General features: G+C 35.2%; 2 protein-coding genes across 11 annotated transcripts; both read left to right on the top strand.

The window, feature by feature from the left end:
• The first annotated feature begins 248 nt into the window (after window positions 1-248).
• nek7 (NIMA-related kinase 7) lies at window positions 249-65294 on the top strand. 4 transcript variants are annotated; one of them, XM_069194140.1, is made up of 11 exons: window positions 249-486; window positions 18299-18380; window positions 24516-24656; window positions 29284-29346; window positions 31732-31842; window positions 34848-34956; window positions 37173-37280; window positions 42779-42873; window positions 58359-58472; window positions 61024-61113; window positions 61809-61894. In XM_069194140.1, the coding sequence occupies exons 2-10, from the start codon at window positions 18327-18329 to the stop codon at window positions 61087-61089; spliced, it is 861 nt and encodes a 286-aa protein (XP_069050241.1). In that variant the 5' UTR covers window positions 249-486; window positions 18299-18326; the 3' UTR covers window positions 61090-61113; window positions 61809-61894. The 4 variants fall into 4 exon arrangements, with proteins under 4 accessions (XP_069050241.1, XP_006634935.1, XP_015211096.1 ...); XM_006634872.3 differs by lacking the exon at window positions 61024-61113 and having other exon boundaries at window positions 61809-65294; XM_015355609.2 differs by lacking the exons at window positions 249-486; window positions 61024-61113 and adding an exon at window positions 6720-6912 and having other exon boundaries at window positions 61809-65294.
• Window positions 65295-101222: 35928 nt separating this feature from the next.
• Window positions 101223-147196, top strand: ptprc (protein tyrosine phosphatase receptor type C). 7 transcript variants are annotated; one of them, XM_069194139.1, is made up of 34 exons: window positions 101223-101331; window positions 101423-101532; window positions 115927-115971; window positions 117550-117624; window positions 119437-119595; window positions 120261-120422; window positions 121240-121359; window positions 121840-121896; window positions 123617-123829; window positions 124071-124196; window positions 124649-124774; window positions 125435-125551; window positions 127009-127047; window positions 128499-128636; window positions 130764-130966; window positions 131298-131358; window positions 134581-134689; window positions 135871-135902; window positions 136007-136119; window positions 137089-137179; window positions 137287-137363; window positions 137665-137701; window positions 138053-138150; window positions 139649-139774; window positions 140309-140466; window positions 140717-140852; window positions 141334-141483; window positions 141701-141791; window positions 142212-142345; window positions 143512-143646; window positions 143778-143900; window positions 144348-144514; window positions 145477-145612; window positions 145831-147196. In XM_069194139.1, exons 2-34 carry the CDS (start codon window positions 101463-101465, stop codon window positions 146167-146169), a joined length of 3963 nt encoding a protein of 1320 aa, XP_069050240.1. In that variant the 5' UTR covers window positions 101223-101331; window positions 101423-101462; the 3' UTR covers window positions 146170-147196. The 7 variants fall into 7 exon arrangements, with proteins under 7 accessions (XP_069050240.1, XP_015211090.2, XP_015211089.2 ...); XM_015355604.2 differs by having other exon boundaries at window positions 127006-127047; window positions 136010-136119; XM_015355603.2 differs by having other exon boundaries at window positions 127006-127047.
• Window positions 147197-243793: the final 96597 nt, after the last annotated feature.

Below are 243793 nucleotides of genomic sequence, written 5' to 3'. Positions count from 1 at the left end.
ACACTCATTGCTCAGACATCAAAATGGAAGAAGTCTTTTGCCCATAACACTGCGGGTCAACAGATACCGGTAAAGTATGGAAAAAAATGGTATCGTTCTTAACAAACGCACCACACACAGATATGAATGGAAACACCAACCACTTGGTGCTGTCATACAAACTTTTTGAAAACTCGTCACTTTCCCAGCGTTGCGGAGTTTTTGTACAGGCTCAGTGGTGACTTGCGCCCCGCCCCTTTCCTCCGGGAATGCTGGGATGTTTACATTACTGGCACTGAGCAGGAATGGGGAGCAGCTGAGGCACAATCCCTCAACACAAATCACACTTTTCAACTAACTTTAGAAGTTCAGACGGTAAAATTTTAAATCCGAATGGTAGGCTGCCACGCAGAAGCGGCCCACGAACTCCACTGCAGACCTTGAAAAAAGTAATCGAAAAGGCAACCGCCATCAGAAGTCCCAGCAGTGAAAACACACCACTTCCTGGTAAGAAACCCCAAGAAACTGTGAATACGCTTCGCATGCTTGGCTTCAAAAATATTTTCTAAGTGGCCTTTCAGTTTTCTGTGGCGGAAGAAAGTTCATTTCGTGCTAAAACGTCGATGAAGTGAAATACTATCCTTCTTTTTTACTCTGGATCACGTTTTCTTAATATCTAAAAGTTCATTTTTAGTTCACTGTCATGGATTCCCCACTGTAACTAAGAGAAACGGACCTACAGCTACCGTGGTTGACTTACAGACTAAACTAACTTTATAAATGAAGTCCCACCATTCGGTCTGTTGGGCTTTCGCAACGTTTTAGAAGTGCGAATCTTTATCTAGCCACATGTACACTATTTTGCTCACACTGTGCTATTAACAACGATGGTATTTATAGGCCGTATAAATATAAGAGGTGGTGGATATTGTGGACAGCACAGTACGTTTGTCTGTGACTGTGAAAGCCAGTATTGACGCTCTATTAACAATATAGACACACATAGAAAAAAAAACAATATTTCAAGCCTTTAAGAGAGCAGTCTTGAACAGGTTTGACAATAGGGCCATCCCACCCTGATTTCAGGATGACTCATGCATATATCAGCCTAATTCCTTTTTTCTCCTATATTGATATAACTATAGCCTTATTACTTTTTTTTTCTCTCAACTGAACCAAGCAATAGGATAACAGCTGCGGACATCAGGTGGGTAGGGATTAGACGTACTACAATGTTTGAATTTATAAACTGTAGCTCTTGTACATGTATGAGAAAGCCACATGGAAGCAAGGGTTTTCCATCATTGCAAGAAAATAAATCTTGATTCTCCTGTGCTACATGAATAACATAAAATAAATAAAATAAAAAAGGAAATAGAATGTGCATAGTTAAAGCTGTGTGGGGCAGACATATGTCAGTCTTTCACCAATGGGAATGAAAACCATTTTGAGACAGTTCCTGCTATAAACATCTCTTGCACCAATGGGAGCAAAAATCATTTTGTGACTGTTCCTGCCATAAAGGTCTTTTCCACTGATGGGAACAAAAATCATTTTGTGACTGTTTCTGCTATGAAGATCTCTGGGGAAATGTGTAACATTGCACATCAGTGTAGCTTATAAAATTGACATAAACTAGTGATAGTGGCCTTATTGACAGAAGCTTGAGACAGACAGCGTGGAGTGCGAGCAGTTGTACATTCTCAGTGAATCAGGTCATGTGTGACCCAGTTAAACAGCAGATTGTAGGAGAACATTCCCCCTCCCCTTTCTTTCTGCCTTCTTCATACTTGGCCTTTGAACCTATGATTTAAAGCTTCACTGCCCGAGGTCATACACTGAAACGTGTGTTAGCACAAGACAGTTTTATGTTTTTAGGCATTTTCACTTGATCACGTCAGGTAATATCCATAAAACCTTGTGGGAATTCATGATGTCTTCAGGAGAGTTGCAGTTGCAGTGTGAAGCGATTGGAGAGCAAAACTTGCTACCGACAAGAAGAAGAGGCCTCTCAGCCCAAACAGCCCATTTGCTAGTTAGCAACTAATTGGATCATCCCCCAGCCCTTTCTTGATAGAAGCCAGGCTGTCGGCTTCAACAAATCTGATTCTCAGATTCCCAGCTGATTGGGTAGCTTGTTCCATACCCCCACAGTGCTTTGCGTAAAGAAGTGCCTCCTGTTCTCTTGTTTCAAATGCATTTCCATGTATGTTCCACTTGGAACCTTTAACACAAAGCAGAGGACACAAGTGGAAAACTACTAAAATGGTATTCAGAAATTTCAGCAATGGAACACTTAGGTTGTAAGTCAGCTGTTGTAACAATAATGTTTACAGTACTTTAAGAAATTATTCTTTACAGTATAGACCTTAGTAAAGGACCAATTTTATTAGCATTAGCCTGGGAGAGACCAAGACACACACTAATGGTCTGTCTAATGCTGACCACCTCTTTCACTTGCATGTTATTTTGTGTCAGTCTTAAAATCGACATACCGTACTTAGTGTTAAACCCCAGCTCTGAGGGTGTCTGGCCATCGCTGATCACCCTGCTCATCCTGTGCAGTGCTGTTACTAATGGTCCTCTCATGTTAGTTCCTAGCCATGATGAGCTATTTGCACCCAGTAGCCTGCATTTCAACCAGCAACCTGTTTAGGGTCTGTGCTGTCCCATGGGAAGCAGGGTGACCCACATTGTAGATCTCTCTGCAGCATTTTCTGAGACTAGGGTAGTCGAAAAGAGTAACGCAAAACAAGATGAAAATAGCTCAGCCTGTTGATACCCTTTATCGTGGATCTGTGCCTTTAAGAACAACATAAAGCAGATATAAATAGATAATACTTTATTTAACAAGATACTGTAAGTCAGTTGACTAAATTGTTTTTTTCTGTACATTGATGATCTGGTGAAGAGGCTTGCACTAAGGTTCTCCAGAGAATATTTAGAATTGAATATGTTTGCTTAAAAACCTATTTAAAATAAAGTTCCGGGCAAGAGAGATGTTTGCTTTTCATTGGTAGCAAAGGTTGTTAGGCGCAGACCACTTCAGCCATGGCTTGCAAAGTGGTCTGGTTGGAGGCCCCTGGACTGGGCTGGAAAAAGAATTTGTAACATTCTTTATTTTACAGAAATAAGTGGTTGACCAGTCAGATTTTATTCTCTGCTTTCTGACATTCTAGAGTTATTGCTCAATCTTGAGCAATGTTTTTTTGTGATTGTTACCTGGCATCTTCAGCCATTATTGTTTAAGCAGTTATGTATTTTTTTAAAACGTTCTGTGTGTTCAAGCAATTGTTCTTCTAAAATACTTTCAATAACTACGCTATTCTGTTAACTTCTTCAAAGCATTATTGCTCCATGGTAGTGTAAAGATCTCATACAAAGACAAGTCTAAACTTGTAAATGCAGAACAGTAGCACTGTATGTTGCCCAAAAGCCTATTCACTGTCTCTTTTCTTTGGAATTATGGTAACGTGACAGAAATGTGATATTCAGTGAATATCAGCCAAAAGTTAATTCCTAGCATATTTGAGTGGCCCGTGTTGCAAGTCTCAAAAATCAACTGTCATCTAAAATGATTTTGTAGATAGCTGATGTGGGAATCAGAGGATATATGTCAGCAATTGTTTTGTAGACAGCCCTTGGCAACATGTCAGATTTTTTAGTTTTAAATGTGCTGTACTATAGGCTCTCTGCTTTTGCACAGATCTTTTGCTGTGTGATGTGTGTTGACCTCAAAATGTTTTGTACTTTATAAACCATACACAAGTAAGCATTTTAGACAGATGACGATTTGTACCTGTTTGGAGGCTTGGAAGTGTCATTTATCTCTGACAATGTTACAATTCATTATAGTTGCATTTTCATTGTGCTTATATTAATATTCTGATAATGCATTACTGGGAGATTTACTGACATGCTAAACTATATTTCTTCGTTTACGAGATCAGCATAACACATTTTACAACAGCAGTGGTATGCAAATATGACCCTTAATTATTTTGATTTCTTATTATTCATTATCTTTGGAAGGTTTTTTAATTAACACTCAGTTTTTTGTAAGAAAGCGCAATGTGATTAGAATAAGAGAATGCAGGAAGAGCAGTAAAACAGATGTGAAGATGGAAAGGTTTGCTACAGTACATATCAGTATACAGGTATGTAATGTTTTTCAGCTGTAAAGGTGGGTAGAAACAGGACTCTTAGAAATCTGGATAATTTCTATGAACATGTCTAAAATACATTAGTAAACTGCTACTTTACTGTCCCAGTGTGAAATTTAATTCCTTCAGTTTTGTCTTTTGTCGTCCTTTCTATCATCTCACTGTTGAAGCTGTGACGAATTTCACACTGGGCTGAAATTGTCCGCTTCTAAAGAGAATTTAAAGGTTTTAACAAAAAACGTCCTATACAGGAAATACTTTACCTCAGAGACAGAGTTAGATTAAGAACTACATTCAAATTAGTAATTTCCTGGTATCGTAATTATTGAAATAAACACCTTGATTTTCACCCTTCACAAAACATAAAAGGCATTGTTTCTTTTTTCACGCATACTTACCTCTGCTCAGATACACTCTTATTAGGGCAGCATTGGGAGCACTGTCAGGGGGCCAAAACCATACCTAAAGCTCCAGGTAAAGTTAAGTGGATGCTTGAATGTTAGTATGCACATTTCTAAGTTAAACCTGAATAGCATTTAAGGACTTCCAAAAGTGCCAAGCAAAATTAAATCACAAATCTTGATACAGAGGTGAAATTTTATAAATGTTTTGGGGGGTGGGATGGAAATCTATTGAGTGTACTGATGACTGCATCCCAAAAAAGTGCAGTAATACAAATTATATACATCAGCCCAGTGGTCGTTGGTGCACTGTTATACTTGTTTATCATAGTTTTGTATATTGACAGCACTCAGTCATACTTTGCTATATGTTTTGGTCAAATTCAGGTCCTAGCCCAGTCTTCAACTGCTAGAATATCACAATGCATTTCTGGTCTAACCTACATTTTCTGCATCCTCTGTAGAATCCAGGTTAATCTCCGCAGAAGGTTGGCTCGTTTACTTTGTGCCGTTTTATTTTTTTCCTCTCGAATTAATATGATTTCATTGTTAGCTTATGGCTTGATTAATCATACAGTATATTTGGACAGTTTCCATATAAATCAGACTATGTAAATAACTTGCAATGATTGATGGTAATTCTTGGTGAATGTTAACCTCAAACCATCATGGAAACACTTGGGAACAAACATGCCTCTGCTCCTTTTGCAGAGAAATTAAGGCATTTCCATGGAATTTCTCATCTACTGTTACAGTTTAGCTTGGGACCAAAAATATTACCTCACACTTGTTCTGAAGGGTCAGTGCCAGTGGTCAAAATATGGTATTGTGGGTGCATGTAAATGCTTTTGGTTGTATTTTGCCCCCATTATATTTTGTTGTCTGTTTCAAGAACGTTAGTCTGTTCATACAGAGAAACGAAGCCTCTTTGGTAATGGCATTTGAAAGTTTTTTGTGAAGCAGAAAGGGGTGTTGGTGTTTTTTTCCCCACTTAAGACTATGCTGATATGAATTTTGCTCTTCTCTACTGAGATTGTTTTTTTTGCATTCTTAATTATGAACTGTTTAGGTTTGTGTTCTTGCAAATGTGCCTTTGTAAGAGCATTTTTAAAACTACCCTGTGTCGGCACTAGAGAAGTGAATTGGGAAATTGTGCAAGGCTCCCATCTTCAGTCTGAACAGAAGTGGTCATAATTGATCCAAGCAATGCTTTGTACTTGGCTTAGAGATTGTATTTAGCCCTTTTCTGCATTAACTTTGTCTCCATATAATTAGGTGAAGGTCAAGCATAGTGAGAAGATGAGCTTGGCTATAATTAGGATGAGAAGAATTAAACACAATGACACTAAAAGACAGAATATAAGTGAAGAACAGTGGGAAAGACAGTTTTTCCATTACACCTCCAGCTTTTAATGGCTCTTTAACAGCACTATACTGATACAAATCATCACTTGAGGTGTACCCTTTTTGTATTGATCTAATGTTACCTAGGATCTAAGTAGGTTGGTATCTTTTGAAATAATTATAAATGTTTGAAATCCAGCATGGATTATTATCTTGTATTTCTTCTTTTTGTAGGAAGAAATATTTCTCATCCTTTAAGTTTGGAAAGAAAAGAACGCCTCTCCATGAATAAAATTTTGTTTTCTCTAGACATGTACGGGAGTCCCCTGAGATTAGAAACACAACAACATGAAGTTGCCATAAAACGAAACCAAAGCGAAATAAATTTCCACCCTGTAAAACTGTAAGACTTTCTAAAGTATAAGCTGTTGGTGTTTATTTGTTCCCACAATGCATTGGATGAGTTTGAAAGTTTTACAGGACTTGCATGACGAAATCAGAGAGCGATTGCTTTTTTGAAAAACAAAAGTTAGAATGCAGTTGTTTGTAACATTTTCAAACCTTTTGCAGTCACGTTAATGGCAGTTTCAGTCTGTTTGGCCTGTGGCCTGGCTGTGCTTGATGTGAACCACAAGAATCTTCTGGCATGGATGTCCCAGTTGGAGGCCCTTGGTATTCTTAATCACTGGGAAACAAACAGGCTGTTGGAAGCTGCAGGAAGCACCATGTTTTTTCAGAAGTCATGCCAAGTTGGACTCTGAGACCTTTGCCAGTGTGGTTGTGGGCAGTGTATAAAAATACTTTACAGATGTCGAAAGCTGGGCTGGGAAGCCAGCAGGATATTTTGTTGTTCTTTAAGGTTTTGACAAGGTTTGGTTTAGGTTTTCAGCGAGCAAGAGCAGGAAGACGCACCGGTGCCGAGCATCCTGGCATGCATGCCGGGTTAGGAGCCAGCTTCGTTGACAGTTTAACAGTGAATATTTTACAACATGTGCTGTCCTGGAATGCTGCACATTGTAAACAGGGTGAGTACCGTAAACCCTATTTACTGCGTTTGTAAGCCTTGTAAAACTTGCATCTTAAAGCCATGGACTAGGAAATGGCGGAATACGTGATGTCTATATCTCTATAAAAACACAGATGAAAGGGGGCCGTCTCCTTGGATAAGGATTGTAAGTCACGTTAATCCCTTCTGGGACAATCTCTGTCTCCATGTCTTCTTGACATCCTGTAGATTGAAATGCCACTATTTAAACATTGAAGGATCAAGAAAAACAGACATTCTGACTGTACTAATAGTGACAACAGTGTTGTTATATTTTTAGTTCTTCTGTCCAAGGTGGTATGACATTTTAATTTTGAAAAGGTGTAGAAACTGATGGATGACTATAATGATTACTCATTTGCAAATATTTTCTTTTAGAATTTAAATTGTCAAGCGTGACCTAATGAATAGAGGTGAATCGAACAAACTGAACTTGGAAATATGTAATCCTTCACATAACTGACCTTTCTGAACTCCAATTGCATATCAAATGGTATGATGAGGAGGAAAAACAGCTCAAGTGGTGAAATTGGTTTCCAGTATTAGGAAAAAATATTGATTTGTCTCCTCGAACATTAGCTTCCTTTATGTTTTGCTGATTTTTGCAGGAATGGGAGGAATCCTTTTGAAGTTTTCAGCCTGTGCCTATTTTTTCAGCCGTGTGTTTCATCTCTGTTGTATTTTGTAAGTAAAGACCTAAACAATTTGTCATGGAGACAAACACTAATACCATTAACATGTGTCCTACTTGTAGAGTGACACCTTTCAGTTTATGACGGTCGAGATTGTTTGAAAGCTTTGTGTTCTGTTAAAACGAGTTGTAGCATGGGATTATAGGAGATATGACTCATGGCTGTGCTACTGAGTGCTGTGTGACCTTGAAGACACACCTACTGCTGCAGTGTCCAACATTGGTATATCAGCTCTTTTGTTTTTGTGGGAAGTTTGCAATCTCAATAGAAAAAAAAAAAGTTTGACTTGTTTGTTATAAACCAAACTTCTTGGGGTCATTTATTGTTTCTGTTTGGAATTTGCACCATGCAAATTAAATATCATGTAACAATGTTGGGTTTTAGTTTTTGATTCCCACCTTCACCTTGTTCAGTTATTCTACATAATGCCAAATTTGCATTTCTCCAGAGCCTATTGTTTTGGTATTCTTAGTTTCAAATGATGATCTCTTTTGAGGTTTTGAAAGTGCATCACTAATGATTTCTTGGTTCAATAAATAATGATAACATTACTTTATTAACCCTTTACAATTTCTTGCATTAGGAATTTTATTTACGCATACCCCAGCTTGCTCTCCAAGAGACACAAAGACAGGGAGAGAGCCTGTGGTCAGAGTGCAGGGTCTGGCATTGTACGGCGCCCCTGGAGCAGTTGGGGTTAAGGGTCTTGCTCAGGGGCCCAACAGAGTAGGATTCCTCTGCCGGCTGTGGGATTTGAACCGGCAACCTTCTAGCCACAGGCCCAGATCCTTAGCCACAGAGCAACCGCTCCGCCCCCAAGGTTTTAATTTTCTTTTCAGTTAAGAGGATCATAGAAGTTCCATAGCTTATATGGCATCCTTTAAATTTAACATGCATTTGTGTTAAATTTATTAACCCTGTAAATACTGTATATAGTGATTAAAGGTGGTCTCTGGGAGCAGCAGTGTGGTGCACTGGCTTGGATTTTGCACTCATACCTGGAAGGTTGTTGGTTGAAATCTCTGGTGACACACTGCTGTTGTTCACTTGAGCAAAGTACTTTACTCCAGTTGTTCCAGTAAGATAGCCAGCTGAATAAAGCATGAGCCAAATAAATTAGAAAGTGGGGCCCAAAAGTAAAGGGATACCATAATATTTTTTGCTTTTAGAAAGCTGCTTATTCCTGGTAAGGAAAGTCTAGGCACTATTGCAGGGCACATGGCCACATTGGGACCATTTAGATTAAACTGTTTAGTAGGAGGTGAGAAGATACCGGAGCACCTGGAAAATGTGGCCCTAGACATGAGGAGAGCATGAAACCTCCACACAGAACGTGCCCTAGGCCTGAACTCCATCCAAGATCCAAGACCTGTAAAGTTAAAAAATAATATTATTGTTGACCCAAAGACGAGTGACATCTCAATACACAATATATAAGTGTCTTTGGAAATTATTTTGTATTATTATTTATGCATTAATGATTTCTAAACAATTGCAGTGCGAAAAATAAAAGCTGTACCTTAAGCATTGTAAACCTTTCTCTGCCCTGTTCCATATAAGTAGCTCTCTGTGAGACTGAATGCTTATTTTTGTGATGGGATGTGGAATATTTTTTTAAACAGTTCTGAAGCTAATTTCCTTAAGTCATGAAGGGGATAGATGGTCAATGCTATCTGATGATTATCGGCTATTTAGTCAAGTTAAGAGGAAGATAGTAAAGCATTATCTTTGAAATATCAAATTTCCAAATAAGATTTCTTTGGAATGTTTGTCACAAACGGGGAAAGTGGAAACTGATACATCTTTACTAGTGTCCTCCCTGATCACAGCAGTTTAAACTGAACTAATTCCCACCAGTTTAAATGACAATACTTTGTATTCCAGTTCAGAAAATGTGCAGATATAAGCATTAATGTGTCTTAGAAAAATGTAAATGGACATTTTTGCCTTCAGTGAGATTTTTAATGGGAGCTCGGTATGGTGTGCACTTGTGATTAATTTATTGTACTATTATAAATCAGTGAGATGTTGAAGTAGGATCCTCAGACAGATTTTAAATGGGCTTCAGATTTAAAAAAATGTGCTGTTTTGCAGACAGAAAAACACACACTGTTAATTTGACTTCTGCAATCATGTTTGGTTCTTGAATTGCTGTTCCTCCGAGTTGATGAATTGTGTATCAACTGCCATAGAAAGTAGTTTTTAGACAGAAAGGCTGCCTACTGAGGTAATCAAAATCAGATGATTTGGAGAACTCAATGGAATGAGGTGGATTGGATAGACTTCATGGTCTTTTTTATGACATGACCTTTGTTATTGCTTTCATTTCTTTGTTGAAGGGGATCTGAAAATATTTTTGCCAGAAAAGTGTATGTAAGCAAAACATTCTTGAGATTTAGTAAAACCAAATCTGAACCAGCAGTTTGAAGTCATTGGCAAATGTTCTGGGGCTCTTTGTTGCAGTTCACTCCAAAATTGTTTTTCCAGTATTGTTCTGAGTGTGAGAAAAGTACCGTTGCGTTGGCCTTCAAGCATATAGAAATAAGTAACCTTACCCAGATGTGTTGTCTTTTTCAGTTGTGATCAAAGCTGATTGAACAAACTGCATTACCAACAAACTGTATCTTCATTAGGTGAGAGGTAAATAATGTGTGACTGTAAGGAAGCAGGCCAGTGTGGCCGTGCTTCCGTCTAGACCTGTGGTTCTCAAACTGTGGTACGCAGAGTTCCCCCAGGTGGTATGGTGATGATGACCTTGGAAATTTGTGTGCACTGAAAAATTGGGACGGGTTTTCATATTTTCTATTTGAATAAAACTAGTCAAATACGCAGCCTACATACTACGATACAGCGCGCGCTAATACTTGAGAGGACACAAGAGCTACTATGTAATTCTATTCCATTGTATAGGAATATGTGCTTTGAACGTAAGTGGCCAATTGTATTTAAAAAAGTTCTCCAGCAAATAGGGAGGTTGGAGAATGTGCATGGTTTTGGAACACTGGCAATCTTGAGCACAGGGAAGTGTGATAGATTACCGAAAAATATTTAAGGACTGTTCTAGGTTTATTTCAGAAAAATACACAGAGCGTCTGTGTTTTGCTCCCATGCGCGTGAAATAAAAACTTCTTTTAACTTCTGAGATGGACTCCTGAAACGGAGACGGGGAAAAATGCTAGCTTGTGGATTGCTTAAGCAGGTAAGCCCCACACTATTGGTGAAGAACTTTGTTTACCGTTGGCAAAAGAGATGATGTGTATTATGTGTAGAGAAAAAGCTGCTAAACAGCTCGACCTGCTGCCCCCTCTGAAAGACACAGTCACTCATAGAATTATTGATATGGCAGATGATGTCAAAAGTACGCTGATATAGCGTGTTAAGATGAGCAGTTGCTTTTTACTGCAATTAAATGAGCCTGTAGATGCCGTTGATTTGGCCAATTTGCTCGTTTACGTTAGTTAGGAGTTTGAGGGCATGTCCCTTGAGGACTTCCTGTTCTGTAGCTGCTACCAACAAGAACTACAGGAGAGCACATATTTCAGCTTCTGACTGAATTTATCGAAGGGAATGGCATCGTCTGGGTAAAATGCATTTGTAAAGACGGTGCTAGAGCAACGACAAGCCGACACAGCGGTGTAGTTGCGCGAATTAGAGAGGTTGCTCCAGATATGAACTGCAGCATCCAGTGTGAGGCCTTGGCAGTCAAGAAAATGCCTGTCGATTTAACATATATTAGACTCCGTTGTGAATTGTATCAAGGTTCGACCAATAAATTCACATCTGCTTTGCTCGACTAAACAGGCTCACCCCTCTCACTGAAATGGTAAGTGCTTTTTTATTGTTTATTTTTAATTGTTGTTGTTCCTGTTGTCATTCTGTAAAGTGCTTTAAGAAGCCACCTTTAAAGGTGCTATATCAAATAAAGTTTATTATTATATTTATTTTATGTGTGAGTGTGTATGCGTGTGCGCTCATGTTGGTCATTGAGATTAACTGTGGTTCCTATGAGAAGATGACTTGTAGGTGGTACTTGGATCCTTTGGTTTGATCAGGGGTGGTATTAGGTCCAAAAAGTTTGAGAACCACCGGTCTAGAACGTTGGTTATAACGGCATCTTGTTTGAACTGTAGGACACTGATGGGTGGGACTTTGAGATGGATCCTTTGGTTTAAAAAGGAATGTAACTGAAATAGTGTAGTAGAAAGCAAATCTGAAAATGAACAGCTATACTAAAATGGCTAATTCTGGTTTATAGCATGGTATGAAATTGTATTAGGTGACAGTTATTGTGGAAACTTCATTTTCCTTGCATGAAAGAAAACCACGTAGGTTGCGTACTGTATATACAGTGAATCTTCCGATTTGAAATCTGGTGTAACTACATTCTTGTAAAACATGGAAACTTCAATGCCTTTCTTTGACTTCTAGGGTAGCTGCCAGTATGTTGAAAGCTTATTTTTTCACCTTGATTGCTCCATTCAGCTTAGACAATGGCAACTCTTGCTTCATTTACTCTGTTTAAGATAATGGGATCATGGGTGTAATGTAGACTGGCTAATTTTAAGCATGTCCAGTCCTATACAGGGTAGGTGTGATTTGTTGTAGCAACTAAAAGTTGTCACTGCTTTGGAAAAAAGATAATTCTGTCCTTTCTTATAGAATGCTTCCTCTGTCTTGAGATGGTTTCTTTTATGCTTTATCGTTTAACCAATCAACCATTTTACACAAAAGATTCAAATTCAAAACATTTACCTTATTGTATGTTGCTAGGGTGTTTGCGCCTCCTTAAAAAGAGCTGCATTCATTTTAATACATGCTGAAATGATACAGCGATGTGTGGTTGTGAAGTGTTCCATTTTTATCGAATCTTGAAATGACAAAGTTTCCTTTTCTTGAGTTTCCTGCTTCATCTGAACTGTAGCGGTCTGATTCTTTCCAAGAAACCGAGCAGCTCTGCATGCTTGGAAGATATCATGACAGCACTGTGCAGCAGCTTCACAGTGCACTCCAGTGTACTCAATTTATTCTGCCACTTGATGTCTGCAATGGATAACAAATGCTATAATCCGTCAGCACAGTTAAAGCCCTTTCCTACAGCAGACCACTCAAACTATCACCCAACCAAAACAGCAAAAATGATTTATAGATACAGCTTCTCTTACCACGTGCTTAATTCCTTGAAAACAGCAATACCAACAAGAAATTGTTTACCACGAAATTATGTGAGGGGGAGAATGTATTCTATTGCAGTATATATTTTATGATATAAATATGACCATATATAGTAATGGATGTGTTGCTGTGTTTAACTGTAGCTCTACCTTAAATAAATTCATATGATATTTAAAAAAAGCACTGAATAAATCTTCTAATGTTTTTTTAACACAATGTGTGCCTAAATACATTTTTTTTATTCTTCTTACATTGGTTTAAATAGAACGTCTGTTGACACGTTTGAAATTGGCCTTATTCCTCATTCAAAGAAGAATTTTCAGTTGAAAGACAGTGCTGTATATAATAATAATAATAATAATAATAATAATAATAATAATAATAATAATAATAATAATTGCTTACACTTATATAGCGCTTTTCTGGACACTCCACTCAAAGCTCTTTACAGGTAATGGGGACTCCCCTCCACCACCACCAATGTGCAGCATCTACCTGGATGATGTGACGGCAGCCATAGTGCGCCAGAACGCTCACTACACATCAGCTATCAGTGGGGAGAAGAGCAGAGAGTAATTAAGCCAATTCATAGATGGGGATTATTAGGAGGCAACGATTGGTAAGGGCCAATATAATGGCCGTTACAAAATTACAGGTGATCGTGGAGGTCTTTTAATGGGTTTGTGATTCTGGTGATTTTCATTGCACAGGTATGTTTCCATGAATTCTGTTCTGTTAATCAAAATTGGACATTGCGTTATAAAAATTGACAGCGCTTATTATGATGAGAATTCAAAGGACGTTTGTGTCTTACTTGGATACCTATTTGGGGAAAAAAAGCCTTATGTATGTTAAATACTATTATGCAAGATGGTCTAATTCAAGATTAATCAACTGGTTTTGTTTGTGTTTTCACTGTAAAGCACCTGTAGAATTAACAGCAGCAAAACAAAAGCTTCTAACCTACATACTGTGGAGAAAAAAAGTGCAGAAGCTCTTTAAATGTTGCGCACTACAGATAATTTGATGGTCTTTTAACAGTGTGCCAAGTCTTCTAAGCAGACTCTTCTCAAAAGGGGAGATATGAAAAATAAAGTGACAGCTGCATGCACTTGAGTATTTGCTAAATAGTAGACATTTGTGTGGGATGCTTCAGTGAGAACGAAATAAGAACTGCAGCATAAGAGCAGGACACGTAAAAGAAGGGTACATTTACACCGTCCTTCTCAGATTCTAGCCAGCCTTTCAGATTAAGATAAGGGGAATTTATGAGGGATACTCAAGAGGAGTTTAATATGTTCAGCTGAATGGTGTTGATTTGAAAAAAAAAAGTCTATTTGAAACACTAAGAGCAGATGCACGAAAGTAGCTCTTAAGATCAGGTACAGTACATTTTGTGAAGCTGAAAGTAATCATGTTGGCTTTGCAAGTTGCTAAGGTTTTCAAAGTATAAAAAACATTAAGACACACGGAGGAAAAATGAGGCTCTAAAGAGGCACTTTCTATTTGGGTGTTTGATCTGGAATATGGATCAAGGTCTGAGGCTCCTTGTAGTCTAGAACTATTTTTTTATTCCCATAAAATGCTACAAATCTCTGCAAAATGCACTGGTTGAAACATTATGTATCTTTCCTATGTATAGATGTTTCTCTGCAATCAAATCTGTTGAAAATGGATACATGACTTAATTCAACTATGTTTAAGCAAAAGCAGACCTGTTTCGTTTTGCTCTGTGATTGGGACATAATTTTAAGGAGTTCAGTTCCTGCTGAAGATTTTTACATCCCAGGAGCCAAATTCTGTTTTAGAGTTTTATGGCAGCATTTCCCATTTTATGTGGGTCCAAACTATTTTCTTCTCTGGTTTTTAATCAATTGGTTTGAGGTTAGTTTTAAAATGACTTTAAGGGTAGATGTCCTGAACAAACAGATGTTTTGTGTTCACTTCGTGACTGTAGCCTTTGTGTAAAAGAGTAAATCAAATTATTGGTAATTTCCAGAGTCATGAAAGAGGGGTAAAATGGTGTATTGGAGTTCTGGAAAGCTGAATTGAAGACTAAAGTGAATTGTGTTATATTTTGCTGCAAATGTTTTGCTATACCTGTATTATTTTAAAGAAAGCAAGGAACATTATTTTGTCAGAAGTAAAATGTAGAGTTGTGGGGGTACACAATGGAATTTCCCAAAGTTAGCAATATTTTATGAAACCGCACAAAGATCTTTAATTCCTTTTTAGTTTATCTCAAACTTCTATTCAAGTTTAATTGAAAATCCTTTGTGGTTTCAGGGGCACATCAAAATACAGCAAAAGACTAATGATTTTCATCATAAACTGGAAACTGGAAATTTCAAAATGTGTGCTCCCTGTCCTCATTAGTATTTTGCAATTCAAAGATGAAGACGTTGAAATGATCAGATAGTTTTCTGTCTTTCATTAAAACTCAAAGATTTCTCAGTTTCTTGTAATCATGGACATGCAGCTATATTGTATATGGAAGCTCAAAGATGCTTTTGATTTGTGGAGTCTCATACCAAAGCCTGAATAGAGTTTTATTTTTACAACAAAATTAAAAGTTGTTGCATCTGTAGCCATGTTCAAGTATGCTTTACAGCTTATTTTCCAGAAATGATGATAACGTTTTCCAAATTGTCTTAAGAAAAACCGGGTATTAGATTAGTTCATTGTGAATAACCTTCTTAGATTCCAACTTTTTCCCCTTATTTATAAAATGAATAATGTAACACAGAAGGAACTGGAATTGAAGTAAAGTTAAAGCAGTCTCCTCATTTGGCCTCCTTGGAGACTCAGGCAGGGAGTTACATGGATTTGGACCATCAGTTAGTTAGTGGCATGTTCTGTTAATGAATATTGCTCTAGGTGAGCGATTTGTGGGTTGAATGACTGTTGGCTACTGTGAAAGTGGGATTTAACTACAGCTTTGCATTGATGCAGTTACAGAATGCACTCATAGAGGACCAAAGGCCAGTAAGGATATAATATCCATCTAAAATTTAAGATGAACTGACAACTTTACGTAATTTTCAGAAAACCACTAATTAGTAGAGTATTTCTCTCTTTACATTGAGTAGTTGCTGGTCTAGTCTGATGTAATTTCTGACTGTTAAGGCACAAAGACATTGGATCACCAAGAAAAAAACCTCAGGGTATCACAGTGCGTAAGAAATGTTTTCTGATTTAGATGACGTGAATCGGTTATCTTTCCCCTCCAACTGACTGTACTTGTCAAGCTCAGCACTTGGCTCTGTATCGCAGCCTCACCTGTAAAGCTGATTTCTATTTTAGTCTATTGATATTTCCTGCAGAATGAACAGAACAGAAGCTCATTGCTGCACAAAATAAAACCGCAGTGTGGCCTACTTGGGGGATACTGCGTGTACCAACTCGGAGTAAGTGTAAATAGCATTAATATATTACATCTTCACTTTCACAGTACAGTACATAAGCTGGGTGCAGTAATTATTAATATAAACCATTGGTGACACCTCAGCAAAGAATTACTGCCAGCCTTCATCATTTTATTTGTGAGTAATTTCTGCCTATGAATAGGGCTGGATTCAGTAGGTGCTCCTTCCTAAGAGCAGGCTACTTTACGGCCAAGGCAGCTTCATGGGAAAGTACTAACTACATCTGTTTGAGGCCCAGCATCTATTTGCTTTCTGGGAACAATCTTATTGTAAAATGCAGTCAAGCCTTTTATTTTAAACAAAATTGTACTTCGTGAGTTTTAAGATCGTATGGTTTTTGATGTGCTATACATGGAAGCATACACTAAGATTGTCACCTAAGATTGTTCTTTCTCTGTTATTTTGCACACTGTCAGTGATGAGTTCTAGCATTCTTAATGCATTCTTAATTGATTCTATTAATGAGGGTGTAAAGAAACTTGAGTTTGAGTAGATGCAAATCAAACGCCCTGGAGTTATTCTGACACTGAGCTAGGTCAAGAAGCTGATGTTGCCAGCATTAATATTAAATGGTTGAAAATGAAGTGTAAATAAGTGTTAGTGAGGGTTTTCACTCCATGATACTGTGATCAGATACTATGTTGAGACTCTGAGATGTCTGTTTGAACAGATCTTTCAGACGTATGAATAGATTAGTGCTGATGCTCTTGTAGGAAACGCTTCTCAGAAACAAGATACAGCTCTTTGGTACATTTAGTTTAATATTTTTTAAATCCCATTATCCTTAGACTTGACTGATGTAGCTAAATGTGGCTTTAGTCTCTTTTTGAAGTGGATTTTCTGATTCAAGGTAATAAATTTGTCTTGACCCTTGTCGTCTCTCTAACTCATGAAAATCACGAAGAAGCCAAAATTTCCCTAGGAGTGTAAAAGGAAGTCTGTTCTATACCTCATTTGTTATCTCTAATTTGTTCATGGTGTCTTTTGCAAGGTGTTCGTATTTGAAATGTGTGTTTAAGGAACATTTTAAATTTTAGGAAAACTCCGAATGTCTAATATACCCAGAGAGTGATTACACTTTTTCAGGGAAGCATGTTGGTCTTGTTGTCAGAGCATGTTCACAGGAGGAAGTAATTAGGGGAAAAAAATAATTTAATGTCACTCCAGATCTCATAGTTTCAATAGAAAATTTAGTTTAATTAGTGATATTAACCTTTAGTAAAATAATAAGTAGGATTATTTTGCCATGGTGACAGCTCATAAGTGTCAACCACATTTCTGCTCTGTGGATTTTAATTAGCTTGGGAAATAGGCTACATTCTGTATGGGCAGTACAGCTGAGACAGACAGCTGAGATTCATTTATAGAAGAACTATAAGTATGTAGTACTTTCTTGGATTGAGCTGGAATTTCTTATTCTTCAGAATGACATGGAGTACTGTATGGTTTAGTAGTCTATGCAGTATCTTTGTGACAGCACGGATATAGCAACTGACAAGAGTCATTAAAATTCAGATGCCTGCATATGATATGTTGCTAGATGCAGAAAATGCATCATGCATTATGGTTTTTGTCATGATTTATTTAAATTTCACAATTTAGTTTCATTACCACTAGTAAAATATTATACACGCAGATCTGGAGATTCTGCTTTGATTTTTAAAATGAAAAGTCTGTGTTTTCATTCTGTATCACAAGTTCTGTCAAACACATTTTTTCTTTAATTTTCCTTTAATCAAAATGCTCATCATTGTACAACAGAAGCTTCGGCACCAGTGATACAGTCCACCAGATCCGTTTAGTCAGACAGTGCCCCATTAACACAATGGAAATCATTCAGGATCACGGTGAAAGTAATATAACACTGCTTTTCTGCTACCTACGGTCTTACTTTAGGTAGTGACACTGAACCCATATGTAAGTAGTCGATCTAACACATCGGTGAAATCCACATGTGTCTGTAGAACTGCAGTAAGTAAAAGATTTTCAGTGTTTAATTTTATTTGTGACTATTCAGACATGTAGCCATGAACATTCGCAGTTCATATAAATCTTTTGTTTAATTTTATTTTAACAGAGGTGAAAAGGACTCAACTCCTGTCACCATGGATGCACAACCACAAGGCCAGCAGGCTGCGGTTCCTCTATTTCAGCCACAGGTACAATGACAAGCTGGAAAAAAAAGTCCTTGGTACTAATAAAATGCCAAGCTTTACATTTTTCAGTCATGGGGACTATATGAGTTGGGACTAAAATTAGGATTGTGTTTTGATTCACTGCATTTTGGCTGATTTGATATTTCCCCATTCTCCTATTACCCCCACCTACACATTCTCTGTTTCTCACCTTTCTGTGCAGTTGTGCAGTTTTTCACCTGGCTTATCCACTCATGCTTTGACATTTACTTTGTCTCTCTACCACTGGGACTATGTCTGCAGGCACAACTTAACTCTTCAACACTCTTCATCTTGGGAGATGTATACACTATACTGTGCACTGCCATCTCATTATATACCAATGGCAGGTGGATTCACAGTGGAAAGCTATATATATATATTTATATATATATATTCCCTGACTTTTTTTTTTCAGGTGTGGAGCAAAAGGTGATAATTGGATTCACCTGACAGTATTGCTGTTCTTGTTGTTGTGGTGATCTAATATTCTCTGTTTAGATTCTGTTCACCTACAGTGCTTGGGAGGGGAAAGAAAACCTGCAGTGATGCCACTGTCAAATGTCAGACGAATTTGGGATTCACAGATATATTTTTGCTTTTGTCAAGTAATTTATTCAGAATTTATTCTTTGGGCGCCTTTCTTCACAGAGTAGCAGATTATCCTGAAGTATGCTTCTGTTATAATGGATTTAACAGCAATGGATGTGAGCATGCCACACTGAGCCTTGTCTGTCTGAAAATACACATCTATTTCTGTTTGGTTTTCTTGGTTATATTTAACTTGGTTAAGATGCCAGTTAAGCATCTATTTAAGAGCGTTATGGTGATGCTAAATGGGGAGGTTGTAATATCTTAAAAGTGTATATACTAAGAAGAATATAGAGTAATAAATAATTCAGTCTAAGGTTACATCAGTTTTGTGATTTTTATGACTGGAGTTCTGTGTATCACACTGGTCTCGCCACATTGCAGTAAGGAGAATGCAATTACATTGCTATGCATTAGTTCCCTTTTTTAAAACTCTTTGTTGTTTACTGAGGGAAGAAAAAAGTAAATATTTCACGAAGGGGCTGGGTTAAAATACAGTATCATCACAGACTTCGCTACGTGAGGAGATCTTGGGTCGATATGGAATTGTTTCTATGGATCGAGACTTTTGCAGCCTGGCCCCCTGCTGTAGATCTGCGGTTCAATAAAATCCGCTCTGTTATGTGTGAATCTTGTCACTGCTGCATGTTCATAGCAGACGGCAACATCCAGTTAAAGATTTTTTGCAGAGCAAGTTGACGAAACTTACTTAAAAAAAATAATCCATATCTTTTGAAGACCAGTACGTTGATTTGAATAATTTCATAGAAGACACCTGCTTGGTCTACATCATATCAAGCACAGCAATTTTAAATTATACATACCAGAAATAATTTTATTTTTTTAAATAATCTAAAAGTTTTAAGTGTCTTATTTGGATTATGTTTTCATATTTATGTTTCATTTTACAATTGAATTTGATTGTTTATTAGGAAGAGTACACAGTACAATTCTTAATCTTTAGGTTCTTTGTAAGACTCTTAAAAGCAATGTAATGATTAAGTGAGATTTTCATAATATTTGTTGTTTTATTCTTTTAGATTCTACTTTATTATTATTAAAATTATTTCAATTGATAATTAGATGCAGGGAAACGTCCAATATAGAATATTCAAATACTGTAGAAAAAAATACAGAACCAGACGGCACTAATTCAGCAGTTTAATTCATGAATTATACTACATATTACACATTTTGAATTGCCTCCTTTTCACTGTATTAAAACGTACTAATTTTATTGCTTGCAAATAAGTGCATCTGTGCAAAACATGCAGACTGTAGAAAAATAATTCAGATGTCAAAGACCACTAAAACAATGATTATACGGTAATTCATATTGTAGTATAAGTTATCAAGACAGCTGGCTTTTAAACAGCTGAGTGTACAAAAGAAATTTAATCTGACTGAATCATTGAGGAAATTTACAGTCCAATGGAATGGCTCTAATTTCTGTTTCAGCAGTTATGGTTTGGTAAACATGTTAGAGAACTGAAAATTGAACTGTTAAATTATTGTATGCTGTTTTATCTTAAGCATTGAAAGGCAAGAGTGGAACTGAAGGGCATTCTATACAAATACAGCTTGTATAGTACATATGTTATGTAATTTTAAGCATTACAATTTTTGGTAATAAAGATACCACAGATTTCTTTGAGGTGAGGATTCCTTTAGTATGCATGAGGTGAAGCATTTTAAAGGACGAGAAAAAATATCCCTGGAAGTAACACTTCTTTATTTTATGGGAATTGTTGTATATATTTTTCTGCCATCGTTTGCTTTCTACAGTCCTGCATTCTGTAATCTTGAAATTTTCACCTCATATTTTTGCCATTTTTAAATACAACCAGTTGCAACACTGGTACAAGAAAAGACTTGTTTTATGCATGCTGATGAGGAAGGTAGAGTCATGCTGTTATGACCCTTGGCTTTGTTCTTCAAACGCAATTGAAGTTTTCAACAGAAAATAAAATGCAAATCTGTATTTACTGTATGTGGAACTACGCATATCTTGTTTGTTTAGTGGGTTAAAGATTAAAGAACATGTGATGAGCAGAAGTTAGACATATGCTGTTTGAAATCTGTAATACTCGTTTTACGGTGTTTAAAAATGTCAGTCGAGGGCTACCAATTGAAGCAGAACAGGTGAAGAGTGTCCCCTTAATACTTAAGAAATTTAAAGGCTTGCAGTGTGACAAGTGTAACACGCAGCTGTCCGTACAGTTATATTAAAAGGACCAAAGAACAATATGGAATATTTCTTTTTAAGCAAGACTGAAAATGTTATTGTGAATTGTTGATTTGCATGCTAGTCATGCTGGGAAAAAATATCTGCCAGTTATTATTAGAACTCACAGAGCTTGATTCCTTTTTAGTTTTTAAGTTTCACTTAAAAAAACATTATAGGTCTGTGTCAAATGCCTTTTAACAGTTTCCTCTGTGGGATATGGAAAATTATGCATCCTATATAGGCCTTAATATTTCTGATTTTATAATGAGACGAACCTTGAATAAAGGAAAAGTAAAACATTTTAATGTGAATCTATTTCTATTATTACCTTAAAGTATAATGATTTTAAAATAGTTTGTGATACTTACAGCCCTTTCATTGTTAAATGTAATAAAGGATTACTGTGGAAGATTAATGATAAGTTGCAGGTTTAGTATTTATTAAAAGAGAATTATTTCTGTTTTAGTTAGCAAAAAGTTAAAGTAGGTCTACAGTCTACCAGGTATTATAGGTACCATTTATATAAACCTATGAAGACTTGGAACAGATGCAAGTTTTGATCAATTTGCCAAGTTTTGAAGGTCCTCAGGGCTCTTGAGCCTTCAGGTTTTTGGTGAAGATGATCTCATAATTCACTTCAACCAATTTGCCTTCTGCACTGTTCAGAATGAATCTGAGATGTCGCGTGCATTCAGACCAATTTTGGGCTGACCTATAAAACCAGCTGTGTTTAGACTGTCCGGCACCAGTCCTGGCCATCGCTATGCCACTGAAGCTGAATTCCACATACAACCACTGTTTCCATTCGACATCATTTATTTTTTTTTCAGTGTGCAATATTTGAGCACCAGCACATACTGCTCTTTGTCGGCTTTTCCTTCCGTGCCACTGGCAGTGTTGTGCTATCATATCGCACCTAATCCTCCGTGCTGTAGTCAGTGTCTTTCCCTCTTGCCTCTTGTCTCTGTCATCATGCCCATGGTACTTGTATTTCCATTTATGGTCCTGTCACCGGTGGCTCGCCAGTCCTTCTTCGCATCTCTTTGCCTGACATGCTGTCCCTTCAAGTCATTCCCAGAATGCTTTGCATAAAATGAATTGCAACTAAAAACAACAAACCGAAGCCGTTACATTTTAGAAGTGGGGATAAGACCTGGTCCAAAAGACGTGAACTATAACTTTTTGGCATTTATTTCCATCACTGCATTGCTCACTTATTCCCCTTGCTTTGTAATATTTTCGCAGATGGTTTTTTTACACTTAGAAACTGAAAAGAAAAGCTTGCTCAGAGGGAAACTATTTTAAACCTACGATTTTGTTATTTCCTTTCTGCACCACACCTGTTTTCTCTTGGTAGTTGGTTTTGTTTTTAGGTCCTGCGGAGCAAAACGTGGGTAGTGTTTTCCACAAGCTGCAGTCTGTACAAATTGTGATGCTGGAGAGTGACCCAGCGGTAGTTTGGGATGTGCAGCAATGCTGCTCCTCACGTCAGCTCCCCGCTCGAAATTGTATGACAAGACAAAGCAGCGGATGAGACAAGCTGTCACTCAGCCATGCTGCCCTTTGAAGGGAGGCCATGGGGCGAAAAGGTGCCGCAAATGGGCTGTGAAGTTTACATACACTGCCCACTGTTAAACAGATTACCTCTAATGAAGTGTCTAATGCTCAGGCCACATCAGCCTAATCCTTGCTGGCAGCTCGTCCCTCGGCTGCCAAAAAAACCACCACCCTCTGGCCTTCTCTCGCCACTGAGGCCGCCAAGCGCAGGGAGGTGCCCGGCGTTAATAAAGCAAGACAGTGTGCGATCTGACATGCAAATGTAGGTCATTGCATATGTAAATGTGTGATTACAAACCTGCATGCCAGAACACATTAGTGAGACTTTGCTCTCAGCATGCGGTTGTCACACTGCTTTAGAGGCTCATGCTAACATTTGTCAACTTACCATGCAGTGAGTGAAAGTAATTCCCGGTCTTAATCCCAGAAACTGTATTTCAGTCCATTGGTGATCCACATACATCTTCCTGCTCCTGGTTCTCTATGAAATCCACTCTACTAATTGGATAACACAATTCTTGGGTTCATCATTTTTATCAGCTGTCAAGTTAAAAACAGAGAAATGCTTAAATTGGCTCCCCCCACCCCCCCACCCCACATCCCCTGCCATCGCCGTTGAAAACTTAAATTATATTTATTGGCTACTGCCAATGATAACACTGTAGTCGTATGGTACACTGCAGGATTTAATTTGCATACGGCTCACTGTCAATGTCTCTTGCTGACGTGGTGTGCCTCACTGTGCAATTTTCCTGATTTCTGGGGCTCTGTCATCTGAGGAAAAAAAAGTCGAAAAAGCCAATTCATATCCCACATTTAAGCCAACTGATATCTTGAAATGGATCCTGAATTCTGTGCTGCAGTTTAGGACGTTTTTTTTTATTATTATTATGGTAGTAAAAAAGACATGGATTTATGTATTGGAGAAGCAAGTGTAATGGTAGATGCTACTACTGTTCCCCCAGGACTTGTTTTCATGCTGCCTTAGTTTAGCCCTGAATATAATGGAACTGAATGGATCTAATGCTGTACTTGTGCTTTACAAGGACTTTTCTTAAAAGTTGTTTTTTTTTCTGCCTTCAAGGTTATCCTATGGCGTTCTTGGCACTGTCACTTATGACATGTGGCTTTCTGATATCTGTCACCTTTTGTTTTCACGGTTTTATACAATTAAAGTTTACAAAAAAATCCTCTAAAGGTCAAAGTTTTGTTGTTTTTCAGATTATATCCAAAGGGCTAATTCTGAATATTGCTTAGCTTTTAATTTTAGATCTCGAGTGCCAGAGTGCCACACGATTCCTTTTGAAAGCACTCTGGGGGGTTTGTTACTAACTGGTCTAACATAAGTCACTTCAAAGATAGAGATGTCATGCTGTTTTGATATGCTGCAGCAGACAATAGAAATGAAAATGATACTAATATTATTGTATTTATGCACTGCTCATCATTTTTAATGCTCTCCCCTTTATATTTTGCTTGCCTTTTCACTTAATAGTATACTTTATTCAGATTCTCTTAATTCATATTCAAGAATTTGGTTCTAGTCTTGACTGAAAATGAGGCGAAAGGTTTATTTTCTAAAACATGATGTAAATGTGGTGGTGAAAATGTTGAACGCGGTGCTAATGATTTTAGAAGTACTCCCGATCAATATGTGGCGGATACACAAAATGTCTGATGGACGCTGTGCGATTTGTTTCTTACAGAACTCTTGCTTTGTTTTTGTGTTTTTTTTTCCCATACAGAAGCCTTTGCAGCCAGATATGGGGCACAATTCACTAGCAAATTTTCAGATTGAGAAGAAGATTGGACGAGGACAGTTTAGCGAGGTTTATCGAGCAAGATATTTGCTAGACAATACATCAGTAGCTCTGAAAAAAGTGCAGGTAAGAGAAACAAAAAATGACTACTGTGTTGTTTTTCTGTAACTCCAGTTGTATTAAATACAGTGGTTCTCCGTAATACTAGGCAAAATGTAAGCGATACACTTCTAACAAGTCCCAAGTGCTCAGAGTGCAAATTAGTCATCAATTATGAATGTTTTTTCCTTTTCATTCTCCTGCTGTTCTGACATTGGTCTTTAAAATTGATGGTAACACAGTGTTTAGAAAAAATAAAATTGATGAAGACAACTTAAATTGGTTTAATTACTTTTCATTTTGCTTCATATTATCCACAATGTTTTGTTTTAAATATTCCCCCCCTCTTTACATTCTGCAATCTTGTTTCATTCATACTGTATATAGTATGGTGCATTGCACTGCCTCTTTTGATGCTGAACAGCAACCATAAAAATAAAATTCAGTTTGGTTGCATTTGCAGTGTTGTCCTGGCAAGAAGGAAGACTATCATATAACCTACAGCTTTTTCTACAAATCAAGCTAGAAGCCAACAAGCAAGAAATTAAAACTACTGAGTGTAATCCTTACAGTATAAATACAGTATTTTTTAAAATGGCGAGTAGAGATTCTAACCTAAGGGAATGTAGGAGTTATGACAATCTGCAGTATATGTACATAAACGCGTGCAGTATAACTGGAAAAGATTCTAAAAATATAATTTCATGTCGTTAAGCTTTTGTGGCTGGCATTCGTACATGTGAAAAAGCTGAGAATACGCAAGGAAAAGAAATTGCTTTCAAATGACCATGCAATAAATGTCTTTAGATTTAATGAGAAATGTGTTAAAGTAATGTACCACATGTGTGCTGGAAAGGATTAATGGAACAAATAAGTTAGATAAAAGACAGCCTTTCCATACATTATAAATGCATATGATGATGTGTAAAAAATTGCTGTAACTGCTGAGCTGGTCTTTGCTCACGATTACCTTAACTCAAGTCACACTATATGGAAAGTGTAAGAGTGCTTGTTCTCTGTAGTTTCAGTATGATTCAATGTTAGTGAGTGTATGTATTCTACGTGTGCATTGCACGATAACCTTACAAGGATGCTGTTTTCTTCCATTATGAAAGGAAAAGACAAAAATATTCGTGTGAAACGTACATCATCTGTCAATACCTACATCCAGTTTAATTCAGAATTATTTTATCACAAGGTAAAAAAACAACAGAATTCGTAACAGGAACCTAGTTAAGGTCAGCTGATACTATTTAATGATTTCGTGAATGTAAGGCCTTAGATAGTAAACTTACATTTGGCTGATTTCCACTGGTTAAATATTTTCTTCTTTTTCTAATTAAACTATATACACAAAAATCTAGTTAAAATTGTTTATAGAGATGTTAAACAGGTTCACTTAGTTCCATTTAAATTTTGGATCACTAAAGGCTTGTAATTAATAATAGGTCGTTTTCCAGATTTTACAAATCCTTTATGATGTTAACTGTGACTTGATAATTGAGTCTCCCTCCAGAAGAAAATGCAAAATGTAATAGAAGGCCAATTACTATTTTTATTTTGCAGTGAGGAAGCTGTAATAGGCAGCTTGTTTGCAGCGCAGAATAAAACATTGAAAACGCTGCAGTCCCCGTACTGAATGTGAAGCATTGAATTTCTCGCATCTTAGATACCTTCTTTTCCCTTGTAATGCATTCCTTTCTTTTTGAAAGATATTGGGATTCGTGGTAGGAATAAATAATAATCTAGTTTCCCATGGATTTGTAAACCACCGATGTATAAAAAAAAAAAATAATTGGCAACCAAAAGATTAAAATGCATAGTTACTGCTGCTTCCTTCAGCCATGCGGTGTGTACTGTTTGCAACATAATCCCTTATTCAGTGCTCTAAGGGCCTGATGCTGTCATCGCTGGGGGTTCATTACTGTTAATGATGGCCCTGACATGAAGAAACTGTTTCCAGGTATTCTCCACTAATGACATGCAGATAACAAGCATTTAACAATGCTAGAAGGTTTCCAACAATTTGAAGGCATTCCGTCTTTGACTGCAAGTTATAGTATGGATTTCATTATGCCATCTTAAAAAAAAAAACTACACCCTGACATACAAAAGGCATTGACACTGCAAACATGGAATTGTTTAAATAAGCCGCATCTAATACACACACCTCAGTCAACACAAGTGCAGTTCATCTGTGTCTATATGTGCAAAGTCAGATGTCCATAGTTTTTCATGCAAATCTGCATGTGAGAAAAAAATGACATTTTTAGTAGACCTAAGGCATATTAATATCTAGAAATTGGCAATCACACAAAATCTTTTATTGTGTGATTTATTTGCCAGTTAATTTTGCTTTTCCCTTAACTGCAGCTGTAAGTGGGTAACGCCACAATCCCAGTAATATTCTTACTTACTACTTAGTCTAGTGACCAAAATGCTTATTTTCTTCTTACTGTGAATTATCTTTCACGTGACCTTGTGTGCCAGGTTTATAAAAGATACCATGCTTGCCTCCAGGTATTAGTGTTTAAAGAAGGAAAGTATCCAGTATCTGGAGTAAGTATACTTCTCATTATGACATATAAGACTAGTATTAGTATATGCCAGTATAATGATTACTGAAAGTAACCATACTTTTGTGATCTGTAATACAAATGACCAACTCATATGATCTCCAAGCGAAATTACACATGTACATTTTAAAATGAGAATAATCCAGAGATGTTAAATATTGAATTGTATCCTTATTAATCATAATTTATAATAAAAGGGCTGTGATTATTATATAATACATGTCTGTCTGATCTGTGGGATAGATTGGTCTTTATTCAACAACTGAGTAAAATAAATGCGCGACCATATTTACAGTCATTTTTGTGAACTGTAGCATGGAAATGCTAGTTAAAATGAGCGCTATTATTGATCAGTGTCATCTGTAAACTGTGCTTGAGGGATCAAAGAGGCAAAACATTCAAGGGCCAAGGTGGTAAGTGAAAAGAGGCGTACCTTGTTTTGTAATTACGCATTAGTTTTAGTACTTTTAACGGAGAAACAGAAATAGCCAAAGGCAAGTTTAAAGAAATGCCACATGACAAAAAAAATAAACACCAAAAACATAAAACGCCAAGAATTCCTTGATCAAATACTTCCTCATGCAAGCAGGTGTGGAATCTTGGCTTGGCCTTCATATACAACTGGTTCCACTACCAGTACTACCAGATACACTTTGTCACAGAGCGTTTGCTCATTTCCACCAACACATGCAGTTAAAACACTATATTCAGGTTATTAGTATTAGTAGTGTCTATTCAGACATGTCCATTCTTGAAACAAATAAAGCTCAGTTTTCAAAATGTGTCATCTGTCTATGACTAAAGTTCTGTTTAATGTTCTCAAACTATGCTGTTGTGAAATTCTACCTCATTCAGTTGACAGCAATGTTCTTTATTAACACTGTTGTAATGAAAATAAATAAAAGCATATGAATTATGATTTCCTGTATGGTATTTATCTTTTACTGTTTTAGTTTTTTATTTTTTTAATACTAACACTAACCTTGCAGGTGTGGAAACTGTCAGTTGTCCTTCCCTTCCAAGATGACTGCTAACATTGCAAACATTTATGATGTTTTTTAGGTTAAGGACAAGATGAAGTAATATTAAATGTGCCATTAAAAAGGAAAAAGCAGTTAAATTAGAGAAATAATGATTTTTCCTCTGAGGTCTTTTCTCTGAACCCCTTGGGAAACTGAACCTGTTAAAATAAAAAATAAAAAACAATGTAATTAACATCCATTTTGGTTTTTTTTCTTAAGTCAGGCCTGATAGGATTAGTAAAAACACTGAATTATGATTATTTTTCTATAAAGAGGCAATTTCTTTTACATTCTAGTTCCTAATTATACCAATTCTGTGATATGAATGTATACCTACACAGTCTAAAAATACAGTAGATACTATTAGACTATAGGAGAACAAACTGCACACATAGGTATATCTATTCTGTTTGAATACACACATACTGCACATGTGTGTGTTCACATATCCAGTATGTGAACACAATGTCTAATGTGTATAGCAACAAAATTAAATACCACGGGCAACATTAAGTAATGTGGTTTTTTAAAGTGTTCAGAATACATAGTTATATTTATGTTAATCTTGCTATTAATGAGTATGTGTTTTTCTCATGCGTAAAATAATGTTGGCAGAACTGTAGTTCACTATAGATCGGAATGTTACTGACATATAAAAGAAAACAGTATTGTAAACAGTAAAGCTTTAAAGAATTACCTTGAACTGCTTATTAATGTTCACTTCATTTAGTTTTTGCTCTTTTCTTAATGTGAAAGTGCTCTCAAAAAACAGCTATACACGCTGTGAATGACGTCTTCATTAAAAGGCAGGGTGAGAAACGGCGCAATGAAAAAGATATTTTTAAAAAAAGGATTTTTCAGCTCTAGGTTGAGTAAGATTAATTTGGAATATTCTAAAGTAAAGGAGATGAAAACGAGCAGATGTGCTACCCTGTATAAATGCAGACCTTATCCAGGTGTGCATTGTCGTGCCTGTGTCTTTGTATGGCAATGCTTCTTATACGCCCGAGTATCCTGAAATGCCATAACACCACTTTCCTTTTGATCTTTTGATAGATATTCGACTTGATGGATGCCAAAGCTCGGCAAGATTGCATCAAAGAAATAGATCTCCTTAAGGTAAAAAACTAGAGGAGCGAAAAAGCGGCATCGTGTGTTGTATTATGTTTTCTAAAGGTGCCTCAGCAGAGACCTAATACTAGAGAAAAACAATTGATCTGTACCAGACATACAGTTTCTTGTGAGGCGAGTGCAGATCACTGGCTTCTATGTGTCATTCCTTGAGGCTGAGATTGACTCTTTTTTTAATGCCAAAAACTATAGTTTTTATCTGTCTCAGTAATATTTAGAAGGGGAGCACTGAGCATTGTAATGGAAATTTAGCAGACTCCCTTATGTATCTCTTCATGTTCTTTTTTCTTTTCTTTTTTTTTTAAATCCAGCATTTTCATTTATCAAACCCCTGTAAGCAGGCTCACACAGGCATGCATACTAACTAATAAATTAATGACAAGCCCAATAAAGCAAAGCTTTCCGTGATCAGAGGCTTCTTTTGAACCGTCCTGGTTAGGTGTTCTTAAATACAAAAATACCCATTTTATTGGCATGTTAATTACTCTGACCCAGATCACTGTCCATTTGTTCCTCAACACTTGATTGCTTTTGTGTGCAGCAGATAAAATTTACATTGAACTGTCACTGAGAGTTCTTGTCTGAGGGTGCTAATTAATTTGTCAGAGTTGCTTTTCATGCTACGTGGTGTACAGGTTTTTTGGTTGCGTGGGCCAGTGTCAAGGTGAGGAGTCAAACGCACTTGATAAATCTATGTGAATGCCTCGTCACATACCTTAGCAACACTTGACCGTTTGGCATTGTTCTTCACCGCAAAGCTTCTCAGGGATTAATAGGGTAATGCACAAATCGTGTCCCGTGTTATTTCGGCAACTTTGTTTTTTGCTAGCAAAGGCTTTTAGCTGACTGGTAATTGGTCACCGCACCAGTCTTCTTCACACAATTGACAAGTTGTTGTGTGAAACGATAGGAAGTGTGTGCTACATCATCAGGCAAGACAAAAACCCAAATCAAAGTAATAAGATCAACTAGCAAGATAACTTCAAATTGTGGTCCATGAGCCATTTCGTATTTTCATCTGGCTAGCAGTGTATAGTGTTGTGCTTTCTGTTAGCTCACATTGGTTTGCTGTGTGGTATGCCCTACCCACAAGATCTTCAAATGTTCTGGGAGCAAATGCTAAGCATTTTTATGATATTTCAATATTTAATGCGCTGGAAAATGTTACTCAAATTAAGATGTTTGGAGCTGAAAACATTCTGTTTTCAGTTCTCGCAATGCTTTTTCATTGAAGGAAAATATCTTATCTCACCTTGAGGCCCACCTTAGAAATTGGTGTCATTAAATATATTTCACTGAAAGAAAGGTTCATTATAGGTAAAAGCAGTGTCCATACTTTTACTTGAATCTACCGCTGTTAGTTCTGTTTTCAGTATTAAAAGATAGTGTTATATAAGGGTTTGTTTTCACAGACATTTGTCACAGTGGCTTTCTTGCTGTGTAACCCTCAATAGTAGTGAAATATGTGGCTCACAACTTCCATTACCACTGGATCCCAAAATGGGGTCAGCATATAGAGGGCCTTTAATTAAAGTAAATTGTTTATTTTGGGAAGCTTCTGCCTTCATTTCTAAGTGCCTCAGTGAAGGATAAAAAGAAATGGTGATGAAATACTTTTGACACGTTGCAATCATAATCCCAAAGTATATTTAATAAATTCATTGGAGTATAATATATGCATTCCATTCCTTTTCATATCAGTTTTGAGCATGAACATTTTTTTAATAATGCTTCCTACATGTCATGGCTGATGTGAAGTCTTGGTTTTTGCTTCCTGGCTTATGACATCTGACACTGAGTTTTTTTTCCTCTGGTTTGTTTTCTATCGATGTCTGTTTTTTCTGTGTACTATGCTGGAAGTTGCAAATCACTGACCAGCCAACAGGAAAAAAAACAAACAAACTAAGCCATAATGTACAACTGCCCTATTTACTTTCGGCAATTGTTTTTTCTTGAAATGTCACTCATATCTGTTGTATAAAGTGTTAAAGCTCTCTTATTGGAGGTTTTATTTTTGAACAGCATTTGACATTTCCATCATATTCATCAATGTGGAAATTGCATTAAAGGTCTCTGTGCGTTGCAGCTAACCAACAGACATGCCAACTTTTTTGCGCATTACATTATTAAGAAAGAATTTCTAATTTTGGTCTTTAAGGAACTTATCTTGCTGGAAGGTTGTTGTTTTTTTTGGCCAAAAGCATATGCCATTCAAGCTCTTTTTTGGGGAAAAAATAAACTGTCATACTTTATATATATGCTTTGGCAGTTATTTTTCCCACTCTTCACTTTTCGAAGGTTCTTCAGACCAACCAAGTCTGACATATTAAATATTTAAACAGTCAGTGATACTTCCTCTATTGTTATTTGCAGCAATTGAACCATCCAAATGTAATTAAATATTATGCATCATTCATTGAAGACAATGAGCTAAATATAGTCCTGGAACTCGCAGATGCCGGAGACCTTTCACGAATGATAAAGGTAGGCAGCCCAGTTTTCTATATTTGTAGTACAGTTTCTCACAGTGGGGGGAAGGTTTCATTTTATGTTTATTGGAAGTGAAATGAGTACTTTTCCAGGTATGCTTGGTAATTTTTTAATTCCAAACAGAGATGTTATTGTGTACCATAAGGCAAGTTGCAGACGAAGAGTGGAGGACGTTATTTTAATTGCCTTCATTCAGGTTTTGCTACTTTTGAAAATGTAACTTGTGAATGAGTGACTTCACATTTAAAAAATAAAAAAGAATTTGTGTAATTCATGTTACTTTAAACCAAACAAGTTTAATATACAATCTCTTCACCAGAGAAACTTGAGTGCAATAGACATGATTTGTGATAACTACAGTAATACAGTACTGTGAACATTACTCCTTGTCCATTCCTGACTGGGGGATGGGATTATTCACTGTGCCACCTGTGGGACTACAGTGATGTCAAACAAATTGAGCTCAATGGGCCAAATGTTCTCATCAATGGCCTTTCTGGGAAAAAAAAAACAACCCAAAAACAATGTTAAAATTCTTTGGATAGGAAATGCGCAGTTTCAGTTAGTTGTACTCTTATTCTTAAAATAAGAATCTTTAATCCTTAAAGATCGATTTTCACATTGAAAAAGTAATGTGCTACAAAAATGTTGTACATATAAAGTAAAATATTGTCAGTACAATTCTTCAGAAGTGATTACTTAGTCATTTATACCTGAGTATTGATTAAGAAAAGAATAATCTGAAAGGGATTCTACCAACATAGACTTTTGAGAAGTCATGTTTTTAAGACCAATAGGAGTGTATCAAAGCACAGCAGACAAAAGAGAATTCCTGACCTCTGACAAATATTAATCTGCCCTCCTGGGTGGACAAGTTACACTAAAGAGCTTAGGTGAACTTCACTTTTTTTTCCTTCTTAAATCTCAGAATCGTAAAGGTACAAATTAGGCTTTAGCTTTGCACTATAAAATTTATATGAGGCATATACCGTACCATATGTGAAGCGGCAGTGTTAATGCATGAATTTAAAATTTTTATTCTTTTTGATTTATGACCATTCCAGAATTCAAATTAAATCAAATGGTCCTTCATTTGCATGCACTTACAGAATATTGCATGTGCTGTGTTTGTTTTTAAATGCATAGAGGGCCAATATGCACCCCATTGACATCAAACAACCCTCTGATATGCAAATAGGGTGTTGGGAAGAATAGATCCACAGGCTTTGTTTGGATGCGGGCCAAGGTTCTTGTGCTGAATATTACATTCAGGATCGGTTGAATTATTTGCATGAAAACAGGTTAAAATAAGAAAAGTGAAAAGAGACAATGGAGTAATCAAGCACAGTGAAATACTTAGAGGTTGATTCCATTATCTACCAGTGCCTATATATCATTTTGTATAAAATAATAACCGTCAATAGAAAATGTAAATTAATTTTAGGTACCTAAATCTTCTATGTATGATATATAATAATTTTATAAAAAGGCAGGTAGTGCAACATAAGAAATCTAAGAAAATATTCTATCAAGATATTATGTATTGCATGATTTGAAATGATAGCTTATAATTAATTATAATTAAGACCCATTACCTGATGTTGTATATCCTTATCAAATAAACTGCTGTCTCTCAGTTTCTACAATGTGTCAAATTAATATCGGGCATTTTCTGGTTTGTAGGAATTGTTTAAGATACTGTCATAAGACTGTTTCAGTTTACTAACAAAAAACATTTAAAAAAATCAATTCAGTGTTTATGCTGCTTATTTTTAAAATGTTCCTTTAAAACATGCCGTTCATTTAATTTTTCCTGTTTTCCTCCAGTAGTAGCAGTAGTAGAGCAATAAAGTTGTTATAGGGTGTACAGTATATTGTAATGTTACCCTTGACCATCAAAACCTGCTTGGACAAGGGTGTCTAGAGCAATATTGGCGCATGCACCATTCAGGGTTCAGTTTTGACCTAAGTCTTTTAAAAACAGACATGCTGTCTTTCTGGAAGATGAAAACAACAAAAGCGTCCTCTAAAAATGTAATAATTTTTACAATGAGGAAATATCTTTCTACACAATTAATTAATCCGCCATTTTATGCCAAAATGACTGTAGTTTATGCATAATTTGGACACTTTTCTGGGGCTGGGGGTCCTGTGGAAGGTTGTAACGAGACACAGAGATAGACCCATCTGTGGTATGGATAATTGACATAATACAGTGAGATCATTTTTCTATAAACTACATTATTTTGCATTCTTTTCACATTAGATTATATTATAGCATCCTGCTGAGTAAGTTCTGTTTTAGTGAAGCTTAAGTGGCCTCCTTTTTTTTTTCTTTGAAGAGGCAAGAAAATATGCCAGACCCGAAAAGAATATTTTGCTACAACTAGACACAGTGGAAAAGTTTGAGAGTGTGGGTTATTTTATGCACCAAGGAGTTACACACCAGATGTGAGCATTTGAAGATAACCACAAAAATGGATTTTCAGAGAATTCATGTGCTTTCCATTGCAGCATGTTCAAAATGAGAAGGTTTTTAATAAAGGTCATGGAGTGAAAGTTCTGCCTTAAATTAAAGAAAAGAGACATTTTGGTGTTGGGGAGACAATTAAAAGATGTTTGCTTAGTACACAAGCAATAGCAGATTTTGGCTAAGTAATACACCACTTATCATTAAACTTTACTGACGAGTGTACTGCAGATGAAAGTCTTGACAAGTTATTGGAATATAAAGTGGGAGTAAATAAGCTACTAAGTATTTTTTATAAGAAAATTCCATTAAAAGTTATATTTTTGGTCCTCTTGTTTTTGTTTTGAGCACTTGACATGCTGTCTTACATCTTAAAGCCTTCTGCTTCCTGTCAAAAAATGTAATACATTTTTATTATGCTATTAGCACAGGTGCAGTGTAGCTAATTAATAAAAATGTTGTCATAATGCTGTTTTTTTTTACTTTGTTCTGTTGACACCTTAAGCTTTCACTGTTTTCCTTCTTACAGCATTTCAAGAAACAGAAGAGGTTAATTCCAGAGAGGACAGTCTGGAAGTATTTTGTTCAACTTTGCAGTGCCTTGGAACACATGCATTCTCGGCGTGTCATGCACAGAGGTATTTCACTCAAAGAAATACGCTGAAAAAACATTAAGACCTTAGGATACACTGTTTACATGTCGTGAAGTACACATCTCTTTCCTAGACCTCTAGTATATATATAATACTAATAGCATTGTGAAGTTTTCTGGTGCTGTTCTCTAAGTAATAGTTTGCCAATAGTATATTTGCCTGTGGTGGTTTTGCAGTTGTCATAGGGGGCATAATTGTATCAGTTTTAAAAAACACAGTGGGGCCAGTAAACAGATCATTTTGTTTTAGTTCAATAATTTCCCCTAAACTGCTTGCACCAAGAATTGATTGAAATGTTTATGTTTTTTTGCTGAGGTGGCAACCTTTAAATCCTTAGTTCTTGGGCAAGTCCATTTACAGCTGAGTCCACTGAGTTGAGCTCAAATTAAAAATTAATATTCTCTTGAGCTGCTGAGAAAAAAAAGACTTGTTGCAGACTTGCAATTAAGAAGCTGCAAACAAGTGGTAGGCTATAGTGAATATGAAATTAAGTAATTGCTTGTTTTTTGCATTTTTTACATAACATTTTTAGTTCACTTCACTTATCAAAAAAACTGAAACTAAGAACAGTATAGTCAAATGAATGTGCAACAGATAATTCTGAACAAAATGATATGCGCTTGTAAAACTCTTCGTCTTATATTTAGGTGTTATATATTTATTCTAATTAAATGATGACTCTGAAAGTACTTCAGAATCCAGGTAACAAATTAGATTGGATTTTTCATTAATATTCATAGCATTTAAAAAAATGAAATTTTCATCTCTTGTGTACATTCATTTATAGGAGCTTTCAAACATTATTTTAATAGCTGGAGCTTCTAAATCCACTGAAACTGTAAGCTCCCTTCTGCTTATTTCATCATCTGTCATGAGCTTTACCATTCCACCAGGTATAGACTGGGGCGCTTGGTGATCTTGTCACAGACGTCTTGTGTGACATTTGTGAGCTTCCAGAAAACCAGTCTGTGCCTTTCGGAGGGCTTGTCCTTTCCATGGGAATCCAGCTGTGCCAGCTGTGGCTTCTGACTCTTGCAAAGAGATCATTTTAATTTACAATCAGGAATGTGGGACCCTACGTATTATTAATTGTGAAAGTCGGCATAGATCATTTTTATCAGAATCACTTTATGTCGTCTTGTGTTCAACAGCTGTAGAAAAATAAAACACTTTAACAAGGCGTGAAATATCAGCCCAGAAGCTACGTTTCTTAACGTCATGTTGCATTCCCAGCCAAGGTTACATGAAAATGTCCACTAACTGTATGGGATAATTTTTTTTTCCATATAACTTCACCTTGACTCATCCAAGTACTAATCAAATTGTATTAAAGAAACTGTGCTTCTGGGTATATTTACCTCCTGAGAAGTTAAACAGAAATAACAAAGGATGGGTGTCTCATTCAATGTGGCAATGTTATTTATTCCCCCAGTGTTCAATTCATGAGCCTCTGATGGTGAATGACTTCACTGGTCACTATTACTGGTCATTCAAATATGTCACAGGCTAGTAGAGTGAAATTCAGTATTTGAAATGGTGTAGAAGTAGCAAAACTGCCACCTTGAATTTGAAGTGCTTTTTGGAAGAACAGCATGTGATGACAAAGTTGTAGTAAAGTAAGATTTTTCTCTAGTTTTTGGAATTAATCTTCCACCATGCCGTTAAAAAATGAAGCTCACGTTTGTTTAATTTTAGTTTTAACAAAAGTAAAACTATACTAGTTTATGCATACAGGTAATGCTTTCATTATCCGTCGTGTCACAGAGGGCTGATGGCTTCTTTTAAAATTGTATGCGGAATCTTTATAATTTGTTGCTTTCACGTGGCAAATGCAATGATTTAACAACTTATTTACACACAAAACAATGTGGTGCGCTTAATGCAGAAACACATGCTTCCAATCACAGAACCTCCAGTTTATTGCTAGAAGCGGGTGTCTATCACTTCCCCTCATAAGTTTGGTTCTTACATCCGACAGATGTTCACACATCTTATCGTGAAACAAATGGTCTCGAAAGTCCATTTTTTTGCTCTGTCAATATTAAGCAGCAGTACTTAACAGTGTATTATTTAAAGTGCATAATTTAGCCTTTGCTGTTGGCTTGGTCTTCTTTGTTTCTGGCTAGTTGTGTACTGTAACAGGGAAATATGGTGTTCAGTTTGCATACTCAATCATGCTTTTCTTTCTTTATTCTTTATAGATATAAAACCAGCTAATGTGTTCATTACTGCCACTGGGGTAGTAAAATTAGGAGACCTGGGACTTGGTAGGTTCTTCAGCTCCAAGACTACAGCAGCACATTCTTTAGGTAAGGAAGCATTTTAAAATGTTGCACAGAGTAGACGGACGATTTAATTACAAAAGCTGGATGTGTTTCATTATATCACTCAGACTAAAAACATGTGTCTGTTATAAAAACCTCCTGCAGCCCTAGGCAAACCTTACAAACCAGTGCTGGGTATATCCATTTCATTGAGCAGTTAAGGCTTTCCTGTTGCCTTGACCTCTGACCTATTCACAGATGATGTCTGGATGTAACAAGCCTGGCCTTGCTACTGCTGTACAATTTTGATTGCACAAGAGTGCAATAAAGCACCATGCAGAGGATGATGAATGGCTACAAGCAGATCTCTTGCTGGGCTGACCTGTTGATCCTTCAAGGAATAAGAAACTGTTATGACATATGTTGATTTAGTTTTATACATTTAAAATATCTGATGGGTAATAAATATGGGATGGCATTGATATAATTATTCAATAAGTTTGATGAAACAATAAATGGGACATTGTGTCAAATTCTATTATTGTTTATATTTCAGATAACCCGTTGTTTAAAAAGAATTTAAGATTTTTACAGTTTGTTAACAACCTATTTTAGTTGCTTTATGACTGTGTGCATTAGAAAAAATTCACTATGTGGGTTCCATTTATCTTATGGCCATCTCATCACGAAGTTTCTATCATTTCAAATGTGTTGTTTTTGTATTACATGTGTAGAATTCACAAAAGTTCAAGATCTAGAAAGTACTTACTGATTTATGAATAGTTTATAGCATCTCCACACAATCTTTTCTTTTAAAAGCAAACTTTTGCCAACCTTGACATAAAATTTGGGTCCATTTTAATAGAACTTGTATACATTTTTTTTCTTTATTTACTGTACAATATCAAGAAACCAGTCTGACCTTTGTCAGCTCGCATGTGTGGAGAACATTTTATATATCAAATTATGTAGATGTCTCTGTTTTTCACATATCATTTCCCTGTTTTCTGTATGGGGAGAATTAAACATTTGCAGATAGTCTAATTTGTGTCACTTTGTATGATCTTTTTCCAGGTGGTACCCCTTTGCCATTAGATAAAGGCTGTTTGTTTTTAATTGTGGTCAGGTCTCTGGGACAGTGTTTTTTTATTGTGTTAAAAAGATTAACTCCTGTTAATCTTACAGAACATTATCTGATAAAAAAGAAACTAATTTGCTGGTGCAATAAAACTAGAGAACATAGCTCCCTCTTCTGGTAACCTCGGTAGATTTTTGTGCTCTGTTCCAAAAATGCATTTGTGTGATGCATGATGATTCAAAGCTCGGTAGTAGCTCATGAAGTCATTTTAATAAACTTGCTCGATTAATTTGCCTTTTAAAATGATTTGCCCCACAGTAACTGATCTGAGGTGGATGAACTTTTCATTTTCTTAAAGGACAACCTCTTTTTTAATTTATTACAAAAATGTATTTTAGTGCCAGGTTCAAAAGATTGTGTGCATTTTAAAAATCATTTAGGCTACCGTAAAGTCCAAAAAAACTCTGCGTTTGAATTGTAGTGGTTTGAGTTTTGGCTTATAAATAAAATGTTACTGCTTTTGTTAATATATAATATAATTAATATTTTAATGTATTGAAGATTTTTTTTATTGGTTTCTTAATTTGCCTATATGAGCTTTGGCTTTAACTTGCATCTCATCCCAAAAATATATGACGTTATTAGCTGTGCAGATCCGTACCTAACAAAATATTTTCTATTCTTTATGTATAGAAACCCTTTTAGTAGCTCTTTAATGTTCTTCTTCGCACCTCCACTCATATACACTTTTTTATTAATACAAAACACAGGCTGAATGGCCTTAAAAATGACTTCTAATCATTTACGTGCATCTTCCCTTTGTTGCTTTTGCCCTTCTTGGAACAGTAATTTGATAAAAGGTAGATGTTTTAACGTACACAAACACATTTGGCTGAAATGGAACATCTAATTTTTGTGTGTGTTTTTTTTTAAGAACCGATGGCTTATTGTAAGATGCAGTCTGTGCTAAGCTGTGCTGTGCAGGGGTATGAAATTCATGAGTTTCTACATGGCAGGTTAAATTCACCCAGGGGCATAGAGACCCTGTATCTGCCTTTCCCTTTGGGCGAGTAGACTAAAGCCTCTCTCTGCAGGGGGGCTGACAGTTTTAGCTGTAATGAGACAAACCTCCACTGTAGAACACTAGGGTGTGTAGTGTATGGGGGTCCAGGAAGCTGTGCTATGTGCCTGTCAATTCTCTGCTTTAGAAGCTGAGTCTTACCCTTTTAACTCTCTCTTTCAGCATCTCAGCCGCCTGCAGATACAAACTAAAAAATCTTACTTATCTTAGCATTTTGAGCCAGGGGCTTCTTCCCCTTTAAATTAAGGGAGGAGAAAAAAGGAACAAAAGAGAACCGTTAGAAAAAAATATATTCATGAAAAAGAAATGATTAAAAACAGAGTTAAAAATCATTGGTAATCCAGGATCTATACATTTACATTTAACAACAGAAATTAGGAAAAAACCTACTAATTACCTTAAAGTATTATCACCGCATACATATTCCAGAGTTAGAATGTAATTGTGTTTGATTATCTTTTATTACTTTAATTGATGGTAGCTCCTTTCTTGGTCATAATAAGCGCTTAAAAGATGCTTTTTATTGATTACAGTAATTTTGGTTTAGAAACAAGTCCCATATCGTCTACCAAGCTGAATTCATTGTATCACTTTTTTTCATTAAATTAAAACTCTCCACAGAGTCATCGGTGTGACGCGTTGTTCTCATTTCCAGAAAATACATCATTGTCGTTATAAGTAATAAGAATCAATCCCAACATGTATTTCAATTATTGGCATGAATAAATAATGTTTTAATTAGGTATGCATATAGAATGTGACTAGCTTCAGCTTTTTATACAATTATTTGCATAAAGAAAGAGTATTCTTTTTAATCGTGTAATAATGAATGTTAAGGGACTTTGTTCAAGCAGTACCAGGAGACACTTAAATTTGCAAAAACTTTGCATAATGACCAATTTGAATAATGCTCTTCAACTTAATATGGTGTCGATGAGCATTTTTTTCTGTTAGATTATAGATCATATTTTAGCATAAATATAGATCATATAAAAAAATCTTGTTTTCATTGGAAACAAGTGTTAGAGAAGAATTAAAAATATTGTACACATTTTTGGTGCTTCATTGCAGTCATTAAAGAAGCAGTTTGGTGATACTTGATAATTCCTTCAGACTCAGTTCAGGAGCTGTAAATTGATTCTCTGTGTATTCTTTATCATAAGAGGTTTGAAGGGTTAATGTTGAATAATTCTGTTTCTCTGAACAGTGGTCTTTATTTTTCTGTGCTGTGCTTTATATCCTAGTGCTGTTTGTCTTTGTATTTCTTTCATTTGATGGCCACATGAGATTTTATTCAGTATTGAATTTAAGGTGTTGTACAAGGGCTAAACTTTGTAAACTGCAAGCATTTATCTGTATTTTTCCTATCATCAATCTTTCACAGTCTTGCCCACCCCCCTAATGTATCTGAAGGCTTCTTTTAGCTGCTGATAGGAATTTCTTTGCTTTCGGTAAACTAGGAACCTTCAAACTTCAGTGTTTTACCTGCCCCCTGTGGATTTCCTACAGCTGCCTGCCTGTACCTTCCTCACTGCCAGTTATGTGTGTTTCAGTCTTTTTGTAATGAAATGGGTGTATCTTTAACTCAGGTCTCATCCTAAACTTTTTCCTATTTTAAAACCCAACACAGACTTAAGGGGTATTCTTAAGTGCCTTCCTTTTTCTCCTTTACTGATCCAGATGTTTTTTCATTTGTAGAATTCTGTTTGTATGAAGCATTATATATTCTAAAAAAACTGTGGTTTGTGTGTGTTTGTTGATTTGAAAAATGCCAAAGTGGTTGGTTATACTGTACCTTTCACAAAGAATTAAATAAGTTAATTATTGATGCATTCTCTTCAAATGAAGGGAAGTATCTGTATTTCGGGCATTTCCCTTCCCAGTTCTTTTGTACATAGCATCAGAACTATGTTTTTATTCTATTAATTGCAACTACCAGCCATTAAATTGAGTTCAACTCTAAAAGTAACATTTTAGCCAAATGCTGTTCAGTTTGTGTTACAGGACTATGAGTGTTCAATCACAGTATTAAGAGTGCAATGCTCAATTGATTTAAAGAAGACAACACAACAACAACTTACAGAGGAACAAGTATTAGGTTTATTCCATGCTGAAAAAAAGAAGAGAGAGAACACAACGTTTCGGCCGTGGAGCCTTCTTCAGGTGTCACACCTGAAGAAGGCTCCACGGCCGAAACGTGTTCTCTTTCTTCTTTTTTTCCAGCATGGAATAAACCTATTACTTGTTCCTTTGCAGCCTATGCATGCTGACGCAGCTACCCACCTGAACAACTTACAGATCTCATAACATTTGTTCAACATATTAGGACTGAAAAAGTCAAGGCAAATGGTAAACATGCTTTAAACCTGTGGTTGGTTGTTTTGTGCATATCTGAATTTCTGTTCTCTAAATATTTTAATTCTGGTTGAAGCATGAAAATATCCAAATGAAAATAAGGTCCAATCTTGGAAGCCCATTGCACCTTCTGGTGGTAGAAAGCTGCTACTGCAAGTGCATAGAGGGTGTATGTACTGTATAGGTTTAGTAATCTTGTATTTTCATCTTTAAAGGTGATTATTATAAAATTGCAAATCATTGACGAATGCATTTTAATTTAAAAAAGCCAAAGCCCTTCTTAAGAACACTAGAGGTTACCACGATTTGGAAGCCATTTGGTCTGTCTAGCTCATTGGGTTGAAAGTAACCTTCTGATCTGAGCATTTCATCCAGCCAGTTGAAAGAAGCCAAATTTTATAAAATGACTGCATAGCATGTTCCTTCCTGGATTAACCTTGAAGAGTGGAAGTGATTTTCCCTCATACAAATTAGGATATTACAGAAATCAATAAAAATAAAAATCTGCCTCTTAAGGCATTATCACAAAAGTGCAAAGAAGTGCCAGAATGTGCCCTGATCTTGAATAACTAATAACTGATCATTTCTGTTTGTTGTGGAAATGTATCATGACCACATGATCTCAGAAAGCATTCACATAGCAAAGGGTTTGATTATTTTTTTAAAGCTAGATTGCTGATCTTAACTTTCCATTTCTTTCCATGGGATAGCTGTGCATTTTCAGTGACTTATTTCACAGCATCTTAAAGTTTATTTTGGTTAACTACTTCCACAATTTCTCAACATACTGCAGATGGACATTTCTGAAGAAATTAAAGCTGTGTTCTATCCCAATTTTCTTGGTTTAGCATGCTTGAGTATGGAATAGTAAGTACTGCACATCTTAAGATTCTTGAAGGTGCCTGTTTTTAAATTCAGAGTTTTAAATTCATTTTTGGTTTCAATTTCAGGCATATAATAAGTATATAAAATGGCTTTCTGAACTATGAGTTCAATAACCTGACTTCTGTTTTTCCTTTTTTGTTTCAGTGGGTACCCCTTATTACATGTCTCCAGAGAGGATACATGAAAATGGATATAACTTCAAATCTGACATTTGGTCACTAGGCTGCTTGCTCTATGAGGTAAACTAAAATACCACCAACTCAGATGTATGGAGGCTTGTTCGTTTTATAAGATGCAGCGCTTCCCATAGAATGTTTTGGTATTTATCATTTAATTAAAGTATCACTTTTTCATGAGGTAAGCAATGTAAAGAGGAAACCTGTAGTATATTTGACTTTTGCAAGAAAATTAAATTGACATTTACATATGTTTCAGATAACAAATACAGTTTTGCTAAGAAATTATATACTGCGACTCCAGTTCTTTCTTTAGAAAATACGTAGACAGTGTTTTAAAATTGTACAGAAAAGTAAAACCAGAAGCTGGAGAAAGGAAGAACTATGTTTTTCTTTTCCCCTCAAATATATCTAGAAATACATTTGAAACTACTTGGCAAAGGTCATTTGGCTCTTACGATTGTCTGTTTATCTCCATTTTGGCAAAGTATCTGCTTACTCCAATAGAGGATTGATGAAGCTGGTGTGTTTCGCTGGTAAACTTTGCATTTATTTAGTAAGCTAATGTTGCTAGTCTTTTAGTGTATGGTATCCTACAGATTTATTCATATTTCCAATGGAAAAGGTACAAAAATCATTCTATAACTTAAACATGCATTGATTGGTTAATGTGTCCTGCTGAAACAATTCAAAGTGTGTTATATTGCTGTCTTGATTATTGCATGGAGCAAAGTCTTATCTGTTCAAAGTAAATTTAGTTAAGAAAGCATGAGTGAGTTTGATTGAGGTTTGGAGATTTAGATGACCAGTCAGGAACATTTGGTGTGCAATTGACCATTTCTGTGTTGATTTGGATGTATACTTTGGATCATAGGTATACTGGGGTGTCCATTTTCTAGAATCTTGACCCTCCCTCCCCCGACCTGGAGATAATTCACAACCAGCATAAGTTTTTTTTAAAATCAACTTTGCCTTTGTCATTAATGACATTACATTGAGGAGCAAGCCCCAGAACTTCTATTTTAGTTTTATCTGACCATATAACATTATTCCAATTGTCATTGAAATTGGACAAATTGCAGTTCAGATTTTATGGTTCTTCCACATAAGAGGCTTTTTATATGCAGTGCAGTGCTGAATGTTGTTAAATTTCAGTTTGGACACTTTGTATCCTGAAGGTACCAGGCTGACTTAGAGGTCCCCAACTGCTGCCCCTTGTATCCTCTTCTTGATGGAGTTGACTATACTATGAGTCTTAAGTTTCTTATTCCTGAACAATACAGTGTAAAGTAGTAGATTCTGCTTTTTGCGGATTCTATTGTAACAATTCCCCAACTTCTGGTGGTCAACAACCATTTGTGTTTGGTGCAATGCTTGATGGTGCATGTTACTACTAAAAGATTTCCTTGTGTTACCACCTTTTATACCCCAGTAAAACCTATATATGAGGCCTCGATCTAGTTCTGAAAGAGTTTATTTCTCCTTCCAAAGAGCAGAAGGCTATTATAGAGTTGTTTAAACTGCATTTTATTTCAAATCATATGTAGAAGTGTAAATGTCACTCTTATGTTTTCCGTAATTAAGTTACAAGACAAATGTCTTTGTACTTTGCACTGGTATTACAATTACAGTAAAACATTTTTACATGTGCTTCAAGCAAGACACACAATCCACTCCCAATCTATTATGTTTTTTTTCTTCTTGTTTCATCAGGGTTAAGGAAAAAAACCTGAAGGGTATTGTATATAGTTTCAATCTGGACTGCCAATCCAAGATAGATTACCCTTTAATTTAAGGCTATTCTTTTTCAGAAATACACACATGGAATGTAGAAATTGTTTATTTTTTATTTCTTGTAGTTCATGTCTTGCAGTCAGGTGATTGAGAGTCACTGCAGTATGTAGAATGAGGTATCGTTAAAATCAAAGTAAGCACTAGCAGTGAAAAGCTAAGAAGGTAAAATGAGTAAAAATCAAATAGGCCTATAACACAAAACAAAAAAAATAATGACAAGTTAATACTTGATGTTGCACTTGAATTCTTCATCAATTTTTGTAATTACAACTCCTAGAGTACCTCAGACTGAGAACAGTAATTCAGATTCAGTGTTATACAGGGACTTCTCATTACTTATTGGTTTCCTATAATGTAATAATCTTGCGTTGTGCTTTCTAAAAGTTAACACAGGTTAGACAAGTAAATGAACACAAACTGAGCTCTGGAACTTACCACAAACTGCACTGTTGTGGCAGTAGACCTGTTTTAACCTGAGAGAATACATGACTTGAAAATAAATAACTACAAACTCATGAGATAGGGTTACAAACACATACAGCTCTTTTGTAGTTACAGTTGTATGCAAACGTTTGGGCACCCCTGGCCAAATTACATGTTTTGTTGATTTTGTAAGTGAAAAGAAGTTAACACAACCTCTGCAGTGACTTAAACTTGACATATTCTGTAAATTGAAATGCACGGTTACTATTTATGTGCTGAATTTAAAAGATTAAAAAATAAATAAAACCATAAATGTGGCATGTGTTAAAGTTTGGGCATCTTATCAGTCAGTATGTAGTACCACCCCCTTTGGCAGAAATCACAGCCTCCAAATGTTTCTTGTAGCCAGCTAACAGTGTTTCTATTCTTGCTTTAGGAATTTTTTTCCCATTCTTCCTTAGCAGAACGCTTCTAGTTCTGAAATATTCTTGCATGCACTTCATGTTTGAGATCTACCCACTGATTTTCAATAATATTCAAGTCTGGGGACTGTAAAGTCCATTCCAAAACCTTAATCTTTCATTTCTTGAAGTAGTTCATGGTTGATTTTGAGGTATGTTTTGGATCATTGTCTTGTTGTAATATCTAACCTCTTTCCAGCTTCAGTTTCTTCACTGACTGTGGGACATTAGCTTCCAGGATTTGTTGATAGTCAGTCGAATCCATTCTTCCCTCTACCCACACAATATTTCCTGTGCCACTGGCTGCCACACAACCCCAAAGCATAATAGATCCACCCCCATGCTTAACAGTTGGGAAGGTGTTATTTTCTTCAAATGGTAGCCAAATAGTTGAATTTTTACTTCATCAGACCACAGCACGTGGTTCCAAAACGCCTCTAGCTTATCTAAGTGTTGTGATGCATGTTTCAGACATTGACTTTTGTGATGAGATCGCAGGTAAGGTTTCCTTCTGATGACTCTTCCATGCAGATCATGTTTATGCACGTTTGACCGGCACCACTACTCCTGTGCCAGCAAAACCTTCCTGCAAGTCCTTTGCAGTGATTCCTGACCAGTCTTCTAGCAGATCTATTGGAGATTTTTCTTGGTTTTCCAGATCTTGTCTTGACTTCAAGAGTTCCCCTTCACTTCCATTTCTTAATGATATTTCGGACAGTGGGAATTGTAAGCAAGAAGCGTTTAGATATCTTTTTATAGCCTTCCCCTGCTTTGTAAGAGTCAATTATCTTTATTTTCCAATCCTCAGTCTGCTGCTTAAAGGAGCCCATGTTTGTTGAGTGTAAGCTCAACACCCTGAGAGGTTCAAAGAGTCAGAGTTTTTTGCAATTGTCATCACCCGACAATTAGATTCAGGTCTAACGAGTCAATTAAGTTCTGAGACCTTACAAAAAAATAACACTAGTGGATCAACTGGAAGAGTGCCCAAACTCTTGCACATGCCACATCTACTGTTTTATTTTTTTCCAATCTGTTAAATTTAGCAAGTACATAGTAACTGTGCATTCATATTTGCGGAAACATGTCAAGTTTAAGTTTGTTCGCTGCAGAGGTTGCGATAACTTCTTTTCACTTGGAAAATCAACAAAACATGTAATTTGGCAAGGAGTGCCCAAACGTTTGCATGAAACTTTCTTAGTTCACATGCATTTTTGAACTGAAACACAGTCCACTTATACAATTAAGACTATTAATATGTATAGAGAATTATCTCAACTTAATTGCTGATCAGTTTGTTTCCATGGGCGTATTTTATATTTTTCTAATTTACATATGGAATGTTTTCATTTGCTTTGCCATGTCTTAATTCATATGAATTGTGTGGAGGTCAGTTTTGCCAACAGTAACAAATGACGTTTTTTCAGAATGACCCAAATAAAGGCTTAACTGTTTCATATTTCTAGCTAAGAAATATTGAAATGTATTTACTATTTCCTGCAATTGTAAATATAATTCTTGTTTAATTGTATAGTTATAATTATATCAATGTAATTATTGTCTTTAGTCATCATAAAGTGGTGTAATGCAGTTGTAATTGATTGTTTAAAAAATATACTTATTGCATTAAATGCTTAGTTTTAAAGGAAGAATTTCATTTAGCTTATAATTTATACGTTCTTATGACAAGATTGATGCCTCTCCATTAAACTAAATTGCCTTGTGCAAACACAGCATCTTTTAGCTCACAACAGAAGTCTAAACATTTCAAAATATCCCCTCCAGCCTCCAGCCGGTATAATGTTCTGATAGTACACAGTACCTGGTTAGTTGGTTTTCTGTTAAATTGTGTTGTTGCTGTAAAATGTCTCTCTTTTGTTCCGCACAGGAATCCTGTTTAATATTCTTTTATGTTTGTGTTGTTAACACTATCTAACAACATGGAAGAAGATGGAACCATGTTTTCATACAGCGTCATAATCAGCAGGAATTGATGTTCATGGGTAAATGCTATATTACTTAGAAGCTGGCCTACTACAGTAAAGGGAAACCCAAGTGCTTGAAGTTTAAACTAGGGTAATCCGTTGGCTTTAAACAACTTTTGAACCCTTAATAATCAAAATAATAAAATAAAGTACAGCAGGCTCTAAGGCAATAGGTTGCTTATTCCGAGTCACTGATTTCTCAGGCGCTAATGGTTTCACTTTCCTTTCTCCCAGATATATGCTACTAATAGGGTGCCTGATTAGTGATGTGGGGATTAGTGGGGGTGGGGGGGAAAGTAAGCCACAAGTTAGAGTAGGACCAGATAATGTGGTTCCGTAAGGTTTAGCCATTATGTAGATAGCACTGTGTCAAATCATGTTTTTGATTTCACTCTTACAGTTTAAATGCTCCAGTCGGTTTACTATAGCTATATTTGCTGTCGACATACCAGCCTGCTCTCTGCCTTGGCTTAGTGTATCATTAGGCTACCTATCATTTTAATGTCCTTTTTGTCAAGTAAGTTGAAATAACATTTAATTTCAATGAGCACGGTTTCTGAATGCTTGTGTAAAACGAAACAAACCTTTTGAAGCCAAACAAATTTTGAATCCTCTAGTTTTGAATACATCTTCTATTAAATGTGACATGATTTTCCAAGGAGAGCCTCCCAATTTGCATTTTCACAAGAGAACACTGGAATGTATTACTGTAGGTAAGCAGATAGGCCTTTCTGAACTCATGCACAAAGGAATTTTCATCCCAGAAGTTTCGGTGTTGGTTTTATAATCCCAAGAAAAAGGTCATAGTAAGCTAAACAGATGGTACTCAGCGTGATGTACGATTCACAAGAACTGTTTTCATGGCTTACTGTCTATAATATATATTAAAGACAGACAGTAGGCAAATTGATACATTTGCATTTATTTGGATTACATGTCCTTTGAAGTCACTTTAAACTGTCTTAATAGTACTTGTTGAAATAGCTTGAGAGGAGTATCCTGGTACAACAGCTGTCTGTCAGACTGCTTCAGATTTATATGTACATAAACCATAAAATCCTGCTTAGATTTTTTTTACCCTAACATGAATCTATCTTCTCGTTAATTTTTTTTTTACAATTAAAACTAAAATTGTTTAGCTCTCTGTTTACAGCCACACGTTTTGAATGCTGGTTTCCGTTGGAGATTTAATTGAAATCTGCGTGTTTGTTTAATTAGGAACCTAATTTAAAAGGGTGGGGGCTAGGAGTGCCTTTAAGATTGTTTAAGATTGACCTGTTCAGATTGTGTGTTCTTTGTTTTACCATGTGTTTTATGCATTCCACTGACATTTGCATCTAAAACACAGAAGTGATCAGAGAGATAGCTGCACCCCTCACAAATAATTTCAGTGTGCAGAATTGCATACTTAATCTGCATGCTCTGAGATTTTTATCTTTTAATCTGAATTCCTTAGTAGTTGTTAACCAATCAGTTGTTTAAATGAGGATGTGCAAGTAAAGGGATAACCTTGTTTTGTATATTCAAATGCTCGATGTATATTTGTAATTTAATTGCAGTATCTTCCAACATAGTGATTCAGCAACAGCACTTTTCCAACCTGCATTTGCACGTTTGCTTTGCCAAATCCGATTCTCGTGTTCAAAATTTTGGGCTCTTGATTTCAAAAAGTCTTCATTATTTTACAAAACAGATGCTAAACCAGAAGTACAATGGAATTGAAAGTTAGTAATGCTCCAGTATCTGAAAATGTGTCTGTTGTTTTTTTTTTAAGACAAATGCTTCAGAGTTAGGAAAACAATTGGAAATGTTGAAAAACAGATCTCTGTTAATGCCTCATGACAATTTCTAATGTGAAAATAGTTGAGATGGAAGTGGTTATAGGTTCTTAGGAACTTCTTGTATTACGTAACATGGACCTCATACAATCCCATCCCAAACAGTATGTATTTGCATTTCAGAACCATGACATGTATTAAAGAATATTAAAATATATTAATTTCAAGATGCTGTATAGGCAGGTGACAAGACATCTTGAGCCTACTCTGCTTACCTGCTCTCCTCTTTCAGAGCAGATGCATTAAGTATTATGTTCTTAATTACCATTGTTAGCTATGCTACTCTAGTCTGAGGTTTTATTATATTTTTGAAGAATGAGTTACTCACATTTTCAAGGATAAATCTGATGCAGTTATCAATTAAAAACTGCTGCATTCATTTAAGCTATACTGGTATTTACAATACTGATACTGATATTGACTATCCATTGAAATGAAAACAAAAGCTTTATAAATGTAGTTTTCATTAAAAAATGCCTTAGATTTTATAGTTCTGAAAGGTTTTGTGAAAGTATATTATGAGAGAGAAAATATCTGCTTCTGGAATAAGGTGCTGTTCTGCGATTAGAGGTGTCGTTATTGTGGAAATGTCTTTGGAATGTGGCTGATTAAAGAAACTGTATGTAATGGTAAAAAATTGGGCATGTAACGTTTGTAAAATTCGATCCCATCAGAATTCATCTCTTGGTGGTTGATATCCTTTTGTTTGATTGTCTTGCCTTGCAGTTACAGCACTTTGTAGCATATAAGTAATTCAATTGTTCTTTTACACAAGTTGGTCTCTTTTTGTCAGTGGATATCCTCAAACGAAATCTTAAGTCTCGGAAATCATATGTATTTTTAATTACATCTTGCTGCACTTTGGGGGGGACGTTTCCTTGATAAATACATCATGAAAGCATAACATGAAGGCGTACAGGATAAAATAATGATGTTTTTTTTGCATTGTAAGTATTTGATTTTCCTTGCACTCTTTTGTGACCTTCACTCACTTGAGGGGCAAAAAAAAAGCTTTAATTGGCATGTGAGGAAAGAACTAAAAAGGATCAATATTAATTAAGCTAATGGCAGAATAATTTCTCCTACACAGGACCTTTACATAGGGAAAGGAGATTTTACACATTTGCTTTGTTGTTCAGAGCAGCAGTTGCCTCCTCACGAGGTTGTAGGTTGGTAGGGTACAGTAAAGAAGAGAGTGTGCCACCACCAGCCCTGCAGACAGACAGCAGGCTCTTGTACCTCAAACAGCCCAGGAATACTAATCAGGAGGAGTCAGGCCCCGGAGGTCAGGGAGCAAGTCAATCATTTCAGCGATCGTCTCAGTGTGGAGGATCAAATTAGCCTGAAAAATTCAGCGGCTGGGAGTAGAGGGCGAGCAGCTGTCAGGGGCAGGAGCGAGATGCACTAATGAACCAGATGAATAGTGCAAAAACTCGAAAATAAAAACAGGACAGTTGACATTTTTCATCTGTCAAAGCAGAAGATGCATGAAAATACAATAGTCCTTGTTTAACCCTTTGTTGGATATGTTCAGCATTTTATCTGAAATCATTTGCCAACCCCCACCCAGCATCTCTGCACACACTCGCAGAGACACACACCTTATGTAAACAGAGCTTTCCATTTCAGTACAGTTTACTTAGGAGTATATCTATTTTTTTTCCTCCAAAATAAGAGTATGCAAGTCATCTTCCAGATGTTAAAAACAAAGCCGCAAAGTGCAAAGCAGTGGGTATACTTTATGGAAATCAGTGCATTTTAAGTTTAACAAGGGTGATGAAATCTCTAGAAATGACCAGTTCCATCTCGATTTCTGCCAAACTTTCCCCGTGAGCCTGCTGAGGATCTGTAATAAAAAAAATACTGTATGCTGTCAAGTAAAAATGCCTTTAATTAGTTGTTGCACTTATTACTGTCATCCAAAGGCACATTGAAAGAGTTTTTTAGGACTATAAAAATAGTTGAAATTTGCTAATGTGACAATCCAGATACATAATCACATTAAGTGGCCACAATTTTTTTCAATTTTTTTGGTTCCTTTGGTGTGTCAATGAAGTTATGTAAAAAAAAATCTGGTCATACCGGACCCACGCAAGACTTGGTAGAAACAAGAAAAAAACATTTCAGATTTGTTTTTCACCATGTTTCTCCATGTTTGCTATCCCTATATTTCCAAAACACTAAACAGTATTTCACTTCAGTGTTTGAGAAACTTTGAATGGCAGTAATATAGCTGTCTAGATATGCTTTGCCGTTCCTTACAATTTACCAGTTGGTACAAACATGCATAATTTGGGCATTTTATAAATGAAAAGATTGCATATTTGTAAAATGGAAACATTTCTAGTGGCAACAAACACCCCAATTAACCTTACACCCGAAGAAGGCTCCACAGCCGAAACGTTGTTTCCTTTCTTCTCTTTTCAGCATGGAATAAACCATTACTTGTTTCATTGCACCTTAATTAACTGTATTTGAAATAGCATTTTTGAATTTAATGGTGGGTTGGTAACCTTGGTCTTAATATGGAGACTGAATTTTTAATTTAATTCAGAAATTGTTTTATACCATGTGTACCCATTGGAATATACAGAAATGAAGGAACAGTTTTGTGGATTTTGGTTTTGCAAAATCAGGGCTGTCTGTACAAAATGTAAATTCCATCAATGTCTTTCCTTTCAGCTCCGCCAGGCTTAAGGCTTGTGTTGGTGGAGTAAGAGTTAACAGTGCATTTTCACCAGACAGATGAGAGCCATTTTCAGCCTGTCCTGTCCCTGTTGAAGCTCAGCGAGTAGCGCAGGATGGGCTAGCGTGTTTCACATACGCTCTGCCTGTCTAGGGATTGTACACATTGTCCTTTCAAAATCAGAATTATTAGCACATGTAGAAAAGGGTGAGTGACTCTGGGGCAGTGGTGCTCTCCATGCAGTGTTCACATTGATGCGCTTGAGGGATTCAGTAGCTCTTAGACATAATTTCAGCGATGCGGCTGTTGCTGAGCCTAACATCAATACATCTCTAAAGTTAAGAGCCCACAGCTCTTTAAAAATGTTTTGAAGGCATTTCCAACGTTGTTTTACTTGGTATTGTGCCACGTTTAATAATTAATGTGCCAAACGTGGTATGCCACATAAGATTTTTTTTTAAACAGGTGCTCTGATAACTGCATTGGGTCTGCATTGCTTTTTGTTTATACCTCAAGTATATGTTTTGAATCTCCTGGATGGGTAACATCTATAATGTTTCCTGTCCTTTTTTGTTTCATCAGCAGAAGACTGTACAGTTCTAATAAGCATCTCTGGCAGATGCATACAGCTAATTGGGTTCCATGCAATATATTGTCCCCAAGAAGCGCACTGTAAAGCTGCAATTAAAAGAATGCATTTTTAGAATAAAGTTTGAGCTGAGCGGTGCCTACACATTTAAATGATGTTACTGAGCACCTTTTCCAGCTCTCCTTGTGTCGTGTGCAATGCATAGGTTCATCTGCTGGGTGCTGCATCGCACAGTAGATTTGTTGAGATAGTGGAATATTCCTTATCGGCGATTTGTGAAACTTTCAGCAAGAAATACATTATTAAGAAATGGAACAAGTAATAGGTTTATTACTCACAACCCGGTTATTAAGAAATGGTTCATTTTAAAATGAAATGCCGCAGATGAAAAGCAAGCATAACATATGGACTGGACTCACAGGTGAGAAGAAAAAGGAGAGACCATGAAAGTTTTTTTCCTGAACATCCTTCTGTATATGATGTAACCAGTAAAAATGACCTATCTAATCAAATATGCTTTAGTTTTATTCAGCACCTTGATTAATTTTAATTCTCATGGAAATTAGGGCACATCTTAATACCAAAATACAGTAATCTTGTGGGCTGCAACTGAGCAAGAATAATGGGAACAAGAGGGGTTGTTTTAACAGTAGGGCGTAAGCATAAGGACTTATTTTACAACCAGAAAGCCTGCCAAAGTATTCAGAGTTCACTTTTGAGTATTTAAATTTGAAATAAGGGTGTCTGAGTTGGAAATATTACGTAGAAACAAACAAATATCAGAATATAATTAAATATGATTGGAAAACTTGCAAAACCAGGCGATTAACACTTCTAAAAAATACAAGCTGCTACTTTTAACACCTGCACAGTTATACTATAACTACTATAGCTTGTATATAACTCATCAGGTTTATCTGAACCTACAACTTGTTTAGGAGCTAGCTGAGGCGCTTTCGGGGGGATTAAGAGACTTTGAATTTGGCTGAGTTTGTGCTAGCTTCAGAATGGTTGTGATGTGAATAAAAGTCATAAATTATTATTGTCCTCCTTAGTTTCTAAAGAAGTTAGTTTGGTTTTAGGCTTAGTATGTGCATCCTTTTAGGGTGTTTAGCATGTTGGTAATAAAGCTGCATTTGGTAGACCAACAATTCAAAACAACTGGACCTTCTATCCAAATTTATGACCAGACAAGATTTAAACTTGCTTATCTCATTCAACTACTCTCTCATCCTAGCTAGAGTATCTAGACTGGACTAGAGGATATCTTACATTGTCTGCTGATGATAGAGTAGTAATTCTCTCCTCCACCAGTAGAAGGTGGGACTATGGATGGTCCCCAGAGTGGCACAGACAGCTTTAACATCAGAAAAAAGATTAGTCTTCATAGAGTCCCTGAGGCTGCCCACAATAAAACCCCCCTGCGAGTGTAGTTGTGCATCAGAGTGCCATTTTAGTTCCCCTGATGATTGTTTGCAGGAAAGAGTGATATCTGCAGTAATGGTCTGTGAGGTAAGAAGCTGTTACCTGGCTTTGTTAACCTTAGTGTTTAGGGTGCTCAGCTTTATTGTTGATGAACTACATTTCCTGAGGCTTGCATAACACAGTGTAGCTGTAAAAAACTGCCTTACACTCGATTATAACTTAATTTTAAAAAGCCAGTGGAAAGGTTTTGCACCAACAAATAACTGTGTATCTTGGCCCCTTTATAACACTGTCACAGGGGTAGTGACAGTTTCAATGTTTGTCACTGACTGGCTGAAAAATCAAAATTAAAATTCTTATGGAATATTCCTTGTGACTATTTTGAGATATATATATATTCCTCACCTCTAAGAAGAGCATTTAAAAGGCATCACGTAATGAGTTCTTATGCAACCTAGTTACATTAATGTTACATGTACTAATATATACATCAGTATATGTATCATATAATCAGTAATTAAAATATTGTGATATGTACAGTATTTTTTGCTGTATAGTTTTCAGGCTTAGTTTTCAACTTTTAATATTCCATATATACTCGCTTTGTGCCTCTGGAATGACTTTGGAGAGTTTCAGTCTAATAGGCAGTTTTCCAAGAGGTATTATACGGTTTAAATTTGTGTATCTTCCTTCTTTTAGCATCTTAGAATTGCAAAAATGTCCTGTTTTGTTCCCATTTTGTCTTTTACATTTTTAGGGCACATTTTGCTGAAGCTGTCATTTATTTTATTTTTCAGTCTGCAATGAGGATAAACTTTTCTTGAAAAGTTTCAGTTCAGTTTTACAATGTTTGATTGGTTTACTTAATATAGCAGAATGTGGCTTATAGGACTTTTTTCTTTTTTGACTTTCTGATGTTTGTTTTTTTAATGAAGTTTAAAGATTTTTTGTTTTACCTTTGAAGTTTTGGAAAACATTTCTCGGCTGCAGTTGAAAGCAGTCTGATGGTGTGTATTATGCTAGTTTAAGCTGACTGAAGAACCTAATTTTATTGTGCATTTCATATTCATTAATGGAATTCTTGCTACAGTATTTTATATTCCATCTGAAAATGACTTACTCATTTTTTTAATTCAGCATTGCAAAACATGTCTAGTAAGTGAACTGTGTTTCTCAATCTAGAAAGAAAATGTTTGTCAACTCTATGGGATTACAGGTGAAGATTCAAATGCGTCTGCCTAGAGGTGAAGTCAGAGCATGTATGGGTGAAACCTGGGGTGTTTTCAAATGTTTTCAATGCTTTCATCTTGATGCAAAGAACAGTTTCATGCTGTAGAGTTTAATTTTGGTTCTAAGCTGTAAACTGCTAAGCGATAAAAACGCCTTGTTTATCAGCAGTCAAACTATACTGGTTAGACCTTGTGGTGTTTGCATCTTTAACAAAGTAGTGGCTGATTTTATTTACTGTGCAACTGTACACATACTGTATCATATGCATATTGCTGGATATCCGTTTAACCTTACGTGTGGTAAGGTTTCAGCAGAGCTTTGCACTTTAATATGTTAAACTTATACATGTAATTGTAAAAACAAATTGAAAAGTTAAATTCACCATTGAAAGAGTCTTCTGATTTCACTGTTCTGATTGTTTTTCTAAAGTTTTTATTTTAAACGTGCATCTTGACCATAAAACACAAACTGCTTTTCTACAGCTGACATTCTGCAGAATGTGTTGAGAATTATTATGGTGCCAGTGATACTGTATACTAACAATGACACCACAGCCTTTCTGCATTGGTTATAATGAAGATCAGATATCGCACAAGTAATTACAGGAGTGCATGGTAGTAGCTGTGGGTGAAACTGCAGTCGCAAAGTGACTTGCTCATTAAAATCTCATGGATTTCTTTTCTGTTAAGATAGGCAGTGACTGCTTATGTAGGAGAACAGATATTTAGTACAAAGGTGAACTGAGTAGATAAAGTGTACTGTCAGCACCCTGATTTCAAAGGCTGTGAATTCTTGAAACCATTTATACAGTATATCCTGAGAAAATGAGTTTCATGAGTTGGGGGTAGGGTTCAAGAATGGAACAAACCACAAACATGAAAAACACAAAATATCTTAAATGTGTCTCAGAGACATATTGCAATAATAGAAATGTATAAGGAAAGCTTTGTCATAGTAGAATTAAACATAGTGAATGTCCCTGTTTGTTTTATTTTGAAGATAGCTTAATCAGATACAGGTGACTTGTTCTTCCAAAACTGTTCTCTCGTGAGTTTACATACTTGATTTGACAAACGTTTTTTAGAGTCACATTATCTGCCCATTTTTGATGTGCATAAAATATAAACTCATCTTCATATCCAATCATAATATTGCTCTTTCAATCACTCCTAAAATCTGTACTTGGCCATTGATATCTCTAACAACCTGGCTTTGTAAATTCACAATTTGTGATTGATCAGACCATCAAATAACTTCAGCTGGTTGATTAAAAACTAGCAAATTGCAAAGATGTTGTGTGAAAGGAGAACATCTGGAATGAAATTGACAGCGAGGTTAATTCTTTCCTCTGTAAATACATGTTTCAGTATCTTTATCTTAATTGGTTCATAAGACTGGTTGAGCTTTCCTTTGCATCCCAATGCTTTGACGCATTTGGTGTGAAAGCAACTTGATGCATGAACAAACATCAGCGTCCACACTTCTATGTGATGAATTTGATGTGAAAAGACCTTAACACTTGTACCAGGGAGTGTGATTTTTATTCCAGTCTTAGTCCACACATTATAAACTTTTCTCCAAACAGATTTTTCCCAGTGTGCCTTTTGGTATCTTTCATTATATATTTCTTCTATTTCTAGCCTTTCCTGATTTAATATAAAATTTAATTGATGGGGCCAATTTAGGAATAAATCACTTGTGCTGCTTTTTGGCAGTTCTTTTTGAAATATAAAGCACCAAACGGTGTGAGAGGAACTGTTTGAGTTGTTGCCTACTCAGAATCACTTGTTAAATGTTTGGTTTGTGAGAGAACACCTTTCTCTGCTTTAACAATCCTTAGAGAAAAGTCTAAAAAAATGCATTGTAATAACCAGGTAAATTTTGCCAACAGAAAATTATTCACAATTTAATTTGATTGCTTGAAACTACCTATTATGTGCCTTGTTATTCTGCAAAGCCTGCAAGTAAGACAAGTCATGGATCAGGGAGAGAGCTGCTAGCTGGAGGAATAACAAATTAATTGACAAACAGTAGACTGTTGCACTGCAACATGGAGAAGATCACATTCCCTTTTCTGAGACATAACATTTGACAGAACAGTTACCTATGGCAAATCTTAGAAAGATTCTGATTTAGCATTTCTGTGTAGCATACTTTGCGTATGAACAGATCTGGTATTGTCTTGATGTTGTTGTATCCTGTTATTGCTTTCAATTATTAATTATTTTACAGTAGAGTCTCGATTATCCAACCTAAACAGGATGCAAAAATAGTATGTTGGATAATCGTGAATGTCGGATAATGCAGAAACTGAGTAGAAAAATCATAGATTAATGGAAGTACAGTATAAGTATGAAATCTGGTTTATTAATCTACTGTAATACTAAAATAATAGAGTATAGAACTATTGTTATTATTTTTAAAAAATGAGTGATTGGAATACATTGTGCGTCTCTTCCTTGCGGCACGGTCTCGCCAGCATCTTAGTAACCTGACATCAGTAGCAGTTGCCTCCTCTTGTTGTTCAACGTAAACTAGTGCCGCTTCGAGAGCCTTGACCCCTTCACTGTGACTGATTCTGATTGAAAGAACTACTTTCTTTCACTCACGCATACAGTATATAGCATGTTGAGTGGCTATGTCGGATAACACGGAATGTCGGATAATTGGAGTAGTCGTGGCCCAAGTGGTTAAAGTGATGGACTAGAAATCCATTGGGGTCTCCTCACGCAGGTTAGTATCCTGCCAACTGTGGCATATGTTTCTGGCGGTGCAGTGGCTCTGTGGCTACGGATCTGCGCCTGTGGCTGGAAGGTTGCCGGTTTGTATCCCGCGGCCGGCAGAGGAATCCTACTCCGTTGGGCCCCTGAGCAAGGCCCTTAACCCCAACTCCAGTTGCGCCGTATAAATGGCTGACCCTGCGCTCTGACCCCAAGCTTCTCTCCCTGTCTGTGTATCTCATGGAGAGCAAGTTGGGGTATGTGAAAAGACAAATTCCTAATACAAGAAATTGTATATCGCCAATAAAGTGATGTTATCTTGAAGGTTGGATAATCGAGACTCTACTGTATTTTGGTTTAAGTCTTTCCTGTTGTGCTTCATATCTGTTTTGTTTTTCAGATGGCTGCCCTGCAGAGCCCTTTTTACGGAGACAAGATGAATCTCTACTCTCTCTGCAAAAAGATTGAACAGTGCGATTATCCACCCCTCCCTTCCGATCACTACTCAGAAGAGGTACCATCTTTTCTTACTTGAAGGCCACAAGTTGAGAAGTCTCCAGACTTCTATAAGTTGAAGTCAAACAAAACGAGCCTGTACCATCTTCTGAAGCACTTGTAAACATTATGAATTTATCATTCTTTAAAATTGAAATTGTAAACCAGGTATTGTTTGAAACAAATTGTATTTTCAGGTATTAATGGCCAATTAGGATAAACTAGCCCGTATCTCAAGTGCTATGAATTTTTGAGTTTGTACAGTGTGCTAAGTACCTCCAAGAGATAGTTTTATATATCAAGCTAATTTAGAAGACTTACAAAGTATTGTCAGCAGAATGGGTGGATTTTGCCGGGGTCCTTGACCCTCAGTGTTTCAAAATAGCATTTGGTAAGAAAGGATACAAACGAGAGGATACCGTTTGATCTACATTGTTTTTTTGGCTGTTGATAGCTTAGAGATTTGAGGATGTTATCAAGCTTTTTCTTGAAAGAAGCCAATGAATCTGCTTCTACAACTAGCCTGGTAGCTTTTTGTCTCTCTCAATCCTTTGTGTACAGACTGCAGTTACTTTTTCAAGTGCATTTCCCTGTAGTTTTCACTTTTTTCCTAGTTCTTGATTTTGAAGAAGTCCATTGGGTTGACCTTTTCAGGTACATCTGAAGATCTTGAATAATTGAATCCTAATCTCATAGAGTTCTATGTTCAGTTCTCAAGATCTGTTCTTTTATTATTTTAGTATATGAACTGTATATATGTAACTGGTTGTTTTTCAGTGACTGATTCCAGAGCAGCAATCAATTTCCATAATGTGGTAACCAAAACTGTGCATGGTATTCTAAATAAGGAGTTATTTATGCATTGTACAAATTTTAACATAATCCCTTGATTACAATTCTATACTTTTAACTATTTTAGCTAGTATTTTTTACTTTTTAATTGCTTTCCCACATTGTGTGTAGAATATTTTAAATAAACACCTGAATCCTTTTCATAAGTTACTTATTCAAGCTCAGTTTCCCATCTTGCATATTTAGTTTTTTTACTACCTGCATTCTGAGTCTCCATTAAATGTCATCTGCCAGATGTTTTCCTAGTTATCCACATGAATAAAAAGATTGAATTTCTTTTGCAGCTTCTGCAGTGTTTGTAATGATGATATCATCTGTGATTTTGACTAGTTTCATAACTATAGCAGAATCAAAATCTCTGATAGAAATTAGAAAGTATTGCAGATCCCTGTGGTACTCGCTTCACCCAAATTTGCATTCACCACCCATTTGTAATCTGATTTCTATCCATTAAAGAGTTCTCAGTACACATTCGTGCATTACCCTGAATGTCTACTGCCTGCAAATTAAGTTAGTCTTTGATGGGGAACTTAATCAGAAGCCTTCTAAATATCTAAATACTGTATTATATGCTGTGTTTGTATCTTTGGTTGTTTAAAGAACTCCAGGCGTGACCTACCTTTTCTAAATTAATGTGGATTATTCCCTTAAATCTTTTATTAATGTTATTTTTTCCACATTAGAACACCTGGGTAGCTTGAACTTGAAAATTAAATAGAAAAAATTGAATCAGCCACTTAATTTTATCATTTAGTTTCTCATGGCCTCTGAGAGACCATACTACTTTTGCTGTTGTAGTATTGGGGAAAAAAACATATATTCCAGGCACCATTGCAATGTGCTCTATCTCTGTCCTGGCAAGTGATTATTTCTCAATTTGACGTTTTTAAGTTCTTCACAGAACCACACTGTTTAGTGTAATTATTATTCAAATAAAACACTTTTTTTTTTTAGTATTCAATCCGATGTTTCCATACATTGCATGTTATCATACATCCTTTTCATAGTGTGCATTTGAGATGCTCGAAGTCACATTTGGGTCAGTTTGTCTCTTAATGTCTGAATTTTTCTTATTCTCTACAGCTGTGTGCCCCTCTGCCTTCAAAACAGATGTAGACAAACAGAGTTTAAAGATAATTTTAATGTATTAGCTTGTCAGAAAACATTCTTTAACAACTCCCACTAAAGTATTTACTAGATCTGTATGCATTCTGAATTGACTTTGCCTACCACAAATACATTCACACACATATGGCAAAGGTTAAGATCTGTAACTTTCTGGGCAATTCTTTCTATTTTAATCCATTGAGGGCAGATAATGAATCTGATTCAATAGCCATAGCAATGTCAACGAACATGTACTGACAATAAAATGATTCTTAAAGACATTTAAGACATTCTTAAAGTATGCTTTGTGTGGCTTTTATGTTTACCACACACAATGTTTTTGTGGATTAGTTACTCCACCTGTAGGAATAAAAATAAAACAGGCCTGTAGTTTAATCTTGAAACGGGTTTTAAAATTTGAGAGTTAAATGTTTGTGTGCAATAGTTCAGAAATATTGTAAATATATAGTTCCTGTAAAAAATGACCTGGGTAACAAAAAAAAAATGGTACACTGAAATAGTTTTCTGTAGAGCCAAAGGGAAACGATTCAATTTATTTGCTGTGCCATGTACTGGCCATTGTTAACTTCAGCTTTCTTCTTCTGTGCCAGACGAGGTTTTCTGTGGATCGCTTCCATTGCAGGGGCCTGCAAGTACTGTCGGGGTGTAAACAATGATTCAGAAAGATGGCAAAAAAAAATGTCAGTTGCCGTTCTTTGTTGTGTCATTTACACATCTCCCCCTCCCTCACACTTTTTTCTCTGCCATGAAGCACATGAATATTTCACATATCTGCATCTTCATCCCCTATTCTTCTTGACTAATTTTCAGACTGTCTGAATTTGCATTTCACATGCTAGCTGATTAGGAGATGCCGAGTGCAGCAGAGAAGCCTCAGCAGGCGGTTGCCATGGTGACCTTGCGCAGGATTTTAATGATGATGCCACTAGTAGTTCGTTGAAGTCAGCCTGCCTGCAGGCTTGCACCACTCAGATTCCTGCTGCATTTAAGTGTGAATTTTGGGGGCTGTGGGGAAACGGGAAGATGGGGTGGATGCAGAGAGAGAGAGAGCCAGGTGCAGATCTGCTTGTCTATGGGGCAGATCAGGAGTTACAAGTCAGATTTACGGCCCACAATTTTGTAAAGTTAGTGAATCTCACTCCTAACTTGACTTTTTTACGCACCAGCTCAAAAATGAAACAGTAAATGTGGATGTTTTGTATTGTCAATGCGACAATGTGCTGTTTAAATTCTGAAACAGGCGAAAATAAATGTTTTTGTAACCTGGTTAAAAAAAACGTTATAACCTTTTTATGCATGTGTGTGTCTGGTGAACTTGTGGATCTCTAGTAAAAAAATATTCACTTGCCTCATTTTGTCTTTTTTTTTCTTTCAGCTGAGAAAGTTAGTAGATATGTGTATCAACCCCGATCCGGAGAAGCGACCTGATATAACCTACGTGTACGACATAGCAAAACGGATGCAGGCAATTACACTTGGCAGCTAAGTCATTCATCAAGAATGAAGAAAAAAGCAGAAAAGTTGATATTTTTCCGCATCCGATCTACTCCCCAAAGCGAGAACTGATGGAGACGTACCAAGTCCTTCAAATATATTTTATCTCATTTCCATTGAGTACAACATTACTTTAATGAAGGCTGTAGAGGATAAGCAACCGGTGTTGTTCTTAGGCAGTTTTTCCTTTCAACCATTCAGACATTACTTAAATCGATCATAAGATCATTGAGAATAAACATTCATTAGAGTTTGAATACCACACTTTTAATTTTCATAACCAGATTACTATACAGCCTGCATGTATTGACTTACTCATGTAAAGGATCTTAAATTCCTGTGCAGGTATGGAAAAGCTTTTTTATGTCTATTTATTGCTGAGTTTTTTTTTTTGTTCGTTTGACATGTCGAAATCATCAGTTTTATTTAAATACCCTAATGAGAAATGCAAAGTCTAACTACCTTAGAGAAATCTGCAATAGCTGTGATTTAGTATTACACTGTCTACTTTATAAAAAATAAATCTGGATCCTGATGTGGTGTGAAGCTACTTTTATCTGGTACTGCATTAATTCAGTGGCGATGTTCTGCCAGTTAATATTTTTTAAAACATGTTTTTCATTGGATCTTTGATCTGACCTGCTATCGATGAAGTCATCTGTACATGATAGATGTAAAATATTAAGAAAAGCAACAGATTCCTAATTTGGCTTTGTTTATGGACTTGTTTTAGGCATGAATTACAAACCTGAAATGCATCCAGCCTGGAATTAAAACATTTGCCAAGAGTGAAGTAATTAATTTAATTAAGTAGATCACCTATTCTGATGTTGCTGTTGTCTTGATCATTTTACATTGTTTTCCCATAGGCCTTTCTGTATTTTGAGCATATATAATTAATGATGAGTAAATAAAGAAATGCAAAATAAAAAAACCTTAAAAGCATAGATTTTTTTTACTCCAATAATTGATACAGTCTTGTTTTAAAGGCATATGGGCCTTTAGTTCCTTTGGTGCCTTACAGTTATACCCTAAAAAGGGTAATTGTATAACATCATGATTTTACCTCCATGATTGTGTTTCTTAGTCTAAACTATTCATTGTTGCTAATTTTGTAATTTTGCCTATAGTGAAACTTGTTTTGTGTTACAAACTCCTGTAACTTAGTGTATGATTAGACAAACCTTAACATTTTCACCCTAAATTATTAAATAAAAGAGATTTACTTTTGCTACAGGTTTCTGATCCCTGAGGTTATAGCCCTGTTAAAAAAGATGCTAGCTATCTATAAGCCTCTCACCTACTCAGTATTCGATTCCTTACAAAAGTCTGTACAACACATTAGCCCTAGGTACATCTGTTTAACATTACAATTCTGGAGGGCTCTCCTGTATGATTGTTTATAGTCATATGATAATTTTTGCTAACAGTTACTTTCTCTTTGTTTTTGAATCCATAGCAAGGCTATACTTGCTACAGACACAACGCTGGTGTTTTAAAATAAGAAAAACTGGTCTAGATGTACAGTAGGTGCTGCAATAAGTCTTCCATCAGAAAACCTTAAATTAATGTACGATTGGGGATTTTAGAAACATCTGAAAGAACATTATCACAGCTCATTAAATTACCAGCAGCTGTAAAATGACTGATTACAAATTTAAATTAATAATGTCCCCTTCGATACTAATTAACTACGTAGAGATTGCTTTTCAAAAACATCCTATAATATTGTATTGGTTCTGCATCTTACACTGAATAATCTTATAGAATATCCAAATTTTTTAGGGTTATTAAGCCTTAAAGATGTAGGCAGATACTACTACTTCCATTAGACTACAGCAGACTTCATTATATATTCAGTTCTTTAGTGTTTAGCACCTCCCATTTGTTAATGACTTTTAAATTCACTGCAGAAGAATGAAAAAATCCAGTCTTACATCTTCTAACAAAAAACAAGAAAGTAATGTAACATTTGATAGTCTTTTCTGAAGTTCATATCATATTGTGATTGCTTTTTACGTTTATCACAGATCATTTATCTAAATTGGGTATAACAAAAAAGTAGTTTATCTGTCATTCAGATTCCTTTTAAAATTACAATATTAACTACATTGGATTACATTTTTTAGGAAATTAAACTTGAAAGTAATATTAGATTTAAAAAAGGCTCCAAGAAACACTAATATTTCAATGTACTTCAATGTATTTTTTAACCTTCTTCGTGGTTCTCCATCTGCATAATGGCAATTTTGCAATTATGCAATTTTTTATCCTCACTCCAAATTCCCAGGTTTTGTAACTGAAATTGAACACATGCATGCTTATGTGAGTTTGTTCCATGAGATGTAATTCACAGGTTTAGTGTCATGTAAAAAGATGCATAATAATAATGCAGATCTCTTTTGTAGGAACTAAAGGTAGTTCTGCATTACAGATGTTCCAACACTCAGTACAGTAACAAGCCTTTGCACAGTTGGTTGGTAATAGGTATGAATAAAATAAAAATGAGCATTAGAAAACTAACTATTTAGATCAGCGTAACATTAGCATCTTCACATGTAACTTATTTAGTACTGTTTCTCTGCTAATATTTCCACGTGTAGTCTCAAAGAGCATAGCTCGTTATATTAATTTACATTCTAGGGCAAAGAATAGAAGGAAAGTAGGAATTATTAACATTGGAGTTAAATATCGGACTACCTTTTATGTGGTTGATATTGCTCTCAACAGCAATCCATTAGCAAATTTACATTAGTCTTCATTTATTACTGGACAATACCGGTAGGTACTTTTCCTTTTTTTAATTGTTGCCTCTTAAAATGACACATTTTCTATTTATTATAGCTTTTGTGGTTCTTAAAAAAAAATGAGATGCCTGATTCATGTTATTGTATCTGGTACATCCCCATCCGAAGACATTCTGGCGTGTTGCCTTACTTTTGTAGCTGATACTGTATTGTCAGAACATGTATTAGACAGTTGTGGGTTCTAATACTAGACTTATAGGCATCCCTGGGGTTAAAATGCTTATAAGTAGCCCTTTTATAAAACATTAAGTACTTGCATTCTAGCTAATATTTTGCTGATCAGCTACTGCAAAGCACCATTGTCTGCAAATTGTAGGTGTTGCTGTGATTATACCACATGTATCTTGGTATTTATTTTAACAACAACAATAGGTAAAAATGTTATAAATGTATTAAAATGTTTATTATTCTAATTGAATGTATTATGTTGTAACCAATGCATTTTTTTCTGTTTTATTCTTGTTTTGGTAGTACTGTAACAGTGTTGATTCCTGTTAACCTGTTGCCTTGAAAAGTAATGTATTTTTGTTATGCTTAAATATAGACACTGAAACAAGTTATGTTAGTTTCATGTGCTGTTGTTATAAGTATATACATTTTCCAAAAGCAACACCTTAAAAAAACCTCAAAATTCCATGAAGTTGACAGTGGAACCAAGGTACACATTTTCACATACAGTACGTGAATTTTCCTGTGCATTTTACTGCACACATGTATGTGTTTTGTTTAGTTACGAAAACAGAAAACAGTGACACCAAAGAACGTTATTTGGAAACTTAAACCTAGTTTTTAGTTTAAGTTTCAGTGCTTTTTGTCTCAAAACCATTGTAGTTCCATTTTATTTTAGTTTCCTTTGTATTGCAAAATTGGTTTCATAATTAAACATGTCAAGATTAGTTGACATATACTGTATAATGACAGTATAGAAATAAAATCTTTCAATTGCTCTTGCTTTCAGAGTTCTTTTATTAGGAAACTGCCTTTGTTTCTGAGGTTAAAAGTGTGCGTCTTTACATTTAAAGAATTGTGATCTGTAAATGCAGAAATTTATATATATGATCACGTTGACAAGCATATATATATGTAATCCTTGTAATATGGTTCTAATCTTATAGTAAGGAAGTAATGTAAAGCACCGTTTCCAATGTGTTTTTAAACAATACATCGCATTTTTTTACTTATGTTATTGCATAATCATTTTGTTTTTGCCTTATTTGATCAAATGAAAAATTGATGATTATCATATTGTGGGCAAGTTGTTTTACAGTAAGTCCATAGGAATTTTTAAGATTAAGTTTAGAATAGCTCCAGTAAGACCTTCTTCAAATGCTAGTCATTGTTGTACTTCAGAAGTGGAATTTTAACATTATGAATGTAAACCTTGTCATGTTTTTTTTTTTTAATCGAAGCAGGTCTGAATTGTTGTTAAAGCCCCTCCAACTTTTTTCATGTAGACATAGAGAAACAGTATTTTGTTTTTTTTTAAATAATTTCTGAATCTATCTGAAACTATCGTTTCTTTTCGTACTATAATATTCCACCTTGTGTGTCAATAGGTATGTTTAGACAGTTCATATTTTTCATTTGTTTATACTCTTCTAGTATTACAATAAAGAACAAACCCTGAACCGAATGAAACTACTTAAAATTAAATTTGACAAGTAAATTGTTCATTTCTGATTCTGAAACATATTTTGCAGATACACAAGTCCATCTAGTGGCAGTGTCATTGTACTACATTCACTTTGCCTAAAAACAGCAGGAAAGAGGCACATCTTCCAAACCATAAAAGACTGCATGTGTAATAGAATTTTAAAAAATCAAGTCTTTTCAATTGGACCAGTTCAGCTGTATGTTCTCTATTATTAACAGGAATTTCTTGTAGCATTTTCATGTAATTAAAATAGTCATTTTCTTAAAGTAAATAGTATACGTGTATAGCAGAAAAGGTGCTATTTATAGTTCTGCATTGTGGCGAGCTTTTTATACAATCAAAGAAAATGGAAAATGTTTTCCAGTATGGGGAACAAGGTAACAAAATAATCCCGTTACATTTCTTTGGAGTAAAATCTGAAAGGTTTGCTGCAGGGATTTGTAGCAAAAATCTAGTTGCCAAAAACTGTCTAAAAACATTTGATTCAAGACTTAATTTATTTAATAAAGGAAAGAAATAAAAGTAAAAAAATAGCAAGGGAATCTTTTCCTAAGAAAAATTCTCAAATATTCTTGTCATGAGCCTCAAGTCCAGAGAAGAGGCAAAGCTTGTTGAAATGTGTTTGCTGCTCCAGGGATCCTCTGTTAAAAATGTAATGGGCACAGTCTTTTAGGGGAAAGCAATATCCTTACTGAAATGTAGTCCTTTCAATAAACAAAAAACTTAATTGTATAATATAAAAGGCTATGAAGTTTGAAGAATGTATGGCAGTCATTTTCAAAGATATTCAAAACATCAGAAGAGATTGCAGTGCAGATTTGCTAGTTACTGTAGAATTTGTTTTGTCTTTTTGTTGTGGATGTTCAGAAGCATATTGCTGGAGCTACAGTGTTTCATGGAGTATGTGAGCTGAGCTTATGAAAAGATAAAGATCTTTGTATTCTTCTTCACACACCTTTTTTTCCCCCCAGTAGTAAAAACAATACATTTCTTTGTCTATTTAGGATGCTGGTCTGTTGAAACATTACATATCAATAACACGCTCATGTTACAATACATTGTGGAACATGTTTGGTAATCAAAGAGCGATTTGAAAAACAAATGTCTATGATTAAATAGCCAGCGTTTATCTCCCCTTATTTATAACTTCACAGATCCTTTACAGCATTTGAATTGAACTCTTCCATTATATTTTCATGATGTATAAACAAAGCCAGTTTATTACTTGAGATTGACCTTCTGTTCTCTTTGGAAAGAGACACGCGCCGGGCAGGGCAGAGATTTTAATGGGTTCTTGTACTTGCATACCTGGATCTGAGTAGGTTTCCGTTATTTTCAAACAAGGGAAGGCTATATCCTGTGTGGGTGAAAGAGCAAGAGTAGAAAGAGGAAGGGGTGCTGTGCTTTGTACTCTTTATTTCTAGTTATAGTTATTAACTATGTATTGTTCCAGTTGCAATAAAGCTCTGTTATGGAACCCAGCATCGTACGAGATTTGCTCACCTCAGTCGGTATATGCCTTGCAGTGCTGTTCAGCCAAACATCAAAGTCCTTTTGCTTCTGGCATTTACAAGCATCACTGACCCAGATCTTTGATATCTGTTTGCCAACACTATTTATTTTGATGACAATTAGATGATCTGTGGCTCATCGAGATCTTAAAAGTTTTTACTAATGCATCATAAGTGATGGTTACTCAGGCCTTTGTGTCTCAAAAGTGATAAACTAATATTGTCTGCTGTCTCTCTACACAGCACCAGCTCTAGAGTCAATGTGGGATTTCTGGTGAACTGGAAAAAAAAAGAACGACAATATTAGTTCTAGCACGAGCTGTACACTGTGCAGTATGATGTCTAGTTTGGTTCTTGTGTTAAAACACATGCTTGAACTTTGTCTACACGCTTTTCACTAAATCTGCTATTAAAAGCAAATGCCATGTTAAATTTCAAAAGAAACTCGATCTACAGTGTGGCTTTACTAGTAGCATTCACATTGACATGGTATTTGCCTCTACAGCTGTTTTCACTTCATGGTTGAGTTTATGAATGCCACATCTCATCCTGTTGACCAGACTAAAGTCCCAATAAAAAAAAAATCAAGTATTTTGTCCATTCTTTTAAAAGTTTTGTTTTTAATGTGGTTATGTAGATATGTTTTCCTTTGTGGGGTTAAAAGTACCTGGACTGTTGCCCCTGGGTGTCGGAGAAGTTTAGGAAGTGGAACATCAGGCACCGAACACCCACAGCTTAACGACTGGATTCAATATGATGTGATCAGTTTTCTTCAGGTATTTTTTCCATCATCTAGCATCATTTCTCCTCAAGTGCATCGAACATTGCCAAGAAAAACATTGTTATTCCGGACAGTTGTCACTGCTCGTCATATCCTAGGGAAAGTGACAGGTTAGGTAAGGAAAGGAACTCACTTGATACTCATTGGCAAGATCCTTCATTCTAACATCTGTGCTCATACAGTCTTGACCACTGTTGAAAGACTCGCCAATGATTATTGGCATATACTGTAGATGGGCTTCTTCAGAGCAAAAAAGTTTCCATGTGTCACTGGGAATGAAAGTGATTTGCAATACCCCTTATTTGTTTCTTTCATTCTTAGTGTTAAATAAAGGTACTCAGTTTTGTGAGCATCATGGACTGAAAAAAAAAAGTCCAGAGACTCTTGGGAAGGTGATGAGTCAGCACCAATTTTGCAGTTACAATTACTATGAGTCTGAGGTATGCAAAAATCTACTATACACTAAAGGGCAATGCACTTTTTGAATATTGCTTGGAGAAGCACATTCGGGTGTTCCAAGCGATATTTTCTCATATTTATAAAAAAATTCAGTCACCTCATAAACTTCTAGTTTCATTGGAAATCATGGCAGAAATAATTTGACTAGAACTATAGAGGAGATGCTTTTGCTCATTGTGATCTTAGATGCCATTAAAACAAGTGCTGTGGACACGGTCAGTTTCTCAGTGCAAGCCTCACTGAATGCATCTCTTCTGCCATTTAAAATTAAAGTCCACTGAATACATTGTAAGTATCCTGGCATGCAGTTTCCAGCCCGTTAAGAAACAGGTAATTTAGTTTTAAATAGCAGTTACAAAATGAAAATGTGTTCTTTTCACTTTGCTATTTAAAGTACCTGTTTTTGAGAAGAAATGAGTGATGCACACTTCTTGATTATAAGCCATCACAAGTGAAAATGAAGTGCAAATTATGTTAGTACTACTTGTGAATATAAACAAATTTATTTGAGGGAGATAAACAATGCACCTGTTCTTTTAGTAAAGTACTTTGTTTTGTTTTTTTTCACTAGTCTTGTTGCTATAGCCTGTAGTGTTCTGAGCCAAATATATACTTAAAAGTGTGGCTAAGTCACATTTAAATGGAAGTGAAAAATCTCACAGTTTTAATATTGAAAATACATTTTTCACCTTTCAAAAGATTAGGTTGTTTCTTTTCAAGACACATTTAAGTAACTGTTTTTTTTTTCAGGATAGGCGTCAATAGAATTGATTTTAAGTCTCTCAAAAAGCCTTTTCTGTTGCTGGGATAGTTTTAACATTAGCAATACTGCCTGCGTTTACTGGAAAACTTTTAGGCATGTGCTAGCTGTATATCTTGTATTTAGCTGTTAAAAAATGAAAATGAATATAAAATAAAATTTACTGTATTTAGTCCTTTATCAAATTAGTCAACTGAGAACCAATTGTAGTTTACAGTAATGAACTGAAAGACCCATTTTTATAGCAAGACAAATTAAATAAGCTACTGTATAAGTAATTTTATGCTTAATCATTTATTAATTTAAGTATACCTGGACTTTAACATTTATTCCAGTCCTGAATATTGCTGTAACAGTAGTTGGTCTTAGTATGCCTGAAAAATAACGAAATTAATCTAAGATTAATGGAAATTGTTCATTTTAAAAAAGTTCTACATTTATAGTTTGTGACAAATCACAAATAGTCATACATACAGTATCATTCTACTCTTTACTTTATGTACTAGGTACTGTATACAAACTTATATACATGCTAGCCACAGCCAGACATGACAGAAAACAAAGATCAAATCCAGCTGTATTTTCATTATTGAACTTCTGGATTAGATGGGCCAGTCTCCAGAGTACTATGACTTGCAACAGTACAACAGTATTCATATACTAAATGTATTCATAATACAACAGAAAATATTTGGTATGAAGTTGCATGTAATCAAAGCAAATTTTATTTAAATGCAAAAATACCTTAAAGTCTGTACTCCAGTTATCATTATTTCATTACTGTTCACTTTTCCCTGTAATTACAGTTACAAAATCTGACTGGTTTCCCTTTTATGTGGCTAAAGAAACTGAAGATTATGCATATACTGTATAATAAAAAAAATACATTTGAGAATCTAGAAAATATTCTGATACTGCACACTTTCAAGGGAGAATACTGGGGTATTGTTTTATTTAATAGGTTAAATGTTTCTCAGAGAAATGAATAAATAAAGGGATTCCGTAGTATTTTCTGTAATAATACAGTGAAATTAATCTTTGTTCCCTGGGCTTGCTATTGAAACTTCCTCAGTTGTGCCATGAAAAGTACGGTTGAAATTAAGATGCAATATTTCACTCCTGACATTTAATCCATAGAAATAAATGCCCTTGGAGACCTATTATTTCTTAAAAATATAATTTATGTACTGTCCATCGCTAGTGCTCCATTGGACCTATGGTGAGTAAGATTTGTGAGTTTTATTTTTTAATCTTTGCTATATTTCACACAAATACCACTCTTCTCAAAACATTTCCTATATTGTCATTTTCAACGCATGATTTATTCTGATAAAATAGCTAAGAAGTGGGCTGAGCATAAATGTGCAAATCAGCTACTCCAAAATAACTACTAAAATAACATCTATCACATTCATTATATAAGTGGAAAGCACCTTTGTTTACTGAGGGTCTACTGATGCCCATTTAATGTAGATTTTTCACAGCACAGCCACTGACCAACCAGTCAAATTAATTCTGGTTTCCATATTAGTTTATTCTTGGGGTTGCTGTGGCACATATGTAAGCTTAAATACTCTAGGATGGAATTAAGGTCATTATTGGAAGATGTATAGTATAGTGAAATACAGTAGACTTAATTTACACAAAATGCACCCTAGTGTGCAATGTTGTTATAGTAAGTTTGCTTAAGAGAATTGGTGCTTTTGTCTATTTGTCCAACATAACTTTACAATTATGTAAGGGGCATGATATTTTACGTGAATAGTGTGTAGTAGAGTAAACCTTGGTACTTTTATTTAAAAAAAATAATTTAATGCAGGGCTGGTGATGGGGAAAAAAAATAAGGTGCACAGTAAAGCTCATAATGTAACTCAGACCCTTCACAGTACACTCAAATTCCAATTACGATGTTAGTCTTGATTAAATTAAACACTTTTTGATATCGCAGAATGAAACAAAACAATGAACAGCCTTGTTGACTGGTGTCAGATTTATATATAGAAGGAAAAAGAAGAAAGAAACCATCTGTTGCTGGCAAATCCCCAGCCGCTACCAAATGAATCAACACTAGCCTCAGGAATTTAAATTAATTCATGACAAAGGCAAATCAAGAAAAAAAAATACACACAGAAAACTGTGAAGTACTAAAGGTTGTACTGTAAGAATGATTAATGCTCTACTTAAATGTTTTACCTTCAGTAAAAAGTACAAAGTGTCATGTGGTCCACATACCTGTACAATGTATTGTGAGACCACTTGAGACAACCAAAATATACTTTTTTTTTTCTCCTGCAGTATTCATTTTGTAATATCTATGTATTTAAACATGTATTTCTCCCAAATAATTAAGAAGAATTTCAGTGAATTTCAATTAACAATGACATTGGTCTTTGCAACATCATAATTAAAACAAAAAAAATGATATTAACAATTAATAATATTAACCAGTGCTAATATCAGAAGCGATTTAGCAGTATACTTAAATCCATCCTCAGATACAAGATTACTTAGTAATTACTTAGTAAGAGCACTGCCGTAAGATTAGAAGGTTGTCTTGTCTGCAAAGAAGGCCAGTGGAAGTGTAAAGATCACTGATGACTTTAGTAAGAAGCACAAACGATTAATAATAATTGAATAATTGAATACTGTAGCACTTTTCATCCCAGATTGTTTTCCACTTAGGAGGACCCTGGTTCATCCACATCTGATTCCCCCATTACCTTCCAGAGTCAAGACTGGCAGCTGTTATGTCCCAACAGTCACTACACAGCAGATCAGGTGGAGAAGTGAGCAATTGCTTCATTAATTAAATTATGTAGGAAATGTAGGAGTGCCATTGTGTCTTTAATGACTGTGTTATTAGGACCTATGTTTAATGTTTTGTAAGAGCCACACCTCCCAGTCAAAATACTGGGGAAGTGTTTTGGAAATACTGGTTGAGTGGAAAGAATGGCACTTACTGGTCCACCAGCACCAGTTCAAACAGCAAGCTGTGTTTCCTGAAAGGTCTCCCACTCGAGTACTGACAAGGCTCAGCCTTAGATTAGCTTCTGCATTTTGACCAGATCAGGCTACAAGGTGGTAAATCTTTCCGCAGAATTATTCACAACCTCAAGCTTTCCAAGGATAGCTCTAGAGGCCACTTTGTAAGAATCTTCCTAATTCAAAATGGAGACTTCAGACAACTAAACTAAAACATAATTACAGGAACGTACAACACACAATTTTTTGCAGTGAAGGAGACCATTTCTAGACTAAACTTTATCATTATTTTAGTCTTAAAACTTAACGCACCACCCAGTTACTGTACGTAACATGTACAGTAACAATACTTGTTCTAAATTAATTTGGTAAAAAATAGATATTTAATTCTCATTACAAAGAGAGCAAACTGTTATTATTTAGCATAAATATAGTTTTTATGTTTAACAGAAAGCTCAAGTTTTAGATTGCCACTTTAATTATATGAAATTATGCAGATCAGACATTACTAGTAAAGTGGAACCATATAAAATAGTACCTTCTGCAAAAAATGTAAATATCAGTGTTGCCTGTTACAGTACCTGTACAATATTTGTAACGTGAAAAAGAATATGGATAAAGGTAGACATCTGTGAGACTCCTTTAGTAAGTAGACAAGTATTTGAAATTCAGATTTAGTTTGATTTCATTCACGGTGTGTGGTTTTATCAATAATTTTGAATGCCATAAAGAGAAAATCATTTAAGATTTCTATGTTCCCTGTAATACAACCAAGCTCAAACATACTCTATCACACCCCATAAAAAGAGGCCAAACAAGGCTTTTCTTCCAGTGCAGATTTTAAGTAATCTATTTTTTTTCCCAAAAAACATTCGTGAAACAATTGTGTCTAGTGGATGTGATAGTATCAAGATTGCATACCCCATGTAGTACTTCTAATTCAGTTACAGGCTGCAAAAAACAGTGTTTGTACAGAAAATATATTAAACATCAGTCTGCTGTTAATTAAATTATCATTAACATAATGCACCATTTGATTATTTTCTGTCACAACCATGTTTATCATAAGCGCCTAAAACATGTGAATGGGAGGAAAATGATTTGCTTTCCAAAGTTTTAATTGATTTCTAAAGATTTTAAATATTATCAAATTGATAGTTGTAAAAACTGTTTTATTGTTTCTATTTTCTCTGAAGAAAAGCCAATTATTGAATATTTATTTCTTAGTTTTAGAAAGCCAATCATCAGGGTCCTTAGGAGCTGTAGCCTTCTACCGCACTAGATCCTTTTGCTCTGTTAAGAGCTGATAAATCAGTACTAAATCAAAGGCTATTACTTTTCACTAAACATCCTAATGGTGTACAGTAGGTGTATGCTGGAAAACCGGTATTTAAAAAAAAACATCCAACAAATGAGTATTGTTCCAGTTCTCATTTTCTGCATTTTAATGCCTGTCTGTGTATATTCTTATGAGGTAATAGTAAAATGTTCACCAAATCAAGAAGGTTCAAGCCTACAGTCCAGACTACGTGTTGCAAAGAGTTTAAGCTTTCATTTATTATTCTAACCGAAGTTATATACTCCTCAACAAAACTATAAGCCTTCATTTAAACCATCCAGGTTTGCCTTAATATGCTCTAATGTGGTATTAAATTAACTCCTCCTGTATAAATGCTCTAAAGCTCCATGTATTACATGGTATCTACAAATCAAACCCGTAACATATGTCAAAATCCATGAATTTACCTTCTTAACCACTATGTAAAATGCATTTTATATTAGAGCTATTTTATGAAGAGCAGTAAACCACAGAAATTCTATTTAAAATTGCTTCCCTTATAAAACATGGTAAATGAGAATACACTTTGCAGAATGTTCCCACAGTATCCACTGTATGACATGCCAGCTGGACCTGCAATATGACCACTGCACGACTTGGAATAGAGAGCCAAATGAAACAGAGACGGCTTAGCTAGTTCCTTGGTCAGACTTCACAAGAAAATCTCCTGCAGTAGCTGCAAACTGATTCTCTTTCAAATCAGTACACAATGCAAGAATAAACAGCTGCATGCAAGTGGTTTCTCCTTATCCAGGCTGACTGTGAGAGTCTTCCGATCAGCAGAATAAAAAACCAGCTCGGGGGGTGTTTTTTTCCTACTGCTAGAAAATTCCAAATTGTATACTTACACGGTCTTGGAAAAAAAACAGCACAGCCTAGATGCATTTTTTTCTGGGTTAATAAAAAACAAACGATGTAGCCAAGGTTCGAAAACAAAATGTGATTTCAAATTTCAGGTGGAATAGTGTTTCTTGCTGTTCAGTCTTCTAGAGACAGCCACCTAAATTTCTTTGGATCACAGGCAGAGTTAATATTTAAGTTATTTTATCCTAATTAAAATAATTATCCTTGTAGTGTGTTCTCAATAGGAACGGCTTTTAATGTAATTTCTAGGTAATCCAAGTGATCCTGTGAAAATGAGGTACCAGATCTCAAGTTATTTGAGATGCTGAGTCTCTCAAGTTTTCTTCTGTTAAAGGCTATCCATGACCCACTTATAGCTATCAAGTATTTTATTTTAAAATGAAGTCATATTTATGCTGTCCTAACCTGGTTTGACAAGAAGACTATAACAAAGCAAAATGACCCCTGAATCTGTTAAAATTAGAGTATTCTGAGTCAGCATAGTGCAAAGGCATTCGGTCTGGTCTTATTTTAGTAAACTACCCCTAGTCTGGTAAAGTGATCCAACAAAAGGAGATTCGGGAAAGGGGCTGACAAAGAGTTTCAGTCTGTCAGCTTTGTCCCCATTACTACCACTCACTTTTTTGTTTAATAGAATTCAGAAAGGACATCCTTACTTTAAAATGTTCCAGCGGAAGGTCTGTAGGTCTAAAATTAAAGTCTTCTCTGTCAAGCACAGTATTTGCACATTTTCACTCTTTCTTCCTATCGCACACCTGTTCTTCTTTACCCGGCATTCCAATTTACACCTTTAGCACAACACTCTCCATGTGGCAGTCACCTTGTGTTTGCATTTAGCTGTACAAAATTGTTCTTGGCCTTCCAATCTACCCATTCCTCTTTGGTATTTCATTATTTTTGCATTTCATGATGTCACATTTCAAATCGTACCTGAAAAACAGGAAAATCTTTTAAACAAACTGTATTAATAATGAATAGTTCTTGCTGTGCGTATTCCAAACACAACTTCCTTTAAATGTAACATGAAACATGCAGAAATCATTTTAATGAAGTGTGATCTGTCCATTGTGTTTTACAGTTTTAAGTATTATTGTTTTTTTTAAATTACATATTTTGTTTGTAGATTCAGTTGTGGGGCACCTGCTTTCTTTAGGGATGTGCTTCATGTTCATCGTAATGTCACTGGGTTACAGATTTATTTTTCTAATGAATGTAATAGTACCTTACATTCTACTGGGGGTTACAGCATATCTATAAATATGGGGACAAGGGCTACTTTTTTGTACTCCTTGTGGTTTTGACCTCCCTTTCTGCTCATAAAACTGGAACTAGAATCATCTTGCATTTTTAAGAGTCTCAGAAGACAAATACTCCACATCATACAATTTTCAGCACTAGAGCTGTAGAATTTTATTAAGTGAATAAAATATTTCTGGGAAACATTATTGAATGTCCCTTGTATATGGGATGATAGAATAACAAAAAAGACCATACTTTATATTGAAACATTCTAGTATAGAGAATGAATGTTTGTGTCATCTAGTTTATTAACAGCATTACACATACTGTCCAGATTAATGGAAACACATTTACTATCAGTCCTTAAATAGTATAATCTACTAATTTTACAAATATTCAAAATATCAACATATATGTATTGATAAGTTATCTTTTACCATACACATTCATGGTAACTTTTTTCTAAAGTGATGTGGTGTCTTCAGATCATTGAATGAGTATCTTATTTGCTGTCTTTTGTTAATCTAGCTTCATGTTCCTCCTTAACTGTTTTTTATGGAGCAACAGAGGCTTCTCTTTGTTGGGTTTCCAGAGTTAACAACTAATCTCCAAAGGCAGGTAGCTATACTGGAACTTATTGATGCAGTCACATGCCCATTTTTTCCTTTTTTTTCCAGCCTCTGCATTTTAAGGCTTTGTAACAAGGACACTTCTATATCCATTTTAGAACAACACAGGTTTTGCAACTGAGAAAATACAGCTTTATTTACCCCATTGAAAATTACTAGATAGTTTTAATTTAAAAAGTAACTTGTATGTATTTTATCGCGACCAAAAAAGTTATTTTCTAATACAAAAATCTCTTAAACTCAGCAAAATGAGAAAACTGATAAAGACATTGAGATCTAAAAGTCTCTCCTTGTTTATCAGCCTGAGTTTAGACACCATATTAGCTCTGTGACCCTGAGGCGTCAGTCACTTGATCTCTTCGCATCTCAACCCACACCTGTAAAACTAGGTACAAACTGGATCCCACTGGAAATTAGCTGTGCTAGCTCCTTTAGGCTATCCTGAGGTGCATTTACCAATTTAATGTAAACATGCACAGAGCCCTGCATTATAATGAAGAGCTAGAAGCCCCACAAAGATGACAAGCACAATGAGAACTTGTGAGAAACCAATGACCTGTAGTTAAGAAAATGTGCCAAACACACTGGGAATAGTCTGTTAGTCCACTGATCACAAAGACAGCCAAAGGATGTTATTTTGAAGGCAGAGTAAACTAACTATTATTAGAGGCTATTGTGGCTCATTTGAAAATATAATTATTGCACATCTCTGTGTTTTTTTTGCTTTGTTTTTGCATATCCATGGAGACGGAGTATTTGAATTCTATGTGGAAAAGATGCTTATAATTATCTTTAGTCCTGTCACTGCTGAAGATGTTTGAAACTATACTTCTGTACAAAACTTCCATAAAATGTTCTTAGCAAAAGTTTTTCTTAAATTTATTTGCTCTACCAACTACTCAATAGACTAGGTTTCATAATAGATCAGAATTCCACAGTGTAACTTGTTCACCCTAGAAAACTTGCAAAACAACATTCTGTTCCACTGTATCATAAAGTATGGTACTTTGAAACAATAGTCCATAAAGATATTGTTCAACTAAAAATAAAAGTTAATCTGTAAATACTGTTAGAAAATTACTTTATTTTTCTCTGTAAAGAAGTTTCATAATTCATTTCGTAAATAGAATAAATATCCCAAAATGCACACATCCTACCATATTTGTCCTACTGTACTTCCTATTATTTTAACTACAGAAAGTGAAAAGAATGTGAAATGTTAAGTGCTTCCTTGACTACTCGAAGTAAACTTTGTGAAATACAATGTTATCAATTCAATGGCCCGCTACTTTAGTTTTTGAAAAAGTGAGCAGACAAAGTCTACGGGGTGTTGTGTTTTATTAAATGGATGAAGGTTTATTGCGTGGATTGGTGTGCAGTGGGTTGCAGCCAGTAGCTAAGAGATGGGTAACCAAAAGCATTGCTTGTAGCACAGAGAATCATCTCCCAGTCATCCCAGCCCTATTAATATCTGAGTGTGGCATAGCGCTTCATTCATTATTCATAGCCACGCAGGCAGAGGCCACTCCGAGACCTGATAAATTCTCGCTTAAATGACAATGAGTGACAGAGCCTAGGGTTTTATAGTCTTTCCTTCTCTATAACTGCAGTGCAGTGGGCAAAGGTCCGGACTGATCCTCCACTAATGACCAGCATGATGTATGTGCAGCTGCAGATCTTCTGACATGCGGTCTACATGGCGTCGCTCCCAGCCTGCTAGCAGAAGCAGATCTGAGGCAAGTAGTGGATGAATGCTTGACAGCCTGTGAGGCTGGGGAAGATGCCCGTGAAATTCATCATTAGCTGGGACACAGAGGGTTAACCCTGGAGGGGAGCTTGGGGTTGAAATCGGGTGCTTGTGGTGGCCAGTGCTTTACCTGCAGATTCCTAATCAATGTTAAATTAAAACAGAGCAAGGCAACTTCGGGTTTGACAGCTGTTTGGCCTCTTTCGGAAACCAAAAGATGCACTGTTTGTTCTGCTATTTTCTTCCCGTTTAATCACTTTGGAAAACCGCTGCTCTGTTTTGTTCGTGATGAAGTTTCGCGTGTCATTGCTTGGCTGTCATAGACACTGCAAGACATGCAAAATGGAAAAAAAAACACTAAGAAAAAATGCATTGTGTTGTTTTATCTCACTGCACAATCCTCATTTATTCATCCATTTTCTAACTGCTTTTCCAATTCAGGGTTGCAGGAGACCTGGAGCCTATCCCGGCAAGCAACAGGCACAGGCCAAGTCCATCGGAGATACACAAACAGAACAGAGACATGCACACACTCACACCTGAGGGCACTTTTCCCAGAAGCCAGTTAACCTACCAGTACGCTTTCGGGCTGTGAGAGGAAACAGGAGCACCAGAAGGAAACCCATCCAAGCACAGGGAGAACACGCAAACTCCACACAGATAGCACCCCATGACCAGATTTGAACCCAGGGCCCCAGCAATGCTAATCACTGTGCCACCATGCCACCTGCACATCACATCACTAACTTGTCTCTAGCAGAACATCTGCTTTTGTCTTGATGGCGTTTTGTAATGAAACTACAATAATATTTAATTTCACTTCTGTCCTTTATAATGATCTGAAAAGGTCTGTGTGTGCTAATTCAATTAATTTAACACAATGCTATCTCCTTATTTTGAGAGACTTGCCATTTAATTTTCTTCTTCATCATTAACGTGACTGATGCTTTTATCGAAAGTGACTTAGGTATGTACAGCTACAGTACCGGTTTGTACTGTAGGTTTAGCAGTTAATACTGTTAGGTATTTTTACTGAACTATTGTGATTTAAGTATCTTTCTCAAGGTACAACCGCAGTGCTTCAACCCAGTATTTGGGCTTTCACCTTTCTGGTGACAAGTATTGACTCATGACCACTATTCCACACTACTGCCACTACTTCTACTAATGATACCAACTGTATACCTACAGTACATCATCCCGAGTCCCTGGGACTGGGATTGTCTGGACATGCCTTGAGCCAAGCAGAGTAGAAACAGTGGAGTATATGGACACGAGACCTTGAAAAGAACCTTTTCTGTTGACTCACTTTCTTACTGAATCAAGGCCTACAGTAAGGTCGTGCTTAAAGTGAGACATTGTGCAGAGGCAGCTGAAGGACATCAAAAACCTTATGGGCATATTATGAAGACAGGAGCAGATTACACTGTAAGTATCTAAAATTAGGACTGCCTCAGACCTTTGTCACAATTTCTCAATTCTGTAATAAAGGTTAAGCAAAAGCAGCTGAAGGTCAAGAAAATGTGCACAGATGAGACTGAGAAAGATGAAAGAATTATGATAGTAATTGAATTATCTATCTATGATAGGAATTGTTTGTGGAAGGTCGGCAATTTCACAATCTTTATACAGTATAACAACAGTTTAGTTTGGGAATTTGTATTCAGCCAGCTTAAATACAGTACCTCAAACTTTCTAAAATATACTGTACGTTTGTTTGGTTTATACCATTAGAATTATTGATTGAAACCTTAAGCTTTTCATAACATAAATAATTGAAAACGATTCACACTGAGTTCTACACAAGAACCAAAATGTCAACTGTAAGAAAAAAACAGTATAAAGCAGAACAAACATACAATATGGGACTTATATTTAAAATAATACATTTTAATACCCAGTTTTTCATTACCTGTTGTTTTTACATTTTGGCTCACAGCAATGACCCCAATACATGCATAGAAAATGGGAAAGAGCAGACTGGCTCCTCCAACCCAATGACATATCATTTGACATGTTACAAACTCTGCTTCTATATACAGGAGTTTCAACAGTGATTGGAGGAAAGGTAAGTCACTCACTGATGTCATCACTGCCTGTAGCTTCCCAGAACATTGCAAGAGTTACTGTTTTGCCTAGAGCTACTGTATGAGTCCAAACTAGCTAATCCTAACTCTATCCACAGCGGCACAGAGCCTATTGACCACCACTATCTGGGGACATGAGTTAGCTGTGATCTCATGTTAAGAAAGTGTACAATAAAATCGAATTGGTTTTTCATTCTACGAAGAACTGAACTGAACAGAACTGCAAGATTTCTCTGCTAGGTTTGCAAATAAAAGTGATGAACTTCAAAAGCTTTAGGATCAAAGTCAGTTTCCAGTTTAAAAGAAAACTAGTCCTATTCTTCAGTGGGATGGCTGTAATACTGAGCTTTTTTCCATTTGAAAGGAATGATTGGTTTATGCCTCTTTCCTAGTGCTCAACATACAGTACTATACATTAACTCAAACTCGATGAAATGTCACAACAGTTTAATCAACTTGGCTTTAGAAAACTGTAAAATTGTACTGTCCTCATTAGGATATTATGGAACGCTTAGAATTTAGCTATGGGACATCTACTTTCAGATTTGGTCAGCAATGTTCAGAAAATTTTACTGGACAGACAGGAAACACAGTCGCTTCAAATTACCTATCCTATTAATCGCTCAGTTTGTATTCAGCTACCAGCTCATGGTGTCCCATCTGCATGTCCTTGCATCTAATTGATAGGCAAAAACCCTTGTTGTTCACTAAATGACATAAGCTATAATTCTTAATATTTTCTTTCCCACAATCTGATAAAATCCAAGTGCACATATTTTGTATTTCAAATAAGGCAGTGAAAAACATGGAATAACAAACTTGCACAGTGGTCATTCTGAGAACAAGACGGGGAGCAAGCTAGTGGCTGCAGGATATAAGGTATTGTTGGATTTCCCTGTTAGTAATAGGTCAATGAACTGCCTTCCAGATTTTTAAATGAGCACTCAAATCACATTTGTAAAATTTGAACTGTATTAGTCAGCACTTTGACATCTTTATTGTTATACTTTCATTTGATTGTTTTACAGAATTTGTACTTTTGGATCTTGCAAAGGGTTTCCCTTTACTTCTCTGAAACATTGTTTTCCACTGTTTTTCCTTCCTAAATGAATGCTTGCATTTCCATCCAGAGTTGTGTAACTATTTAACACTGATGTTATATAAATTAATAATAATATAATATCAATCAATAAATATATAATATTTCTGTGGAACAATAATTTTTATCTGGAGTATTTAAAAGTGAAAGATGTGAAAATCAGAAAAGAGTGTCTAAAATAGAAGTGATAAAAGATTGTGTTCTGAAGTTGCATCTTCTTTGAAATTCAGATGAATATTGTTACTTCTATTTTCCTTTGTATTAAATAGAATGCTCTTATCATTCTCACCTTTCATTGATATTAGTTATATGTGTTATTTTATTTCATTCAATTGAAAAATTTCAATCAATGTGCATTGAGTAAACAAGTGTGTTTGTATGTCCAAATGTATTCTGGTTCCCTTTTATTATTTTTTGAGAAATTGAATTAGCTAGTAAATCTTAAAGCCTTAGAACACATAGTTACCCAATCCCTGTATCCAGTGCCCTGGAATCTTAATTGTGACTGTGTGTAGGTTAAGCACTGGAAAAAAATAAAAGAAGGAAGGCAAACTGGTTTTTCGTTGTTTAGTCCTTATGTGGGCTTATTGTATGGTATCATCATTAGATGCCTCACAATAAAAGATCTCAATAATTGTTTCTTTGTGACTAGGATTCTTACACCTGTGGTAGCACCATATCAATTATCAATACAACACATCACAGGCCCCGTTTCCACGTGTTACTCTTAATAGCTTGTGCCAATTGAGGAAATAATTAAAATTCTCAGCCGCCAGATATGACATATTGTCCTTTTTCCTGTTGTTGAATGAAGATGTCTGGTTCTTAGTGTGCGTGTCTTAGCAACACTTCTGCTGCAGAGCCTTTCCTAAAAGAAACAGTACTTTCTAGAAGGATTGTGAGTAAGGTTTTTTATGGTATTTTTTTTTCCCTGCTACAGGCTTTATGAAAGTATTATTGTATAAGGAATAATACATGTATGAATAAGTACAACCGACCAAAACAGAGACCTCACAAGGACAGTGTTAGCCCTGGGCATCAAGTAATTGTTCCTCATTTAATTATTACATTGCCTCCATAAACTGTTTATCATGTTTATAGTTCTGGCACTAAAAAACTATTTTTGAAGCAACAATATGAAGTTGTTAAACCCACGTTTTCAATTTAAATGCTCATTTCAGCTTTCTACTAATGTCACCTAATAACACCTTACAGTAGCACCAACACGGTACATGTTATAGTTTGGGATTTTATAAAATATATAAAATAAAGGCCACAATTTCTTTTAAATGTTAACCAAAAAACATCACAAGGATACTCTTCAGATAATCTATGTCGATACGATTATATAACTCCTCTAATCTCACAAATTAAAGACAGTGTGTGTTATGTGCTATGCGTCAAATAAAAAAAAAAGCACTTAATCTTGCGCTTGCATTTTGCACTTACTGTAATGGATTACGATTTCCTTCTCTTCCCCATGATTGTGCTTGTTAATGTTGATACCTCATGTATATAAATATGTCATTATATTAAATGTGCTAGAATTTGGTCTTAATAAAAATGTTTTCAAAATGTTTATGGAACAATTCTCCAGACAATTCAAGTCTAGGCACAAAAATCCAAATTAAAAGCCAAGCAGAAGGAAAGCTGTCTTTTGACTGGAAAACTCGTTAACTGCCTGTCAGCTGTGTGTTATAGCCTCCAGACTAGGACTGCTGAGGCAGTGCTGAGGGAAAGGGGAGGGAATGGCTGAAGACTGAATTGCTTCTACTGGACCTGAGCTCACACGAATGGAACTCACTACTGTTCAGAGACAATATCATTGAGGCTTGGACTCATTTCAACGCAACACTTAGTGTTTTTCTTGAATGGTGTTTAAATACTATGATAAACCACAAATATAGTAAAGAATGTAAGTAGCCACCCCCTTTGCATGCCAAGTCAGGTTCATGCATTTATGAGGACAGAGTGTTAGGTGTGGTTCAGGGTCAGTCTGGCAATCTGGCAGTGCCAGTTCCAGTAAGGTCTGAGATTAGCTGGTGAAAATAGGGAAAAATAATGATTTTGTATGAAACATTCATTTGATGACCATTATAACTGAACTTCCACATATGTTAGAAAATGATTTAATTAATGATAGGGACAAAACATACTTTGTGTTGTCTCTGAAGCTTAAAATCCATGAATTGGTGATTGAATAAAGTTGCACCTACAATATCTATAGTATATTTGTTCACAGTTAAAGTTCAAGTAAGACATTAATGGTAAAATACTTAAAGTAACTTAAAGTATCTTCTTTTATTGGCATGGGAATATCTGAATAAAAAACTATTTTACCTCCATAGAAAAATGTTATTTATTTTTTCAAATGCACATTTTGACAAAAACTATGAATGCGTTATGTCCAAAATACAGACTTTTTTATGTTAGGTTTATACAGATTCCCTGTCAGGCCTGGATACAATGTATGCTTTCTATATGCAGTCCTGTAAGTCATGAATCTCAGACCCCTGTAAAAAAAAACATAATAGCAATTAAAATGCTATTAAAATTTAAAGAGATCTGACAACTACTGTATGAATGTGTGAATAATTTAATACTTTTTTTAACAAGCAGGTACTTTAAATTAATTGTTGCACTAGTACTACTGAATTATCAAATAAAACAATATAATTATGAACGGAATTGGCTGTAAAACATTTTTATATTCATTATGTATATATAACTAGTATTTTTGTTTTTAAAGTCTCTGAACTTTTTCCCACTGTTTTAACTTTAATGTATAGGAAACACAATGCTTTTACTGATAAGTTTTGTAATTTAAAGTAATATTAATGCATAATGTTTACACACTCCTGAACAATATAACCCAGATGATTCTTTTATTACAAATCAACGAACTAACGTTCATAGTAGGGGCTTTCTAGGATGGTGAAACCATATTTTTTTTAATGGAAGAATACTGCCATCTGGTGTGCATTTGCAGCAACTACTTTTGCATTACATTTTATGTAATGGGACTTCAACAACTTTCTCTCTCGGGTTAGATCAAAAGTTTAAGTTAATCCACTGATAAAATAATAGACTGAAAAACTTAGTATTGATGAAAATTGTCGGGTGGGTTAAAGTTTTGATTTATATCACACGTTTATATTACTGTTTGTAAATTTAAAAATAAATGTTGTCACATTATTGAATCCAGAGAAATACAATCTTGCTACCAAATCCGATCATCATTATGGTTGGTCTGCAAGAAAGATGAACATTTCTTGTAACAAGCAGACCTTTTATATCACATGTACTCATTTTTTACTATGTTCTTCACACATCAGAGGACACAGATGGGAACTACTGTATGTGGGTGGTACATGGTTCTTTGTAGAAGTAAAAGTTCTTTAAAACTAAGGCCAACATCCCTCTGACCACTCAATAAATGCTTTGCCAGAACATCTTTGACACTGCCTGAAAATCATGCTCTTTAGCGTCTCCAAGCTCTTCCTGAGCCCGGAAAAATCTATGTAACAGCTCTGTAAAATCTGTGATGAACAGCATGCATTCCAGCAGTACAATGAGGACAGTCACATTCCAGAGTCTCTCTATGGATAAATTAACCAAGATTCTAATCAATATCAAGTAAGGAATGGCAGCAGTCTATGGTAACATTTTATTGGAATTCCTCAAAGAGCTTTGCACAGAAACATCATTATGGCTGTTCCAGTTTTACATACAAATTATTAGGGAGAAGAGGCTGCCTCACAGATGGTTATCTCATACTTGGAAATCATTTGATTATACAGTATGTAGCCTTTCTGGAAGGATGCAATACCAGTGACCAAGTGTATTCTTTGAGTGTTTCCATGTGAAAGGGATTCCAATGGAGCCTAAAAACAGGGGTGTTCTTTGGAGCTTTACAGCTTTACCTAGACAGCAATGTTTGTGCTTGACACAGAACAGCACCATAATTTCTAAGAACCATGGAGTGAATTAAAAGACATTTATTAATATGTGAAGCACTGAAATTCTGTGTTTTCCATGGAAGACTCAAAACTATCCCCCAGCAACCAACTGAACATGAACTCGCGTGTTGCTACTTAAACCCAAACAAAGCAGAGGTCAGTAATGCTGACAACAAAGACTAACAACATGTCTTCTGGGAAAATCAGCCCTAGTGTGCGTGTGTGTTCTGCTGTGGATTGGTGTCACATCCAGGTTATATTGTGTCTTGTACCTGTTGCGTGCTGAGATACAGTAGCCTCCGGCTCCCCTGCAGCCCTGTCTGTATTTGATAAAGCAATTAGAAAATGGAAAGATGAAAGTTACACTATTACAGTTATTTATATTGATGTTTATTGATGTTTTTATGTTTTAATTGTATCTGCTATTATTTTGTTCCTCCTTATTCCACATGCCTAGTATCCAAACCATCATCTGGTGATGAGATGAAATTTGGTATTCGGGTGAGTATGCTTTGTGCTTGTCTGTCTTGTTTGTAATATCTGAATGATTCCATCATCGCAGTCTGAGTGGTATGATCGTCCATTTCTGACTTAATGTCTGACTTCACTGTGCTCAAACAAGTTACAGTAGATAAGATTTTCCTGATGTGTGTGTCTTTATACAACTTTATCTGTGCATTTCTGAAAAGACCTTGGTCTTTATAGCTGAATCTTTGCTTTTCGTGCTTGAAATTCACTAGCCTACTGAGGGACCAAAAAGAAACGGAACTATTTATTCTGAAATTATGCTGTCATTGACTTAACTCAATCCAGCGGAATTTAAGCAGTTGCAGTGATGGGTTTGCTACTAAGATCCATGAGCTGTGAAGTAGCAGAGATAATCACCTCACCACTGTTTTAACCTTTCTAAGACTCTCCTAAACTATCAATACGTAGTCAAATGTTAATCAGGCTGTAGGAAACTAGTTTTTATTGTGTGAGCAGGTGAATGCAGATGACAAATTATGCAGCCTGGTTTGCAGTACAGGTTCTGTTTGCAGAAGCTGTGATATTTTTCTACTTACAAAAAGACTACAGGAAGTACCTCACTTCCTCAAGATTGCTGTGTGGAGTTGTGGTTTGGCCTCTGGACTCCAGACTGGAAGGTTGTGGGCTCAAATCATGAGTAGAATGCTGTTTTTGTATCTTTGAGCAGGGTGTTTCACTCAGATTTCCCCCAATAAAAGCCCTGATGTAGAAGTTGATCTCTAGGTCATCATCGTACATAAGACTTTGTGAACTGGTAAAGAAAAGGAAATACAAAAAGACTATCAAAGCCAACAAACAAACTACTGATTGATAGGATTGAACAAATCTGAACTGTGTGTTTAGAAGTACAAGGTTGTTTCAATGAAGACGATATGTGCTCTCATGGTAATGCATTTATATGCACATAGCTACAGCTACAGATAGCTACAGGTATAATCAATAACAAGGTCATGGTGCACATCACTTTTCTACATAGTCTCTGAACCTTTTTAGGCATGTGCTCCACCAGGACACCAATACATAAAATCTCGAGTGTTCAAATCTGAGTCTAGCTCCTAAAGCCAATAGTTACGGCATCTGACTGATGCACTTTGCTATCTGTTGAAAATTGTCTGCTTGACAGGTGATACTCAGTAGAGAAATAAAAAAAACAAATAAAGTAAAAAAATCAAACTTATTTAAAATTACACAAAAACTGTATAGGATAATAAATGAGTATAAATACCCATAATAGATGGTAGAACTCCAACTCAAGTTAAGATTAACGGCATTAAAGTACAGTCATGTGACTATATAACAAAGTACAATTTGACAGGCTTTAATGTTAGCAGAGACCTGCATAAGGACAAAAAGCATAAATATTCCTGGCTTTTACAGCAAGTAAAAGTTAACTGTTTATTCTGTCTCTCTCTTCAGGGTGTAAAATCAACTCACCATAGAATCTCAGTCAAATAAACTGAATGAAATCTAATTAAAAACTGTTAGAAATAAAATAATTATTTTTTGGGTGATTCATAAATTAAACTGCAGCCCGCAACCTCTGATCCTCTTTTAATATATTATGTTTGGAGTCGATTCCTTTGATCAAAAATAATAAATAAAAAAAGGTAGAATTCGCAGCCCCACTAAGAGTGTGTTCAAATCACATAAAACTGTAACTGAATAGATTCGCTGGTGATCAGATTAATTTTTATTAATCTTTAATTTCATTAAAAAAGGGCTCTACACAGGCTATAACATGTGTCACTAGAACACACTTTCATATTGCCTTTACCGTCATGCCAGTTATGCGTCTGAGTGCAAAGATTAGCCCGCTCATGGCAGGGTTGCCTAGCCTAGTGGCCTGCTCGTTCGTATAAAAAAAAGAAAGAAAAAAAAATTTTGGATTGGATTTTGGAAAATGGAAGTTTTTTGAAAAAAGGAGTGAAAAACGAATTGGGCCAGAGGAAGAAAATGTCAAAGAAACAAATACAGACAATGTAACATGTTCAAATAGAACAAAGTCAGAGCATCAGAGATGAGGGTAGGAAATTACTAGGAGGAATGGGGGAGCAAATTTGCCGTGATTGATAGAGATGGGCAGCCTTTCCGTTTGCTTTGTAGTAAAATTATTGGTCGCTCGCAAAACGTACAATGTAAAAAGACATTTTGATACTACTCGAAATAATTTTGACAAAAATATAAAACAAAACAACGTTTTGGTTACCTGCTCTTCACAGCAGAATTCTGTTGAATTTCAATATGGCCTGATCAAAAGAGATTTCAAAGGACCTCAGAAGAAGAGCTGTTGAAGCTCATAAGACTGGAAAGGGTTACAAAAGGATTCCTAAAGACTTGGGCCTCCATCAGTCCACAGTCAGGCAAACAGTTTACAAATGGAAGAAATTCAGCACCATTGCTACTCTCCCCAGAAGTGGACTTCCTACAAAGATCAGTGTAAGGTCACACCGTACAATCCTCAAACAGGTGACAAAGAACCCTTGGGTGACAGCTAAGGATCTGCAGGCATCTCTTTCCCTTAATAATGTCTGTGTTCATGAGTCTACCACAAGAAAAACACTGAACAAGAGTGGTGTTCATGGGAGGTTACCACAGAGGAAACCACTGGTCTCCAAAAAAAACATCTCTGCCTCTCTCAAGTTTGCTTAAGACCACCTGGATGTTTCACAGCACTACTGGAACAATGTTCTGTGGACAGATGATACAAAAGTTCAATTTTTGGGTAAATGTACACGGTGTTATGTTTGAAGAAAACGCTGCATACCAACACCAAAACCTCATCCCAACTGTGAAGCATGGTGGAGGAAGTATAATGGTGTGGGGCTGCTTTGCTTTGAGGGAACAATCAATTCCAAGTTGTATCAGGCAATTCTACAGAAAAATATCATGGCGTATGTGACCCAAAAAGAATTTGGATCATACAAAATGACAATAATCCAAAGCACAGGCATAGATCAACAACAGAGTGGAGAAATTCTGTATTTTAGAATGGCCAAGTCCTAACCTCAATTCCATTGAAATGCTGTTGCGTGATCTGAAGCAGGCTGTTCAAGCAAGACATCCCAAAAATATACATGAACTGAAATGGTTTTGTATAGAGGAATGGGCCAAAATTCCTAACCACTGCGCAGGTCTGATCAGCAGCTACAGAGAGTGTTTGGTTGAGGTTATTTCCAATAAAGGAGGTTCCACTAGTTACTAAATATAAGGGTTCACATACTTTTTCCATCAGTGACCTTGATTATCTAAACCATTTGTTCAATAAAGATATGGCGATGTAAATGTTGTGTGTGTTGTTTGTTAAACAAGACTGTCTTTATTTATTATTATGACTTACTGTAGATGAAGATCAGATCACATTTTAGGAGCCATTCATGCAGAAATCCAGATAATTCCTTTTTCTCACAACTGTAAATGTACAGGATATAAAAATCCCAACAAAATGCATCTATCAGTGTGTCAAGAAATTCAGCTTTAACATCATGTATCTATATCAGTAGTATTATTGTTTGTAGTATTACTGTTTTATTCAGATACTACATCCTTCATAATCAGATCAGGGACACTTACAGTATTTCTATCTTTATCAAAATTAAAACAACATATTAATCATTAAACAGTCTTACTGAAACTCACATCGTTGTTATTTACACTATTGTCATGAATCTGCATAGATCTCAGTATAATTAAGTATTTTTATTCCATCTCTAAAATGCTCAATACATTTAAACATGCATTGCTAATGTAAATAGCAGCAATTTGCAAATAAGATTATACTTAGATTCATTTCAAATTTTCTCCATTTAATACTATTGAAAGAACATATATTGTATTACTTAAAACAGAGAATGTTCTAATTTTTGTAATGTTAGTATTTGTTGCATCTCTAATTTTCACCTCACGCAAATTTATACTAATATTGTGTCTTTTATACAGTATAATCTCATGTTAATGCTCCTAATTATGAAAATTAAAACATGTAAATAACAGAAAGTGCGTTTCATTTGACCATAGGAAAAGGATTAAATCTTATTTTACATTTAAATCTTAAATCAACATATTCTTAACAGTAAAAATAAGAAAGACCAGTCATTTCTTAATGGTTTTAATTTTTTGATAACCTGTCTTTGGTTATCAGAATACAAAATTGAAAAAAATCAGTACTTTAAAGAAAGATACAACTTCACCACTGAAGTTACTGATTACTTGAAGTATGGATGAAGTACCGATTTGTTCAAAAGTTCATGCTGATTTTAGTTTTCATTAACTCACAGATTGGGTTTTAAAATCTTTTGGGGTTGGAAAGTGTTGTGTGTGATGAAGGATGGGTATATGAACATTTTTCTCTTTTTGTGAATATGTATTCTTATTAATGTGTTGTGAAATTTTGAAATATTAATGTCAAGATGTCATTGTTGAACAGAATTGGTTATTTAATAGTGAAATATGGAAAAGTGAACAAGATGTAAACTTTCACATTCAAAATCTCTATTTTCCATTTGGTTATTAACACATTAAGGAACAAGGTGAATTGAATCATTGATACATTACAGTACATTAGATTGGAAGGTTTAAGTACAGAACTACGCCATTTAAACATTGTATCATCTCACATATCCAATAAACTTTATAATATTCAGCAATCTTCCAGTAGACGAGCAAAGACACAGAAAGTTACTTTGAAGTGAGACACATTTAATAACACATTCTTTAGATATCTTGTCACAGTGACTGATTTATTTTTGCAAGTTCCCAATATACCCTGTATAATAATATCGTCAGTACAGGGAACAAATGAAGTTCCAGACTGCAGCTAAACATTAACCATACTATAACCCAATTAAGTCATTATTTCTTTTTTCTCAAGTTTTTCAAACAGACTGGTAAAGAAACTTACAGTACATGACCATTTACAATGTTATCAGAATTATTCTGCATTTTTGTTGCAACTTTTATTTTGTTACTATTCAGTTAACAGTGTCTGTTGGTTAAAAACCCATTGAATTCACAGCCCCTCCTCATATGAAAGTGCAAAAACCATAACAAAAATAGACTTTTTATCAAAAAAGAGCAACATCTCAGACACAGGATGTTCATTTGCTGTCAAGAATGACACATAAAGCACAAAAGATTGCACACAAAATTTAGCTTTAAATTTAAATATTGTACATTGCTGAGGAAAATTTGGTCTTAAAGAAAAAGTACATTGAAAGAGTCTGTAAAATACTGTACTGTGTATAAACCTACATTTTGTCCTTTTGAGTTCAGTAGAAAAGTTTCTTGAGAATGAAGCTTTTAGTCTATAAAAAACAGCTGGAACTTGGACATATGGTCAGACCCTGACAGTGTTGCAAGCAAGCTATTCCTAAGTAAAATTTGAATTTAGGGATACATACAATTTGTGCCTTTTTGTATGGAGTACCAAAGGAGTGTCTGTATACAGTATTCTTTAGTGAAAGTTGAATAATAAAGTGAAGGGATTACTCAAATGTCAGGGGTGGCGGATGAGCTATTTCCTCATGTGTTTCCTTTGTCTAAACCACACTGAAATCATGCCTCAAACAGAGCTAAAACACATTTTGGTGAAACATGGATTCTTAAAATAAACCTCGTACTGTATGTTAAATAACTATTTAAGAAACCCTGTTGTTTAATCTTTATACACAACCTATAAAAGCAATATAGAAATAATTGAGGGAAAATCGGTAATTCAGTTAAACAGAAACATTTTACTGACTGGACAGGATGCTAATGGTACTGTAAAGCGGAAGAGAGAAGTTTCTGTGCGGCTTCTCTGAATTTACGCGAGAACCATTGAAAAGTGTCGTGACTGACATCGAAAAGACAGTTGGACAGCCATGAGTTTTTTTTTTTTGTGCTAGTGAATACAGACATCAACAATGCAGTAACCTGCAGCACACAAGCACACATTTAGGTAAACACAAATGCCCACATCTGGGTTGTCACTTTAAGCTCTGCAGACCTTTCTTATTATTAATTTTAAATTCTGAAAGGTTGTTTACAAACAATATACAATTAGCTCCACAAAATGAGGGCTAAACGCAGTTTATAACAGACGTTCGGCAGGTAGATAAGATCTTGATCTCAGCCACTTGCGCTTACCAACATATATGTTGTAAATCTCTCACCCAGGATCTCCCTTCACGGATCTCTCTTGCACCCCTCCTGCCACCCCATCTACACTCTGCAACTCCCTAGCTCACCCACTGTGATAGTTAGGAGGAGTTTGGGCAGCCTCATCCTCACTGCTAGGCTGCTATCCCTCACATACTTTGCCATTCTGTAACATACAGTAGTTAGGATCTAAGCGTACTAACGAAATACACAAAATGGTAGCTTATAACGAAGGTTTGAGAAATAAGAAATAACTTTTTAAGCCACCCAGCTAAGTATACACTACAGGTGACAAACACATGTTTTTCCCTACAATTGTCAATTTTGGCCACACCCTCCATGGGTGGAGGAAGCAAGAGCTTTTTAGCTCTTGTCACTAGTTAGTTTCACTAATTTCACTAGTAACAACGCCTTGTTCTTACGGTCATGCAGTCATGCACTCTATTGCTCCACGCTTGGGTTATGTGAAAACTCTGGAAATATTTATTTTTGTAAAATATCAGTTGATGGATGAGAAAGGTTAAATATTTGAAAATAATATGGTGGCTAAGAAACTATTTATTTTATTTAGGTTTCATTTAATTTTAAAACTATTTTTAAATTAAAAAAAAATAATAATTTAAAAACAGTATATCACCCTGCAGCTCTAAACTGGCTACCCACTGAAGCTAAACAGGGTCGAGCCTGGACAGTACCTGGATGAGAGACCTCCTGGGAAGCTATGGTTGCTGCTGGAAGTCGTGTTCGTATGGGTCCTAATGCCCCAGTATAGTGGCGGGGACACTATACTGCATTGGGCGCTATCTTTCGGATGAGACATTAAACTGAGGTCCTGACTCTCAGTGGTCATTAAAGATTCCCGGGCATTTCTCGTCAAGACTAGGGAGTTATCCCAGTGTCTGGGCCAAATTCCCCCCCTCGGGCTTTAACGTGGTCTCCAGATTGTCCCCATGTATGATTGGCTTGCACTTGCCCTGCGATGGACTGCCTCCCCGTCCAGGGTGTACCCTGCCTTGTGCTTGTTGCTTTCTGGGTAAGCTCCGGCTTTCCGCGACACCATATGGTATAAAGTGGGTTCAACAAATGACATGACATGACTATCAACCCACTTAAATGAATGTTCAGTATGTTTCCTTCAGAATACATGACCTTTTATCAAATATAATACAACAGCTTACACTCTGTATAAACTATTGGAACTGGGAAAAGGATAATAGCTTTCTGGAGGAAGTACTAGATATTGACTGCCTGTAAAGAACAGAGATGTGTTGATGTGAATATACTGTATACTGTGGGAATTTTATGGATTAGTGCAGAACATCACCTGTTCATATTATACAGTACCTACAGTATCTTTCATAAATCAAATTGTTCTAAAATTACCTGACTCCATCCATTCATTTTCTAACTGCATCATCCAGGGTAGCATGGTAGCAGGGGAGCTGGTGCATATCCCAGCAAGCAATTGGCACAAGGCAGGGTACTCCTGGACAGGACTCCAGGCCATTGCAGGGCACACACAGATAGTCACACGCTCCATGCAGATACAGTAATCTGGAATTGAGCCCAAGGCCCCAGCACTACAGAACAGCAATGTTAGCCATTACACCACTAAACCGCCCATTTACCTGAACTCAAATGTTTAATTATTTTATTTAATAAAATTTTTTTTCTGGGTTTTATGTACCTGGACGTTTTTTGCATTCTAACCTGACTTCTTCTTGCTGGTTGCACCTGTATCCATCAATAATCAATGATATCTTTTTGTATTTTTCTGCAATTATTTGCATTACATACCCACACAGACTAAATTGTCCAAGTGTGTCTTTGAGTCTTAATAATGATAATAAAAATCTCTGTACCCTCTACCCAAATGTGGAGTGTGAGCAAGTGCAGACAGACTCTTAACCATCATTTTGTATCATCATCATGTATATATTGCAAGCTCTTCCATGATATACAAGAGCAGTATCAATTGGGGGACACAAATTTGAACTTGCCCAGGAAGTTGCAGGGGTCACTGTTGTGCTTTGAGACCTGAAAGAGACATCAAAGACTACACTAGTTTACAATGTGTTCATTAGTTTCCCAGCAGATTTTCAAACATACTCTTTTATAGGACACTCACAAAAATGTGCAGGTATGTAATGTATTCCCCCCATGAGTGACCAAGAGCTTCGGGAGCAATCTTCATCAGGAACTATGTGTCGTGTACAAAAGTAAAGTGAATATTGATGGAATTGTAAGTTTAATAAAGGTTGCAAAGTACAGTATGCTTAACATTATTTTTGTACAGCTTTCATTAGGGTTGCTCTGAAAATTGTCTTTCATTACTCTAAAAAAACACTTCCTAGGCTAAACATATAGATATTTTTTTCAAAGTAACATATAACATAAACATTTTTCCTCTTAATAAAAAGAAAACCAAGAGAGCTGAATATTTGAGTCTTCTGTTTTTAAAAAAAATCTGTAATAGTCACCAAGCTCATAACCTACTCATGCACATTCTAGTTCCTTTCATCTTATTAAAGCTTGTTCTGCTTCTTACATTTCCTCTTTTGTCAAGATTAGCTAATTCATTTCTTAAAAAACCCTCTTTAAAAACCTTTCAAGATACGCAAAATACATGGTTATCATGTGCAAAGGTGGTGTATTATTTTCAGCAACTGGAGTTAGGCATCAACAGTTAGAAAAAACCCAAAGCAATACAAAGGTGAACACATACATTTTACAGCCAGCCATGAATTCAAAGTGTCTCCCAGTAAAAGGGTTACATTGTAAATGTACACTTAACTGGGGCACTGCTTTTGTTTGGGCCATCTTATCGTCATAGATGTAAAAAAAAATAAAGAAAATGCATAGAAACAAAACACATAGAAAGATCTATAAGAAAAATGTTGGATTAGAAATCTTACTTTATAAGCTACCATTCAACAGGAGGCAGCAGCTGATTTGTGCAAAATCTGTTATTTGTAAGGTACAATTAGTGTTTTTACATGGTGAATGTAACAAACAGTGACATTTCTAACCCATCCAATCAGTTTCATGAGTCAAACATGCGTATGTGACTGTATGTCTAAAAAAGAATTAATTTGTTTATCTGTGTCTCCATTTTGTCAAACCAGGAATCCTTAAATGTCACTGCCTAAGCAGTACAAGGCAAGGTACGCCTGCTGAAGGGCACTTCCTCTGCAACACCCCCAGATATGGTTCAGACTTAGGCTGGGCAACTCCAGTCAGTTTGAAACTGATAAAGAATTAAGGAAACAAATGACTTAATTGTTTAATTAATAAAAGTGAATCTGGATTGGAATGGAAATCTCAGGATGCATTTGTTCTGAGTAGTAGGCCTTGGGGTCTGTAATCCTGCAGGTTTTCTACTCCCTACTCCCCTGTAAGTTAAAATGAGTTCAACAGGGGAAAAGACCTACTGTAAAAACGTCCGATAAAGGACTATTTAAACCAATTTACTTCTGCTCCAGAGGTTGTAAGTTGGTAACAATGTGAAGACCCTCAACAGGCTGGATTGTGAACTTTGTTTACTGAATTTGGGAATTGTTGTTTCATAAGGCATTACTTTAAAGTCAAGGTACCTTTTATGTATAGATTTTTTTTGTCTTCATCTCTAATCTGTGCATTGTTTTCATCATCAGTTACAGATAATAAGGAATAATCACCAGAAAACTGGAAATATATACTGATAACATTTTAAGATTTCCAGTTGATGATCTGCAGTTTATATGCTGGTTATCGATCAGGGTATGTGTGTTTCATATAAACACATACTGGAATGAAACAGTTACAGTACGTTTTTCAGACAACTATGCCTAGTTGAGCCTTCTAGTTCTTGATGCAGCGTGTAGAAAAGAGTACAAAAATGTACATAAGGCTGGACATGTGTCAAGGGGACACCTCTTTTCTATAGATCTCATTAGAAAGTTTGCAAAAGATGAATTGCTGAGACTGAGACAAATGTAGATCAGAAATCTTGGAACAGATATTAACAGAAATATATTCCTTAAAATTGTGACTGGAATAGAGACATAAGATTCTGTCTGTAGGGAAACAATCTGTGGCAGCTCAGTGGCATGATGGTAAGCACAGGTTCTCTGCGGCTCTGGGGCCAATTCTGGACTCAATTCGTTTTAAGATGTTTGTGTTAGTCTATGTGAGTCTACATGATCTCATTTTTTTACACGTGGGTTCACCACAGAGGCTCCAACCTCCCAAAGACAAGCTGGTAAGGGTTCGTTTTTTTGCCAAATTGCTCTTCATTTTGCAAATAATCACAAAACCTGATTGTATTCTTATGTCATGAAATGCTTATGCACAAGGTTTGCTCCCTCCATCTTGAGCATGTTAAAAAAAGAAGTTATACTGCAGTGGAATCAGGGCTTTTTACTGTTACTCAAATTCAATTTTCACTACTGAAAACTGAAAACTGACCAGTGGTAGGGAGCGTTCCAGCGAAACTGTCAAAGAAATGTTGTTTATTCTATTATATAAACCATTAATCAAAAGTTATACTCGTGAATGGGTTAATTTGTGATATAATAAAGGAATTCTTAGTGCCTATTATAGTGGTGTTAAGGAAACAACGACCACAACTTGTTCAATTAACTGATTTTTGTGTTAATCTACATTGTCTAAGCAGTGATTCAGTGAATGTCTCAGTGACTGAAAGTCCCACTAAAAACATTCACTTTTCAAGCTCTTTATGCAGGGCTGGATGCATTCCAGCGATGTTGACAGTGTTTACAAAATGATAAACATAAAGCAGGATCAAGATTAGGATGTACTAGAAATTGTACTATTATAGAAATAAAGATTGTGATGCTTTATTAAAAAAAAACACAGTACAGGATGATGGCAATCTTTGTAACACACATGATTTAAAACAAAATTGAAGTTATGTTGCGGTCGCAAACTTTTTTAACCAACTCCATCAACATAATTTCACATCATCTTTCAGAGTCAAAGGTCTAAGTTTGCTGTGCAAATTGATAACCTTAATTTCTGAATTTCAACCCCTGTCACTGATGATACACCAAACGGTGAGTCACAGAGCAGCATAACTTCCTTTTCTGAGCTTGCTAAAAATGGAGGGTGCAAACTTTGTGCATAAGCACTTAAATCCACTCCTAAGCAGCATTCATACGTTGGAGTGGTACTGCCATCTGTGAATTCCCTCAACGTAAATGCTCTCAGTTATCAATGTACCACAAAATGCGTAACTGATGTTTGAGCAGATTCACAACTTACATCCATCATGACTGTTTAATATGAAGTAATCACTTACAGTTATAAGTGGTCTAAAATTAAAATGAAATAAATTGCTTAATATATTGTACAGTAGGCAATGTTACATTATTTGTTAACTACACACAGAATAGAATAGAATCACTACAAACTGATTAGTCTTTGAGGACTAATTTTCTACTATTAATTTTATAAAGTAGTTCCTTTCATAAGAAATTTTTATTTTTTAAAAGTAAATTTCCCCAATATAATAAAACTTAATGCAAATGTAAACACTCAGATTCAGATACTATAGTCTAATACCAACCAACTAATACTGTAGTTGGACATCTAAAAATCAAGTCTGGACCAAGATTTTGTTTGAAAAGACTAAAGGGCTGTAATGCAACTAAAAATGAACTGATCATTGTATGATCTGAACAAGTTAAAAATAAGAAGAGTTTCATGGGAATGCAGGAAACAAATATAATAATCCACAGTCATTGTGCATCATACAATATACACTGCTTCACTGTTATGATTTACACCTTTCAAATCAGTCTGTTGGTCCTTTGTCAGCTCAGGTTTTTATACACAAAGGCACAGGATGTGGCTCCTTTAATCCACGCTTCAGTTATTACTCCTTGCAACATTTCTGCAATTGTCTTGCCTAGAACTGTTTTTCAATTCTCATATGATGCAATGAAAAAATGAAACAGAAAAAAATGACAGTTTTTGATTAAAATTACAATTCAAATTTTTCTCAAAATGCCTGTGAAATTGGAATTGGCTCTGGCTTATCGACAGTGCCCCCATTCACAAAGTATGGGGATGAAAAATATTTTGTTGAAATTTTTTGAAAGAAGTTAGTGTAGCTTACCACTAAAAGATAACAGCAAATCGTCTTTTTGTAATCTCAGGGAAATCTTGATATGAATCCCTTTAATCTTGGGTGCATTTGAACCCAAACCAAAACTATGCTAACCAAAACTACACCAAAACTCAACCTTCATTCTATTAAATCCCATGTTCGTTCCTCCCAATGTTTACTGCTTGTATAATGATGTTTCTTTGCATTTATACACTAAAGTGTTTTACATATAAGACAAAAGAGCAGAACTTACTGGGGTGTCATTCAGGAGTCATGTGCCAGCAGTCTTACTACATGACAGTTCAAGAAAAGTTGTGAGAAACTTCCTCACCAAAAAGAAAAAGGATTAGAACTTTAGGAAGGCCGGATTGTGCAAGCCAAGAACGGAATTTCACCATAACATCAGAGCTAAAACCCCCTTATTTTATTTTAAAAATGCACTGAGATCATTCATGACCAATTAATCAGGACCATAGTTTAATTTTTTAGGCAGAAGACAGCACATCCTATGGTATACCTGTGTCCTCAGGTTTGGAGGGTCTGGTCCAGAGAGAAGAATGGCGCCTACTGGTTCACCAACACTGCTGCCAATATCTTTTGTTCTACATCTGTTTGGACCTTATAAAATCCACACCAAATCTGAGCAATAGTTTTACTCCCTACCACATATTCAATGGCTTTACTTCTCTGTGCAGTATAGTTCTCAACAATGAAAGTGTCACATTATCCCCGTGGATGCTGCACATTGGTGGTGGTGGAGAGTTCCCATTACCTGTAAAGTGCTTTGAATGGAGTGTCCAGAAATCACCATGTACAGTAAGTGTAAGAAATTCTTCATTATTATTATTATTGTAATGACTGCTGGGTTTCAGTATGGAATGAAGCAGGCATACAGCTTTGACGTGGGTTGGCAGAACATTTATTAATGCTGCTGAAGAGGGTTACACACACAGGGAATGCAGCACAACACCTACACTATACACGAAAGGGAAAGAGCGTCTCACAGCTCCCAAACAACTATATATGGTAGTCCCGCCCCTCAGGCACTGTTCCCAGCCGCCTTGCGTGCGCATGGCTATAGGCGGCGGTGCAGCCACTACAGCGTCCCACGTGGGTGCTACACTGCCCCCACCTGAGGAATCAGGCATCCCTGACTCCAAACTGTCCCTCCAGGCTGCACATGCAAGGCAGGCTGCTCCCGGGGCTCTGCTGCTCCTCTTGCCCGGGGCTCTCGCTGAAGCTCTCTCCGTGCACTGGGCCTCTCTCTGCATGCCAAGCCTCTCACCAAGCCGCTTCTACTGTGTCTAGCTGGGCGTCTCCGCGCACCAGGCCTCTCTCCGCGCGCCGGGCCTCTCTCTGTGGGCTCCCGCTGCCTCTCGCTGGAGCTCTCCGCGCCACTCTCATTCTCATTCATTGCGCCGCTCCATTCTGTCCCGCTCCAAACACCAATGTAATGACCATGGGGTTTTGGTATGGAATGACGCAGGCATACAGCTCTGATGTGTGTTGGCAGCACATTTAGTACACACAGGGACACAGGGAATACAGTACAATACCTACACTATACACAGACACGAAAGGGAGACGTCTCACAGCCCCCGTCCAACTATATACAGTCCGGTAGTCCCGCCCCTCCGGCGTCGTTCCCAGTATGCATTGCATGCACATGGCTACAGGGGGCGGTGCAGCCGCTACAGCATCACACGTCATTATTATTATCACAAAGGACTTTGTAAGACATGTTAAAATGAATGAAAGTAGAAAAGTCCCACTGGTAGCTGGTGTGTGGTGAGTGTACTGGCATACTTTGGCTGCCACCACATCATCCAGGTGGGGCTACACAGGTGGCATTAGAGGGGAGTCCCCATTATCTGTGTAGTGCACTTTGAGTAGAGTGTACAGAACAGCACTTTGCTGTGTAAGTGTGAGAATTATTTAAAAAAAAATAGAATGAAAGGCTTGTATAGTACGTGATAGAAAATAAGAAGATTAAACAAAAAGTAATCTTAATTTAAAAACACATTGTTACAGTATAACTGCTGGTAAAAACAGCTCCAATAATTTACCATCAAGGTGGCTGTGACCAGCTCACTACATCTACTGTGGCATAGTCTGAAACTTTGTGTTGCTTTAAAATTATTCATTTAAAAGTTTAAGTTTAAACAAGGAGGAATTAAGCTGTCTTTAAAAAATGACTAGACAAAAAAGTGCTGGGTGTAAAAAAAAATCCAAATCTGCTAAACTGTTCCACTGTTTGGAAGTAACAAAAATAATAATTTATGTTAAGGCCTATTAGGAAAGCCTGAATCCCATTAATTGCACCAAATAGACACACTGAAAACCATTATTCTGGCAAAATATCAGAAATCCTTTCAAAAATGATGATACTGAATCTTCAAAGTCACAATCTGGAGTTTGTATGATTTGAAATTAAGAGTGTTGCACAATTGTTTTTCCTGAATTATTTGGTACAAGAAAACAATCAACTTCTGTCTATGGCTGTTTTCAAAGTTGAGTGGAAGAACTAAATGTGGCGCAGTAGAAATTCACTTATAACCTGACTTCCTGCAGTGAATGGACCAAGAGCATGTTAAAAATGTAGGTACGACTTTCTATCTGACATCATTCACAGTAGCATGACAAGAAGCGAGTGGTTAGGGTTTGGGTAACACACAGAGGAAACTGCACTCGGACTGATAAGCAGGCAAGAAAAACGTATGTAAAACGTTGCTCAATTATACCCATTTCAAGTAAAAAAATAAAAAAACTGTTTTTAAAAAATTATTCTTATGCTGATTCTCAATAGGACGCATGGTGTTTCGGAAGGACTTTGCTGAACTCTGGAAATGACAGGTCTTTTTGGACTGAAGCTGACACTATGTGTCGGTTTGCTGGTCTTGGGCATCGTTTGTGAAGGTATGTAGCGGATCATATTTTTTGGTAGTCCCTGGTTGTGACAGATTAAAATGTTTTTTTTGATTGGTTTATTTAAACTGCTCTGCTTAATTAACTTTCCTCATATATTAGAAAAAGGGTTATACTTTTCAATTAAGTAACAGTTTTGTGCTTCCATTAGTATGGCAGTTTCATGTTGACTACATATAACTAGTTAATATTTAAGTGAAGAAAAGAGAACCTTTTTTAACATAATTCACCAAATAGGTATTGTTTCGCTACAGTTTTTGGGTTACATTAGCTTTTCATTATTTATGTATTTTTATTGAGGTTGGTTATTTTTTGTTATTTATTCAGATTTTAAACTAAAGGCCTTCTTATGCCCACAAAACCTATCTTTTGAAATTTCCCCAAAATTTTTATTGTCATTAAAAAGATCTCAGTTAAATTAAGTTTATAGTATCTTGTAGTATTCATATTTTTGTTCCTGTAATTTTTCAGTTCTCATTGATGGTTTCATGACATCCCTCTTAAATGTGCTGAAAATATTTTATATAGTAGTGAACAGACAAAGAAAAAGATGACTTCATAAAAACAGTTAATGAATTCAATTAATCATTTGATTGCTTCCAAATCTTTTTTGCAGTGGTTAGTTTGAATTTTTATATCTCTAATAAAATATTGACAAAAATATAAACAATGCTCCTCAAACTGGAAAAAGTTGTTTTGTAGAGAAAAGAGATTTTGGCAGTGCTAAATTTACAAAATAATTTACTGTTAAAGAGATTAAGTTGAACACAGAATAAGTAGAAAGAAAATAAATCATAAGGTGACCATTTAAAAAAAACAAGCAGTAAAATGTTCATGTAAACTTTTTAAAAAAGTACACAAACTCTGTTGAAAGTACTGGACTGAATTATTTGATATAAAAATCTGCATTATTTCATCGCTCACTAATCATACATTTGCCACTCCCTTCATATTTTTTTGCAGTTCCTCTTTTAACATTGAGCATTACTTTAAAGTTAATACACTATGAGTCTTAGGAAAAAAACAAAATAAAATAGAAATACATATTATAACAAAGTAAACCAATGTAGTAAGTTTAATGGTAACATTCATACTGCCAAAATTTGTAACGTATTTGTTCCTGTTGCCAGAATACAATTTTTTAAATTAGTTTCCAGAAACAAAATCACTGTGAGACAAATATCAAAGGTGTTTTAATTCTGAAATGTATTAAATAGAAATGTACTGCATCTTCTGGATACTGTATGTTATTGAATGCAATGAATGCCAAAATTAATGATAACATTTTTCTACTGGTTTTGAAACTTAGGGTGTGTCCTTCTAGTAAACTTTTACTCAAAGGGTAATTAGTCTTCAGCATCCAAACCATTAACTACTTGTAAGACGTACTGTATCAGAGGTTATCTGCTTCAAATGTTTAGAACAAACCACTATGGAACACAAAATGCATTGTTTTTACTATATATTTAGTACTTTAAATTAATTTTGGGTGTTACTTTATGGTTTTAACATGTTGATTAAAACTAAAATAAAGTAATTTAGCGATAATTAAAAACAAATATAATAGCAGTGTAAGAAATGGTGTAGTATGTGTAATTATATATTAGTGTGTCTGATTCTTCTCTTGGTGCTCATTTTCAGATGTGTGTTCCAATTTTCTCATTCTGCCTCCTCTATTTAAAGATACATATATATACATTTCGTTTAATTTTATCGGAAGTCCAGATTTATACCACTGTAACCTTTAGTTTGTATTTTTTATGTTGAAGGTTAGTACATTTTGTTTCACTAATGGATCTCAAAAAGGTTTTTAATATTACAACCTATAAATGAGAACATACTGACTTCATGGAGGTCAATGTATTATTATTATTGCCATGCAAGTTTCAATAATTAAGACTGAAAGCATAGGTGAGACCTAAGTGAGTAATAGTCATCTGTTTCATTTATTTTCTTGAAAATCCTGAACTATCGCCCATTTGCAAATGACAAATTAAAAATATTTTGTCTTGTTTATACTCAGTGGTAAGCCGCCATCGAGAACTGAGTGTGTAAATTGCGAGTACTGGGGGTTGAAGTGCTTTGCACTTGCAAGTATCCAATATGTATGACCATATCTGTAAAAGTGATATAATTTTTTTCTTTAGAGCTTAATCTCCTTTGAGTTTGCTGTTTCATAGTGCGGTTTAAAAATTCATCATTAAATGTGTGAATGATATTATATTGGCCTACAATAGTAATAGGAACTGTTATTTTTCATATTATATGGTGAAAAGATTCTCATGACAAGGCCTTTAACAACAGAATACTCTTAGGTCCTGTAACTAACTAGTAAGAAAATGATTCATGTTTAGACACAAACAGATTGACATTAATAATTGATTTGTAGAATAATGGCTGAACTTCAATTTACTAATCAGTTAATGTGTAACTTTTATCTTTTTTATCTTTGTTATTTTGAATATTTGTTATATTGAATATGTGTTATTCTTTGGGCTTTTACTTTGGGATTTTATTGTTTACAGAATTATAGTATTAATCTGAAAGTGATCTCATGCAAAGATAAATTAAAAACACCAAAAATACAAATTAGTCAATGCGCAAGATACAGCTTCTAAAACCTAGCAGACTAGCAAGAAAGGTGTTGGTGCAGGTACTATTTCTAAAAATACAGCAGCAACGATACATATCCTTACACATAAATGATATAGCTTACTGTACTTGCATTCAGATGACTACTTTAGTAAAATCACACAATTCTCCTTAAATGTAATAATTCTGAAAGGCAAAATATTCTAATTTGTGTGGCATACCCAGATTGCAACAACATCGATGCAAAAATCCTTGCTATCATACTAGCTCCACAAAACAGCATGCAGTTTACAATGATATACTTAATTTCAATTGGTGCCAGCAAAGAAAAACGACTAAAACTAAGCCAGACATTGGTGAAGTTGTTCTCGGTTAGCTGTTTTTGTAGAGCTTTTACAGTGTAGGCAAGCAGTACCCTGGTAGACCACTTCCTTATTCCATTTTGAGTCTGACTGATTTTTGTTCCAGTCTGTAACAGTCCGTAAAATGGTAAACCCGCTAAGATGAAGAAAAAGGAAGCACAGAAATGAAGAAGTTCAAACTAAAAGTGTTTTGGGGTTTTTTTTTTGGAAAAGGCTAAATACTTAAAAGTTGCTGCTGAAATAACAGTCAACTATTTTTATGTTAGACTGTTTTATGTGAAAGCTTCACTTTGAACGTAAAATAAAAAGTTTTGCCTTGAGAGAAAACCATCTCAAAGTTGTAAGATAACTGGAATTCATGTGTTTTAATCTGCATGTTGCATCATAAAACTACTTTGTTTCTATACCAATACAATATATTTATCTTTTATCTAACATTTAACAAAAGCTTATGAGTGTTTTTCTAAAGTTGTATGTGGTGTATTGTGTTCTTCTAAGTAAAGTAAAAATGCTAAGCTTTTGCAATTATCTATTTTTACGTATAGGCTACTTTGTTACAGTGGTGACTATGATGGTTTAAATGGTATGTAGCTTTGAAGCAGGTGTAGGGGATGTACTATTTTAAATATAGATATGGTAATTGAACCAGTACCATGTATCATGTGACAGGAAGTGTAATGCAGTGAGCAAAAAGAAAGGTACTGTTAAACAAACTGTGCTGTCACTTTTTAACTGCACAATTGTTAACAATGTTGTTGCCAATGTTATGCTATGAGAGCCCATTTTATTTTATTGTTTATTTTTGACCAAACAAATACTAGAAGAAGGTACTTTCGCCCTACCTTGAATTAGTAGAGAGTGCCAGGGGCCTCCCCATTTCACACTCAAGACTCTAGCAACTTGTTATTTCTCGCAAGGGAAAAGACGTGAGGCGTGAAAACATATGACTCAAAAGGTACATGTTTTTTATGACAAAGGTAAACCATGTTTTTCCATCCATTAAAATTAGTGTTTTTAATTTTAAGCAGGAAATATGGTTAGTACTTCCACAGTTAGGTACTGTAAAAATCACTGATAAAACTTGTGTTGACCATCCAGTAACAAACTTGCACAAAACAAATAAGCTGTGACTGGGAAAAGGCTTATTTTAACTCACGATGATCCAGTGAAACTGTTTTGCTGTTAAGACACAGTAATTTTTTTTATTCAGACATAAACATTTGCAGTGGTCACCTCTAGCAATGTTATTCTCAAATGTATTATTTGTACTAAATAGTGTCAGCTGGAGCCGTGGTAGCTCAGATGGCAACGGTGTCTAGCTTCTGACTGGAAGGTCCTGGGTTCAATCCCAGGTGGGGGCAAGTGATGTAGCTTGCCCAGGTCCACAGCCTGCTTTCCAAATGAGTACTGAGGGTTAATCCTTCTGGAGGTAATAGGCTGGCAGGAGTGTGATGCTGACCACATCACCTCCAGTGTCAGATGGTTGAGAAAAATGGTGACCCTTGCCCCCCATTACCCATGGGCCTTTATGGTGTGAAAAGGGGACCTAATGTACCTCCTTAAATAGTGTTTGCTAAACTATCCTTATTTAAATATAATATTTTATTTAAATTCTGTACACAATATTTAGGTGCTTAAATGTCCATTGCTTCCTAAGGGGATTTAAATGCCCAAGTATTTTGAGACTCAATATTTCTTCAAAATTTACTAATTTAAGAGTATGAATATTTTTTACCAATGTTTCCATAGATTTGTATATTATTGTACCATTGTGAGACACATAAGTTTGATAACAATTAAGCAATGAATGGGTGAATGACGGAGACTGTATGTGTTTAGTTAATTAATCACTTTAGTTTAGCTCATTTAGTCAGTACTGTATATCACTTTTTGCAATCAGATCCACATATTATTGAAATCACTCCCAAATTATGTTATTATCTCTTTTATTCCTCCCAAACTGCACCCAAAGAAATCCCAGTCAGGAACTCCTTTGCAGTGATGTTTAATTTTACAAATAATTTTTTTAATTAAATTGTAAGTAAAAGTTATATGCACATTAGCTCTTTTGCATTTTTTAATACATGTAAATTCACCAAATATTTCACCAAGTATTTGTAATTGTATTTTTCTCACCTAATTTGGAAATATACAGTAAACCAGTCATGAGCTTTTTAAAATCTTTGCTCATAGTTACACACACAGCAACCACAAACAGGACAGAATGAGGAAGTCAAGACAGACTCCTCCAACACTCCTACCTTTATAAGCATTTAATCTTTTAACACATCATAGGCAGCATACCCCAAATTTGCAAATGCCCAGTAGGATGCAGGGGTCAGTGACATTTGAGAGTTGAGAGTACTGTATATCCCTGGCTAACAAATCCTACCCTATTCCCAGTTGCCCTCAGTCAATTGCCCCCAGGTCCTTGGGACTCCTTGGGGCATCCAGTGAGAGTCAGTAAGTGGCATTACCCATGTTCAAACCCCTCATGCTTGGATCATAGAGATCCATTTACCTGGAAGTGGTTAAGCTAAGCAGACTGTCACAATGTTTTTGCATTTGTAATATAGACAATCTACAGTATATGTTCAAACATGCTAGTCCTGCAAATTACACATGGGTACCTAAGGAGTCAGCATTGACAAAATGAGAGATCAATGTCTTAGAATGCCTTACAAGGGATGGAGACAACAAAGCGTCTTTCAGGACCCTATGCAGGCAGCAGAATCTTGAAGGGAGTGAACAGACATGGGGAGGAAACGAGGAACTGGGCTGGTAGACAAGCAGGGGGGCGTGACAAAGGTGCGCAGGAGCTCGTGGGGATGGTCCAGGCAAACAGTCCAAGGGGAGTCCGAAGGGAAATCCAGAGCAGGCAAAAGTCCAGAGCCGGGTGACCCAATCCAAGACACACACAACAAAAGTTAAAAACCGGAGCGGGATCCGGCGAAGGGTTGGGGAGATAAATGGGTAACGGGACCAGGTGCTCCAAGTCCCAGACTCGGGTGGTTCGGGACGCTGATTGGAGGCCTATGCCCTTGACGTATGGCCCTTGACGTATGCCTATGACGTAGGGCGACTCTGTAGTAAGTGGGCCTCCAGGTGTCCGTGTTCCAATGCAGAGCCCAGAACAGAGTGAGTGTCTGGCTTTTGGAGGGAAGGTCAGGAACCAGGAGCAGGTGCACAAAGTCAATTAAAATATGAAAGAGCTGGAGAACCCTTAAGGGCGCCCTAACTTAAATGAGTAATGTGAAAATCAGATAGAGCCAGTTAAGCTCCACTTATTTACTGGCAAAGCTGTGTGGCTTTATAAAGACCTCATATGCACTCTAAACTATAGAAAGATTTTTGAATACTAAAATGTATTAGATTTATTAACAACCATGGTTAATTAAGTAATTGCATTCAGTTCCAGAAAAAGGACACTCTTTGTAATATCCATTTTTTAAACTGAAGTCATTTTCACTGCTTTTGAAATGATCAATTTTCTTCAGAATTTCTGTTGTTCTCCTCCAGACCCATGATGATCTTATAAGACATGCGATTAGTTCTAAAACTGGGGAAGCAAGCTTAATATACTCAAAGATAAATCAATAGTTGGGAAACACAGAAAAATAGCCATTAATTTGGCTACTTATTTTATGCCCCTACTAGTTTTGAATATTGGATTTTTATTCTGGTTTTCTCAGTTTTATTCTCTAAAGAGTTTAATGGAACAATAAGCAACCAATACAAAACAAAAACAAAACAATTATTAATGAGCAGAATACAAATTCTTCATTGAAAAAAGGGATACCCAGTGACATGGCAGTTAGATCTGCTTCCACACAGTTCTGGGATCCAGGATTTGATTCTGGCCTATAGTGGCTTCAGAGTAGAATTTGCATGTCCTCCCCGAATCCACAGGGGTTTTCCCACTCCTTTCCTACAGAATGCAGAACATGCTCTGAATTCCTCCCATTTCCCACAAACATTATGTTTCATTGGCCGATCTAAATTGTCTGAAAGCAGAAATGTAAAAACCCAAAAAATGTGCAGGGAATGGTAAAGTGGTGTGTTGTTGAGGTATAAAATATAAAACAAAATAACAAAGACAAAGAGTTCTTGAATCATTGCATGCACCTGCATCCTCCATGTCTTTAAGTTACAGTATACTGTATACACTATCTTGGTCCCTATAGCATCACAAGAGAAGTTCACAGTAAATGCAAGCCACAATCTCAGTATCTTGGCCACCATCAGCATTAATGTTTGAAAGGAATCTGTGCCTGATGGAGGTTGTCCTATTGGTGTGCTCTGGTTATTGGTGATGCTCTCTGAAGGTGATTTTAGGTGTGTAAAATTCTGACCGAATATTTTGACTTCATCAATGCGTATACTGTAGAGTTCCTGAACCTGAACGTGCCTTATATCATTAATGGCACTGCAAACTCTCAGAAATGGACTGTATTTCTCATTCTCCTGAAGTGTTTGCAAAAATATGTTAGAATATTTCAGTTAGAGGAATATCCAACACCTCATTACATTTGTTAAAGTATATAATCATGGTATAACTAATTATTGAAAATACACTTTGCTTCCTAAATATATCTTATTTTAAATACCCCATATTTACCACATGTGGTCTTTTGAACATATTGTCTATTATTTAAAGATAAGACTCAAGGAATCAATTATATCATGCTTAAATGCTTTCCTTTGTGACATTTATTTGGTTGCAGTACATACAATATCTGAGAAAAGTTAAATGGATGATATGTTTGACCTTAAATTCACCATATTTCTCTTACAGCTTATTTGTTGTGGTGGTATATCAAGGATTGATTACATACAGTACATACCAGAAAAAGTTAAAGAAAGAGAAAAAGATGATTATTTTTATTGCCAAATTATCTAGATAGTTCCTTTATATAATTATGTAGATGTTCTTTAAAAAGTAAAAATAGAACTATTTCAGTTACAGAAAAGCATATAATTATTTCTGGGATACAGTAGGAGGAAGTAAGAGCATAGCAGTTCGTGCTATCTTCATTCGTTTTTATTTACTTATGTATTTCACAATACTGTACATATTTGATGTCTTTTGTAACTCAGACCTCTCAAGACACCATAATGGAGAACTAAAACAGATGTTGTTTCAGATTCTCATGAAAAATGGACAGTTGTTCTCACTTTCATTGTTCCATATTCAATCAACCTACACATATTGAAAAAAGTTTGACATCAGCATGGGAACCATTTGCTGGTCCTAAAAAAAAACAGAAAATGATTGGTTATATACAGCATGTCCCAAAAAAGTACTGTTTTTTTTTAAAGCTGGGGGGTGGGAATTTATGCACTGATATCTAAGGGTATACTTTAATAATTTCCAATATCACTACATACAGTATTCTGTCATGTTTTCAAACATGGAAATGAAGCTTAAAAGGTATCAAGATGAAGTTACAGCTTATTAATACCGTTTAGTTTTTTAAAAAATGTCTTATCCTTATTAAAACGTCTTGGCTAGTTTCTGCTTGTTCCTGAACTTCCGTTTTAATCAGTGACTTTGTAAGACTTGTAGCTGAATTTACTCAAATTTAGTATATGAAATTATGCACTGCCATCTCTGGGCCACTACATGAAATAACTGATGCTAGAGAAATCAATGATTCACAAGGTAACTTTTCCTCCTTGTGCTGATCTTGTTTTTGTTCTTGTTCTTGTATTGTTTGATCATTTTACTCCCACTGCTGATGACTCCAACTGATGGCAGGTGACCCATTTTAGTCAAGCCAGTACCTCACGATTTTCAATCTCATACTTCATGAAGCACATCTATTCAAAAAGCTCTCATTAAACTTTAAGCTCTGCATTATGTAGCGAGATCATGCAGTTAAATCTTTTAAATCAACTTAAACTTTCCTTGCTTGACCAGACTATGGCCAATAAATAAGTAAAGTGCCCTTCCAGTATTGGTTACTTTATAGGTTAGAAATGATGGATACATTCTAATGTAATCTAATGAAATATATCTAATAATAAACTGCTTTTACAAAGTGCAAGATCTCAAAGGATGTCAAAGCACTTTATAATATATGAGAGGACCCAGTTCATCCACCACAGTCCCCATTATACACCAGTAGTTCCACTACACAACAAATCAGAAAAAGTGATCAAATGCTTCACCGAATGGAATTTATTTCCCTTTGCACATTTTTCTCAGATCCCTCAAACCACCTCATCCACACCACTGCAGCAGCTCACTAGCTCATTCCTTGTGAAAATGAGAGGGGGTTTGGTTCATTTCATCCTTACCGCCAGGATGCCATCCTGTCAGCTAGGTGACTCCAAATGACCTGTAATGCGTCCCTCTATCACATTCAATAGAAACTGACCAAACTACTGAATTGAATGAAGGTTAATTTTTCTGTAGGCCACATAGCGTAAGCCCAGAAATGTAGTACAGTACAATGTATGGAGTGAATAATACAATAGATGAACGGCAATGATTCAGTGAAAAGAAAACCATGACATAACAAATTTAAAGGTAAAACATTAAGCCATTCCTGGAAAGGCTATTGAGCAGTGCAGCTCTAATGATGAATAGTAGTAAGATGGAATCAGGGATGCAGTCGCGAAAGATAAGTTATGAAAAAGTACCAGGATTATAATAAACAATATCATGCTCAATACGAACGATCCTGTCAATATTTAAAGATTAGTAGTGACTTTTTCTTAATAGTTACAAACTTACAAAATAGTTTTTTTTCTAGCTAGTACACATGCTGGTTTACTTTGCTGCTCCATGTTTTTTTGTGGTGGAAACTAGACATAGATTATGTTTTGTTATTATAAAAATTATTCAGTGCACAAGTTTGAAAATGCAAATTGATTGTACAGTCTCATAATTGTATTGTTGTGTGAATCACAGGTGAAATGATAAATGTTTGACATTCCTTTCTATTCCTTCTACTCCTTTAGTAGCACTCTGTGACCCATTAGCTTGGACCGGCTAAGGTTACTGGTTGAATTGCACCAAATGTCAGGGGGTGGACTTGCTAAATCATTTAATGCGATAAGCTTGTTGCAAGCAGCATCACAATGGCGCACAGTGCAGATAAAGTGAAAACCACATCCTGTGACTATTTATTGTTCCAGCAGACAGCATGTTCACAGGAACTGCCAACTATGTTTCTCATTTCTTTTGATGTGAAATAAATATCTGAAGTATTTCAGTAAATGCATTTAGCATATTAAAGGGGCAGGTTTTTCTTTCAGATTTATATTTTTTAATGTACAGGAATTTTTCAGCTTTCCCTAACACACACACCATTTATACTACTTAACATGTTGCTGTAAATTTAATGAGCTAACATAAACATCTTTATCTACAATCTACAATTGAGTTGTTTATTCAATATTTGTACACACGATATGAAACAAATCCAAAAATACATGCTGTGTTAACTTTAAGCTATATGTTTCCCATAAATTGAGATGATACTTAACTATGGTATATTGACCCATTTTCTAACTGCTTAATCCAACACTGGGTCACGGGGAAGCCAGAGACAAGCAACAGGTGCAAGGCAGGGTACACCCTGGACAAGACACCAGTCCATCACAGGGCACACACAGAGACAGGCAGACTCACATCAGGGACAATTCTCTCTTTTAACTCTGGGAAGAAACCAGAGCCCCTGGAGAAAACCCACACAAACAATGGGAGAATATACAAACTTCACAAAGATAGGACCTCAGGTCTAGAATTGAACCAAGTGCTGTGAGGCAGCAATGTTAACCACTGTGTCTCTGTGCCACCCCACTTACTATGGTATACAATATGTAACATCTTAAATGAGCAGAAATGTAAGTGAGGAAAAGCATATTCACAGGGTCACATCATGTAACAATGTGCAGTATCATGTAATTGTCACGCCAAGCTTTGTATAAAAATGGGTGATACACAAGCCTTTTCCTACCTTGTGTTACTTTGAAACTCTCCCTCTATCCCATCAATGTCCTTGTTGCAGCTCTTTGGCTCACTTCACCAGGGGAGGGGTTCTGATGGCCTCATCCATTTTTATAATGACATAGTTATTATTTCAATACAACTAAGACAAAATAAAACATTTGCATATAAATACAGTATAACACCATATACAGTATAACAAAATACAGAAGAAATGACATACAGGTAAGAATAATAAGTTATTGCGTAGTACAATCATCACAGCAATAACCACAATACAGTTATTGACTTCCTCTACCTACTCTAATCCGCACATTCAAATTTCATACAAAGTTTGCATGACATGTCTCCATATTCTTTGAATTTGTATAGTTCTACATCTTTTCTGGCTTTTCCAGTTTTTAAAAAATGTCTTAAATAGGATTTCCATTCTAGCAAACTTGATACTAAAGATGATTTCCAACATTCCAACAGGAGTTTCTTTAAAATTACAGCTGAGTATACCACAGTTTGGCCAATCAAACAATGATCATGCAGTGTATCTTGTAATAGGCATTGTGATGGGGTTAAAACAATATTACATTTGTGAGTGGAGGATAACCAGCTCTCTAATCCTACCCATAATGTACAAACTTTCCATCAACCCAAAAACAAATGAATTGTCAAATCACTTTTTATTTTACAAGTTATTATCTCTAGTATAATGAATGAGGCCTTATGGTCAAGTTATCATTCCATTTGCCAAGGAAGATAAAGCCAAGTCTGTGTCTCAATAGCTCTTGCACTAAAATGCTCAAAACTAGTGATAGGCCAAAAGCTCTGGACTATAACATAAATGTGTACAGTGATCTGAAATAAGAATGGAACATGCTAACCTGGTAATCATTGTGTACTAATGAAGGGAGAGAAAATAATTCATACAACCTTACACTTTTAGGCCTTTACAATAAATAATGCTAAAATGTTAAATATTATCAGTAATGTTACTTCACTATGTCACATGGCTCTAGTATGGCTCTAGTATGCATGGTATATTAGTATTTAATTTCCATTGCTAAAAGAAAAAAGCAATACCTTATTGATCTCAACACTGAGTAGTGTCTAATTTATTCCCTGGTTAAAATGATATTATATCAAAAGAAAACGCATTACGTTCAAACAAATGCTATTGAAGCTTCAGAATGGAACCCACTTTTGTCCACACAAACCTTTTCATGTTTTTACATTAGTAATAAGGCTGATATAGATAGTTCAGCGGCTTATGTCTTGGTTTGTGCAGTTTTCATGTTCATGTTATGTTATACTGGTTTCCTGAGCTGGCAGGCTTGCATCTTCAATACGCCACATTGCAAAAATGACAGCTTGCATTGAATGGGAGAAATTCCTTTTGAAGCGAGCTGGTACACTGGCTGTTTTGATTCCCTTGAAGATGTAGCCAGATATAACCAGCTAGTTAACTAAATCACATCTTAAACATAGTCAGGGATCAGTGGTTTACACAAGTCTCATGTCGGTTGCTTGGGCAGTGCTGATGTCCCACCCAGTCTGCCCTTTTCTACTCTTGATAGAATCATTTCTATCGAGGAGCCCAGAATCTATCTAAAAACAAACACTTTGATATAATGGCTTAAGTTTAAATTAACTTGTAAGTTTCCTATACTTCCCTAATACTTTATCTATTTTAAACCTTGAAGAATTAAGACATGTATGCTACACAGAAATGTGATGGTTGTAATTGCATTGAAAACATGATACTGTATGATTTTTAGAATATGAATAATATTTTTTTATCTTTAGCTTACTATTTAATGCTTTTACTGTCAACTACAGATAAAGATAATTTATGGAAGAATACTATAGATCCTCTTTTGATATGTGGATGATTGGAGGTGGCAGGTGTTTATGTCTCTGATAAATGTTTTGTCTATTCAAGGCTTAAGAAAACATGGCTAGCATGCACTTTAATACAGTGTACTTATCATTTAATATGGCAATAACTGATCAATGTGTTTATAAATGTATATGGGATTACATTTCTTCTTCTGTTTATTTACTGTATATATTTTGATTGAATGACTTCAATCAGTTTTTCAGATTTAGAATTATCCATAGAAAAAATGTTTTTTAACAATTGTCATTGTGTCAAACAAAGAAACCAATACCATATTCATGTAAACATATTACATTTTTATGGGGATTAATTTTAAAATGAATGACAGACTAAGTAAAATGAAACCTAAAGTTTACTAAAATGAAACCAACTTAAATACTTCTGCAAAACTGGAAAAGCTACTGCACTTTCAGGAAGTTGTGGTTTGATGCTGAAATAGAACAGTTCGTCTGTGGAGTTTGCTGTCATAGCAACCAGGTTACGCCATTTTGAGAATCTGAGGTTGGTAACCACTGTTAGCAACACCCTTTCCTTTTGAGCTGCATTCTGAAGAAAATGAAGAAATTAACAACAGTAGGCATAAACAGAAATTAAAATGCAAAACTGGGTACACTGAGATCTGGACCAATACTGTACTCTAATTTGAATGTGAGATTTTTTAGGAGTGCCAAATTGTATAGGCAATAACTTTATTTTGGGAGCAAGGTTATCGTAAATGATTTAGTTAAATTGACTGTACAACACTCCTAATTATTCATTGAAATCTTTGCCCTTTAAAATGATATAATTTGATGTTTATTTGTTAAGATTCAGTATTTTAAATTCGAGATTGATTTTCTTCTATTTCTTTGCTTGACAATAATATTTTTGTACAAAAGTAAAGCAGAGATTAAATGAAAGCATCAGTACTCATTATTTTCTTGTTTAGTGGTGTTTTCTTAACACTAACTAGTGGAATGATGAACACTTAGCTCTGAAGCGTGTAGATGGATCTGCTTCTATGCATACTGAGAACCCCACTGTATGGTACAGGCCCTAAGGACAGTTGGTATTTAGTGGAAAACTAATCTCTTGCTCAGAATGCCAAGCTCACAAGCAGAATACAATTTAATTGTTCAAACCAAAAGTAATAAGGAGCATCTCAATTTTCACCCTTATAGTATGTTGTACAAATAATGCAAGCCAATGACAAGTCATTTGGTGGTCACTTTTACACAGCAAACTGAGGATCTGAGGATAAACATTTCCATTTCTGTAATTCCACAGTATGTTAGATATTTAGGTTTTGTGATGTACTGTATATATGCTGTATATAAATCTCACAAGGGTATATTTAACATACAGTAGACACATTAAAGTAAATTCTAAGTATGCATTGTTATTTTTATTTTCCAGGAAATAGTGGAGAACAAAATGGTTAGACTTTTAATATATATTGTTGATATTATATTTTTATAATAAAGAATGATCCTTTACGGATCCTACTATAAAATGATGTCACCTGTAATCGATATACAGCATACTGTATACTGTATATTAAATGCTCTCCATCTGAACTTTAATCTCATGGTTGTGATTAACAGATGCAGGACCCACTTCGCCAACTGTTGCTCACTCCAATACAACAGGTAAACTTATTTTCTCCTTTTTTGCATATACAGTAGTAATTGCTGAGGAAATAATTCGATTTTGCTTCAGAGTATTCCTTGAAAGCCATATACTACAAAATGTTGTTTTCTTCATGGTTCATAGTGTAATTATATTGTCATTTTATTATTTCTACAGATGTTTTGGTGCAGTAAAGTTGTCATCCAGTATATAGTATTTTTTTATCAACAATATTTTTTAAATATTAATTGAACAATGTTACTTCAAAGCTTATAGCTTTAATTAAATACAGTTCAACATGGTGAAAGTGTATCATTATCTTAATTCCACTTAAGGCTTGTGCTCAGTTTTCTTTTGCTCCCAGTCAACTACTCTATATTGTTTTTGGCAAAATCAATACTGTTGTGTGAAATCACGTATGGAAACTGCACAAACTATTGCCGTCTTATGCAGGGCATATCATATGCATATCATAATAAAATTCAGTCCATCTAGTTCCTTTTCTTAGCTAGTAATTAAGTGAATGAGGATCACTATTCTAAATAGTAATTACATTACTACAGTAGTAGTGCAATTTTAACATAGGCAGGGCATCAACTTCAGTAATAGCTGGATGACTGAAAATGAAGGTTTTAATAATAATAATTAATTAATAATTCCTTACACTTATATATTGCTTTTCTGAACACTCCACTCAAAGCACTTTACAGGTAATGGGGACTCCCCTCCACCACCACTAATGTGCAGCATCCACCTGGATGATGCGACGGCAGCCGTAATGCGTCAGAACGCTCACCACATGTCAGCTATCAGTGATAAAGCCAACTCACAGATGGAGATTATTAGGAGGCCATGATTTTTTTTGGCCACACCCCTACTCTTTTCGAGAAACACCCTGGGATTTTTTAATGACCACAGAGTCAGGACCTCGGTTTTACATCTCATCTGAAGGAAGGTGTCTTTTTACAGTTTAGTGTCCCTGTCACTCTACTGGGGCATTAGTACCCCCAAGGCTGCAGGGTGAGCGCCCCTTCTGGCCCCACTAACACCTCTTCCAGCAGCAACCTTAGTTTTTCCCAGGAGTCTCACATCCAGGTACTGATCAGGCTCACACCTGTTTAGCTTCGGTGGGTAGCCAGTGCTGAGTTGCAGGGTGATATGGTTGGTGGCACGTTTAACACCTAAGAGTGTTTTAAACACTAAGCACCACTTCTCAGCTGGTTCAATACTTTGATATTAGAATCTGCACAGTACTTTGGAGCATATACATACTGTAATAATGTCAGTTTTATTTAATTTTTTGTATTTTATTTCCAGCACCCTCTCACCTGTAAACCCATAAATATTTACAAATGCTGTTGACTTAGCTTTCACTTACTGTATTTGGCTGCCACTTTTATATGAAGTGACTTGGAGGGGCCACACTTACCAATTTTCTTACATACTGTATTAATATGAATATAATTGCATTTATTAGTATCTCTTATCTAAGTAATCTTTCCCCCTGTTGATTTATAGTTTTCAAGGTTAAATATTACCAAGTAAACTGTTTCCTTTGAGCTCTTTCTGGTATTAAATGCCATGCTTCTAATTTACAGAAACATCAACAACAGTCAATCCTACAATCTCCACTTCAAATCAAACACACAATGCAACCTCCCTTAAGCCTGCAGGTAAACTTTTATTTTATAACATCTTCATAAAACCCTTTCCATTGAATTAGCATAATTTAGTTTTGTATCCATCTTTAGAACATTTTAAAAATCGTTTTACATTTTAATATGGATAAAGTTATGAGCTCATTAGCTTATTATTTACATAGAGCAGGAATCACAGCCTCATATCCACTCAGATCCGCAATGCTACTTCCAGTCATCATCAGTAAAACACCACAGAAGCTTCTGTAAAGTATGTTCTAAAGCACTTGTACAAAAAGTTCAAAAAGTTAATCTATAACCTTTGGACAATATTATAGCTGGTGCACTGTAGAGGAATTCATTTTCTAAACTCTTTATTATAGCGGCACATTGATTGTATCATTCACATTAAAAATGTGAAGTTAATACAATAGGAAAAATGAAATAATGTTAATACCTTTTTTATGAATACATTAAAAAAATGTAGTTCAGGTGGGTAGCTGCGTCAGCATGCATACAGTAGGCTGCAAAGGAACAAGTAGGTTTATTCCATACTGAAAAGAGAAGAAAGAAAACACAACGTTTTGGCCGTTGTCTTCAGGTGTCAACTTGTGTTCTCTTTCTTCTCTTTTCAGCACGGAATAAACCTATTACTTGTTCCTTTAAAAAGCATGGTTATGCTGATCTTGTAGAGGTACAATCATAATGTGTAATTCCTTTGGTAGGTTTTAAGCCCCCTTTGATAAATGTTTTACAAAGATGTAAAGCTTTCATTCAGGCATTAGACTTATTCATTCATAACTATAATAATCTCTTTTTACTTTTCTATTGATTACTTTTAGCCAGTGCATCAAATATTGTTTTAAAAACATGTCACAATTGTGTTTAGCAAAGGGAAATTTTAGAATTTTATAAAGTCTTCCAAGGTACGTATCTTTGTCCTTAAACATGATGATGCATGCAGCTTCTGAATATTTTCTATGTATTACCTCCTTTTATACTCCAGTATATTGCTATAGTATGTTTTATACTCCTATATATTGTTTTGGAGGCTTCCATTGAACTCACTACATGTTACTGTAGATTTATTTTGCTGGGTTTTATGTAAATCAGTGCTTATATTATGTCTGAATAAATGTGGCCCTTCTGTTTTCCTGAATTCAATTAATTAGAACAAACATGTCTTTGCTCTGTGCAATAGTTGATTACATTACATTAATATGATTACATTATTAGATTTTTGTAAGTGAGACACATTATTTAACCTTTAATTCATTCATCTATATGATGTTTTTGTTCTTATTTCTTCGGGAGGTTATGAATATATATCTGGGGTGAACTGTGACTACCATCTCCTGTAAATTGCAGGGCCTCCCTGTGAAAATTAGAGGTTCTCCAGGTTATGTACTAAAAATAATTAGCAGTAAATGATCTAGTTCCAGATTATTTTAAGGATCTGTTGCATGGGTATAGTGCGCATTTCTACATGCATTGATTCAATCCATTCAATAATTTGCAACTGTTGAGTTGTATAATATAAGTCTGCTATTGTACAGGGCTTTGGATTTTCTTTAAATGGTCTCAATAAATTGTTATACAGTATTATTATATTATTGTTTTCTGTTGTTGTTGACAGACCTTCTTTCTCTGACTTAAACTCACATGGAAACACTTGAGCATACTATCAGGGTGAATTTTCATTATGTTTATTTCCAGAACGCTTTGAAAATACTTTCTTACTTGTTGTGTCAATCCTTCAATAACAGAGTTATTTACAGTATGTACTGTATATACATATTGTTATTATTTCTTTTATATTTATCTAATGTTGTTCTGGTCAATTTTCAGGGGCAACTTCTCACTTCAACGTCTCACCCACAAGCACCTTCCCAGGAAGTTCTGACCTCCCAAGCACAGTCTCATCTTCCTTACCTGCACACACTGTCACCTCGACAGCACAGTCTAATGTCTCTGACTCAACTACACCCCACAACTCTACTCTTACAGGTTGGGGGTTGTATTATTTTGCAAATTTCCAGTTTAATTTAAAACAATTTTCAGAGAGTTCTTTTGTGCGCAAAAAATGCACCATTCCCTTCCTCACAACTTGTAACAAGATTATACAGGAGATCCCTTGGTGAGCAGCAATAGCTAAGATGTAACCTACAAATTAGACCAGGAAAAGAAATACAGTTTGAACCATATTTAATGTATCATGAGTTCAGCAGAGTAGCTTGGCTACATGGAATATCAGTCCCTCTCTTGCTACTTTGTTCATTCAACAAGTTACAATGTTATCGTTCTTCCAAGTCCTACCAGACCAGATTTACTACGTTTTGCAATATCAAATAGGTTTGAATGTCCTGTTATTAAAATCTGGCCTTTTTTTGTAAAGTTGATTGATTCAGACTGACTCACCTCTGAAAAATGAAAACTACAATATCAAATAAATGATATCATATTTATCACTATATAAATAATATCAGAATTTGGATACAATAAAATTTCCTTGACCTAAGTAATAAATGTCTTATTTATCTTAAAATACCTGCAGTATATGATAATATGGTACTGTACATCTAAATTAAGGAATAGATTTCAAAATGTAAAATGCATGAATTGCTAATTGAAGTCATTAACCAAGTTAACTACCTCTTCTGGTCAATTTTCAGGAAGAACTGATTCCACGTCCAGCATCTCATCCGCAAGCACCCGCTCAGGGAGTTCTGACCTCACAAGCACAGTCTCATCTTCCTCACCTCCAAGCACTGTCACCTCGACAGCAAACTCTAGTGTTTCTAACTCAACTACACCCCCCACCCCTACATCTTCAGGTTGGGGGTTTCTTTTCCCTCAGAATCTTCTTATGTTCTTGAAAATCTAAAAATTCAGCATCCCCATCCTCAAAATTTGTAATATGATTATATTGGAGATCTCTTGGTGAGCAGAACTAGCTAAGATGTATCATACATATGAGACTGGAAAGAGAAAAACAGTTTTACCATGGCTTATATTTCATGAATTCATTTTTTGATGAAGTACTGTAGCTTGGCTACATGGAATATCAGTCCTCTTTTGCTGCTCTGTTCTTTTAAGCACAGGGAATTTCTGATTTATGGGCCTACCATGTTCTACTAGACCGGATCTACTAGAATTGTACATATCTATGGGTTTGAGTTTCCTAAAATTAAAAACCGGCCTATTCTGTTCTTTTTTGTAGCATTTATTAATTCTAGACTGACTCACCTCTGAAAAAATGAAAAATACAACATTGAATAAATGATATCATATTTGAAGACAACGTATATTATCTTATAATATAGGTTTAAGTTTCCTGTAATAAAAACTGACATTTTAAGTTCTTTTGATGTGAAATGTATTATATTACAAACTCATCTCTAAAAATTAAAACTACAATATCAAATAAGTGATATTTTATGTCTTTTATATTTATATAAGTATATACAATTTTGAGGACAAAATGGCCCCGACTTACATAAAAATATTTTATTAATCCTAGAATATCTGCAGTTATGTTAATATCAATGTGAAAATCTCATTTAAAGTACAGTATGTTTAAAAATACAAAATGCATGCATTGCTTATTTCACTAACTAACTGAGTTAACTAATTATTCTGGTCGATTTTCAGGAGGGACTAGTTCCAACATCAGCACCACAGTCTCATCTTCCTCACCTACAGTCACTGTCATCACGACAGCACAGACTCTTGTTTCTAACTCAGCTACTTCCCCCACCCCCTCTGCTGCAGGTTGGGGTTTCTTTTTCCCAGAATTTCTCAGAGTAACTGCTACCTTCATGTTTATCACAGTTTGTCTTCCTGACAAACGTAGCATTCAATTAATTTGCACTTCGAATGATAAGTTTTCTGTTGAAACCCAGGAATCATCCATATGACAGAAAGGCCCTTTTAATTGGAAAGAACAGTTTTGAATAGTTGCTTATATAGATGTTCATAAACAGTATTTATTCATTTATATATTGTACAATACAAGTTGAGTGACTGAATAGACACTGTAGTGAGTGGTATATTCACTTAAATAAAATAATATGCATCCTGTGATTTCACATACATTATAAGGCAGAAAAAAAGAGTTTGGGAAGACAATTTCCACAGTTCCAGGGAAACTCTTATACCTAATTAATTTTTGTATCATATATTTAATGGTGATATTGAATGTAAACTGCTTACTAAACTAAAGTCTTATAAAATGTATTGTCATCTTCTCAGATAACTTGGAAATTCTTGTGTGTAAGAATACAACATCCCATGACTGCAAAAGAATCAGTAAGTCCAATCTTTTATTTTTTCCATCATAATCAAAATATACATGTCTTTCGGCTTTCATTATAATCTATGCCTCTCATATTTACTTTGTATGATATCATGACATGTCTGTCTAAAAACTAATCAAAGCCCACTGTATCATTTTTGTATGTTGTCTCTGTCCTTAACTATTGAAAATGGATTATTACTTTTACTATCAAATAAACCACACTAAGAATTTTTGCAATGTAGAATTTACAGGTTTAAAGCTAGGAATATTAATTCTGACAGGAAATTTATTTTTAAATTTGGAATTGCCAATTATTTTCTATTTTATACCCTTACAATTTAGAATGACCAACTCATATGTATGGCTACAAACCCTGTACCATGCATACCCTATACTTGTGGATATATTCCAATGACATGCCCAGACTTTTAAGATAATGGTTTGGTAATCTACAAACTCCACAATGCCTCCCAGGAAATGTTAGTGCTACCTAGAGGAGTGGCATGTCTGTAATCTAACTGAAAGCTTGCAGTTGTCCTGCAGATCCCAGGAAACATGTTTGTATCAAAAGCAACATCTCAGAGAACCATCTCAGCTGATTATAATCCACCCAGCCTCATCAATGATCATTCTGTACCCAGTCACAGGAGACCAATGATAAAGCTTAGTCTCTAACTGATTATTGTGTTGAAGCAAAGGGTTCAGTTTGCATTCTGTTTTTTTTACTGTATTGCAATGAAAATATTGGCATTTTATAGAACTATTGTATAGTCTTAAAAACAATTTTTAAGTTATATAATATGTATTTAATTTTATATTCTATATCATACTGTACAGTATGAACCAAAAATCATTAGATCTGCATGTTTTTATAGATAATTAAATAAATGTGTAAAGACATTGTATCTGATGGAGGTTTTAGCAAAAGGTTTATGCTACTAAGAACAGTTTATTGTGCTATTAAGTAATTACTATTAATACCACTGCTATTAAGGAATAGGTTAATAATTTCTATTTCCTTCAAAACACACTTTTTCTGTGTTCAACATTTCCCTATATATTTTATAGACAATAAAATAATCTCTCCTCTGTTGTCTTCTGGGCTTTTCTCTTTCTGTATTGTAATGTCAGGTATTGTCACACAGCTTTGTTAAGTGCCTTGGGGCAACCTTGTTGTAAAAGGCGCTATATAAAAATAAATTGAATTGAATTGAACAATTAAAAAAGAAGTTCAGGTGGGTAGCTGCGTCAGCATGCGTAGGCTGCAAAAGAACAAGTAAAAGGTTTATTCCATGCTGAAAAAAAGAAGAAAGAGAACACAACGTTTCGTCCGTGGAGCCTTCTTCTTTAAAAAAGAAGATAATTACGATATTTAGAAAACTGACTGACGTGGGCCTCTAGGCAAACACTTTAGGTATCTTAGTATTCAATTGTATTCATTTTTACATGCTGTTATTATCTGTTAGAGGCTCTATACAAACCCTTGGATGTTGTTCCTGTTCAGGATAGGGACTGGAATGTTACTGATGGAATATCTTGGCATTGTAAATTAGACTCAAAAACTCCTTACCATCTAATGATTCACTTAAGTTGTATTTACAGTAAGAGTGGAAAGTTCCTCCTTTTAACTGGAAACCTGGAAACCTTACTGCATATACTGTAAACGCCATTATACAGTTTTTTTTAAATGAAAAAAGTTTATAAAAAATAAGATTTTTCTTTTCTTTTCAGATTTAACAGATGGATTATCCATAGATGTCAACAAAACATCCAAACTCTGCAGAAACAACTCATCAGACAATCTAAAAATAAACTGTCAAAATAAAAACAATTCATTTGAGAGAAACTGTGTCTTTTTATCTACATTGAACGAATGTGAAGATTATAACTGTAGTGTCACATCAGGAAATCAAAAACGCACAATAACAATTAATGTGAATCCAGGTATGTTACCAGTATAGTGTATAGAGCTTTGCACTACAGTCTTTCCTATAGGAAAGTATGGTTTTATTTTAAAATTGTGATAGTTTATAAACAGCATGATTCTTCAAGTAAAATATTGATATGATTTGGAACAAATGAAGTTGAGACTGTAAAAGAATGAAATCTCTTTAGTCTCACCTTGTTTCTGATTCATGCAAGGAATGCAGAAGTTGAAAGGTTTATATTATTTATTTTGTCCCAGATTTGGACACATTTCAGTTACAATCGGCGCAGAATGGCACAACCATCACTCTTGAATGGGAAAAGGTGACGCAAAATTGTGCAGGCTTGAAATTTGAATATACTTGTGATGGAACACATAATAGCAGTGAGTACACATTTTCTTTTAACGCTTATGAAAACACAAGGAAAAAATCCACAAATAAGGAGAGGCCATTTTTCCCATCTAGACTGGCTGCTAGTTAATTATTTCAAGGATCTCATCCACCATTTTCCCTGAAAGGATGTTATCAGCTTAGACAGCGTGTGTGGGTAACTTGTTTCAAACTCCCACAACCATTTTTTAGAAAAAGTCTTAGCTTGTAGTTGTAGCACGTACTCTTAATTTTCATTTTTGAATGATGATTCAAATAGGGAATTCTGACATTAGGAGCTATTTCTGTATAATCTGCAACTGAGGCATACAATTTAATCTCTGTTTCATGCTTCATTTATTTAAATCATTATTTAATTTTTATCTGCTCACTTTATATAAAATACTTCCTGAGCTACACTTCTTGTGTTTAAAGACTGAATATGATTTTATCTGTTTTGTTGTAGGCACAGAGAATGAATCCAAACACATTTTTGAAAAACTAACACCATATAAGACCTACACATGCGAGGCAAACGCAAAATACAAAAACATCAGCACAAGAAAAACGAAAATTATAACTACTGACTGTGGTAAGTACACGTATATTCACCCTTTTCTGCTATAATACATAAAAAAAGATAATAACCAACAAATTTTTATTACACTCACCTAATTTGGAATAGCCAAATCTGTGTGTTTTTTTTCTGGTCTCAACCTACACCAATGAACAATTCAACACAAGAGAAAAAGATTTCAAGGCAGACTCCTCCAACCAGCCCAACTTCAAGCCACTTGTATTTTAATACATCACAAGCAACGCAGCCTCACACTGGAGGTTCAGTGCAGCTTAGATGAAAGCCAACAGCACCACATGCCTGCAAACACCAGGAGGTCACTGTACCACTGAAAGAGCCCCATCCAATTAATCAAACTGTACCCTTGGGGGTGCTCAGCCAATTTTGCACCCCACCTCCTACTTTTGGAATCCCAGTCACAGTCAACTTGAATTGGGAATTGGTCACGAACCTGTGATCACAGAGTTCAGTCTGCACTCAGTGAATGTCTTTACCTGTTAAGTCTCATGGGAGACCCCTTACAAAATCCTTATCATTTTAAAGAAGCACTTTAAGTAAGCTTTCAACATTTTGCACACACAGACATTGTATAGTAAATATAAATACTGTAAATGTGTATTAAAATAAAATTGAACCATCTGTTCTGTTGTACTCATGCATATTCTTGGTTCCTAGATATTAATATGACGCTGAACCTAACCGCAGAAGAAAAATCAATTGACCTTGTGTGGGAAATTAAAACAGAAAAACAGTGCAATTCTGTTGAATTTCAATGTATTTATTTTTGTTCACGTAAGTATACATTTTACTTTAAAATAACTCATTGAATAATACTAAAACCTCTGATACTAAGACATAATTTTTTTATATGTTTTGATATTGTTTCTGTACTGTAGCTATAATTACATTTTTCTTGCCATTACTTAGTATAAAGTGAATGTTCAGTTTCCTTAGTTCCACATGAACAAAATAACTGGTGATACATTTAAGAACATGATCATCCACTTTCTGTAACTACATGTCCACAGTACTTATACCTGCATTTACTGTATAACGCAAGAAAAGCTTCAACTTGGAGGAAGAGGAATCTAGATGTTTGGTTGCTAAGGGCTGAGTATCTCTTCCCAATGTTTCTTGAAGTTTGCCAAAGCTTTGGATAGCGTAGCTTGTTCCACGCCCCCACAAACATTTGTTAGGAAAAGTGCATGCTGTCCTTTGTTTTAAATGCACTTGCCCTTAGTTTCTAGTTTCATCTATATTTCACTATTAGTTCTCCAGATATCCATTGGGATTACTTTTTTAATACCATTAGGGTACTTGAATAGTTTTTTTCTATTCAAGCCTAAAAAATATTTAGTTAATGCAGTCTGTAAGAATAGGAAGAATATGACATTCCCAATAGTCTCATATATAATTTTATTATAAATCCTATCATATACAATGACCAAAGTTGTACACAGTATTTTAGATGATTGGTTGCTAACCTTAGCTGCAGTGTTAACCTTTACTGCAGCCTGCAACCCTTTGGTCTCTATGTTCTTGCACCTCTTATCAAAAATCATTACAGCAAGTTGGTTCTTAAAATCTAAGATACTATATATCATAAATATATTCTATATACAGTATTTCATCCTAAAATTATTTTAATTTTGTATTTAAAAAATTCTAAAAAAAAAGTGTCTTGCACCCCCAGATTAAGAACAACTGTAACATTTTAATATATCATATCAGGCCCTGTTCTTAACTAGGGAGGCTTGAGGAATCTAAAAATACAGTAATTAAAATCACAATGGACACATGTGTGCAGGAGACTTATTGCTGAGAGCCTGTTTTAAAAAAAATCCTCTTCCTCATCCTCCACAATTAAACTCCTACCAACAATTAAACTGAACTTGATGTCCTTTCCTTCATATCCCCAACATTACCTATTATATCCCATGTGAGAAAAGGGATTTAACCACCACCAAAAGTCTCTTTAATTAATAATTATCAGCTACTGTGCCTGTTTACAAATAATAGAGGCCTAAACAGCTCCTAGTGCCAGGTCACTGTTAAATAGTCCCCTCAAAGACCATACAACCAAACTTAATATTTAAATATTCTGTGTGATTTTATTCCACCTTAATCTTTGTTTAGCTATGTATTCCTCAATCTTTAGTTAACCACATACAGTATTGTTCGAGAAAACTGTAAACTTTTTTTCTATGGTGATAACAGTAATAAACTCTGTTACAAATATGTTCTAGGGGATGATAAAAAGAAAGACCAACCAAGCACAAATCTTACAAGTAAGTTCTTTCTCTTTCTCTGCTAAATCATAATGTCTACAGTGTGTATTTCTCAAACACTGTTAAAGTCTAAACATAATTACAGACATTTTAATGATCTGTTTACACCAATACATTCTCTCTGTACCGTTCGTATAAATAAAAAAAAAACATAATGGTAAACAATAAAAAGGAAATGGGTTATACTGCTTGTGGCTTCAGATTAGTTAATGAAACAGTTTTAAAAAAACCTTAATTAACCAAATCAAAATTATGGAAGTATGTTTGTTTTTATTAATGGATTATCACATTTAATGGACTATAAAATGATAGTAATAGTAGTTAGTAGTTTTACATTTAACCTTTAAGAAAAGTTAAAGTCACAAATATAATTTGTTTTTTTATAACAATGATTCTGTGACCACTCTGTAATGGGTAAAGAGAAGATTTTTATGATTTTGGGTCATGGGCAGGGTCCTTTTTTGATGCAGCGCATAAGGATTTCTATTTCTCTGAATACCATGAATCTTGAAACCGTGATCATTAAGTCAGTTGGGTCAATTAAATGCCTGTGGCTTTGGTTCAATTACAACATGTGAAGTGCTAAAATTCTACAATGCTCAGACAATTGTGCTTAGCAGCTAATTGCTAATGTTACAATAATAATTTGTGAGGTATTAAAATACAGTATAATAATTCTGTATAAATTACAGTAAATAATTCACTATTTAGTGTAGGTTTCAGCCTGAATGAGTGCCATTTTTGGTACTTACATATTATGAAAATCTGTCTTTTACCATGTCCTGATAGTGAAAGATCGAAAACAGGTTAGAGTAAGTAAATATAACAAAAAAAAAACAAGTAAGATTTTGATTTTTTTATTTCATGCCATTTTTTACTTACAGTATCTCACTTGGTGACACAATATAACTGTTATGTTGATAAAACTGATCAAAAGCCTGTTTTTTATTGGTTTCAGCAAAAGTAGTTTTGTAAGTATTTAATCAATTGTGCACATTTGTGGTCCATCATTTCTCTGATAGTAAGGATTATTATCTTATAGAAATCTTTTACTGTGGGAAGACACATACTTTTCAGCAACTGAAGTGGACATTTGAACTCTGGTCATTCTAATGAGTGTCAATGTTTAAACGGGTACTTCAGCACTGTCAGGACTCACCGTTGTGTGATTCAAATCAAGTTCATTAAGTTTGTTGCAGTAATTCTAACTTTGGGATTATACATTTTCAGTTTGCTGTAAAAAGCACTCAAAAGTGAGCGATTCTGTCCATTGCGAATAATTTGTGTAGTATGATGAGTATTTTTCTTACTGTGTAAATTGTATTACCTACCTATATCTTTCATTTAGGTATGTTGCTACAAGAGAAAATGGGATATTCTATTCTATATTTGCTTGTAAAGTAAATTCATTGTAAAGGATTCATTGTACTAACATTTGCCGCATTTTGCAGTTTTAGAGGGAAAGGCTGAACACAAAGCAACTGAGAGTAACCTTCAACCGTATACAAATTACACATGCCATGTGATTGCCTTATACAATAACCAACAAAAAAAGAATGTGAGCATGAGAAACCAGACAAAAATTGGAAGTAAGTATTAAACAACATTGCTTCAATTAATGTACTTAATAGCAATATTTATCAATATACTGTAATGCATTTTGACATACTGCATTACACTCCAATGAGTAATGATTCTTCAACTGAAAAAACAACTTCATTCTTTAGAACTTTTGATTCTCAGAATTAAAAATAATGTTATAAATATAAGATAGATATAAGATACAAAAGATAATCTTTTTCACTCTTTCATTCACACCACACAAAGAATTTGATCTGGCTCTTCATTTAGGCTACGTATTTTGTTAAAAGAGAATCTCCGCAACAATATTGCTGTTCTCAGTGTACTGTGTAAAAAATAACTAATGGTATTATTATAATATTATGCCTTTACAAAATATACTTTAAGAAGTGTCTTCTATTTTTGTAGCCATCAGTTCTGTCAAATAAGCTTACTACTGTACCATTGCAATGATTTTCCACGGCACTGCAGAGAATTAATACATACTGTAAGTGGATTGTTGTTGCTGTTGAGTGTCATCAAGTCAGTGTTGATTTATGGAGACCCTAGGTATTGTTCCCCCGTCACTATCCAAAGAGTTTTCATGGCAAGATACAGCAGTAGGTTGCCCGGCCTTTCATCTGTGCAGGATCGTGATAGTGTTGTTGCTATTGTCATGGAAACATGATCCTCCACCGCCAACATCACCCCACACTGCTGCTGCCCAGTATGGGTTATTGGAGAACCTTATGCCTGACGTGGGACACAAACCCACTATCCTGAGATAATGAGTCTCATGCTCTACCAACAGAGCTAGTCAGTGCACACACAAGTGGATTACCATGCCTAAATTGAAACAATCATAAAATTGTGATTAAAGCATGTATTCATATTGCAAGTTCCCACACAAAAGAAAAAAGAATACAGTATGTTAGTGTAATTCCGGGAAAAGATTTTCAAATAACCAATAGAGTTTAAACCTTAAACTACATAGATGGAAAAAAAACAAACATTTAGCGCAGTACAGCAAACCGTTAAAAGTAAACAGGATTCTTTTTAAATTTGACAGTTTGAACACTTTAAAGGAATCTTCATGATCCTCATACAGGTAACAGGTAGAGGTGCAGCTAAGAGAATATTCGAAGGAGAAAAATGCTCACTGTGGCCTTTAAGCTATTGGATTTGTCAGAGTAGGAAGTTGTTAATTAAACTTTATATTATATCTTAATATATATTATATATTAAAACATTTCCAGTGTACATGCAGTACCCCAGAGGCTGGTGGATTATAACTGTTTTAATGTAATCCATCCACACCGATTCAGCTTGATAAGAGTATAGTATAGTATAGTATAGTATTTTGAGTTTCTTTTCTTCAAATAGCTTTTTTGTAGGAAAACCTCAACTAAGAAGAATTACTTATTTTTTCATCAAATCAAAAAAAGATTAGCCCATAATCTTAACAAAGACACTTTTAAGACACATACAGTAGTGAAAATTGTAAAAAAAAAATATTAGATGGAATGATTGTTTTAGGCTGGCTACCAACAAAGCAAAATCTTGGTAGAAAATATTTTCTTACTGTGAATTTACACTGTTCAGTCCATAATAACACATGCTGTGTTAATAAACTAATATTGTAATATTGTGTACACAATCAGTAATTCATGCAGTTCATAAAATGTGTTGAAATGTTTATGATTCAACATCAGAAGCCAGCCTTTTCATTTAATGACACTGGAAACAATGTAGAAAGGGAATCACATCATACAATTAACACATTTTTTTACTTATGTTAAAAATATATGAAGGTTTAAAAGGTATTTAAAGAGTGGACTATTTAGAAAACCACTACAGCCACTTTAAAATAGCATCAATCTATCCTCCAAATAAGTTCACAGTGTTCAGGGCTGAATAGGCAAAACAAACCAAGGACAAGCTGTAAAGGGGAGAGGAAGACTGTTTGATGTGTATGCAGGAGGCATTGTTAACAGTAAAAGGAGGAGTGAACATTTTGATGAAGGACAACTCTTAATATAAATCCACAGTAATATAAATCCAACATTTTTTTGTGCAGTACTGCTCACTTATTGATTGATGTCTATTTTTGGTAATTTTAAATGATTTTGTATTCTAGTAATGGTTTCTTTTCACAGCCCCCCAAAAAGTGCAAAACATACAAGGAAAAGTGAATCCCCACAATACAGTGAAAATAACCTGCGATAAACCGGTCACATTTAATGGACCAAGTGGGTTTTTTAAGGCACAAATAAAAGATAAAGATTATACAGCCCAAAAAAGTAAAAATTGTGACTTTGTTTTTGATGATCTGGATTATCTCACAAATTATACATTTGTGGTAAGTGAGTCTATTTTCAAACTCTTCTAAGTCCTTTTCTGTACATGTACACACATTTCATTATCAAAATATCGATGATGATGTAAGTAAGCAATGATTAGATTTCTGTTTTTTTGTGTTTTTGTCAGGGTCCTTAAACTGTTTAATAAAGGCACTAATCACTGCTAAAAAGTAACTTCTTTTTACAATCAGTGCTGAATTACTGTGGAAATATATAATGTTAATTTATATAATATTTTATATAAAGTATTGGTACGTGATCATATGTAATTGAGAATAGTCTATTATGTGTGTATTCATGAATTTCTTTATTTCATTATATTTATTTTAGATTTGGGCTAATAACACGAAGAATGAAGGTCAAAAATCATTTTATTCAATACACACAAAATGTAAGTTTTTCTTTACTCATCTTAAGCAATGAACACACTTTATGCTTTGTTCCAAAATGCTGTTATTTTGTTTAAAATGAGACTTTACATTTCTGTAGTTTATAAATATATAGTATATGTTATAAATATATAGTATTTCTATATTAGGAAGCAGATATTACAATTAAGAGAACTACATTACTTAACAGATTAATAAATTAATATTAAGATACCTTAACAAGCCTTGTAGTTTAGAGGATGGTATGTAGTTGAAAATAAAAGTCCAAGCCCATATTATTTGGCTATAAATGGCAGAGGTAATGATAGGTATTGATATTCATGGCAGAGGTATTGTTGGTTTTCAGCTGGTACTAAATAAAATATTTTGTCTTCTATTTTACATTAGTCTATTTAACGAACTATAGGAAGACTGTGGGACATTTTTTCCATTATTTATATTTGATATCAAACTAAAAATATGCAGAAAATGGACTTTTGATTGTTTTAAAATAATAAAAATACAAGTAACATTGAAAAAAAAGTGTAATAACACATTCTTTGTAACGGAATCATACTGTACTACCTTTTCATTAAGCAATTAAGTCAAAAACAGTTAAATAGCCATTCCTGCTATGAATTGGACATTAGTCGGACAAGACATTTGACTGCCTATTCTGTGTCAGGAAAGACAGTTTAGGGTTTATGTAAATAATCCTGCTGTGGCCTTGCACTAGCAGTCATTTTTCTCCAGTGGAATGTCCATGTTAACTGGGACACAGTCTGTGTACAGGCTGGTGGATGCTCAGTCAGGATGAGTCACACAAAAAGAAGAGAAACTCAGTTTGCTCCCTACTACCGAACAATGAGAAATTCAGGCATGTTGATCAAAGTCCATCTGTATTCCTTCAGTGATCAAATGGTCGCACAGTGGCAGCTAGCTTGTCGTGAGGTCCTTGCTGCAGGCTAGGAAGGGTCAGGAAGAACTCTCTTTGCATACGGGCTAACTCTCCAATTCAGGGCTTCAGGATAAATCTTAAGTCACAAAGTTTAGACAACAGGGGTGGTACAGTAATAATGTGTTTCTGTTGTTAGCCAGCCAAGCTGGTTCAACAGAGAGAAGCAGAGTTAAGACTGATGTGTACCACTTTTTAACTGCAGAAAATACATTTGTTGCTTGGTTAACAATTCACCAGGAGGAGTGTGTCTTCACATCCTGCATGTCCCTGATTGGTTGGTCATCTTTTTGGGTTATTAACCATGCCCTGTGACTTTTAAAATCATGTCCAGATGCTTATGGCCTATGGCTCTCTTCTAGACATCCATGCACCAGTGATAGAAATACATCATAGGGAGTAATGGTACTGGGTCTTCAAAAGCCTTGGAAAGATCCTTATCCAGAAGACAAACTCATCTCCCTCATCGGAGAATTAGCATCTCTGTCACTAACCATGCATTATCATTCATGAACAATGGTAATGCAAATCTGAAGGAGAAGGGAAGAGCAGTGAATGTTGTCAGTGACTGCAAGATCTTTCAGTATTCATCTGATCTTTGTGTCAGTCTATTCAACTGTTGTGCATAGAGACCAGGATGGTAGGACATCAGCAGTTTCAGTATTCAGGCAAAACAGTGATCTTAATCATCAATGTGGATGATGGTGAACCCTGTTGGATGATGAATGAGTGGACTCTCTTAGCACGTCTTTGCTATGGGCAAGTTGTGAGTTGCCTGTATCTGAGGGATTGAGAAAAGCGACAATGGTGATATCAACACACAGACCTGTCTGAGGTGTCTGCTTTCAGTACAGTGTAGTAGGAAACCTCTGGAGGAGGTGTGGGGAAGATGTATTGTGAGGACCTCCAGACTGATGCAAAAGCATTAAATTACAGGAGGAGCTTTTCTCACTGTGATAGGACATGGAGTCCACAGAAACACTTAAAAATGGTACTTTGCCAGTGGAAGCCCATCTCTCCACCTGCTCTTGGAATGGCTTGCAGGTAGAACTGCCATCCAGTGCTCTCAGAACATGCTTTTTTTCCCATGCACATGACGTAGTTATCATGGGAAGGAAGCATGAAGCCAAAATGAACACATGCTTGAATAGACCTGTCTGAGTAACCATTGATGGTGTCACGTCCTCTGCAGCCAAAGGGCACTCCTTCTCTGTCCTATCTCTCATTTGCGGTTCTTTGCTGTCCTTCCGGTGTTTCTCTCTCTCTCTGGGACTATATATTTCCGGGTCTTTCTGTCTGTCTTAGCTCAGCATTGACGTTCGGATGTAAGTGAATTGAGAAACAGGAAGTGATGAAGAGTAAATGTAAGGAAATTATTTTTAACAAATTTTGAACTAAGCCTCAGAGATACTCTGAGAAGCATTGGCCTCTGACAATGTTCTAGAAGTTTAAGAATACCTCACAGGCAAGACTTGTACTGACACCACACGTACACGAAACCACAGATGAAGAAACTACAGACGTGGAGGAAAGGGTTTAATCCTTGTGTCCTATTTTGCTTTTACCAGCCTTTATCCAGTATAGATTTACTGAACTGTAGTTTATTAAGTTTGGCTTATACTGTAATAAATAGTTACACAAAAACACTCAGTACTCTTTTTTTTACAAAAAAGGGCAGACTGGTGGCACAATAGAAAGTATTGCTGCTCTGTAGTGCTGGGGTCCTGTGTTCAAATCGGGTCTTGGTGTGTTGTGTGGAGTGGAGTTTGTACTCTGATCATTTGTCTGTTTTTTTCAACATTTATTTGGTGATCATTCGTATGTTTTATTCAACATGTATTTGGTGTAGCTGTTTAGTAGTTGCAGACATTACATAGTCCCTACAGACAGAAACTGTAATGCCTTCATGTCATTCCTGTTCAATAGATAAATTATCTATTCTGACAACTTATAAAAAACAAGAGATGCAATCCTTAATTCAAAATAAATCATTTACATTATACAATAATAAAGCATACAATTTAAAATAAGTTTTCTATGTTTTTGTTGTTTATTTTACAATAACATACCTTCTTTTAACCTGCTAATATTAGTCATTGTATTTTGAATGTCAATTTTATGTTAACAGTGTAACTCTTGAATCTAAATCACAGACATTTGTGCATACGTTTAGTACAGGTTCATGCCTATTCAGGTCAGTTTTCTGTGGACTAAGGATCAGAATCCTTATTTGTTATTCAAACTTTCACTAAAAAAGGTTTGTTTCAGTTTCTTGTATTTTGTTTTTCAGATAATGACAAAGCTCTCATAGGATTCCTGGCATTCCTTATCATTGTGACTTCTGTAGCTCTTCTTTTTGTTCTTTATAAAATTTATTTGCTGCAGAAAAGGAACTCTAAGTAAGTGGCTTTCTGGGTTTTCTTTGAAAGAAAAGCAGAGATACAGCAAATATTTGAAGATAAATAATTTAGAAAATTAACAATGGATTTAAATTCACTACGATTCAACAGCCCTGTAATGTCTAGGGATTCCAAAACTACTGTATGTTTACTGTTGGAAATGTAAACACTCTTGGATAATACAGCTGCAGTACTTGCAGTTAAATGAGAGAAGATTGGTTCTATTCCACTCACATCAGAAATACTGATTAGCTGTTCATTCAACATGATTGGTTACAGGAAATTGTTGCAACCTTGTTTGTAACCATTCTAATATTCTTGATAGGTTAAGACATTGTTAACATTGTTGCTTGGTGATGGTTTCGAGATAAAGTAAACTAGCAATTGTAATCACTCGGGAATTTGCTTCCACCAAGTAATGATTCAAGGTGGTGAATAGTTACTGTACAATCAACCTTTTTTTTCGCTATCTTTTAACTTGTTTTACCAATAAAAGTGTTTAGCTTAAGTATTCAAATTTTGATGAAAAACACATTATTTGTAAGATGAGGAATCATTTGAGGGAGTTAATACTGTTTCAATGCTCTGTGTAATGGTGTTGTGCAGTAAACGTCTGCACAGTTAAAAACTTTTGCTTCCATATACTGCAAAATGACACAATTTTGGTCTCAGTCTTGTGGTAGTCAAGTAGCCATTAATCCTAAAATAAGCAAATACTGACCTGGACCAGATGTTCTAAGATAGTGTCAAGAATTTACTGTTATTATTTAATGTTTATAGACAGGAAACAAGTTAAACCACTCTTAAGATAGTTCGGCTATTTTTTGTCTCATCTAAGTCACTATATTTTACTTGCTTTGTGATGCACCTAAAGCTTTTTGTATTGATTTATAATTCAAAGCAAATGCCATACATTTATATTATTTCCTATTGTAAATTCTGATATACTGTAGAACTACTGTATACTGTATAAGCTATAAAATATATGAAACCCATTACTGAATAATTATTTTTTTGGTAACATGAAAAGCCCCAAGGGATTTCTACATAGTGGTATTTTAAGACAACAATAAATGTTTCCTGCCTATCACAGGTTCTGAATGTTTTAGCCATTTCATTTTTGTAAAGATGCAAAATCACAAATTTATTTTCAACTGCTCATGCTGTTCTTTGTTTTACAGCAACAATGAGGAAACCTTAGAACTCATCACTCGTAAGTGCTTTTCTTCATAAACTCCCATTTATGTCTGGTATGCATTTATTATTTTATATTTTTTCTTATTTTCTGTTCTAATTTTGTACTTTCTGTAACATCAGCAGAAGATGAAGCACAGCTCTTGAATGTTGAGCCCATATCTGCAGAGCACTTGCTGGACACTTATAAAAGGAAGGTCGCAGATGAGGGAAGACTCTTCCTGGCGGAATTTCAGGTAATTGCATTTTCCTTCTGTAACCAATAAAATGTATTGCTTAGCTGAAGGAGGGCTGTTTAGTACATGAAATGTAATTACAAATAAAATACTGATCTCGCAAAAAACATTTACATAAATACAATTACAAAATCACACAACTGATTGAAATTTGTCAGTCTTGCATGTTTGCATGTATTTTATACTGTAGAAATCGCATTGATCTTGACAACACGTATGTCAACTACTGACATTGGCGCAAGGTGCTGGATCACTTGGACTGATTGGTACACAGAGAGTTTAGATGAAGGTGGAGATGAACAGGGAGCAGGAATCAGAGTTTCCAAAAATACAAAGTCAGACAGGGCAAGTTCGTAGCCGGGTAACCTCAAAGCAGACAAAGCCTGGGAGGATCCAGGAACATGGTCAGGAAACAAGGCAGAGGGTCGTTTGCAACAAGCTGACAAGGCAAAGAGACAATGAACAAAAATACAACTAGCAGGACTCTTAGAGGGAAACCCACATTGACAGAATGCTAGAGCAGGGGTAGTCAGGACTTAAATACTGTAGATGTTAACTAGTTACGTGCCCATCAATCAGAGGCAGGTGGTACTGACAACCACCCATACTGTGTACGGACAGCCCAAGTGGCTGAATCAGATTGCATGAATACACGGGAGGGCAAGCTGACATTCACAGAGATATGACTCTTCCCATTCAGTCCATTGCAATACTTGCAATACGACAAGGAAATTAATTGTCAGGAATGAAAGAGCCATTTGATACTAAAGTGCTCTAATGGCGAGCTATGGAAGCATATAAAATCAAATACCCTACATCTAGAAGACAAACATCATTTAAGAAGTGGATGTATTAAATTGCATTTTCTATTGTAGCACAGTGCTACAATAATCTACATGGAAACCATGTAGTGCATATAGTGCATAAACCATGTGTGCATATTTGGTAAAAGTACAATTTTATTTCCAGAGCATTCCAAGAGTTTTCAGCAAATTCGCTGTCAAGGATGCCAGGAAAGCTTGCAACCAGAATAAGAACCGTTATGTTGATATCCTGCCATGTAAGTCCTGCCAACTTTCTCGGCTCCCTAGCAGAAATTTATTGAATACAGCATTTTATAAGAAAATGTTTTATTTTTAAGATGGCTAACGTTTATTCATTTGACAGATGATTACAACCGTGTCCAGCTTTCCATGATAAATGGAGAAGTAGGTTCTGACTATATCAATGCAAGCTTTATAGATGTAAGTAATGACAGTTTATTCTGAAATATTCTTATAGCTTAATAATTATTTAAAGTGATTTAAAGTTTTTTTCTGAATTAAGATTTTAGCAATGATCTGGTTAACTTGTAATCAGCACTAATGATTACTTAAACATCTAAAAACATATGCATACTGTATTAGCTTTTCACAGATTAATTTTATGTTTTTAGACTAACAGCATAAGAGTTTCTGTTTTATGCATGTACTGTATTATTAACTTGTATAATGTATAATATGTATAATGTATAATATTAAAAATTATCAAACATATTTTTTACAGGGTTATAAAGAACCAAGGAAGTACATTGCTGCACAAGGTTTGATTTTTCTTTTGTTACATTTACTTTGTGCATGGTTAAAACGTTTCAGACCAAGTCAAGAAAAAGTAGACCAGAATGTTGTCATTTATACAAAAAAAAACAAGTCTAACTCCTCAAGAAAACTTTTCTACATTCACAGTACAAATTAAATAACAGTACACTATTTTTAATGTGAGATAGAATTCTAGGTTTTAGAAACTGATGTTTGTTTATGTGATTGTAAAAAATAAAAACCTTTTCAATAAACCATATTGAAGCTATTTTACAACAATTCCAATGTGTTTTGTCAATTTACCTTCTGTACTATAGTTTTACTGTAACTGACATTCTTTATATTGTCCCTTTTAGGGCCAAAGGATGAGACAGTTAATGATTTCTGGAGAATGATTTGGGAACAGCAGTGCTCTATTATTGTGATGGTAACCCGCTGTGAGGAAGGAAACAGGGTAAATAATGATTTTCTTGGTACAGTATACTGGTACAGGCAAATCTAATTGACTGATTATTTGTTATGTATGATGTATAATACACTGATATTTGTTGTTTATGGTGTATAATACACTGAACATTGTGATTTTTTTTATCTCCACATGAATGCACTCATTTTTAATAGTTCTTAAATTTGTCCATAGTGTGGTTTCCTACAGGTGGAGGCAGTAAAATACTGTACAGTGCCATGGTTATGATACATCAGAAAGTGGGTGGAAGATCCCAAACAAATCATAACCCCCTCAGAGCTTTAGTCAAACTAAATCAGATCCAAGAGTTTCTGTGGATAGTCCATAAAATCTTAATGGATTATCTCAGTCTTAGTCTAGAAATCTTAGTCAGTTCACTTTGGGCTGCATGGGCTAGTAAATTGCCTGCTAAAAGCTCAATCTATATTCAAGAATGCAGGAAGCATTTTTAATATTAGGAATCATATCTGACATACTGTAACAGAAACTGGAAATGAGTCCTCTTTGCTGAAAGTTCATATTATGTCTTGATGATGCCTCAGATAGGCAGGGCCATGTCATATAAATCTTGTTGAAAACATGATATAGAGTATGCGTATCGGTCATGGTGTGGGGTGCCCTCATTATTATTATTATTATTATTATTATTATTATTATTATTATTATTATTATTGATTTGTGTGTCATCCAGAATAGCAGACTCGCTATTTCCCTGGATTGTGCACAAGATCCATGATTCTCTATTCCAATCACAGGACCAGCTCCCACAGAAAAATGCCTTATATCAGAATACTTTACAGGCATTATGCCTTATCCCTTAAAGATAGATTCCTTATCTTTGTTTGTTGTATTTGTCTATGTGCCTTTAAAACACTTTAATACCCTTAATATAACCATGTTTAGTGTAAGAACATTGTTCTTTAATGCATTGAACCTCTGAAACTTATGCTTAGGTTAGTTCAATGTTAGACATGATTAGACAAAAAATAACTACTGTATTTTTAAGGAAACCAAATCAATAAATTAATAAGAAAACACATTGTCCATATCCTGAACATTATTTTATTTTAAGGTTTATTTTTGTAGTTATCTTTTACTAATCTGTTGTTTTATTTACTTCATTGATAGATACTTCAATTACCAAGTGTGACCCAGATCATGTCTGTAAATGGCCTGGGTGATAAAAAACAAAAAGTAAAACAAAAAAATAGTTTATAAGGAAAACAAATAAAACACACATACTTACAAAATGTGACCATTGTGTTGGAGGGACTAACACTTTGTTGTTATCAGACTATTTATAAATAGTATATGTTTAGGTACGCTAATATACAGTATACTTATCAGTATGATATCAGTATCATATATATATTGATATATACTAATCAATATAAGCTTTATATGAACACAGTATTAAAAGAAATAAGGTACCAAAAGTAAATATACACAGCCTAATGAAGTCATACTGTATGTTGTCTTTATCTAGAACAAATGTGCTCAGTATTGGCCATCAATGGACAGGGAAGCTGAGATCTTCGGGGATTTTGCAGTGAAGATTAACGGAGAAAACCAGTGCCCAGATTACATTATTCGAAACCTGAATGTTACAAACGTGAGTTTGGTTCTTTCTTAGAATGTCAGTATCATGTATGTGATATTATGTTCTCTTAACCATTGTGTGAATTTCACTTTATTTGAGTTTACTTGAGGATTCTTATTTTAAAATGTAATAAATCTCCTATTATTATTTTAACTTTCACAAGAATTTCCAGATAGTAGTGTTGCTTTAAGAGTTGCTGTCCTATCCTAATTTGCATTCGGTTAAACAATGCACTTTTGAATGTGAGGGTCTATGATCTCAATGGCAATATAAACATTTGAATTACTGGACCATAACAATTACTTTGGAATTAAGTGATTATGAAATCAGTTACATTTCTATTTAAAGCTGACCTGCATACATTTCTTAACAAATGTTAGATCTATGACACAAAGAATCAACCTAGGAATGAATATACAATTCTAATTGTTTTCACATGAATTGAACTGATACAACCCAAACTAATTGGCACAATGCATGTGCTTCATGGAAACATGTAGAACTATTAAAAACAGATTATTACAAGACCTCCTGATATGTTTACAGAGGAAGGAGAAGAACTCAGAGAGAGCAGTGACTCACATCCAGTTTACTAGCTGGCCTGACCATGGGGTACCTGGTGACCCCCATCTTCTGCTGAAGCTGCGGAGACGTGTTAATGCTTTCAACAATTTTTTCAGTGGTCCCATAGTCGTCCACTGCAGGTATGAAAAAACATTTTACAGCGTTACCAACAATGCGAAAAATTAATGCACTGACCACTTCTAGAAGGCCTGTGCATTGTTTGAAATTCTGCTTGGACTGAGTCCCAATATGCATATCGCCTTTCCTTGAGAAGAAGTCTTTTAGAACTGCAATAAAAACAAGAAAGAAAGATTTTGTATTGGTAGAAACCCATTATTTTTTATTGAAATTTGATCTTTTGGTCATTGGTAACCTCGTCTTTCTCTGCAGTGCTGGTGTTGGCCGTACTGGCACATATATTGGCATTGATGCTATGATGGAAGGCTTAGAGGCTGAGGGGAGAGTGGACATTTATGGATATGTGGTCAAACTGCGGCGTCAGCGCTGCCTCATGGTGCAAGTCGAGGTGAGAATTTCAAAATGTGATTTTGAAATACAATTGCATGCAACAGCTTATCTCACTCCATGTCTCCCCCTAAATAACATAACATCAGTTTATTAGCCCTATACAATTTCTTGCATTAGGAATTCATCTTTTCAATTACCCCAGCTTACTCTCCATGAGACACACAGACACACAGACAGGGGGAGAGAGCCTGGGGTCAGAGCACAGGGTCAGCCAATGTACAGCACCCCTGGGGTTAAGGGCCTTGCTCAGGAGCCCAACAGAACAGGATTCCTCTGCCAGCTGCAGGATTTGAACCGGCAACCTTCCAGCCGCAGGCACAGAGCCACCGCTCCACCCTGATACAAGAGTTACTTGGAGGAATACACATATCAAAGTAGTGGTAAAAAAAGTGCATTGCTCAAAATCAAGCTTCACCCTTGTTCTTGTCGCAATATTCAGTGGATACAGTTGATACAACCATTTCCGTATTTCTTCACAGGCTCAGTACATACTAATCCACCAGGCCCTGATTGAACACAACCAATTTGGAGAGACGGAAATCCCCCTTTCTGAGCTGCACTCCACACTGAACAACTTGAAGAAGAAAGACCCACCCTCAGATCCGACTCTGCTGGAGGGTGAATTCCAGGTGATTTTCTCTAGTTTCTGAAGAATTCTCAAAAGACTCCATTCCAAATACGTACTCCTATGCATTGCCAAAAATATGGATGTGCAAAATGATTATATCAGTGAACATGAACAATCAGTGGTTGCTAATGGCTTTTGCTCATTTTGACAGAAAAGGAAATGCTCATTTTGATTCAAAGGTCGGTTACATTAATCAAAGCTGTATTATCCTATTTCAGAGACTTCCGAAATATAGAAACTGGAGGGTCCAAAATACAGGCACAAATGAAGAGAATAAGAAGAAGAACAGATATTCCAATGCTATCCCATGTGAGTACAGTATCACAATTATAATGTGCTGGTTATCTCACATGTATCCAATTTATATTTGACATTAGTCAAAGTACATGTGTAAGATATGAAAGGCCCTAGGTATAAACCTTTATCCTTCTAACTTCTTTAACCCACAGTAGGAGCAAAACACATTTCTTGATATCATAGTCCAACTTAGAGCAACATTAAAAAACTAATGTTACATATAGAAAGTGTAATTTTCTCAATTACAAACAACTTAAAAAGCACTATTAAGAGAACGATCCCAAAAAGAATTTTGTAATCATAGATTAGCTATACAGAATTTGTAATGATTCTTTAATCTGCACAGTATACTACTGTTTATGCCTATAATGCTAAGGGTTTAATGGTTTTCATGCTTACAAATGTATCTTCTACTATAATGCTATGCTGCAGATGACTACAACAGAGTGCCTATTAAGTTGGAAGATGAAAAAAGCCAGGAGAGTGAACACGAGGAGGACACTGAGGACTCATCTGATGATGATGATGAAGATTCGACCAAATACATCAATGCATCTTTTATGGATGTATGTGTTGGAGTCCATGTTATATTGTAAAAACAAACCCAGAAAATAGATTTTGATGTCTGTAGTCAATCTGTCATTTAATAAGCAATATAATAACACCTAGGGGGAATGGGTATATGGCTAACTTGGTTTCCCAGTCATTTACTCACAAGCAGGGTTTTTCACTACTGCAATTTTTACCCCTAATAATAATTAAAATTAAAACAAATTTTAATCTAGAATTTCCCTCCTCTCCTGTCTTCAGGTCCTTGCTTTTAGTCCTGAGCTCCCTCCTGCTTTATTGCTGAGCTGGGTGAATCTGCAGGCAGTGAGACTCAAGACCTTTGAGCGAAAGCCTGTATAGATTTAAAATAAATTTATTGCATCTCAAATATTTATTCATTAGAATTAGCCAAAGTTACTTAAAGAAACTAAGGAATGAATTATGCATCAGGGACTTCCTTTGAAAGAGTATTTTGTATTTCAGATGTTAAATATTATGTATTGCATGGAAAATAGTTATAATATATATGGTTAATTGTGACCTTTCTCTCAGATGGGGAAGTCATTAATTGAAAATGATCAAAATTCATTTTAGAACACAATTTTACATTGTGAGCCAGAAAGCACCTTTGACTGAGTGTGGTAGGCATACATTTTCAAAATTTCGACAATAGTTCAGTCAAATCCTAACTAATATGACGCAGAGACAAAACTCATTCAAAGTTTATTTGGTGGAATTCGCCTGACTGAGGGAACAACTACTTGAGAGAAAGTCCCAGGGTGATGGGTCCACAACATGACATCACTAGAAATGAGCCAGGCCAGGTAGCTGCTGCAAGAGTGAAGATTGGGAGAAGGGAAGGGTGCACCAAAATATTTGCAAAAGGTGTAATTAGAATGCAATATATTTAGGAGACTAGAAATCAGAAGATTAGAATTTGACATTCTTCTGAAAATGTACTGTATGTCAAAACTCCACATTGCACATTTAAACACTGAAGGCCCTAATTTCTATGACAAATCCCAGGATGGCTGAGTTCAGATTATTCTTTCCAACACCTTTTCACATCTTCCCTATAGGACAGAGCACAAGTTAGATTAGGACAAGAACATAAATAATTATTAGTGGGAAAGCTTATAGTTGTCTCATACTTTAAAAATACTCTGTTGTTATACTTTTTCAGGGCTACTGGGGTCAGAGAAGCCTGATTGCTGCCCAGGGACCTCTTCCAGATACCATTGCAGACTTTTGGCAGATGGTCTTCCAGAAAAAAATCAAGATTATTGTGATGCTCACAGAATGTACAGAGGGAGATAAGGTTTGTCCCTACTAAAATGGAAACTAGTTTAAAGGATCTCAATATATTTAGCAGGACAAATATACTGTGTTATGTTGTGAACACATGCATGTCTCTTATGTGATCTTGTTTTTTTCGGATACATTTTTTAGGATTTCTGTTCGAAATACTGGCATGATGAAAAGAAGTTATATGATGAAATCGAAGTTGGAGTGGTGGACTACAACGTCTGTCCGGAATACATCATCCGATCTATTGAAATAAAACACACAAAGGTAATTCTGATATAGTGGTTACAATTAAGAAGGGAGGAGAAGATGAGAAATATAGGAAAAAAAACATTAACTGTTTTCAGGAGAACTAAAACCTTTTAATATGAGTTTGTATGACCTTAAAATCAGTTAACCACCCCAAAAAATCCAGTTATATCTGCATAACTTTTTGTAAAGTCTAATTTTAGACTTGACAATTTTAGACTAAAGTAGTTAGACTCCCTTTATTACAAAGGATGAGCATCCTTCCTATTCAAAAGGAAGACAAAGACAAAAGGTTACTAATTGTTTATTGTAATGTTCTGAGATGTGAAGTGTTAATTCTTTTGTTATTGTCCCAGACGTTGCTCATAATTTCTATAATGAATAAGACCAATACACAGAACTGAAAAGGTGCAATCTTATCACCGATTTGTATGTGTTTTGTTTTTAAATTTTCTGCCTTTTTAGAGGAAAGAGAGCCGTAGGATCTACCAGTATCATTTCCAGAAGTGGAGTGGGCGAGACCTTCCAGAGAATCCACAGGATCTTATTGCTTTGATAAGGAGCATAAAGCAAAAGATTCCCCAGAAATCTGGCAAGGACAACAAGAGTGTGCCTGTTGTTGTTCACTGCAAGTGAGTGACAATTGAATTTGTGTGACAGCTACTTTGAATAAAGGGAATGCGTGAAACAGAGGACACAAAACTGTTGTGCAGATGTTAAAGTGAATGCCATTTATGACACGAACCACTGTACCAGTGAATGTTCAGCATACGGGCAGCACAGTATGTGTAGGCAGTTCACATGGTATGTCATCAACACTGTTTCACCTCCATTAATTAAGCAAGTTATCCTATTGAATTGGCTTCTGGGAAAGCTGGCCCTGGTCTATGTGTCTGAGTTTGTGTCTGCCTACCCAGAGATGGACTGGCGTCCCATCTTGAATATCCCATCTTGCGCATGCTAGTTGCCAGAATAGGCTCTGCCACCCAGTGACCCTGAATTTAATTAAGCCAATTAGAAAACAGAAAAATGGATGGAATACCACACAGAGAGCACTTGTTTAAATGTGTTTAAGCATATGAGTCTGAAGTACTCAAAAAGCAACATGTTAGATCAGTTTTGATTTTTTAGTGGAATTCGTAATGAATGTTTTAAAGGTGATAAGTCTCAATTCCTGTCAATCATCTGGCTGGAGTATGACTTTAGGCCACTGGACACCTATTCCCTTGTATTCTTTGCAATAGCACCCCTCTGCTCTCTCCTATACCACTGCCAATTTACTGTAGCAACCTCTTGTTTCACCACTGGGAGAATCCCCACTGTCTTGTCCACATTGACAGGCACCAATCCATCAAACCAAGCATGTTAAAAATAATTATTGGCATGTGCCTGCTACTTCTGCATTTGATCGAAAATCAGTACATTGCATCTACAGTACCTATCCACTACAAAGCAATGTGATCCACACATGAAGAACTGAGGTGGTTCTTTTGTTTTTAACTCTAAAGACCAAAGGGTTCTTTTGCACAATTTTAAACTTTATTTACTTATTTAAACCAACCTAATCATATGCTTAATATTCTGTTTATTCTAGCGATGGGTCAACACGGACCGGGACGTTCTGTGCACTGTGGAATATCTTGGACAGTGCGGATACAGAAAATCTGGTCGATGTTTTCCAGGTGGTAAAGAATCTACGCAGAGAAAGACAAGGGATGCTTTCATCCTTTGTAAGTAAAAGAAGAAAAAACAACGTCCTTCCTTTTTTGAGAAAAAACTGTGCTATTGTTTTGAACCTGCACTGTTTATTCCCCCCTGTGAAACTGCAAACATTTTGGCTTCATACAGTAAAACATTTGCCAAATTGCAGATTGTATCTGAGAGCAGTGAAAAATATGCAAGAGTAATTTCTTGTACGCTGAATCCTAATGTTTGCTTTCCTGAACAGGAGCATTACCAGTTCCTGTATGATGCCATAGCGAGTGCCTACCCAGCCCAGAATGGAGAGGTGAAGCCAGCTAGAGCAGCAGACTCTGTGGAGGTTGTCAATGAAGGCAAAAAGGAGAGTGTAGAGGAGCCAGTGCCCCAGTCCACTGAAAAACCTCAAAAAGCTAGCTCCAAAGAAAGTGAACCTGCAGATTCTACCTCTGCCAGCACTGAAGGAAAGAAAAAGCCCTCCTCATCACAGGAAGTGCCAAAAGAGTCCTCTAGTACCGAGAAAGTGTGTGAAGGAGATTCAGAAGACAGCACTTCTAATGGTCCCACTCCTAATGTTGAGAGCAAATAAAGAGAACTGTGCATGTGATTGTGTTATATTCCAAATATTCTTTTCCTTGGTACATGTGGTACTTCAGCTTTTTCAATATTTTTTGCAAATCTTTTATTTTTCGACATTGGAGGACAAAGATAATGTTTCCAGATATAAGAAAAAAAATGAATGTACTGTAAACGTTATGCTGTGGAGAGTCATAGAAGCAAGACATCTGCCTTGATTTTACTACACTCCAGACAGGGCTTTGAATTATCTTCAAACTACATACTGTAATTGATAAGACTTTGTATATTCATTCATTATTTTTCACACGGTCAATAATCTGAAGTTTAAATACTATACTATTACAATTTTCTAATTTAGAAGGAAGTATTTTGGCTAACATCAAGTTAGCACTACTCTGCTTACTAGACCATCAATATCAAACTAAATTTTGCTTTGTTAAAAAGCTTTTGCACAATGTTGCTTGATTGTGTCTATTGATAAGGAATATATTATATCCAGTGTGTCTTTTTATCTGTAGTTTTGGGAGCTTTTATATGCTTTATACATGCATGTTTCCTCATATAATATTTAAAATACCCATCCCAGTTTAAGTCTAAATAGAAGAAAATTAATTTATAGAACCTGTGAGCAAAGAGCAAAAAATTAATGTTGGAAATCCCATTGAATACCCAAAGAAAAATGGAATTTATGTTCTTTTTTTGCAGGTAATTCAAGTAATTCTGGAAGTAATTCAAATGTTTGAAAACTATTTTAAAAATTCACCATATTCTTGTACTTTGTTATGTTTAGCAATTGCAGGATTGCCTCAGTTGACCATTTTCTATCGTAAATAAATCTTTAGGTCAGAAACAATGCCAATCGAAACTATACAATAATAAGAATGAACTTGAGTTATAATTCCTGCTTAAACTAAGCAAAATGTTGTCAAGAATGTGCTTTTAAACAGCTTGTACTTTGCTGCTGTTCTGTAATGAAGTCTAGACACCTGTTATAATGAGCTTCATTGGAGTTTTAAATAAATATAGCTTTAAACTTATTGTATTGTAAGTTTTTATTTCTATTTCCAAGTATTAATGCTTGTAATTTGTGTTTGTATATCCAGAGTTTCATCTAATATTAGGCAGATTTCAGCAGGAAAAGGTTCATGGAAATCAAACTGTATTAGCCGTGTATCACCAATGCGCAGAATTGTCTTACTTGAATATGTACTGTATGTTGCATCAAAAAAAAATTTCGTGCATTTGTGTTAAACCATGTTATATACTGTGTACTGTATATAAACAGTCTCAGGTAATATTTTATGCAATGTCTGCAAGGTACTGAGATATCCAGCCATATTGTTAAACCAAATACCCTGGCTTTTAAGAAAGACTGCATGATAAAATCTTTGAATCAGTCTACTCTAAAACAACATGGCTTGAATAGCCGCCTTTCATTTGTACTTGTTCTAATTTTTGTTGTGAATCAATACATTTATCTCAGTTTATACAAATCTTCTGGAATATCTATGCAGAATCTAAATGAATTACACCTTTAAATTTTTATTGAGAATTGTATACTTTTATGTTCTGAATATTTTCAGCCCTTTTGGTACATCTCCTATAATGTGTTACAGCACTGTATAATCAATATAATTGACTTCACTATACCTAGTAAAATTTAGTAAAGTACAGATCAAATACACATTTTAAAAATGTAAAAAATATTTCTGTATCATTATTTCTAAAACTTTATTATAACACAAGCCACAGTGTTCTCATACTTCCTAGTTTGTTTGTAGCCCATAGAAAATGGTGTATTTGTTTTCTTATCTGTTTGTCTTTCTAACACACTGTAATGGGTGATATATTTTTAGAAATGTGCTTCTATTTCTACAACAATTACCCTGGTGTACTGTTGTACAAGATTATGTAGTACAACACTACAGTTCCATGTACTATTGCATTTAATGCTGATACTCAGTTACACATAACTTTTGTAGAGTTTGTTAAATGTACAGTAGATTGGTGCTGTTTTTTAATTTTTTTATGACATCATGTTGATTCTTCCTTGTTGATGCATGCAAGAAACTACTAAATGGTGCCTGAAACTTCACTTTCCTTCTCTACAATTACCTCTACTACCCACATCCAAAACATAATGCTAATTTATACCAAATTTACAGTAAAAGAAATGTTACTATTAGACAGAGGCAAAAATTTAATGCTAACTATTTTTCCTGCTTGACATAATTGATCTTATTAACAAACAAGTAAAAGGCTTATGCATTTTCAATGATTTATTTAACATTATGGGTTTTCTTAGAAAACAAAACATTTTAAATGCAATGCAGTTAAATAAAGGCAGGTTTGTGTGTGTGGTTTTACACATGTGGGCCAATATCTCTCAACCTCAAGCAAACCTCAAGTAAACAAGCAAACAGGTCTTATACAAATTATGGAAAAAAGCTAACATTTCAAAGCATAATAAAGTACAGTGGTTGATGACAAAGAGGTGATTTTATTTTTTAAGATGTGTCTTTTTCAAAGATATTTTTGAAAATTATATATTTATAAATTATAAAGATATTTTTTTGCTCACTTCCATTTGCAAAACGCACAGCTACAGTATGCACAATGCAATCAGGTTTCTAAATTGAAAAATATTTCAGAGTAGACTACTGCTCATTTTCTTAAAATCTGACTTCCCTCTCATTAGATACTATCTCCAAAATCAAGATTGAGATGATTAAAATAAAAAAAAAAATGTTTAAGCATTTTGATAGCAACAAGATGGTTTCTTGCATTCTCCAAGAGGATACAAGAAAGTCAACATTTATACAGCCATCATGATCAGCACCACCTGTACTTGAATATGTAATTATTGTTCCTGTTTGGTACAATAATTGCACTGCTCCTTCATCGGAAAAGATTCTCCAAGCGTTGTACAGGTACCTCAGATCTCAAGCCTGCAGGTGGCAGGAGATGTGCTTTCTTCATGACCCACTTTTCAGAGCATACGGACAAACAGAATGCACCCCCTGCTTTGATGAAGCTGCTCAGGCAGAGTCAGACACACATAAAAGCATTCCCTGCAGAACACCTGTCGTCTCTTTATCTGATAGAGCCACCCAGAATGCGTCTTATAAAGAGAGAAACATACAACCAAGCTAAGCTGGATAATAAGCATTTCCTGCACACCTGCTGGGCCACTACCACAGAAAGAGGTTTGTACACAAGGTGCTGTCAGACAAGTAGCACTCATTGTTCACAGTCTCTGAATGAACAAACACTGGAAGCCTAATGAATGAGTGGGGTTACCAGTGTATCAGATACTAGCCGATATGGATGTGTGATAAAGACCTTGACAGCCTTAACTGAAACTTTTGTGTTTTACCATGTGCAGATGACAGGTTTTGTCTTCATTTCAAAGAACCTGGCTTTCACATTCTTCACTCCTTATTACTTAAAAAAATACTGCATATCATTTAAAAAGCAAAGTTCTAATTGTAGACCCTGCTGTTAGTTAGGGTATCCAAAATATCAGATGAGCATTCTTAAACAGTTAATCTGTACCACAATGGATTGTGGATGACTTACATGGTGAGCAGGTGTTTCTAGAACTGTCACTTTTTGTGCACACTTTCTTCATTTCACACAGAGCTCATTTTGATGAGCATTTCAGAAATCAGTGATAGAAACACCACTTCTGAAAATTAACATTTTGCTAGTTACAGATGTGTTGTGATCTGATGATTTTCAGTCAATGCCCAGTTGTCTCCTTTGACAGTTACACATATGAGTGTTGGACTTTTAGGGGATTGAAAAGTAGTATCATTATGATGGGTTTTCTAATATGAAAATCTTATTCGCAAGAATAACGAATTGATTAATTGTTTCAAACTGCGTAAGGTACAAATTAACCTCTTCTAAATTAATTTAGATCTTTACACAAGGAAAGGAGGAAAGAAGTGTCTGCCTACAGTAAATCCAAGATTAACAGCAATGAATCATAAGCTTATTTTTACTGTTGTTCAGATGAAAAAAAGATGAATGCACTGCAGTCACAAAAGAGAATCTTAGTACCTCTATTATGCTCTGTCATTTACAGTGCCCTCCGAAAGTATTGGAATAGTGAAGTCAAAATTCCTGTTTGTTGTGTATTCAAACAATTCTGATTTTAGATGAAAATATGTAAATGAGGCAAAAGTACAGAATGTCGTCTTTTATTTCTAAGTATTTATGCTTTAACATTTTAGAATAATAACACATTTTATTTTCCATCCCTGCATTTTAGATAAGTACTGTATACTTAGTATTTGGTCGCATATCGTTTGCATGCAATAACTGCACCATGCCTGTGAATCATTGATATCTCCAAACTCTTGGTTAGTTATTTTGAGATGCTTTGCCAAGCCTTTACTGCAGCTTTTTTCAGTTACTGTTCATTCAATCTTCTTTTTAGAAAGTGAAATGCGTGCTGGATCAAATAAAAGTCAAGAGATTGACTTGCCCTGTCTAAGACTTTCCACTATTTTCCCTTGATGAACTCCTTGGTTGCATTGGCAGTGTTTTGGGTCCTTGTCCTGCTGCATGATGAAGTGCCAGAATCTGGAGGCATTTTTTGGTATACTTGCACACAAGATGTTTCTGTACACTTCTGAAGTCATTCAGCTTCTACAATCATTAATAATTGCCATCAATATCATCATCAATAAAGATGAGTCTTTAATAATATCATCCAGATGGATCATCAATAAAGATGAGTGAGTCCGTTGCATACAGTAGGTGACCCAGGCCAAGACACTGCCTCCACCATGTTTCACAGATGAAGAGGTATGCTTTGGATCATCTGCATTTCTTTCCTTTCTCCACGCTTTCACCTTGCCTTCACTATGGTAGAGGTTTATCTTTGTCTTATCTGTTCATAGCACTTTGTTCATAATCCAACTGGGTCCTCTCTGCACTTTTTAGCAAGTTTCAATCTGGCCTTTCTATTTTCAGTGCCGATGAGAGGTTTACATCTTGCCTTTATAATCCTGCTGTTGCAGTTTTCTGTGAATAGTAGATTGTGACACCTCTACCCCCTGCCCTACAGAGGTTGTTGGTGATTTTAGTGACAGTTGTTTTTCTTTACAGATCTGATTTTTCTATCATTATCTGTAGTTGTTTTGCTCAGCTGATGTGGTCGTTGCCAAATGCCAAATCCGAAGTACTCTAGTCTTCATCATCTAGACCTACAGACAGTAAAAGGAGGACAAAGATTAAATCCAACACTACACATTCATAGCTCTTTTATGTCTGCACAATCAATGCAACAGGAAACATCCAACCAATAAGAAACATGTGGCAGCCATTTGTCCCAGTAACACAAGAAGAGCTACAAAAATTCCCAGAAATACAAGTACACATTCTATATTTTTGCCTCGCATTAATCTTTTCATCTCAAATCTGAATTGCTTGAGTTTACACCAAAAATAGTCATTAGGACTTCACTGTCCCAGTACCTATGGAGGGCACTGCATATGGACTTTTTTTTTTATAAAAGGAGATTTTTATTTTGTAAGTCTAGGACACAGACAGAAGTTTTTTTTTTCCTTTGTCATTACAACACTCAACCAATAGATGGAGGAATAACACTACACTTTGAATCTGGGAATATGGAAGTATGTTTTTACAAATGAATACAATACAAATGAATCAAATTCATGATACAAATGAATCTGTAAAGAAACACGGTTGTTGCCAGTTTTGCATTACATATAATGATCTTTTAAAAAACACTGCAGAATACAAAACACAAAAAAAATCATAGAGACAATAATGGTAAATTTAAGAGACAAAAAGGGAGTTTGATTTTTGGAGTCTTATAAGAATATAAGAACACTTACAAACAGGAGTGTTCATCTAGCCTATTTGGTAGTTATAAGCTTATTGATATTATGATCCTCTCTAGCTGTTTCTTGAGAGTAGCCAGACTTAGCTTTGACAACATGGCTGAACAGCTTGTTCCAGATGCCTGCAAGGCTCTGTGTAAAAATGCTTTCAGTTCTCAGTTTAAATATACATACACTTCCTTATAGTTTCCACCTGAGTCCTCTGGTGTGTCCTATAGGGTTGATATTGTTAGTTCATTCAAGGACATTAATACTTGAACCAGTCTCCTTGTAGGTTTCTCTCTTCAAGACTTAAAAAGCATCAGTTCTTTTAGGCTGTCACTACAGTGCATTCCCTTAAGCCTCAAAATATATCTGGTTTCTCTTCTCTTGTATGACTTTTGAGTAGCAATATCTTTTTATAACTTATTTCTTGATTTAAATTCTATCATTGTAAAGATACTGTATATCCTAACATCCAGTTTTCCTTGGTATTGCAGTCCCAGTTTGTCTAGAAGATGTAAATAGTTAATTGGCATAAGCATCCAAATCAGGGATGTCCAAACACGACATCTTGATTATTTGCCATTCAAAGCCTTTTCTACAGTTAATCTTTAATTGTCACAGTGTTCTGCAGCACCCGGATTAATTGAGAAATTAAGAATCAAATCTGTACTTAATTTACTGGAAAGTCCTGTACTGGTATCCAGGAGTCAAGGATGACCAGCCTTGTCATTCTTGTGTACTATCCTCTTTCCAGAGAGCAAAAATCTAAATATACCATGTCATAAAATTAACACAAATCAAGTTTGATATACAATATACAAGCATAAGATGGGCTTGACAGAGGCAGTATGAGCCATAGATCTGGAATCTCTGGTGTAAAACATCCTGGGGGCATAACAATTTCACAATCAGGGTCCAAGGCACATTTTTAATTCATCAACTTCCAACTGTCTGAATTTGCATTCAGCTGCCAGAAAGCATTATTCCCGAAAACAATTGTAATTCAAATATGCAGTATACTCCTACCTCCTTTTACCAGTTTTGAGTGGTTTATTGTTTTCTGTTATACTGTTCAGAAAAGTCAGAATGAATTGAAAACAAATACAATACAGTGATTTAACTTGTTAATAAAGGTAGCACAACAGATTGATACAGTTTTTTTTTATTTACTACACAGTGTACTGTGATTGATGGAAGAGGAGCTGCATTTAGGCTATTCTATCCACAATAAAAATGCATATATCTTTCAGTCACAAAAACGAAAAGTCCGCAATCAAGGAAACTCGGCTGCTGATTATCAGTAAGAGCAACAAACAGGAATTCATTGCATTTTTGTTTCGTCCCGAATGCAATTTGAATGTGATGAAGGTGCTTTAACAAACCATATTTGTGGTTGTCAATTCTCAGGAGATTGCTGACGTCTTGTATTTAATTTATTTCAACACACCTCCATTATTATGCACATTTCAAATTTATCTTGGATTCTTTAAAATGACAAGATTATTCCTGCTATCATTGCTCATCTTCAAATTCTGTCTCTGTCTCTCAATATTGCCTAAATTATGTTGTTTTTTTTTCTTAATACTACAATTATCTGTTTAGTACATGTTCAAATAATGGCACAAACAATGGAATATTTTTCTGTTGTAATTATCTAGACATAAACTTTCAATAAATAAATATTTTTTGCAGTGGATAGTTGTGTATTTCTGAATTAAAAATTAGGTATTTTATTTAGGAAATTGCTGTTTCTTTTAAGCTATAATTGGGTTGATACCTTTTGTAAGGACAAGGCTTAGGCAGATGAATGGTTGAAGTTCAAAACTAATTTTAGCAGTTAGGAATTCTGCTGTTTCTATGTTTTCACAAGCTCTTACATGTTCAGGCAAAAATGAACTAATTTCATTTTTGCACTAAAATAAATAATTAATTTAAGACAGTTTGAACACCTTGTCCTACAAATTTAAAATACATATATTGGGTGGTTACCTTTTGGAAAGAGCACTTTAAAGTTTCATTATTGACAATTCCAGCACCTAAACTGACAGATAATGAACAATGAAGTTTCAACATGCACTGAAAACAAGCATTAGTACAGTGTGTTAGGTGGCCAGTAAAAAAAATGCTTAGCACCAATAATATCTTTTTTCACAGTACATGGGCTAACGGGACTCAAGTAAAAACCAATGTGTTTAATCTGAAGATATTCTTACACTGTGACTATTCCTCTGCACAGACTAAAATAAAGCCATTTACTGTATATATATATAAAAGAAAAATCTGAAAATATTATCAGAATTTCTATTTTAATTCTTCTCTGAATTAAGCTTCTCTTAATTTCTTCCAACTTTCATTGGAAGTTTTCAATTAAATTATTTTTACTTCAGAAGCTGGTAAGGCAATTAATCATAACCGTAACCCTCAAGGTTTCTACTGCATTTTTCCAAGTCAGTAATTTATGAACATACAGTACATTGAGTTCTTTATATGAAGATAAAAAAGAGGACTTAAAAAAAGAGGTGTAAAGTATTATCTACATTTTTGGTTGAATGACATGCTTTAGATTATCACAAAAAGCAACAGAGCAGATTAAATATTGGTATTTAAAACCTCAGTAAATTAAAAGACTCTCCTGCCAGATTGTGCAGAGAACTGCACATTATTTACACTGTTCTGGATTTCAGAGGAAAATTAAAGTCACATTCCAGGCTGACTTGGTAACGCACACACAGCACATGAATGATTTTCAAAGTAAAGCAGGGAATTCGCTGGAAGTATTTGTGGTTTGGATTTTATCTCAGGAAATGCAGTTAATGTTGCTCTTACTTATTTAGAGCTACTAATAGCCTAAAGAAACAGATAACCTAAAGATAATTAAAACCCATCTTATTGTATATTGTACTGAAGGTCTTTTGTGTGATGTGCTCAAACTGTGTCGTTTTAAAAAGCGTTTTATGTTGTCTAAGTTATTTCGTCTTGAGATGTTTCCGTCTAGTTAAATATATAACCCTTATTTTACAATAGAGGTTAACAATACATTGTTTTTGATGAGAATGGACAGTGTTTCTTAATCAATTTGAATTCAGAAATACTGTAGTTCCCTTGCTGATTCTTCCTAACATATGACACTGTTCCATCCAACCACCTATACAAAGAAAAACAATTCATAAGGACCAAAATGTATGTAACAATAATAATTCTTTATGCTTATATAGCACTTTTCTGGACACAACACAAAGCGCTTTACAGGTAATGGGGACTCCCCTCCACCACCACCAATCTGCAACATCCACCTGGATGATGCGACAGCAGCCATAGTGCACACAGTATGCTCACCACACAGCTATCATTGGGGAGGAGAATAGAGTGATGAAGCCAATTCATTAATGAGGATTATTGGGAGGCCATGACGGGTAAAGGCCAATGGGAAATTTGGCCAGGATGCCGGGGTAACAGGACAGTACCTTTTTACAGTCTAGTGTCCCTGTCACTATACTGAGGCATTAGGATCCACACAGACTGCAGGGTGAGTGCCCACTACTGGCCCCACTTATACATCTTCTAGCAGCAACCTTAGTTTTGCCCAGGAGGTCTCCTATCCGGGTACTGATCAGGCTCACACCTGCTTAGCTTCAGTTTGTGTGCCATGTGATAGACTGCCCTCCCATCAGGGTGTATCCTGCCTTGTGCATGTTGCTTGGATAAATGGATTGACATGCATTATACAGTATACAGTATACTGTATATATAATTTACCAGTAACCTCACAGGGTTATTTGGTAAAAACAAAAAGACTTGCTTACCTTAATTTAATTTAATAGAGGATGATTGATTTAAAAATTTTCTCCAGATTCCCTTCTGGAGAGAAGAGTTAAATGATATGGGATGCTGGTTTTTGTTTGTTTCACTGTTTTGCTTTAGTCACAGGATCTTTCCTAGTCCTATGATGCACTGCTGTTACTGTACATATGACACATAGGTGAAACACAGTGATGATCAATAGATTCCCTGACTGCAATGGGGCTTTTTGCACTTCTGTTCATCTCACTTGTTCACACAGGGCTGCTGGATGTTTTGAGATGCCATTTCTACTCCAGACAGTGTCTGTCACTCTTAGTTTTGTTTTTTTTTTAGATTGAGTTTGAGACTATGCTGAATATTTTTATTGCATGCCATGTGTCTTTGTATTGTCCTTGATAAATATTTGGATCAATAAGACGCACATGCTACTCTTGCCTGTAATATACTGTAGATTTTATATGAAAAACATCAATACAACTGTAGCCACAAAAAGAAATAAAAAACAGATATTTTAAATATGAGCATCTTATTTGTTGTTCTAAATTCAGTCATTTTAAATTCATTATCTTCATATAGACAATCTAGATATGTTTTCACCTTTATGTGTAACGAACAGTTCTTTCCGGACCCTATGCGGACGACACAATCCGAAGAAGTGGGGAAACACTGGGGAAACGTCATGCAGGAGTACGGGGCTGAAGACAGGGGGGCGTGTCCAAGGTGCGCTGGTGCACGGGGGAGGTGTGGCTGAGGCGAACAATCCAAAAGAGTAGTCCTTAGAGAGTATCCAAAACACAAGGGTAGGTCCAAAACCAGGAGATCCATCAAAACGCAGAATTAAAACCAGAGACCGGGTCGGAACCGGCGGACAGGGAACAGGAACGGGAACAGAGATTAAAACCTTAACAGGACCAGGCGCTTCCAGGTCCCGGACTCGCACGATACGGAAATCAGATGCAGAGCCCGGATGAGCGTCAGCGCCTGGCTTTTAAGGTGGGGTGGGAATAGGAAACAGGTGCACAGAATAAAGTCTTAAGTGAAAGGGCTGGAGCACCCTTAAGGAGGGGGAACTATAATCGTGACATTACGTACATATACTGTAGTACATACTTTGCTGTACGCAATAGTAGTATATACCATGGTGTACACAATACAATCCTTTAGATGGTTAATTGCATTTACTGTACATATTATAGCACTTTACAGCCTTTATACTGAAATCCAGTACCCAATGGCACATTGGCCATTTTAAATCAAGAACTCCACTGCACAGCTGATCAGGGGAAGGAAAAACTGCTTCACTAATTGAAGGAGAACTTGAAGTATGTCATATTGTTTAAGCTCAGTGTGGAATTTAGTCAGGGCACTGGGGTGACATTCCTACTCTAACAAACATGGCAAACCCCTTAACAAAGTGTTGCCATGTCATGATACTAAGGCATTGGTTGGGACATTCTGGGGTAGAGAGAAGACAGCCACCTGCTGGTCCCCAGCACTGCTTACACCTGCAACCACTTGCTTACAACTACTGTACCATCCTAGTATTGATCATGCTCTCTCTTGATTACCTTCTGTGGAATGATGATATCAAGCTAGAAGATGGTAACACTGTTGTGTCATTGAACCACAATTCTGATTACTTGTAATCATTAAAGAGCTCATTCCACTGGGCTGTTAACACCAGTTTAGTGGCTGAATCACGCTTAAGTCTTACATCTCTACCTGATCTGCTGTGTAATGAGGCTGCTGATCTGAAAAGATTGCAGTGGGTCCTTTCCTACTGTATGTATAGAGACAAAAATGCAAGAAATGTAGTAATATTTGCAGATATAAGTAAGTTTTGTCTTCTCACAGACCCAGCAGAAATGCAATACTGGCGTCATATGGCAGCAACTCTCAACCGGCAACCCACTGAATCTCAACAGGTGTGAGCCTGATCAGTACCCGAATGGGAGACCTCCTGGACAAAAAATGTTTTCTGCTAGAAGAGTTTTAAGTGGGGCTAGTAGTGGGCACCCACCCTGTAGTCCGTGTGGGTCCTAATGCCTCAGTATAGTGACAGGGACACTAGATCATAAACAGGCACTGTCTTTCAGATGCTAGTGAAAAAATACAAATCTTAAAACATTAGATCTAAATCCATATGTCATAAAAGCATTTCTTTTTTTCAAAGAAAACTTCGATTCATTTTTTTGGGCTTTTTTGCATTTCTTCTTGCACCTGAAAAACTAAAAGGGAACACATAACAATAACTAGATTAACTCAGTTAATGTTATTTTAATGAAGTCATATTTTTATATTCAACTGTACAAACTCACAAAGGTCATTCTACTTGCAGTAGAAAGGGAGAAATTACAGTAAATGCATTAATCCCCAAATATCTTGTACTTGAAGTACTTCATAGTATGCAGTATATATAGTACCTTACATCTTAACCCTAAACATCTCAATTGAACATTTTAAATCTGAAAAATCAGTAATAAAAGTTCAGCAATATTTTTTCCCTTTAAAAGTCACATTTGTGGAAAAATCTTAGCTCTTGGTACAAACTCTATGGAGTTAACTTACAATTACACCAGGACGTTGCTTGTTTTACAGCAATACAACAACATAGAAGTTATCAAGCAAAACCTGTGCATTAATTAAACAAAAGTGAGATTATGTGGGCACCTAGTTATCAGTTTAAACTTCTTTTTTCAGTCCAGTTTTGTCAATATTATGGCAGTGTAGTGTCACAACAGTCAGCATTGCTGTCTTATAATGCAGGTGCCCTGGGTTCAATTCCAGTGGCGCTATCTGTGTGGGGTTTGTATATTCTCCCTGTGTTCACGTGGATTTCCTCCAGATGCTCCAGTTTCCTCCTACAGTTCAAAAACACAATTGGAAGTTGACTGACTTCTGTAAAATTGGCCATTCTGCGAGAGTGTGTTTGTGTGCCCAGTCATGGACTGTTGTCCCATGCAGGGTTTATTCTGCCTTGTGCCCATTGCTTACCAGGATAGGCTCTGGTGTCTCCAAAACCCTGTACTGGATAGAGTGGTTTAGTGCCTATCACCGCTTTTTCTGGTCTTTGACTAGCTCTACACATGAACTCTCATCTCACATTTGGAATATTTCCCTGAATAATCAGTAACTGATTCATTACAAAGTCTGACATACAATTCTGTACAATCAAGGGAGACATAAGATATGAAATCAAAGAGTGCTACTAAATTTTAATAGTAGAAGCATATTTTCTGGTTTAAAAAATCAAGTTTGGGGGTTTTTAACAAAGAAAAAGTAAAGAAATATGAATTGTAAAAAAATGCATCCGGAAATGTCGTTTTGTGATCGTAATTATGGGAATACTGTAATGGGATATTTAACTTAAATGCATATGTACAGTAGCAGTCATTTGCGAAAATATATGATAGGGACCCTGACATTTTAAAAGGTAACAACTGTATATTTATTAGAGACAAATGAGGAAGATAATTGGTTTATTGGAAGATAATTGGTTTATTGGTTGCATCTTTTTTTAAGAAACAAAATTTGCTTTAAACAAACCTTGTATATACTGTAGCATCTTAATTTACAAAGCATATCATTTGAGATCCATTTATAGATTCCAATATGGATTTTTAGTCTTTAAAAAAGAATTCAAGTAAGACGATCAAGTAGGATGAAGGATTTTCTACTTATGTATAATTTTACCAAACCACTTTTTTATAGAATTGTTTTTTTACAAGAACACCAACAGCAAAATGACTCAAAGCATTTAAAGGGACACAAAAAGCATATTATCAAAGTCTTTCAACCAGCAGCCAATTTGGAGTAGTGTACATGTAACACTGTGATTCTTATTCAGCTCTCTAGATTTCTAGTGTAAAACATACACATTTGACATTATTGATGATTATTCAATATCATTGTGAACATGTAGTGGAAAACAAACATAAAATTCAGGCATAAAATAAAGTATGACTCAACACAGAATTCTCATTTATTTAAAACCTCCTTTATTTAAAAAGTCCCAACTCATGAAAGATAAATTAATTCTCATATACAGTACGTTCAAGTTTGATGGTGACTGGATTATGTGCCTGTATGAATTTGCCCCGTTTTAAATGCACTTTTTCAATTCAATTTTTATAATGAATGCACTCAATTTGCAAGCTTTTATTCTCTGCAAGGCTACATTCAAAACACGTTCTTGGCCTAACTGACTAGATACAAGTTAACGTTATAAAGTACCATACAGCTAAAAGCTATAAAGGACTTTTGCTTGATAAAGACACATCATTGTAAATGGGAAAAAAGCACATTCCAGATTTGAACTACTGTAGGTGGATATGAAATGGTTATTTAAATAAACACACAAAAAAGATTTAAATACAATATAAACAGACATTACCCACCTGTTATCCTGAACATATTGTATGTTCCTTACAGTATGTACAATGTACATTGCAGTTCATCGAAGAAACATGGACATCTTTGACTGGTTGTTGACTACATGGCACTCAATGCAGTTAATTTTGGTTGTTAATAACATTGGTTTATAAAAAAATATAAAAATATTTTACCACAGAATTATTTTTCAAATATATTTAAATATCTTAATTTACAGCAATGATACCTAATATATAGCAATACAATAAAAAAAATCTGATGGACATATCAAATATTTCAAAATATCCTTGGTCTTTCTGCTTAAACACCTTTTTTTCCAAACCACGTTTTTTTGTGAAGTACTGTGGGAATAAGTTGCAAATTCAAGTTTACTAGTAATGCACTGCTCACAGACATGCACATCAAACCTAAATGTATTTTATTGCCTATGAGGTATAATAAAATGTATTACCAACAATATTTCCGTTCAGTTAGTACATGTTGACATCATTTGGTCCTCAAGTAAAAGACACACACACATAATAAAAATTAAAAAAGGGACATTTTCAAATGACATACATGGTGTTTGTTGTTTTTCCAGTTTCATACCAAATACTCCCAACAATGATGATATAAAAAGATCAAAATCTTATTATTTCCTTGTAGAAATGTAGATCATTGGAAATAAAGATCGGCACATCCACACATTACATTTGAGAAGAAATTAGCGGCTGAAATCTGGGACACAGTTGCATTCATTGTTCAGTGAGCTTTTCCACACAGTTAAACCCACCGACAGCAATGAATGTTGATTGTGACCTTTGCTGAAATTTGTTCGGGGGGGAACAAGGTCTGCGCCATCGTTAGTAGCTGTCCAGTCTCATAGGCTCCAGAGCTGAAAGTCACCGCCCGCGCACTTGCCACGAAGCACATGAAGGCTGGCCGCAGGGTACAATCAACGGTCGATGGTTTTCTCAATTTATCTCAAACTCACCGACAGCGTTGAATGTTCACTGAAGCAAACATCACATAAATACAAACAGATCTGACATCTGCTTAAAGATCCAGAAGAGACAAGGAACACAATTTGTATAATGAATTCAATCTTTTGAGCAGGATGGACAAACAAGGGCACTGCATCCATGTGAAACAACGTGCTTAGCGCTGCATGAGAAATAAAACCGTTCATCTTTCCCTGTTATGAAAATCAAGAAAAAAATTCAAAGAAAATCTTTGTAAGCGAAGTTGAAATCTGGCGGAGGCCTCGCATCTTTAAAGATAAACCAGTTGGGTTTTGTATGTTAAAAATTATTTAAAGTGAAAAGGGTGGCAATTCGAAGGTTTCATCACTGGAACACATTTAGATTTTCAGATAACAGAAAAGGGTTTTGTGATAGTCGGAAGGGTTTAATGACTGAAAGTTGTAAAGACGTTTTTCATTTCTTACCATTTGCTGTACCATATGATGTTTAATAGACTGTGATCTGAGCACAGAGATAAACGTAGTGATTGAGGGTTAATGCTTTAAGTGTTTTCAAAGCATTCAATTCACAGCTGTGCCAGTGTAGCAAGAAGTAATAATTACACTAGTGGGTGTTCAGGGAAGCACAAGCAGGTGATGTTATTAAACTGATTCCAATAAAAGCAGCAACATTCTTAAGCTTGTCTGTTTTGCTCCTGTAATCTTCCATGGACACAGGTCAACTTTTTACACCCGCAAAGCCAGAATAAAATACGCACAGTTTTCAAAATCAGATATCACCAAAAATGAATTGAATGGTAAAACATTCCTGCTTAATTGAAAAACACAGAGCCTTGATTTTCAATGAAAGTGTTTTCAAAGTGCCATATTCTGTGGGCCAGGGGCTCTGCACTGATCACAACACAAAAAAATACATTTTACATATCTAATAAAATATTGTACAAAATAAAAAAATCTAAATTATCATGTTATCATGGAGGAAGTAATGTCTGTGTTTCTATATGGACTGTAAAAAATGTAATATAATATATACTGTAGTACACATATTGTATTTTGTAGCATAAATATTTAACTGAATGACAAAAAATACAAAAAATGAAGGAAACCAAACATGAAACAAGGGCAAAATTTTGGGCAACTGAACCAAGCATCCTCCTTAAGTTGATATCTAAATCCCAGTATTTCTCATTCTGACCATGTTATTTCCTTTCCTAAGATACACTTAAGAACACACAGATGAAAAGTCAAAAGCACAATTGTCTTGAAAAATGAAATTTCTCACATATTTGGTTAAAGTACCAGATGCTCAGTCATATTCAACTCATAAAAAAGCATGGTCAGCACATTCTGTTACACTCTAACCTTCCGTTATCAGATCGGAATTTCAAACTGCCTGAAGGTGTGTCAGATTTCTCACTTTCAATCTGTCTCATGCTTTAAATTTATGTTTTAATTACTATGAGCGGCAATTGCTACCTTTTAGACAAACATATCTTGGAAACAAAACTCTAATCTTGGAAATGGTTTTTGGTTTTATTTAACAATGCTATGCCACATTTAGAAAGAATTCAAAAGACCCTATGTCTTGACAAAACAAACTTTCTGCTTTGAAAATGATTTCAGTTAAACTTGAATTAAGGTAACCTATATTTAGGTCATGCACTATACTTGTCATAATTACGGACTGTAATAAATGTTTTCCCAGAGGTGTCCTTTGAAGAAAATAATAAAATATATATTTGTTTTTCTGGCTACTGTTGAGTCAGCTTGAAACTCCTGACTCACAATTTTCATAAACAGCTAGCTATACCTATTTCTGAGGATCGTCAATGTGGTATCTGTGGCATATTGATATACACTCCCTGCCTTGAATCACATAAATACAGACGTTGTAAAATTGCTAGTATTTGCAAAAAGGCAAGATAGATGCATCATTAGTAAATAAGTCTTAGCACAAGCCACATCATTTCTATAACATGCTGAGTCACAGAAGTGTTATTTGTTTTTGTACCATTGTGTAGGGGTTGCTGAGGAAGAGATTAGGCAAGCTTAAGCTATTTTTCTGGAAAGGGTTATGTGGTTGAATGCTTTTGTTTTACCCATTATTACGTGCACATAACAATAAAAACATTTTTATTTAATAATACATCTGGAATTGTAAAATATTATTGCATATTTAGCACTATTTGTTTTTAAAAAAGGGAATGGATGCAAATCTTAAACTGAAAAAAAGCTGACACACCTAGTCACCAATGATTCAACCATACACACAGATCAGACTGGTGTTCTTTTGAACCAGTGGCACTTACCTTATACCTACAACAATTTATTACATATATAGGACAGTACCTTTAGTTGTATAAAATAATTTAAAATGGTGGAACCCAAATGCAAAACTACAAGAAAGTCAAACTTCAAGAAGGATTATAAGTCATTCCGGCCTCCAGTTAGTGAACCATAAATAATACAGAACACTCTCCGCATCATACTTGGAATACTGATCGCCAGAAACCCTCAACCTAACAAGGATTGACAGACTTGGATTAGGAAGTAGTTTATTGTGTCACTGGGAAAGGCCAGAGGGATTCAGGCTGCTGAAGTCATCCGTACTGAGAGCAGATTGGGTCTCCCGCCTGACGACCTGCCCTTAATTTAAGTCACTGACTTTGTCTGCCCTTCTAGAGGGCAAGTATGTGAAATAGAGCATTTCATCACAATCTCCAAGCACTAAACAACCTAACCGAAACTGTATATACAGGTCTGGTGCTCCATATTTTCATACCTGTTATCTTCCAGAAGTAGGATACAGTACTCACTTGTAAAGTGTTTCCTGTGAATAAACCACAGAGAAATTGAAGAAAATGCTTTCTTGCAGAATGTAATACTTCAAAACTGCTGTATTTTGTCAAATCCATTATGTATGTGAAAAAACAAACAGATGAACTGTACTGGCTGCCTTCTGGAAGAATTCAATGTCTTATTGAGATAATCACTAAAACACTTAAAATAACACTTTTTTACATTCTTAAAATGTAAAAATATTTTGATAATATTTCCTGGGGTCCTCTCTCTGAAAGGCGGGCATACTGTAGATGAACTACATTGCTTTTGGTTATTTTGTATTTTTGCTGTCCCCAAAATAGGAAAATGTTATAAAGCACGTATCACTAACATGTAAACATAACAATTTTAGCCAATGTACTACTATAAAATTACTTAGTGGACTGATGTACTGACAGCATGAAGAAAAATGTTGACTAAATCCTGGTGTATAGTGCATGCACTAATATATCCATATTGTATTGTAGTCTAATTACATGAAGTCAGACATTTACAGCACTTTCAATTTTAAAACCTGTGCTTTCATTATACAGTTGTAACCCAATACCCCCTGGCACAGTAAGTTTGTACTTAGATGTCAACAAAACAGGGAATCTTCTTTACTAAACAATTTACGACCAACCTACAATTAATAGTTAAAAGGTTATTGCAGTTAAACTAAAATTTGAGTAATCTGAAAAGAAAAGAAGATCAGAACCATCTTAAAACTAGAACATCTGATTCACCACTTAAGAGCAAACTTGTCATGAAATGTAAATTTAGATGTGTTATGATACACTTGGACTGATAATGTGATTAGTCACTATTATGGAGATGAGGTTAGCTGGATCTTAGCAGGTATCCTATACAAAACACATCTATTTACAATAATTACCCTTCAATTTTGTTGACTTTTCAGAGTCAATCGAACTGGCTAGAGCACAGTTGTAAACCACAACATGAGCTTTAAAACCTGTAAAATAAAACAGTAAAGGTTACTTATTAAATAAAAATTAAAGATTATAACTTCATATGTAACATCATTTTAAACTGCAGCAGGCTTGTCTTCAACATCTGTCAGAACGCAAATGAATTGTGAATTCATGGTACAATAATAAATGTAGCTTTAATAAAGGTTGCTAGTATGGAAATAGGGGATTTCACACAGTAAGACTGTACTTTCTCATTATTACTGATTGACTGAATGGCGTGTTACTAAAAAGTCCCCATTTAAAAAATGTATATATATTTTTTCTTATTGTCGATTTGAATAGCAATTAGTTAAAATGATACCTACAGTATTTCTGTAGATTGTCTTAATTGTTAAAAGCAACACTTGAAACATACTTGTTGAAAAATAATAAAGTACCCATCATAGCATACTGTAAATGCAAATTGAAATGACCCGACCGAGCCATATTTTGCCAAATGCATAATTTTACAACCGTTTTTGTGCAATATATGTCAGGGACTTTTTGTGTACTGTTCTGGTTTGTTCTTTGTACAGTATATTCTGGACTATGAGTAACTCTTCTTAGTGCACTTCTTACTGACTGTACTGATTGTACTGTATTGTATGTATTGTATTATTGTATCATTTTACTACACTGTGCTGTGTTGACTGTGTTAAGCTGCTGTTACACTGCAATTTCCCTCATGGGATCAATAAAGTATCTATCTAATGCACACATCACAAGCTTGATAAAAATTAGGTCCATCACGCTATACTGCAACCAGCAATGTTCCCAAAATTCACATTGTGGTGGTTGGGACACAATTCTGACACACATTTTACTAGAAATTTTTACTTTAAATTGTTTAAATTGACTTTAAATCAATTCCAGCTCTGTCTCTAACAATTTTCAGTATGTCTAGGTTTTTTTGTGGAAGTGAAGGCAGCCCTTCACAAAACATTATATTATATTCTATAATGGTAGAATGCAGTAGGGTCTTTTCAGGTTAACTGATGTTAAATTAAAATTAAAACATTAAAGTGTTCTGATCCTTCTGTAGTAAAGCAGAATCATTACCTTCAATTCTCACAGATCCCATCAATATATAAAGAATCCCATCATGGCAGCCTTACACACAGTTGTATCCTGAGGAAGGACTTTAAGGACAATGAGTTAAGATTTCTCTCTTGATCAACTCTATACTGTAGATGTGCTGCTCAATGCTTCAGTTTCAAAGCGTACGTCCTGAGATGTTAAGGTCCAATCCTGATCTAAACAAAAAGTTGTAAAAAGCACTCATGCAAGCTGGATCCCCTGGTGGTACAGTATAATTCAATCAAAAATGTCCAACTCTCTACAATCTTGGCATGGAGAAACACCCTAATTCATTATGCAATACTACGCTACTGTTCTTCAGTATAAGTACATTTATTTTTCATTCATTAGACACGTATGTCAAAAACATTTAACACTCAAGCCTTACTCTTTTCCTACACACTTTGCTGCTTCACAGTGGCTGCCATTTCCAGTCATTTTAAGTCTCATACTTCAATTTGCTTTAATGTTCACTGCTCACAGTCTGTTGCACCACCACTTTCAACACACCCTTTTATCAGACTATTCCTCAAAGGAATTACAATGCCTGAAAGTACACCTATTTTCAATTTCTAATGTAAGGGAAGTCTCACACTGGCTGACGTGGCAGACACTGAGGTGATGTATTTTATCATGTAGATTAGGGACCGGGTTCCTCTAGGGAAAATCAGTGTCAAAGAAGATTCTGTCAATGTCAGTGATCAGTGGGTTTAAATTTATGGTTTTCTACTTTTCTGTCCAGGATGTTCTGAATTTCATTCTTCATCAGGGGGAGCCTGCCAACATAACTTTGGGATGCTAATAACTATAACTACAATAGCATGATAGGTGCTTTGGGTATGGGACTTTTACTTTGGACATTTATTAGCATTTAATGAAAAAAAATCAGCAAGCACTAAACAGCTTACCTGAGAAGAGCAGGTGTATTGATATTGATTGACTTGATAATCTACATATTTCCTACTATTAAAAACTTTTGTCGATTGTCTTATGCATCCATCAGCAACAGACTATCTTTCACTAATGTGAACCACTTCAAAGCTAATCCCATGAGATGAAGATATTATGTGTTAAGGGAAGCATGTTTCATGCTTTGGGCATTACCTTCAAATGTAAACTTCTTCTGTTCCATTGTTAAAGGCTAAAGATAAACACATACAGTACAGACTCAAAAATGGCGCCATTACTTCAAAGCATGTCTAAATATTACTTAGTTCAGGTGGGTAGCTGCGTCAGCATGCGTAGGCTGCAAAGGAACAAGTAATAGGTTTATTCTATGCTGAAAAAAAGAAGTGAGAAAAAACACAACGTTTCGGCCGTGGAGTCTTCTTCAAAGAAGGCTCCACGGCCGAAACGTTGTGTTTTTTCTCTCTTCTTTTTTTCAGCATAGAATAAACCTATTACTTGTTCCTAAATATAACTTAAATGTGTTACTGTACATTCAAAATGTCCTGACTGAATTTAGTAGTGACAACAGTATTTCAAAGAAATCTATACAAATCCAGTGAATTGGACTACCAAACAAGGCTTATTCATTCTTACCTGAAACAGCTCCCTTGATGTTCGTTGTTATTCTTGGTCTCCTTCTCAGCCCCACGGTTCACCTTAAATCACAATGCTGTTCGCCGATATGGTGCCGGATGCTGCATGTGGGCTTTGAGAGATATTCCCATTAGGACATATGGAGGTATGAATGGAGGACATTCATCAATAATGAAAACACAATAACTGAATGCAGTACATTAACCCCCATGATTAATAAGCATTTGCCACCAGAAATAATAACTTCCTTATACTACAGCACTGGTAATGAAGTTTTGCAAAAGTCTGGTTTTTAACATGGATTTACTGCTTACCATTAACTACACCCTTATATTCCTCCCGGTCTAGCTGCCTCCTGCTTTGATCTAGGAGATTACTGTAATTGCAACTGTAAGATGTTTCTGAGCAAACTCAGCTTGAACACTGAGAAAGATGTTCAAATTAATTCTGTCAACTAGTATTTCATGGCTGCACCACAAAGTGCTAGAGTGGTCTGATCCTGATTAGAGGTCCTAATTGAACATAAGAAAACTGCAAATAAAGAATCCTTCTAATCAGAATATTAAATGGTGTCATTAATCATTAATGACACACATACTGACTGGCTGTTGAAACACACAGGCAGCTGTTTTGATTGTATAATAAGTGCTGGGATAGACTCAATGAAATCTCCGACTGGGCCTGGCAATATGAAGACAGCATGTATATTTATCAGCCTATTGAAGGCTGATCTGACGTATAAGGGGCAGAGCGTGACTAGACACACAAGCTTATAGCATATCATCTTCTACTGTAACTATGCTGTGAAACAGCAGGCAGGAAAATGGCCTGTATAATAGAGGAAAAAGAAAAGCTTGACTAAATCCTCAAATTGTAAATTGAAGGCAATCAAAATTTAAATGAACATGTCACTTGTATGTGCAATATGCTTACAAATCAAATGTAAAATGTCATAAGAAATTGAGTATACGTATTCAAATTCTTCACAGTTTTACATTAAAACATTAAAAGTCTACCAATGACTTGAATATTTACAATACTTTTCCGTTTCTGATGTTTTGTCTAAGGTAAAATTAGCCAAATGGTATATTTGAAGACTTTTGATCTAGCATATCTGTCTCCCTTTATGCAGGAGGAATAATCTCCACCTCAGTAATCCATATAGAGGACTCTTTGTTTCTTTAAATCCATCACATAAAACATTACAGCGACCACATTGCAGTCACACCACATGTAGCAAAAAGAACCAAAGACAAAATAAATGAACAGTTGACAAAGCATTTCCTTCAAACAATTCTCCCTTTTAGCTATCCCGTCCTCCAAAAAAAGATGCTGTTTTGAACATTTTTCTTAAAGAACAAAAATAACGGTCCATTTTCACATACTTTATTGATGTCATTATTGAAGCCTTTCCAGAAATAGCACAAAAAATTACAATTTGAACATTTAAGCAAGGCCTTTCCTCAGGAAATTCACAGGTGATAGTTTTACTTCATAAAGGTTATTTCTTTATTTTTTCAAGTAAACCCTCACTGTACAGTATGTTTATCTACAAGTACCATTCTGAAATAAATATATTAACTTCAGTATAATTTAACCTGCAGGGGGCTGGTTAATGCTTTCATGGCATATTGAGCAAACAACTACTGTAGATTGTTTTTAGTCTGACTTTACATGTATAGCTCAAAAAGCAATTTTATTTTTTCATGATATGGCACATAAAACTATAGTGATTCAATTGTCTGCAATTTGTTTGATATTTCTGGAGGAATTTTGCTACAATATTTGATATTTGCAACAACCTAACAATCTGAAAATGTGCACCTTATTAGATCCGCATAACGCATAAAGACCTTTATGTAAGAATGCATATTGTCCAATCTGTGTACATTCTGTGTATTGAGTCACTCTTTCGTCATTAATGGAAAGTTCAAGTAAACTAAAGTGAAATGATCAACTCCATAAGATATAACTCATAACAAAAAAACGTAAGCTTTATTGCAGTAAATGTAAGCATTATTGCAGTAGGCCACTCATCTTTTGTCACTGCATAGCTTGTTGCCAATTTTTCCTATGCTTATAAAAGAAAGTATCCAAAATAACAAAACAAATGGACTTATCCTTAATCATCCTTTTTTACTGCAGCTAATTACAGACTGACTTATTCACTGCCCTAACAGGTTTGTTGCTCTGCACCAAATAGAAATGCAATTGCTTCTTTTAAAAATCACACCAGTAATTAATCTTCCTCTATGATTCTTTGCTATGTCTGCATGTTTATCATCTGCTACAATGAGCTTAGCAATAGCTTTGTCTCCAGATGAGAACGGCTTTATTTTATTATCTAAGTGGTGTGTAGTGACTACATCCTTCTCACAGTGAGAGAAAATCAGTGTTATTTAAGGAACATGGGAGAGAAACAAAAAGATTTTAGCAAATTTAATTCTCAGACATACATGAATTAAATCAGGAATGCTATAGCTTTCAAGGAATGTTGAAAGAACAAATAAGTATGAAACGAACAGAACAAGAACAGTTTTTCTTAATGGTTAACATTTTAAGTAATAAGTTTTTGAAGCTGGCAGAGAAAAAAAAAACATATTCAATTAATTTGATTTTTCTGTGTGGAAGATTGGTTCCTTTTTGACTTATTAAGTACGAGAGCTATACTGTATATTTCACAATCCGGCAATCCTTAGTGTAGCATGGGATATTTATAGGCACTGCTATTAATTTATACAAAGGCCTCAGGGTATGAAATAACAATCGAAACTGCCACACAAAGCATTGGATGATGGTCGTTTTATGAATACAATTATCCTTTAACCTGTCCAGTGAACAGATTAAATGTAACACTTTTATAATTTGTGCCTGAAAATCTGAGAGAATATACTTCATACATTTTGGATTGTGTGACATATAAAATAAAGAGCCTCACACAGCATAAAATGAGAAACAGACACAGAAATGCAAGTTAAAGATTTTCCCATGGCAACCCTACTTTCACAGAGGCATTCTTTAATCTCACAGTGTTGCTCTTGTGGGAAGCATAGTGGAGGACTTCAGCCTAGTCTGAACATTTCCATTGTGTGGAGGAATATCATAATTTCTCATGAATAACTGCTTGGCCACAAGCCACTGTGTTTCAGCATTAAACAAGAGATACCACAGAGCAAAACTCACACTTTTGAGCTTGGAGGTGGCCACCAACAGCAGTTCACAAAAAGAATGGATACAAATTAAACTCTTCTGCTTCTGAATTATTGATTAAAATGATCTGAAATGTATCCATAAAGACTTTATTTTACTCACTTTTACATTTAATGTTGGGTTCTACACTTTGCTGTCACTGATCATTAGAGTGGTATAAAAGTAGGCCTCCTTAATTTAAAGTCCCATGTCTAAACTTGCACAGTTCCAATCATGTGTTACTTACAGTGGGTCGTTTCTTTCAAAAATGCTGTTTCTTTCTGTCTTTACATCACATTGAATTACTTTCTCATTAAGCTGAAGAATCTTAATGAAAAGTCTTGTGTTAGGAGTTTTGTGACTGTATAGTTTTGAGATGGTGACAAGGAACACGCTAATTCAAGTGTATCAACGTAAATCACCACCACTTAAATCTGGATTTATTTTTATATAAAACATACAGATTGAAAGAACTCTCTTTACCATTATTAGATTTTTCTATTAATTGTTTTTTGACACATTATTAAACTATTTTTGAACTGTACATTTTCCATCCATATGCATCAGAAACCTACTGTAGTTATTGATGGCAAGGGTGAAACTTAGTACCTATGCCATAAGAATAGGATGCAAGGTAGGACTACACCCTGGATATGATACCAGTTATCCAATTCAAGAATCAAACCCAGAATCCATGCGACATAATGCAACAAGATTAACAGGCATACCATTTTCAGTGCACTAGTTTAAGCACATGAATAATAACGTCAATACTAAATAGTTTAAGTAAAAATGAAAACAAGTATACACTTTTTTACCACAAAGCTAAAATCGATACTTGTCGGGAGAATTAACAGTACAATGGTTTCTTAAGGCAGTAAAGAAATCTAATTTGAATTTCCAATACATGTCAGTCATTTGAAACATCTACAGTACATCCATAGCATTTCCCAGCTTAGATCTAAATTATCTTTAACTTTTGGCCAGTTATAAAGACCTTGCTTTTGAAATTACTTTGAAATTTTATATTTAGGAGGTGTATCATTAAGCTGTACAAATACTATTATATCAACTCAGCATGAAATGCAATTACATTTACATTTATCTTATGACTTTCAATTCTGAAACCACTTCTTTTGTGCACAAATGTAATATCATACATATTTCTTAAAACTGAATTAGACAGTATGAGACTGGGAGGTATGACAGGCTGGAACAGACTCAGGGTTTTATTTTTCCTGGGGTAAAACTGGGCAAATTTCCCATTCTAATTCACTCCTATAGATGGGCAATTTGCCCATAGTTTACCCAGTGGGAAAATCAGACCCTTGATGAATAAATTGCTTCAAGGCACTGTACGACATTTACTTTCTTCCCCTGGTCATTTCCTATTAATCCGTCTTTACAACAGCTACTTCAACTTGAATAGCTACTTACCAATTTTTTCAAGCGACACTGTCAAACCTCATAGAACAGGATTAATAAGAAATACATTTAGAAGTAGGGAGCAGTCTTCTTCTAACAAGACACTTCAGTTTAAAAATTATTCATTTTTTCTTTTTAGAACCTTCCCTCTGCATGATGATTTTTTCCCCCGATACACCTTAATTTTAGCAAAAGCAGGAACACTCACCTGATATACAGTACTTGTCAAACCATGGCATACAATAGATACAGCGTTTCCTCACATGCTGCACTTGACACTGTTCAACTGAGAAGCTGTAACGTCTTTCCGAACACATCTGAAATAAGGAGGAAATTATAAAAAAATGAAGCATATACAGAGTTTCCAATGAAAACAAAAAAACATTTTAAACACTATTAAAACAAAACACTAGTATACTAGTATCCAACAGGATATATTTCCATGGAAGGAGTATGATGTGAATGTTTCTCATAGTTTGTGAGAACTGTTCAGGTCTTTAATTTCCAAAGCACAGAAAATTATTTTAACGCCCCCTGGAAAAAAAAGAAAGCCCTTTCTTGTAAGTTTAATCAAGAAAGGGCTGTGTAGTAGTAGAAGAAACAGTCCAGTTCTATTAATTGTCAATTTAAATGAAGTTGAACACCACCAGTTATTCAAGAAAAAAACTTGAAACATTCTGAAGAAGGTCATACAATGCCTTTCTGTAGGTAATACACAAAAAGCTGAGCAAAGGAAGTCCTACTTTCGTAGTTTTAACATCAGTATCATCTGACACGCACGTCCATATAAACATCCAGGGTGGTCTAGTGTAGAATGAACTGCAAGTATGTGCCAAATATACATTTTAATGGGTTTCAGATTTATTTACATGTATTTAAAGTACCATAATAATGCCAGGTTGTGTCAAATAACATGCTCACATCTTGACAGAGTCTTTTTGCATTCATACAGTCACTTGTCAAAGCACATCTTGTCCTCATTAGTTTGCTGTTAGGCAATTGTCTTGCTTTTCAGATATTTTTAGTTTCTCTGAACTGTTGACTTTTGCTAATAAACTAATTAAAAAAGGACACTAGTCTATAAAACATGCATACTATCAGACTTGTAATAGGTTTGATACAGTTAAAGACTAAATTTCCATTATATATCAGAACTACCAAATGTTACATAAATTAGAAGAACATATTGTATAAATCATTATTTGATTTATGTAACTAGTATTTCATAGTAAAGCACTCTGACAACATTTTTTTTTCTTTGGAACTGCTCTGAAAGCCTTTCATTGTAGTGGTGAAAAATAATACTTTTAGAAGTTGTGTAACATTTACTGTTATGTCTTGGTGAATGCAATTCAGACTTCATCTAGTTAATGCTGGAAGACTATAATAAAAAGATAGACCAAATGCAATCAATAATGCAAAAGAAAAAAGGCGCATTTATTTCTTCAAGACAAATATGAAAAAAAAAACATCAGATGCTGCAAAAACATGGAAACCATTTTGAGAATTTAAATTAAGTAGTTTGAGCTGAACTTTTCTACAAGTGCTTCTTTGTAATGTAAAGAAGCACTCACTTGTTTGTGAACTACTAAGATACACAGTACATTAAGGTTTTTTTTAAAAAAAGCTTTCATACTTTGTAGATATACTCAAAAAAAAGCCACATCAACAGTAATTATGCCTGAAAAAAAAACTAAACAACATTCCAACATTCCAAACACAACGGAACCACAACCCTGTCAGTCCGGACACTTTAATGCTACAATAAGTCACTACTACAATTCTCTAGAAGAGTCCTTTTCCTGCCTAACTAACACATAACAAAACAACCGCTTTTATTCAAAGGTTCTTTTCTGTCCTAGGATAAACTACACTTGTAAAAACAAGCAGGGCTCAATGACACAAATAACAAACACTTTGGACAAGCTAAGAAGGAAACAGGACTTCGAAGGTAGGATTGTTGCTTCCACAGCAAATTCAACATATTATATACAATGCAAAACAGCTGATTTCCACATGTAAACTGGGAACTCTTGAAACTGCACTGCACATACAAAAAAGAAGGAGAGAAGTCAGTTATACTGCAATCAACTTCATGAACTTGAACCTTTCTAAAAAAGTTGCTTCTTCTGTCTAGGCAGTCTGTATCTGAACAGGGGGCTCTAGCAGCTGTTTTGGGAAAGAGCTTATTTCTCTCTCTGGACTGACAAGCCATGAAACTCTCCCTTTGGAGCAGTGACAGCTCTCAGGTGATGGGGCTCCCAGCCAAGCTTCACAGCATTGCCCCAAGGGAAGAGCTAACTCCAAGCAGCCAGCTCTCCCGAGGCTCTGAACCAAAATCCCAGACAGTAAGTCTGCCCTGATAAGGGATTCAGCTGCTCCTGCTACTGCTGATAGCATCACAGATCAACTGTCTAGTTCACAGCCATGCTCTGGGGTTAGATGCGTACCGCCCCTTAGGAAGTCTTAAGTGTCTGTAGGTTGGGTTAAGCTCGCTCAAGTTAATTATAGCATTTTGATGCCTTCCTTTCCTATGTTTTGTTCTTTCTGGGAGTATTAATTTCAGACCTTTACGGTTTCAGTTTCTGGAAGAATTGCACACTTCCTGAAAAAAAACGATTGGCTGACAATTAACAGTTTCCGTTCAATACCGCTGCTTAGACACTACAGAATTTATAAGGGTTTATAATTTTTTAGACTGAAACATTGGTTCTTTATTTACTTATAAAAAGACACACACACTGTACACTAAGAATAGGTAAGGAGTCTCAGGCAGGTTACAGAATGTTTAAAAAGCTTAAATGTTTCTATTGTCAAGGGAAGGCTTACTAATCTGCAATTCAATGATCAAACTGCTTTTTTACATTAAATATACTAGGATGCAACATATTTAATGTTTAAACTATTTAAAACAAACCACAAGAGCATTCACAAAACATTAGCTTTATCCTGTTTATATACACATATAAGTACCCACTGTACATGGATAGTTTTCTATGAATTCGCACATGTGATGAAAAAACCCAACCCTTTAATGTTAAATAGAATATTTTCAAAAACACTCTTGTGACAAAATATGACAACAGTTAGTTTCACCTAAGGTCAGTTATAATCATGTGACTAATAGAAATGGGAAATTTGTGAATGAACTGTTTACTTATAGCAGGAACAAAATACTAACCTATTCTATGAATGTATTACACTGACTCAGTTACGCTGAACCATTGTTTTAACTGGGACTGATACCAACTATACATATCGATACAATCCTTAATTAAAAAGGAAGGTTATTTGGTACTCTGGAAATAAACCCTAAATAAAATGTAATAACCCGCTGAAAGATGTTAAAAGAGGGACACAAATCTTGTGAAATGATTTTCAGAAATATGCTTTCCCTTAAAAAATATTTGAAATATCTCAGAACAAAAATAGCATTTATTTAGTTTTTTTGTTGTGGCAGATTAAGCATCTCAAGATGCTAAAACACTAATGTGACCAGGAAAGGACACTTAACCCCTAGAATGACAGTCTTTGGACAAACAGAAAGTGTTACAGGTAAAAAAGAGAATTTTTTAATTTGCTCAGTAGCTTTTCAGTTTGACTATTATTTACATGCTTTTTGCAATCGCTGCCAATTTTTTTATGATTTCAATCAGTCATATGTGAACACACATTGAAAATAATTGCCATTGGGAATATGCCATTCTTTGAAACATTTTGCATTTTTCATTTCTAAACTGGAAAAGCCAGCACACATTTAATTTTTGATGGATATAAATGGAAACTAGCCACAGTATTTAATACAATTTTTTAAACCACAAGGATCAAGCACACAATGTCACACAAATACTACACAAGAAAGGTGTATGAAATACGTGTGTAAGGCTCTGCAAATTACGTGTGTAATATGTGTAAGGCTCTGCAAATAAAACAGCACCTACACTGCCCATATCACCCCCCCATAGCAGTTTGGGGTACCGCTGTGCAAACCCAACATACAGAACAGAAAACACCCTGAAAATCTGTTTAGTGCTTCTAAGACAAAGTCTCTGCAAGGACACTTTTTTACTTTGTAGACAAAGACGTGGGATACTTTTATATTAAGAATATATTTTAAAGTAGAAGATGGGAGATTTTAAACATATAGGCTTTCAGTACACCAACCACCAAACTGTACATACTGTATACATATTTTCATAAGCCTTACAGAAAATATAGAAGGATTAAGGATCTTCAGCTTAAAAACATAATGTTTATAACAATTATTTTTCAGCCAATTAGCAAACAAGAGAAAATATGATGGAGGTTTTTTTTTAAAAGCCAGAATTATATTTGTAGACATTTATAGGCCCATTCTAATGTCTAGCTTGAAGGTACAAATGGCTGCCCTATCTCATAAATCATCTGCAAGTAATATGGACAAATAGAATTGTCATCTTGCTCTTGGCAGTACAAAAACCTTATCTTCTCTGACTACTAACTGGAATCTACATAGATGTATCTCTAAACCAAATAAATAACCTTTAAAAAAATCTGTTTTTCCTTTTTGCCCCAACATCGATGCAGTTCTATTAACAAAAAGGCCTTTTTTACAATGGGATGAGCTATGAAATGACTGTTTTTCTTACTAATAATATGTATCTTATTTTATGAAAACTAAAAGGAAATAATAGGGTGATACTGTATTTCTCCAAAATAAATCTCTCATAACTTTCTGAAAGTTACTGTGTTTAAAGTTGCAAAAGGAATACAGTACACATGTGTAAAAAAAAGATCTACTGTATATATAGTACTGTATATGCATCACACATTTCCTTGCCTGTCATTTGGCCACTGGGACACAAAAGCAAATTCTGCAATGGAGTAATGATCCTTGAAGACTCCCCTACAACCTTATATGGCTCCTTATGAAGACCATAAGCATTCTTGCTACTTCACCTTGAGTGCTATCTAAATACTGTAAGTTCTTAATACATGCATATCCACAAAGAACATACTTATAATCTTAGTGATTCCAACAGAACCATAAATCGCAACTGCTTTTCTTTTTCAAATAGCAGTACTTACTTTTTTGCATAAGTAACTGGGGAACAAAAATAAAGAAACACACTTCACAAGTATCACTTACTAGTTGTACACAAATGAATATTAGAATTGTTCTTGAAATGGGTTCTTTCATTACTAATTCAATTTTGACATCTTCTCATTCCAATCTTGGAAAAGCAGCGGGATACTTATTTAGTAATTATACCAGGTTTTAGCGCTGGCAATTTGAGCTAAAACTTACATGTCAAATTCAAAAGGTTTTGAGTGTGAAATTTCAGTGAGATTTTTTTGTTTCTCTTCTGCAAAAAGATTGTTAGCTCAATGAACATAAAGCACTCAATATTTTTCCTGTGAGTAAATTGTAGGCAAATTACCTGCCTAATTGAGATACTATGAATTGGGAAGATTACCTACTGTGAAAATAAAGACCACATTGTATTATATTTAATTCTACAATTATTATTATTATTATTATTATTAGTAGTAGTAGTAGTAGTAGTAGTAGTAGTAGTAGTAGTAGTAGTAGTAGTAGTAGTAGTAGTAGTAGTGATAGTAATAATAAGCACTCTCGATTATTTTTTTTGTTGTAAAACTTAATTCATGATTTTAAATGCTGTTTTAATGGTCACACACTGTACATGGCTTAATACCACTGGACATTTCCACTAGTGCAACTAAGTCAAACCAATGTCTAACATGAACCTTACTGAGCATTCCTGGTGCAGGCTCAATATTTATTCACTGCACGATCCAAGCTGTGGCCCATGATGTCACACACAGTGTATGTGCAGTTTCTGGGAGAGAGCCCCGGTTTCAATTTTTAAAAAATCTATTCAAACCTTTTTTGCAGGTTTTCTTTTTTTTCTTTTTCACAGCACTGCTACAGGTTTGGGCTTATGCCCATTTTTCTTATCTCCAAACTACATCCACCATATATCTTTTCCATTTGAGACCGAAGATTCCAGATCTTCTTAAAAAAAAAAACTCTGCCACAACTGTGACAAGAGCCCTCACTTCTTCAGCGGGCCAGGTCTGAACTTTTCTTTCGTCGTCTGTACTTAGGGACACCTCTTTGTTTCTTTCTCGTGCAGTGATTGGGAAAACATGGTGAAACAAAGTCAATTATCCCTCCCCTTGATCATCTTATTACCAAGCCAGTAACAGATAGAATGTGAAGCTGAAGTTTCACAGATTGGTTCTCACTTAGTTTGTGAAAACAGTCAGCAGAAAGCAAAGCCAGAATCATACCATATGGCAACATGGAAACTGAAAAAATACAATGATGGTTATAATTACCCTGAAAAAGGGAAGGAATACTTTTGAGGCTGGAGATAAATCCATATAGCAAAGATGGTAACCAAAAGCAGAATGCTGACAACAACTAAAACAGAAGACAAGCAGGTTGTTTCTGAATGTTGAAGGCTGGTTGTTTTCATACCACCATTTAACATTGTGTTTGATTTTGATTCTGCATCTCATCACACCACATCAAAGGAATCTTTGAAGAGACAATGCGATACTTTGAATGAGAACTGAACTATTATTGGTCAAAGGAACTGTAAAGAGAGTAAGGCACAGACCAATCAATGTTTGAACTTCTGTCTCAAGAGGAAATGGTATGCCAGGTCATGGGCCTGGTACAGGAGATTGAGGGCAGCCAAAGCAATCCCCTTGGTGTCATTGGCCCCACTAGGATACCTATGCTCCCCATAAAAAGGGGGAAAGCAAAACTAACTCTTGAAGAGAATAATGACTATTTTCGAGAGAGAAATAAATTGGAAGGTGGTTCCAGAATGTTCTGTAAGACCCACTAAAACACAGAGTGCTGTTTGACTTTGTTCCACAAACTGGAGAGACAGGAATAATCCCATTCTACCTTAAAAGTCATGCTTTATCCTCTGGGATACCACTTTATCCTTAATTGTTAACTAAGGCTTATACTGTATGTGTAAAATGTCAACAAATTTGTATATGATTATTACATATCAAATTCAACACAATAATGTGACCTAGAATTCCATTATACATCAAATAACATCAACGTATGGATATATTTTATTTAACAAATGGCTAGCTTTTAAAAAAAATACATTTTAAATTATTCTCTGCCTTTGAACTGAATAAGAATACAAAGGGCTTTAAAAGATGCCAATAAATGTGCCCAAAAATAATGATTCAAGTTCATAAGTGCAAAACATACAAAGTTCAGTCATTACAAAGTCCTGTTTATCTCAGTCACAGCAGGAAATATTTAGAAGAATGTATTTTACACATAGTACCACAAAAGTGTAGTCCCTGTATGATAACTAAATTAAACTTTTATGGCAAAAAAGTATTCATATTTTGCTGATAGTTATAGTCGGTTAGCTGCATGTGCAGTAACAACAGATACATCATGACTGTAACCAAACTCTACCAAAGACATTTTAGCAGATTACCAACTGTAAGGTGAATTATCTATTGTAAGAGGCTACAACAGATTTCTAAAAATTAAATCACTAAAAATAGGTGATCAAATGGTTTTACTTCAAAGAACTGACTTGAAATGCTTGCTAAATCAAACAGAGCAGAGGTAGGCAACAAGATGAAAGGGTGGTTACAATAAAGAAGCAGACATTGTAATAAAAGAACGTCTGCTCAAATTAGGTGTTGTTTTGACTGCATGGCTTCTCAAAGTCTGTAATTTAAATGGCAATAATGGGACAGCAAAGTAAAAGGATACAGACAAGTAGCATGACAGGCCCTAGCGGTCTGTATTTAAAGGGTTCATCCACTAAATTGCAACCTTTGATCCTTTGCCAAATTAATTAGACATTTTGTCTGAAAAAGGTTAAGATGATTCATTAAAAAAAAACAGTACCTCCACATACAAAAAGACATTCTGCCGAAAGCTTTTTTTCTAATAAGTCATATGGATAGAAATTTCATGTGAAAACACACAGAAAACTCTCTTAATTTCCTGCAAAAACACCTTTATGATAGTTTGAATTACTTTTGGATCAGGTTGTAACTGCAGCTACTAACAAAACCACAATGTATGATAAAAAAAACACATTTAAGGCCCATTTCAAGTAAGGTTTAGAAAAAAAAAACCCCAATACACCTTTTCTAAGACTGAAGACAAATTCAGAAAAATCTAAAATCATATCTAGAATATTTTAGCCCAATGTTTTAAACGTGAAAAGTATAGGATTTACTGTATGAAGCTCTCTAATCAAATCCATGGTCAAATAGTTAATGCACTCTTATTTTATGGAGAGATGTATTGTTTCTTTGTTCCATTTCTAAAAAAATGATTCACAAAAAGGAATACATGATAAGGAATTTTGTTTTTTACTTTCTACAAAACAAAATCCTCCCTTTTTCTTGCAAGAAAAGCACTACGAAGATGCTAAGATTCTGCCCTTAGGTCACACTGGCAGCAAGGGCTCGAATCCAAGGGTGGTGTTCTTTTTGAAATATCATGTCTCCTTCTTCTGCTTCGTAATGTTGTTCTATGCAACTGTTCAGCCAGAGGGATTAATCCATTTCCATTGTAGCTTAGCACAGATGTTATCAGAACCCATTTATTAGAAGCAATGTAGGTAATGACCCTGAACTGATATAAGCTGTTCCTGGCACTGTTACAAGAAAAGGTCAGTAATCTAATATATTCTATGTGTAGAGCACTGATGAGCGTAAACAGGCAGGACTGTAAGTACATTATGGAGTTATGTTCAGAAGTAATTCAGTCTATACAGCTTTCAGTGTTATAAAAACATAACATGGGGAAACCATGAAATGATGAAGGAATTGCATTTTGTATTGGGAAACAAGCAAAGAAATGTGTCTGTAGTAGAACAGGCATTCTCATCTTATTTTGACCTTCAAGTCCTATCTGTGTATTTTTTTCTGATTACTAAAGGGGAAGTGGTTGTTTTTTGGGGGAATGCCCTGGCTTCCTCTTGCTAAAATGGTACAATAAGAGCTTTGTCTTTCGGGCACTTTAAAGAAGCTTTTAAATTATTATATCAAGTCTTCATCGAATAAGCAGAATGTGATGGCTCTAAAAAATAACTTGTCACTGTTCACATGGAAAACTGCTCATTTCTCATAAAATAAGACTATAAAACAACATAAAGAGTCTTTGCAGTTAATACTGAACTGAAAATATATCTCCCAGACTAATCAGATTAGAGAAGAATGAGTTAAGAGAGGTTCTTTTGAAATGGAACTGTAGTTCATATGACAGACAAAAAGAAATCACTCTGTTAATCCCCTTTAAAGCCAAACACCTGCTGATGGTACTGGAACCATAAAACTGAGCCTAAGGCAGTTAAGAATCCAGGATTTAAAGCTGACAATTACAGAGCAGGTATGCTATACAATCCAATTAGCAAAGGGCCAGGAAACAGAAGTTTTTATGGTCTTATAAAAGGTCTGATGAAAACTATTTTTTTTAAACAGGTTGTTTATGATACCTTGGCGCTAACCATAAAATCCCAAAACCTGTATGCCCTTGGCTATCAGTGGATATTAAATGTAAACTGTAACTGAACAAAAACTGTGTCTGAAATGTCAAGTTTAGCAATGTCATGCTAAAGTCAGTGAGATGTTTTTTTTTGTGTAAGGGAACTATAAACCTATTGTTACTATGTGGACTTCCTCTATATTCTTCAAACCAAGTTGTATTCAATTGCATTTCATTACAAAATACTGTGAAATGTATCTGCATTTTATTCTCTAGAAAAAAAAAAAGCTAACATATATTTCCATACACAATATACATGGTATTTTATGTTTTGAAACATGTAGACAACATACAGAAATCTCAAAAGCTATGCTTAAAACCATATTAACCCAAGTAAATGCATAAATGCACACTGTGGTGCCCTGGCTCTGACTACTACCTATAATATGAAGAAATACATTCAAAAAATGTACTAGACTGCCATTTTTTAATTTTTATTTTACTGTTTGTTTTATTTACAAAGGCTTTTTTCACACATTCAGGTAGATTCTGCATCATGTACAGTACTTGCCTTCAGATGTCCTCTGCGATGGAAAATTGAAAAACGGGTTTCTTGGTAATTCAGTGTTCTAAAAATACTTTCCTTGTATGGTTCTACTCATTTTCATGTTAAGCATGTTATTTCACTGGGTCAACAATGGCATAATTAAAAGAAATGTAATTCTTAATGTCATTAAACATTTAGGTTCCAAAAAATATTTGCTTTGTATGGACAAGATGGACATCTGAGTGTTCTTCGATTTCAAATGTCGAGGCGCCATCTCTATAAAATGTAGACAGGCTGATCTAACAAGTTCTATAAACACCTGTTTCTGTGCTCAGCAAGAGCTGCCCAATTCAAGTTAGCTTCAGTCAAGTGTGAGAGAAGGTCTCCTGTCTCAGTATGTATTCCGTGACCCATGCTGGAGGATTAATTTAAGCAGCAGTTCAACATGCTGCAGCACAGATTGCTGAACTGAGTTAAAGAATAGAAGAGCTAGACCTTAGGTTCATGCAAGACAGAAGGGTACGTTAAATGCTCAGCTGACAAAAAAAAAAACTTGCTTAAAAGTTATTTGTTCAACATGCTTGCTAAGGAGGTTTCCCATTGTAAAAGGGGTGCCACTACACCCTAACTCTTTTCATGATCCTCCTTAAAACAGACTCTTTTGTTTGCATGGGATTGGAATCACCCAGCACGGAACAGTAGTCAAAGGCCTGAGAATTACTGTTAACACAGTGGGACAAAAAGAGTAGAGGAGAAAGACAGGAATCGAATCCCTGTGTGAATGAGGGACAGGAAGCAGAAGCAGCTGGAAGAATTGAAGCTTGTAAAATACAAGTGGCTTCTGAGCAGTTATTAAATCTAAAAAAGAGGGAGGAAAAGGGGGACATGCAATTTGTTTCAGGGACCACTGCAAGGACCTATCACCAGAATAGCAGGCCTTTAAGCTGCAATGTCTTTAATTTACCCCTATGTGACAGCTGCTTCAGCGGTTACCACAGAAAAAGAAAGACTCCGAAAAAGAAAAAAAATTATAGCTTTCTGGCCTCTACTTTCATATCCATGTTACCTATAATCCTCCAGTTCCAGCTTGTCTGACCACTTGACAGACTGAAAATTATTTACTGCTCCTTTTAGTGAGGATAAAATATGCAATGATTCTAAGTGGTTGTGGAGTCATCTTGGGAATACAAAATGGCAGCTGAATTCACAGAGCACTAATTTCCACATTTTTGCCTCCTGCCCTTTCAATTACTCTTATTTTAAGGTTGTTTGATTGAAAGTGCCAACAAAATTCCTTTAATACTGTAAGGGGAAGAAAACATTCGAGAACTGAAATAAAGTAAAAAGGGCAAACAGACTCAAACAGGAGAGTACATTCTCCCCACATAAGAAATAAAACTCAATAACAAAACAAATCATCTTTGAACTACACCTAAGATTTATATGAAAGTTTATATCAAGTGAGATATCTGAAGTTCCCTGAAAATGATACAGATTAAAAAAAATAAAAGTGTAGTGGAATGAAAACACTGATTTCCGTTTACAGGTCCACACAAATTGTATAGCATGTACTGTTATTTACACAATCTTTTCAGCTACAGAAAATGTTGTTTTACTCTCCAGTATTAAGCACTTCAATAGCTTTAGTTATCTGTGTATGACCTGAATTCTGACTAGTTAATTTAGAAAATGGTAGATGTCCTACTCAAGTAATGTACAAACTGAGCTTTATATATGGCTTAATAACTATTATTTTATAGCCTATCACACAGAATTGCCAAATATTTCAGGAAAAGGCAGGTGGGGATGAACTCATGTGGTAAACATTTCTCATCTCTCCAGAGAAGCTCTTGTGTGCTCTAACCAGGCCTCTAATGGCAGACATGACTAACACGTGGTTGCACAGTGGCAGAGACAGATGCACACTAATGAGCGGACAGCTTTGTCAGAATATCCTTCCAATTTGACAGGCCTTTCCAGCTATGAAGGCACCCTAAACTTACCTTAATTATTTCTTAATTTTGTGGCACACCCACCCAATGTTTTAGCTCAGCCTGAGGGACGTTTCTTCTTACAGTATGTTTCACGAAGCACTGAGGCAAAGACCTGTAACATTTCTGGTCACGTTCCATCTATTTCTAAAAGACAAAATGGAAAAAATATATATATATATATTCCTTTTCAGATTTTAGGCAATTTGGTGAAAGCTTTTCAGAAACAAATGACAACTTTGCTTGTTAAGATATTATCTATGAAAAATATAAGAATGGCAAGCGTTTCAAAACCAGTGCAACAGAATCAGCCATACAAATTAACACCTCTTCATTTGTAAAGCTGCCCTTTATTTCCTCATTCTCCTTCCACCTTCACAAGATATTTGTAAAAAGCAGATCACTCAATAAGAGTGGAAGTCATAGATTTTTTAGAACCGTAAATTAGCATACATGAACATGATGTACTGTAAGAAAGAAGTATTCCAGAAAAGGGTTAATAATTTTAATTTCAGTCGGTAATTTTGTTAATTCCAATTTCTTCTCAATCTATCAGGAGTTGTGTTATGCAACTAAAAAATGCAATGTAAATTCCCGAGTGGTGGACATTACCTTACAAACCTGACAACTGTGATTTCTCTCGAGCTATGCTAATAACACAATGTAAATTTAAACACACACACACACAAAAACGAACCCTACTTTTGTTTAAAATGACAAGCTGCAAGCAGAAAATACATCAATAGCTCAACCTGTATATTGGTATGTGCAGACAGGTATCTTAAAGCAAGGAAAGGATAAATCTGATCCTGCTATTTATATTTCAAAAATTGCATCCAGCTGTATTTCCATTCAAATTATTTTTTTAGGTACAGCTGCACAGATAAAGGAACAGAGTCAAGCAAATACAGCACAATGAACATAATACCAAAGCTTCCTGCCATTCAATTAGGAAGTTATCGTGCATAAGGCTAAATATGTGCAATTGCTCACAGGTTGTCCTATTTATCACTCTCTGTAGACCTTTCCATATTTAATCTACATTCTCAGCACAGAAAAAAAATGGTGACAGTGAGCCTTTGTTTCTCTCAGTCTCTCTCTCTGTTAGTTGTGAGGCATGTCTCGGCAGCCGCTCAGACTGAGAAGGCACACGGAGGAGGGGTCTCTCAGTTATTTTTCAGGTTCTCCCATTTCTGCAGTTTTCTGTCAACTCAGCAATACCAGAGGGGCTTAAAAAGGGGGACAGCTAAACTCCTACCTCAACAGCAACTGCTAAATTATAACTACTACTACCACTGCTAGGCTCACATGCATACAGAAAAAGATAACAAGAAAGCAAATACAGTACCAATAAAAAAAGAGCAAATGAAAGGACTTATTTAAATGCTGAGAAATGCTCCCCTTATACAGCAAACTAATCACAGGGAAAAAAAATAATTGCTTATATTTATTTTATAAAAAGGAAATGGTCAAAAATCATTTAAACATCATTTTCCAAGTGTTGATTCAAATTTACTTTGGATAATGCCATTAAGGAAACAAAGTTTGTAGTAACTGGAAGTCCATTCAAGTTTGACTCCTAATTCATAACTCTGATACAAAGCTCACACATATACTATTAAGTGCACCAGAAGAGCTGGTAAATATCCTTGAACTCAAATGAAGGCTACTGAAGAAATGTCTTCTTAATTTCTTACGTTAATCCTACAGATTTTCAGCATCTTCTTTCAGTATCACTTTCTTGCAACTGTTCAGAACATCAAATGTGTGCAGATATGCTAAGCTTTTTAAAATGGCTGTCTAGCACTTCAGCTGTCAGATCAATAACTAAAACTAATTAATAAACATTACATTTTCATGCATGTTTCTGCTTAATCCTTGAGATCTCATTAACATGTTTGTCTAATATATACTGGCACTGAAACTCTCTGAAGCCTTGATCACACTACCCTGGCACTTTCCACAAAACGCGATCGCACTGTGATCTGTTAATTAATCAATGAGACAGATGAAGAAAGTGTCACGCTATGAAGAAAATGCGAGTTGGACAGACTACAATCGTGGGGGATGGGTGCAAGTATCCTGGCTACTTAACATATACAACAGTCCCGTGCAGAGGAAGACAGTCTTATTTTAGCTCGGGCTATTTCATTTTTCAACACTCAATGAACTAGATATTGCCCCCAAGAATATAATTTTATCCTTTTTTTTTTTAAACAGACAGACCGCCAAGAGGGATCATCACTGCTTTTACAGCAATAATTATGTAAGCATTTACTACACGGCTCATCACTATTTGTTTAAAAGGAGTTGTTTTTGTTTTGATAAGATTAATACTTTTAAAGTATTTGAAAAACAGCTGGCTCAATACTTTTTTTGGAGAAGTAAGTGTGACTTCTGCTGATTTTTGTTTTTTTACTGACTCACTTAATGCAGTATCAAGTTATCAAGACAAAATGATAGCCTGTTGAAGCAACAGTTACTATAAACCAAGTACATTATACAGAAAACAAATAATTCTATAGACTGAGATCGTCTCAAAATCCTTAAAATCCAGGCTTATTTGGAAATAAAATAAAAAATTGCCTTCTCAAACAAGAAGACATTTAATTCAAGTTCATAAAGGATAGTACGAAAAAAATAATCTTTAGCCTGAAAATGTTTTTTTCAAATGCAGCTCATAATATAGCAGATAATATTCTCTTCAGATATTCTCCGAAGTCCATCTGACAAATTATTCAAACACTCAAAACTATAAATTAAAACTTCTGATTTAAAATGTTAAGCTAGTGAGATTAATAAATGAACTTTAAAGACTTCACAACATGCTTGCAGAAAGCATCCAGAAACTTAAATGCAAATAATTCTGGTAGAGTTCTTAAAATGTTGTGTTTTTATTTTTTTTTAGGGAGTGATAATTCATAATAATGAATAGCATTCATATCATTCTATTTATCCCAAAGCATTTTAGATGTAGGAGGGGACCCACTTCATTTACCACTGAAGTGCAGCACATAGCTGGGTGCTAGGTGGCTGCTGTTATGTGCCAGCAACCCCACTACACAGCAGATCAAGTGGATAGTGAGACACCGATTCACCCAATTAATTAATTAATTTTTTCAAACCTAGAGTGAAATTTAACCAGGACACAATTAACGCCTCTACACTCCCAAACAGTGCCATGGAAGTTTTAATGACCAAGTCATCAGAATATTCCAAATCTAAAGAATCGCATCTTCTACAGCAGGTGGCCACAGCCACCAAAGTGGTGAATGAGTTTGGAAATTATGGCCCAGAAGGTCTGTCCATCACTTAAACCAGAAACAGGGCATTAGAAGCCACCCATGATCCTGTATACTGGCCAGCTCCCAACTTGCTTTGCTTCAGAAATCAGATAAAATCAGGCTACAAGGTGATAATGCTTCTGTCAAGAAGTAACCAAAAATGTGACTAAGAACCTGGCCCTTGGAAAGCAACTGACAAGAGGAAATGCCAAGCCAATTAGAAGAACTGAATTGTGCATAGTACTTTTAATAATGCATTCTTCAAATGATCTCTACAGGTAAAGTGCTATTAAACAGGCAATTAACCTAAACTCCAAAATTAACTCTAAGCATGTCTAAATTATGCAGTTTTAGTCCTTAGTCAATTAGTATTGATTAAAGTTATCCTTCACATTTTTTGTAAGATAAATTGAAATAAATACATAATATAAACAAGCACTTCACTCACAAATGAGTAACGTAATTTGTTTTTCAATGCAATTAAAATATGATATGTTTAGCATGTCAAACTTTTACAATTGCATAAAGAATTTAAAAGCAAGATGTTGTAGCGCACTTCACTTTAAGCTATTTGGAGAGTATTTGATTTGTGAGATTTACAAATGTGCCAGTGCAAACACAAGAAATAAAAGATCAAGAGTTCATTAGAAAAAAAAAAGATCATGAGGTTTTAATTAGTTATACAGCAAAAACGGAGTCCTATACATATTTGAAACTGCAATTGAAGCAGGAAGTGTGGATTTGAGTTTATTTTTGAATTTGCCAGAAAGAATGTGTGTCATTTCCTGGTATTCCTATTTCCATATGAACCTACATTTCAAGACAAAAGAGCACAATTTCCAGATCGAAATAATTCCAAATGGTAACCTGCATTCTTAATATTCATACTGCCAATAAAAATCTACTTTTAGTCAAAACTACTAATATATCTTCTGTTTTAAAGTACGCTTGAACATGCAGTTTTCTTTAATAGTGGACTGAATGAAACCAGCTCGCTGAATATGAACTATTTTGTTGGCAGAAAAGAGAGCAGAAAAAAATATACTTTTGTAATCCCATCAGGATTCTATGATAGCTTAGAAGACAGGACTGCTTTAATTCATCACTCACTAACTAATTTCTTTAAGACTTCCTTGTCTTTTGATGTTGTGATTTGACATTTGTATATTTCTAGCGCAATTGACAGCTAGCTAGAAAACTACACGGAACATGAGATACAATTTAAGAGAGAAAGAAACTTTCAAAAATCATTCAAAGCCCAACCATTCTTTGGAATGCAGGAGAACAGGGCGATGCTTGTTCTTGTCAATATATAAAGCAAAATCACGCACTAACATTTTACTATAAAGCTTAAGACCAAAGAACTGGATTAGTAAAACCTAACATTTCCATATTATTTTTGTTTTGTAGAGATGAAAGTTCTTCAGAGAAATAAAACCCCATCACAACTCAGCCTGCTTTTCAATTATTTTTTCTTTCCTAATACAGCAAAATGGTCTTGAAAATTACTGTACGTTTCTCATAATAACAATTTAAAATATACATAAGATCTAGCTTTATTACACTACACAGTAGCATACATGGAACAATTTAGAATACATTATGGATACTGCAAAATAGCCACCAATGTCTAAAAACTTGTACACACTGAAGAGACGGAAGAAATCAGGCAAATTACACAAAGGAAGTCCGTAAGCCTCTGAGAAAGCTGAATTGTTAAAGCAATCTGAATCTATTTCAAGAAACAAATGCATTTGGAAAAACTTATCCAGATTGAATTTAGGAAGGTGACAGGGCAAGTATGCAGGAAGGCAGTATGCTCAGTAATCAGGTCCACAAACCTCATGGGATAATTCAATTCTCCGCTTTCACAAATACATTGTGTTTTATAGTGTGTACTGAAGCAATGAATGGCCTCCAGGGAACTACATTTACTATCCTCCCATCTCAATTAAACAAGTGGGAACAAATTATTCTGATTTTTATTACAGGCTACCACATTACATATGCTCTTGGTCATTGTAAAAAAAACCTGGTTTACCATGTATGAGAATTCACCAAGCAAGAAAAAAAATCTGCTATAGTATAGAGATACTTTGTTACTAAAGCACACACAAAATAATATTTCCAGTTATATAAACACTAAGGGTTGGTTTCACAAACAAAGATTAGCTATACTCCTAGATGTGTTTACTTGAAATAACATTAGCCAGTCTAAGATTAGTACTAATCAGTGTCTGGGAAACCACTGGTGAATACTTGGCATTTCTTTGGCTTTACTTTTTAGATTATTTTTTACACTTTTATGCAATAATGGGGAAGCACTTAATCTCCACACTAATAGAAACTACAAAGTTTTCACTTGGGGAATATTATATAGTTGCTTTGAATGATAATGCTACGTAAATAATCACACATTGGCTTGGATTGAAGAAGCCATCAATTTTTGGATCTCAAATACAGAACCACTAACTGTTGCAGTTAAAAATATCAATATAAATATAATAAGCCCTAAAACCACATGTTGTACAACTTCCATTTCAAATGTAATACTAATTGTCTGATAGGACACTTTCATTCTCTTTTGAGGCAATTACTATTTGAGTGCAACATTTGAGGTATTTTCCTGTCCTAGAAATAGCTTGTCTTATGAACTGATGAAAAGCTAAGACCTGCAAAATGCACCTGACCAGCTGCATTGATTGCGCCAAATGGGTATAGAAAGCTGGAAGCCAAAGGTCAAGCACCCTTTCAAGAAGACAACCAATGTGGCCTTCAAAAAAGAGCAGAATGCCATTTGTTTATTTACATTTGTCGGAAATACATAAAGATTTAGTTTAAAGCACTTTAATTCTATATTAGTCTGTTCCAAGTATCAGTTTCTCTAGATGTCAGTGACTTGCCAATGTTGTTCTTGTAAACGGTTTACTGTATCTAACACCTGCATTGAATGAAAGAAGTCATGCTACAGAAGAGCGATGTAACTTGTTCCTTAACTCCTTTCTGTGTTTTAGTGTGCACATCTCCTGCTGCAACAGGCCAAATCATTTTCCCAGCAGTCCCCAAGGAGTAAAACTACAAAGAGAAAACTGATATCATCTCTGTTCATTTCAGAGGAATATAAGTAATGATAACACCCACTTCTTCAATTTTTCTGAGACCCCAGTCTGATTCCAATTAATTCAGTAATTAAATGAAATCAGACTGAATAAAGTGTTTTTACAGTTCCTTTGTTGGATGGTGATGCAGTTTAAAATGGTAATATAACCACACTAAATTATTTTCATTCCATTTTAAAGATATGTGAAAAATGGTCAAAGCTTGTCCTCTGTTACAATCTTTGAACTGTATTACTGTCCACTATGTGTATTAACACTACCATTTTCTAACTGCTTTCTTTAATACACGGCTGTGGGGATCCTGGTGCCTATCCTGGCAAGCCATTGCAGAACAATGAAAGGAAAATTAATTGTTAACTATGTGGATAAGTGCTATAACTATTAACTACAATATGTCATATGATGTAAAACAAATGTAGGCCTTTTGAACATGAACTTTAACAAATTCATAATTTCCTAAAAGAATGCAGGCCTAATAAAGGATCCTTGTGTATCTTTTGTTGAATTGCTGAGCTCTCCTGTAGCTGAAAAAATAATACTTGTTTAATCTTTACTAACATTGTAATTCACATTCAGAATTTTTCTGCTGCTATATTTTTTCTAAGTCACTATGCCGATGACTTTGAATTTTATATCCTCTTGGACTGCCTAATAGATGCCAGTGCTTTACTGGTACAGTACATTAAAACAACATGCTTACTTTACCAGAAAATGGGTAAACTTGAATAAAAAATGGTATTGATTGCTATTTCCAAAGAACACAATTATCTATGTAAAATGCACATATAAGCTAGAATTAATTTAATACAACCATATCTCTAGGGTTGCCCTTAACTAGACCTCAATCTAACTGATATCATTTCAGACAAGAGTATCATATACAGTTAAAAGTGACTATAAATACAGAGCTCAGTGTTATTGTTTTTAAGTTCTAGAATTTCACTACTCAAAAAGTTTATAGATATTATTTAACAAAATACAAAACCGGGTAGGAATCCTGGTAAGATTCACTGAAAAATATCTTAATGATGATGCTGTTTACTAAGCTACCATTCACAGAACACCTTTTGGTCAGAACTCTAAACAGTACCTGTAGACCTAGCAAATACAATATTTTAGCAATAATACCTTTCATCTCTGTGCTTCATTGCATCTTAACTGTTCCTTTTCACATAAAATAGCTAATCTGAGACAAACACTCATACTGCTTCTGACATGTTGTCAAATTTAAATGGGATAATTTTTTTTAATCACGTAAACTCGCACTGAATTAGAATTCACATCCCAAGCTAAGATGACAGGGCATTAATCCTTTGCATCCCTCTGTCAATACACTAAGTCTAGTTTAGTCACCTCCTACTGAATAATTCCCTTCCTACGTTTGCTAAATGCACTGCTCTTGAATGCAGCAAAATGGTACCCAAATGTTTGGTTTTCGCATCCAACAATTAAATCTGTTATTTCTAGAAGCCAGTAGCAAACTTGTATATTCCAGATTGTGCTACATATCAATGAGAAAGGAATATAAAATGACTCAGTAGGTCCTGGGTAGCTTTATCTGAACAGCAGCAGACAGAAGGGACCTGGAACATGTCTGGCCCCTTTGATTTTTAAATGCATCTCTTTGCAGAATTCAATAGCCCTATGCTCCATTATTGATTGTCAGGGAGGCCTCACTTTGTCTTTCCCGGACAAAGAGTGTTAAAATTAATTGTTTGTAACAGAGCTGAGATGAGAAAAGACATTAGTGGACTCGCTGGTAATTCTGTCCATAGTAAATTTCATTGACTTCAACCAGCAGATCTACAAATGGCAAGGGTAAAATGACTGTGGCGAAATGATTGGAGTGCTAAAAACCTAAATGCAGCAATTACAAACCAGAGACCTAAGCACCTGTTAATCTCAATTCAGCCCTCACAAATATAAAAAGTAACAAGTTTACCTTCAACACATAAAATTGTAACTACATTAATTCTTAGTCAATGCAACAAGAAATAGCTAATTCATTTAATTATTGAATGAGAATAATGCGAATACCAAAACAACTTTCGAGTTCCTGAGAGGACAAATAAATTAAACACACCTAGCCAACAAAATTCAGTTTTCTTTTTGAATAACTAGCTCTCTACCAATAAATGTGTATTTTTTTTTTTTACGAATTCAACCCAGATGTTGAGAAAAATTATGTAAATTTCCACATAAATCACTTAACTAGGCACATTGAAGGTTAAGGACAAGTGGGTCTTTCATTCTGGCATTTAAGTGTAGACCACAAATACCATTAGACTCAATCATTGATCCAAGAGAGGCTTTGCAGTATTATTGTCAATTTCCATTTTGCAGTTGTTTTTGTCAATTTTGAAAAATGAATATTGATTTGGAAAGAAAGACTTAGCTCGAAAGAAGATTTTATAATCCGCTAAATTAAAAATCTCTAAACCTAAAATGTTTTAATCCCGTTCCTTTGGGGTCTCAACCACACATGAGGTGTGAAATCTGCACATTTCTTCTGCTTGGTGAGGGACTGCACCTGGAGCAGGGAGGAGCATTAGAGGCCAAAGGTCATTCCTAGCAGAGGCATTGACTAAACAAGACTTTACACTCTCTGAAAAGTCCAGACAACCCCTGCGGCGTCTTCTCACAACATGTGCTTTCTTCTTTTCTAGACACAGTAATCCATAAATACACTCAAATCACCAGCAGCTCAATTATCCTGCAGTTTTCCATTTTCTGCCCTTACATAAAGATTTGGAAACAATTAACCTCTTCATTGCCATGGTATTTATCAAAAAAGGAATGGGAGAACTATAGTTTAATACGTCCAAAGTAATTTTACACCTCGGAATATAAATATAATGGAAGATTGCATGCCTGTGCCGCGTTCTTTAATGTTAAATGTAAATCTCATTACCAATTGATTTATGAAGAATACATTTTTTACTTGAGGCTTATTGATTTTTTTTTCTACTTGGTTTTTCATTGTTTTGCTGCTTCTCTTCATTCATTATACATTCTGGTAAAATGTTGGGAAATGCTCAACTGTTTTTATGGATTTAAAAATTGTTAACAATTGAGAAATATATACATTCCCCCACTTATGCATTTATACTTACAACTCCCAAGAGAAGCATAAAAAATACATTTTGCTTTGTTATTTAACTTTTCAAAGGAGATAAATCAAACCATTTTCAATCAAATAACTCTTGAACACCACACAGGAAACCATATTTTTGGGGCACTGTGATGAAAAAGAAATTTAAAAACGACACTTCTAACATGGGACACAATTTAATTTAAGGGGATTTCCAAGATTTTAACCAATAACCTTTTCTCATGCAGAACAACATAAATATGAAAGCAACTATTAATTCGTCAACAGAAACAAGCTAAGCTGATATAAACGTAATTAACAGATTAAGTATACCATTTTTGATTTGCAACAAGCATGGTAACAGACTGTTTTTTTTCTTCCAGTACATGACCAACGATATGCAAATATATTGTTTTTGGTTTTACCAATTGTTTCATCCGAAGGAATACAACTTTTTAACCTTTCTTTTCAAGCCTGCAAAAAAGTTAATGCATGTAAAAGCAAAAAGTGAAACTGAAATATTAATGCAAACTCCATAATGAATCACAGGGTTCATCTGTAACTTACAAATACTTAACATTACGGTCTTTACCTTTGTCTCTTGAAATCTGCTCACATGGGCAGTGATCAAGCCGTTGGTACAATGTGCTCAGTACTGCTAGTGCTTTCCTTTGCCTGTCTGCCCTCTTTGACTATTCAGCTTTTTCCCCTTAGTCTCAATCAACGGCCTCTTCTGGAAAGCACTTGAGGGCCTCCTATTCAGTTTCAGGTAGAGTGCTTCGAACTATAAGAAAAGGGAGAGAAAAAAAAAGGTTGTGGCTTTCATTGTGCAGTGAGGGTTGGAAAAGATCATGGCAGACTAAAAAAACTGGACAATCTATTGTGCTGGCAAATTCATTTTAATGCCCATGTGTTCCAGGCTTCCACCCTCCCACCCCCCGATAAAAAGTATATTTCAGTCTTGCCCTAATGCAGCTTCTCCAATGTATATTCTCTTCAGTCAACCAGTATGAAGTTTTTATTTTTATTTTCGGTCTTTCACAGTTTCCACTTGAACAAAGTAAATCGAAGTTTTACGGCGTGACATAAACATAAACATATTTTTAGCACATTCACATTACTTCTTGCTACACATTGGGTTGTCTAAAACCCTTTGTTAGGTAGCAAAGAAACGAGAACTTTACAAGTCTCTTTAAAAATGGGACATTTCAATTGTAGCTTTCTGTGTAAAAAGACCCAAAGGTGCAATTTTAAGATCTGCACATGGATTCCATACAGGCAAAGGCATGTTCAGTTGTAATGTATTTTTCTTGAATAAAGCAATGAGGTTTAGAAAAAATGTATCGGACTTTCTATAGTAACAGTTCCTATGGAAAAAAAAGCCAGTTTCATCTGGTTTTGATCACCATACAATCAAATCTTTTTCTTACAGTTTCCCCGAGCATTGCTCTGTTAGAGTAATAATATAAATGAGTTGTCTAAAAACGGTCTCAAAATAAAGCATGTCAGCACTGAGAAAATGTTTAAATGTTTCCTCATTTTTCATTTCACAGTGTTGCAGTCTCCACAAAGATGAGATTGATGCATGGGGGTCTCACAAAGACTCTACTGATTTCTGCACTGGGCCTTCCTCTACGCACGGTAAATTAGAATTGAAATTCCTCCGAAGATTTCATTTAGTGGAATTTTTAAGCAGACCAGGAAGAAAGATGTTATTGAAAAGGTAAAAGCTCATCTAAATAAGAAAAGAGTCACGTGGCCATCTGTTTTTTGCGACGTCTTTTAAAACTTTTGTATGAACGCAGACATTTTAAGTACAGATACCCTTCAACTGTGTGTGACTTCTTATAATTCACTCAAATAAATATCCATATGTATGCCACCATGTAAATCTTAGACGAAAACAGCAAAAATGTTGATAGACATATTTAGTCACAAAGCTAAATATGATCAAAGGGTAAGATGATAAAACAGCAACAAATTGGTAACAAGAGAAACCTAGCGCACTATTACACCATCTGTGAATGAACATATTACAGCCATTGCCAAAAAAAATTGAATGGTGAACATGCTTTGGTCGCACAACTTTTGATGACATATTGTGTGGAAAATGTACAGGACATCCCACCATTCGGAGCACTCAAAGCTGAAATACTGCAGAGGGGTGTCAAAAGATCTGGTATGAAAAGAAGGGGAGAGGGGGGACGGGACACTGCTGTCTTTAATATTTCCACAGCATGTTTAAGACTGCCATTCCTGATCCACACACAGCAGTGGAACAGGCCTGCCTTGCGTGCTGGCTCCTTGATTGTAGAGGGGGGAAAAAAAAACTGGCTGCAGTCCAGACAGACTCTAGCTCTGTTGATCATTATGTCTAGCCTTCAGGTGTCTCAGCTCGCAGTGGGCGGTGGTTGGGGGGAGGTGTAGATAGCAGAAGAGCCAGACAAAGAAGGAATAGACCAAGCATTAAAAAAAATACAGATATACAATTTTAATTAGGAGATTCACCGCTTTAGTGACTTTCTGTGTTCTTATGCTTTATACAGTGCACTAGCAGGGACTGGGTAGACAGATTTTATAAGACATAATAATTAAACACATCTGGATCCTTTCAACATCAAACACCCTGACAGTTAATTCCAATTAAATTAAAATCTGAAGAATCAGAATTTTAAATAGAGGTTTACTGTTGTCCCTACATGTTCTTAATATAGTTTACTTTCGGTAGTATACATTTACAGTCGTTTTTCGTTTTTCTTAGATAAAACTAAAATTATATTTCTTAAGTTAAGAGGTCAGGTGTCTAACACTATTAAAATGCATTCCAGCTAGAATCCACTCTTTGCGTACCATGGAAAAGGACGTCAATTACTATAAATTAATACATATTTTTTGTCTTAAAAAAAGCTTATTCCATGCAGTAGGTAGTTGTTTCAATCTCTAAAGCATAAATGTTATTTTAAAGCTCTCTAGTACCCCAGATGTAAATGGCCCGTTTTTAAACAAGGCAGACAAGATACACCCTGCATTTGCTAAGTAATTTTAGAGCTATGTGCCCTCAAGTGCTCCTGCCTTCTTGTGCAGCTAATTATAATAACTCAACCATGTCGACCGGCTGGACAGTTCAGCACCCTTGCGAGAAGGGTCAGCGAGTTTATCGTTATTTTTTAATGAGTATGGTAGCAAGATTCCCATTACATCCAAGCACCGACTGCAATAAAATACCGGGAACATGTCTTATCTTCTCTGTCTGAACAAAGAATCACACTGAGTACAAAATCGGCGGAATATGTTCACTGCACGCAGCTCCTGGGGTTTTTTTTTCTTTTCGGGGAATCGCAGCGTATTCTTGCAATATCCGACCCTCTCTTCCGCTGTCCGATTGTGAATTAACACTTTCTCTAAACCGATGTCGTTTAAACAGCAGACAAATCGCAGGGAAGTAAATCCAACTATTGAATAAAAAGAGTAATACTTACAATGCGTTGCCAGTTTACCATTTTAATATAGTCTGAGTGTGCAAGGTGTGAACACCACAGCAAGGCGAAAGTCCACTGGAAACAAGGCTCAAAAGATGTTTCACTTGGAATTGTAACTCTTTAATAGTTACTTGTTCACAACACATCCCATTGCTGTAGTTTTAGCTTCTGTCTGCGGCTCTGAAGTGAAGTCTAATCTGTCCATGTAAAAAGACAAGAGAAAAAGTGGTCATGTGAGGTTTGAAGAGTCGCACTATTGGCTAGACAGACATATTTTGATAAGGCTGTTCTGTTCCCTATTGGGCTAGGACGAAAACTGTAGAAGTGCAGTTCCTCCTAGACGCTCAAGCTGCTGGTATGTGCAAGAATGTATGAGTGATGGGATATTTTTTTCAAGAAGCGAGAGAGCTGAAATCATTTTTAGGCAGGGGTCAGGAGGGAGGAGAATCTTTAACCGCTCCAAATTCATAATGTTGTTGCGTTTGCTTTTGTTTTCAATGAAGCAATGAAAATGAAAGAACATACAACTCGACAAGATCAAATTCGTGATCTTTCAGACTGCCTTGAGAAGCAAATACATTCTTAATGTTCTAAGGTATAGTAATGATGATACACTCAAAATAGCTGAAAGCGTTTCCATTTTCATGCATCTGGTTTTTTTTTGTCAATTTCCTTTAGTCTCTTAACTGAAAACTATTACAAAGCAAGCAAATCATTAGTTCTAATTGTCCTCAGTAGCGTTCTTCTTTCGAAACATTAGCGAGTAGCTACTGTATAATGCACCAGCGGTTTTGCAATTTACTTTTGAATCTAACAAGGATATTTTAATTCGGTGTTATTTCTATTAATTTCGTGTAGTATGTAATCGTAATCTAAAGTGAAATTAGCTCTTTCTTGCACTTGTCCTTTTTTGAGGATTTGGCAAGGAAAAGCATCTTCGTCTGGATTTTCATTTGCACGAAATTGTTAGATTAGGAAGAGTGCAGGCTGATACAGTACAGTACATCAATTTACCACATCTTTGTCTTAAATCGTGATGTTCAACATAAAAGAGAAACGTTTGAAAGACTTTGAAAGTCCTAAAGATTTTATACAAACTACATGGATAATGTTACTATATGTATAGTATATGCAAAATCTTAATAGACAGTAATAGACAGGTTGAAACATTAATACAATTTCTTGTTCCAAAAAAAAGAAGTGAAATAATCAAAAAGATCTCAATAATCTGTGTGTTTTTATTTCATCGAAACTAGAAAGCTTTTAATTTTCTTCAGTCATTAGTTCTGTGACAGTTTTCTAATTTTAGCATAATACACATGTAATTAATTTTCATGTTTTCCCACAACATGGATTTTATACAGTGGGCTTAGAGCCATCAGATAGAAAGCCACATAAATAAACCATCACAATTCTGGAAAAAAAACTGTGTAGACAGTAATGCCCTTACTTGTTATCATCCGACCATTACAAATGCTAAAAAAAGGAAAGATGTTTAGAAAATAATCCTTGTTAATGTTTTTTTTTTTTTTTGCATTTTGTAAGCCACAATTATTACTTGCACACAAAGTTCTAAGTGTTTAGCCTGCTTGGGTCATAGACCAGTTCTGACTATTTTTTTTTTCATAGGCAAGGAAAGAAAGTCCCCTATATTATTTTTTATTCTAATTTATTCAGGATCAGTGGGAAAATGTCAGTGCACTTGCCCTCACATGCTGAAGACACGCTCTTAGAATTAGGATGATGCCATCAGAACTCAAGAGTGATGGAAATGTTCAGCTTTGAAAGGAAGCCACTCACAGATTTGATAAAAAGCTAACGCATGAGGGAAATTGTGTCTCTGGGTCTCAAAAGGCCATAAGTGAGTATGGGTTTAAAGAGATGACAGAGGAGCACAAATGGTACAGTATTTAATGTGCCATGTGCTGTATGCTTATTGTATTGCACCTGAGAATTTGTGGATTATTTAAATAGTAACAATAAATAACATACTGTTTATTGAATTGATGTATTATAAAGCTGAAGAACACTACTGTATATACAATAGTAAATACATATTAATCTTTTGCAGCACTCATATTAATTTACAAGAATTCAGTGTCATAGGCAGGGCTTATATAAAAGGATAGACCTACAGTAAGTGATGCAGTCAACCTTACTTAGTCTACTAAAATGGACCCATAAAGGTACAGTATGTTTGCTGGAAGCTCATTCCATGCATATTCAAGTGTAAAATATTAATAGTCTTTCTTTTTATATAATGAAAATTCCATAAATTATACTGGAGATTCACTACATAAATCAATAATATTATGATGAAGAAGTACACCAATCACTTGCTTCTGCTCTAAAATGCAAGATGTTAATTAAAGGGATAAAAGGGAAAAACACAATAATACCAGGTTACTTGTATGATCAAAATAAACAGGTGTTTACTTTCTGCAACAAATATCAGCTGATTGTTTGAACAGTGCTCTAACTTGGCAAAGCTGCTTTTTTCCAAATGATAGATGTAAGTAGTAATTCTGTATGATCAGTGATGGATCATCATCTATAAATTATCACAATAATTGCAATAATTGGCTGTGTATTAAAAATGTATTGTTAAAGTACATCAGATTTAAAGTTATTTACTGAAGCAGTAAAGATTGTCTTCACAAGATACTGAGAAACAAAGAAGAGGTTCATGGAAAATCTTCATGCACATTGCAAACTGACACTTTTGTGACTGAACTCTTTCAATTCAGATTTTTGTCATGACAATAGGCAAAGACAATTTTGCTTTTCCACTTAGGGTAACAAACAGTTGTGAATAATTGTCACTAAATAATTTATTGTCAAAGAAAATTTTCAATAATATTGGTGATTGATTATTAGCCCTTCCTCACCCTGGAGAAAATAGGGTCCAAATATTAAGTTAAGGCCCACAAAAGTGGGTTCTTTCTGTTTTTGTAGTTTCACCCAACATATTAAAAGCAGCATTGTAAAAGAAGAAAAAAAAACTATTAAATGTAGATGAAAGAAGTAAAACAAAACATAACATAAAACAATTCTTTAATTAAATACAGATATAAAACTGAGTTACTTCTACTAATAGCTGGAAAAAAATCACTGTGGGAAATTCCTTGGTTAACTATGCTCTTAGTTTTGAAAAACATAACAAGAAGCATACTATTACTTTTCCCAGTCTGAGAAAACACTGTCAGAAGAACATAAATACTGATCCATAGTCTAAATCACTTAGTATGCATAAATCATAGCTCCAATGCAAGTAGCATGAGATATACTGCTCGTCAGGCACTTACAGTAGATGCAAGTCTCTCTTACTGTTTTAATGATTGAGAAACAGTTCTCCTGTTCTGATCAACAGAAGAGAGTCCTTTCGGACTCAATAAATTTCAAAACTTGCTCATCCAGAACTATCTGGCTGCTCTGATCTGGCTTCTACAAATTTCCATAAATCTCAGGGAACATTGTAGTTCTTTTTGCTACAATACCTTCATATTTACCTGAATTTTTATTTGAAATGTACTCAGTTAATTAAAAATGCACTTGGGATGGGAATACAAACACCTGCAGATTTGGAGATAGGAATTCATGCCTCTTAAAGTATGTGGTTCCTACAAAGTGTGTTAAGTAATGTCATATTCATGCCATCAATGTGGCAGAAGTGGTTTTAATGGTTGTTATCAAAAAAGTGGTTTAAAAAGAGAATCTAACTAGTTGCAATTTTGTAGTGCAAGGAAATAATACAGGAAATTCAGTTCAGTGAAATTATTTTAAAATGGAATTTCTGGTAGTATATATGAAAATGTATCGTCATTAAAGATTATATGGAATATCCATGTTATTTTTTTCTTGGTCTTGTTCCTTTGAGAGGTGAAGGAAAGTAATGTCCATGCTAAGAGGAAACAGAGCATGGATAATTTAGATTCCAGATAGTCTACCGCTTGAGTGGTGCATTAAATCAATATTCTGCAAAGCTTTCTCTTGTTACGTTATGCACTTGGCTGCTGCCATGACGCAGCATTCAGGTCATGCAGTTGTTTTCTGATTTTTATGACACTTTCTCTTTTCAGTGACCTAATTTAGGTTGCTCTGAAGGGCTTAAGTTGACTTCATGTGCCTTTTTGAAAGCTCAAAACGTCTACAGGAAAAACTATAAACCAGTGCACCCCGAAACCAATCAGAATTAAATTAATGTTCTCTTCCATTTCCTATGCTTTCTGAATCACATGGTAACGATGTCTCATTTGTAAGGTGATGTTTTGCTCTCAACAGCTGCCATAAAATACTTCGCTTAATTAAAGGTGTATAACTGTTCAGATTAAAACTGATTTTAGAACATACTTCATCTATTGTTATTACAGGAGCACAACTGTGGTGACGATGCAATTTGCTCCTTCGTAGGCTTTGGTTTTTTACTTCTAATTTTAGATTTGAACCATATGCCTCTTGTGAGTTAATATTCATTAAATTTCTATTGGTCAATTCACACTTGCTCACCACACTAAAAATTACTGTGCTGCAGCATTTACCAGAAGCTTGCTCTCCACTTCCTTTCATGACTTAATTCTTTCACAGTGCATCATTCCTGGACTTGCAACGTGTTAGCAGATATGAGCTGCAAAGAGATAATCCTAATAAAAGCAGAGCTGCAATTCTGTTAAAAGCACTTTTCAATAGTCCCCTTGGTATTTTAAAATCATTTCTGTGGGGAAATAAAGCAATGTACTAGATTTTTTTTGCCAGCATCAATAGCCTATAGTTTGTGTAAGAAGTGTGATATAAATGTCAGCACAAATCAAATTTAAAATAAGTTTCTGATATAATTCCACACAGTATTATGACATCTGTGGTGGGATTTGAAAAATCTTTGACATCCAGTGCTTTGCAATGATTCTGCAAATTACATTTTACACACCACGTTGTTTTAAAGCATAAACTGTGAATTTTATAAACCTAACAATAACCAACTTGGATACTGCAGTTAATGACATTCATTTAATATACATTTAATTGTCTGATTGTAAAACTTCAGACAGAAAACAGAATTGTATCAATATCTTTAGTACATTGCAGACCTATACAGTAGTATGCTTTATATATGTCATATATCCTAACACACAGAAGTTTTAGGAGTACAAAACACCAGGTTTTTAACTGTTATTTTCTCCCTGTGTTTTCCTGTTATTAAAGACTTTAATATCTTTAACAATCTCCAACAGTCTTCTACAAGCAGGTGCATAGAATTGCTGCAAAAACCCTTTGTAACAGGAGAAACTACACCATTTACTTTGTACGTGTGAGTGAGAGAGGGGCTAATATGATTATTTTTGTACTTGTGTTTAGAACATTTTTAGAATTTTTAACAACGTTTTACTACATAAAGTATTGCAGAGAAGTTAAAGCACACATTCTCACCGAAGAAAAACAGTTCATTGTGGTCTATAGACTCAGTGTTGTAGTACTGTATAATCAGTAAATGTAACACTCAGTAGCATGTGTTGTTATGTGAATGTTTACTTAATCTATCCAGGTGTTCTTAGAATTCTTGTTCTGATAAGTGTCATGGCTTAAGTGTTGATATAACTGCATAATACATTTACAACATTTATGATTCTTGTTAGGAATGTACTGTAATTAGTATAAATGTAATTCATCCGGTAAAGATACACTGATTGACTATTATATTTATTATACTGTAGTTGTTGATGTTTTGGTTCATGATGATGCAAGAAGCCAAAGTAATTCTATTAATCTTGATGTGCCAAATAATTTCTAGCTGAAAACATGTTATATGTCCTTTTTTCCCCTCACTGTTGATGATGTAATATATTAAGGATTGCATTTTGCTGTGCATATCTCTTCGGGAATCTTTTATCAATTTCTATTACTTTCAGAACCTAAGATCTGAACACACCCTTCCTGGTTTTAGGAAGCACAAACAATATGAATGGGCTTTGTTCACTATTTTTGACTGCAACTAGGGTTAAAAAAATATAATGTATCAATTTTGGTCTTATAAAATTAAGGTAACAGCAAAAGAAAACTATTCCTACATTTCTGACAGATCCTAAAACAATGCCAAAAAACATTAAAAAGGATCAACTCTTAAAATGTCAAAAATGTATATTTAAACGTCAAATATAAAAATATAATAAATGCAATAACTAAACTGATTAAATATGTTGATACATTATATTATATAATATACATTATATTATACGATCTATATTGATTTCTCAATATTTACTCATTTCCTTTTTAAAATCCTATTGTTTTTAATAACCATTTATCTAAAATAATACTGAATTGGTTTGTCAGATTAGCTACAATAGATTTCCATGGCAACAAATTAAAGCAAAAGATTACACTGGGTTCATGCTATATAATAAACATTAAAATCAGCTCCTACTGTCACTACTTAGAGATTACAGATTACAGTACACAGTACATATTATTTTATTATGTATTATGTATTTAATATATTGGATGAACTTTTTGAACCCTTTTAAATATAAATACCAACATGTGCAAAACCTGCTGAATATGTTTTTAAAAAACCATAAGCAAAGAGAAATTCACAGCTGATAAATCCTATTGCTTGAATATGGTAGCTGCACTGCCTTGAATCTTCTAATTGAGGCTTGGTCACTGAAGATCACTGAATTAAAATGGAAGCATATGCATTATACTACTGTATGTGCTCAATCATCTCACCAAACAAAGCTGTTTTAGTTAGTATCCACTACCACAAGATTGATGCAAACACATATGGATGGAAGTGTAGTGCGTAGAATGAAAGATTTCCTTATTAAAATGCATGTGTTATGGTATTGTTGCTCAATGTAAAAGCATTCATTAAAAACACATCTGAGGGCTATTTATGACATTTGATAGGCCTGCTTAAACCTTAAAGAATACCATACATAAACACACTTTAAAATAATATTGAGTCTGCCTACTAATTGTCTGATAAGATGAAGTTGTAGAATGTTTTGGGGATTTTGGTCTGCAACTCAGTCAGTTTAGTGAAATAGCCAGACTTAGTACAGAGGTTGTTCGTCATTCACTATATGCTAGCATATTACAGTATTCACACATAATTAACACTTGTCTTATAATGTATCCTTACCAAAGTGTTACCACAAACCTTTTCCATATTTGATCTTGTGTATGTGACAAAGTTACAGTATATATTTTTTTTTGCACAGAATAATTAATTTATTTCTGTGCATTAATATATATGCAAATCCTCTATACAGTGCCTTTGAATTTTACAAAGATAGCTCAAATATTATTTTTGGGAAATTTGACATTTAGCAATACAAAAAGCTTTACCTCTCATCATAAGATATATGGTTAAACATTTCTCATGATTATCTTTGGTAAAACAAATACAAATTGCAGGAATTTTGGAGGAATGAAGGGGACTATTGAATATTGAATATTTCCTTTTAGAGTCTATAATATTTTTAGCTTTCAATTCTTTTTAAAGGGTTGTATCTTCTCTTTAATTCTGGCATAGAGCAGCCTTTGTTTTGAACTGTATATATAGTGCGTGACCTGCCCAAAGAAAATATATTTTTCTGTTTAAATTGATCCCAATCTTTAAAAGGTGACATTGTGAGCATGATGAATGAGTGCCCACATATTGAACTAATTATAAGCAACATATTTATACACTCTTTACTTTTAGTATTTTAAAGTTACCATGTTATGCTAACATACAAATATAGTTATTTTCTTAAATACAAAAAAATCCCTTCCACTATACTTTATGTAAACTACATTTAATCACATACTCAAATCTTTGAGCCAACACTTAAGCTCGTACACTTCAGCATAAGGTGTGCTTTTTCACATTTTGCTTAATGAAGCTATAATTCTCATTTTCACGCAAGCAGTTTAAAATGAATACATATATATAACCACCACTGTGAGGAAACATAGGTGGGCTATTTTTTATTCTGCTGATTTCTAACTGTGAACAATAATTCAGGCACTACTCTATAAATGGTTTTAATTCAGTGTTTATTTTAGGTTTTCAGACAGAAGGCCTATTTCATCTGGTCAATTAACCATTCTAAGCAAAATCCTCCACTTCATTTTTAAAGCTGTTCGTTTGATTGTCTCCATGCTCACTGTATATAAAGAGTTGTAATAAAATTTGATTCTCTACATCAACACGTTTTTTAATGTTCAGTTTATCCCAAGTCAGTTTCTGTCCACAGTGACGTGTTTCAATGCAATTAATCACTGAGCTGAATCAAATGAATTCTTGGTACAAGGCATACTTTGGGAGTGTTAGATAATAATAATGGATAATTACATGCATCCAATGGCATGGCTATATTAACAGCAGATGTCTTGTAATTACTGTTATTACATTGAAAAGACTGAGGCAGAATAATAGCCTTTTCTGGAGCTAGCTGAATCCCTGTCAAATTCTGGTGCTTCACAGATTTTTGGTTTTATTTGTCTCCAAAGGTGCTAAGAGTGTGATATTTATTCTAACAAGGGTTTTTCCCACTCATGTGATTCTTTTAAAATAAAAAAATTAAAACTTGAGCAGGAACATGACTTCTACAGAGCAAAACAATATTGCTTCTTGTTTTGCCATTGAAATACTATGATCAGTGTGTTTCAGATGCTGAGAGCTTTCCACTAAGCTTTGAAAAAGTTGGGAAAGGTATTGCACAGACTGCTAGTGAAAAAAAGACTGCAGTATTATATTGCTTTTATTTTAAAAGCACTACTCTCTGTACTGATTTGTTTTTAAAACTTCCTCCATCTAGGATGGTAAAGAGAAGCATCGCAGTAGCTTGACATAACACATTCACCTTTAATTTGCTCCTAAATGAGTTAAATCAGAAAATATATACAACCTAAATCCACAATGATAACTCTGGCACAGATGGGCCAAGTGTTGGAAAGGAGGACAAATCCAGGTAGGTTGCTTGATCCCTGAGCCCCAGCTGTAGAGGAAGCATAAACTGCCAACAGTATGAGCCCATTCCAATTCAAGATGCTAAAGCCCTTCGACCACTGAGCAAAAAGGGAATAGATGAATGCATAGAATTCTGTCATGCGTGTACTGCTACGTGAATTCATTGTGACAGACTCAGCTCAGAATTAACATGTTTTTCTCCTCAGTGAATCATAAAAAAAACCCTCATATAAAACCAAGGCCTATAAAAACAACATACAGTCATCACAAAATATATTGAAAATGTGTTTTATATATAATGAACATCTAAATCAATCATCTATGAGATGCTTTTCTGAATTGTTTTCACACTGCACCTCAAAGCTACCTAGATATGCATCTTCTTAAATGCTGTACGTCCAGTAATACTTCACTTCAGCATAGGACATTTTCATTCACAATGAAATCAAAATACAACACAATAGAGAAATCTCTTAATGTTATAATTAATACATATACATATTTGGTAGCACATTTATTGTGTGTTTCACAAATGGTCTGAGAAACTGGTTTCCATATCTGTCATGTTATGTGTTGACATTTATGATCTACTGTATATTGCAAGAACGTGAAGAATTTAGAATATTTCACATACTGTAGATGTAGCCCTTCAGCCTTCAGCAGAGCTTCAGTGATAAGACTGAAGCAGTTCCTCCATTAGTGCCTGTGAATAATTCATTTAGTATTGCTATTTGTATCTGTGAAGCAACCATATCCCCGTTTGGGGCCATCCACCATTCTATATTTAATTTATATGCCTGTTGATGGTACAATATACAGCACATTAATTTGTGACAAGTTTTGTTATTGTTATAGACTTATCGGTCCTTGTTTGAAAATGTATGTCAACAATACAAATGTCAGCAAATTGAAAAAGTACTGTTTTTGTCAATGAAATGTGTTATTTTTTAAAACAGTAATGACAACAATAATACAAATGTATTTAATTGTATGTATATTATATTTGCTTGGGAATTTTGTTGGAAGCTACAGTACAAGCACTAAGTATCTGTGGTCAAAACGTCTGTATTGGTTGTTTCGTTGTGATAAATAAAGCATTTTTGTTGAAGTGTGATTTTAAGTTTCCTGTATTATTGTGCGTTCTTGTTAGCCTTACAGTAATTTCCATGATTATTCTAGCAAACACATAAAACTTGGATGTTTTTGAACATACATACAAATAACTGGGTTTCCAGTTTTTGTAGATTACATATTAGGAAAAACTTAATCTCAGCACAGCCTTTAAAAACAAATTTCACAACCATTGTGATAAAACGTTTTGTTGCAGTTGAGTTTCAATTGAACGTAAAGTACTGCAGAATCTGACGCCAGGCCTCACAATTCTGTTTAAATGTAATTCTTTGCAGGTTGGCTTTCTTTCTTAGCGTTATGAATTGCAAAAAAAAAATAAGATTCATGATGGCAGTAGCTGAAAAAATATACTGCACATGACATGCTAAATATTCTGCTCTAGCAGTGTCCAGTATGTGCAAGGGTGCAAGACTACTTTGTAACTTAAAAATTAAAAGTCCCTTCCATGTGGATGTGATTAGTTAATACAGCAAATCTGAGCTGCCATCAGCACAACACACCCTTCTAATGGTTCAGTTTTGAGTTTTAACAAACAGGCAGAAGTTAAAAGCTAGAATGTTATTAGCGATGAGTTTGATCTTTCTGCTGTTTTTGTAAGCCACAGGAAATATGCTGCTATTTTAATGAAACAATCATTATGAAAAAGCATTCCTGCCTAATGAACCAACAAAACAATCTGTCACGTTTCCTGCTTTTCTTATTTTATTTCTTTTAAATCCAGAAGAGAAGAAACACCTCTACACAGACTCATGCAGTAATAATATGGTGATTCAAGCTCCCGTCCTGAAACAGAGGAATAATATTACATTAGTTAATTCAATGTACTTGTATTTTAACAGATTCTGATCCTGTCTCTCATCCAGAGATCACAGCTTGAGTCTTGATGAATATATCACATTTTGAATTGAAATTGTCTACTAGCTTCCTGATTCAAAAAGCCCTGACTTAAGACATTTCTCTGCTAAATCTTGGACACATGGTATAGGAGCCCATAAAACAGGAAGATCTGAACATCTGCCCAATGTGAATTCCAATATCTCTACTTTGCAGGCAGCCTAAGAGCTGGCTTAGTGCTTGATTCTTTCTTGTACACTGACTGTGAAGTTAAGTCTGAGATGTCATATTTTACATAGTCTGCGTACTGATGGTGCAACTGTGCTACAAGGAAAAGGCTGTAAAAGAAAGATAAGCCCCTGAACATAAACATGTATATCCAAGAATGTAAAGTAAACAGCACCTAAGGATTACATATATTATACCTTATGGATCATTTTTAGATTATCTAAGCGAAGAGCTCATCATTACCATAATGTGTAAAATGAAAAACTAAATAAATCAGAAAACTGCAAACTGAGAATGAATTATACTTGAAATAATATATACACAGTAGTCATTCTATAATACAATATGTGATATTTTTAGAAAATAATATTGTCAAGTGTTAAAATCTATTAGAAATATACAATTAAGGATTGAAACAAGAAAATTTGGCTAGCATGCTTTTTATTTTCATTTGTTCAAAGTACTGTTTTTTTTTAGTTTTGAAACTGAAACACATAAAATAGTACATTCTTAATATGGGAAATTTACAGAAATAAAACAGAAATTACAGTGGAATGGAACAAATAATAATGTCCTTAATACATTACTGTCCTTATTAATCCTTATGACATACATTCAAGGGAGAAGCTTGAAATTCATACTTTATTGTGACATTGTGATTAAATCGAGGTACTACTTTTATAAATACACATTTTTTATAGCCGCCAACAGACAGTTTTCATGTTCTTAATAATAAAGAAATGCTTTCCAAGTGCTTTCCATATGAAAATTTAACATGACTGTACTAGAAATAGAAGTCAGAATAATACCAATCTTCATTTTAGATAATATCATTAGTACTGAGTATTTTAATAATAGAACTAATGCACACCCACATTCTCAGTGGTGATTTATTTCTGTAAAATGGAAAGAATTATGTATTAAAACAAATTCTTTTCATCTTTTGATGTAGTGTAAAAGTCAATCTTTGAGATAGTGATCAAAAGTCTGTGATATTATACATCACACAGATTTTAGACACTGACTTAAATATGCTTTTATCATGTTAATTTTTCTATACCATAAAATGGGCAAAATTGTCCTTTATCAGTTCTGAGTTTAATTTCACCATGAAATGTTGTCTTAATGTTTTTCAATAGTGTATAAATAAGTAGCCATAAAGAAAAATCTAAGCATCAAAAGAAATAGACACATTTCTGGGGCATTTTGTTTATGTCCATGTACAATTGCCTGCTGAAGCTTTAAACAAATTCTGAACACATTCTCACTCATGATGAAAAATGTTGGCACTCAATTAGGAGAACTATCTGTATTAAAAGAAATGTAGTCAGGCACAAGTCACAGAACTATAGTCAGGCACAAAGAAAGTTGAATTAATCAGAAATTTTTCTGTTGGAAAGTTATGCTGTCCAAGGAAAAGAAAAAGGTCTATGCTTGTAAATATATAGTCAAGTTAGAATTGATTCCATAATTCAACATTCAAAAGGATGTGTCACTCTGTATTACACCACACAACATACAGTATGTAGAAATGTTATGTCACATAGAAGGCAAATTTTATTTCCCTTTAATGACAAGTTGTTCTACAGTACTTCTACTTTGCACAAATCGGCTTCCATTCTATTACTTGGGTTTGTGTGAAAAAAGCCTACTACCCAGGGGGCTGGCTACACTATTGTACTTGAAAGCATGTATGTAAATGGTCCTTTGAGAAAAGAAACAAATCTTTACAAAAAGACAATATCATCAGTTGTATAGATGCCTGCTGTACTGTATATGCATTTGCACTTAGATTTCTGTTTTCCATGTTATCCTTTTTCCCTTACCTCGTTTGTAAACATACCTACAGTATTATACATTTTGACAATTTTGAACGTACAGTACAATTTTATATAATCTTTTCCTATCTAATAGGATATGTTCAATATATGTGGAGTGGTGGCTCTGTGGCTAAGGATCTGTGCCTAGAAGGTTGCTGGTTCGTATCCTGCGGCCAGCAGAGGAATCCTACTCTGTTGGGCCCCTGAGCAAGGCCCTTAACCCCATCTGCTCCACGGGTGCTGTATAAATGGCTGATCCTGTGCTCTGACCCCAAGCTTCTCTCCCTGTCTGTGTGTCTCATGGAGAGCAAGTTTGGGGATGTGAAAAGACAAATTCCTAATACATGAAATTGCATATAATAAAGTGGTATGGCTGAAGTTATGGGCATCCTATTAGGTAAATCAGCTAACTCTATAAATATTAGTCCTTTCAGGAAAAACAAGTGTGTTTTGCCCACTAGATGATATACTTGAAACAAAATAAATTTAAAATGTCCTACAGAATACATCTGGGGATCCTGACAAGTAGGCAAAGGTATCTAATGTTGACAGATGTACTGTATGTAAGGCTTTTAAGGTCTACATACAGTGAATAACTAAAATTAAGACAAATAACATACTGTAATACACAGCAGGTACTGCAAAAGAGATGAAAAGTGACAAAGGTCATTGTAGCAGTTCTCTTACTGCAAGGAAAAGCCTGCACAGGGTGGCCTCTTACACACCCTTCTGAAGTGGGATAGCTTCATCATCTTGTGCTGATCAGTACATGCCTTTCCATCCCCAGTGTCTCTGTGTCCCAAATGTCCTGGCCTGGGTGCATGAGCACGACAATATGTTTAATTAGGCATTCCCTGATGAATGGATTGCAGAGACTGGGGAGAAAGCGATGGTTATTTCATCTGAGACAACAAGCCAAAGCAGATCAATGTCAAGAAAAATCACCACTTGTTTGGGTCAGCTTGAACCTTTAGAAGCATCTCTAAAATCTCGTAAAATCACAAAGACAATAAAGCCACTGGCAAAGAGCCTGGAATTTCCTGTATCCACACTAGCTTTATTTCATGTTTTAAAGGAGGAACAGTTCTTAAATTTTCTGTGGATTCCCATCCAGGAATAGACAGACTGGAACATATCGTAAACTACTTCTGTGAACATTCATGGAGTGGGGCTCGATCTTTGCTTCTGACCCCAAATCAAATGGTATTATAAAATTAAAATACAATTTAACAATAATAAATAAGATTGTCCTGTTTTTTTTTCTGTTTGTTTTTTTTTCAGTTCCTCTGGAAAAGTGTGTGATTTACAAGACCAATTTACAGTATGATATCCTGTGGCAGGAAATGACAGGCTGGCTTCATTGGGTTACAGGGTGTTCTGTGGGGTTGAATCTTGCAGAGCACACTGCCTCTGAGCAGACACTCCAGACAGAGAAAGGAACCACTGTGCAGGAACTAGCCACCAGACGGAGTGGGATTTGGAAGGAGGTAAGGAGGGGCCTAGGCATACTTCTAAAACAGATTAAAGTAAACAAGAAGACCAAAATAGATTCTGTGGGCTCTGGTAGGTGAAGTGAGTGGGTAAGTACAGTAGGTAAAAGGAAATGGGATGACATTACAAAAAAAAGACACATGAAAAAGATATTTTATGGATGAACAGGAAAGGCAAATGCACACATTTTTAAAAACATATGTATAAGTTCTCCATCATTGACATGTTCATCTACTCAGTCCTGTCCAGTCTTGTCGTATTATAATAACCATTCCTCCCAAAATGTTCTCACAGTGCATCATAGTGTCAGTTTCATTCTTCTGCATAATTGTCTCTGTCAGGTTTTCCCTGACACACATGCTAAGCCAAGTTACCAGAAATGAATGTATGTGTGTTCTATTTTATGCTGGTGTTTGAGTGGCAGAATGACGTAGGGATTATTGCTCTAGACTATTGGTTGGAGGGTTGTGGAGGTACTGTAAATCCAAGGTGTGAAAGCTGCTACAGTACCCTTTAGAAATGTACTGTACTTTATCCCGATTGCTCTAATAAATCCATTAGTATAAAGGTAACTCTTGTTTCTTGTTGGCTATAATAAAATCATCAGCCAACTAATAATGATGAAGTAGAATTAGATTAATTATCTCTTTAACAATAATGCTGGTTTGAGACCTGTTTAAGCTGTCATACGTATTAATGCTCTCTCTGTAAGTATAAAACATCAATTAATGAAATTCACTTTTTTCTTTCAAATAAAGCTTTTAAAACATTAGATGAATTTTAATGAATTCTGAATTTTAATGTAATAAGGGAACACACATACAGGCAGCTTATGGCCTTAAGCTGTTGTCTTTCGTGACCATTAATTTACTTTAGATTGTTTTTTTTTACAGTTGTGGTTAAGTGCCCTGCTACTGTAAAAGATTTGCATTTCATGCTATTCTGTATACCCTGAACCTATAATTTGACAGTGTTAAGTTCTATTGGGATACAATATGGATTAAAAAGTAAAGATGTTGAAAACATGGGTGGCACAGTGGCACAGTGGTTAGCATTGCTCCCTTGCAATACATGTTCCCTGACTTCAATTACAGATCAGTGTGCATGTTCATGTGAGTTTCCTCCTACTGACCAAAGACATACTGGTAGGTTTATTGGCTTCTGGAAAACTTTGACCTGGTGTGAGTGAGTCCATGTCTGTGTTTGTGTCTGTATGTGCCCTGTGATGGACTGAGGTCCTGTCCAGCATGTATCCTGCCTTGTCCCTGTTGCTTGCCTGGATAGGCTCCAGTTCCCCTGCAGCCTTGAATTAGATGATCTGGTAAGAAAATGGATGGATGGAAATGTTGAAACCAGTGACTTTTTTTGTTAAAGTAGTCAGCACTTTACAGAGGCAATTAAAAAAATAGGTGTGTGTAGGAAAGGGAGAGCACTGAGCTCCTTTTGCTCAACTTATGAATAAAGCAAGACTGAACTGATTTACTGTAATGCTCTACACCCATTTCATGAATATGACAGGAGTTGATTTAACGCTCTAAATAGAGCTCATGAATATGGCAGAGGTTTCCTTATTAATGCTGAACCTTGTTGCAGTGGTCTTTCACTTCTTCGGCTGTGACCACTCCATTTTAAAACATCTTTTTGGGGCCTACAGTATGTGAATATACCAAAGTGGTCTTGGTGTAATCCCTAAATAAAACTTCTCAAATAGATTAAAACTAGCATTGTTGGGCACTCATTTGGTAGACCAACAATGTTCTCATAAAAGGGCTAGTTTGAATGTAAACTGGATTTAGGTTGCATGTAAACATTATAATTATCTTAAAAGTGTAAAAACAACTACTATATACTGTACTTACATATACTGTATGACTTTAAAATATTGTTCTGTTTGTTACACTCGTTTGCTTTATGTTACATTTGACAAAATTATTTATAAAGTGTAGATTCAAACCATTATACCTCTTAATAATAAATAAAGGTAATATCTGAAAGTCTTGCAATACGTTTTGTTCAGGCACATCATTTTAAGTTTAGATTTACATGATCCTGTTTTAATATGTTTAAAACATATACAGTATACAGTATATACTCAACTTCAGAAATTTCTGACAGTTTTAGAAGATCCAAGTGTTCAAAGAAGTGTCTGCTTCCTGTAACCTTGCTTATTAAAAGATAAGGTAGAACAAACCAGACTTTACTTACCAGAAGAATACCTGATGGACGATGACCAATTCAAATGTAAACCTGGGATATGAAGCACGACTATCTTCAACTGAGGCTCTGTCTTGGGGTACAAAAGAGCATGGCATACATTAAAATACTCTGTAGGTCTTTTGTTTGAGATCAGACCTTGAGATGGAGTACTGGTTGCCACACAATTGTGATTCTTGAAAGTGTGAGTAGTAAAAGGGATTTAAGAAATGATTGCACAATTTTTGTTAAGTGCTTAAGTCACCCAGCTTTCAAAGAAATTAGTACAGTAAGAATTCCAGAAGCATGCCAAGAATTTATTTTTCTTTTCTGTGATATTCTTGAACATTAATTGTACAGAGTTGCTCTCTGTGGAAATAAAGTACCATGACGCTTAAAAGGAAAACTGTTCCTGTGTGTTCTTCTGCTCCTTACACTTAAGCAGGGGAGCCAAACTTGCTTGTGTACAGCCACACTCCAGGTCTTAAAAGTAGGCTCAGGTGGTCAGAATGTGTTCAGAAATTGTCTTTAAGGCTGATTTAAAAAAACGTCTGCATTGTTGTTTGCCAGGACCAGGGTAGGCCACTAAAGGACAAAGCTAAAAGAGCTCTCTCTGCCAACTGTGATGTGGCACCTCAAATTGCCACTTGCCCAAAAAAGAAACAGTACATGATAGATTTATCAGCATACATAATTTGATTCACATGTAGTGTAACAAGCACATCTTCCACGTAAATATAGTAATAAAGCAAAGTGTTTAAGTTTATTTTTCTTTGGAATTAGCAGCACGTGCTCATCTTGCATATGTACAATTTATTCATTGTGCTATCTTAAATGCATAGTACGTATTTGAGATCCTACCAACAAATACAAGTATATAATTAAAAGATACCACATAGGGTATTGTTTTTATCATCGCATAAGGCACATTAAGAATGTCCACAGGTAATATTGTTGGAACAGGACAAACACAACAGGATCGCACATCACCTTCAGCTGGCAGCTGCAATGGCCAGAATCTGTCAGCAAACAATCAGCAGGTTTTGTGAACGTGTTATTTGTGGCTGGCCAACTGCATGACTTGTGTTGACATCCCCTTATGGATTTGTTATGGTCAAACTGCTCACGGCTTTGTATGCTGAAATCGTGGGAACTTGACCTGAAGTAGGGTTTTGTGAGTCTTGGGACTGACTGCAAAATTAGGCACGACAGAAGTCTAAACAAGCAGGAGTATCAATTAGCACTGGTAATTTAGAGCATAGTTGTAACAAATACAGCAGACATTGAAAGAGCAAAACAGTGTCTGCGGTCCCCATGGGATCAGGGAACAGAGCCACTGAATTAGAAGAGGTTCGAGTAGGGAGCTGTGTCAGCATGTGTTGGCTGCAAAGGAACAGGTTATGTTTCAATCCATGCTGAAAAGTAAAGAAAAGAAACACAATATTTTGGCTGTGGAGCCTTCTTCAGGTGTGAGGGAAAGAGAAAAAATTGCAAAGAAATAAGGCGTAGGAGACAGAGTAGGTGAGAGTGGGTGGAGAGCAGGGGAGCAGGAATAGGCATATAGCAGGTGAGAATGAGTGTCCAAACTGGAGGAGAGGTGTAGAAAGCAGAAAACTACAAATTAATTAAGAGGATTTCGAAGGAGATTAGTCTGTCGTTGAAAGAAGTGGGAGGTGTGATCCAAGTTTAAGAATAATTTTGGTTTCAGATGTCTTTTTGCAATAGGAATCTCATGCAGACAGTGAGATCAGAAAGATCATCGCTGTTAGAGGTGCAATGAGGAACTATATACGACATCCTCTGGGTGATTTGAAACTGTCCAGAGGTGCCTGGAATGTGCATTGTGTTGGATATACTATATTTTTGTAGGTGATGCAATGAATTATATTGCAAGGGAAGCTGCCTGGTGTGTTTGGTTGCTGTGGGCAGTTAAAGAAGCTATGGACAAGAAGACTGCACAGATGAAGAGAAAGCAGAAGGATCATCTTGTAAAATGGGGAAGTTGTCATTGATGGTCCTGGGAATGGAAAGGGTGTCAGGGTGGATGGGGAGCACCAATGGATTGCTGGTTGATGATCTGAGGGCTATTTGTGGCTTAGATGAAGGTCTTATTAATAACATGTTTTGGGTATCCCCTGTCAACAAGTGCATTTTGAAGGCTTGGTTGTGGAAGTCCATGTCCTCATTGCATAGTTGTTGGAGTCTGAGGAATCTGTGAACAAGGGAGAGAGCTTTTAGCATGTTTGGGGTGGAAAAGGCTGATAGTTGTGTGACTCAGTAGGTTTGTTATAGACAGAGGTTGAGAGTCGTGGATGGGTAATGGAGAGGTTTATGTCCAGAAATGGAAGAGAACTGGAAGATATGTTAACTGTGAACTTAAGAATTGGTAAATTGATGCAGGAAATGCTCTAGTTGGTCATTAGAGCTTGTGATGGCACCAACGGAGTCATCAATGTATCACTTGTTGAGGTCAGGACAAAACCGGTAGAAGAAGCAAAGAAGTATTCTATCTAGCCGACAAAAATAAATATATATACAATAGCTGGGTCACATCCTGGTACACCAGGCAACTCCTTAATCTGCCAGTAAAAAAAGATTAGTGAAAGTGAAGGCATAAATGGGTAATATATAAATTTTAAAATAGGTGAGTAAAAAGTTTTTGAAAGAGTATTTGAAAGCCTACTCTAGAAAGCTATATTGGTTTGCCTTTCTCATGTGATGAAAAGCTTTATTTTGTTCCATTTATTCTCTAAGACAACAGGGTTGTGAAATACATTTAAACTGATAAGTTTCCAGATAAGCCTTTTTGGCTGTACACTCTGAAGTAAGCATGTATTGCCTTAACACTTGTGGGCATGGGTGATAAATCAATCAATAAATTAAGACAACAAAAGCATTGCATTGGTATTTCCTGTACTGAGCTTAAAGTGGTCTCATTAGATAAAGTCATGTGCCACAAATTATTCACACCTCCATTTGATTTATGACTATTATTTTATTATTCATTTAACTAAAGCAAAATTCAAAACAATTACTGAACTGTAAATATTGACATAACATTTTGATGTATGACCAGATATTAAAAAATGATTCACACTTAATGTAAGAAAATATGAAAGAAAATGTGTAATTACATTGAACACATTAAACAAAACTCTGATGATATTTCCCAATTTAACAGAAATGTTCGACTGCTACAGAATGTTATTTTAGGAAACTTGATAGAATAAGTGCTATTTTTCTTATTTTCACAAAAACACTAAGAATGGAGTAAATGTACTAGTTTTATTATTTACAATAAAGGTTAAGCTAATTTACCAACGTTTGGAAATTCAGCACTATATTCTTTAATGCAAAAGTAATGCATTACCATTGCTACTTTGTGCACAACTGTATTCATCAGGCTTGTTAAATGTGTTAATGTTTCCTACACTTGTTCATTTTTAAGGAAACTTAAATCGTTTAAATTTACATGCAGGATTTTTTCCAAAATGTGTCAAGAATATTCATGTACATATTGGCACGTTTTAGAATGCTAAAACTTCACGTTACAACTGGCATAACCAATGCATTTCAACCTTATGCTTAATTAACTTTATTTTTTTTCCTGGAATGTAATGATATGGCAGTGAATGATTTCACAAACTACAATCAAAAGTTCTTTAGAAAATTGAACTTTGCAATGACCTAAATAAAAGAAATGACTGTGATTGGCAGGTTCCCAGGCTTAGCACATCTGTGTCGGTTTTTAAGTACTGTACACATGGTTAACTCTAGTATTTCCATGCACCAGCTTTAAGACTTCAGAATCTTTTGTCCTTCGTGATCTTATCTGTCCTGTCAGCTTGGCAGCGATATCATTTATGCAGCCCCTATCCAAACGTACAGTGCTATGCACAAAACGCATAAGGTGGAAGTGGTTAGAAACCGTTAAAGTGGTGGTTGTGAAGGTAGGGCTCTGTGGGTAGTGATGGGAAATAGTCGTTAGGGGAAAAGCAACCACCCAACAGAGGAAGCAGCTCACAATCTTCAAAGCATTTTAGTCAGCTGTTGCGGAAGAGCAGTTTACAGAGCAGAGACCCTTCAGTCTGCAGTTTTTAGAGAGAACTTCACTTACCTCACCAGTGAAAGCTCTGGAAGTCTAGCTTTGCCACAAGAAGTTGCCTTTCTAGATTTTCTAGAGCAAATGTTAATGTTCTGGGGCAAATCAATGTATTTACACACTGGCGTAAAAGTGACCCCTTCTTGAGGCACAAAGCCAAAGCAACGTCTCTTAAGACAGAATCTGTTACTATTTTAACATAACAAAATATAGTGTTCAAATTGTAACTATACAATATGTTGCCTCTTCATATATCACCATTAGATAGATCAAAGCATGTAGAAAATTTCAAAAATATGTTTAAAAAATAATGCTAAAAATTAAAAGGCAATCCAAGTTTTAGGGCTCAAATACATCTAAATTCTTTCATGCCATGAAAACATTGGCAGTGTATTATCTAAGACCTTTTAAGAGAGTAAGATGTTAAAGATAATAGGATTTTTTTTTTCCATCCAGCTTGTTTGGTTGCTAGAAGTTAAGTGAACTGAATATTTCATCCAACAGTTTTTTTAAAAGAGGCCAGGTTGTCAGTTTTGACAACATGGTTGGGTCAGCCCCCGTTTCTGCATAGTCCTGAGGCCACAGAGAATTATAATAGCCTAAGCAATGAGGTGCAAACATGCGTTCTAAACAAGACAAAAACTGTCGAGCCATTTCAGTTGATGACAGTTTTGACAAGTAAACGCAGACAACAAAAAAAGGATAGCAGTCAAGCTTAGTTTTTTTTTATGCTGTTTTTTAAAACGTTGATCAGAGCCACAGAACACAGGTGCTATTGGTAACCAACCTGGTTGTGGCAGGAAACCCAAGCTAACCGACCGTGATATTAGCTCAGATACAAGATTAAGTAGGGGAACATCTTAAGAAAGATCAACAAGTTCTATATTTACATGCATTCATTCAAAGTTAAAAAGGGAACTGTTCCTGAATAACTTAGTCTTTCCTATAAAAACACATTCAAGGGAAATTTAGCTCTTTTAATTTTTATACTAAACTGAATAACCACGAACCATTACTGACAAAAGACAAGGAAATGAAGCTTTCTTTAACTCAAAACCTGCCTTACCCTAGTTCAAATACCACGCATTTCTCAGAAAAGTGTTTTCACACAGTATGCGGCCTACAGAGAACTACAATAAAGCATTCTATTTTCCGTAACAGATCATTGGGTATAAACACATAACCCCTTCTGAGCTGTGCTGTGTGGTAAATAGTCTTGTTCATTAAAGTAGATTTTCAAATATTTTCAATTAATGTAGCTTGGGGTGTACACCAATGAATTGCATCACAACTAGTAGTGAACATTACAATCTGAGAGTACATATATCTATAGGAAAAGATCCACCCTATTTCCAAGTGCATGGAGGATGAGGAAAAGTAGATGAGCTGATTAACTCAACAATGATAAATACAGTATAAGGTCTTGAGAACTGGTTTGTGAGAGAAATAATTGATTTATGTTAGGAAGAACTCCTAAAAGAAAAAAAGTAGTAATTTAAGTAAACATTTTATGAAAACATGTAGAATAAGTCTAGTTTAAGTCTAGGAAAACATCTGTTTTGAATGACTACAAGACTGTGAACTGTGTGGGCCTCTAACTCAAAACTCCTGCACTTTTCTATGGGCTTGGGCAAACATTACTCACTTTTCTTTACATGCCTTTTTGAGACAAGAGAAGAGGTCTACCAATTATCAATGCAAACCCAAAGATAAAATAAGGAACATGTATGCCTAAAAGCCTTGTAAGAGAAAATTATCGCCTAATGAAGTGCATTGAAGATATTTGTTGTTTTTGCATTTGATATTGTGTAATAAAATAAAAAGTTTTATTCTATGGAGAGAAAAAACACACTCACATTTTTAACTACGTTTTAGCCATTATTCTGATACTATTAGTGTCTCAGAGAAAAGTTGGAAGCAGAAGACGTCGACAGTAATTACCAGGGTTTTTTGTGTATAATAGCATGAGAATGTTTCAATAAGTAAAGACATTTTATCTGTTTATCTATATCTTTTCTTACAATTAGCAGGGGTACTGCTGAAGGATCAAACATGACAGCAAATCTAGGAGAAACAATGCCAGCTGGGCCCCACAGATGTTCACTGAAGACGAAAACAGGCTGAAGATACAGTATGTGCTGATTTGTCCATAACGTTTTTTTAGTATACAGCATAATTAACAACATTTGGGTCCACACCAGTACAAACTATAGAACAGAAACCTCCAAATTGACAAAATTGTATTATTTCATGAGAAAACCGGAAGTCATTAATAACTTATTCATCCAACTCAGAGCTGTGGAGGAGCCGGAGTCTATCTAAGCAATTAACAAGCTGTAGGTTACACCCTGGACAGGACAGCAGTCTGTCACAGGACACACATAGACACACAGCAGGTCTTTGGACTGTGTGAGGAAACCAGAGCACCTGGAGGAAACCCATGCAATCATGGGTAGAACATACAAACTCCACACAGAGCAACCCAGGTCTCGAACTGAACCCAGTGCCCCAGTGCTGCAAGAAAACAATTTTAACTACTGCATCACTATGCCACCAAGTCTTTTTACACTAAGTTCAATTTACTGCTACATAGCATTTGAAGGAATATGTTGCGTTGTAACTGTATCATTTCATTAAGAAGGAAATAAATCCTAACCGGAAACTGTAGACAAAATAGTCTCGCTTCTGTTACTGTATTTACATTTGAATACATATTTTTAGAATATCTAGAAAATAATAGTATTTGGAAAGGCAGACCTTTTTATCCAAATTCATGTATCAAGGACAGTTAATCCCTCTAAAGTGGCATCTTCTGATTTGCAGAAAGTGTTGGATAAAATCCTCAGGAAAGAGTGATTTCCAAATGAAAAACATTAGGAATCCAAAGTAATAAATGCACATGGATTGGTTAACAAATAAGCAGATAAAGAGTCATCTTAAAGGCCATAAACTCTAATTGGGCAGGAGTGTCCACTGGTACAGTATACTGCAGGATTCCATTTTAGGCCTGTTGCTCTTCCTGATCTGTATCAGTGATTTAGATTCTGGAATAGTTAGCAACCTAGTTCAATTTGTAGAAGATACAAAACAGTGGGAGTGGTAAACAGAAGCAGCTGCAAGGGACTTAAAAAAAGCCTGAGGCAAAATTATGGTTTGGGTAGATATTTAGCAAGTGCAAAGTGATCTGTGCAGGAAGTAGAATATACTGTACAGTACTGTAAACATACTGTAACACAGGTGATATTGAAATGCAGGAAGCTGTACATAAAAGGGATCTGGATGTTTATGTAGATTCTTGAATGTCATCAAAGGAATGTGGGAAAGAAACAAAAATACAAACAGAATGTTTGGGTATACACAGTAAAAAGTGAAACATCTAAATGAAACAAAATTTTACAGTGTACAGTGCACTACTTTGGCCTTGTTTAGAATATTGTGTTCAGTTTTGGTCACCTCACTATAAAAAAGATATTATATCATAAAGAGTTCAAAGAGAAACTAGAAATATTCCTGGTCACAAGGGATTGTCATATACAGGCAGATTAAAGGAATAAAATGTTTTTAGTCTACAACTAAGGATATTTGATTCACCTAAATAAAGTCTTAAAAGCTGTACATAAAAGAGTCAGTAAATAAACAAGGAAATAGACTCACAACTGGAAACCAAAAGATAATTAATTTAGGATAGAATTTCAGATAGGGAATTGGAAACTCTCTTGTACAGGGAGTTGCAGGTTTCTGGATCATGCTTCCCAGTTAAGTCCTTGAGGGTAAAACTATGGGCTCCTACAAGAAGAGGCAGGTCAACATTTTAGATTCACTAAGCAACTAAACAACAAAGCTAAATAGCTCCAAATGCCCCCTCTTGTCTGTAACCTTTCTTATCCATAAGTCTGTATTAAATCACAGAAACGCACTTCAGGAAACTTAAACTAAGCAGGCTTTTTTTTGTCTCTTTGCTTATGAAAACCCACATGTATTTCCAACTATAGTACTAAATGATTGCTTTAAAATTGCCCTCTTTACTCCCCATTGGCTAATAACATTTCACAGACAGACTTATGTTACTGTGTACAAATGTATTTTATATGGTGCTTGCCAAGGGTAGCATTGTGGTGTGGTACTATGGGCTGCTGCCTTTTGGCTCCTGCCTCTTGTTTTCAGTTCTGGCCTGGGCTGCCTTCTGCCCTGGACAAGTCTTCTCTATGGGCTCAGTGTGACCCCTAAAGAATTACAATTATTACTGAGAATGGATGGTCCATACTTACACACTAAGATATCACATTCTTCTCAACTGTTTTCTTTTGTTTTATTTATTTATTTTTTTTGCCTATACACAATTCTGAAAATAACCAATACAGGGGTTATTTGGTGATTTAGAAAAGGGAAAATAAAAAGTAATTTGGCATTCATATGACACAAATATTTGTACTGTACCTGTATATAGAGCAAATGTAACTTCAAAAACCGTTTCAAAGACATTTAAAAATGAAAAAAACAAAATGCTTAATGAGACAGAAAATAGTAATTAATGTCAGTAGGAACAAAGCTGAGTAAACAGCACATCATAGACAGTTTCCGTGGTTTGCTAAGAGAGACTATTGTTAACACATGATTCAATCAATAAGCTTTCTCAGTGACCACAAAGAATAAATCAGTTAAAACTCAGCCTACAGCAAGTAAAGGACATCAGCATGAACATTGCTAGTGCTACCTTTGTGAAAATAAATGCACACATGAAAGCAATGTAAAAGATTCTGTCTGAATTTTTTATTGCATAAAATATTCATTACGAATAACTAGTAATATCTTTGATAACAGTGAAACACCAAGTACAGTAGTTAAAATATTTTTTTTGTTAAGAAGCTAATAAAATAATATACAGTATAAACCCATCTGTCCAGTTAAATAATAAATATCAAGATATGTTATTCATAATTATGTACAAAAGACCAAAAATACATTTCAGTGAGTAGGTGAAGGAAAAGGAAATTATTTGAATATTTTTAAGTTAAATGCTATTTTTTTCTTTTTAGGATGGGTTAGTTTCCAGCAAAATATATTCTTTAAACAAATTTGTTTTGGCCTTCATTGATCTTCTGAGAATTTGTTACAGTAGTTGTGAAGGAGAAAAAAATACCAGTATGCATAATAAAAGGGATAATAATGACTCGTCCTTTTCTTTTGCTTCATTCAAACATTCTATTCATTTTGCAACTATTTTCAGTGGATATAATGCAGTAGTGATTTATAGACTTTCTTCTACTCATTATCTGTTTAACCTTTGTAGACAGTTTAGTACTGTAGCTATTGTTCTAAAGTGTAATCAGAAAGCTTTAATTAATACCAAGTATTGCTCTGTTTCTACAGAAGTAGTGCTACAGTATGTAATCATACACTGCTGTTTCACACTTCAGACTCTTTAATCAAAAGTCATGTTTTGTTGTTTGACTTTTAACCTCATCCTTTTTCTTTTTTCTTACTTGCATTTCTTCTTGTCTTTACAACATTTTATTTGCCTTTAGTTTATGTTGGAACCTCTGAAGAAAAATGCAGCTTTTGATAACTGGGCTTTGTGCCCTTAACCATTCTGATAGCAATGGAAGATGGTACATTTTCTGAGGCAAATGATCTGTCATTTCGATGCAAAAAGCATCCTTGACTTGTCTTTAAAATGTACTGTGCTTTTTCGTTTTCCCTCAGGGTTGGTTGTGCACTGATGGTATGGCCTACATGTTCATTCAAGCATGAGTTTATATTGCCACTTGTAACACTTTCCATGCATCAGCTTTAACAGTCAACAAATATATTTGATGTACAGTAATAGTTAATACATAGCTTTGGTACCTATGATGTGTTGATATTGACCTGTAAGTACCACATCACTTTCATATTTATGACTACTAACTAAATGCCAGTTTATTACACTGGAGCAAGTAGGTCACCTTAAATCTCCAGATCTCTATATTCTGCAATACACATGTAAAGAGCCTACTTCTAAAATAGTACATTATATTTCAACAGAAACCTCAACATACAAATCTGAGTAATATGAAAATCTGTAAGCTAAAGACATTAAAGATAGCGTGCTTCTCTTCCTGTCAACAGACATGCTATTTCCCATAACATTTTTTGTCTTCCAACACCAAATACAATAATAATCTTCATTATGATAATTATATATGGCATATACATTTTGTATAATAATATAACGTATTTTATGTCATATGTTTCTACCATGTTATGCATTGTTAATATACTGTATGTAACTATGAATCCCATTTACTTTTATAGATACATTTATTTCGTTTAGCTCACAGTGATTGAAGCATTGTTATAGTTCCTGCTGTTGGAAAAATATTGAATATTGAAGTTGAGATGCTGTGGTATTTCTTTTGCTAGGTCTCCATGAGTAGAAAAGAGAGACCTGAAAATTATGCGTTTGCATGAGGGAAAAAAACACATGAGCTGGCACCCAGATTTCTGATCATGATAAAACCTCTAGATTGTTCTTACTGGGCATCCAAACATTCTGTGAACACTCTCTCAGAAACCATGAAGCTGTCTATTATTGAATCTGTTAAAAGTGCCAGGAGCTACAAAGGTTTAGCCAGAGGTTACAAGAGGTCTTTTATCACGCTGACCTTTACCAAAATTACCATAAAATTGTTGCTGAGAGATACAAAATCCTTGTGTACCTGCAAATTTTGATATAAGAATTTTTACATATTGTAGGCTACTAAACAAACTGTTCCTACTGTATATACTGTACTGTTTATCCAAGATCGTGAGCCATCTCAAAAATGCAAATTCCGAAGTAATGTTTTTGTGTATTGTGCCAGTCAGTATAAAATTGATCTTTGAGGGATGGGAGACATGGTGAAAAACATCTGCCAAGAGGAAAAAGGTGTTTAGTTCTTAGTTCCCAATAGTGGTACAATTTGGAAGATGGTTCCAACAGAGATTAACTTGCAATTGAATGGCTTCAGGTAATCAAGGAATTCACCATAAATGAATCAAGAACTTGACTGAATTCATTTCCATAGGACCCTTTTGTAAAAACAATGAATGTTTATTTGAAACAAAAAATTTGTTGTAAAATGAATAAAGTAAAAATATAAAATATAGTAGCATACCTACTCCATGTGATAACTACTTTATATACTGTATACACAGAAATTGTAATGGAAATATATACTGTAGATGTACAACACATAGCTAATAATAAACATTTGGGTTAGTACTGCAGGGTAAAAAGCTCAGGTCAATCATAACTAATTGTAAGGTCTGCCCAGACAGTGACAAGCCTTTGATTTAATAATTTATAATGGTGATGTATCCATTAATTTCAGATGACCACCCATGTTTATAATGCATCACAGCACAAACTAGCAGAGCTACAGTACTGTATATATAAAAAAATATACAGTACCGCTAAGTAAGCTATTAGCATAACAATTTAACGTGAAAATCATGAAAGCAAGCATTGCTACTAGTATATAGAAACTGCTATCAAAGAATACTAACATGAATATATATCACATATCAAATGATGCATATTAAAATACAGTGAGCACACATCAATTATAGTATGTTGTACGATATCTCCCTTTGTCCAATAAATAAAAACTGGAACAAAATGAAACGGGAACAGCACGGACCTCACTATTACACACTGGTATCTTAAGACTTGCCTTTATCCAGAATTAGCCTAGTTTACTGATTACCTATTGTACCTGCAGTTTCAAAATATGCATTCAAGATGAATCTGCATGTGCTCATTCTTTTACAGTAAGAACATTTTTTCACTCTGCTGGTTGAAGATATTATTAACAGACTATTAATATAAATTGCTGGTTTACTGTGCACAATATCATATTAGATATTAGAATTATGAAAAAATTGATTATGGTGCTACTTTGGGAAAACTGCACAGATTAAACATGGAAAATACTGCTCTACAGTATGTATTTTGACTACTCAACTTCCATCACTCAAGATCATCTTTTTATCTTCAGCTGTACTTTAAAAACTCTAAGAGTTCATATTAGCATAGGAAAATCCTTTTTTATTTTAAATTTTTTAAAAAATAATCTAATCAAATTATACAGTTGTAAATTGGCCAACATAAAATATCTAATATTGGCTGTTTTTTAGTGAGACCATTTCCAGTGAAGGATCTATTTCACACGATATGTTTAAGCTCCATTTTTTAAATCTTGTGCTTACAACCAGTGTGGAATCTCCAACTGTGTTTTTGTCTCTTGGATCACAGCAATGCCCTCCCTGAACATATACCCACATGGTGACAAAGAGGAACTGCTTTCAGGCTCCTCTGCCCTGCTCATCCCTTGAGCTATGTTACAGTAAAGTACAGGGCGTTCAGAGCCTATTGAAAGAGAGGTGAATCCCTCATTAACATCACCATGAACCCTACAGGAACCCTGGAAGAAACAGGGGACACTGTTTAGCAGAGAGCTATGACAGTCCCAGATTACTGATCCCAACCCTGTCCTAGGTTTGTTAAGGTAATTCTACGTATGTTGCTGTTTGGGGAATTTAACATCCATTTTGTAAGTTATATAAAAACAAATTTGGATAATGGAATGGTTCCTGCCTTTGCAGAAATGACCTGTTTAGAGCATTCCTGTGTATGAAATAGCTCATGTGACATCATGACTTTTAAATTATTAGATTTAACATTTTCTCATTAAAAGTCCTTCACTATTTGTCATCTTGCATCTGAAAATGCACAGCAGGTATCACACAGTGCTTCACTGTTTGAAGCTTTCAGACCAATGGATTATATACGTGCAGTATACGGTGCCTGTGTACTACACGTACTGTATATAGGTGCTGTTTTATGTATAGAATCTAGGTGGTAATCTCAGCAGCTATTTTTCCCCAAATAATCAGCTAGATAACTTTATGACCTTCAATTATCTAAAACTCTTACAAAGAACCCTCCTTCATGATGTTCAACACAGATTGAGCCCACGGTCTTTTCTCCATTGCTGCTTGGATGCACTGATGAGCCTCCCAGGGCAGGTAGGCCCATTCATCCTGAATGATTTTCTGCAGCTCATTTTGAATCGTGTCTTTGCAGCCAAAAGGCTTGCTTTCTCCTAGATAACTGAACTCCTCTCACAACCCCAAGGGATAATGCTATAAACAGGCATGGTGTCCAGTGTGCAAATCAAATAGCAACAGAGAATACGGTATATAAAAAAATAGTAAGAAAATCCCCAACAAGGAAATGTATTCACTCTAATATATTATTAATTGTATATTCCTACAGTAGTCTATCTTTCATGACTCTAACAGGTCATTTGCTTAATATGAATGCTTACAATCTCATTGGAGATGTCTGAGTTGACGTAATTGTTTGTGTGTAGTAAACAGGATTTAATTGTAAGCACATTAAGTGGTGAATCCATGAAACATTTTATTGGATGTTCTTGGTAAGTTTGTAGCCTGAGTTTTTCTGCCACATGCAAGGTGATCAGCAAATTTACTTGTGATATTAATTGGCCCATCAATCAGGTGATAAGAAAATTATCTGCCTCGTTAGGATATATTGCTATCATAATTGAAAAATAATGTTTTCTAAAACAGACGTCATGTGGATACACTGAAAAAGGATGCACCTTTACTCATTTCTATTATGTATTTTGTTTTAAAATGTGGGAAACAGATCAAGTTAAATTGTTCAATGTGCTTATCAATGTGACGTTTTGTTATGATTTAGTATTATACTGTATTTTCGTATGTCTAGCTTATGCTTGAAATAACCTGTTATTTGAGTTTAAAAGTGTACTGTTAATGAACTGTAACAGCAGCAAAATGTATTTTAAAATATAATAGAACTTAAATATAATGTATTAGTATTACTGTTATAATGCCTGATCAATTGAAAAAGAAAATCATGCACACAAGATGAACCTGTGAGAATTCTGTATGATACAGAAAGTTAAATATGAATATCCCACAAAGTGAATAACATTGTGAGTAACATCTAGCTGCATTATCAGCAAAGAAAAAGAACCACATTGAAAAATACCACAAAAGAACCAGTTCTAGCATTGTGTAAAGCTGTTGTTCATTGGAACAATAGTGAAAACAGGAAAAAAAGTCAGAGTTTCAACATGTGACCTGATATGATTAAGGCTTCGTGACATTCATGGCTGAGTTGGAAAGATTGATTAACCTTTCCAAACATTCAAGCAAAACAGGTCTAAAGAATTGGTGCTGAACATACTTCAAGATCAATTCTACAAATTCAGTGATAATGAGGGACAATAATGGCTATTCTGCAATAGATATTTAATGTGTTTAAAGGTACAGCTTGACTTAAGCTTACTGACACCATAGATGCAAGTCTGTAACAAAAGTCTGCCCATTTTCCAAACAACAACAATTCAAAACCGCATTACAAAACCATATCAGTTATGGAATATTGTTTTTAAATACTGCTACAGTCTTAGAAAACAGCAAACATATTCACTGGTGTATTCATAAAGTTGATAAATATTTTGTATTTGCAATGTACTGTATGTTGCATTTACAACAAAGTAATGTGGACACTTGAATGATGAAAACATCAATGCGGGGATACATACAGTTCCACCAGTGTTGTAGCTTCACTACACTACCATTACTTGGAATTAAACATTAACAAGAGTGTCATTAAGGTACAGTAACCTCTACAGTACAATTACATCATAACCAACGTTCCCTCTTATTTTAAATGGTCTGTGTGCGCAAAAAGTTTGAGTCGTGCAATTTTTTTCCCCAGTGACAAAAAATTGTGCGCACTAAATTGAGTATATGTAAAATTGTAAAACCTGAAATTATATTGTAACGCAACGGGGGCTCAGGCAGGCGCCCTTGCCGCATTAGGTCAGCCCCCCACCGTCATGGGCTTGAACCCAGGACTCCAGCGTCACTCTACAAGGACCCAGCCCAGTGAGCCAAAGAGAGATCTCTCTACAGCCCAGTAGCTGTAGTCCTGCTATCACAGGGAAGGGCGGTGACGTCACCTGCTCTGGTACGCCGGCTCTTACACACTGCCTGTCGGCCGTAAGCGTTACAATATTTTGTTTATATAGTCATTCTCATAGAAGCATAGAGATCCAAAAGACCGGGAAAGTGATTCAACGAACCCAGTCATAGATACTGAGTGTTGAGCGAGCATGAGCAGTGAAGTACGAGACTACGAGAGCACAGATATCGATTATCGAGTGGCAATAATAATGCACACAGTTGGGCCTCTCGAAGCCACTCTCATGTGGTCAATTTAGCATTTTTCAATTGACAACCGTGTTTCTTTTATTATTATCATATTTTTGGCGCAATTCATTTACCCATGTGCGCTGATTTCATAACCTACAGTATGTGCACGTGAACAGCTTAGAAGGAACATTGATCACAACCCTTTGTCATGAGAAGGCAACAGGGGCTTATTTTAATCTATTGAGCCTTTTGAAAAAGTTGCATCTTTGCACCCAAGAATCTCTGTAATGATAACAAATGACATAGTTTCATGTAAAAGCTTTTTGCAGTGTTACTCCTTCAGTCATTGTATTTTGTCATAAAGAATCATGTTGTAAGTGGTATGCGGGCCAGTGTTGGTTTACAGCCATGTTGTTGCCCTCGGAGGTAGAAAACATTCCCATGAGGAATCATGGTTGTCCCATGGCTTATGGACACAGTCGGGTCACCATCCGCTCCTTCCTTTTCCCCTAATAATCAGGCACCCGGACATTCAATTAAAAGGGAACTGCAATGCTATTTTTATATTTTGGGGCTATAAAGAATCGTCATTGGTATGAGCATTTCAAACCACAATAAAAATAAAATGTAAATAGTAGCTTTCAATTTACATCACAAGACAAGATTTCCAGGTGTGTGCAGTGCCATATTCTGCTATTTAGAACAAGGCAACCAACCTTCCAGTGAGGTGAAGCTGCCTTAATATGGTTAGTCTAATTGGCAGCCAATTACTGAACTGCTTGGCCCGATCCAACGTGCGCCTCCTGTAGTCTGCCCTGGCAGCTTGCTCCTGGTCAACTGCATTCTGCTTGCCTGGCTCCAGGTCCGGACCCTTTATCTAAGCCGGTCTTCATTGAGTTGGCAGCCTACCACTGCAGCAACTACTGTAGACAACTATCATTCGGAGCCAACCTCTGCTGGAACTGCCATGGCCACTATCAGCGTGCTGCAAGTCTCTACTGTGACTACTACAGTAACACTGGTCTACTGCTAGTCAGCAGCCTGTCTCTGTTGTGCCTGTTACTGTCACTGCCAGTCCTCTACAAGACTCTGCTGTGGTTTTAACTACTGCTTAATACTGTACCCACTTGCAGTCTCTGGAGAGTTTCTACTCCTCCAATTCAGGTGCCATGTGAAGCCTACAAAACTCTCTGAGCCCTCTCACATGGATTCCAACTTAATCACCACCACAATTACAGAATGTCTTGCACACACCACAGCCACAGCGTAACAGTATGTACCTATACTTTAGTATACAGTACTTGGATTTTGGCCTCCAAAAACTAGATGAAGCATGTCTACTAAACATGTTCACTAAAAATAATCTGTATTAAAAGGGAGGTCATTGGAAAAGTTACTTTTTGGCATAGCTACAATAACAGTTTTAGGTCATTTAACATTAAACTAAAATATTTTGCAATTATTATTAGGTTAGCATTTAGCAATTATTTTTTCTTTTGCCTTACTTATACATATTCCTAGATTAGCTTTTACCTTCATTGCTGTCTCACTTCAAAAACTTTGGTTGTGTTAATCTCATACTGTATCTCGGAAATCTGGAGACAGTATGGTTAGCCAAATGCAACATGCCCCCAATCTGATTCATATTGAATTTTTCAAGGCTACCTGCAATAAAATAAAAGCTCCATTGCCTTCTTGCCAGCCCAGGAAATTTATCATCAACATTTTCTGTTAATTTATGTTCTTGGCAGATAATAACTGCCTCTTTTTAATAAAGGAAAGTATAGAAGAGTTCTTTTATGACTTGTAAGAACTTGTTAATTGGTTGGACCTCTGAACTTCAAGTGCCAGAAACAAGCAGGAGGTCATCAGATTGCTGCTGTTTTCTGTCACAAAAGTCACCCCACTGAGTGCAGCGTACTAAGCAAAACCTTGGTGCGCCTTCTTTAATACAGCAAATGCAGAAATGCAAATATAACACTAAAGATTTCTTCTCCCCTACATCTTGATGAAGCCATCTGACAATAGTATGAACAGGAAAGATCAGCTTGCTTCAAAAAAATAAAAAATCACAAAGTAAAATTTATTTGTGTACCTAAATTTAGGAGTTAAAATAACAGGGTGAGGAAAAAATAAAACAAAATATGCACATTTCATGGTGTATATTTAACCTAAGTGGTCAAAACTTTGAAGTTCCACAGATACTGTAGATTCCCTACAGTTCTTACCTAAATCTTTACAATCATTTTTGTAAATGACAAAAGCACACAATTTTTTAAGGTTAGTAAGAAGATTTACTGTATTTCCAGCTGAAAGCTCAGTGCAGAACTCCAGCAAGAGAGAAGTAAGGTCAAAATTTTAGAAGATACCATTAAGAACTAGAGAGCTGACAATAACTGATATTGTGCAGATGCAATTTAGTAACAGTGGTACTGCTATGTTTGTTTAATTTTATCTTTATGTATGTTTTTATTCATGTTGTTTAATTATAATGTACTGTATAGTGTTTATGAGGTTTATGAGTTTTGTTTTTTTGGTTCATTTCAAAGAGATGTTACCCATTATGTTTATGTGTACATATTTCCTGTGATATTAGAAATATATTGTATAATGCACCTACTGTATCACCCAAGTTCCAGGTGAGATTGAATTGAAGTTTTCAGTTACACTGTTACTAGTTTATTATTGCCTTGCTATTTGTAACTGTACTGAAACAAATTAAACCCATGATTCTGAAGCTCCACTACAGATACTTTGTCATTTTGGATATGTAGTTAGCAAAGAACATTCGTTATTGTGCATACTACATTACTAAATGGTAAACTAGAAAAAAAAATACTTTTTTAGTACCTTCTGGTAAAGTCCTACTTAGCTTTTGTAGTGTCAGAGGGTTCAAGATCAAGATCTGAACCTTTCCACAGTCAAATTATAACTAGTTTATGATTTTTAGTTTATTAAAAGTAATTTACCTTTTTGTTGCACCCACTTTGAATTTTGACCTACCCTCATTTTCTTGTTTTGGGGTCAGGGAAAAGAATAGCCCTGGGGGTTTAGGTCAATGATAACCTATACTCCTTTTCAACTAGAAGCGTCCAACTTTTTAATAAGTATACTTCAATTATTATTTTAGAAAACAATAAGAAATACAGAAGGCTTCTGAATTCATATTACCCTACTTTAACATATAGAATAACAGTGGCTCTTCTACTGTTTGGCAGTCTCTCTAAGTCTAACTATGTACTTTAATTATAGCTAGACCTCCATTTATGGATAAATGGTCTTTAACATGCCTAGTAATGACAAGCATATAGCCATTTCTAATTGAGGTGTATTAAAACCTGTTAAGTAGCAGATATTGGCAAGACTTTTAACTTTAATGTATTACCTTTTTGTTGAACTAAATGCAGTATTATTATTGTTATGCAGCATGCTTGGCTATTTATCAAGGGCCTATTTTCCAACTTGATTTAAGATGATATGGTTCTTTATATTCACTCAAAAATTAAGACAACAGCTAAAGTGCAGATTCAAAAAATATTTATTGTATTTTTATTATGAAAACTATATTTTCAAAACTTACTTTTAAACCATAAGCTCCTACTTTTACAATTTACCTGTACTGTACATTTCTTTATGTATTTTATTTGTATGTGTGTATATACAGTATGTGATTATTGTACAGTATGTCATCAAGAAATCACACACTTGGAAAAATCATTGTATCAGGGACTGCTTAAAGTCCCATAATTCACTGTGTAAATTAATTGAGTTTTTGTTCAGTACGTAACTGCATAAAATTAGTTTTTTTCATATTTTTGCGAGACATTGTGTTTTGATACTGCACTTGTAAACATTTTAATTTGCTTTGGATGAAGGTGAACATAGTATTAATAACAGCCATAAAGGCAGACATCCTACATAAATTGAAGCAAGATCTTTTCCCTCGCTGAATCAATGTGTTCTTAAATTAATTTAGAACTATTCCTTGTTAGTAATACACTTTCATGAAACATATTATCTACAGTCTCAATAATTGATCTGTAGAGTGAGATCTTATCCTGTAATCTGTCACTGGTGTCCTTTCCCCTCTCCCTCTCACATTTGTATTTCTGTTTTGTCTCGCATTTCTTTATATACAATGATATCCTGCCAGATTCAGATTTATCTTACAATATTCATTTTCATTAACTGCCTAGTCCGTACCTTTGCAGTAAACTGGGGTTTAAACAGAAAAATCTTTTGCAATATTCATTTTTAAAAACGTGTTTCCTTGGAAGTTGTTTTTGATTTGTTTGTTTTTTTAGTTCCAGACCGAGAGATTTCAGAAATGTGTTTTACTCACCAACTATTGATTGGATGGTCCCAGTGAGACCTGCTCCTTTATTGTTTGTTCAACTGTTCTACTGTATAAAAAGATGTGCAATAAAATATATATGAAAATAATGTGTAAGAAGACCTTTAGCTAAAGAATAAAATCCAGTTTTGACTATTGATTAATCCTTCTGAAAATCTAGAAGACTCTGTTTCTCTCCTGATTGTCCTTTTATCCCTCTGTGATAGTCTGCATTCAATAATTATATTTTGAAATAAAGGGTTCTTGGTGCACATTGAATGAAGAAACATTACCATTACCATTAACATTCTCCATAGAAGAAATGGCATTACAGCATTGTTTCAACACAAATAATATTGTACCTTGCTGGAATGGGATGGAATATGTTTAAATACTGTATGTATGTGATTAATGCTCGGCAGAACTGTGCTTAGTAAGACCAAACACGTATGAAGAAAAACATCTCTATTATGATTTACTTTTAGCTCAATTTGATCTTCTTACTGAACTGCTCCGTCAAGACATACTAAATGTGTTATATCAAAGTCTGCTCACCAGTGGACTCGAATCATGTACCAGAGGTTTTTTTAAAGTAATAAAACCATATACAATCCACGATTGAAACGTCTTTGTATAGTGTAATTGCTTTGTATAAGTATATACTGTACTGTATATATAGTTTAAACTTAATAGCATAAACGGCTTTGTTATGGGTCATCTAAAATGCATATTAGAATACTGTACACTTTGGAAAAAACAGAATGCTTGTTTTTTGGTTAAAAAAATCTTCAGTCATCACATTGTGCTAATTATTGGTCTGATCTGACATAATAATAGTCTAATAACTAGTTATTAACAAAAGCTCCTGCACAGTCATTACCTTGAATAAAGCATAGAAGGAAGAAGAACAGATGAAAGTAGCCCCTATCTTTATTAGTTGGTTGTATGAGCTAATATATTATATATAGGTAATAAGTCATATATACTGTATGTAATATTCATAACACATCAGAACAGAGAGCACAATATAACTTCACCCCACTCTCCCTCTCAGAGCCCACTTCAGGAAGTACTGGTCTCCATTTGAGCAATTGGGTTACAGTACTCAAGATACAGCAGCAGTTCTTGCAGTAGGAACCTACAACCCACCAGTCTTACATTCAGAGACTTACCCACAACTCTCCACTATGCTTTTACCAATTTCTATCAACTGGTTGATTTGTTTAAAAAAAAAAAGCTGTGACAGTGTTAGGGAAATAATAGTATGAACCCATGATTAGACACAGAAAACTGAAAAGAGAAAGCTGTTATTATTATTTACTATTTTTACTATTTACTATTAATTAGTATTCGATTTGGTGGCAGCAATTTTAGGCAAATGGATAAAACTTGAATGGCTTATCATTTTCTATATGTAACCTTTATACACAATTTTGCAGCCATTTACACAGTTGGATAAAGTAGTAGTAGCAATAATATTAATACAGGTTATATTGCATTTCTATGGCTCTTATCATCACAAAAGTTCCCAAAGCACTTTACAAACAGTACAAGGGGTGAAGTGGTTGGAAATATATCTGATAACGGCACATCATTCAAGAGCTTGACTAAGTTTCCATGCTGTCAAGTGGCCCAGTCACTATGTGACTGCAGCACCACCAAATAGCAGATCATTGGTTAGGTGTCCAGTGCCCTAATAACTACCCTGCACCGCAGACCTACAGTAGTGCTATGATTATGCTCCACATGACAAATACTGATAAGGCTACTTATTGTGCTTTATGAGCTGAATTTGTTCATATATTTGAAATGTAACTTAACCAGATATCCATTTTCTAATCACGTATTCCGGTTCAGCGGCACAAGTGATCCAGAGAGGATCCCAGTAAGCAATGGATGCATGGCAGACACACACGCCAGGACCAATTTTCCCAGAAACTTTTTTTTAAATACCAGTATCCCTTTGGACTGTGGAAAGAAACCAGAGTTCACAGAGGAAACCCACGCAAACACATGAAGAACATACAAACTCCACACAGCTCCAGCGCTGAGAAACAGCAATGTTAACCCCTGCACCACCATACCACACTAATGTAATTCAAGTTTACATTGTGAAAAATCATACAATTAAAAAAGCTGCCAACTTATGCTTGATTTCAAGAACTCTCTTTGAGCCTTCAAAAATATCTACAATTAGATATTCCTAAAAAGTGGAGCAATGCAGTTAAAATGCTTTCACACACTCTTACTTATTTAAATACATTAATTAATATGCCTTGTTTTTGTGTAATTACTGTAACACTTTTCTTGATATGCATGGCTGAAAGTACTGATTTTGTCTAACACAATATAAACACGATTGAGCCTTGGGAGACATTAATTTCATGGTTAACAGAGAACAGGGACATGAAAAAGAGACATTGACCTCTGCTGAGGGCATGTCTGCAGGTGTGTCCTACAAACACACATACTTTCGCATGTTAAAGCAGAGGCTCCAACTGCTACTGCTGATAAATCCCCTGAGAAACTAAAAAAATATGCCCCAGGAAAAAAAACATGAATAGACTTCATGTTTATGAAAAGGCTGAATAACAAATGCTGATTTCAATTTACTGTATTGACAATCATAGTTTTAACAAATGTCTATTAAACAGATCATGGTTTAGCCTATAAATGAAGGAAATCCTAATTATTTTATGATACTATTATTTTTATAGACATTTCCATTTGTATGATACATCAGGTAAATCGAGTCTGTCATTAAAACACACAGCTGTCAAAAAGACATTTTAAGCAACTGTTTATTTTTTAATATGAGCTACAGAAACATATATTGCAGTTTATCTTTAATTCCTGAAAAATGCAAAATAGAGGGTTCCTATTTTCTGTTCCTTTTAACTGTTTAGTCATAGTAAAATAAAGAAAACAAGTCATTCATTTACTTTCAGGTTTTGATGTTTTAAAGCAAGTCTTTGTAAGTATGTAAAATTTGGTATCTTCTAATAAGATCACATTATAAAACTTTATTTATAAATGAGCATAAAGCCTTAATCATAATGGAGGTTAACCAACTAGTACTTTTGTTAATAATAGTGGAGCATCATGAGTTGCATATTGATCATCTGTCAGTTCACCTCACTCCTCTATTTTATATTTTTTTATTTTCTACTTTGCACAGGTAACTAAATGCTGTGCTCTTTGAAAAATTGAAAAAAAATATTCTTAAAAGAACACAAATGGAGACAAAAAAGCATTATGTTGCCATATCTGTCACAGAGCTGTCTGTCTAGAGCAAGGGGAAATAATGCCTTTAACATCTGTGACTAATTCATCTAAAGCTGTGGGGCCTTCTGGTGACCCCCGCTCTGAATATTAAACATTAAAATATTGATTGGTGCTGCATTGTCATCAGAACATTTACTTCTGCAGTGGATGGAAGACACTGCCCTTACTGTGGAAAGCACTACCTGACTCACAGGTTCCATTGTCTGTACCTAATTCCATACTTTAGTGTGGAGAAAAGTTATTTTTCACATTTGTTTACAAAAGGCTCTTATACAAGACCCTCACTATTTTGTCTGTGCCTTCCTCCTACCCTCATCTGAAAAGGATTCAGGAAAGCAAGATGTTTCAGATCTCCTAAAAAGCTCAATTCATGCTCACTAGTTTCAACATTGTACAGTATACATGGGTGGATTAAGGTAGTACAGTAGACCTGTTAGATGTACTGTATAGATTTTTCAAAAGATAAAAGATTCTGAGTTAGTAAACCAAAATTGTTTTAGGCCAACAAAAAATCTAAATTAATCCAGTTGACATCTAATATAATCAAGATTCTTCTTGATCCAAGCATAAGAACATGGAATATCATTAGTGTAGGCAGCTCTCATAATCATATATCATGTCAGCTATTTTTCCCTCTGGTAAAAGCTTCAGTAGTAGGACAAATCTGATTTTTCTTTTCATGTTTTCTGCTGACTCCTAAAATTATTGAGAAACATTTTTTGGCTGGCTGGAAAAATCAGAACGTGATTTTAAAAATAATTACAGTACGCTGCCTGCACTGTTTTAGTTGGTTTTATTTTAACCATCCAAAAACATCAGTCAGTGATCACTTAAATATAGGCCCACATACAGTACTACTAGTAAATGTCAAACTCACAACAAGTAATCAGTCAATTTATACAGTATATGGTAATATATGGCAATAATGGTAGCAGTAATGCAAAATGACAGCAATAATATATTGGAACAAGTAATAGGTTTATTCCATGCTGAAAAAAAGAAGAAAGAGAACACAACGTTTGAGCCGTGGAGCCTTCTTCAGGTGTGACCTGAAGACATGACCAATGAACACCTGAAGAAGGCTCCACGGCCGAAACGTCTTTCTAATAAACCTATTACTTGTTCCTTTGCAGCCTATGCATGCTGACGCAGCTACCCACCTGAACTAATAATATATTGGTTTTGATTAGCTTTATTTGCGATGAAAACATTGATTTTACAGTATACTGTATACAATATAGCCATGCAATATAGTGTAGCACCATAGCAGTTTTCATGTTATGAAAATCAAGGCCTACAGAGTACAACAGTCCTAAAATGAGGAATCATCCACCATCTTTCAGCTTATCCCTATTTTTAATATTCTGGACCAAGTGCACAGGTAGCCAAATAACAAGTGTATCTCCAGGACTCCATACAATTATCACCATACAGCTCTGCTTCTTTTATTTTCCTTCTTCACCAACACTGTACAATGTCGTTACTGCAGGAGGTTCAGACAAAACCCCACAGCTTTGTGTGTTGCCTGATTATGTGGTTGATGACAGCATTCTTTAGCATGAAGCTGCTTGACTGAGGAATGACGACCCAGCCATGAGGGAGAGAACAGAACCAGCCCTCCATGCGAAGTGAGCTGAGGGGTTGCGACTGTTGGAGTGAAGCAAGGTTAGAAACACTGGGAAGGAAAGATTAATGGCCCACATTTATACACTGGCAATGGTATGATATGGGTGTTGTTCTCTCACCCAGACATGAGCTTTCTGGGCTCCATTTTCCTTTCCTGCCCTTGGGGCAGAACTTCCAGAAAGGGTAATCCTGATAATTTCAAAAGTATGTTTTACAGTATGAATCGGCAGAACTCCAGCAGTCTGCTTTATATCTTTATTTAATTAGGTATAAGTGCTGTTATACTTATTATTTTCTAATTTGGATCTGTCCTAGGAATTTATATTATATAAGAAATCTTTTTTAGGGTAGTACAGTATGATGGTGTGGGGATGCTAGCTCACAGCTCTAAAAGTTAGTTATCTGTATTAATTACATGGATAAACAAACATACTAATAAGATCATTACTAACTTTATACAATTGTGATTTTTTGGTGTTTTGTGTTTATAATGTACATTTTTTGCAGCATTTAAAATGTGTATATGCAGTTTCTTAGTTCATAAAATCAGCACCTTTATATAATTTTACTTTTTTTACCTATTAAATTTGATTGTTTCATAGAAGCATATTGCTTTTCATAAAATAAAATTCAGATTCTTGAACATCCCACTTTTCCCTACAGCTACCCATCCACCCATTTTCAGAGAGTTACTTATCTTGCTGAGCCTGTTCCAGAAATGTTGTACAAAAGGCAGAATTGGATTCTACTGTAGTTCACTGCAGGGCCTTGTAGCTCTGACTGAGCAGTTTGTCTAGATGTATTCAGTGGTAGGAGATGGAAAACTTGGCCATAACTATTGTAATTTGTCAATTAAATTTATTCATGCTTACTTTTATAAGACATTTTCCAGGTGGATATCAATGAAATGAAATGAAATGTTATCTGTTTTGGTTTGTTGAGAGCAGTGAATACTCTGTCAGGTTCTTACTGTACAGTACTGTATATCATTATTTTTTTAATTTTTCCATGTTGTATGTTTTAATGATACATATTTTGATGCAGTTCACATTAGAAGCTTTTCTTATCCCGTGCATTTGTAGAATTTTGAATATGTGCGTATTTATAATGTGAAGTATTTATTAATATGGCTCAATTTTTAATAGAAATGAACAGTGTGTAGTTGATTACTTTATTTTTTAACCTCCGAGAACATTTTCTGGATTATATTTGCTTAAAGAATTCATGCTTATCCTTTCTTTTAGTTAAATGTCAAAGCCAGATCTACAATTCTAGTGCAAGTCTGCAGGGCAGCTGTGTCTTATTGTCCAAGGATTACAGGATGTGACACAGCTGTCATTGGGAATGCACATCACTCAGCAAAAGAGAGGACACACATAAATATATGTAGGGACATTTGTGCATACACCATTACCCATGATATCTCATGAAATGAAAATCACACAAGGCACACTTTTAAAAAATATATAAAAATCTCAAATATTTCATTACTAAGATAATATTCATTCATACAATTTAATTTATGTTAATAACATAAATAGTAAAATTACACTAAAAGTGAGGTCTATCAGACTTTTTTAGCAGGGTAAAGCCATCTAATTTCTAGATCGGTGGGGCATGTCTACTGTAATTTGTCAGTTCTTATTTTTCACATGTTCAACAAAAGAAATTACTGCTTCTTTGATCAACATCACAATAACAATATGTATTATAAGTTTCTTTATTTAATGATAGTATATTCCAGTTTGAGAACCAGAAACTGTAAAGCCTGTATAGCCTAATAAATGAGTCCTCGCACTGAAGCATTCATACCACATGCCCACTTTAGTATAACAAGTTATACCTTTAAAACAAATTTGAATTGAAAGGCAGACAAAGATGAGGGGACACAGCTGTCAGTGGTGCATATACAGCATATCTTTAAAGGCTTCTCCTAATAGTTATGGACAGTTGGCAATTATGTAAGCATCACTTTAAGGCCATTCTGTTCGAACGAGTAGCCCAAAACTTCACAGGCATACAGTGTGATCGTAGGAAACTGGCTCTAGCCCAAATGGGAACAGCAACAGTGGCGGGAGCACATGCCAGATTAAAACAAAGAAAAAAGCAGCCAGGCCATGTGCAATTCAGCCACTTCATGTTTGAATCTTCCCAGCCATTCCCTCCTCTCTGTGGAAGACACTTCTGAAAAGCTGCCAGCTCCTCTGAGGCCTGGAGGGTTTATTTTTCTCTTTGGGATTGGAGGCACAAATATGTACAAACTCACACCTGTTATCCTCAGCTGTGATATACAACTACATTTTATCGCTTTCACTGTCCGACAGTCAGTCCAGACCTCCCATTTTGCGCATCACAAGAACATGTTCAAAATTAAGGAAACAGGCATGCTCATTCCTTCATCAGAGAGCCAGCAAATTTTCAATGCAGGATGTTACCTCTCGCAATGACTGCCTGATCTTTGTTGCTTTAAAGATGAAAACAGTAAAGATGAAATCCTAATAATCATGTTGCAGAAAGAAAAAAATATTTTCTGAGGGAATAAGTGAGTATTTTATACAGTAGCTATTACTTGAATATATATCAATATGACCCTGCTATTCAGGCTATTTCATCTTATCATGTACAGTATATTATTGAAATAGCTGGTCAGACATCTTCCAGAGTAGTCTTGTTCATCATATCTGCCTTGGATAGATTTTCTTTAGATGTAATAAACATTATTCAAGGATGTTTATGCTGAAAGACAAGCATAGAACTGCATGGGGATTTTTTGTGGTTCTTCAGTATTATGCTGTTGTTAAGGGTGGAGTTGTTTCATAATGCCTTGAATTCACGTACATCTGGCCCACATTATCCTCACTGTTGTGTTCCAATCTATAATATAGTTGTGCTAAAATGAAGCAGCATTGTGAAGGAATGATTCAAACCTCAGGTGTACATTACTTTAAAGTACTTTAAATTAAAGTAACACCTTAAAGATATCCAATCTAAAACACTGAGGCTAAAAAGTCAAAAGACTGCTGCTAGTTTATACAGTATGTTTAAATTTTATTATAATACTCGAAGGGAAATAAATCTGTGTTCTTTGGTACACCAGAGTCTAAACACTGTAAACTGCAGTAAATCATAGTTAAAGCACAGTAAAAGAACGAGTAAACATAGTGTACAGTGATGTTAGAAATTCAGAAAAAAACAAATACTGTAAGTGCATGCTAGAAGCAAGGTAAATACATTAAAAACTCACCAATGTACACTGTATACTGTATGTTTATTTTAAGCACGTATTTCCCATTTTATAAAGAGTTACAAAACTGGATGCCTGCTGTTATTTCAATAAAGATGCTCTACATTATCTTAACAGACAATGTTTATTTGGATGTGGGCTGAAATTGCCTGAAGTCAATGCATTTTATTTAAGCCTCCTGGCTGATTTCAAAGAGATTCCACAAGAAAAGCAGTAGCAAAGCAAAGGACATTTTCCACTATGCCACCCAGGTGCATCTATAATTCCCAGCCCACCCATACACAAGCAGTAGTATGTTATATTGCAATTTAAAAAATGTGGGGGTTTACTTTTTTGTATTATATTCTAATAATACTGTACATGTTATAGAGAAAAAAAACCCCAATGTTCTACATCTTATGGAGTTACTGTGTTATTGGTATGGATACTATTTTTAAATAGATCAAATGGATGAAACCTTTGAAGTTTTATATGTGACTAAAGACATCTATTCAAGTTTTCATTAATACTCATGTAAATTATTGAACTCTTGAGAAATCATTATTGGGTGGTTAAAGACTTTTAATCAAGAAATTGATAAATGCAGACTTAAACCTAAAATACACATTGCACACATACTATATACTCTTATGTATTATTTATTTTGCTAGTAGATATCATACATAGTGTAGTTATTACTTTTTGTCTCCAATTTTCAATACTGTCAAAGTACTTCAAATGCCACCAAATTACTTCAGGTGTATGGTGGCTTTATTTTAAGTAACACATATTAGTCTCTGTAGCTTTATATTAAAGAAACAAATGTTGGAGCAGTAATGATTCTGTTGGCTAAAATGTCAGACCTAGAAATGGATTCTAAATGCAGCTTGTCTGCATTAAACCAACTATCCTTTAAACTACTTTTTGGAATTGTCATGTGGGATTCATATTTAGCTGAAACCACAATCCTTAAGACTTTGTGTTGACATCTGTGGCTTCAGTGATATATAGGGAAAGTGTATTTATTGGAGAACATATATGTGTGTGTGTTTTTCTTTGCATTATAAGGATATCTTTTTTCCATCTGTGTTACATTGCTTGGTCAGGTCCTTAACTATCTGATGATGAGATATTGATATATGACTTTATTAAATCAAGATTAGACTACTGTAATGCTTCATTCAATGGGGCATTACTAAAATGAAGAAATGTCTTACTGCTCTCACTCGTGTGCTGTACATCGCACAGGTGGGTGCTGAACTTCAGTGGTGGATAAAATGGTAACATCTTATATGAAAGCTTAAATGAGAGCTGCATCGGTGCAGGATTTGTTAATAACACTAATGCACATTTAGAAAGTTAATATTCTTATTCCAGGTTTAGTGCTTTTTGCCTGAACATAGTTAAAGTCCTAATCTGATATTTTCTGATTGAGCCTCCACACAGGGAGTGACTGTGTCTTATCTTGTGCAGCATCATTTCTGCGGCACTTACTGCCCAAACCCATTTCTCTGCCACTGTTGACTCATTGAAAACGTGACATTGAATTTAAAGTCCTATTTTTTAACTATAACATAATGTGTTATTTATTTTTAATCTTAGTTTTATCAGTTAATTTTGTGATACTCTTTATATATTTCCTACTTGTGTTATGTGCACATATACTGTACAGTATACTGTTGTGCAGCACTGTGAGTTTTTTAAAAGCACTTGGAAATAAAATATATTATTAATTGTGTAATAATCCTACCATTTCAGTTCCTCCTATGTACAGTACTTTTATTAAAAAAATACATCAGAAGTAAACTCACAAAACATTCATAGCATATGCAGTTGTTTTGTTTTTTTGGTTGCTGTCATAATTTTAACAGTGATTTCTCTTTTGTAACATTTTATCATATATTAATCATAAGTAATTTGTCTCATTGTTATTAATGTGAATGCAGAGAAACACATAAGAATATAAGAAGGACTACAAATAAGAGGAAGCCATCTGACCTGTCTTGCACATTTAGCTTCTTCAGCTTCCAGATATTTCTAGAAGAATCCTGAGAATCAGCATCCACTGCAGTTGAGCACTGTTTCAGTTCTTGCAGCACTCATTTTGTAGTTTTTACTAGGATCCTCAGGTTTTAAC

Source organism: Lepisosteus oculatus, chromosome 9 (assembly GCF_040954835.1).
Source record: "Lepisosteus oculatus isolate fLepOcu1 chromosome 9, fLepOcu1.hap2, whole genome shotgun sequence".
Taxonomy (NCBI): Eukaryota; Metazoa; Chordata; class Actinopteri; order Semionotiformes; family Lepisosteidae; genus Lepisosteus; species Lepisosteus oculatus.
Note: the sequence above shows the minus strand (reverse complement) of the source record. Positions and strands in the feature narration are given on the sequence as shown.

Excerpts from the sequence above, each read along its gene's own strand:
- nek7 (XM_006634872.3), top strand. The coding sequence starts at position 18,327 with ATGGATGCACAACCACAAGGCCAGCAGGCTGCGGTTCCTCTATTTCAG. Across the intron at positions 24,657-29,283 it reads TAGCTCTGAAAAAAGTGCAG|ATATTCGACTTGATGGATGC; the intron begins GTAAGAGAAACA and ends ATCTTTTGATAG. Across the intron at positions 29,347-31,731 it reads AAGAAATAGATCTCCTTAAG|CAATTGAACCATCCAAATGT; the intron begins GTAAAAAACTAG and ends TGTTATTTGCAG.
- ptprc (XM_015355603.2), top strand. The coding sequence starts at position 101,463 with ATGACAGGTCTTTTTGGACTGAAGCTGACACTATGTGTCGGTTTGCTG. Across the intron at positions 125,552-127,005 it reads ATGTATTTATTTTTGTTCAC|GGGATGATAAAAAGAAAGAC; the intron begins GTAAGTATACAT and ends AATATGTTCTAG. Across the intron at positions 141,792-142,211 it reads ATATTCCAATGCTATCCCAT|ATGACTACAACAGAGTGCCT; the intron begins GTGAGTACAGTA and ends GCTATGCTGCAG.